Genomic DNA, 270,393 nt, shown 5'->3' with positions numbered 1-270,393 from the left:
CTGCCAGAAGCAAAGTAGCTACTTTAATTTTGCACCCTGCGTGGGCTAACTGCCCCTGCAGAACAGCTGGGTACCCTTGGGATCTGCCTCTGACCGCAGCAGGGATGCCTCACCACCGCAGCGCTTCCAGTCTGCCTGTCCTTCACCGCTGCAGCAACATCTGTGAAAAACTGAGCTGTGTCCGCATCAGGAACCAGGGGGTTCAGCAGAGGCCAAAAGTGCTAGAGCTGCTCCAAGGTAAGTCACCTGCACTCCCAAACTGGAGCCCTCTCTCTGGGAAGAATGATGTCCAAATGCCATTTCTAGTATGCCGAAACGGCTCATTCAGAACTAGTTTGGGCACTTGTTTTCCTTCTTGAAAAAGATGACGTGCTTATTTTTAAGACACATTTTCTCCTGAGGAACAGACTTTCTTGCTTTCCGAGAAGCTTAGTTTTGGGGAATAGTATTAAGACATTGCATCTTACATTGCTTCCCAGAAAGGTTTTTAAATCAGTTTCACTCTTTCTGACACACAAGAGAAATAGTTTCATCTTTTCAATACCAAAACTAATTAGCCAGGTGAGGTGGATGTTACCAGAATAAAACTCCACATTAGTATGTTTTATCTATTATAAAATATATAACATGTCTACATACATATATGTAGATATAAATATAGATTTATAATACAGAACTTTATATGTATGTTCATGTTTAGTTGAACTTCTCATACTGGCTATAGTTGTGTAAATAATGGGGGGTTTTACCCTTTCTTTTAAAAATAATACCTGTTATTTCTCTTTTTTCAAGTATTTCTAGTAAGCTTGGGCACAGAAGTATAGTGTAGGTAGAGCTTGTTCCACTGTAAAATAGGATACATGTGTAAATTATTCAGAGAGAATGAAGTCCTGTTTTTTATTTTAAATATGTTCCTTTTGTCCAAATTAATTATGGCACGTATCAGCCCAACTGTCTTGATGGATTATAGAACAACACTGATTACTGACATTCCAGGCATGACAGATACTGGCAGTAGCAGTGTTTTTTTTTTTTTAAATTGTTAAAAGCTGAATGAAAATATTATTGTAGAATGGCAGCTTAAAATTTTATCAGTGGAAGGGGAGCCAGAGTAATCAATTACCTGAGCATATAGCTTCCTATTTAACATGTACTGTACTTCAACACAACTGATCCAAAACCAGACAAAGCTATCCCTTTGCACAGCGCCTGTCACCTGAGCAGTACCTTCCTACAGTGGTTGCATTTTAACTTAACTTTAGCTGTCTAAACTGTCCCTGGTGCTATTAACAAAAAAATAATGCTGCCTTAAAAAAGAATGTTTGTAATGCCTGCACTATGTGTTGTTTCTTCGGTGCTGTAGCAGTTGCAGCTAATGTGTGCCTTTCTATTTCAAAAGCTTATTGGGCGTAGCTTCTGCTTCTTAGTACCCTCCCTCATTGTAGGATTTAGATATTATTTGTTGTCCTCTATTCAACACAAGCCATTGCTTAATTTTTTGTTCAGCCACTACCTGGGAGAGGTGTGCAGCCCTGTCCTAGGACTGGGTGGCCTAGAGCTTTAGTCTCTGTTCCCCTGTTGCGCTAGCATGCACACACAGGACCTACCCCAAACAGGCTATGTCTAAGTGTAAGACAGTAGAAAGCAGTCATCTAAACACAGGATGAGAAATACGAGGTAATAGCATTTTTCAGCATGCTAAAATGATAGGGTTTAAATAATTATTTTTTTAAAAGCCATAATTAATCCTGTTAGCACAAAGCTAAGTAACTTGAGTGATCAGGGATAAAGCATAACAGTGTTTGAGAAGTTCACGACTGCTGGATAGTGACATGACAGGCCCATTGGATGTGGGTGAAAATACTTTGATAGTGTGTAAGGTGGCTTGAATGGCACAAGCTGTGTAGTACCTGGAAACAAAAGCATGGAACATAGATGGCACGGAGAAGCAGAGCAAGGGATGGGGTGGCCAAGACTAGGATGCACTGGGTTACGGCAAGGATCTTTGTAGCGTGTGAAAGGGAGGGAGCAAGGAAAGGTGTATGTCTCAGGACTGGGGAAAAAAAGACACTGCATTAACAAGAAGGTAGATGCCATGAGCTTCATCTGAAAACCTAGTTTTCAACATGCTTATCTGTAGGAGATTTATTATTCTGAACATAAAAACATAGATATCTACATCAAAGATCATGCCTCAAGTTTACCATTTTAATGATGGCAGTGGTGTACAGGGAGGGAAAGTAAGTAGTGAAATATGAAAGAAAAGAACAATGTATTCTAGTGGAAGAATTAAAGACGGATTCTAGGGATTCTTCATACTTCACCCAGCACTCCTTCGGAGTCAGGTGCTGCACCAAGGTACGCGTCCAGGGCTGTTGCCTTCATGTAGGAGGAATACTTCATCTTTCATAGTGTTATTCTGTGTTTTTCAGGGTCCCACCAGTTCAGAAAACTCCTGCCTCTGTTGAGCAGTGCCAAAATAATTAATTTAAAAACTGCTCAAGTTCAAATAATATTTATCTTGTTGTTCTCTAAATTGTTAGTTCAGGGAATATTAGAACAGGTGCTATCTTCCACAAATTGAAGAAAATATTTTTTCTTGATTGTTTTTAAAACAAGCAAGCTAAAAGAACCGACGAAGTATTAAGTATCTCACTGCACCAGATCATATGCTCTGAATTTTTTCCTAATCCTGAAGGAATATATAATCCTTACATTAGAGGATTATTACTGTAAAAGTATTGGATGTTTTTTTAATCTGGGACAGTAACTTGTCTAAGTGAACCACCTGCAAAGCAGAAGTTCTGTCACTAGGTGGTGATCTTGGCCTGTGCATGCTGTCTCTTCTTCCTCTCTCTCCCTTTTCTCTCACACTGCACTTCTAGATGATGACCAAAGCAATAATCCTGTTTTAATGCTGCTTCTGAATATTATGTCTAGAAAGGTAAGAAGTCTTAGCATTTAAAGACTTAGGGCAGACTGAAACTATTCGTCCTCATATTTTTCCTCTCAATTTTATCTTTGCTTATGGTGTCCGATACTCAAGACATTATTTATTATTTATGGCTGGTTGCTGCTTAACATTGTGCTATACAACATGAATACTTCTAACAGTCAAAAACTACAGGAGCAGAAACACTTAAATGTTACATTACTCTTTACGTGATTAGCAGAATAAATGGATTTTTTTAAAATAAAGGAATAGCTGTAGTGTGTTCGTTTGTGAATCCAGGGCAAAAACTTTTGCCTGGTGATAGGTAGTAAGGAAACAGTAAAAGTAGGAGTGGGCAACAAACTAGGACAGAAGAGAATCTCTCCTTGAGACTTTACTTCTATTTGACTTGCTACAGCAGGTACTTTCTTTGGTACACCTCCTTTCTTTCCATGCAGTGCAGCTCTAACTTGGCACCTTTTACAGGCCTGACAAAGTGGGCCTGTAAAACTGGGAATCTTTCAGGAACTGAACGTGATGGTTTTGCCTTCTGTATTTGCTGGTGCAAGTCGGGACTCAGACTCCCATAAGGCAACTTTAGGCTCACCTCTGTCAGTGCACGGCCACTGCATTAAAACTTGCTGTCATTCCACTGTGCGTTTTGGAAAGTGAAGTCCCCTTTGGCTTTCTCATCGGTCAGATTCCTCTGCTTCTAAATATGAAACATGTTTTCCAAGCCAAGATTTCAGAGGTATTACAACGTGAGCAAAGCTCAAATTCTAGTTCTTCAGTTCTGTGTAGACACTGTTGGCCATTTTGCTGCACAAGAAAACATTGTGAACAAAAAGAAAAAAAGTCTAGAAACTAAAAGGAAATTTTTCAAGCTACAGCTCTGTTGACCCTTTCCTCCTACTGTTCTTTGAACATTGATTTAATGAATTTCCCTTCTTGAGTCTTATGTACCAAACTTTACCAAGTTGGCACCTTAGTCTAGATGTGCCTATCAGAATAACTGATGTACAAAGGTTTTCTTGCAGTTTTCTTCTCCCTAGCTCTAGGATGGGGAAATATAATAGACCTAATCACCCTTCAGCTTGTTATTGCATCCTGTTATAGTAAAGAAACCCCTTTTTAATGTTATCCTACTTTTCTGCCATGCTGTAGATAGCAATAGTGATCAGTTTGTGTAATGTTAAACAGATTGCCCACTTGGTTGAGGGGGAAAAAACCCACCACCACCACCACCAACAAAAAAAAACCCACAGTGTGTGTGGGGTGGCAGTGTTGTGTGGTTGTGGGTTTTTTTAATGTGAGTTATAGATCTGTCTATCTCATTCCTCCCACCTCCAGAACTTTGAGATTCCCATTTCAGATAGGAGATACTTGAGGAAGAAACACTTCAGTGCCAAGACAGGGTCTTGCATGTTAATCTTTGCAAAGGACTAATGATGCGTTTGACAGTCAGAGTAACTTCTCTGCAGACAGAGAGGATCTTGGTCAGCTAATGCCTTGACTGATGGGTCTAAGGAAGATCCGCCTTAAAGCAACCAGATCAGTCAAAATTACATTAAAATCTCAAAGTCAACTGCAAGAGAAACTTACCAGTTCCCACTGGAAGTAGAGCTATTTTGCAGGACTTCATGTCCCATGGGAAAGATTTCAAACAGTCCTGTAGTGAGCTTCAACCCCGCTAGCTGTTACAGTAGAAAAGGAAAGTGCCTGAAATTCCTGGTATAAGCATAAAAAACTCCAAGCTTTCACTTGTCTGCCTAAACAGTCACATAATCACACTGATTGCATATGCCCAGGGCTGAGCCACTCATTTTCGTATTTAAGATTTCTGACTATTCTATTCTGAAAGGCCAGAATAGAATAGAATTCAACCCTACTAGCTGTTACAGTAGAGAAGGAAAGTACCTGAAATTCCTGGTATAAGCATAAAAAACTCCAAGCTTTCATTTGTCTGCCTAAACAGTCACATAATCACACTGATTGCATATGCCCAGGGCTGAGCCACTCATTTTCGTATTTAAGATTTCTGACTATTCTATTCTGAAAGGCCAGAACAGCACTATTCTGCCTCTTACCATAGGTCTGAGGAGTGAGTTTTCTAGTAAGTTTGCATTGCAATAGTTGAATGTTCTTGCTTTTGCTGAGGGGCCTCTGAGTGCAAACAATATGTAGTGCGTGGATCCTGTGTTTGAAAGGTGCTTTAAATAAACTGTAAGGGAGAGATTTATTACTCCAATAATTAAATAGAAAGAGTAAAACAAGTATTTATTAAATGCCGGAGATTGCACGATGGGCCGTTGTTCCTGCTGAGTACTGAATGAGTACTGACAGGCATCTTCTGAGACCAAACAGTCCGGCATACCCCTCTGAAAACCCAGTACCCATTGGCACTGCAGTCAGTATGAAAATACGCAGCTAGGGCTGATCAAGAGATTGTTGCCCCTGACTTTGGATGTCCATGGGAGAAAAGGGGACGATCTCCTTTAGTGAATTCTCAGTGTTAGCTGAACAACGAACCCTATCTGACTGTAAAAATATGCATTTGAGGCTTAAAGAGTATGTTTACAGATCATGGAAGGAGGGGCTGGCCACTTGGGAGGAATATAAGTCTGTTGTCAGAGGATGTAGGGAGGCAGCTAGGAAAGCTAAGGCCTCCTTGGAATTAAACCTTGCAAGAGAGGTCAAGAACAACAGAAAGGGCTTCTTCAAATACATTGCAGGTAAAACCAACACTAGAGGCAATGTAGGCCCACTGATGAATGAGGTGGGGGCCCTGGAGACAGAGGATAAAAAGAAGGCGGAGTTACTGAATGCCTTCTTTGCCTCTGTCTATACTGCTGGAGGCTGTCCTGAGGAGCCCCGGACCCCTGAGGCCCCAGGAGAAGTCAGGATAGAGGAGGAGTCTGTCTTGGTTCATAAGGGCTCGGTCAGGGACCCATTAAGCAATCTGGACATCCATAAATCCATGGGCCCTGATGGGATGCACCCGCGGGTGCTGAGGGAGCTGGCGGAAGTCATTGCTAGGCCACTCTCCATCATCTTTGCTAAGTCGTGGGCAACGGGAGAGGTGCCTGAGGACTGGAGGAAAGCAAATGTCACTCCAATCTTCAAAAACGGCAAGAAGGAGGACCCGGGTAACTATAGACTGGTCAGCCTCACCTCCATCCCCGGAAAGGTAATGGCACAACTTGTCCTTGGTGCTGTCTCTAGGCACATCAAGGATAGGGGGATCATTAGAGGCACTCAACATGTCTTCACCAAGCGGAAGTCATGCTTAACCAACTTGATAGCCTTTTATGAGGACATAACCCCGTGGACAGATGATGGGTAAAGCTGTGGATGTGGTCTATCTCGATTTCAGTAAAGCGTTTGACACGGTCTCCCACAGCATCCTCGCAGCTAAACTGGGGAAGTGTGGTCTGGATGATCGGGTAGTGAGGTGGATTGTGAACTGGCTGAAGGGAAGAAGCCAGAGAGTGGTGGTCAATGGGACAGAGTCCAGTTGGAGGCCTGTGTCGAGCGGAGTCCCTCAAGGGTCGGTACTGGGACCAGTACTATTCAATATATTCATTAATGACTTGGATGAGGGAATAGAGTGCACTGTCAGCAAGTTCGCTGATGACACAAAACTGGGAGGAGTGGCTGACACAACGGAAGGCTGCGCAGCCATTCAGAGAGACCTGGACAGGCTGGAGAGTTGGGCGGGGAGAAATTTAATGAAATATAACAAGGGCAAGTGTAGAGTCCTGCATCTGGGCAAGAAACCCCATGTATGAGTACAAGTTGGGGACAGACCTGTTGGAGACCAGCGTAGGGGAAAGGGACCTGGGGGTCCTAGTGGACAACAGGATGACCATGAGCCAGCAGTGTGCCCTTGTGGCCAAGAAGGCCAATGGCATCCTGGGGTGTATTAAAAGGGGTGTGGTCAGCAGGTCGAGAGAGCTTCTCCTCCCCCTCTACTCTGCCCTGGTGAGGCCGCATCTGGAGTATTGTGTCCAGTTCTGGGCCCCTCAGTTCAAGAAGGACAGGGAACTGCTAGAGAGAGTCCAGCGCAGAGCCACGAAGATGATTAAGGGAGTGGAACATCTCCCTTATGAGGAGAGGCTGAGGGAGCTGGGTCTCTTTAGCTTAGAGAAGAGGAGACTGAGGGGTGACCTCATTAATGTTTATAAATATGTAAAGGGTAAGTGTCACGAGGATGGAGCCAGGCTCTTCTCAGTGACATCCCTTGACAGGACAAGGGGCAATGGGTGCAAGCTGGAACACAGGAGGTTCCGCATAAATATGAGGAAAAACTTCTTTACGGTGAGGGTGACCAAACACTGGAACAGGCTGCCCAGAGAGGTTGTGGAGTCTCCTTCTCTGGAGACATTCAAAACCCGCCTGGACGCGTTCCTGTGTGATATGGTCTAGGTAATCCTGCTCCGGCAGGGTTATTGGACTAGATGATCTTTCGAGGTCCCTTCCAATCCCTAACATTCTGTGATTCTGTGATTTGCTGTTTGATAAAGTGGCTACTACAAATCTTAAACCAAATGTCTGCAAGGTACAGCCTAGTATTGGGCTTCTTCAGTCTTCTGCTGATCTTCCTCCAAGTGTTTGATGCTGATGTCCCTTGGTTCATAAAGGTTCAACCTACTAATTTCACCCTATACCTAAATTAGGGACTAAGGACTGAACATCTAATAGCCCCATGCTAAAAAGAGCAGAAGCAGATGGTGCTGCACCTGTGTGAAAGTATTAGTGATTGTAACACTATCTGCCCAATTACTTCCTCTGAATAATAGATGGGTCATGACCAGGTTATATCAATTGATCCTTCCAGCTTCTCTTCTATAATTGTCAGGAAATTTCCCTTTCCAGGCTCAGTTTCACAAACACGTAATTTAATAGGGGCATGGTTGAATTGCTTGGCTTGTATGGTTATATGAAAATAAAGGCGGAGAGGTCAAGAACATACGAGCTTGCACAATTTGGGGGGATGAGTTGGAGGGTCATAACATTTATTGCTAGTCCATAGTGAAAAAGGGCCCTGCAAATAGTGAACTTGGTGTTAGTTTTGGGTGCTTCTTTCAATAGCAGTGAGCGTTCCATGAAACCTCCCCAGCACCTGCGTAGTCTCCGCTTTTGTATAAACAGCACAGGGAGTGATAGTGTGTCCTAAAAGATTGACCTAAGCTTTAGGTGTAAACAGCTTTAAGGTTATCACCCTTCTCAATACTTCCAGTTCACTACTAGGTGCTACTGTGTTGCCTTCTCATTCACAGGTTCTCGGCGTGGTTTTTGCAGCAGCACCCTTCTGAAAGGCTGTTACCTACCTGCACTGGTCCCTGCTCCCCTCTGGTTCCCCTGGCCTCCTGTAACTCACTCTTTACAGTGAATATGAGATTAAGTAAAAATATGGGATGTATTTTTTTCATTAGTCAGCTGAGATATTTTAATACAAAGCAAAAATCCTCTACGTATGCCCTGTCTCATACATACATATACTTATTAGGGTAACGCAAGCTGGGGTGAAGGAGCAACTCCTAGTGTGTACCAGTCCTGCAACACACGCAATGCTATTCAGTCCCTCTTAACAATTTTTTAAGGGTTACTAAATTTCAGTAGTCTGCCAGGTCATATTCATGCCGTATGTTCGCTGGCAACTATGCTGACTACATGCCTCTTTTTTTCAGTGAGGATAATTTTCTTTCAAATAGCTTTTAATTCTTGATGGAGTTTTCTCTCTGACTTCCCATTTTTAAATTAAGATGACACTTTTTTTAATGGTTTCATTTATGTTCTGTTATGAAATTACATCTGCTTTTGCATGTCCCTGCATCATTCTGCCCTCCTCCCTCAGTTCCAGTAGAGCTTGCCTCAAAATATCCAAAATTATTTGTCTTGAACTGCCTGGGACAGTTGATATTACAAATATGATGTTATGCATAAGCGCTGTCAAATATTCCTCTTCTCCAAGATTTGCTTTTGGCTGCTTCTTATTGGCTGATTTCCTTAAATGGGCTGTGGAAAAGAGAACTTTTCCTTCATGTAGCTTGAGACAGAAATTAAGCAGCCTAAAAATAACTTTGTGAAATAAAATCTATGAAAAGTATGAATTAAAAGAAAAAACACTATTATACCAGAGGCAAGCAAAATTCTTGTTTGCTCCCTACCCATGGGAATCTTTTTTCAGATGCTCTAAGGACATGCAGTAGCTGTCTGACCAAATGCATTTATAACTCCTTTTAGCTACATAAGAGAAATGTGGTAACTGACTTATGCCAGACAAAAGGCCATCAGTACAGAGAACGTGGTTCTTGGTTTTTAGGAGCAAGGGGAATCATATGGGCATACAATAGTAAAATCTCCTCCACTCTTTGTTCCTTGGTACTCTAGGAAAGGCAATCTGTTAGGGAGTAGTAGGGAAATTCAAGCTGAAGATGCACAAGATTTTTGCAAGGGCGTCTGCTTCACAGGATATTGTTGTTCATTTGCTTTTCTGCCATGAGGACTTTGTGTTGCAGCTAGAGTAGGGAAAGGGCAAAAGATGTTTTGGTGTATTCTGAGACCTGGGGTTATTTTAGAAAACAGCAATTCTAGGATAATAGCTTAAGTTAACAATATTCCTTAGCTAGACGAGACCTACCACAGCTTTAGTTAGCGAATATAGAGTGTTTTAAATTTACTTTGGATGAGATCCGTATTCTGAAGTCTATGGTGCATTTTTCCTAAGCCAAAAGACACTTAAAAGGAAAAAAAAAAAAAAAAAGAAAAAAACAACCAAGCAATGACAACAACAAAAAAAAACAAAACCCCAGAAACATCATCAACAATAAAAAAAAAACACCAGACACTCATGCCATTTCAGAACTTTTCAATGGTCCAAGATGTATCTTGAAATATATTGATGATTTCATCCTTTGCAGATGACTGTTCATATTGCAAATGCCACCAGAACAAGCTATTAGTGTGTTCTGAAAGACGATGTGTATTGAACAGCCTTGGCAGTAGAACAATTTTCTTCCTGTAAACGTTCATCATTTTCCTGGTGCAGTCATATGATGAGAGAAGGGCTGAAGAGGTAGGGAAGAAGAATATGAACAAGTCCTATTGCTATTTTCTGTGGCACTTGTGATTTATGGGTAGAGAGTGTGTTCCCTGTCTCAGCACTGAATAGTATGTGTAAGCCCTTCAGGAGAATTACTGTTATTTTAAACATGCTCTGATTTATTTTCATAGAGAAAAAAATGGATAGATGTTTCATGCCACTGACTTTTGTGAGTAAGCACTCTGTGTTTCGCTGAAGCAGCGGTAAAAGCAAACCATACATTAGTAAATGCATTTCACTCATAATTCTTTGTTGCTGCACACTTCATGGGTGCATTGATCCAATGTCAAAAGAAGGGGTCAATTTAGTTTTAAATCCTTACTCTTGTGACAGCAGTTCAGGCTCTGATGAAGGACAAAACATACCTTCAACTGTGTATGGACAGGCACAGTCTCAAACACTTCAAAAAAACAGAGAGGCTTGCTAGGTAAGATGTGTAGCACCTGGCTTCCTGTGGATGTTTTCCATAATATGAAATTAAGGTGAAAAAGTAATTAATTCTGAAGTAAGAGGGTCCACATACACAGTTAGGTGGGAATGGTTAACCTAAATTATATGTAGACAAGCGTTGTAAAAACTGGCCTCTAAAATTGGGGTGTTAAAGGTCAGCATGTGGAAGACTTAATTGATGGGTCCTCTATGGTGCTGACAGGAATATGTAAAGACCCAGATGACTTCCAAAAAGTGTTTGATCACACTAATTACTGGCTAAAGCAGCAATGACAAAGTCCTAAAACTTTTCACCTTTTTTTTTTCTTCACCATGCTCACAGTATTTAAAGAATCCAGTGAAAAAGAAGTAGTAGTTGTTCAGCATCCTCCCTACCTGTGCCTGCAGTGCAGTGGCTTGTTGGACACCCCTAATCCCCTTCCGTCTACATGAAGCAGCACCTTCTGTTCCTTCAGAGGTGACTTCTGCTGTCAACAGTAGTACGTTATGTTGATATCTGGAGAGAAAAAAAAGCTCAATGCGCCCATTAGGGTATGTTTTCTTATGGGCAAATGAACAACTAACTGGAGAGAGGAAATGTCCTGTGGAAAAAGTTGCTGAGTGATGTAGGACAGTGAAAGGGAAGCAAATGAGCAGTTGGTGATATAGAGAGAGAGCGAGAAAGATGTTACAGGTCAGTTCTGGCAGTGAGAAACAAGGTATTTCAAACTAATTATTTGGGAAAAAAAAGACATGTTTTCATTTCCTGAACAATTAGGACAAATAGAAACGACTTCTGCTTTCTTTGGAAAACACTTTTTAAAGCACATCGTGTTAGGAAAAGAATTAAGGATCTGCAATAACAGAAATGGGAAGTCTAATAATTAGCTAATTAAACCTAGACAATAGATCCAGCCTTCATAAATAAGATGACTGCCTGTTTGCTGGTTGGCAGTGAATGCAACCAAACCTTTTGCAAAACATGTTTTTAGTGAAGGATAATTCACTTCCACATAGTGGCTGCTTATTTTCTTAGAAAAAAAATATAACAAAGCAAAGCACCAGGGCATTGATCTTGTAAGCTGAAAAGGGAATCGTGAAATTTCAACAGTGGAATTTTTAGAGTGCCAATGATCCTTGGGGGAGCAAGTCTGCAGTTGGTACAAATAATCAGAGCTTCATTATTCAGCTTCATTTTGTAGGTGGCTTTACAGAAGCTGTAGGTTGCCCCTGGGCAACCTAGATGCCTAGTCAAATTGTTTCACAAATTGTATAGATGGAGAAAATCTTTAGCTGTGTGTTGGGGTGATGTGGGAGGGAAGCATTGCTTCTGTGCATGATTGAATGGCTCATCCCCCTTTTTATCCTCAAACCCCACAGCATCCTCGTGGCAACCTCATTATTACTTGCCTGGAAGTTAATCACGAGTGTAAGTGCGTATTTTTAACTTTCTTGAATGTGATCAGCTTTCTGTACTTGCAGGGACTGTCGGCTCTGTCACTGTAAAGCCAGTGGAAAGAAGTGTGATGCATGCGGCTTTCTGTGCTGTATCAGGACTACCAGCCCTGCTTGGAGGTCCCTGTACTGGACCATTTCACTCTTAAATTAATCATTTTAGGTTAAGCTTTGCCAGAGTGAGTGAGTTCCTGGGATAGATTTTGTTTTTCACATTTGAACAATAACAAAACTGGCGCACTACCAAGAAGGGCAGTGGCTGGGGTGGGTAGGAAGGAAAGAATCACGTAGGAAATAATTGTGTAGGAGGTCTTTGAGTATGAGGAAGTAGAAACCAAGGTCTATAACAGATTTGTGATGAATACATACATTCAGCTATAAGTAGTATCTGCATAGAAAATTGATCTATTTTTTGTTTGCAGGATTTATATCACTGTTTTAATGTGCTATTCTTGGTTTTTCCCAAATGTATTAATCTGCAGGTAAGTCTGAACTGGAAAATTAAATGTGAGCAACTCTGAACACTTGGGAAAATTCAGGCTGCAAATCCCAACTCAGGATTCATACTCATCTCTGGTGAGTGTGTTAGATTGTGAGAGAAAGAATCACCTGGAAATTTGAACTTTGGTGGAAAACCAGCTGACTGCCCAGGAGTTGTGGAGTGGGCATGGGATGGAGGAGAGGGGACCTGTGGTCCTTGCACAGCTCAAGTACTTGCAAGAACCACATGTTCTCTAGTAATGGAAACAACAAAATGTCCTGAGCTCCCAAACTGTCTAGTGCTCGTAACTGTCCGTTGGATGTCTATGGAAGTGAATGGCTGACATTACAACTTTTCTTTATTTCTATGGCAGTGTGTTTCTTCAGAAGCACACATGGGGGCAGAGGAGGAGGGGGAAGCTTTGTCAGTATGTGGATTACCAGTGAAGCAAAGGGCTGATCATCTTAAATGCACTTCTGAAAACAGAAAGTAAAATTAATGGCAACCATTGGGTTTTTCTTCAGGAGACAGCTATGCAGGCAAATTGCACTTGCTAAATAGCTTTTTAGCACTTTCTCTGATCAGGTTGACACTTTCTGTTTTCTTAATTAGAAGCTGCTGGAGTGCTTGAGGATTATTTTCAGTCCTTGCAAGACAAGAATGACTAGTAACTTGTTAATGTTTATTTAATTTTTAAAACATGTTGGTTTAAACAGTACCCTCTGAGGTCTATGAGAGGATGTCACGCAATTGGGGTTGGAAACAGAGCACTGCATAAACAGTAATACTGACAGCAAGGCAGAAAGATGCCTTAAGAAACATTGCCAGGAATGGAAGTTATTGTGCAGGACACCTACCAGTATTTGAACCTTGATGGTTTTCCAGTCATATGGTGTTACACCCTTGCACAGCAGATCCTTTTCTGGAGACTCTTTTTGCCACTGTTTTCTGCTGTGGATGTGTGTTTCGTACTCACTCATGAATAAATTCTGGATGCTTTTGAGAAATCAGGAGGCAGTGCCTACCTTAGCCTGCCTTGGCAGCTCTACTAATTCTTGGGGGTCCCTGTGAAAGACAGAGCCTTGATACAGATAGCTCAGCTGTTGTCTTGGCAGTCTTCTCGACACTTTCTTTTTTGGTATACAGCTTTCCTACCTGGAATAGAATAATTTGGGTGCTTTTTTCCCCTAACTATTTTTTCTGCTCCTATTCTCTGCTTATTTTTTTGTTACAATTCAGCCAATCATCTCCAACTTTAGGCCTTGGCACGAAGGCCTCTGTCCTGCTGCGGAAGTGGTGTGTTGTGAGGTGCACTGTGATACTCTGCTAGGGAGAAGCGATCCTGGATGATATCAAAGAATTTTTCAAAGCAACACCACAAAGATCTGTGGGGTTTGTGCTGCTATTGGCAGGAATACCTGGAACAAAAAAGCAAGTGAGCTTCTGGGTGCTTTAGATCTGAAAGAGAAGCAGCAAGTGTCAAGGTTGAAAGTAGGATGAGGCAATAAGCTTGATCTGGTTCTCAAAAGTGCACTGTAGTTACTTTCTGAATTCTGGGGCACTCTTTATCTTTCTTTCCTTGGTTCTCAGAAGGACACCATGAGTTATGCTTCCTCTGTGAAATCTCATGCTACATCACATGTTTCATACATGCATGGCAGAATTTTGTCTGTCAACTTAGCAAGGGTGCTTTGTTTGGTCTCCCATTCCTTCCCCCCCATCTCCAACAGCCTATGGGACTTGGCCAGTCAGCCAGCATCAATAATTAAGTGAATGACAAATACTCACTGTAGTTATTTCATGATCTATTTGTTTGCACAGACTAGTCACTGAACAATGACAAATAGTAAGAGAAAGTATCTCAGACTCTTTATGCTCAATTTATGAGCAGCAATGAAGTAACTGCTTATCTATGAAAGTAGTACAATGCCTAAATGAAAAGGGTAAGAAAGCCAATATAAAGAGATGGGTTTAATCTTCCTAGCTGGTGGTTAACGCTACATTCAGATACGTAGCTATTTGTAATATACTATGCAAATATCCATTTACTGCCTCCTTAATGTGGCATTTACTTTATTTTCAATATGTTGTGGGTGCATATGTGTATTTAATTTTTTAACCTGTTAAAGATTCTTATAAGTACTTTCTGCTGTCATTTACTTAGGGGTTTTGAGAGGAAGTAACCCTAAACTGTTCTGTTTTGTTTTCAGAAAACAGCCAGAAGTGACAAAACTTGCCAAATCTCTTCATTTCCTTGAAAGCACAGATGTCTAAGGGAACGCTGCTTTGCAAGGACTTCTGCAACCTTTGTTTTTGACTCCTCTGGAATGTGACACGTTATCGCAGTTGCCTAAGAAGGCTTTAGTTGCAGGTTTATCATATACTCCAGGCTCATGAACTATTTCCCTGGGGACCACACTACATTCTTGATTTGCATGGCGTCTCGTGGCCAGCCAGCACCATTCAATTCCTGTCCTCTTGGCATCCTGTCTTAGAAAATGACCTTCTATTCTCCCTCAGTAGCTCCAAGTTGCTATTGAAAAAGTGCCTGCTGTTCAGGAAGACCCACAGGGGTGTCTGGCAAGAGAAAACAGCATTTGAGTCTAGGAAGTTTCAGTGATGCATACACACACACAGAGACAGTCATCTCAGGAAAAGCAGAGATGTTTATGTTCCTGTCTTTGAAATGATAAAGAATACAGAAAAATTCCAAATATGTACAGTATGAAACAGGTGCAGAGGAGCCCAGTGGCACACAAAGGGCAACGCATAAAACCCCAGCTTCCAAAACATGGGCTGAATTTGTGCTTTGCAAAGTGCAAATTCATAATTTGTTTCCAATATACAGTTGGGTAGATGCCAGGGTGGGGTGTGTATTTTTATTTTAGTGGGTTTTTTTTTTTTTAAGAACTCAGTTTTGAGAGGAAGAAAAAAAAAGAAATAATCCCTTTTTAGGAATTCATTGCCAAACTGTCAAGGCAGTTCTTGAATGGTAATACTGTAGACATTAAGATATTTGTAGGCTTGGCAGGATCCCTATAGAAGAACATTTTTCATCCAATATGCACTTAATTATCTTAATAGAGGACACAAGTAAAGCTATGTTAAATTTTTGGGAGAGGGTGCCCACTATCTCCTCTGCACAGAGGATTGACACTCTAAGAATCACATTGTGCTGATAGGAAAAACTCTTATTATTTCCTTAACCATCTCAGAAAAAATTCCAATTGTATTTTTTTTAATCTATAAAAATTTTCATAATGGCACAGAAAAACATTTATTTTATCTTACATTCATTAGGCTGTCATTCCAAACTTTAACTATGCATTCCCAATTGAGAAGACGGAACAATAAGTTCCTGGTTCATTTTGTAGCAGTTCCTTGCAAATCTTACAGTTCCCAAATTTAGCAAGATGGGTAAATGCATATTCAGCTGCATGCATGTTGTTTTCAATGGGTACTTACTTCAATTCCTTGCTGATATGTGTCTATCCTGTGTATTCTAATCAGTTTGATATTTTTAAGAAACACAGTCTAGCTACATTTTATAACAGCATTGCTTGTGTGGAAACCCAGTCTGTAGGGAGCATATGCATGCGTATGGTGATTTTTAGAATACTTACATATTCGAGTGTACACGTGAAGTCTCTGCAGCATATGGACCTGTGGTGACTTTAGGAAAAAAAAAAAAAAATCATGATTTAGTGGGTATAGACTGGGCAATGTAAAACATGAGCTCCAGATCATAGAGTTGTCAAGGGTCTCTTAAGGAAAAGGGAGGAAAGGAGGAGTTTATTCCATCTATTGCCCTCCTACAGGGAGCACCCCTACTTGGTCTGTATATCTGGGATTAGAGGCACTGTGAAGTAGCCAGTGACCCTAAGAGAGCGCGGTTGGGTAGGTTTCTGACCATGGCCCTTTCACTCACCCAGAGGGTGAGGAGTGTCCCGAGTCACAGAAATAAGGTGCCTCCAGCAGTTTCCTCTGCGGGGTGCCGAGGGTGTGTGGTCCCTGGTGCTGGAGCTGGGGATGCCCTGCCTGCCTTCAGCTGCAAATACGTATCTCCCCCAGGTACGATTCAGCCTTACTGAAGGGCATTGCACTGCAGCTGACAGTGTATATTGCTTCTTTAAAAAAAAAAAAAAATAAAAACAATTATTTTTTGAAGGGTTTTCTAGAATGTTTAAAAACCCAGCTAAGGAACAGTGCCCTCGGAAACCTTGGCTCGCTACCCAAGCATTTTTCACTCACGTTTCGGTTTCAAAAATAGCTCTTGTTGTTAAGGCTAATCTCAAGACAATAACAAAGTAATGATAATGATGATAATAAAAAATCTCCACCTCCTTCAGAGACTGGGTAGAAGTTCATACCCTCATCTTTCTTCCAAATCTAGACTTTCCCTATCATAGCTTTTAAGGCAATTTGAATGTTACTAGTGACTAAAAAAAAGTCCTATCGCTGTGGAGCACCAAGCAGGAGTTTCAGGGCTGAATGCCACATTGGTGGTGGTGGGCAGGTTTTGGGGGTGGGAAAGACCTTAAAACTACAACATCTTTCACTGATTTCAGACTTAGAGGGCATCCTATTGCTGCTCCATGTCAAGCTGAGGCCAGCTTTCCTCACCTTTCTCAATAACTCCATTCTTGATATTATTCCCAGGTTTTTCTCTCGAATACTAAACCCCAGTGATACAGTATGCCTGCAGTCTCACATGGCTATATGCTCCCATGCTGATTTTTATCTTAATCCTTTGATTTGGTTTAACCAGGTAAGTTTACATTGGTTATACAATAAGCTCTTTAGGTAGGAACGCTGAATCTAATTGCAGTCAACTATCACCACTTTAGTACTTAGTAATGCTTTTTCTGACAAGTCTTCAGAACTTGCTGTTGAAACAAAGCAGTTGTGCTTTCCTCTTATTAAAAATAAAACAATAAAAATGTTAGTAATTCCTTTTCCCTCTCAGGAAATGGTTGATGGATGCGGTTTGAAGTTTGTTGTTGTTTTTTTAATCTCTTATGACATTTTTATGTGCCTGTTGAATAGAAAGCTATAAACAAAAATCTTACATATAATGTTGCTGAAAACCTTTGTTAACAATTTTATATTTAAAAAAAATTCTTTATTATTTGAAAACTAAGCAAAAATGGAAATATTTTTTCCAAAAGCTTTTTTTTTGCAGCTAAAAACTTTCCAACAGACAGCATATAAATATTTATAATGATGCTTGAAAATTTCTTTTTTTTATTTAAGTAGTGTTGACAAATAGGATTTCAATCAGCCCTAATTATTACTACAGTCATTGATTTTTGGAGGGCAGCTGTACTCAACAAAGAGAATATCTGAAACATGTTGCAATTTCTTCCCCAAACAAACTTTTGCTTATCTGGTAATGATACAAATTTTTAAAATTTTTTATAAAATGCTGCAGAATTAAACTGTTAATCTGAACATTAAAAAGATTTGAAATCTGTGAGGTTCATTGCTAACTAGGATAGAAAACCTAGTTCAAATCGGTCACCTGGATTACATTGGGAGACTGCTGATGGTAACTTAAAAAAAAGACAGACAAGAAATTGCCCAACTGGACTAATACTGGCTCTGTGTACAATGTCTTTTCATTCCTGACTAGTTAGATGATGTTTCTTTGCTGGAACAATGATGCATTCATCTCCCCAGGGGCTCATGTCCTCATGTAAGTGTTAACATACATTTCTCTCTAAAAGTTTTTGGTCTTGTCCAGCTGAGGTCATGGTAATTAGAGATAGAAAAGACCCTTTGGATCACCATGTCTTTCCCCCTGCCAATGCAATTCTGTTTTTTTAGGAGATGTATTTACAATTGATTTAACAAAGCTTTGGAAAAGTGACTCAAGATGAGGCAAATGCTCTTTGCTGGGGAGACCGTTGCACATCCAATAGACAATAAGAATAATAATTTTTTCTGATGTTTTCTTATATTTTCCTTTGCTGCAATTATTTTTTTCATCTGATAGGCACCTGAGAATCCCCAGTAACAATTCAGTTTGGAGATTGTCTGTCATTAGCAACTTCCTACTTCATCACATTGTGCATTAGCTCACTCCCTGAGTAGACATTTGGTTCAGACCTCAGCACATGATGTGGACTTTCTTAGCTTTTTATTGCTCTGTTGTTGAGCTGCTTTCTTTCCTGGAAATTCTTAAGCTCTCCTGGGCTTAAAGTCAAGTTTGCTACATGTGAACAACAGCATGTCAAACAAAGTCAGACCTGCAAGTAAAGATTTTGGTTTGAGGGAGGTTTGGTTTGGGGGAGAAAGGTTTTTTTTCTGAGTTCCTCTTCTACTTCTTGTTCATAATACCATCTCAGTTAAACTATAATTATCAGTCAACTCTACCTCTCCCCAACACGTCTTTTGACTAGATTTAAAAGATTGATTATGAGCTCACTTAGTCTGGGCTTACATCATTGTAATTCCATATGCTAAAACCATAACTCTGTTGAAGGCAATAGCAGTTTTTACCCGTTTTCCCTGGAGTTAACTGGTGCAAGTCAGATGTCAACATTTCCATTGTTACCACATGACCCCTCTTGTATGTGCTAATGTATCTATTTACAAAGACAGGTTTTTCTTTCCCTGCCTTCTTCACTGGGTACTGGATGATGGGAAAGCTCCATGTTCTGTCATCTTTAAATAAATACCCTTGTATTTAAAAAAGGAAAAAAAAAAAGGAAGATGTAATTGTTTTCAAAAGCTTGATGAGAAGGAGGCTGCTTTCTACTTGTAAGTGGTGGTTAAGATATAAACAAAAAGAATTGGGAGATTTATTTTTTAAAACCCTCATGTTCATAGTTGGCTCTGCTTTAGCGAGAGGTTGGGCTGGATGATCTCCTTAGGTCCCCTCCAGCCTGTGTTAGCCTGTGAGCCTATGAACCTGTTTGAGGTGACAATGGGTAATCTAGCTACATTGCTTAAGGAAATGTCAGTAAAACATTATTCAGTAGAAATTCACTGTCTGCTTCTCTTTCGCATAGCTGTTTTTGCACAGAAAGAACCACAGGATTTTAGAATTAGTTTTTTTAAGTAAGTCTCAGAATTTATCACTATATTTTCTTTGCTCTTTTCTGATATGAGACACTATAAGAGACATAGTTTTGTCACCGGTAAGCTAAATCGCCTGCCAAGCTCTGCTTTACAGGTAAACTGTTGCTTTTACAGAGAAGATAAAAGCTCAAGAGGAAAAAAAACCCACACAAAACCACAGCAACTTTCAAACAGCATGCAGACAGCAGGGCGTCTTATAGACATCCATGCTTCCACAGTCGCCTTTTGAAATACCAGCAATTATACTGCATGAGGCACTATTGCTACTCATGTGCCAGTTGACACTTCTTAAAAGATGAATATTAGTTACATTTCCTCCTTGTGAGACACTATGAAATTGCTTAGCATTTTGAGCAAGCAAGCGTGTTTTCTAAGAAAAATATCCCTTAAAAAACAAACAAAAAAGCCACCAAAAACCCCAAACAAACACCACACAACCAAACAACTTGGCATCTTTAAGTGGCATAGGATACTCATGGCATAAATAAAAGCTCACTTTCTGTTGCAGGAAAGGGTTGGTGTCCGTACTGCCACTGCAGCCTCACCACTTGAAGAGTACTGGGAATGTGTATGACACACAGGAGATCGTAAGGGAAGAAAGCAAAGGCAAGCTGTGGAATAAAAAGTTAGTCTGTGTCACCAACTCCAGTGCTAAAATATTTTGTATCTATCACGCAGAGTTCTGATTCCTGCCCCTACACCACTGTGGGGTTTTTTTAAGCACTTCTTAAAATTTCTAATAAGAAACGGTCTTTTAGGTTCATGGAACTCTTTCACAGAAAGAGAAAGAAAAGAATTGAAAAACTGGCTCTCAAAGGCTGTGAAGTAACGTGCTTTCTAGAGGTCTCTTTGTCCTCATGTTGTTCTCACTGTGTACTCACAGAAATTAGAAATGCGGAGACAGGTTTAGCAAAAGGGTTTGGTTTGTAGGAACTCCCAAATTTCTCTCTGTTATACTCCTTTCTTACTATGTGGTTGGCATTAAAAAAAGAGATGGAGAAGCTGAACTGGAGAAACTGAATGGCGAAGGCAGAAAGAGAGTGCTGTTCTTGGGGGGGAAAAACAAAAATAACCAACCAAACAAAAGAGCTTTCCAAAATATCAACCAAGGCTTTGAATTGTTGTTCCTTTCTTCTACTTGCAAAGTGTGCAACAGCAAGCGAGCTGAACAGAAAATGAACAGGACCTGGTCTCGTAAGGGTCATTGCCAGAAGGGGCAGAAGGTGGACGTGATCTTTTATCGCCTGTATTTCAGTCATAGAGTATCCTCACACGATACAGCTGGCACAAGCGGTAGCATCCTACCTCCTGCGTCACCTTTCTCTGTGCTACACAGCCTTGCCATAACCGGATGCCTCATGTGAGGGCAGACTGAATCAGAGTCTGGGTTCATTAACTAAATAGTACTCGTGCAATAAAGTACTCTTGTCACTGTCCATTGAGGAGCAAAAGAAGCCTGAAATGGGAGTATCTGATGTTCTGGCCTTCCTCAGGAGCTCCGTGTTGTGCGAGCCTAACGTTAAGTAATTTCTTGTGCCTGTCAGATTTAATTACAAGCATTTTCAGAGCACAGCAGTGAAACGGCTAGCAATAAACCTGCAGTGCAAAACTAATCCACGCCACTCATCTTTCATTCTGGTACACGTTTGATACAGTGACAGACCAATTGTATTAGAAATTATGCTCAGTGAGTAGCGTTCATTTCTTTCCGTTAGCGGCACCGGTTTTAACAAAACGTGAACTGTTCTATGCTCTGAAAGAAACAAAAAATGTTGCTCAGGACAGGCAAACTAAGTGTTGTTTCTCTCACACAGAGTCAAATGAAATATGGTTGATATTTACCACTGTGAATTGGTTCTGAATGTACTTTGTGTCTCCATCAGCTGCCGAGTTTAGATATCTACAGTCTTTGCTAGTATGAAGGTTAGGGAGGGAATTAAAAAAGTAGATGTAATAAAAGGAGTATCAAAATTTGTTTTTATTAAGAATAAATAATTTTTTTTCTTTTAACTTCTGAACTGTCAAATTCCAGGTACAAGTCATGACATGGTTTGATACCTACTGCTTTGAAAGAATATTGACTCTTATTTGCGTTTGAGAAGGAAAAAGCTTCATCATTATGGGTGAGTAGTCACAGGAAAACGTGCATTAAATCAAAGCTAACCAATACTGTGCTTAAAAACACATTACCTGGGAAAACAAAACAGATGCTTGAGAAGAGGGATGCTAATTACCATTCTGTTTCCAAAGTTAGTTCTTGCACAAATTGTTTGAGGAATCCTGAACAGATTGTCCCCCTTATTTTTCTGAGAAAGAGCAAATAGACAATTTTTGTTCTATCAGATCTGACCTCTGATCTCTTATCAGAGAGTTGCCTACATCTTTTTCCTTATTTTTTGGGGAGGATTCCAAGAATAGTTGCCTCAGAGGATTTGTTTCCTTTTGTTCTGAGGCCTATAAAAGTCTGATTTCACCACCATTTGAAACCCCTTTAATTCTTGAGAAAAGGATAAATTTTACCATTTAATCAAACTGAATGTGATTTTTCTGCAGTTGCATTGATGAAAAAGAAGGTAACCACTCTGCTACAGGCATGAGGTGTTTTTCTAACAGTAGACCTGTGTGGCCCATGAATAAACCTTGTGTTAAACAGGTTTTGAGGAAGGGATCACTACTGGATTTGAGGATAGCTGGCATCCTTTTCTCTCAAGCTAGAGAGCTCAAGGAGAGCTACTTAAGGCTCCTCTATATGGAGAAGCTGCTGAGGAATAAACTAGTGGGGGAAGTTAAAGAAGAAAAGCTGGTCTGTGGGAAGAGGCTGTTGTCCCAGGAAGTCACCAGTACTTCCTGCATAGTACCTTTGGGTCACCTGGTTCGATTCCTTTCCAGAGATGCTTGAGAGCCTTACCAAGTGCCTTGTGTCACCTGAGTACCTAACCACCTGTGTAGTCTTAGCGTGACACTAAACTAAGGTCGAACTTCATCTTACACTTCCTTGACTGTGCAAGTGTGAGAGCTAATTGCGGGCTGTGCACCAGACCGTTTTTTATGGAGTACAATAGCCACGTTGCAAGCTCATTTCTTTTTTGCTGTGAATTGTGGTGTCAGTTTGGTTTAGGCTCTGCTTTCTAGTGCCATTTATTTATAAGAAAATCTGGGGCTTTTTCATAAATACAGCACAAAAGGCAGAAAACAGTTCTTGTCTTCATTTTGCTTCTGAGAAAAGCATAGGCCATAATGGGTTGCTAGGCAGAATACAAACAAAAAGAACCCAAGCTGAAGTACTTTTAGTGCCATAGGTTTTCAACATGGCATTTAAAGATAGTGAAAAGCAGAGTGGAGTGGCACACTGCTTATTAGTAAGCTGGATCTCTAAGAGACATAATTAAATTGAAGCAAGCAAGGCTTAAATAGGCAAGACTATCCACGTAAGAGTTTCCAGGTATTGACTTAAATTAATTAATAAGCCATTTTAAGCTAACCTATTGCAAATTTTGAATATCAGCATTCATCACAGTGATCCAAACATAGCTACCTCATGCTAATTCCTAAGAACCAAAAAATGATGAGCTAAATAAAGAAGTAAAACAGACTCGCTCAATGACACAGTCCAAGATGGGTGGAATGTAAATAAGAAAAAAAGCCATATGGAGTGTCAGGTAATAATCACTTTATGTAGATTATCAGATATAATCTTTTTTACCAGGAGAAGAGGAAAGTTCTGTTAAATTGCAGGGGACAGAATTTTGATGTAGTTTACACGACTATTGCCAGTGCAACTAAGAACAGGATTTGTTCCACAATTTCAGTCTTCCATGTGCACTTTTATTTCAAAATACCTGATTGTGTGCATGTGTGATGAAGCTATTCTGTTTCTTTAGAGTCTGGATGAGAGTGAAAGGGGAAGAACACCCAGATCCCTTTTTATCTCTCATTATTGTTTTGGCACAGGAAGAACTCTCAATCAATTATGGTATTTGAATCCACTGGCTAAGAGCAGCCTGGCTTGAGGTTGAACTCAATGCAGCCCAGCTACAAACAATGTGCTTTGTCCGTTCAAATGATGTCTCTTTGCTGTAACATCATTTACTGCCACGCCATTGCCAAGGCACACCCATGTCGCCCCTGTCAAAATGTCAGTTTAGATTGGTACAGCGATAGGATTTAATTCAGCTGTCTACATGATGCAGGGTCACTGCTCACAACAAAGCAACAATAAGCTGCTCCAAGCTGGTAAGCTGGCAGTAGGGTTTGGGAGAAGGGTGGGCAAGAGAGGAAGGTGAATGTGTGTGAATAAAACAAATACGGAGCTGTAATTACAGCAAATGTGTTTAGCGTGATTACTTGATAACCTTGGTTTTCAGTTCAGTATGACCATGTGAACTCTGTGGCCAAAACTTTACTGAAACAATAGATATAGCTATGTAACCTTTACTAATTAAAACCATAATAATAGCATGTGACTGTACGGGAATGCATACTTGAGTGGATGGCCAAAGTTAAAGCCCAGTGCAGAGGAAACATTTTTTGCATATATTGATCCAAAACCCAGTAAAGACAAAGGGAATGAAATGAGGGTCTTGTGCCAGGAGCCCCAGATCCTCTTCTAATAAGTCTGGAGCGTTCTGGCCAGGCCTTTTAGCTTCATGTGTTTTAAAAGTAGCTTTTGATTTATGTGCTTTTCTATTTGAGGGTAATCTAGCATGAGACCCCTACGACCTGACCATCAAAAGTACTGTCAGTCAACCATATCCCCTGACTTCTATTGTGCCGAGTCCTACTGAAAATCCAGTCTAGGCGCATTTCCCTGTGTACCCATCCAGAAGCAGTGTATATCACGGAGTTCCTGGGTCTTCTCTTTTCAAGACTCAGTTTCACTGTTTGTAAATGTGCTATTAAAGTTTTAATCCCATTTTTAGGCTTAACTAATATTTTGGGGGGATATTTAGATTTTCTTAGATGAAAGGGCCACAATACAGAGCTACGTTCTGCCAGGTCAGCGACTCCAAACTTAAACTGACATGATGCCACTAACTTCAAATAGAGCTATGCTGACACCCAACTGAAGCTCCTACCCAAAGTACCCAGAGATCTGTTCAAACAAAGTATTGTTTAATATGCTTTTAAGAGGAAGGTAATCTGCTGAAACAGGATTTCTGATTATTATCCTCTGACACTCACTCTTGCTTAAAGCTACAAAGAAGCCATGGCCTGGGATACTAAAAACTCTATTAATATATGACACACTATAGATCTTTTCCTGAATAACTTTTCATTAGCTAGGGTTAATAATGTTTCATAAAGTTTCCATGTCTGCCTTGGAGCAGAAATTTAGAAAGGGAGAAGGAAGAGGAATGGTGCTTCTGGGAGGTCCTGAGGGGAAGGAGGAGGGAAACTTTGAGAGGGAATATGGCTTTTTGTAGAGGGTGGGTGATTGGCATCTGCTAGGGAGTCATGTCTGGGATGGAGGAGGAAGAAAGGAGAAGGAAAAAAAAAGAGGTAGGAAGGCTTCCTGTTCACTCATTCTGTTTGAGATAGACATGGGAAGTTTGAATGACAGGAGAGAAGAGAGGGAGTCCTAACATTTCCAATCCCTCCAGAGAACAAGGGGATGCCCTGGAACAGAAGTTGAGAATCAGTTACAAAGGCAAAACTTGGATTCAGATTTAAGTGCTTTCTTCAGTGTTTTGCTTTTAGAAATGCTTTCATGAATGGGCAGAGGCATAGATGGGATGATAGCAGTTGAAGTGGTGGCAGTGACCTGTCCTTGGACATCAGCAGCCTTCTCATGGAAGAAATGGTGAAGTTTCTCTTGTAGGAATAGAATGGAAAATATAATTAAAAGGAACAAAGTGGGGCAGCTGGAAGCAGATTGTAAGACTAATTGGTGATTATTCTGTGTTATGTGAAATGTTGTCATACACTTTGAGGCCTAGTTAAAAGTCAGGCAAAGGGAATTTTGGCAGGGCATGCTCTGGTGTAAATATGAGGGGGAAAACAGATGGAGCTGTTTGAGAACAGGACAAAGCTTTTTAGTTTTAGGAGTGTGAGGATCAGAAAAAGATAAAAAGAGCAGTCATCCTTGAGGTGTCTACCCATCAAATTGCAAAGCAAAGACCACTCAGATGTAGTCTTGTGGCACAGAACTGGAGCATCATCTGAGATGCCAGAGGCTTAGTGGCAGTGAAGTGTTATGAAAATCATCCTATGGATTTTTTCCTTAAGAAAAAAAAAAAAAAAAAGGAAAGAATAATCAGCTGTCTTGCAAAGAGTGTTTGCAAAAAGAGATGTCCTGGTTTCATTGGGATTTGGTTTCAGTTGGTGGCCAGCCATGGTGATCAAGGCCCTCAGCACTTAAACCCAGGGCAGCTGACCCAGGCTGGCCCACAGGTGTGTGCTATGACATTGACAACAAGCTCACTATAAAAGAGAGGGTTTGCTGGGAAGAGGTGGGGCTCTTTTTCATCTCCTGCCTCTTTTCCCTTGTGATTCCTGAAGCAACCTGCCAGTGATCTGTGGGTGAGTATACTTTTGTCTATTTTGTGTTGTCATTTATATTGATTTCTTCATTTCATTAAATCTGGTTAACTTCAACCTACAAGTCTCCCTCCTTTTCCCAATTCCCTTCCTCATTTGGAGAAGGGACATTGGGTGATAGAAAAACTGCTATGTTTAGCCCTGGGTGTGGGCTAAATGAAGACAAGAGAGCTTCTCACACGCAGAAACCAAGGCCAGCACTTATGCAGGGGAATGCTGTGCAAAATCAATATGAAGTATGTGCAGAAATAAAAACTACGTGCAGGCGTGGCAAGGTATTACATCAGACCGAGAGCTGCACTGCAAGAAAGTGCAATGCATTTCAGACTTGGAAATTTGAAACAACAACAGACTTTTCCTAAAGCATAGGGCATAAGTGGCACCTACTAAATCATTTGCAAGCAAGGGCAAGCTGGGTGAAGAACTGCATCCTTTGTGTTACATTTTCTCTCCCCTTCAGCAGCTGCACGGAAGGTGCACAGATCCGGTCCCCATCGGGTGGATGAGCTGCTGTCCCTCAAAGCTGCATGCCAAACCAGGAGTCAGCCGCATAGCAGCATACTCGTGTCGCTTTGGCAGCGATGGAGCAAGCCTCTCTCCTTCCACCATTGCCCCCCCAGCTCCATCCTCTCCTCGCACAGGAATACCCTAAGCAGGGAAGTATGCACGGGCTGTTTAGCGAAGGGGTCATATCCATTAGGATGAAATTCCAGGGCAGCAGGGACAACAATGGCAGGAAGCGAGGCCCTTGAGCTGGCCCACGCTGCCTGCTCGTAGCCGCACGTTGTTGAAAGACGTGTCCCGCTGCCGGCTGCCCCGTGCCGCCCACCCTTGGAAAGCCCTGGCTGCTCCTGGCACCACCAGAACCGAAAGCTCACCGCAAGTGGAGTTACACGGCAGGAACTCCTCAGTTAATCATGGAATTATTCTATGACTGTACCGCTTGCTCAAACCTAAATCTCCTCTTTTTAACCCTTTGGAAGTTTTAGGTGTTTCATGGGATTGTATGTTAGCAAGCGGGGAGTTCCCCTTTGCCCCTTGCTGCTTTCCCACAGGAAAACCCTCCCATACGAACCCCAGTGTGAGCAGGCTTTGCGTTACAAGCCCAGGTCTCGGATATTTTCAGTCTGTCTGAGGGAAATTACACTTTACTGATTGCTCCTCAAAGTGCATGAGGCAATACACAAATAAGACACAGCGCACTGATTTCACAAGCTTGTTACTGATGTTTGATAAAATGGTGTATTTTTCATTCCTTCAGCTACTGTTTTTTCTGCTTCGTTGAAACTCGTCATCAGTTAAAGTAGGTGTGCAAACGGACCAAGCCCAGGGCACGAGGCCACATCTGGCATTTGCTACAGCGATGCCAGTGCTGTAGCCTGGAAGATGTTTATCTGGCTCTGACCCTGAGATGAGGAGGAGGAGGAGAAGGAACTGGAAGGCTCGTCCAAGTTAGAAAGAGTGTAAGCACATTTTTTCATTTCTGACATGCCGTGCAGTGCTCTGATTGCCTGATAGTGACTGTATGGGAAAATTCCATCTTATCAATTTGTTAAAAATGTCTTTCTCATCGGGGAATAGGAGACAGCACTCACATGCACAGACAGAGAATGTAGGAGTGCTTTGTGAGCGCTCTGATAACTGGGAAACTCCAAACCCCAGTTACTAAGCAAAACAAACCAGAAACTCCTAAAAGGCACCACCACTGCTAAAAGGAAATGCATTTTTTTCTGTCAGCGTAATGACCAGATCAACCTCATTTCCGTTGTGACTGTTTTGTTTGGGTTCTTTTCCAGCTGATGACAAGAGCACGCTGGTGGAACGATGTCCCGCACCATTTCCTCCAGGTTGTTTCCTTTTTCTTCAGCTCTGGAAGCAGCTTGCACCATGTGGACTCAGATGGTTGGACCTGGACCCCTGTGCTGGTTTCTGTAGACGTACAGATGCCGGCTCCCACGAGGAGGAAGTCGCTGCAGCTGTACGTTCAGTGGAACATACTTTTACGATGAGCATATAGAAATGCCACCAGGGACAGAGCTTGGGGGATGCATCTGAATGGCACAGGCTTTGCCTACAAGAATGTGCTTTACATTGGTAATGTTTTTCTCCCTTATAAGGGACGGTCATATTTAAAGAGAGAGCATAACTGAGTCTCTCCCACAGTCTGGTCTTGCTGGCCACTTGGGGTTTGGGGTTTTTATATTCCCTCCACACATGTTTCTCTACTATTCTTCTGTGACCTTCTAACACTGCGGATCGCGTATCAGATGGCTAAACAGAGGTCCATTATAGCAGGCATTTGCAACATTTTGTTAGCAATAAATATGCTGTGGTTAGTAAATATGTTGTAATTAGATAGCATTACATGGAAACATGAGCTTCAGTATTTGCCAGAATTTCAAACTGGACTTAAAAAAAAGAAATAAAAAATTAAGAATTGGCTTTCATCTGAAATAGTTGAGGTGACTTCTCTTAGCCCATTTTGGTTTTTCTCCACCTTTAATTCAGGACTTAGATCAAAGTTCAGCTCTAAATTTGTGTTAGGAGCTAGAACTGAGACTTGGGGTGACTAGATTGATGACTAGAAGGGGAAATGTGGAGGAAGACTTGAAGGTTAAACTTTCACACGGTGCACAGCGTGCAAATGGATTTGTCTTTTCTTTCAGGGCTTTATCAGTAAGGTAAATGTAATACTGATGGAACACGAATGATCCTTGTTTTATATCAGAAAATGTATGCACAGACAACAGCAGTATGAAGTTCCACTGGTTAACCAAGATGTCTCTGCTGTGGCCTGGACTATTGATAGCAGAAAAGCTAAGCTGATCCTTCGCTGGTATTTTTTTTGAACTACAGGTAGGAAATAAATTCAGTAACTAAGAAGGCTCTTTGGAACAACTCCCTTTTTCTTTTTCTTGTATGCTTTTCTGCAAAGTTTTGAATCCAGTACAGACCGCCCATAAACCACAGGCTCTGTATATTTAGCCGTGTGTCTGTGATGACTGTGATTTCCAGATAGTTCATCTTCAAATAATGTGTTTTCTCCAACCAGGAGGGGTAGCCATTTTATGTTCCCTTACAAATAGCCATTCAAACTGATGTTTGGGTCTTGAGAACCAACACTGGCAAATTTGTAGTAAAAGTTGAAGAAAGGGGGAAAAGCTACAAGATAAAACTACTTCAGCCTTCTGTATCTTTGCAACTCATTTTCTTTCTAAAGTCAGAGCCACAAAAAAGGCACCATTTAAGGTGCAAGCGTGCAACTACCCTGCTCAAGAATAATATGCAAGTCTTAATGACATGAGCACATAGACAGAGTACTCAAATATTTGTTTTGTTTTCACCTACACAACAACATAAAAACAGCTGCTTAACTTAAACACTTCACTGTCTTTTAATATAAAGTCTTCCTCATAATGTTTTTATTCTCTTCCATCCACTTCCACTTTCTTATTCCTACTCCACCCATTTCCAATGTTTCTACATGCTTTTCAAGTTGTTCTGCTCCTTTTTGGTTCATTTGTGCTGTACACCATCCATCAAGTCATCTCTGGAACTTATAAGTACTTTTGCAAAGACAACAATGGGAAGGCAGTTGCACATGGTATTTTTTTTGGCTAGATCCTCCAGGAACAATGGCTATTGTTTGGCAGCTAGCAAGGAGGAGGCTGCTTTTGCAGTGTAAGGGTTGAGAGCCTTGGGGGTTGTTCATCAAAAGGTTGTGAGCCATATTAAGGTATGTGTGATTCAAGGTCAAAACTATTTGGCAACATCTGTCTTAAACGGAAAAAAAAAGAAGAAAAAAAAAAATAAAAAGGAAAACAACCCCAAACCTGAGACTATGGGTAAAAATAATGTGCTCTGTTAACTTTTGGTTCTTTCCTCTTGCACATAATTGTTATAGGTTACATGACCAGCTTTCTGTTCATTGTACCTGTGATTTTGACTTAACACCGCAGTGCTGGTTGGTTGTGAGCTGACGCAGCGGGACAGCGCGGGAGTGTTCTTTTGGGCTGGGGCTGGTTTGGGCTCACAGACGTGTGAGTGAAACAATGCCTCTGCCAGAAGCCTCCACAGGTGCTTGAGGAGTCTTATAGCGAACTATTAATTAGCTCGGTTTGTAATGTCGACGGGACCCCCGGTTGCAGCACCCCTGAACAGCGTCGCTAACGTTGAAATAACCCACAACCGCATATAACGCTGCGAGGGGTGGGCAGGGGCAGCTTTCCGGAATGAGGCACGGCCCCTCTCGGCGCTTAGGGGCGGGCGAGCAGCCCGGGAGCCCCCGCGCCTCTGTGCGCGCAGCTCCGCGGGGGCGCGGGCAGGCGGCGGCGCCAGCGCGCCCCACCAGGTGGCACTGTGGCGCCTCGGGAGCCCCGGAGCCGCCCCCCGCCCCGCCCCGCCCGCTGGAAATTAAAATAATTAAGAGTCATCAAAGTGTCCGAGCCGCCGCTGGAAGGGAGGCGCTGAATTTGGGTGCGTTTCTCCGGGGCGCGAGAGCCCGGCGGCAGCGGCAGCCCCGCTTTAAGGTGTTTGCTCCCTTTCGGAGGCACCTTCCAAAGCTGTCCTTCCCTCTGTCAGCGTCCAGAGGAGCCTGACGGAAACAAGTGCTTGATCATGGAGCATCCTTAATCATGGAGCGTCCTCCCCTCGTATACGTGTGTCCTCATGTCCCGGTCGGGCACTGGTGATGCTTGGGCACGTCGAGCCCCGCTGCGGCCGTGCCATAGTGCCCGGAGCTGTCACGCAACCACAGCCTGTGCGGGATTTGAGTGGGGAGCAGAGGCTGTTCCCGTGATTTTGGGAGTTCCCACGGCTGGCCGAGGCAGGGAAAGGTGATTTGTGGGCCTGGGCAAGAACAGCCCGAGTCCTTGCAAGCCTCTGGGTGGGAGCTCCCTCAGCGAGGCAGGGAGGTGTGCTGCCCGCTCCACGCTCTGCTGTGGGACGGCCACCTCTGAGCCTGGGGACAGTCACCTCTGCAGCACAGAGTTTGTAAACTGGGGGCCTGAGCTCTTCACAGATGGACCCTTTCCCCGCACGCACATACTGTGCAGTGCGCTTGTGCTGTGTCAGAGCCAAGGGATGCTGCTACCTGGGCTTTGGATCCTGATGTGGAAGAAAAGCAGCAGAAGGAAAAACTGATGCTTCCAAACACAGGCAGAAGTGGCGGCATGTTTTAGCACACCAACTTCTAGTAGATTAAGTGATGAATGTGTCTTTCACCTGCCAGCTGGTGATGGCGGCGTTGCTAGGTGGTTCTGCTCCACAAGCTTGAATGAACATCTCAAAACGAAAAGCAGGTATGTGTTGGTGTGTGTAGGTTTCCGTCTCTCCTCCTTGAAGAGAAGAGTGAAACCAGATCGTCCTGTGTACTCGGAAGAGGTAGTTCTGTTTGTCTCAAGTGTAGAAAAAAAAAGCGTTATTTTCTTATATATGTGCTGCGCTCTGGGTAGTGAGGGAAATCACCCTCTCAAGGTGAAAGGAACTTGAAGGTTTGCTTAAATGTTTTGAGGGTGTTTGATGGAAGGTGACATTTGAAACGCCAAGTAGTAGTATTAAATTTTATAGCTCAGAACTATTATTGTGCTGTGTCCTAGAGGTTTTACTCAAACCCATGTTTTTAAACACCAACGTCTGAAAGTTAAACTAAAGTGCATTGACATCAAACACCTTAGGTATTTGGTTTGCTTTTCAGAAACATTGAACTCCTTGCAGGGTAGGGCCTCCGGAGACTTTAAAAAGGCAAAAATTTCACTTTGGAGCTGTTGACCACTTGTTACGAGGTCTGGCCTGTCATAATTGTATTTAGTTTTTACCTGCTGTTTTTTCCAAATGGTTAATTCAATCACTAACAGTTCTTAGCTATAAGCAGTAGTTTTAGTTCAAGAGCAGAACTTCATATTGGGGTTTTTCATATGAATCCACACAGCCAGTAACCTCTTCTTCTGAAGTAACCAGATAATCAGTAAGGTTAAATACTAACAAAAATTAATATGAACGCATATATGAATGCAATGATTTTTTTCGATATGTACTGAATAAATTGCCTGGGAAATGGGTCTTAGTTTGCCTCTCATGGTTGATTCTAAGCCTCCTCTTACCAATACCCCTGAGACTCTCTGTTTAATTTTGTGGCACAAAATATTTAATTATGTGCTCTGCCAAGTGAATACAAGGTCTCAAATTGAATTTCAGCCTCCCTGGGCAACTATTTTAGACACTTTGGTAGAATGTAAATGCATATTTTCTGCGTGCCAGATCCCAGCCCCATATCCATCAAAGTAAATCTTCAGCAGTTCCACTGAAGGTTTGGAACAATCCTAAATTATGTTATTGAGGTCAGATTGTGACCCTGAAGCTCTGGCAGAGACCCAAACCAAGAAATTTGTGTGGGAAATTGAGGAGGGAATAAATTAGCACTTGCCTATGTTTTTTGTGGGAGTAAACTGTTACAAAGGTGTGAGCTAAGATGAAAGCTTCTAATCATGGTGGATATTGCTTTCCAGCTGTTTCTGCTGGAAATAACTCTCTGTATGTGTATGGGATGGGTCCTTACTTTATGATGGTGTTCTGTCTCAAATAACAACCGATTTTACTTTTACTTTCCCTGACTGTCCCCATCCCCCTCACTCCCTCCGAAGAAAAACTGCTTAATCTTGTAAAAAGAAAGTCCAGGGGTAGGTTCTAGTTTGGTTTTGGTTTTTTTTTTTGCTCTGGGGAATTTAAACCTTCATTTTCTCTCTGCCAAACAAAAGTGGTAGGTCTAAATAATATTAGGTAACTGTGGTTGTCATCCTGCATATTGTACTGCGGAAAAAAATAATTGCTGTTTTTTTGCCCGAGGGTTTAAGCAGCGGTCCCTTGGTCTGACTGGGAGCATGTCATTTTCTTCCCGACTGAGACTGCGTACTGGCGAGCAGAGCAGCATGAAAGGATTCCTGCACAGCTGCACCGGGTGAGTGGGCGGGCATCTCATTCAGTAATAACATCTAATTTATACAGCCACGAAAATCTACAGCTATAAATAAACAGTTCTGACTGACTTTGCATACTTACTCAAAATAAAATGAAAGAAACAGACTGGAAAGAGGAATCTAGTGTAAATGTCATAAAGGACAGATCCTTACTCAGTGTACCTCAGCAAAGCCTTTTTGAAATCACAGGGAAAACGGGGGTTCACGATCGACAATGTATGCTTTCCTCCTTACAGGGCTTCATGGGCATCAGGGAAGGGAGCAAAGCAAACCCAAGATCCCAGCCGTGTTTTGGGGACTGGGAAGAGCAGTGTCTCTTCTGAGCCCTTTTCAAAGAAAGAAACATCACCCCCGCCGCCCCCCCCCCCGCTTCATGATTTTCCTCTCCTGCTGGACTCCTGTAGTCCAGCATGAAAACCACCACACCACATCCCAGAGGTAAATCTTGGTGTGAGCAGGAGTGAAGGGTGAGATCTGCCGTTTGTATCCTGGCTGGATGTGGAAAGAAATGCCCCTCAGTGTCAGGGCCCAGGCTTTGTTTTGAATTTCTGACATTTAAACTGCTTGCGCTGGAGTATTAGTACAAAAAAAACCCCAAAACCTCCAAAAACCCCACCCCAACAAACCTGTACAGGGAGTCTCCTGAACTTTCTCCTCTTCCCTAACCCTTCATGGTTTTTCTTCTGTCTGGCTCTCTGAAATATTTCCTTTGACCAGCAGATTTCAGCTGAATTCTTTCCATGTTCTCCTTTAGCTTCAACAGAAAAGGAAGGGGGGTGGGTGTAATTGCTTACATTCCCCTTGCAAAGTTAGCTGGACCGAGTTATCTAGATAAGCTGGGAATTATTGAATGTGCTCACGTCTTTCATTGAGTTAACTTAGTTTGCAGTCTAGCCCTAGTATATTAACTTCCCAGACTAGAATTTTATCAGGTGCTTAACATGTGAGAAGCACAATCTTGTGTATACACATAATTTTTTTCATTGCTCACAGGCAGCTTACAATGTGTTTCGTTTTCACTAAAGCTCCAGCAGCATCTGAAAATAACACCCCGGTGAACTGTGTGCACATCAGCTCTAGGCTAAGGGTTTTGGCAATGAAGATGGAGTTAGACATTTAAGTACTGCAACTAGTATCAAATCCTCATTTATATGCAAGGCTAATAACAGAGATCTTTCTTTTTCATGTTGACCATTAAGGAACACTTACGCTACTGTCAGTTTTGCCTGTTTATTGGAGTTTGCAAAGCAGATCTCCAGTGTTTTAGATCTTAACAAGATGTTGAGGCTAATAACAGAAATCAACTATATTGAGCGAGATTAGTAAACATGTGAATGGAGTGTAATTATATGGCAGGCAGCTTTATCTTAAACAGTGCTTTAAATTAACATGCTTTCTGTCAAGGCAATCATACAGTCAGTATAATTAGGTTACTTTTGCTGCAAAATTAACTGAAACCAAGAAAAAGGAAGAAAGTGTTGCGTTCAGATTTCCTGTTAAAATGGAGGGGAGATATTATGCATATTAATATTCCAAAATGTTTCTCGTTAGAAGAACTTGGCTTCATGGTGAACTTTCTGAGCAGACATTCCTAATTACAGTCCTTGTTAGCCCAATTTGTTATCTAGCTAGCTTGGAAGTCACAGCACTGTTAAAATTACCCCTTCTCTTAATTTTTTCCAGACTTGATGAAGGGTAACCCAAACAAGAGCTGGCCTGCATTCACAGGTCTTTTACAGAGTGGTGCCAAGCTCATGAGGGAGTTCGTTTACCGGTGATGAGTTTTAACCATGGACACATCCTCACGTATGTTGTGCAAGAGATGAGAAAACTGTGTAAACACACGAACACAGTTTTCTTATTCATGGCAGTTGCAGAGTTATCATCTAAGAGGCAAACATTTCATATTTTCCACCAGTTTTCCATATGTCTGATGACATAATGGCTTCACCAGAAGCTGCAATGCATTGGAGAAACAATTTATCACAGCTGCATTTATTTTCCTCTACTTCATGGCTTCAGCATTCACGGAGAGATTGTTTGGCTTGAAGAGGAGGATTCACTTGCCTTTCCGCCTGTAGTCCAGTATTACTATTGAGTCTCCTGTTTGGAGGCAGAGGAGAACAGATCATTGGAAAAAAAAGACACAACAGAGAAGTCCTCTCACAGATCAAGCACACTGTTGGGAGGAGGATGCGAACCTGGCCCCAGCCTCCCAACATCCCTGGGGAACTGAACCCATCTGGGAGTGGGAGTAAGCTATGAGTGCACGACTCGGACCAGCTGCTAATGCCAAGTGCTGCAGAAGTCGAATGAGCCTGGGATGTCCCTAACACGTAAGGGATTACTTGACTACTGAGGAATGATTTGAAATCTACCACGGGCCACATCCCTTGAAAATAATGGTGCTTTGCTAGGGGGGAAAAATGTGTCTGCCACCAAAAAAAGCCTAGCTTGGTGCAAGAATATGTGAAAAGCTTTAAAAATAAAGCTCATCTGAAAAGGCAGCAGATGATTAATCCTTCGGCTAAGATATCTGGAGCATCCTCATGTGTCTGGCCAGGATGGCAGAGGACCTACCAAAGACCCCACAGCTTTCTGAAGCACCAGCTAGAGACCAGAAGTGCTACCATGGGGCACCAAGTGTGGCAGTAACCAAATATATTTGGGTACCCTTATCTAAAGCACTGTCTCAGCCTCTCCTGTTGATGATCACTTATTCACAGGGAACTCTCTTTTGAAGGTGCTTTCCTTGTCCATAGACCTCAGAAGCTCTGAAACACTAATTGCTGTATTTTGTTTATCTCCAGCTTGCACAACATTTGGCAATTGACCTGAAATGGAACAAAATCCTGGCATTTTTTCCTTCCCAAATAATCCTGTAAGTATTTTGTACTGACCAAATAGAAATTTTAAAGAAGAGGGTGAAAAAACTCCACCAAAAAAAACCCCTAGCCTATTAGGCCAGGGACAGTGTATTAGCAAGCACCTGTTAGAGTCTGGCCTTCAGTGATGAAATCGTAAGCCCTGCGTTGCCAGAGCTTCTGATCCGGTCTCCCTGCAGTGGATCATCAGATAAACTTGTCAGCAAGAGTAGGGCATGTGACAGATGGTGCAGGTTTCCTTTAAATAGCTAGACTCTTCTACCCAAGGGGTGAGCTGCAGCTTGGGGGAGTGACAAATACGAAAGATATAAGTATGCCATCACAGGTTTGTGGCACAACCAGGATGAATGGATGAGTCAAAACTAAATATTCTTATTTAGTTTGCAAACTCTGGGCTGTAAGTCCTCTTAAGTTTGAGTTCCATTCGTCACTGGCAATATAGTGATATTGTAGATACAAACATTATTTGTTCACGGAAAGAAATAGATATACCCTGGACTCTTATTCTTTGATTTTAAAGGCATGATAGAACAAATGAAGATATCTTCTGGAAAGGAGGCTCAGTTTAAAAAACCCCTCCTGGACACTGTAATAACAAAGGGTGGAGAACCTGTGCCTGGATTGATAACTACCTGCAGAACATGAGCATTTCAACATTCATACAAAAACTGCTGTTCATAAGCCTGTACCAGTACAATGGTAGAATGATTATGTACCCCACGCAGTTGCCCTTTGCATCCCTTTATTTGCCACTCGGGTTTCTGCAATCTCAACAGCTGCTCAGAAGAACGAGAGCATCGAGAATTCAATCGCATTATAGTATTGCTTTGTACTGCAGAGATCCACGCGCTGTCACGTAAGCTGGGTTTCCCAGTAGCTGACTACAGGGTATTAAGGGAGCTCGGTTTCACAAGCACGTAAATACAAAAATAAAACCCAGAGAAAAACAATCAGTTCCTAAAACATGTTATCTGTTTCTGGAAAATGCATTTAATGCAAAAGTACTCCAAAAAGAAGAGGAAAAATACGTTAAAGAGAAGATTGCCATCTAACTTTAGCTCAGCCTTAGGTGAATATGTTTCAGCAATGTCTTCTCAAGATATTCAAGAGCTCATAGAATATCTGGAGGAGCACGTCCATTTGTGCACTGGGCACAAGGAAGTTACTCCACCATAACTTTCCTCTTTCTCCTGAGAGCAATGGCTCTTATTGTTGTTGTACTGCCTCATCCCTTGCTTTACAATATCTTTAATTCTGACTTTGCCCCCCTGGTGTTCCTCGGCCAGCTGCTGGCCAAAGCTTTCCCTTCAGGACAGCAAGCATCCACCCATGTCTGTTGGAGCTGCTGCCCGCTCCAACAGCCAGTCTCCCTTTCTGCCCTGTTTATCTCCCCAAGGACAGTTCCATCACCTGGGGATGAGCATTTCTCTGGACTTGGCAGAGGTCTCATGGCTGTAAAATCTCGCAAGTGGTTTGCCCAGTGTCCCTCAGCAGGCATTTAAATCACTGGTGTAGCAGGTAGCTGTTGCTGGCTATAGCTCCTCTCCACCTGCATTTCAAAGTATTGAAATGAAGCAGGTGATGAATGTTGTTTTGGGTTTTTTTTTTTCAGGCATGTCAAGTGGAAGACAAATGAATCTGCTCCATCTTCAAATGCTGGTGCCAGAGAAGAGACCTCACCTGAGATGTTGCTCTGTCTGATGTGGAAAACTTTGATCTGAATTTCTCCTGAGGATCTGGTTGTCTCACCAGGAGCAAAACCCAAGGGAAAACTGCATTGCTTTATTTTTAAGAGTTCAGGTTTGACTGGTCAAAGTAACGTGAGATCAGTTGCCTGCATGATGTTTTCTACCCATCGGGAATGGGAGAAGCTATCACACAGTTCATTTTTGGTACTTGGACCCTGCAGCCAAATTCTTGGCTGAGGTAAATTTATGGCAGTGAAAGAATCAGCCCATTGTTTCCAATTATCCTCTTTGGAGTTTCTGTATTGCTCAACATTGTCTAGTCCTCTAGAAACTCTGGGATTTAAAACAAAAAAAAAAAAGTCATTACTTGTACTGTTTTCTGTGCCTCTCAGGCTGTGCAGCTGGGTTGCCTTAGTTACCACCAATCCAACTGTGCAAGGGGAGGGAGAGGCACATGAGAGATAATACATTTTTAAAACCTCCAATACTGTATGAAACAGTTTGTCTATAAATAATAAAACAAATTTAGGGTCTGGCATCTTTTGGTTGTTCTGAAAAGGAAAAACAAGGTTATATTATTCGGCAGTCTGGATTTTCCAGCTCTGGGAAATGATACTGCATCTTTTTGGTCAAGCACAGGACATAGCTTTAAAAATTACTTGCTTGAAGCTGCCATCCATAGACTTTGGAATAAGTTGGAACTGAAAATACCTTTAAGGGCGAAAAAGAGGAAATATTTATGTAGCTGGTTTTAGGAAAAGTGATAGTGGCCTGAAGCTATAAAGGAACATGGAAGAGAACCCACATGAAGCATGGTATGCTGTGGGACAAGCTTCATTTGCAGCCTACAGTCTGCCACAGGATGCAAGTCCAGAAGGAAACCAGGCTTGCTACCCATGTGGAGCTATTTATTAATCACTTCTTGCACCTTCGAATAAACACAACTTATCTGGGCACAAACTCAGCAAGCTTTCTTCCTTCCAGTGGGAAAGAAAGAAAAAAAAAAAGAGAAAGAAAGAAAGAAAAAGAAGCAGCTGCCTCAGAGCCTTTCCCTTTGGGGCGAAGACTGGTCACAGCAGCCCAGGCAGGGCTCTCCGCCTTGGCAGATGCCACCAGCATCAGCTCTAATTGCTTGGTGGCTACAGGTGTTATTGGAGAAGGTGTTTCCAGATGTGCCTATAGAGACCTAGTGGACAATTGCATTACTCTGTAACTCAAACTATGCCTTTAGGGGACTGAGAAGGAAACAAAAGAGAGGGAAGAAGTGCCCTTCCACATACCCTTTCTTTTTGGGGAGGAGGAGGTGGGCAGGGTGGAGGGTGCACAGAGATGAAGAAGTCTGTCCTCTACTACCACAGATTGTTTTGCTTTATGTGTGTGGGGTTTTTTCTGCAGTGTTATTTTACTGCATCATCTCCCTTATTGTGATGGGAAGGCAAGACAGGAAAGGGTAGAATGAAAAAAAAAGTACATGGAGCCATTTTTGCTGTGAGAAGAAAGGTATGTTGGAATCGTGTCTTCATTCAGTTTGCAGCTGTTTTTACTCTGGCAATGCTGAGCCAAAGATTTGTTTCAGTCAGGAACATATTAAGACTTTGGCACACTGTAATTTGGAATAGCTTCCCTCTGGCAGTGTTTCAATGCTTATTGGGACCTTGTTATCAATACCAGCTTAAGGAAGTCTCCTACCCTTTTCTTGGGTGGACACAGCTGGGAAATGGATCGGGAAAATGATCTGAGTGAAAACAGCCCCTTCTTGCAAGAAACAGGCATGCGTGGTGGAGTAGGAAGGGGTGAGGGGCGGTGGGCAGGAGCTTACTGAGAAGTTATGGCTGCCAAAGCCCCTGTATTATCACACTGCAGCCTCAGATATCGCAGAGTTGCCAACTATTGGGATGCAGCTTGCAGCTTCTTTTATCGGTGCACAGCAAATCCAGGGCATGCTGCCAGTCCTGGAGGTGAAGACCTTAGGATGCACATGAAGTTGCAAGAGTTTGCACAAACATGCGGAACTATAACTCAGGGGGAATCTTCTGCACGTGGATGAAAACACCATGTAATTGTTAAGGCCATGAGTTTGTGTGTCCATTGAAAAATATCAAGTATGCATGGAGAAGCAGATCCATCACATGCGGGAGGCCTCCATGGATTGCAAAAGCACATCAGGTATCAATGGAGAATGTCATGTATGCTATGTTTATATATGTTCTCTGAGTTTACATCATGCTGAGTTTACATCATGCTAAGTTTACATCACGCTATCACAACTGAGGGTGCTTTTCAGCCTTTCTGTGTGCACAGAAAAGAAAGTTGAGTGCTTGCCCCAGTTTCTTTAGAAATCTCTTAAATTAACATCTCTTAAGTGAGTATATTTAGTCAACTGTTCAAAATGTGCTTAATTTTTGCAGTTAATTTGATCTCTGCTTGGAACGACCTTTTGTCTGATCAATTAACACCTTGGAAATCAAATTATTTTAATTCTGATTATCTCCAACTTATGCATCAGGCATACTCTAGGCCTGAAATTACTAACACGTATTCAGTGATGAAAAAATCCGATACCTAGAGGTACCAGATATCAGATCTCTTATAAAGACCTATACTGTCTTTGATTAGTCATAGTTACTATTTATGTGATGCCTCTTAAACCAGAGCTAGTGCAGAAAGGCTGCAGATCTGTTTTCATTTACCAGCAATCCTCATCTCGTATCGTGTTTATGCAAGAATAGAATTCGGCCAAAATTTCCAAACATGGACATGTAGAACAAGCACCTCATTTGCAAAGGTACCAAGCGGTGAAGTTGGTTATTCAGCACATTTGAAAGTCAATCTGCTGCTTTTAGGTAGCTGAGTACGAGTGGTGAGAGACTAGCCACAGACACTCTACTTTGGCTTGACAGGCATGTGAGACTTCAGAAAATGGATCAGGCATCAAATGTTCCCTGAGAACAGAGAGAGGTTGTTTTATTTATTTTCAGAGGTGTTTTTGCAGTGTTTTTTTCTTTCATCAGAAAGCTAGTTTAAGAAGTTGCAAATGTTCACACATTTGTCCTAAATAAAATACACACGTTTTCCTGACGGAAACACTTTCATCCTCAAAAACTTAATCTTGAATGAAAAAGGAGAGAGGAAACCAGAAGGGGGGGGGGAAGGGAAAATCCCATGCCAAACCCCCAAAGCTGCTTCATCAGTTCTTTCTTTCTTCCACCTGTTGAATGTGTCCTCCTAAACTACCTTTTTTTTTCCTAACTACCTGTTTGTCCAAGGAAGCTGCCTTTCATTTTCTTTAAATCACTGCTGATTATACCACTACCAAAGCAGAAGGGAGAAGTTCTCAAGAGTTTGTAAAACTTTCTGAAGTGCTGTTTGACTTACGGAGCTGCTGCTGCTGTGGTGCTTTCACTGGATACACTAATGCCCTCCTACACTGCCCACTAATGCCCACAGTAAACAGTGCCGTTCCCTAGTCTGACAAACGCTACGTGATGCAGGTGTAAGAGTTTTAGCCAGAGAGATTTGGCTTCTCTGGACCCTTGTTTGAGAAGGAATTCAAAATCCAGTGATTATGCTGGTAAGAGTGCTTCTCAAGCCACATTAGAGAAACCTGGCCCAGTCTTTTATCCGGTAGGGTTGGGATTCTTGCTCCGATTTGCTCTCTGTTTGTTAGTAACTGGTTAGGACCTGGCAATCTCTGTCAGACACCCAAATGATACCCCCCAGTGTACAAGGGCCCCCTGCCTCTCCCCACCTGCCTAGGCAATCACAGGAATTCATTTTAGATAATTATTTTTTTTTCATATGGATAGAAATGAAAAACAAGTCTTGGACTGACCCCATATCATACGGTTGAGGAACGCCCCGAAGTTGTAGAAAGAGACGATGATGGCAACGCTACCGGCGAAAAAGGCTGCTAGCCCAACTGGGTTGAACAAAGCAAAGAGAGGGTATACCCACTCTCCTGTTACTGAATAAATCCACAGGACCCTAGGGAAGGAGAGAAATGACCTTTGGTTAGGACCATTCATTTAGAAGAACCACTTCATGATTTCTAACTCCTGAAGGGCCAAGTTATCAAAACAGTCTTGATACAGAGAAAATTAGCCCAGCTGTCAATACATCTCCTCGGCATTTGGGCTATTTGCTGTGAAGCACACTTGAGCCACTGCTAAATTAAACGGGTTTCAGCGCAGGTTGAAATGCACACAGTGTTCTGCTGTCACCCCGGTGGCATTGACCATTAACGGCAGTAAAATAACAGTAAAATAACAAAATGCTCAAAAATAGGGACATGTACTTGGCTGTTCTAAGTGAAGCTTATTCAAACAAGCTCTCACATACATGTGTGCTCTTTAGTTACAACAGCTTTTCTACCCCTGTCCAGGTCTCAAGGGTCTGTGGAGACGAAGCACTGTTTCTCACTGTCCCTATCCTGCCTCTGTTGACCACTGTTTTGGGGAGTGGAAAGAAGTTTTCAGGAGGTGAGAGGGCAAGGGGAATTCTTCAGCACCTTTTCTCTTGGCCTAAAAGTAGGAGGAGAGGAGGAGCAGGTAGGTAGGAAACAGCGGTGTAGCTGCTTTGCTCCTTTCTTCCAGAACTGTTTGCAAAGCAGCGTTTGGAAAAGGGAAAGAAGGAAAAGGAAGAGGATGAATATGCCCGCTTTATAGGGCTTCTTTTCTTCTACTTAGACCCTCCCTTTCTGCCTTTTTCTTCTCTCAAAAAACATCATGTAGTGGCTGTCAGTTCACTGGTATTATTTTCATTGTTTGCGACTCGTAAGAGTGGCTGGTAGCAAATGCATGGACTTAGTATAAAAATGGTCTTTACATATTAAATATAGCAAAAAAATGCATTTTTATGGATAAAATTATAAATAGTTGTATTGAATATGTAAAGGATATAAAAATAGGGCAGATGTCCAGTGATTGTTATGAGGATGTGCCATTCTAACGATGGGCAGAACTTCCCTAAAAAGAATATTTGGGTCCAAAGAGTCCTAAAAGGTTTGATTCTTGGTTAAAAAAAAACACATCTGAGGAGTTTGACATACTTTCCACTACAAGTGCTAACACGGGAATGCAATCCCACTCTATCTGAAGGCACCCAGCCTGCCACCTTGCGCTGAGCATCGTGCCTCAAAGAGAAGTGACAAACAGGCTGTTCCACCAGCCTGCAAATGTGTCATAAAACTGAGGAATGGGAGAGTGCTAAGGAAAAAAAAAAATGTCTGAAAAGATGATTTCTCATTTCTCTAGTTACAGTAGGAAGGGGTAGGGTATAAAAAAAGGAGGGATTTTTTACCTTGCCTGTGAAGACAGATTCACTAATCCCTACCTAAGGGGTAGAGTGGAGAAGTGGAGGGGGTTGGTAGTGGAGGTGTCTGGGCTGAGCATGGAAATGTTATGTGTAGAGATTCATTTTCATGATTTAAGATAGGTTCTTTCATCAAACAAAATGGGCTGTAAAACAGGTAAGTGATTTAAAAAGAAAAAAAAAAGCCTACACAAAAGGCCGCTGAGGAGAAATACTGAAGACTGGGTGCTAGCAGGAGCCCAAGCAGATGTCAGCAAGCGTTCTTCAGTGCGCAGGGCTACTATTGTCTTAGTGTGTCATGAACAGTAGGAGTGACAACTCTCTTTATTTTATATAATGAGGAACTAGATTATCTTAACCCAATTCGGCCAGCTGACATGCCTGATATTTTTGAACCCATATTTTAAGTGCTTCCAGCTTTCTGACTTGGTGGGAGCTGTGTGTTGCCAGTTTTTTATTATCTTGGGGCATACCTCCAGATTCCTGAGCTTACTCATTTTGAACACAGAACAGTTAACAGTTTTTTGTTTTAGTTTTTTTGGGTTTTGTTTTGGTTTGGTTTTTTTTGTTGTTTTTTCTTTTTGCTAGGGATTTCATAAAATGCACCCCACAACTTGTAAATGCATATTTCTCATGGGTAATTACCTGTTAAATATACATGCAGAATTCAGAGGCATATTATTCTGAAGACTTCATTTTACCAAATTTTCATTTTTACCAAGATTTTACTTTGGCTATCACTGAGTCAGAAGCAGGCAATGCCCAGAATTATGGAGAGGATAGATTGAGATAACAGCCCTGGGTATAACCAAAGTTGCAAAACTGCTATAGGATAGAAAATGGCATATAGTTATCAGGGAGAGATGATGTGCTGTCATAGTACAGCTGGATGCAACTGGGGGATTTATCCTGCCCTCTTATTACCCATCTGTTAATGTTAATGGGACCACCACATTCACTGAAGGGAAAAAAAAGGTCTCTAGGGACTTACTAAATGGGAGGATCCGGAAAGGAGAAAAGAACATATTGGCTACATATGAGCTCCCTGAGACTGTGGTTAATTCAAAATTAAAAGGTTGTGAACTGAAAATGAGCATGCAGTGAAGGAAAAATATTTTGATTCCTAACAGAGGTGGAATATGAACATATTGCAAGAAAGCCATCACTCTCTAGATGTAATTTGGTTTGGATTTTTTTTGTGTGTTAGTTTTGTATAAGGAGTGCTATCTATAATGATTTATATATATTCCCTTGCAAAGGTAGCTTGAACTTTTCTCCAAAAACACATGCAAAACTGTGAAGATATTAAGATTTATTTTATACTGATCTATTAGCACTGAAATGGGAAAGGGCAATCCATTGTTACTTCCTTTTTAAGATTTAAAATGCAAGTTCTAAAATTTATATATTCTTCACTGTTTTCAATGTGATGACTCCAGGAGTAAGGCACTACTTAATGCAAGCAGGAGATGCAAGATCCACCCTTGCAAGAATTAACTAACATGCCTAACGGTTCTCTTAGCCCTGGTGTCCTGCAGCTGGAAGCCACATTTCCTTTAGACCACTATGGGTATTCAAAGCTACAGTGAAGCCCCGCTCAGAGGCAGGTACCCAGTGCAAGGCATCACTGGCTTCGGGGTTTCTCCTTGCCCTGCAGGGACCGGGGTGTTCTCAGCCCATCGACACCAGGGAAAGGGAAGCACAGTGACGACAGTGACAGTTCAAGGAGAGGCTTTTATGAAAGACTCTGTGTTGCTTGTGAAACGTAAGGTGCCCAAATGGGGCTATTAAATCACCAGGTTGCAGCACCCACAGTAAAATGCGCACACGTGTTAAGATTTCAGCGCACAGGCTAAAAAAATTTTCTGTTCGTTGAAAGCTATCATCTGTGGTTGCAGGGAACCAAGACAAGGAGGCAAAAAGAAAGCAGACAGGAGATTTCGTGCTGCCTCAGGAGGAGAGAAAGCAACAGTAATGAAATCCTAATATCATTTATCCAGTTATCAGGGCCCTAGGACACAGGGGACAAGCGCTCTAAGGGACCACCTTCCTCTCAGGACCCTGGCAGCACCATGCAACATGAATTCCATGAAGATACTGGGAAGGCTCAAATGTGTTGATCCTCTTCCTTTGATGAGGATTCTGGTCCTGGCATGAGCCATGTCTCCTGTGGGATGAAATTGCTCAGCTGATAGGGGTTTGAGGGGAAAGCATGGCACATGTGACTGCAATAGTCGCCTGGAGAGCTGTCTGGTCTCAAAGACAGTAAAAAACAAATGCTGTCAGAAGACAAGCAAAACAAAGCTGGTGTTAGCAACTGGGTGAACCAGAACACAGAAAAGGAATTTAGGAAGCTGTGGTTGTAATCCTGTTAGGCTCTGGGCTGGATTAGGATAAATGGTTCCTAACTTGGTTATGTAATGTAGCAGTGAGGTCCATTGCTTCCACAGCCAACTCTGATGGCTTTCAAGTCACAAGAGCATTTCATCTGTGCAGTTTGTTTTCTGTTCCAGGTTTTCATTCAGTGGGCTGAAGGTAGTCTCAACTAGTGACAACTGCTGGGTAGGAATGGGAAGGATGGGTTCCCTAATAGTCCCAGTGACCTCTCAGAAATCTTTGCATGAGGACAAGTCTCTTCCTTGCTGACCTGCTGTTCTGTATCATCCACCCTAGGGCCCAGGTGTTTCCTGACCTCTGGAAAGCATACCCTGAACCTAGATGGACCTGCTCCTGAGCTGAGTCTCAACATAAGGCACCTTCAAAATGATTTGAAGTTTTGGCAGCTGCCCATAGCTAAGACGGAACAGGCAGTGCCTCCAGACCCCAGCACTGCAGCCGAGATGCGATGAGCAGGAGTGAATGCAAACCCAGCTCCAGGGGTGCATGACCACACACAGTAGGTGGGTGTAGGGCTATGGGAGGGGGGGTGGGGGAAACTGGTTAGATATGGTTTATTGTCTTACGATCACCCTCCAGCAGGATGGAGATCAACTGTGGCACATTGCTGGAAACGTAGGCGGTGTCCACCGGTGGAGTGGGAGGTGGTAGTGGGGCAGATGCCTCCTTGCTACCTATCAGTTTGCACCTGGCTCCGAGTATCATTTTCTGTCTCAAGTTTCTAAATCCAGTTATGTGTCCCTGCCAAATACTGAACTGAGTTTTACTCCTCTTCTGCTCCTGTGACCCCCAGACCTTTGAGATGTGGTGTTTTTACAGTGAGCAAGACAGCAAGCAGAGGTAAGCTTGATGGTACTGGCAGAAATGAAAGGAGAACTCCAGCCCAGCAGAAATAACTCAAAGTAATCCAGAGTTTATGGCAATTTAGTTGCCTTTCTATGAGAGGCCCTACAAGAGGAGGAGATACCATTTCTGGTCTCAGGAGCTGTTATCGTGCTTGAAGAAACCTACTCTGCCTATGTCTGGAAATAGTTTCCATGGGTCTCACCTGAAGTTTAAATAACTTCTCCACAGAACAGACTACAGTCTCCCATGTGCCTGGGGGGGAACTTACATTTAAGTATGGAGTTTGGCCTTGTTTTACGAAGTAGATCACTTGAAGAAAATGTTTTAAAGTACATAATTCTTACCAACTGATATACAGAAAAGCGACAAATCCTAATAGGATCAATCCCTTCTTCTTTGCTGGGTAACGGTGTGGCGTGGCAAGGATTTCCAGGAGAGCAAATGGCAATACAGCCGTGTGCTGAGGAGAAAAGAGAGCCCGTCACTGAGCGGTTGCAGTGCCTCGCCTTCCGGCATTTGCTGATCACAAAGCTCAAGAGCCTGTCCGTGAGCAAAGGATTATTTAACAATACTGAATGTAATTGTATACAAATGCACATACTTATTTTTTTTTTTATAGTGAAGAAGCACCCCTGCAGTAACAAGCATGGAAATTTTCTTGTTAGCATGCTGTAAAAAGTACTGGAACAAAGTCCACCTTTCGAGTGACCTGCATTACTTTATAACAGGTGAGTTTTCCTTTCACATTTTATAATGCAACACATTTTTTGGTAATTCCCATTAGAGTACGAAAGATCCTGAAGTCTATTGTTGTGTGTGTTTGAGGACGAAATTCTCCTCCTCAAACTCATCAAGCAATTGCTGAATTGTCTTCACGTTTTCTTCAGGTTATTATTGTAGTTTATATATTGTTATTTATTATTTATTCCAGTACAAATGTAGCATGTTGTGCTTCTCTTGTCAACTGAAAAATGTGGTGGTAAACATACAGAGAGGACTTAAGTTAGCTGTGATTCAAGGTGGTGAAGGAACTTCAAATAAGCTTAACCAAGAGTTAGTAAAGAGTTAGCTTGCTGGAGTGTTTTTTTTCCTTTTTTTTTTTTTTTTTGTCAATGAGTTTGAATGTACTAAACAGCTTCAGTTTCAAGGGCTTTTATGATGACAACTCTCTGAGCATGGAGGATTTTCAGCACAGGGCAGGCAGCTTGGTGGCAGTGACTGTTTTATGGCAGGGAGCTGCCTCCACAAGGGATGCTTGTGACCTGTGCACCCCCGGGGAGGTTGGGAGTACAGCAGAACACCTCCTGGGCTGGCATGTTAAACAGGCAATGCAGGGCTGTTGGGATGCCAACACCTTTTCTTGTTGGCTGATTTGTGGCAACTTCAGAAAATAATTTGTTGGGGTGAAACTTCCCCACTAGGAGTTTTGTAATATTCCCTGTGCAAGCAAATGATAGTTCTAAGCTGCAATACCTAGGACAGAATGCCTAAACAATGCTGGGGAACAACACAGCAAAAACAGTCAATGAGGTGCGACGGGTGAAAACTATAGCAACAACTGTAGCTGACATGTTGGTCAAATTCCTAACAATTAAGCAGCAAATAGTTTCACAGGTAGATGGAGGGGGGAGGAGGAGGGGGTGGCAGCAGAGGAAGATAGACTGACTTAAAAAAAAATAAAAAGAACACCAAACTTGATGATTTTGTTTTGTTTTGTTTTGTTTTTCCCTAAAGGCCCAACTTGCTGGGTGTATGGTATGAAGTTTCCTCTTGTCCAAAGGAATTGGTTCTAGTACCGTTAATGTATATATTTGTCAGAAGCTGTGTTGCATATCTGATACGGTTGTACAGTGTCAAAGTTTTATTGACGTATATTTATAGTATGAGTTGCCACAAAACCACATTAAATCCTTTAAATGCCCATTGAACTACATACAGCATGCATGAAAGCATTCTTTACCAATTTGTTTAAGAGGCAGACATCCATTTTTGTCTGCTGCTGCCAAGTGACAGCCCTCTGGAAACTACATGTCCTCCTTCAGGCCCCCCCAGTGCCCCCCCCAGGAGTTGCTATTCATACCTGGCTGTTCTGCTACCAAAATAACCCTTCCATATCAGTTATCATTTTTCAGAGAAAGGAGATAGAAAAGATTTATTTGATGTTCCAGTTCCTCTCACTCATTGGCACTGAGATTTTTCTTTGATCTGTTTCACAGAGATGTTCCTCACCTCTACAACCTGCTTGGTTGACAGCAGAGGTCTAGTTGTATAAGTACAAGTGATTCCTGGATTAATTTAACCACAAAAGTGTCTTCGGTGCACAGAGTTTTCATGTATAATCCCTCTAAACATCTTTTAGTCAGAAATCTATGTGTCAAGCTGCTTTTAGAATGATAAAAAAGTTTGTTTTCCATAGATGTCAACAGTTTGTCTTTGAATAAAATTAAAATACTCATGCAAGACAGCAAGGATAGAAAACTTGTGCTTTGTCCTCACTATTAGGCTTCAGCCTTTTGCAGTGGATTTGTTATGACATAGAATCATACAATCGGTTTGGTTGGAAAGGACCTTTAAGATCATCAAGTCCAACCATTAACCTAGCACTGCCAAGTCCGCCACTGTCCAGTGGGCTACAAAATTCCTTTGGGCTACATGACATGTCCTTGCTAGTCAATTAATTTAAACACTTTTAACAACTATAAGCTGGCTGTTCCAGCTGTATTATTGCTGTGCTAAGAGGGATTTAGTAGGAGTGACCTGGTGAAATAATCCTTTGTTGAAGTGAATAGTTTTTAGGTAGGGGTTATTTTATATACTCATTTCCTTAGTTTGGGGCTTTTTGTTCTCAGAGTGAATGTTAAATAATTACAAGTCAGCAGTATGATGCTGCTTTAATAGAAAAGCATGTGGCATTCTGGGATGGTATTAACAGGAATATTGTGTTTAGGAAAGACCTGGGAAGTAACTATTCTGCTCCGCTTGAATTCATGAGGTTTTGGCTGGCACTCTGTCTCTGATTTAGGGTACCACATTTTGACAGGTGCAGATAATTCGGAGCACATCCAGAAAAGGACAGCACAAACAGCAAAAAAGTATGAACAGGAAAGTAGTCCAAAGGCAAGATTAGAGTAATTTAGAATAGACTAGAATATTTCAGTTGGAAGGGACCTACAAAGATCATCTAGTTCAACTGCCTGACCATTTCAGGGCTGACCAAGTTAAAGCATGGTATTAAGGACATAATTGTCCAAATGCCTCTTACTGACAGGCATGTCAGCCTGCTGTTGACAGCACCCCCAGACCCCTTTCTGCTCACCAGCCACTCCTCTCCCAATTTATACTTGTGCCCAGCGTTACTCGTTACAGATTACTAACTGTAGGATCCAGCATTTGGACTTGTTAAATTTCAGCTCATTAATCATAGCCCAATGCTCCAATCTATCTCGATTCCTCTGAAAGGCCTCTTGTCCCTCAAAAGAGTCAACAGCACTTGCCAGTTTGATATCATGAGCAAACTTGCTAATGGTGCATTCAACTCCTGCATCCATATCACTGATAAATATATTGAACAGATCTGGCCTTAGAATTGAGCCCTGAGGAACACCGCTGGTGACCAGGCACCAGCCAGATGTAGCCCCATTCACTGCAACATTTTGTGCCCTGCCCTTCAGCCAGTTCTTCACCCAGTGCACCATGAACCTGCTCATCCCACAGTTGAACAACTTGTCCAGAAGGATGCTGTGAGGGACAGTATCAAAAGCCTTACTAAAATCTGCTGCCTCCCCTTCATCCAGTAGGTGGGTGACCTTATCATAGAAGGATATTAAATTAGTTAAACAGGAGTTTCCCTTTGTGAACATATATTGACTGTGTCTGATGATTGCATTGTTCTTTAAATGCCTTTCAATAGTACCCAGTGTAGTAATCTTCTCCATAATTTTTCCTGGAACTGAGGTTAGAGTAACAGGTCAGCAGTTTCCTGGATCTTCCCTCACACCCTTCTTGTAAATTGGAATAACATTGGCTAGCTTCCAGTCAGCAGGGACCTCCCCAGACTCCTAAGACCTTTGGTAAATGATCGAGATGGGTCCTGCCATAACATCCACTAGCTCCTTCAGGGCAGCCCCTGAAAAATCACAACTGAATTTGTTGTTGCATCTACAGAGAAAAGGAAAATGAGAGAGGTTTCAAAGGCTTGAGAGGTTGATAACAGCAATGACTGTGATGGGCGAGTTCTCCGTGTCCATCACAGTTAGGACCAAGGGTGATTGGCTCAGTTTTCCTCAAGAGAGATTTCGCTTTATACTGGGAAATATGTTGCAAGGGCAAGCAGGGAAGCGAGCACCTAGGGGAGCCAGGCAAGCCCTTTACAGAAGAAGCTAGGCAAGAAGTTGAGTGTGATTCTGTCAAGGACCCTCTGGCCATCTCTGACCCAGCCTTGGTTTTTCTCTGACTCAGTGAGCTGACCCAGCTACCAAGGGCCGTGCAGACTCCAGGGCCAGTGCAATCAGACACGTCCAGAAGCAGAGGATGAAAGCATGGAGAAATGGGGGCTCTCCTCTTCTGATGGGAGCAAGCTATCGTGACTAAGACCACTAATGTCTCCACTCAGCCAACTTCTTCTCTTTCTCAGTTCGTACGTCTTTGTGCTGCCTAAGAGTTTTGTGAATCCCATAGAAAAGGGGGGAAGAGGAGAGAAAAGCAGAGCTTTGCACGTCATTTACAATTTCTCATTTGCCTCACAGGAGTGAGCAGCACCGCACCGGGTGATGGCTGGAGGCACTTTGCAGCAACGTGAGGACAGCATGTTACAGTCACAGGGAGCAACAAGCTGGGTGTGTTAAGGGGGAGCCCACTACTCTGACACATGCATTGATATTGTGGATGAGTAGGAAACTGGTAGTGGTCACAAAAGACAGTTGGGAGCTGTTCAGTTTACTCTGTGTTGATTTAGAAAATGCTGATTTGCTTAACTTGTCATTTTTTGGCAAGCTCTTCTGCTTATGGAAGAGTTAGAGAAAATACTCAGGGGCCCGTAAATCAAAAGAAGTTTGAAAGTCACTGGCAAAGCTGAAAATTTGTCTGCTTTTGGAAATAACCAAGAGTTTAGTGGAAGTAGGTTGAAATTTCTGCTCTGCCTGATTCATGGGGGCTTGAAGAGTGCTGGAAGAGTGCTTCCGCGCCCAAGAGCAGCAAAAGCATTCAGGAGTGGGGCTGTCTGCCTCTTGTTTTGTGAACTGGTTCTTAAAGATCTTGGACATATCCTGACTTGGAAAAAGAAGTAAAGAGAAAAGGAGAAAAAAAAATAAATAAATATTTGTTGTGGCATAGGAAAGGTGCTTTCTTCCCAAGTCCAGTGATACTGGCACATGACTTAAAGTGTGTGCTGTGTCTTCTGTACGAATAATTGTAACTTCTAAAAAATATTTTGCCATATATTAATCCAATGTTATTTGTTACTAGATTATTACGTTATTCCTAGTTAGAGAGAATCACCGTATATATTAACTAGACATGTTTTTTGTAGGGCCATTTAAACTTGCCATGCAAATGGCTTTTTGAGACATATGGCTACAACAGCTCTCAGCTACTTCATGCACCCTCAGGATGAAAATTTTTTGGTTTAGCATTATTCCCATTGTGGATATAAAGCTTCTTTTTTTTTTTTTCTTCCCCGCTTCCTTGTCATGTATACATACACCCCCGGCCCAATAAACACGTGGGAAAATCTTCCCTTGCACTTCTGCTATCTCAGAGTCTGCTGGTGACGTCATGTATTTCTGCTGAGCCCAGTCCATTAATGGTAAATTAATGGTAGAATTTCTACCATATAACCCATCACATTTATGAGAGCAGATGCCTATTTATACAGCAGACACCAGAGGAACATGTGGTTGGTTATGGGGTGCAAAGCCTGTCCTTTGCCTGTGACACACAGTTGGCTTTCCAAATGATGTCCCTCTCACAGCTGATAGACGTTGACTTTGGCAGCATTGTTAGTGATAGACCATATATCATGGTTAATCATATCTGTTGAAAGGCTTTAAAGATTTCTCATATCCTTCTCAAAAAAAAACCCCATGTATTTTCTCATTTGAGTTATTTTTACCATAGGTCTCTAGTGCACAGTCATTAAATATACTTCCAACCCTATTTATCTGCGCTTTATACCCGTAAACTGACGTATGTCTGACGAGTGCAGTATTTGTATGGGGCCAAATTCAAACATACAGTTTTACCTCTTGCTTTAAAGAAAACTTAATAATTAAGCTCAGACTGACACAGATCAAAACATTGGCAAAAATTGCTGGAAACAGTGACTCATTTTTTATTTCAATTAACAGTTTCTCAGTTTCACATATAAACAGTGAAACTGTCAAAAATAATTATCACAGAGGGAAAAAAACCCTTTTTCACTCCAAGGTAAGGAAAACAAGCTAAAACAATAGCTGTGTGTACTGCTGAGGCTGTCAATGAACTGAACTGAATGAGAGGGCTTTTTTTCTTTTCTTGGTAAGAATCCTCTTAGTACTTATTTTTATGTTCTTTGAAATATTAATATATTTACTTGTCTAGTAACCTCTGTTTGTTGAGGAAAGCTTTCAGCTTGCAAATTTTGTAAGGACAGAAGCATTTTAAATGCCTTTTTTAAAAATCTATTTGTACAGTGGAAAGATAAAAGCTATGAGACTTTCAAAATTATCAGAGACATTTTGTTAACTAATCACACTTATGATCTGAATTCTGATTCCAAACATTTGATTTAAAAATCCTCTGTGGTTCTTTTTGTCACTTATGATTTTTAACTTGAGTTTATTTTGTTTTGTTTTTTTTTTGCTTTTTTCCTGACAAACTTAGGAATAAAAATACTTAGTTATAAAATGGCAAAATTCTTTTTGTTGCTCATAAACTCTGGCATATGAATAGAGGGGGAAGAAAATTTCTTAAACGTATGCTGAACTTTATCTGAAATATTGGCCTGTTAACTCATCTCCTGTGGAGGAAAATGAAATGATAACGTTCTCCTGCTTCTTTATTTTTTGTTTCCTACCCTATGTTGTATATTTCCCAGGACACACTTCAGGTCCATGAGTTTAAACTGAGATAACTAGTTCTCTTGGGGTATTATTTCCACTGTTTGGTAAGACCTTATGGAATTTTTACTTCCCATATTTTGAGTAATTTGTGTATTTATTCAATGTTATATCCTCATTTTGCTGTTGAGAATAGAAGTAAAAGCAAGTTTCCTGGGGCTGAGAAGACAGGGTTGGGTAGAGTTTGTGTTCAGCTGCAGGCTCCAGCCTAGGCTGGGTTTTAAGCCCATGAATAATCTCCCCAGAGCTGCTGAGATCACTTGTACGCCTAATGCATGCGTCGCAGTTTGCCTCGGTTTGACCCTGTTTGACTTGAGAGTGAAGGAAATGATGCCTTGGTTGACCATAGCTGTCTGTTTCTAATTCGTCTGCATTTACATACCCTCTGTGTCTGCTTTCCATTAACATGTGAGACTTTAGCAGGGGGATTTTTCACAAAGTTACCGCTGGCCAAACTAAACTCCGCTGGGCACAGTTGGACACCATCAAGTGCTTTTGAAAAACTGCCCGTGTTTCTGCTTTCAGACAAATTCCCTGCAGAGCTTGTGTGCTGACAACCACTCGTGGCTGATACTCATGCTTGTATCTTCTCCATCAGTACATTACTGCAAAGAAAAACTAAGAACCCACTTTGGTGCTGTCTTATGAGACTCATGAAGCCAGTGTTCGTTGGTTGACCCTTGAGGTGTTTACTCAGTTATTCAGCTCTCTGTTGGGAGACGTCCTTTTGTCTATGGAAATTTCCTTGGGTTGGATGCTTTCATAAACAATTACAGCCTCTGTTATCTGAGCATAATAAAACTAAATGGCTTCCTGTCACCTATCTATTTAGTTTTATACTCCTCATAAGTTTCTGAATCTCTGCATGCTCTCTCCTTTCATGGCATCATTTTGGAACAAATTCCCTCTTTAGATTTATTTTGCTATGATACTGCCTTCATTCAAATACCTCCTTTAAAATTTTCTTTTGTAATCTGTCCTTATACATTTTTCTTCCTCTCTTAACCTCTCTTTATTTTTTAGGGTGGGATGGGCTTAAACATTATTGTTCATTTTATTTCTTTAACTAACTAGTACATTGCCTTGATTGAAATATTTAGTTAAAGAAATAATTCTCTCTCAGAGTTACTACCTGTCTTTTATATTCTCAGCCATCAGTGCATTTTCAGGGAACCATGGATTTATTTTATGAATCGAGTGGGAGGCACAAGGAGTGCTGTTACTGAGCAGGTGTGGTGACAAATTAGTCAGGAAGCTATTGCTCAGTTTAACTCCAGCAGCACCCCTCTCTGAACTGTCAGCTACTGTCTATTTCTGCCGTTTCCGGGTCCATTCATGCTCATCTGAAAAGCAATGGTGGGTTTTTTTCTGCTTTTTCTAAGACATGTAGGTAGTTTGGGAGCATTATTGTGAAAATGAATGAAATGTCAGACTGATTGCATGACTGAAGGTAAAAGACCTTCAGAGATAAGGCATGCACGCATGCATTTTTGGAAAGAAGGCCCTGGCTGAATATCCTATTACTTACTAGCAAATGTTTTGTCTCCATGTCAATGCCAGAATTTTAATTGCATTTCTCCCTGACATTAGATACGTAGTCTAAGAAACTGATGTTGCACTGCAGCTGGAAGCTGACATGAGACTGAAGTGACACATCCTTTGCTGTGGGATATTTGTCTCCAGATGTTCCTTCACAGGGTGTGTTATGGAGACTGCACCTGTGCATGCCGGGGTAGCAGCAGCCCAGGAGGATTCCCTGCCATAACATTGCCGGTGAAACACATACTTTCCCCCTGAGGAAATGGGCTTATGTCAACAAAAATGGAAACTTCAAAAAAATATATATGTAGTGCTGGGAAAAGCTAAGCATCTTTGCTCTTAAATGTATGGGGTGATTAATTTCATGTGCCAAATCCCTCACACACACATTCTTCTTCTTTGCCAAAAGCTGAATGTAATTGGAAGACTATAAATGTCCATAGTTGCCAGACAGCTTAAAATCGAGATACTGTGAAATGCAAACAAATGGAAATGTTTCTCTCTTGTGTAAATATGCCAGAATTATTAAGCATTAAATATCAATTGCAAGGAGAATCATTTAAGATGGTCAAAGATGAACCTGAGGTGGTTCTTGTGTACACATCTGGAGCAGGAGTCCAGTTAGAGGGGCCTGGACAATCAGGTTCTGCTCCATACACTGATTTTGCATACGCTTGGTTGGTTAGTGTTGCAGCAGCTTCCTAAAATAGCTGTAGGAAGATATAATCCTTCACATAGATGCCCTCATGTAGGAGAAGAAAGAGTAATTTGTATTCATATGACTTATTTTCTTTTCCAGATGGAAGTAAATCATACTAATCCAAAATACCATTTCTGTTGATGTAGTTGTGTCCACACTAGGGAAGGTAATGGTTAAGCTAAGTGGGCAGAACACAAGCAACTTGTGGATACCAAGAAGCTCCAAGATGAGAAGGGACATGGTGAGTCTTGCTGGTATTCTTACTGTCAGGGCATCCGTGGCTTGCTTCAGTGAAGGAAAATTATTTGTATGCCCCCAGGTTGTTCTTTCAGTCCCTTGTATTTTATTTTTTACATTCAGATACTGCTTAGCTACATCAGGGCGAAGTGCAAAGGAGCTTGAGAGGCTCAGGCCACATGGGATCTGTTGTGATCCTTGCTGAAAGTCTGCCAGGTAAGTAATTTTTCTTCTGTGCCTCCATTTACCATCCCTCCTTTTTTATTAGTTATTTAGCTTATAAGGTCTTCAGAACATGCACAGTTCATAACTATGTGTCAGTAAAGTGACCAGGACACTAAAATGTTGATTTTGGTCAAGGTGAGAGGATGACTTGGCTACAGAATAAATTAGGAAAAGAAATTACTAAAGTAAACTTAGCTGTAGCCTGAAAAAAAAAAAAAGAAAATAGTGCTTTTTACAAGAAAATTTGTGTTTTACAAGAACTGTGCCTTACTGGTTGAAAATATAAACCTCCTTTACAACAAGGCAACTGTACCATTACCATTTTTGTGAACAAAGCTGGACAATGTTGATGTGTATCTTTTCTTTTGTTATAGATTAAAATGTTTTTGAGTGATCTCTTCTGACCCACCATTGCCCCTCTTTGTTTAGCATTCAATTCTGTCAGCCCCTTCAAAATGTAGTGCTCCCCTATACTGCCATTAAGTAGAATAATACATGCATATGATTTAATCCAAGCTGTCTCCAGCAGTTAGTCGCCTTCTGGAGAGTATCCAGATGTTGCTTGAAAAGAGATGACTGGGAAAAATAAACAATTTCACTTGACGAATTGGCCAGTGTATCTTTTGCCTCAGCCATCTTCCACTTTGAAAATCTTGTTCAAATAAAATAATTGTGCTTGAGACGTAAGTAGGGTTTTTTTCTTCATCCAAGAGGTTCAAAGCTTTGTATAAAGATGGTGAAACACAATTATCCCAGACAAACAGAAGTGGAAACTGAGGCACAGCCCTTGGTTTAAACTCAGTAGAAAGGCAAAGAGAGAAACCTAGGTAATCTGGAGTATTTGGCCTCCTTCAAATATTAGCAAGATTCCTTTCTGCAAAACAGAAAATGTTTCAGCTCAGAGTGCCAAAACATGCCTAAAATGTAATGCTTTGTGTGTGACTCTGGGCTACCAGGTGGGCAAAAACACTTTCCCACTGTAAGAGCAGTGAATGTGAGAAAAATAAATGGCTAGTTCCTTTTTGCAAGGAAAGTGCTGCAGCATCACTGCAAACTGAAGGAGCTTGGTATTCCTGAAGTGTTTTTGCATGATTATTTTTTAGGTTCACTCTTCAGTTACATAACAACATATGCTTTCCCTATTTACAACATTAAAATAGACAGAGATAAAAAAAAAATACTCCCACTGCAAATGATATAGCACTGACGTCTACTACTGATACACCGATGTCTTTTTCCACCAAAGCCAGCTAGATGCTGCCTCAATCTGCCATGAAATGTCTGCAGTCTCAGAGCCATGAAGTATAGCAATGTGCAAGGAAATGAACCCAAAGAAAAAGCGTCTGCTTGGCAATCGGAACTTGGAGATTGTCCCTTAAAGTGTCAGTAGCTCCCTGCATCTTCCCAGGGTTCCCAGTGGGTATTGTGAGTTGGAAGAAAGAAATGCCTCAGCTAAGCCTGAAGGCACCTGTTGGAAGGTGTCCCAAAATGTGGGGATTGTCAATAGCAGGGATCAGTCTACTCTGGTGGCAGATGTTTTACACTAGATAGTGAGTGGAAGGAAAATTTCCCACCCAGGAACCATCAAATGCAAGATGTCTGCAGTGTATTAAGAGCTTTAGAAATATAATACTGGGTTATGATAGAGGTTTGCTTTATGTGAAGTTTCTCTCTCGTCAAAATAATTTTGAGGAAGAATTGTTTTCCTTTTTTAACACCTGTTTTTGACATTTCTGAAGTGGAAAAGCTTTTTGTTGTTGTCAGAATGACTCCGTTACAAAATGTAGATGTACATAGGCTAAGAAAGAAGTTGTAACAAGCACGTTTGAGGGATTCCTGCAAAGAGATCTTGCACATGAAATAAAAATGTATGTTCTCGCACCTCTCAACCTTCCCATGCCATAAACAAATGTGGAATTGGAAAGGGCAAATTCTCAGCTGTGCACCGGGATTAAAACCAGCAGCAAAGCCCATCTCCTCTCAGCTCCACGCTGTGCCCTCCCCTTCCCCAGCACCTCCACTACCATGAAGATTTTAAACTTCAACCAGTCACGCATACCAAATCCTGGACCTGAAACCAGCGTGATGCTGAGGACACAAGGAATCTTTTTTTTCAATGGACGATGGTTTTGAGAAAGAGCAGTGCCCGTTTGTGTCCGTACAGAGGTTTGGGTAGCCACATAAGTGCCCCAGTGGAGATGGATTGGTGGGTAAGAGAGCAGGTGATAAGGTTAAAAGTGCAGGATGGCTGCAGCTCATCCCTTGGATATCAGTAATGCGGACATGCCTATGTGTGTTTGGATTCCAGGCACACGTATCTGAATACGCCTATCATCTAAATCAAGTGGCTGCTCAAAACCTTTAGCAAGTGTCCTCAGACAGAGACCCCAAAACCTTCTGCATTTACCTTCAACACACATCAGGAACTGCTGCAGTGGGTTGCAAAGCATTGTGCTTAAGAAATGAAGTCTGGAGAGAAATGAGTCTTCTGTGCGATTATTTCATACTTTCTGGCTTCTCTGATTCAGTCTAGCGCTGAACCTCTCCCTTCTCTCCCCCTTCCCATCAGCCCCACGAGGCCTCCCTGACCTTACAATCCACCCACAGTTTCCATGTTACTGTCAGCCTCCTTACACTTGACTGATGAGAAATATGTGATTATTCAACACATCGTAAAAACAGCCAGAGCAAATGAAGGAGAAATCTGGAAAGTATTTATAGAAAATCTGTAAACAATCATTGCAATTCAGCTATTCAAAGCTGCGCACACATTAGCTTATTAGCTGTTGAGCTGTCAGATGTTCTTTGGTTCTTTCACCTTTTTTAAAAATTAAGAACGGCTTTGTTATACTCCCAGACATTTTGTATTTCATGGACATCTGTTTGCAGAAACAATTTTTTTTTGAGCTACAATAACCGAGATTTTTTTTTTCCCTATGACTACACATCATTCCGTTGACTTCAGAGGTTTGACAAGCACCGATTTACTGACATTCCTTGTGTGCTAAAAGGCTTCTCAAGGCGATTTCAAGCATACGCATCTGTTTGCTGTGTACAGCTCAACATCAGATTCAGATAAGTAGGAAGGAGGAGGTGAGAAAGAAGCAGCCGTGAAACTCTTTTGGAAAGTGACACAGTGCAATGGTGGGACACGCATTGCAAAGTCTCTTCTCTGCGAGAGGCAGGGGTGTTTCTTACTCACCACAGCATGATTTAACCAGAGCGGGATGACTCCATCAAGGCTCCTGGGGTAAACCAGCTCTCGATTGTAGGTATACAGTGTCCAAAAGGATATAGTCACAAACTAGAACCAAAATACAAAATTAAAGAAATTTCAAAATGAAAGACAAATGTAATTGATGGGATTTGGCTAGTGCTTTCATTTCTGAGAAGGCAAAACACCTCCTACATGAAAAATGATGATATTGCCAGATAAACTCACATATCTGACATGTTACAACATAAAGAAAGGCATTTACTCTGAGGTGCAGGGTTCTGTGTTGATACTGCAAGAAAAACCTCCTTTATGAACTGCCAACACTGACATTTTCTGTGGAATATTAGATTAGCTTTAAACTTTTTTTTCTTTCTTTTTTTCTTTTCTCTTTGCAGATGGGATCTTTTGATGGTCCAGAAGTTCTCCTCGAGGGATAGGCTGTCAAGCCACAGCATTTGTTCTGATCAGTAACAAAGTAAAAACAGATCTTGGTAAGACAGTTCACCTAAAACTTACCCTTATCTTCACAATTCGTAAGCCCAATTCATAAACAACAGGTGCAAGCTGCACTGTGGGCACCCGTTTTTTTTCCCAACAGAGGAGAATTTACAGTGGGAGAACTTAACTGGAGGAAATGAACCCTGGTATTGGTTACTGATACCTGGAAGCTGATTTGCGCTTTTTTGGCCTGGCTTTGTATTTGAGCATACTTTGTGCCTGGGGTTGGACATCAGGGTGTGAGGAATGAGACCTTCCTGTGCCTCTGTCCTGTGGGCACGGTGAGGATACCTGGGGGGGATATGACAGCAGCATCGTGAATATTGCTGTGCAGGGAGGATAAATTAGCCAATCTCTTTGTCTCCATCACTGGCAGGACTTTTTTAGTGAGCCAGCTGGCTGAGCTGCTTGTGGACCGGATTTAAGCAGCGCTTCTCAGGTCTTTGAGATTCAGAGATGGTGGTTGCAGGTTTCAATCACACAGAGCTGTACCCACATGTATAAGTAACCTATTGGTTCCTGTCCAACTCACAGCACCAGATAAACAGCACTTCAAAAAACAGCATTGGCTGTGAGGGAGTAGGTGATCCCTGGTGAATCTGGTGTTGGCTATGACTATAATTATTGTCCTATGAATTTGTTTCTCTCTAGTGCTTATTTAAAGCCACGCTGGAGTCAGAGAAGGAGATGGGAGATTTTGCTGCTTCTTAGGTACCCTCTCATGTCCGCCTGGCCCGTGCTGCCCTTTGGAGAAATGCCCTAAGTGGATAAATCCACAGCTGTTTGGATCATGAGACTCTTCGGGATCAATGTGTGTTCACTTGGGGACAGCAACCCTAAAGTTTGTGCAAACGTCTTTTCTTTCAACCATGACAGGTTCAGCGTTGTTTCTTCTTCTAAATGGTCCAAATCCATTTTCAGATTATAAAAGAAAGCCTACAGTACTTATCTATTTTACACATGTGCATATTATACTATACATCCCTAATAATTTATGCAAACATTATTTTTATGTACAGAGGTTACTCACTGTGGACACTGGGAAAGCCAGGACACTGAAAAGAAGGTCTCTGCTGGAAATCACGCTCTTAGCACATCCCAGTTTCTTAATTAGTCTCAACACATCAGCCAGGAAGGACACCCCATAGAAGACAGCCTGCAAAACCTAAAGTAATTACACTTAATGAGGGAAACTCATCCAGCTTTAATTAGCATGTTCCTCAATGAACTCTGTTCTTGCTCTTCAGGGAACTGTTTTGTCCGTGAGCTGCAAGCCCACGTGAGGGAAATAGCTGTTGGCTAAATCTTTTTTGCTAACTGAAACTGATTAAATAAAGTTGTTTGGGAGATAACTTTAACAGTATCTCGTTTAATGGACTAAACAGAGATGTGTGATGTGATGCAGATGGGAGGGGTGGAAGGACGTGTTGAAAGCCAGCTCCTTCACACGTCCTATGTTAATTGTTCCATTCAATGGATCTGAGCAGAGCTGAGAGAACAAAATATTCCAGGAAATGTTTCCTGCAAAGCAATTGCTAGATAGCTTCTCCCACCATTTAGCCAACACAGGGCCTGCTTTCCAGGCACTCACGGTGCAGCTGATCTCAGTGTCAAGTAGCTCAAAATGCTCTAACATGAGAATTAGGTGCAGAAGTTACCAAACCAGAACTCCTTTTGCTGAACTCGAAAGGATTCAGGAAAGGATTTCAAGTGCTAATAAGCAGAAATCCAGACTTCAGTAACTAAAACTGAATAAGTTAAACTATTTATAACTAATGAATTTTGGAGTTGGGGGTGGGTGTGTATGTGTGTGTTTGGGTTTTTTTTCTCTTTCTTTAAATCATTTACAAGTGATGAGAGGGGGGTTGTTTGAGGAGGGTGCTAGGAGGATTTTGTAAAGAATTAGGTTAGTGCACAGTGACAAAATGGAATGCTGCAAATGGTGTACGAAATTGTCACAATATTGTGGTTTAAGCCAATACTGGTTTTCTGATTACTTCTATTTCTCTTCTAACACTACACAGCGGATCATGCTGAATCGGATTTGTCAGATACACAAAGGCAAAGCCTTGCAGAAAAATTTCACCTGCTACCTTGCATTCAGCACTGAGTCTAGTTCAGTTCTCTTAACGCATAGGGTAGCCTCTTCTTTTCAAGGCTAGGTTGTCCCAGAGTGATGCAGTACGGGAAATGCAGCCTACTGCAATCGCTGGACCAGCTAGCGATGCTTAAATGGAAAGAGGCTGTGTTACAGCTTCCAGGATGAGATCTCTTTTGCCATGATCTTACTCTGAATCAGATATTTATTTAGAGTGAAGTGTCTGAAGCTTGGCTGATTACTTCACCAGTTTCTGAAGGAGCTGAGAAGGGTGGTGCTTGGGAGGGGACAGAATTAGTGCAATGCTTTTCCATCAGAAATTCCTCTATTATCAAAATATCTGAGGGAAGGAGGGGACTAGGATTTCACCATGGCCACCTTCAAACAAGGGTTTCTGCAAGCTTTAGTTTGCAAGTCCCAGGGTCACCTAGGGCAAGGTATCGGGGGTCATGCACCACCCAGCAAAGCCCTGTGTTTCCTCTCTAGAGCGTGGGGTGAACAGCCACATTTTTTACATAAAAAAACCAAACAGCTTCATCAGAACCCACATATGTTTTTTTTCAATTCTGAGGCACCCAAACCAGCTCTTTTAAATGTGGGTTTTTTTCTCTTTCTCTGTCTCCCCCCATTATCACAATTAGCCTCTGTAGCTGCAGGCACAATTTCAGTCAGTAAGGATTCAGCCCTCCAAGTCACGGGTCTAGTTCAGAAAAGTCCGTACTGAGGCGCAGCATACTTAGACCCAAGCACATGTTCAACCCAAATATGTGCCCCAGTCCTTGGCCACACCAGAATACCAAAACCAAGTCCCTGAAGAGCTAAGAAAAGCCTGGTAATAAACAGAAGCTCTTGTTACACCCTGTAGAGTAAGCAGTAACTTTCTGTAAAAAGCATGAAAAATGAACATGAGAGTGGTGACAGTCTGGTGACACATGGTGACTAATTGTCAATAAAGCAATTAGGGAGAGGTCTGGTTCCCAGAGGATGGGGCTATTATTATCTTGTTCATGGTCAGCCTTACATTAATCATGGGACAGGCTGCTTCTTTCCCCCTCTTCAAAATTAACTAAAACAAACATTTCTGAAAAGAAACAGTCCCAGAACAGCCACATGCTCAGTCTGGTAAATATTCTGTCATATTCAGGGGAGGACAATGTTATCTTTGTACGGAAAATGCTTATCTGAATGTGCAACCTGACCCATTTCTCTGGCTGAACATGGAGAAGAACAACTCCTGAAGAAGTTTGAACTCCATCTCAAGAGCTTGGTTTTGTGCTGCTCATAGCTCTACCTTTGTCCATCGGTGTGGGTTCAAAGGAGTTTCAGTCATTTTGTGATCACCCTGTATTTTCAGGAGCAATGGAAGAATACACAAGTAATTTTCAAGCCAGGAAACCGAACCTAGCTAGAACCATCCCCAGAAACGCTCAGTCTGGCAGGGTGCACCATCAGTAGACTCCAGTTAGAGCTCCAAAACCGCGCTCTTCCAGGCTTATTCCTGTAAGAAATAAGGAATCCAAATCTCACAGCCCTTCACTAATGGGAAAATGTTGACATAAAAAAAAAAATTGACATGAAAACATCACATTATTCCAGATGTCCTGTGAATTTCCCAAACAGCAGTGCTGGCGCTCACAAATCCATTGCAGCCGCTCATGGAATATAAATCCACTGGCTGTAAATAAAGAGGATCCCCTGAAGTATTCCCACACGAACAGAAGGAAGACTGGAAGCGTTCAGAAAGCTAATGATTAACCCTAAGAGAAGAATACGGATATGATTATCCCTGTTGGAGAGATGCTGCTTTCCTCTCTAGGCCCCGCAGAGCTCCACGGCGCGAGGTGCTGCAGAAATGCTTAATTTGGCCGGACCGATTTTCCAAACTGAGAGTCATCGTGACAAAGACAGACTTTAATTTTTATCTGCTGCAATGATCAAAGGGGTGTTTCTGTTTAACTAACCTGACATGATTTACTTTCACGTATAAGATCGAGCCATATGTGTGTACTGAAATCTCCAACTAGTACAAATAAATCAGGCTCCGAGCTCTGCCCTTAAGGGGGGATAAGTCCAATATTGCAAGTAGGCTATTAGACATAACAGTTAACATTTAGTGTAGCCACACATCCATTCACATGATAACGACCTGGCAAATATGTATACTAAATACTGGGTCTATTTTGAAAGAAATAAAATACAGCTTCCAGGAGAATTGAAAATATTTCAATTATGAGAGACAAAAGCGTAAGGAATAAAATGGGGCAGGAATGCAATTAATAGTTTTTAAAGGTGCAATGTGATCATTATGCAATGATTTACTAATAGTTTTACAGCAGTGAGCAGATTTTTATGAGCTTGGATATTTCAGGCAATGAATGATTTGGCTTGTACTGTTTTGTGTCACAGACAAATGAATACAAAACCATTTTTATCTGTCATTTGTGCTTGTTCAATAATCGGTCAATGAACTCCTTTGATACAAAACCCACTTATCTTTTTTTTCCCCCGTACAAAAATATTCCCTTTCTGAATCCTGATTGCTATGATCATTAACTAGATGAATGAATCTGAAGTAACCTCAGAGCTGTAGCTCTCTTGGGAGAGCCGCATGACTAGTGAGGAACAGAATGAGGTGCTAAAAGATCGTCATATCTAGAAGAAATTCTTGCAGCATCCCTCCAGCAGAGCTAGGGGTCAAGCTGCATTTCCATCCCCTGGAAAATGTCACGTTTCCCAGTATTGCCATTTCAGAACAGAGCAAGCCAGCCACGGCAGCTTTCCGCAGAAGGAAATTTTTAAATGGAATTCCAAAGCGCTAAGAGGAATTTTTTGGGGAAAATTTCCAAGCGGTTCAGCCAGCCGGCGCCAGAAGCCAGGTAATCGCAGTCTGGCAGACGAGCTGGACAAGGGCTCTGTGTGCCTGGCTCTGGGGAAGCCTCCAAGGCACGGGTCCAGCCCTGCCCAGCGCTGTGGCTCTGCTGAACCAGCACAGCCCAGCAGGAACCTTTCTTCCCCAGGACCACACCTCCCAGCATCCCGCGGCATTTCCTAGGGCTAGTTCTAAAAGCGCAGATATGTAATGCCTCGGGTGGGCACCTGATGGACGTCCCTCTGGTTGACAGCTACCTCTTGTTCCTTGATGTCCCTCAGCATCAATAGGGAGTGGTTTGACACTAAACTATGGGATGACTCTTCTAGGTCCTGTGGAGCCTCGCAGTGAGCTCCATGGGCCCCCTGGGCCATGTTGTCTTCTCACCCTCTTCCTCTCTTATACAGTGGCTCAGGAAAATTTTGCCACCCAGAGATACCCTCAAACACTGTCCAGATCAACAGCAGAAGGGGGGGATGAGGGCATTTCTCTCCCTGGGACCCTCTCCCTTTTTGGCAGTCCTTTCTTGAAAAAAAACACATCTCTGTAGAGGAAAGACTACCGCCTATGGAGTAATTTTGCACACCCTGCCCCGTTGCCACATTTTCTGTGTGAGAGATAGGCAACATCTTCAGTCCAAACCATTTCCCCATTGGCTGACAACACCATTTTAGCATTGAGATCGGATCAATAAGCAGTTAAAAGATGGGAGACAAAGGACTGGAGAAGTGGAGCAAGGGTCCCTGCTCACAGAGATTTAATGAGACCTGAGCTGTTCATCAGATCCATAAATGAGCTGGGGAAAGGAGTGAACACTGAGGTGGGAAAGCTTTGTAAATCCTTTTTTTTTCTTTTTTTATTTCTTTTTTTTTTTTTTTTTCTCCTGTCAAAGCAAAACCTGACTGCAAAACTGCCAAAGAATCTCAGGACACTGAGTGCCTGAGAGATCAAATAGCAGGTGAAAAATCAGTGTTGGTAAACGCAATATAATGTATTTCAGAAAAAAGGCAACTTTAATGATATCTTTTTCCCAGTGAGTTCTAAATTAACTATCGCTATCCAGGAAAGAAATGTTGGACTCGCAGTGGATAGCTCTCTTAAACTGCCTGCTCCTTGCTCACCAGTAATCAAAGAAGACAAATAGAGAGTTAAAAATTGTTAAGAAGAAATAAAAAACAGACAAGAAAACACTTTTAGGTCGCTGTATGAATCCGTACTGTGTATTGCTCGACCACTGCAGCCTGCCCTACTTACCCTTTCCTAAAACTAGAAAAACTACTGCAAAGGGTGACAAGGATGTTTTAATGAAAGCGGCAGCCCTTTGTGAAGAGAGATGAAAAAGGCTCAGACTTCCAACTTGCAGAAAAGAATAACCGAGGGGAAAATCTGGTAGAGGTCTCTAATGAGGGGCAAAGAAAAAGTGAACAGGGACAGACAATTAAATTATAACACAGAAGTAAAGGGACATGCAATTCAGTTGTCAGGAAGCAGGGTTACACCAACAAAATGAACTGTTCTTTCGCACAAGGCGCACTTGCCTTTTGGCACTCATTGCCATAGGATAGGGAAGGTACCAAAAGTACAAACAGGTGTGTTTTTTCTTTAGATAGATGAAGGAAAAGCTTTGAATGGGTAATAGCTACCTTGGACTGGACTTGTTTTCTGGTTAAGTCAATACACCATTGTGAGGGTATAGCCATGGAAAGTTCATTTTACACTTATACATGCTCTTGTCTTGTGCAGCCTTTCCCTGATCATCCACTGCAGGTCACTAAAGGAAGCTGGATGATGATTTCAATGATTGTTTCTGCATCCCAAAATACTGGGAGATGAGTTACTTTCTTTCTCCTCTTGATCTCACGCTTTAGAGCTGTGTCATTCACTGGGTGATAGATCTCTCGTAACTGTGCCAGGGGATGGGGGTGGAGATGCTGTTTTGCCTGAGAGTATGGTGGATACTTTAATGGGGCCAGTGTTACCCAAAAAACAAAGGAGAGGAGCAGGGCACACAGGGAGCAGCTTGCCTGGGACTTGGCTGGTGGTGTTTTAGTCTACTGACATATGTCCCAGCAGGACGAACTGAATATCCTTAAGGTTGTTGAATCCGGATGATTTGATCGCTGATATTTCAGAAAAAATAATTTTTAAGAACATCACAAAAAGCCTAGGTGCACCGATGCAAAGATAACATAGCAACAAACCATGCAGATGCCATCCTGACTGCAACAATATAAGTGCCCTCATCCATCCACAGCTGACTTGGCCAATGAGAAGGGCACTGTGGCTCCCTGAAGCACAGGCTGTTGTAGCCACCTCACGTGCCATTCACCACTTCTTGGTTGTAACTATTTCACAAAAATCACAGAATAGTTGAGGTTGGAACGGACCCAAATTTCCCATCCCCTCCGGGGTCTCCAAAGGCCCCACTTGGAGCTGGGGAGACTTTAGGCTTCTATTGAACTCCACCACAGGGTGTCTCCTTCTGAAGAGTAAAAGTAGAGATAAACATACCCCAGGCCAGACCTCCCACTAATATTTAACTAACTCTGACGGTTACACAGAATGGATGTAAGGCTACAGAGGTCCCTGCGGTCATCCTTCAGATTAGCAAGTGTCCCTGAAATATGTCCCTTGTAGGAACCCTCTCCACATGCCCAGTGTCTCCACCCCACTGCCACCAGCGCCACAAGTCACTGATGAACTGTTCACAGTCACTTGGACTGTGAACAAGCCTTCTCCCCCAGGGTATCTCAGGTGCTTTCATTTTGTTTCCTATCTTGTGATACGTTAGCATATTAGGAGAACCAGACCATATTACAGTCTATGTATTTCTGTGTACTTTTAGGAAACGGAGCAAGCAGTTGATAGTGCTGTTAAAACACATGTAATAATGTCACAAGCACCTCTCTCCGCAGGCTGAAATGTCTTTCCCTCGTGCTCTCAACTGATAGTCAAACTAAGCATGTGCTCGGAATGGGCTAAATTAGCACCGTGCTATCATTGTTTCACCTTTTCTGTAATTTACAGGGCATAAAAGCCTATTAAAAAAATGAAGTAAAACTCCAAGCAGCATTATAATGTGTATTGAATGAAGGGTTAGAGGACATGCATCAAACTTGCACACGTCCTGGCTGGATGTACCCTGCCTTTCTGTCCCTCTCCTCACTGATAGCTTGTCTCTTTTACAAGGAGGCAGCTAGCTTCAGAGCGCTTTCTGAAAGCCAAGCGGCTTGCCAGACAGCATTCTTTCTGCATAAAACCTGCGAATGCATTTCACAGCACAAGCATGGATCCCTACTCAGTTTCCTTTGGGGTATAAACTGTTAAAGGAAGCAGTTTAACAGCAGCAAATACACCAGCTGCATATGTCTTGAGGCACAGATGGCAGACAAACAAACAGACGTATTGGTATCACTGTACAACACGATTTGCTTACCAGATTGAGGACTGTCAAATATTTCCACTGCCCACCGTAAACGAACACTTCAGATGGCCGCTCTTCTGCTCTTAGGTGTGTGATTGAATAGGCAAGGAAAAAATACCAGACAAAAGCAAGGCAATGGTACATTGCAAGAGTAGAGGTTTCCATGCTTCAGCTAAGAGCGAGTGATAATTGTTCCAAAAGCAGCTTTTCTCTTAAGGTCCCTCGGTCGGTGTGCATGGGAAATGGCAGGGCAGGAGGGTTGACCTGAGAGCAGGCTCAGGACACGTCGCCACTTTGCTCTCGTCGAAAGGAATATTCACAAGGCCGTGAACTTTGCTGCTGTTTGTTTCCCCTTTCGCTGTACAGATAGGCTGGGGGAAGTGGGGAGGGGCATGGAGAAGAATAGGCTTATTCCCCGGATTTAAATGCCTTGCTCAAGATTAGCGAAGATTAGTCTTGGAGTTATGTAAGGTTTCTTTGGGTGTTTTTTTCAGAAGTGGAGGGAGCTTTGCTGCTGATTTTGTGTAACGGGATGTTGTGTTTTGGGTAGCAAGTGAAAACAAGTGGCATTTTCCTCGCTCACAGCTATGGGTGCAGCCATGTCTCCAGCTCAGCTTGGGAAGCCTCTGTGACCATTTTTCCCGTGTGCCAAAGGCAGAAGTGGGAAACATAATGGTCTGTGAAAGAAAAATCGAGTTGATTTGTTGATGGGCTACGGAGGTGGCAAGGAAGCTGAGAGGATTCGTAGGAAAAGGTCCTTGGGGTTGAAAATCACTGTGAGCATTGACATTTTTTTGTGAGAAAAGACTCTGCTGCCTTTATGCCACCCCACGCAGCTGGGATCCATCACAACTGTGCACGGCAGGTCAGCCAAACCACGAGTCTCTTTGATGCTCTGGCAGGGATGGAGACACAGGGCAAAGGCCTTGGGTGACAAACCCTAAGCACTGAGCAGAGAGTCTCACCTACCTGCATCTCTACTTGCTGCCCTTCACCTTCAGACAGCCCTTTGGGGCTGTACCCCATTGGGGCTGGGGTACAGAAGAGAAGAACTGATACTCATGCAATGATCCTAAAATGAAGCGATCAAAAAAGTTCCCATGGGAATGCTTGTTTTTCCCTCCCCTGCTGCCTTGCCAAGCAGCCCTAATTAGCACTGGAAAATACACATGGCAGTTTCTATTTGGGCCAGTCTCAGTAATTGCAGTGCCATCAGCAGTAATTACCACCTGAGTGTTTCATGGGGGCCTTGGCAGGGAGCAGGTAGTGTGCTCCAGCCTGTACTTGGACCTTCTCCACGCAGGACAGGGAGGAGGTGCTCTTCTTGCCCCTGCAGAGGCTGTCCCTGTGGGCAGGGCTGGGCTTTGGCCAAGCAGACTCCATTAAGGGATATCTTCTCTTTTTTTTTCTTTTCCCTTCTAACTGGCCTACAGGCAGCATTGAGCAATCTGATGTGTTTTTGTTTGTTTTGGGTTTTCTCTTGCATTTTTTTCCCCCAATACCCTACGTAAGGCTCCATGTGGGATGGTTTCCTATGAACTCGGACAGCAATGTGCACTCGTGTTGGGAAACAGCCCTTGCAATAACAGCACTTCAATATCCTCCTGTGTTTCATTGACTTCTCCCCTAATTCAGATTACCCTCATCCAGATTCCCCAGGCATTTCAGCCATCACAATTCCAAAGAAATATTTCTGCCTCACTTAGGACAAATAAAGGTGTAGATCCTCTTGTGGTTGTTAGGGGTTGGAGAAGAAAATCCCTTGCCAGAAAAAAAGAAAAAAAAAAAGGTGGGAATATGTTTTTTGGACCCTGATGACGTCACTGGCCTTTTCCTAGAAAATCTAGTGGAAAAGGGCTTTCAATTGCCTTTACAGACCTTCTGGGGAGGGGCAGTGCTGTCATGAGCTGCTGCTTCTGCTCCTCGTGGTTAAGACTCACCCCTGTGACAAAAGGCAGGAGCAGAACAGGACTACGGCATGGAAAGGCCCTCTCAATTAGTGACCTGCGTATCAAAGGCAGCGGGCAGTCAGCACTTACCAAGTTATCTTCACACCAGTCTTTCTGAGGCTTTGCTATAGTGCAACTTTAAAAATGGGAAGGCATGTGCTTCTCCTCTGTAGGTGCCCAAATGCATGCAAATGAATGTAAATGTATGCAAAATTGCAAGGTATGTTTTTTCTTTTCTGGAGGATCTTGGCCGGTATGGCTGGGAAGGTGTCAAGTATGGTGACAGTTTTCTGATGTGGGCACCTGTCCCACAGACTGAGACCATCTGCTTTGCTTTCCCATATACAAGAAGCAAGATGCACATCCTTCAGCCCAGATAAGAGATGAAGTTCGGATGTAGAAACATCACAAAGAAAGGATGAGCGCCAGATAGGATCTGAAGTCTAACACCCCGCACTTCATGGAGTCCTTATTTCACTGCTAGTGGGATGCAGCAAGCAAATACACAGGAGAAGTGGTATCTCATGCCTTCTCTCCATGGGCAGGAACATCTACTGAAGGTTCAATGGAACAGGAAATTCAGCCCAAAGCTTTTTGCAGGGAATGGAGGGGAGGAAGAAAGAAGGAGCATATAAGGGGCACAGGCAGATGTGCTGCAGCAGATCTTGTGGGATGGTTTAGGGAAACACCATTTTCCATCTGCTTGGTACCACATCCCAGCTCAAATCTGCTGCTCCCCTGCAGCTGAGCCACATTCATGTATTCTGCCAAGGCTCCCAGTCTGCTTCAGGGGCTCATCTGAGTTCAGCAGCGACAGCTGACTTTGTGCTGAAGCAAACTGGGAGCTCCCACTTAGTCCATCAGCTGAAGAATAGCAACAAGTAACCGGAGCTGTAAATCACCTTGTATACACAAAAATTAAGCAGTCCCCCGTAAGTCCATCGTTACCATACAGTGCTTGGCTACCACCTCAGCCTGTCTGTAATGAAGCAGCTGGTAAAAACAAATATTCCTACTTCCTCATGGGCAGACAATTTGTTTAGAGCCCAGTTAGGCACCTTTCAAATATTGAATATTTTTGCACTGACACGGTTTGCTCTGTCAGGGCAGCATCCAGTGATGGCAGAACAAGGGAGAGCAAAGCAGGAAATTACTGGTAGGTGACAGCAGTTAAGGCCAGGTGGGAGGAAAATATTCAAAGCCAAGCAAAGCCCTAGGAAAGGTTTGAGGGCCTAGAAAGCAAGAGTGGGTCTTTGTGTCTAGCTCTCTTTTCTAGGCACAATCTAAGAACAAGGGACTAGTATGCAACTGGGATTTGCCTCTGTCAGAGGGATTTTATAGGGTGAAGAAGACAGAAGGAGCTGGGTAAGTACATTTTTCTTTTAGTTTTCTGACACTTGTTTCTATTCTCAATGCAGTTCTGTTATCTTCATGTGTGACTTTCATAATTTATTTATCTTTAATTTACTGCTATGGTAAGCTGGCTTGTGTTAAGGGCAGCATTCCTTGAAAGCGAGACCCGGGGCCGTTCTTGTACAACATCCTCTGTGCATTATGTGAGTGTGTACAGAGTTAACAGACCCCATTTCTGCTATGTTCTGCTTTAGTTGCCAGTAATTCAGGGCTCTGTGTGGAAGAAGCATTTTCTGATAAGCATTAGCCAAGAAAGCTTTTTAGCATGTAGCATGAGGCTGCCTGAGGTCTGTGTCCCCAGGGACATGTGTAATAACTGTTCATTCTGTGATGGTCCTGATGTATGAAATGAAAAATAATTGACAAAATTGCAAGCCTGGCATAGTCTGCTCCGGGCATCCTCAAATCCTGAGGCAAACTCACCAAAATCATGTGGTTAGTGTAATTCACAAGATTTAATTCTCTCTGGCTTTATTTGTCTTTGGCTTTAGTAGCTTCTAGGGGTCTGAGTTTTCCAACTCTTCTTCACAGCTGTGTGAGCAGCAAGTGTGAGAATGTTTTAACTGCTAATAAAAGCTGAGGGCATTGCCTAGCGATGCTGCAGTGATAGTGACAACTAATGAAAATCGATAAAAACATACTGAGATATTTCAGTAAAAATCTGATAATGGGCAATGCTGCAACATCTACCTGCTGCATATGGCAATCAGGAAAGTTACGAATTGAAAGACCATTTATGCATCCTCCTGTATGGGCCTCTCTTCTTCATCTTGTGTGAGTGGGGTTTTTTTTTAAATATATATTTTTAAGGAGAAGACAGGAAGTGGTTTATCTTATCTTGATATGCTTGTTCTGAATTGCTTGAAAAAGTTGTTCCAAACTGCCAAAATCCAGAAGGATTTTTCCGTCCCAAAGGGGTGACTGGTGTACAGTTCAGTAGTTGGAAATACTTGTTCAGATTGCAGAGTTTCTCCCTCCCATTGAGTTCCATTGGCTTTTAAACTGTGTGTTTATTCAGACTAAGTGAAATGTCACTTCGATCCAGAAACAAAACTTCCTGTGTAACAATGATTTGACATTTCTGACTCTTTTAAATGAGATAAAATGATGACATTAATCAAAACAAAACCTTTTCAGCTAATAACTTGGGTTCTAAAAGTAGATATGTTGAAAATAAGAAACATTTTATTGGAAAAATTCTTGCCTATCTCATTATCTCCAACTTGTAAATTAGTAATTTTTTGCCTTATCACCAAACCCCAATAGTGTTTCTCTCCTTATTTCTTGCTTAGAAAAAAAATGCATGGCTTTCATTGATTCTCAATGGCTTCCAAGCACTTACATACTTTTTGAAGATATATATATATAACATTGCTTCTCAATTTTACCTTTTCACTTTTCTGTCAGAAATGCACAATTAATCTTTGACCTTTTAAGAAAGGTTGTGCACAAGCAAACTGACGTTCAGAGTGAAACAAATATGCCACAGTGTACTAGGGAAGAAACGGCAGGGTATTTTTTTAGATTTTGGGTACGTGAGGTATGACTGGTTCTCATTATACTCCTTCCTGCTAGATAACTGTGGTGGGCAAGCTAAGAAATGCATTTATGTTAATTTTTTTTCTTTGCCCTTTCTAGAGGGGACCAAGAATGTACCAAATGGTCTTGCAAGATGTGTAGTTGATAACACACTGCATATCATAATGCTTTATGACTTGTGTGGGGTTTCTTCATCTACCACTGAAACTTAGCAGCTTCTAGGGCAGGACACAGTAACTCTTTGACAGAATAGTTTCATAAAGATTTATGAGTGGATGTAGAGAGCACCTCGCTGGACTGGTGGAGTAAGAATTGCAGGTGGCAGGATAGGAAAGCCAGGGAAGTCTCTCTTCTTTCATGACTATAAGAAGACATCACTTGTGGTTTTTTTTCCACTTGCTGTTCAGAACTTAGTGTATGTTACTCTTGACTTTGTGGTCTACGTATAATCATAAATAACTATTCCATATACAAGGCAATAGAGAATCATCCAACACTGACCCTACCAGTCAGTGCTTGCTGAAGTGGTGGAGTTTATGTGCAAATCTACCTTAAAGAGCAGATATTGTTACAAATGGGTTTTAGAGAATAAAATAAAGGCCTATCTATAGCCCATATTAGTGTAGTATCTAAATCTTTTATCACAACCTTTGGTACTTAGATTGCAACAAATGCTGAGCACAGGAAAGAACTGTTTATACCCACCATATGCATGGAGAAGTGCAACTCAAAGCAGTGAAATGGTGTGTCCAAGGTCACATTGAAAACCTTTGTTGAAATGCAAATTAATGATCATTCTCCTGAAGTCCTGATAACATCTAAAGCATGTAGGAGGAAAAAGGATCTAATTCTGCAAGAGATGTTGCTGCTGGTTTGCTCCCGACCACCGGTATCATCTTGACAGATGACTCAACATGTTATAAAACGTGCCACAACCCCAAGAGCCTCCCAAACCCTGCTAGATGCTGGCGACCTTGCAAGTTGGCCAGAGTGGCATGTACAAGGATCTCCTCTCCTTGGGGACACTAATATCCTTTGTACACCAAACCCATGTCCAGTTCCTGCTCGTTACCAAACACTGAAGAACAAAGTAAATTTTTCGGTCTGTCAAAGGCAAGGGTAAGAAAAAACAGATTGCAATGTTTTAATGATACTAACAATATGATGTCAACAACATAACAAAGTTCAAACCAGTCAGTTGGTCAGACTGCTTGTCTAGCAATGGGGACAGAAAGTGGATTTCCTACCTAAGAGCAGTCACACCATTGCCGCGGTCTTCCCATAAGGTATCAGGAGGGTCTGACACAGCTCACAGCTCTGGACCCTAGTTGTGTAATGAGCAGTCAGCTGCTAGTGGTTCCTTGCTGGTACAGGGGCTACTCCAGAGGGCTCACCCCTGCACAGTTCTCGGGGTGAGGCATTGCCTTGGCAATCTGACTCTAATGGGGTACTGTCAGTGGGTAAGTGTTCAGTTTAGCAAGTGAATGCCACTCTTCATCTCCTCCTCAAACAAAAGAGTAAATCCTGCACCAGGAGCTGTGTGGGATACCAATGATATCTCAGTGTTGTAGCTACTGGACTTGAGCAGCAATGTATGAGTACTCCCGCTGCCCTGAAGTGCTGGCAAATTGCTCCCTGTTATGCAACCCCTTCGTCCTGGGAAGGTCTCTCTGAATTTTCTTGCCCATTTGTTGAAGATGGGATGGGGAAGGTTTGTATTCAGAGCAAGCCTCTGTGTACATCATGCCCTGCTTCCCCAGCCTGAAGTGGCCTACTGCCTCCTGTTCATATCTTCTCAGCCTGATCACCAGGACTGACCCCCATGTGAAGATGTTCCCCAACACCAACATCTTTGTGAGAGGGTCAGTTCACTTCCCCCAGCTTCCTCTTAGCTCCCACGTGTCTACCTGCTCCCTGTAGTTCTTGCTTTGCACAGGTCATCCTGTCTGGGTGGCTTTCCCTTTTCCTATCTCCTCAAAGTAATGCAACTATTATCCTAACAGCTGTGATGGGTAGTACCTAGATCTGAAACGTAGCACCTATCTGCAATCTGTGTGTGCTGTAGCAGTGCTACAGGTGATGGACATGGCATTAAGAACACTTTATGTCTGCTCCTCATCCCTGTTCTCTCTGCAGGCTGCCCTTGAGGCACAGCTTCAGCTCACCCTCTGGGAGGCAAAGAGCTGCTACATGGAGCTGCAGCAGTTGTGGTTTACCTTTGCGTCTTCAGCCAGGGCCTCTGGATGCAGCACGTCATGATCTTGTGAACTGGGTTGATTAAGTGGTGGCTTCTCACAGAGCATTTTGCTGTAGCTGTTTACAATGCAGGCTCTAACAAAAAGTTATCCCTCAAAAGTTATCCTATGTAGAAATAGACTTGGGCGAGGGGAAGAGTTAAAATAAAAAACAAAACCCGAAACAAATACACAAAACCCCCAACACTTTTTACATCCTTCTTGACAAAATCCACCTCAACTTTCCTTCTGCCACTGTCAGTTCCATTACATGAAGTGCATTGGCACATTTCCTTTCCTTACAGCTATTTCCAGTAACGAGGAAAAGTGCCTCCAGGTTTTGCAACACTTCATTTGGCTATTGGTCAGATAATCAGATGTATTTGTGAGGAATTTGAGTTTGGAATAAGGCCATTTGCTATAAAAATCTTGTGCTGACCCCTTCGTTCTTGCTGCCCTCTGAAAACACATTGTGTTTCGTTAATGCTAAATGCGTTTGAGGGATCAGAACTTTCTTGGTCACATGCTTTAGCTGCTTAGTGAAAACATAGGTGATTTGTATACCTTTATGTTTCTGGGATCAGCTGATGGAGGGAGGCGGTGTTTGCTGTCAGCTTCCCCTCAAAGGCTTGGAGTTTTCTTGCATTCTTGCTTCTTAAAAGGGGGGGTGGAAAAGAAACCTGCCCTTGCCAAACTCAAGATGCTGGTTATTAGCTAATTCTACTGTTTACTGTTCACACAACTAAACAACTGCTTGTGTTTGGCAGCAAGCTTGAGCTCATCTGCAGTATACAGGACAGAACTGCTTGTTTTCATCAGAAGCTTTCTGCTGTCATTTAACTGCAACGCTCAGCAGCGATCTGCAGTACTCCTTTCCCCTCGTGTGTTTCGAGACACTTTACAAAGGGACGGTATTGTCGCCCTTGCTCTGAAGAAGGAACCTGACCTTCTGGACAAGCTGTGCAGGGGTGCCTGTCCCAGTACGTTAGATGGAGGTTGGTGAAAAGCCAGTTAGGATTTCAGAGAAGCCTGTTTCATAGAATCCCAGAAAGGTTTGGGTTGGAAGGGACCTTAAAGATATTCTAGCTCCACACCCCTCCCCCCCCCGCCATAGGCAGGGACACCTTCCACTAGTCTGGGTTGCGCAAAGCCCCATCCAACCTGGCCTTAAACACTTCCAAAATTCTTCTCAAATTGTGTCCCACAATAATGGCGTTGCCCACATTAACATTACTGATGCTGAATGGTGCTGCTGCAGGTGGCTGTGAGGGGGAGTCTGACCTGTGATGATGCTTTTGGGTGCTGGTCATCAAGGCAGAAAAATACATGGTGGTGAAAAAAGGGCAAAAGTGGAAAAATAATCAAAAGGACCTCAGACCTGGATGAGGCTTTTCCTGGGTAGCATTGGCACAATTCTCATGTAAGTCAAGCTGGAGTTTTGCTGGGATGCGGAGGCTGAAGCTTTTCTTGCAGCCAAATGTATGAGGGGCTGGGTAGCGCTGCCTTGCAGTAGTGCCAGTCTGGCATGGAGAGGAGTGCTGGTGCCACCTCTCTGCACCCCGGGCTGCCATGAGGAAATATCAGCCTCTGTGTCATTCATTAGCGACAGCTTCATGTTGTTGAACTAGTCTTTGATCCCTTCCTCCTCTGCAAAACTGCACAGTGGGTGGTAAATTAATCCCTGGAGATCAGTACAGCAAGTATGCAGAAAGCAAGGGGGAAAAAGTAGGTGATCCTGTGCTGGTAGTGAGAGCCCAGAGCTTGCCTGTGCCCTTGGTTTTAGCTTGGTGTTAGTCCACTGACTTTGGTGGCAGAAGCTCTCGTTTGCACAGACGTACGTAAGCATGGTCCATATTTCTTTCCTCATGTTGGCCAACGGGGTCATGCAATAAGCATGAATCCAGATGCCACTGCTTTTCTGATCAAATGAGTAGTCACTGTGGAATATAATGGCCTGGTTCAGCCTACCATGGCTGCAAGGAAAGGTGATGTTGTCAGTTAAGTGGGCTTAGTGTTATGAAACTGGATGGTATTTCATGCGTGCTTCATGATGAAACCAGGAGCAAAACAGAGGAGAATCCAGGCTATCTGTAGTGATGAACGAAAACTAAGGAATAACTGAATAGCAAGTGTAGTTAAAGGAAGGGACTTAAAGTTTACATGAGAATGGCAGGGACAGAGACTGCCATATTACAAGGATGATCATTCCCAGTTTCACTTATTTTGCTCTCTTCTTATCCTTTTCTGTCTTGCTCTCCTCTCCATTGGGATGTAGATTTCTAAGCTCAAAAGCTAACATTATTTTAGGCCACTTAAAGGGGAAAGAAGTTTTGCTGTGTCTAGGACTGGGAAACAGAAAAACATACTCTTATTGTATAAAAGGTTGCGAGTTTTGTGATCTGCTAGCCAGCTTGTTGTTAGAGCTGAAGCACGCTGATGCTGTGCTAGAAAAAAGGCTTTGCTGAGAATCCCAGTGATTGGATCCAAGTACAGTTTGCTGAAAACGTCTAGTTCAATCCCTTGAGCTGTAGCTAGGATGTGGCATGTGACTGCAGCACATGCTGAGGATGCTTTGAACTGCTTTTTTACCTTCCTCCCCTCTTTTTTTTTCTTTAAATTGAGCTGCAAAGCATGCAGTTCAGGAAGGCCAAGTGTCACGAGTGAACATTGCTGACTGTACAGCATAGCGAAGGTCTGTGCTGAATGAAGTTGGGCCTCTGTGGTTCTTTGCAGATATTTAGTAACAACCTTGAGCAGAGCATCTTTGGTTTCCACAACAGTTCTTGAGTTCAGCAAACACATATTCCTCTCAAAGAGCAATTTATATACCCTGGCAGCTATTTTCGAGTAAAGCTGTATTTCACTTACTAAAGCACGCGAGTTAGGCTGTGTACATTTTTAGAGAGCCTTGTTCAAGGCAGAATAGCTAAAGACGGCGCCATGGGATAATGACTTCCAGACTGTCCAAAACTTCACTCCTTCAAGCTTCTCCATCAGTGCAGTAATAAAGACTCTGTGAGCCACCTGGGCTGCATCTGTGCTGTGTGGGAGGTAGAAACCGTGGTGCACCCCACAGCCCTGTTCCCCGAGCTATCCAGATGAGGCTTGCTGTTGAACTTCCCTCCTGCCGCATGCGTGAGTCTCCTTCCAGTGGAGCCAGGAAATGCGGTGTGATGGTGTTTGTGCACACACATGCAAAACATGCAGAAAACATGTGGAAGTAGCAAGGGCTGGATCAGGCAGGTGATGGTTTCCATGAAGAGAGCAAAAGTCAATTAGGAGAGGTCCTGCAAAGGACCAGAAGGGCTCCTGCCCAGGACAGCTTGCAGGTTTAGGACCCGAAGGTGGCAGAGGGATTTACTAGTGCAGCTTGGCATTGCTTTGTTGGAAGCCTGTAGGAGAGAAGATCTTGAGCAGAGTGAAATTAATGCATAAAATATTGAGCAGATCCGACTTGCACCAAAGATGACTTGCACCTTCATGAGATAGGAGATTGTTTCCCAACAACAGAAAAGTCAGGGCATGCAAGGGCTTTGCTATAAATTATTGAAAATGTTATCTATGGGGAATAATCAGTTAATGGGAATAAAAAAAAAAAAGCTAAACTGCATGACTTTAAAATCCCAAATCTGTTTCTTCCACAAAACTAGTTTTTGTGGCTTGCCAGTGACTCCACAGAATTCATGGCTACACTGGACTTGCAGAAGCCACTCCAATATTGACTCCATCTTACAGGAGAGAGAAGATAACAGATCTCATCAGCAAGCCTCATACAGTGGGGAGAAGCAGACAAGCTCTGAGAACAGAAGCCCTTCTTTAGCACTGCAACAGGAGCCTTGCACTTCAATATACAGGGACTTTGGATACGTACAGTCAACAGCAAATGGGATATCTTGTTTTCTCATTGTTCTTTTGTTCTAGATATATAGCTAAAATACGAAATAATGCCAGAAACACCACGTGGCAATATATGGAGAATATAGATTTAAGTGAGATCTTTGAACTGACTCAGTAGTGCAGTGGTCTGGGCATCTTTAAATGATGGGTTCGAGGATTGCTGTTGCAAATCTGAAGTTAGTCACATAATTCTGTGGGACACGTACAAACTCTTGAAAATGTATTTGAAGTGTATTTCTGCAGTGGAGAAAAAAGAACTCCATTCTGTGTAACTGGTCTTACTGAGTGCACCTTCCCTTTCAATACGCCTCAACAGTTAGCTTTGCATTTAGGGCATGGAGAGAAGTTTGGCAGGCAAAAAAGGTGAAGTCAAGGAATGAAAAATATCCTGAGAACTATGGAAGAATGTAGGAGGGCAAGGGGGAAAGTGGCATAAAAGAATGGAAAGAGGAAAAAGCAAAGTCACAAGAAAGATGGAATATAATTTTTTTCAAATTGTTTTGCTTTTCAAGTGTAGAAGATCACCTGTGCAAGTAGGTAGCTATGTCAGGAGCAGCATTTCCAAATGGTCTTGTTACCTTTTGGGTACTGTTTCCTTAAAGGAGGATATACTGCTAAGGCTGTTGCGTTAGAACCAAACAATGGTTCGGTGAAGCAGGGAGGGGGATTCTGGATTCCCTGTATTTTTTTCTATATATTCATATGGGTGTGTGTATATTTTTTATATACATAAAAATGATTGTGATGACATGCTGAACGACCTTACATGGGTTGCTTCAGTTCTATCAGAACAGTCTTCTGGAAGGGCCTCTCTGGATTGGACTTCTGTATGAGACTGTGGTGTACACCAAGAGTGTATGACACTCTTCAGTCAGCCATCACATTTAACTTGTACGTTGCTTATTCTGTGGTTCAGCCTCTACCTAAAGCAGGGTGAATTGAAAGATTGAGTAAATCCAGTATATTTCCAGTGTGCTGCTTAGTGTCTGTAGCTGTAACTGGTAGCGCTTAGACATGAATGAAAATCACAGAGCATACACCACCTGTCAGCCTCATCCCCAGACCCAAGGCCCTAGGTGACTTCAGCAATTGGTTTAAACAAAGGTGAAGGCACACAGAACGAGCAGAGAAGCGATACACAAGTACTGGGGTTGCAGCTACCCCTGTCGAATTTCTGCTGCCTCCAGCACATTCATACAGAACTAGCTGGGCAGATCTCCAGGCAGGGAAATGCATTAAGTGAACATCTTCTTGTTTGCACAAAGTTGCATCTTTCTCCAGGGGCAATATACTAGCCTCATGGAAAATCGGTCTTCATCACCAGGCCCTCTCCTCTGTCTAGTCTTTTTCTTCCTCCCCAGGAAAGCTGCCATGGGCTCCACACCCAGCCAAGAACAGTCATTTCTGCCCATTTCATCCCCTTCCCTGGGGATGCTTTGGGCTGCACCTCAGCAGTGGCCTCGAGAGAGCCAACCCCAGGAGACGCCAGGCTGAGGCTAGACTTGGACTGAGATCTCCAGTTCACCTCTAGCACCCCATACCCCGCTGCTGCCACCTATTAGAGGAAACCCTTGGGGCTTCCCCAGAGGGTGGAACAGGCCTGCACAGCCCCCCTGGTTGGCAGTGTGGACACTGAGATCACTCAGCAGCCTCAGAGCTACTTAAAAAATGAGATTGCTTGTGTTTTGGTTTTTGTTCCCCACTCCTGGTCCTTAAATACCTCTTTTTCTTTTCCCACTTTCAATGTTTCAAGGCCAGAGTTCATCTAACCCTGTGCACATGTGGTCAGCAAACAATTTTATCTGAAGGGAGTAACTTGGGTTTGATGGCTCTTAACAAATACAGATGCTTTATGGTGGTTAAATGGAAGCAATATCATGTCTTGACTTTTCTCTAGTAGTTCAGTTTTTTGGAGTTACACAATTCTTGCAGAACTGGTGTACTTCAAGGAAAACAGTGGAGGAGACTGATTTCACACATCCCTTCTCCACTGGTGCACATGTCCTCTGCAGCTGGGTGTCTGCCTGCCACTGGTGTGGCTATTTTGTCAAAAAGTTGTGGGAGATCATTAGTGGACCTTCTCCTTCTCATCATCTTGTTCATTTTCCACCCAGTTAGTTTTTTGGGGTAGGAGGGAGAAGTTTTCAATGCTGGTTGTCTCCTGTGAAGGAATAGAGGCATAGCCCAGAAACTTTGAATTCGAGTGAAACACATGAGGGAAGGGATCTGGGCTCCTTAGGGATGCAATATGGTGTAAAGGACTGCCATGCAAGTCACTAAACTGTCCTGTCACCTCCTGACCTACCCCAAAAATCAGGTGATCCTAGCAGCTGCCTGTGTAGATGCTTGCTCTGCATTAAGGTGTTAGTTCCTTCTCTTTCACTCATGGTGGTTTTGTCCCAGGGACCTCATGGGAAGCTCTTCTGATGCTACTCCCTGGGACCTGCTAAGGTCTGTGTGTCCTCAGCCTCAAAACTAACTCATTTCTCTTCTTGTTGCTCAACTGTCAAGGTGAAATAGCAGCTAATGGTAATCAGACTCTTCCTCTCTATTAAGAGAGATATGTTTTTTTTCCCTCCCCTAATGAAGGAGGCTTTGTTCTTGATGTAATCCTATCTCTCCTCTACTTCTGGTGGAATCTTCCATTGGGGACAAACCTGTTTTATTTCTGTAGTGGGGGGGAAAGCAGAAAGTAGGTATGCTTTTTCACATTTGTTTTGGTAAGCCATGTTTGAAAGTCACTTGAAGGTCACTGGCCCAAAATGTTTATTTTGGAGAGAATATGTTCCCTGTTAATCCACAGTGGTAACTCTATGTGACATATTTTTTTTTAAGCAAGGAAGTTATCCACAAGTCCCAGATGATGATATGTCTTGCAAAGAAAATGCTGGAGTGGGCCACGATTGCCTTTCAAAGTGAGGAAGTGTCACTGGAGGGCGAAAAAAAAGGAAATGTTTGCTCAGGGAAAAGAAACAACCATCTGACCTTGTGTTCTTGCACCTCTTCTTACTGTGGCTTTGAGCCCTTTTTGAGTACTTGTTGCAGGCTTCCCTCTGAGACTTGAACACATTTATTTTGCTCACCATTTGTGGTGGGGAGACCAAGGAAAGGTGAGGTGACATGACCTGCATGCAGCAGAGCTGGTGCCTCACGTGCAACCTCCAGCTGCCAACGTCCCAGCTGTGCTGTGGAGTGATGCCACCCTGTCCTGAGCTTCCCTCCCCAGGTATTGCTGAGGTGCTGTCCCACCTCTTGGGCTCTTCTAGGGTGGTTAAATTTGGGATGGTCAAATAAGGGTGTCAGACTGAAACACGTGTGGAGAGGAGCTGTGCTTGGATGTGTTGCTGGGGTATGATGTTAAGTGCCTGCTTCATGGGGCTGTGCAGCCAGTGAACTCAATGACTGCTGCTGCCATGTTGGGAAAGTGGTTATTAAAATGGAGATGGCTAGGCAGGGCTTCTCCTTCTGGTTTCTTTTATCTTATTTTCTTTTTCTTTTTTTTTTAAAAAAAAAAACAAATATGAACTTTTGAGAGTCTGCATCTGCCTGGAGTCTCTCCAAGGCATAATTTCTTGGGAGTTACCATTTTTATTCTGAGAATGATTGTTGCTGTTTCAATCCTGCTTCTCATCCCTCCTGACCTCCTTGGTTTTTCAGTCTCTGTTGCATCCCTCCCCGACGCCTTCTCTTTACCCCTTTTGGACAAACTGCAGTACAGCTCGCCTCAGTTAAGAAAAATCACGCTAGACAGGATTGGGCAAGGCTCATGACTTGTCACATAAAGGGTGGTGAGGAGGAAATGCGGTCGCAGCCTAGTCTATTTTGGAGACAGCCCGCTATTGCCCTGCCCTTTGCCCGGACCCTGCCGCAGGCTCCAGCTGTGCCAGGGAGACCGGCAGTGTCGAGGGGCTGGTCCTCACAGAGGAAGGAAGAGCCTGGAAATCCCCAGTGCGAAAGAGCAAACGCGTTATTTTATTTCAACCTGGGAAATGCAAGCTATGAGTTTTTGTTTTTCTTTTCCTTCTCTATTTTTTTATTTAGAGCAGAAGAGAATCTCCAGATCCAATAAAAAAAAAAACAGACATTTGCATTCCTTTCATTTTCACACATATGTCATGATTTGGATATTCCTGCCCTTCTAAAATAGTGGTTTTGAATGCACACAAGCTGAGTAAAGCCAGTAACAACTGGTATGGTTCAGTGGGAGGACTGGGTTTCCCATCCCTCCTTAGGGCTTTGTTTTTCCCTTGCCCTCCCCTCAGTTCTGTGAAGGGGCTGATGCCTCTGAAGGTTGATGGTCTTGTGTGACAGCTGCAAATCATCTTGTAGTTCCATCCTCAGGGCAGCAAACTCTGGGATGGAGCAGAGGGGAGCGGGTGGCTTGGTTTTGTTTTGTTTTCCCCAAGTGTTGCGCAGTCTGCGGCCTGCCAGCCAAGGCACCGAGCCCCGGCAGCTTGTGACTCAGGGTGCTGGTGGTCCTCGCTCCAGGGCAGGAGGATGGCTGCCCACGGCCCAGCCCAGCTGGGGAACCACACTCCTACGTAGACACCGAGCTTGGAGCTGGGGATGTTCCTCCTCCCACCGCAGAGGAGCTGGAAAGCTCCTCATCACCCCTGACAGCGGTTAGGCACGAGGCACGTGTATTTACAGAGGTCTTTGGGAATATAGCGGAAAAACAAACTGCCTTCCCTTTTTTTCTTGGTGTTTTTTTTTTTCTCCTGCAATACTTAAAAGTCCCCTGGTGCTTCACCCTCCCTCGTAATGCTCCCACAACTCCTCTGCCAGCATCTCCATTAAAACCACAGCTGAGCAATTACTGCCACTGCTCCCCGGGTGCTGGCTCCCGGAGGACCATCCCAGGGAGACCTCCCTGCTTGCCTGCCGGTTAGGTTTAGCGAGGATGCTATGCTGGGGAAACCCCACGTGGCTCCTCTACGGGGTAAATCAGCCAGGCGCTCCATCAGCCTTCGGCTGGAAGGCACTATCCGCTGTGTGTGTATGTACATATACGTATGTGCGTGTATAGAAAAGATATTATTATTTAGCGGCGTAAGCCCTCATTAACAGCAATGGGATTTGCGTGGCTTACAGCCGCCAGGAAGCTATTTGATAGCTTACACCTAATTTGCAAATCTTTGAAGGCAATCGCCATACCTGGTGATTAAGGGTTTTTTAGCAATAATCCAGCGAAAACAGAGGCCTCTCGATGCTTTGAATGAAAAGGTTTATGAACGAGTCCTGTGATTCGCGGGCCAAGAATAATGTGCTCTGTGTAAACAACGTTGGCTCTGTGATACAAACCAAGAAAAGCCAGCGAAATTTAAAGGGACCCCGTCAAAGCAGCTCTAAAAATAACTCCAGCCAGCTGTGTTTGGGTGAGAGGGCACGTGTGCTCCCTCTGCTCTGCCAGTTTTGTCTTGGGTTGGGTTTGTTTTTTTTCCTGAAACAGGCTGGCACAACACTTGAGCTTTGCCATCTGGTTGCTCAGTGTATGAAATGACCCTGTCCTGGGAGAGGGGGTCTGTCTTTGGCATGGGAGAGAGCCCCCATCTCTGGCCACAGCATAGCCCCCTCCCTCCTCTCTGAGGGAGGTGAAAAGTCACTGGTTTGGGATTTAGCATCCTAAAAGGGTGCTGCAGCAACACTGCTGGGCACCATCCTTTAACGCCATGCAATAGTGGCGGTGCAGGGTCCCATCTATGCCCGCTCGTGCTGGGTGGGTTGTCCTCGTCATGGCTCTGTGTTTCTAGGTAAGGGAGGGCTCCGATGACTGCGGTGTGTTGGGGTGTTTCTATGGGGCTGGGAGAAGGCTGGAGTTAGGGCTGCTCGGCGCACCGTACCCCGTCATCAGAGAGTCCTAGGTGGATGTCGCCTGTGGTGGGCCACAGCCCGTGTGCCTGCGGGCACGCTGCTGGAGCAGAGTGTTTGTTAGGAAGCCTCAAGATGGAGCAGACCCCCCTCTTCTCCTCCTACCTGCCTGGGTTTTGGAGGCACCTCTCTTTCCTTGGGGGTGGTTTGACTCCCCCTTCCCTACAAGTGCCCATGAGATGGGCTCCACAAGTGCCCATGAGATGGGCTCCTTGTCATAAGCCAGCTCCTGTGTGTAGGACAAGGCTCGCTTTGAAACTGGGATTCCCCCTCAGAGCTGCCAAAAATACCCTGCAGCGTAAACAAGCACAGCGCTGCCAGCTTGCGCCTTGTCTGACCTTGCCTTGCTCTTCTCTGGAAACAAATCTAGGCTTTCTACCTCTGTAAATGGAATCGTTCCCCTCACTCTGTCCTCCTCCTGGGCACATGAGAAAATGCAGAAAAGATGTATATAGAGTGTGTGTGTGTGATGCAACTGCTTTGAAGAGCAGAAGCAGGCTTCAGTTTCCTCATCTGAAGCAGAAATGGGAGAGGAGTTGGGTATTTCTCAGTGCCATTTACCCCTGTGCTGAATTTCCCCAAGTCCTGTTTTTTCAGTCGGAAGTGGCAATGAACAGCTGCTGGGGAATTTCCTCCGGCAGAAACCTCAGTAAAACACCTTTGCCCTATCCCCAGAAACAGCTGCCCTGTTCGCCCTTCCCTCTGCCACATACCCATAAACTTTCCTTTCTGCCCTCTTGAGGTTCCTACCATAAAACTCCCTGCCCGGAGGTTGCTCTGTTGCTGGCAGTAGGAGGTTGAGCATCTCCTTCCCCCTTGGGCAGAAGCTGCAAGACCCAAAAGATCCTTAGACTTTCCAGGCCAGGCAAAGGAAAGAGCTTCAACATGTGCAGCATCTGACCAACTCTCCCCTTGCTGTTGAGCCAGGAGCTGGGTGCAGGATAGAGGTGCCCTTTCACCATCACTTCTGAATTTTTTTCCATGTGTGATTTCATGCTGATTCAAAATAACATCCCCAAATTGCACTATTCTTGACCAAAATAATTACAGTAATAAAAATGACCCCAAATCCTCCTCCCAGCATGCTTCAGAGTAACTGAAGCATTTCTATCCCACTCTTTTTCTTGAGGATATAGGTAGGAGTTGTACCTATTGACTGATCGTACCCGATTGTCTGAAAACTGAAGCAAAGGTGGGTTTGAAATTAAGTTAACTTATTTTTAGCACACTGAAACTGTAAATACTATCAGATTCCTTTTTGGTATTGACAACAGTTACCTTTTGATGTTATTTCCAAAACAAAATGTCAGTGAAACTTGACCTCTTGGCATGACTTTGTGCTGCTTTGATTTTGCTAGAAGGCTGTTTTCCAAGGGAACTCATGCTCTTCCCGTGGTGGTTTTCTTTTACTGGATATTTACCACTTCAGTTGTCTCTCGCATGTAGGCGATTTGTGTATTTTGCTGTAATAATGTAATACAGTTGATTACAAACCCTGCTAGTAATAGGACATTTATACTGATGCTTGCATTCTGGTAGTTGTCTTTTTTGTTTCTTCCTTGGCTCTGGGCTTGTAAGTGTAGTAAAGGGCAGTAGTGTCCAAGGATGAAGAGAACATCGGCCACGAGAGGAAACATGGCAGATATTCAGAATATCAGATAGCCTCTGATCTTCTTCCAGGTGTACACTGAGGAGGGGAGGTGGGGAAGTAAGAAACCCTTCATTTTGATCTCATTACTGGTGTTGAAGTGACAATGGAGTTCAAAAGGACTTTTCATCTTAAGAAGGAGAAAGGAAACTTTCAAGATGTTCCTCTGAAAATAGTTAAATGGAAGACCCCAAGTCTATGGTTTTTCACATCCATTGATCTGATCCTAGGCAAGAAAGACAGAGCAGGAGAAAGAAAATAATTCTAAAGCACTTTGACTTGGTATCAGCAAATTGTCTGCTGTTCATCAGCATGAATTCATTATCTGTCTCAAACATCAGGGAGCAGAGCTAGTGTTGCAGAAAACTTTTGTAAAAGTAAACTCCAAATTTCTACAAGAATCTCCTGGAATACATCTACCTTTTCTGTATACTTCCTTCAAATGGGTTTACTGGTGAGAGTGCAGTGGAATTAAAAAAAAAAAAAGGGGGGGGAGGGGGGCAAAAAACTCAAGCAAATATCAGAGTACTCCCAAAAAAGCAGATTCTGAGTTCATCATAAACATAAGTGCGTTTTTTTTCCCCAAAAAAATGGAGTTAATCATTCAAATACAGTAAGACACTGGCTGATTTGTGTGTTCTATCAAGACTAATCACCACAGCTTGACTTTGGAACATTAAATGCTTGCTGCTCACAGATTATCTGCACAATTTTTGTCATGTAGATTAAGTTATTGCATGGATTATGTCAGACAACACATACATCTGAAAATCAAGATATGTTGGTGGACAATCTGCAGAGGAGCAGACAGGTGTGAAGGAATACATGACATAATTTCCAATGAATAGTTCATTCATTTCTGAGTTTGATTCCAGGTTTTAATTCTTCAGCAGTATCTGTTGATGTATGGCTGAGTTTTTACTGGGTAACATTTATGGGAGAGCCATCTCCCTTCAAAGTTAAGGCATCAGAAGCCGGTATTTGCTGCTACGTTGCAGAGCTGCTTCCTAGGAGCTGCATAGCTATGGCCTATTTGGTCTGCTCGTATCTTGCATCTCCTTCTCGTGTTGCTGCCGGCTGCAGCCCAGTGAGGCAGGCAGAGCTAGGAAAAATCGCATTGGCATCTTGAACCTACAGGAATAAACCAAACAGCCTTAACTATATAATGCTGACGGTTAATCAAGTGGAACTAGGAATTAGAAACTGGCTCACTGAATCGGAGAGAAGCAATGGCCTAAATTAAAAAAATCAAAGTGAGTCGGTAGGTTAGAGCCAGTAAAACGCAGGACTTCATCAGCGTGCGAAACCAAATCAATTAAGCAGTTAACGACAGAGCGAGTGTGAATATGAAAACACTACGTAAAGATGCAGACAGTATGGTGCTGTGCCCAGGGCGTGGGTGGGCTGGGGTACAAGGTGCATCCTTTAAAGCGTGGCTGAGGCGCTCTCGCTGCGTTGTGTAGACGGGGCAAGCTGAGTGTTAACGGGGTCGGGCTGACTGGTGCCCTTCCCTGCGGTGTTCTGGCCTTTCCTTGGAGCAAAGCCTTTTAGCACCCCTGAGATTTGCTTGGACGTCATGTTTGTTCCCAGTAGAGGCAGGCAAATTCTGTTCCTGCTCCTTACTGCAGTTCCCTTCTTGTTTATCGCTCATGCATGGCTGTTGTCTTGTAGGCTTGTGCCCATCAGCTGGGTGGCATCGCGCAGGAGGGTTATTTTGTGTGTGATACCAACCTACCGCAGCCCAAGCCCATCTAGGGTATAAGCTAATTTGAAACATGCAGATTCAGACTTTCTAACACATTTTATAGGGTTAAGGACAAGAGTAATGCTGTGTTTTGGACTTGGGTTGCTTACATGATCAACTGCACAGTTAATTGTGAATTTTGTACTTTGGCACAATTTGTGTTTGTGGAAAAAGCCTGTAAGCAACCTGACATAGTGATCAAATGTATATGGTAGGAATGATAACATACACAATATCTTTGCCAAAACTTTAATTTGAAGTGGTTTTGTCAAATTAAATTTCACCCTAGACTTCTGTTAAGGACAAATCCTAAAAACACTAGAAATCTCTTTGCAGGGGGACCCCGGGTCCTCCCATTGCCATCGACTTCCTGTGACCTCCAGAACAATGAGAGTCTGCTGACACTGTCATCATCCTCGTCCGTAGGAATGTGTTTGTGATTTGCCACAAATTAGGCAAAGAAATGCAGAAAATTTCTCTCATTTTTTAAAAAATTCCAATGTCAACATCTGGTTTTCATACAAGGCTCTGTCCCCTCCCTGTTTCAGCCTTTGCAATTGAATTCACAGTGAAACTTAACTGTAAATAAAAATGAAATGAATTCGATTATCCAATCTGAGATTAAAAAAAATAAAATTACAAGAGGACACAAGCCAAATGGATCATGTTTTTATTTTTTTTCACTAATAGGTTTTCCAATTATCAACATGAGCAAGTACACTTATTATTAGCCCATTTATTTGGATTGTTAAAGTCACATCATCTTTCTAATGCAGAACTAAGTATGGTAACAACTGGGATAAACAAACCTGTAACACAAGGCAAGATTGTTTAAAAAGTGCAGGCACTGCAGTGCCCCAGTACTAGATCTCCCTGCTACTAGAGGTAAGAGCAGGAGGCTTCAGTCCTGCAAGAGAAACTTGCAATTTCAGCCTCCTGCTGCCCCAGCCACCTTCTGGAATAAGACTCGCTCACACCGCGGGGCAGCACATTGTGGTATGCTTTTACAAAAAGTCTCACACAGCAAATTGGAAGCTTCATTCCCAGCCTATTGAAGCCTAGAGAGATGGCTCCTAATTATTTCAGCTGGTGCTGGAGCAGTGATATTACTGCACCTAACAGGAAAATGAGAAAGTTCTGGGGAATCTGTGCTAACTTCCAGGAAGTACATTGTTGTGCAGTGAAGGTTTCCTACTAAGGGAAAATTGTCTGCAAAGCTTGTTACCACCACAAGTCAGCAAAGTCCAAAAGTTAGTAAGCTTCAATTTAAAAAAACAACCAAACAAACAAAAAAACAACCCCAAAAAACCGCACAAACAAAAAAAAACACCCACCAAAAACCCTGCCACCCCCAAAAACACAACCACAGGGTACTTAGCCAGATAACAAGAATATGCAGAACCGCATTAGCGTATGTTAGCAAAATTCAGAAACGTATGTTAGCAAAAGTCATCAGTGACTGAAGGAATCCCCAAATACTGGAGATCGGTGAGAGATCAGGTCAGGTAACCCCACATTTAACTGCTGCTTAATTCATACATGGGAGTTGTATTTCCCCAGAGGAAGAGAAGCAAGCTAGTGGAACTGCAACTTGCTTAGTTGCTCCTTTGTCCACAAAACCACCCATCTGCCCCATGTAAAATTTGCAGGTTTGTCACCCCCTACTGCCCCTTGTGATGGGATAAGGTGATTAGGAAGTTGGCTATGCAGTTCTTGGACATCTCAGAAAAAGGATCCTTCAGTCTTAGTAATCTCCTTTGAAGGCCCAGTGCCTCAGGCAAAGTGTGGGGGTGTGAAGGGGCAAAAAGAGAAAGGGCAGAGGAAAGAGAAAGTGGGATTATTTGTTTCTCACGTAAGGAGTGAAAGGCTTAGTTGGTGTCATGGGAGAAATGAAGGCACACCCCAACCATGCAGTACCTACAGGCTTGCTTGATCTTCCCTTACACTGGGAACCACCCATCATCTATGGGATTCTTTCTTGTGGAAGGATGGTTTGGGTAAAATACGGCACTTCATGCATTTACATGAGGAAAACAAACACTTTTAAGGGTGTAATCTGCATCTTTAGAGATACTCAAAAACCTTCTGGACATGGTCCAGGGTCACCACCTCTAGGTGACCCTGCTTTAGCAGCAGGGTTTGACCAGGTGATCTCTGCAGGTCCCTTCGCACCTCAACCATGCTGATGTGGTCCACCTCCAGTGTTTTCACTGAAAGCTTGCAAGGAGTCCATGTCTTCATTGGGAAATGGTGGGTGCCAGTTTCCAATGCGAGAGAGAGAACAATAACAAAGCAAAGAATGGCCGAGCCTTTTCAATGCCTCAGGGTAATGAAAAGTGAACTCCCTTTGTTCTAGACCATGCTGTAGTATTTCCCTATTGATAAATGTCTCACTAACTCTGGCTGCAACTTCTCATAGCAGGAAAATCAGGGAAGAAGATTAGTTGTGCTGCTAGATATTTATTTAAACTAACAAAAAACCTCACCCTCAATGCAGCCTTTTCTAACGCAAAGCTTGGAAAACAAAAGAGGAAGGCACGCCAGAATCCCCTTCATTCCTCCAAAAGCTGTACTTTCTCTACAATTTCACCCTCTCTGGAGCAACAACAAGAAAAACATGATTTTGACTTTTTTTTTTTAAAGAACTTTTTCAATGTCAGGTACTGTCTTACCTACATTTTCTCTGACCCTTGCAATGCACACTGTTCATTAAGTTAGAGAAAGATGTGGTCAGCCCCCTTAGGTCTGACAAGAGCAATGGCTGAGGGAGGCAATTAATGGGTACCTGCTGGTATCAACTACTTCTGTATTTGCTGCTGAACAAATTGCTGAAGGCCCAGGAGACATTAGAGTAGGCTTTGCCAAAGGCAGTGTGGGGCAGGCACTTTATTTTGGAGAGAAGTGACACAGTAAGCTGAGGACTAGTGAAGAAAATATTTGAAGTCAGGATGAAAAGCTGAAACCCCACCAAAAGCAGAGTATTCTTGGTTCTCGCAGTTTTGCAAAGAAGTGTATTTGCAGAAGTCTAGAACTACAACATCCCAAACTCTTCTGTAACCCTATACACGGCCTATTTCCTCCTCCTGCTAGAAAGAGGGAGGGGGGGGGGGAAGAGAAAAAAAGAAAAAAGTTTTTAATCTGTCACTTAAAGATAGCAGGGAGTTTGGTGGCATCTCTGCTTTCTTGCTGGGGAAGTATGAGATGTGGCAACAGGCAACAATGTTGTTGAGTGACTAACAGAAAGGCAGCTGCTGTACTTTGTCATCTTCCATGGCACACCAGCAGTCATTTTAGAGATGCTTTTTCCATAGGGATGAGTGTCAGCATTGCTAGCAGTTTTTTCTTCTCTAGGTGTCATCAGCGCTGTGAACAAGACCCAAAACTGTATTCACAAGTGACTGTACATATAAGCATGGCATAAAATAGATGTGCAGGCTTGAAAGCGACATTCAAAGAATGAATTGTCTTTGTGATTGTTCTTGTTATAAAACAATCTTATGATGATTCCAGTGTTTTACTGAAGGGATGATATGTTGTTTCCCAAGCTTAAAAAAAAAAAAAAAAGCTGCTCTATCACTGTTTCATTTCCCCTGGAAATGAAATGTAGAGTTTTCCACCTGGCAGATCAATAGCTTTTCAACATCTTCCCTTTTCCTGTGTTTCCCAAATGAATGCCTGTTATTTGGAAGCATAACAGAAATAAGACAGAAAATGGCTGCAGGAAAATTTGAAGCGAATTTTTTCATTTAAGCAACTGTAATACAAGAAGAAGCAATGAAATCTGATTTTTTTTTTTTTTCTTTCAGCAATGCTATGTTACCGCATAACACTCTCAATTTGTGGATGTTGGGCTGAGCAGGCCCTTTTCTAATGGCAGACAAATAGCCAGAGTCAGTGTCTAGAGCATGCTCTACAGCAGCATTTCCAGAACATTTAACACAGATGTTCCCAGCTTTTGCTAGTTACCTGGTACTGAATGCCTTGGGTAGGTTTTGGTGGTGTTTTTACATGGACACCCGAGTGCATGCAAAGTGATCCCAGTAACACTTAGGCATTATCAAAAAAAAAATAGGATTTACCCATGGCTGCAGAGAGGTCTCTGGGAAAGTCTGAGTTATGCTCAGAGGGAGAAGGAGAATCTGGCCAAGTTGTTCAAGCAATAACACAAGGGTATTTGTCATTTTAAAACTGCAAAACCTGTCAGTGAACTTGAACCTTTTGTGGGAGCAGAGTTATCTACATGTTTTTCCTTTTCCTTCTTTATATTTGTCTGTGGCACTGCACCTCTAACCTGATACGTTCATTTGCCTCCTGCAGCCTTCCTGCTCGTGTGCAACCTTGCTTTGCTGGTGACGTTCATCCACTGGTGTTAGCAGAACAGCCTTGCACAAAAGCGTATCTGCCAGTGACACTGGGCAGGGATGTCTGAGCAGCATGGTGTTTTCAGTGAGCTAACAAAGCAATGCGGACGTGTGGTTTGAACAGCAGCTGTTAGGGCTCACTTGTTAGCTACACTGAGTGGAAACAAGTTTAAAAGTGTGGCCAAGCCCAATATTCTTGCCCTACCAGGTCTTAGGGCGGTCAGAGTAGGGTGGTTGCTTTGCTGAGCAGATGGGTGGGCGGGAGGCAGGTTGCTGGATGCTCTGAAGGTGGGTTTTGGAGTGAGGGGGTGACTCTGCCCGGTCTCACCTGATGGCTAAGGAGATGCTGGCACAGTCCTGGCAGCCTCATGCGTGCCAGGGCACACTGCCCTGCCACACGCTGTGACTTCCGTAGGGGAGCATTTGCAAGGAAGAGGGATCCAGTCACCAAAGTATACATGGTGCAAGGGCAGCACCTCAGCACTGCATGTTTCCCAGGGCAAGTAGCTTGTTTCCATATGCGAGCGAGGACCAGTGTCTAAGACAGGGCTGCAAAAAGCTGCCAGCTGCCTGGGAAACACCGAGATGTCAGGAAGGCTGGGTCTGACCATGATGCCACAGGGTAGAGACTGGCCTTTATATTATTCACTCTCAGCCCTTCTCTTTGTGAGAGTCACTTCCTCATAGCTTCCCCAGGGATTGCCTTAACACTCATGGTGTGACCATTGGGAGAAGAGAAGACCTGGACAACTGACCAAGCACCAGCTGTAGCGGGCAACCGCAGCCCACCCTGTCCAAATCTGGCAGAGCCACTGCAGAAAGGGGCTGGTCCTGGAGGGTATCCTTAGTGCAGGAGCAAAAGGAGCCACTCCCCAGGAAGCACGGCTCCGCGGCCCGCAGTCTGGACACAGTTTGCTTAGGGGGAAGCACGCGCTGCTTGGGAATGCCAGGGGTATTTTTACACCAGCTTTCCCCAGCACCTGCTCTCTGCTGACCCTGCAATCCAGAGGGGGAAGGAAAACAAAAGAGCCAAGGGCTGGAGCGGGGAACGTGCAAGGAAGGTATAAAAACTTGGGAAGGATGAGGAGGAGCTTGGGCAAGCATCATGGAGCAGAGCTGGCCTGTGACAGCATCCTCTGGCAGGTAGGGGCCTCTTGCAGGGCCAGGTGAGACTGGTCTAGGGGGTGAGCAGGACTGGTTCATGCAGACCCTACCAATCCCTCGGGCTCCTTCTGTAAGCTGTTCCCCTTAACCTTCCCCTAAGGTATGACGGTACCTGCTCGACCCTGAGTCAGAGGAGGGCTCAGATCTTCAATCAGTGCACCTATCCTCAGCTTATGGCCACAGTCAGCTAGTACATATTTGGTATTTACACCCCCCTCTGATTTTATTTTATTTTATTTTATTTTAAAACCTCTGAGGAGCAAGAAGTTTTGCCTGTCTCTGGCAGGTACACTCCCAAAGCCACAAAAGAGGATGAGGAGACTGTTGGAGGGGAAAAGCAATGGGCCTGAGTTTCTCAAATGTCTGGTGGGTAGCTTTGAGGACTCAAAAGGGAGATGATTTAAGGAGCGATGGTTTTCAGCAGACTGTAGACCACTTTGTCTATATAAGGCTCATCAGGCAAGATTTGAAGCACCCCTGGTCACTAAAGTTTGTATTTCCAATCTTGGCTGTGTTTTATACTAGCCATCACCCTGGATGAATGTTGCCTTTTATTCAGGGCAAGTTGTCTTTTCAGCAGTGTTTAAATGTATTCTTAATGTGAATTATCATGTTTTATGGTACAGCCTCTGAAAGAGAGGCTTTAAGAAAGCTTTTTGCTGGCAGTAAATTAGATCCAAGTTTCTGTGATAAGCTGTAATAGCTCTTCAGAGCAGATGTATTTTATCAATTTAAGAACACAGACTGAGAAAACATGTACTGTGTCCAGGCTTTTAAAAATGTATTTTCATGTTAATGTGTACACAGTCAACAATAAATCTATAGAAGCTATTATTGTCTTTCAGTTAAACACGATGCAGCTTGCACTGTGTCTGTATTTACACACAGGATAACAGAGGCACTTTTCAAGCCACATGTTGCTTCTTAAGGCAAAGCTGCGTACTGGCAGAAATGATGGGCTGTTGGCCCAGGTTTGGTCAAGGGAAAAGGCACCCTCCAAGGCAGATGACCCACCCACATGCTGTTTTATAGACCCACAGCACATGGGAGAAACATCTCACGGTTATCTGCAATCCAGTTTTCTGGTATGGGAGCCTTCTCAGCTGCTGAGGATGCTGCCGCACATGGTGTGAGACATGCCACTGACACCACCTTTCTCCTCCTCCCAAATGTCTGTGCTCCCAGCCCTCGGGGAGGGAGGCTGGCATTACCTGCCAGTTTGGGCTGTGCTGGACCCACAGCTGTGTCCCTCATGCCAGTAACGTGTGTGCATCTCACCTCGTGCAAGGGGACAGCTCTGAGTAGTGGTAAGGCTGTAGGTGGCGTGGGAAATGCCAGCTAGGTTGTCCAGCCCTGTAGTGCTGGTCCCCTGAAAAGTCGACACAGTCCCAGTCTCTCAGGTGCTTCTGTGGCAGCTCGGGTTTGAGGTTTCTCAGAGGAAGCAGATCCACCTCTTCTGAGTGCTACGTGGTAGGTATGGAACATGGCCCTCTCTGTTGCCTTGTCATCTTCCTCTCTTTCCCAACAGTGTCAGTCTGTAAGTGAGGTGGTTTTTGCTTACCCCAGCTATATAGGTTTATGAACACTGCCAACCAACATTTTTCTGGCTTTTCAAACTTTTTTTCTTGAGAAGAGAGTATTTTGAAGAGAAGGCTGCTCAGTTTTGCACAAATTTGTATCTATTTTGCAACTGGGCTGTGAAAATACTCAACAGAATTTTCATGACTTATTCTCATCAAAAAAAGTAGGCAAACAGGGGAAGGTTTTGCTAAACAAAATTGAAAGAGAAGCCTTGAATCTCTAGGATCTTGCCAATACAGCCTGAGTGACTTCTGCAAACAAAACATTTTCCAGTCCTACTGGCAAACTAGTTTGCTCAAATTAGAGAGTTAAAAGAACAGAAAAGCAGCTACTTGAATTTTATTGTTTTCTAGCATGGTTTTCCTAAGGAAGCAACTCTTAGCAATCATGTTGGGCTGCCTGGCTTGGAACTCTCAATGTCTGCATCCTTTGCTCATTTTCCAAGGTCTGAGACATTATCTATCACTCACGTGAAAATTAGAGCCCCTGTAAAATAAGATGTGTGCCCCAGTTCAGGCAGTGTCTGCAACGTGATCGCATGTGGTGTTAACTGCTCGAGCACCCACATGAGAGAGAGACTTTATGAATGTTCTAACCACAGGAAAAATCTTTCCTGGGAGTTTGAAATCAATCACAAGACACAGACCTTCAAGGAGCGAGATTATGTTAGATTGGGGTGTGTGAGGGAGTAGTTTTCAAACGTCTACGTTTCCCCTTGCCAGTGCCATCTCGGTCGTTCGATTCACTTTTCAGCCTTGAGAAATTTGCTCCAATCTGAGCATCTAAGAGAATTTTCCCCAAGCGAGGTAATGGATAATGATAGATGTGCACATTTGGAGCACGCAAGGAATTTTTCAGAAACCCTGCTGAGGTGAAGTCAGGCGGAGCGAGCAGATATTTTCTCTCTTTCTTCATTGTCTCATTCAGTCTTCTCCCTTCTTCCTCTCAGGCAGGCAGACCTGGCTTCTAAGGTTTCCAGGCCAGCTCCACTGACGTGACATTACGCTGGCTGCGTCATTTCCTCCCTTAATTGCATTTGTTTCTGTTTCACTCTGTGGCTGGACTGAAACGGGTTGCCCAGGGTTTGGGCTTTCCACTTCAGTTCCTTCTTTCAGCGTGGAGGAAATTTGCAACTTCTCCTTATGGCATGACGTGACACGGATCACGACTATCTTAATGAAAACCCTTTTCTAGTCCTATTCCGCCATAAGCTTCATGAGAGCAACCAAACCAGACCTGTTCACGCTTAATTATTTGCACAGAGTGGAACAGCTCCAACTGGAAATGCTGAACCTTAAGGCAGAATAGCCAGCAGCCCTGTGGCTCAGGCATCGCTGGGGAAGGCCCACGTTAAAATTCCCCGTCTGCCTTATTTGGAGCGGTGTCCTGGTTTGGACATGAACAGAATCAATTTTCCTTTCAGAGATTTTTCCTTTCAGCTAAGTTTCTTCTAAGTAACTGCACTTTCTGAAACTAACTGCATGTTTTGCAGACAGTGTCTGCTTCTAGGATTGATTGAAATGCTCAAAGTTTGTAGTTATTACTTAAGGTAATGGTAGGGATGTTATGCAGAAAGGCCCTTGCTTAGACTTATTCCTATAGAAACCAAGGTCACTGCTAAATGCCTCACTATCTGGAAGTGAAGAGCTGTAGAAGGGTCGCACCTCCAGGGAGGGTCGGACAGGGCAGGTGACCCAAAATTGACCAATGAAGTATTCCATCCCATACACATCATTCTCAGTATAAAGCTGAGGGATCATGAGGGTCACGCTTTCTTCTTCTATGGCCGGCATCTGAAGAGGACTCTCTTTGTTTCCCTCCTGCCTTTGATCTCAATCTGTGTGTTCCTGAATCCAGTTCCCGTCTGTCGCTGAGTCCAGTCTGTGACGTCCCAGAGCCTGCCTTGCAGTGCCGGTGGTGACATGATTGACATTGGGGCAGCTCGATATTGGGTTTGTATATATTTGTGTATATTTAATTATTTCCATTATTATTATTATTGTTATTTATTATTGTTATACTCTTTTTCATTGCTATTGCTTATTAAAACTTAACTTTCCAACCTGTCAGTCTTTCTCCCTTTTCTCTTTTCCTTCCCCTTCTGGGGGGAGGAAAGGGTTAATAGAGAGTGTCTGTCATCAGTTTAATAGACAGCCCAGCCTTAAACTGTGACAAGTGGGAACTTGAAGTGGGTCTGTCTGTGTTGAGTAAAATAAGCTTTAGACCAGGCTTGGGTCAAGACCAGAAAAGCTGGAAAATGCCCATATAATGCATAGGAGGAAGAGGCCATGCCAAAGAAAGCCACAGAAAACATAGCTTCATTTTATCCCACCCCTGCTTCGTCCTTGTCTGATCTGGCCAATCTTTGGCTGCTGGGCTGAGTCATCCTGGGCATGTTTCCTCACCGAACTGGGCTTCTCTTTTTCTTGGAACTAGATGATCTTTAAGGTCCCTTCCAACCCAAACCATTCTATGATTCTCTCTCTTTAGTCTCTGGTGCTCCTCAGGACAAGCGTTACCTGTTATTATGGGTTTCCATAGAGCCTGTCACCATGGGCACTGTTGTGAGACCTCTTAACTTTATTCTAAAATGCAGAATAACAGCACCCATGGAGTCTGTTAGTCGCTTGTATATGCCCGGCGGGTATCTGAATAGGCCTGGGACGAGATATTGTAGGAGTTGCAGAGAAAACTGCTTGCTTCTTCCTGGGGTGAATAGCCTTCTGGGTGGCCGGGATCTTTGTTGGCAGGGAAACGTGACTTCTGCCTTTTTCCCTTTACTGCACTTGGCCCCAGGGGGCAAGAGCCGGAGGTTGTGGTTTCTGCAGTTGGTGAGTCAGTTTCCTAAATCACTGTTCCTGGCAGACAAGTGTATCTACATATCTACTCTGAAATGTGGTGATGAGGTTCTGCTCCGTCAAGGTGCTCTCAAGGAATAAATATTTGCAAAATTCCATTTTTCATTTGACATTAAGCTTGGAGCAGGAATTTCATTTCCCCTTAGATGCAAATCCCCGCTTAAAACAAAATCTATACGTGCAAAACAAAATCCTGACTTTGGGTTCCAGAAGGGAAAAAAAATAAAATAGTCACGTAGTCACAGTTGTACAACAACATTAACTCTATTTTCTGCAACAGCTGAAACTTTCCAAGAGACAGCAGTTGCAGAGCTCAGCCAGATAAAGCATCTCATTCTTAAGCATTAGATATCTTCTAGACACGCTAGAAAGAAAATAGAGTTCAGAGGTATAACTCTGTGATCCAAGAGGAAGAGAATTAGAAGACTTTCTTAGAAGGGCTAAACTTCGTGCATCATTATGCATCATCCCCCACCAGAGAAGGACTACACTTGCTTATTAAATACCTCCAGCATCGAGGGTGTTACTGCTGCTACTAAAAGGTTGAGACTTGTGTCAGAGTGTCACTTGACTAGAGCAAGTGAAATGGTAAATTCAAAATGGCCAAACAAAATTCTTGGCAAAGCCACAGGACATTATTTTGTTTAGTAAAATTCAAGAACACGCGACCTCAGGGTGAAAGGAGCCAGAATTCCTCTTAGAGTAATGGGTAGACCTCTAAAATCTTCTGTCACAAATACAGACAGCAGATGACTGAGCATCACACAGAGCAGAAATAGTTTTCTGGACATGTTTCTATTCATAAGCTCCCCCACAATCAATTTTTTAACTGAAAATCCCCTGAATGACCTGGATTACTTTCTCGTGCTTAGCCTAAAACTGGTCTGCAAGTCTTCATACGACGTGTTTGACTTTGTGAAATCGCAGGTTCGCACATACGTGGTCTCTCTCCCACCATCGCTCTGCACAGGCGATGGAGGAGCCCCAGCAGCCGCTGAGTCATCACCGTTGCACAAACAGGTTCTCTGTTCTCATCGGTGGGAAAATACTCGTCCTGGTGGTGTTTGGACTTTCTGTGGCTCCAAGGACGCTTGTGGTGTTATAAATAGCAGTGGTGGGGCCATTAAAGAGCATAGGGCTGTGATTAACGCTCTGTTTGAAGAGCACGCTCTCTGCGGCAGATTTATGTTTTTATTTCCAGCCTACGTCCAGCATTTATAATCTTCCCTTCCTGGAGTTCATGATGAATTTGGAAGGGAGAAGCTTTGCTTTCTCGTTTTGTGAACTGGAATGATCCTGGTACGTTGGGCCTGTTGCAGATCTCTCCCCAAATGCACGCCATGGTATAAAGCGGTGTACTTTATCCTCCTCCTTTTTTCTTGGTTGCTTTAAAATGTGCATTTCACCAGACAAGCCCGAGTGCTAATGCTCTGCCGACTGTCTCTGAATCTCACCCTCCTACATGTCGTCTCTGACAGCGTGTAGAGGAGTCTTCCCCCCTCCTGAGGGCTGGGAAAGAGGGAAGCTGAAGGGGAAAAAAGCCTCTGCCGGAGGCTGTAGGAACAGCTAAAGTTAAAGCAGGCGGTGTCCATTCTGCAACATGTGGCAGGTCACGCTCAAGCATGGGAAGGTCTGAACTTGGTGTAGGTCGCGGTGAAGCTGCTTAGTGTCTCCACAGCTGGCAGGGTGCAGGCACAGATAGCATTGCCCACGGCTAGGAGAGCTCCATGCAGCGGCACGTGGGGCTGCCATGGGAGGGGCAGCGGAGGAGAAGGAAGTGAAATCCAGGATTTCCCTGGCACAGCCAGGCTTGCTGGGGGAGGCTGAGACCTGGCAGCAGGCGACACCAGCACCAGGCTGATGTTGAAGAGGTAAAGCACCAGGGACATGTCAGCTCGCTCCCTGCGCATATGGCTAATGCCTGAAGTATCTCTTCCAACAATGAGCTCATTTGACAAGCAAAATTGGGAAAAAACCCCATGCAGAGGAGCTGATGCAGATTAGACCTCTGCATTAGGTACAATATTCAGCAAGATTGCCTCCTGCTGGGTTAGTTTAAAAAAAAAAAAAAAAAAAAAAGAACTAAAACTAAGTGCAAAAGAAGAGTGCACGTTTCTAGATATGGATGCGTGGTCTTGAAAGGCCTCTTAAAGGCAGAAGGACTCTGGGATGATATGTACAGACTAAAATAGAATGTGGAATATTACTCAGAAAGATATGCAAATGTTAAAGTATCTTTCAGGATTGGACTTTCAATGTTTTTTTGTAAGTAAGTGGAGCTGAGAAGCACTACTGGTACAGACCTCAACTAGCAAGAAACAGTCTGACGATTCCTCAAGATTTAATGGCTTTTAATGAAGATCTCAAACCTCAGTAATAGGAGCAGAAATATCAATTGGAAAGCCTATTTTTCGTCCTCTCAAATCAACATAGAAATCCTCGTTTCTTAGTGGGCTCAAAGCTGGCCTTTGAGGGGCAACTGGAAGCAAACAGGAGTATTAGAAACATCTTTGAAAAAGCCAACAGTGACATTTTAGCCCCAGCTTCTCCCATGCATTTCAGGTAGGCACTGTTTTTTAATGCATACGAATGTTACCAACTGCACCCTAAGAAAGCATGTCCAGTCAAGCAGAAATCTAGTTTACATACCTTGCCTTCACCTCTCTGTGATTATTTTGCTCTCTATTAAACGGTTGGTTGGATTACTAATTAAAAGGCAAAAAAAGGCTTTCCATTTGCAATTGTTTCAGAGCGTTAATTTCCTCGGAGGTCTAACAGCGTGCACTGTTGACACAGCTCAAACATTCACATCTCGGTTATCCTGAAAAAGCACTGCAAATACGATAATGAATTTAACACGTGTATCAACGTGGGAAGTCACAGAGGCGGACTCCAGCCTGTTGCACTCCTCCAGCAGTAAACAGTTGGAGGAACATGCCCGGCGCGGGAACATCTGTGCAAACAAACACCACCATGGCTATCGAGACATCCTGCCCCGCTTCAGTGCTGCGCTTTGTCACAAGGGGCTGTCACCAGCTTGCATGGTGGCCCACAGCCTTGCCAGGATGCTGAGCTCTGGAGACGTGTTGTAAGGTGGCAGCTCTTTTTCCATGGACACGACGGGGTGGGGGAGGAAAGGAAAGCTCTGCAGTTACCCGGGTGAAACCAGCAGCAGATACTGGCAGGCGTGAGACCATCCGGTGAACGTGGCACAGAGGCTTCCTGTTGCATTTGTCTTATTTTAAAGCACGTTAGCCAGTCTGCACGTGTGTGTGAGCTGCGTACCTGCTCAGCTCTCTTCTCAGCGAGCAGGCTTTGCCCAAAACCCACCATTGCTGCTGTGGGACACTTTATTTCCTTCAGCAGAGACCGTGATCCAGTGGCTGTGCCCACTCTTCAGACTAATACGAGTCAAGGGCTTGTAAAGCCTGACAGAACTGAGTTTGCTATGGAGGTGAGAAACGAAATGAAGTTGTGGGGGCAGGAAAGTGGAGTTCACCAAAGGAAGCTGTTCTCTGGTAAAATTCCAGCATGCTTAATTGTGCCCTTACTGTAGCTCAGTCCTGGGGGTCCTCTGCCATCATGCAGGAGGCTCCAGGTAAGGTACACCTGAGCTGGCTGACCCTGAGCCAGCAGGACACCCCACCAGGGAGGCTCAGTGTAGAAAAAAAGCTACCATTTAAAGCTCTCAGCTTCTCTGCCACATTGGAAGCACGGATTGCAGGGAAGTGAGACAACGACTTATAACTCTGGGGGCAGACCCTGGCGCTGGGGGATTGCTGGCAGGCAGACGGTGGCCTCTGCACCCCTTGTGTCCCTAAACATTGTGAAGGGTCCTGAAGGGGACCAGGGATTCTCACAGTTATTGATCACAGTCCTCCAGCCTCTTCAGTGTAACCCACGTGTCTGACCCTGAGGCTGAAGAGAATAGATGTTTGCTCTCATGGCACAAGACAGGTGAGATCATTGCTTGGGGACTGCAGACAGTGCTGTAGTAGTCTCACACGTTCATCTTCTGAACGTGCTAGTTTTGCTCAAGCTTCAGAAGACAACCTTGTTGTCACCTCCAAGGTGGTTTCTTTCCAGAGAAGCTGTTGCAAATGGCAGTAAAATTTGCCTTCTGCTCTCTGCTTTCTAGCTAAGTGATTCTTGGGTCAGGGTAGCATCCTACGGGCAGCCAAGCACTGCAGTGTTGGACTGTGATTTCTGGCTTGAGGGCTGCCTGACTGCCATTGCCACCAACTCTGCATAAGGAGGGCTGTGCAGCCCTTAAATAACCCAGCTGCCTTCAGAAAACAACCCAAAACCAAGCTGCTCACATGCCTTTCCCACTCTTCAGCTTGGTAGGAGAAATGGAGGTGGATTATAAACAGAAAGGGAAAGTATTCTGCCTACCAATCTGCCAGAGCAGTGATTATGGGGAAGGGATCGTTATCGCACACTGCATGGGATAGTTATTCGCTGGTCAAGAAACAACTGTGCAAGTGCATTCGCTTTTCCTGGAGAAAAATGGGCTTGTAGTCAATATTCCAGTCAATGTCCCAGTATCCAGGCTTCAGAAAAGAAGGTAGAAAGACCCCAGTGGTCGCACCGTCACCTCTAGGCTGATGGCTGTGGCTTCTGGGAGATGTTCAGTCAGCTCCCCAAGGACAATGCAGGTGTCCAAGGTGGCAGCCAAATGCTCTAAGCCCCTGTGCAAATGAGGAGGAGCAGTGCTGCTCTGTGCAAGGTCTCAGGGAGGGGAGGGAGTAGGACAGAAAATGGGATCTGTCGAAACAGGATCTGCTGATGGAGAAATAGTCATGAGGTACCACAGTGCCGGTGTGGCCAAGCTTAGCTCAGAGTCCAGCCCTGTGGTTGGGCATCAGGAGTAACAGGTGCTTATTTGTGAGTCCAGCCTCTATGGTGTGGGCTTTTATAAATGTACATATTGCTCTCAGGTCACAGTACTGATTTCAACCAAATTTCTGAGAAAGAAAAAGGTCCTGATTGTGGGCAGTTTACCTCACGTTTCTCTAGTTCTGTTTATTATTATTATTATACTGAAATAATTTCTTTTACTAGATCACTTCTGCTTTCCCAAAAAATAAGAGCATCATGACTAGATCATACATTATTTAGCAAATATTCTCAGGTTTGTTACATAATTTATTTAGCTTTTTTTTTATGCTGTTCCACCAGCTCCAATATTTACATCAAGGAAATTAATTTAAAGAACTCTTTTTCTCCCTGCCTTGTCAATACCACTGCAGAGTTCTGTCTCATAAAAACAGATTAAAGGTAACATGGAGTGTAACCTCCTTAGTGCCCAACTAGAAACTAATGGAATTTTACTGTTTCACTCTCCTGTAATTATAAAAGTGCTGCCTTATATTGCTGTCTGCAAAAGCATAAATGACTCTGTATATTTATACAGATAATCATTTTATCATGACACAAGCACAAGTAAATAGTGCACTACAGGTGATACCTTCCTTTGAAGTGTCAGTAACCAGCTTTACAGTGTACTTGGGTGTATGTGACTTCTGATGGTCCCTGGTCAGGCAAAGGGTAAGTGTAAGAATACACTGCAGTCCTTCTGTCTGAGCTGATTTACTGCACAGGTAAGTCTATCATTAATAATAGAGCAACCTAAGCCAAGGAGAGCTGTAAGGCAAAAGCAGGGATTTACAGCAACCAGAAAGCAAGGATTTAAAGCAGCCAGGAAGAGAGATAATTGCAAGTTGCAGCAAAATTAAATCTTAATGTCAGGTGCAAAGCGTTAAGAAGTTAACTTAAGGTCATGTGTCCATGCAGGCTCGCACAAAACACTTGCCTGTTTCTTAAGGGGTTTGTTGGCACCCAACTCAACAATCCCAAATACAGTCTGAGCACAGATCTAATCCAGCAAGGCCCTGGACGTCCCCAGGGACATACTTGGAGGTTGAGAGCTCTCAGCATCCTGCAGGGCCAATCTCCCATTTAGGATTGATTTTACTACTCGAACTTCTGTTAAAAATGCTTTGTTAATAGATCCATCTGGGTAGATGAGCTGTATTTACTAGGCAGACACTCCTCCTGTCATACGCGCTTTGGTAGTTTATGCGTGTAAGCTATATTGTCACTGGAGAAGACCATGCTTCATGGAGGGTTTAAAACCAGAACAGTTATTAGTAACTTGGGAAAAAAAAAGCCATTTCAACAGCCATTTGTCTTTCAGGTCTCCATTGTCACCACTCCCTGTTACTTAGCATCAGGAAAGGACTCTCTCTGTAACTTTTATTCTGTATTATGAGAGCTGAATGCCGGTTTCTGATCTCTGGTATGGCACTGCTTGAGGCTGCTGGTTTTTCTGCTTTGGATGACCCACACTTCAATTTGCTGCTATGCTTGTAAAGAAAGAGCCTTTAAACATGTCCCTTGTTCTCCACCTGCCTTTGGGTTTTCTCTGTTTATTAACCATGCATGTATAAAAACAACGGCTTTTAGCTTAATTTTCTATTAAGAAACAAAAGCTGTTGAGTTGTTTTTGCTGTGCAGGAACAATCTGGCCACTACAGATTAAGGCAAATTTTAAAAATATTCACAGGCAGCCTGCCTTTGAGAAGCGTTCAGACAAAGAGTTAGAGAAAGAACAAAGACAGCAGAATAACAATGCATGGACTCAAAAGCACAGAATCTATCTCCTTAAAAATGCTCGCTACTTTTAGCACTAAATAAATTGTTAAAATAGCAACCCCACCGCTGTGTTGTGCCATGCTGTGCTGCACGCTGGCCTCAGAGGATGGTATGGAGGGTCATATACGTTATGGGGAAAGATGCGACACAGGACCAGGGTTCTCGTCCCCGCCTGAATTCACTCTCTGAAATCGAGTGGCTCAGTCAAGCCTAAATGTACAAACCTGCCTTAGACTCAAGCCCCCGCAGCCACATGCGAGAGGTTGATCTCCAGAGGTGCTGAGTCTTTGCAGCTCCTGTGGAAATCTGCTTTGTTCTGGTGCAAGACAATCCTGTATTTGCTCAGCGGGGCTGAAGTTACAGCTCTATTTTTGTTGCTGCTTTGTGTCAATTCCCTATAAACTGTTGAGTAGGACAGAAAAATTTTCTTCGTGGAAAAAATACTCACTTGCCTATTTAGATGTGTGAGAGCTGTAACCTAATCTCTGATCCAGCATAGTCTTGTTTTCCTAATACCAGGTCTAGTCAGAAAAGCTGCTGAACTGAAACTCTTTCTTGCTCAGATGTATCAGGCCACGCAACAGCTGGTGATGCCCTAACGAAAACATATTTAAACGATTCTCTCCATGTCTCAGAAATGATTAATTTTGTTAAATCTACCCCTTGGGCAGTAAGCCCTGTCAGCATTTCTGGCCACACAGACTTTATCTAAATATGTTGGCAAACTACTGCTTAAATCAATGTTTCTGTGCCAAATCTTCACCTGGTTTAAATAGACATGATTTTATCTATTTTAAAGTTATGCTATTTTATACCAATCAATATAATGGCTTGCTCTTTCCGGCAAGCAATGCTGAAATCTTTATTAGATTGAACTTACCTGGGATGTACGTCCCAGATGCTTTTGCAAAATCATCCATGCTATCTTAATCCAGAAAGAAGAAGGAGTTTTACTGTTATTGTATTAAGTTCTTTTGGTTTTATCTTCTTAGAGTGATTATTTCACTTGATTATCACATGAGAATCTCATCTGACATTGAGTTTAGGTGTACCTGAATTCATTATACTGTCTAATTTATATTTGAGATAAAATGACAATAGCTTGAAACTGTATTGACAGGTCTTTATTGAAGATAATTACTCAACAGGAATCATTCTGAATGAATTAATCAGATTGAAAACTCACTTCAATTTTACAGCACTCCAGTGATAAGAAACGTAACTATACATATTTCCTTTGCTAAATTGTAGCTATAATTTTGTTTAAAACTCTTTGAATTCTTTCAGGTAAATTTGAGCTCCCCAGAGAAGCCTGTAACACCTAAGCTCAACTTCTGAGATTTGATTAATTCACAATTCAAGATGATACTGCTACAGGCAGATGTCTCGCTCGTTTCCCTAGGATGGCAGGTTGTCACTTGTTTCAGGGAGATGGTTTAGCGGGAAGGATGGGAGAAGGGACCACTTTCCCTGCCATTATCAGAAAGAGGGTTCGTTCCCCATCTGTGGAGCAGGTGGGAAACTGACCACTGCCACCTGGGTCTGGCAGTGTCTCTCCCTCCACCCAGCCCCGCGGAGGAACTAGAAGGACTGAGGTTGCACCCCAGCCCCTCTCCTCTGACAACTTCGGTCACTGACCCCATGGCACCAGCCATAGGCTCACATTTGAGCATCTGCATAGCTTGCTTTGGGATTTCAGAAGCCTTATGTTCAGCACTTTGGAGAATCAATCCATAGAAATTAGAAATATTGCTTGTAACTTCAGTGGCTATACACATTTTACCTCAATAGGTTGAAATGATTTATTCTCTCTATTTTGATCTATTTCCACTAAAAAGAGTTGCCATAGGGGAAAACCTAAAAATTATGCCTTCCGTTTTCTTAATCTATTAAAATTCATTTGGAAGCACAGGTCATACATGTGATATAATGGTTGTTCTCCATCTTGTATTCTTCGGCTGGAAACTGGTATGTGTGGAACTGGCTTTCTGACAATTACCTTCCAGATAAATTTTCTAGAAATTATATTATTCAGCCAGGATATAAAACAGCAGAAAGGAGAAAAAAAATTAACAGTAAACCATGGTGGGGAGGGAAGAAAGATAAAAAAACAGCAGTGCCTCTGAGATGCGGCTGTGGTGCGTTCACACAGAGAAGGCATTCGGTGGCCACAATATCTTATATATGCTTGACCTAGTAAGTGGTGTAATTGCCACTCAGACATATTGAACTAGTATTTATTTCATGTCATATTTAAAAATGAGTTGAGTCACAAAAGTGAGAAATGAAGAATAGTTGAAGACAGGAATGTAGAGGCAGGAGGCAGATGAAGAGGGAACAATCATGCTGAGAAATCATATTGAGAGTGAGTGTGCCATGGATAAGTTAATTCTTTCAGACTATTAATTAAAGGTTTATTTCTTTGTGTTGAAGCCTCATTGTCCTAATGCATTTAGACAGAGAGGAAGAAAAGGAAAGGATGGGGTGGATGTAATTCACCATCAGGAGAAGAAAACTGCTGCATGTAACACAGTCCCTTGTTCCACGTGTTCTGTCTCTCCTCTCCCAGTAAAACATTTTTAGATTCTCCTCGGCATCTTGGAAATCATTTATATTATTGTGCTTCTGTTGGTTTATTTATATTCATTTTGCTCTTAGCCAAATGGGATTGTTTATTGAGAAGCATTACAGCACATCACTGTGTATTTGAGTTATTTTAGTTTGGCTGTGCTTGCTTCCTGCAGGTCTCAAAGGTTGCCAGCTGCTTCTTCTAAGGGTTTGAGCCAGCAAATTATCAGTACCCACCTTAACGTTGATTGCTAGAACTTTATATGGCTCTTCACAGAAATGCATACCAAAGGCTGCTGTGATTTTTATGTTGCTATTCATATCTATTGTACCAGCCCCGCAAGACCCTTCATGAAAGACCCTACACACAAGGCACTACCTTTGTGTGGAAGAGAAGGTGGTGGTCATTTCCTTAGAGGCCATGCAAATGCCTTTTCCTCGTTCTTCACCCCCAGGATGCTAATGGGACAGCTTCTCTGCTCTCCACTCTAGTTTTGGTCTGCTGGTTTAAGTGAGGTTCTCCTGAGTTGTTCTGTTGTGAGAGGCAAGAGGAACACTGTTTTTTCAAATACACACTGGTACCAATCCCCCTCTTGCTAACATCACTTGGATGGCTGTGTAATTCTATCAATTTCAGTTGAATAAGTTGATTGATGCTGATTTAGGTGAGAAGAAAATCAATCTTGCTGCTGCAAAATTTGCTAACAGATTTGCATTACCTTATATGAGATTTACATTCCTGACTTGATATGGTTTTGCAGATTTTCCAGTAGACCCTGATAAACCAACTGAATATATTGTGTGAATTTGCTCAGTCTTTCCAGGAAAGGAAAGAAAAATATTGTGTAGCATTATGCAAAGGAATTTTCCGTACATTTAGGCTAAGCACAGGTGTAAAAGGTGGAGTCTAACGTGGGAAGCTGGCTCCCTGCTTTTTCTCGCTTTCACAGCCCTAATTACAGACTGGTGAATTAGATGCAGGGAAAGCTAGATTTCTCAACTGTGCTGATGAACTCTGCATCACGTTTTACTGCTAGTCAAGTATTTTCACACATGAATTATTGTATAAAACCCCTAAACCACAGAAGGAGAAAGTAGAAACCTCAATGAAGAAAGGTGCATGTGTGTTGGCCAGCTGTTGTCCCACCAGGAACCAATTTCCTTCCAGTACCAATTCCTATTGTAAAAGCTAGTTTGGAAGCTGATGAACTTTTTATATGCAGATTTTGCAAATAGAAGGTGAGGGCAAGTGGCCCACAATTCAGCAGATGGACTTAGTCTACTCTGTGGAAGACAAGAGCTGGTGGAGAATTCTCAGATGTCTTAATGAAAAAAATAGTAGTCATAGTCTGTTCAAATATTTGGTATTGCACTGATACGGTATAAGTCTGGCTTCAGCAGAACTGGTGGTCCATAAACTGCATTCTACGTCTTTGGACAAGGAAATGTAATCTGGCTTAGCCCAGTAACACTGTGTTTTAGAAGGATGATTTAAAAAAATTAGATAAAAATCAAAGAAATGGTAATTTTTTTTTTAGATCCTCCAGAGACACTTCTTACAGCAGAAAAGAAAAAATTTAAAATCCCCACCCAGAACAGAGCCTTAGAGTGCAGGAATATCATTGAATGGAAAAGGGAGCATGGACTCCAGGATGCCTAGTAGGCAAGGGCCAGGAGATTATTTCAACCAAACCATCAGAAAATTAAAATTCTACAGTGTTAAGCCTATAAAAAGAAATTAAACTACAGGAGGAGGTATGTAAGGAGGAAACCAGAAGAGCTAAAATGGAAAGGGCAAATGGCAGAGATATCTGGGGGGAAGAAGCACAAAACTGAAAAACAATAGCATGAATTCCTTTAAGTGTATCAGAAGGACAGAACTTGGAAAAGAGTTGGATGATGGATAGTTAAAAGGATCAGTTCAGAAACATGGATGTCACTGAGCCTTTGAGAAGGCACCTACTCAAGAGTGATTTATTTTTCTTTTTTTTTCTGATGATGGCTAGAGGTACTATTCAAAACTACACAGAAGAAAAGGTGTTGAAAGAAATGGACAAACCGGAAAGTAGAAGATCTCTAGAACTCTTAAGCCTGCTGAAACATAAAAATGACAAAAGGGCCAAGTGAGCAGCAAAAGCATTCATCCGTTGTCCAAATAGGCATTATACTGGGATGCTAGAAGGTGTCAAATGTCCTTCATGTTTGAAAGGCTTTTCTGGGGAGTAACATGACTGCAAACCATGAAAGTCTTATTTGTGAACTTGGTAAGTTAAATCACAAAAGATCACAGAAAAAATGGAAGATATTGTAATCAGATAATTTGACAAGTAACGAGATGGTATTGTAAGAGGTGTTCAACAGGAAAATCATAACTGGAAGTAAAAGGTAGATAGGCAAAATGATGGAGAATAAGTGGAGAGAATGGGTGGATTATTTGTTCTTCAAGAAGACCTTTTCAAAACAGTTCTATTAGAGCCTAGAAGCTAGGCTTTTCATATTGTCTTTCTTTGTCTCTCTGTGTTTAAACCTTTGCTGATCTACCCTTGCAACCTCAACTGGTCTAGGGTGGAGAAGGCAAAAAAGGAATGTGGAACTGTAGTGAAGGTGTATTAGCAGAAAGGTTGCAGAAAATCAGAACGGAGTTAAGCTGGCATTCATAGATGGTGAAATTGTGCTGGTGGCTTCCCTAGCGTTTGGCATTTGGTGAAAAGAAGCTCAAGAGAACCTGGAGTACTCCAAAGGATGGATGGGAGGGTTTGGGGTTTTTTTAAATAAATCTGTACTTGGAATAGAAGACAGAGTAGTAGATATCTGCAGTTTTCATTTTCCCTTTGTCTTGCATGTTTGTAATAAAGAGTGCTGTAGTAAGTAAACAATTTTAAAAATGAAAGTGATTTTAGAACAATGTGAATGATGGATATGCCTTCACCTGGGATATAGCATTGAATTTTAGCTACCCCTTGTCTAAGAAGATATAGCACATAGATTTTAGGGAGAGAAGAAGAAAACAGCTGAACTTTGGCAAGAATATAGATTCTTCTTCTCCAAGATGTGACGGAACTTTTGACTGCTGGGGCATTACAAAGAAATTTGTGTAGCAAGAAGGCATTCCTTAGTTGTTCACCACAAAATATCTTGTGTGTCCTGTGACGCTACTTGTACCACGGCAATACAACTTCCAGCAAAGGCATTTTGAAGGAAGATTTAATGCTGCTTGTTCCCACTGAATGATAGTTTATGCCGCAAAGCACCACGTGACAAAAAGCAGACATTCAGATTGTACCCTTCACTTTTATTGCTCAGTCTGTTGTACAGCAGTGCCCAAGTCAAATTTGCAAGATTAGGCTCCCAGTTACTCGTGCTTTATGATAAATCTGAGACTAGCACTGAGGTTTAGGGCTTTCATCCTTTTGCTAACATTCTTATCTTTCAAGGTCTGTGATAAAGAGTTGAACTTACCCAGGGTCCCTTGCATCGCTATCTGCGTTTGAGGCAAGTCATTCTTGGGAGTGCGGATATTAATTCTACGCGATTTTGGTATGAGTTTGCTTCTTGTTTTTTTTGGAAAGAGCGTTGGAATCGGCTTATGTTCTGAAACATTTTATCTTGTGGTTGAAAACTAGACTTTTGAATTGTATATATAGTTTTGCTTAAGCTCATATCACACTGTACATGGACTCTGCACTATTTTTGTAGAGATTCTGTAATTTACCACTTAAAACAGCTAACAAGTTAAATCCATGAGATCCAAAATTATTTCAAGTGTTGTCTCACAGATGAGGAAGCTCATACTGAAAGAATTAAAGATAATTTGTGTGGTTTCATTCTAGAAAACCATAACTGGCAACTAAGTCACTGGCGATGATCTTATAACGTGCTGGGCACGCAGTATTTCTCCCAGTTGTTGTGGGGGTGCTTGTTCTTACCTTGACTTGTATAGAGATTCCAGGAACTGGAGGGCTGAAGGCCAGCTGCTGAGATCAGATGATATGAAGGATGTGTAACTACTGCACAATAATGGCTCTTATATAAAATAAAGACCTATTAAGAGAGTGAAGAACATCTGCGCTGGAAATGTCCTATGATCTGATCTTGGTTTATGGTACAGCATAACTGGTTAACCTGCAGCTTTTTGCAAATGCAATTGTGCCAAATTATCAAGCTGAGGTATATTGTTTAGTAGTAGTAGTCAGACAATGTGCTAAAGATGTACCCGCACTGAAGATTATAGTCCATTTAAAAAAAAACAACCAACCAACAACAAAAAAAACTTCTCATGGACCATCCCCCATGTTCCTTAAAGTAAAACCCTTTATTTGCCCTAACTGGAGTAAGGGCAAATTGCCTAAGTAAGAAATATGAAGCTGGGGTATGTATATGTTATCAGCCTCCTCCCGCCCTGCCTGAAACGATCCAGTATCTCAGCCCAGCTTGTCTGGTAGCAGAAACTTATGAGTCATTTTTGCACTACTTGACCCCAACACCAGCAAATAAATACCTTGGGCTGGAAGGGACAGTTAGTGTGAGAAGAAAAAGAAAACATATGACAAGATCAAGAGATGTGTCTGGTCTGTAATCTAAAGAAATACACCTTCAGATTTTCCCTCTTGCTCTGAGAATGCAACACTTAATCTTCCTACTGCCACGGAAAAGCTTGGTCACCCTTCTCAGATAAAGCAGTCCAGATATCTCATCAATTCCCACTCACCCATTATTTATTTCACGAATTAGAAAGCTGTCAGCATTGCATAAGAACCATCAGCATGAATATTTGATGACCACAACTCCCATAAGCATAACAAATCTGATATACTGCTAGCAGCCATTAAAAATTCTGTTTACTCCATAAATGTACGTTTATAGAAACCTGTTGAGAGACACTGTCCAAGGAGATTTGAAGCTGGGTATTTATTATGAATCTTAGTTTTGAATATAAATTATATACTTCCCTGAGAGTCTAGTCAACATTTACATCCTCAGTGCATATTTCTACAGTTAATGAATGCTTAGAGCACGACATCGCTTTTGCTCCTCACTATTGTGCGATGAAATGCAATGGCTTTTCAGTTTACACGCTACTGGGATGCATTTGAAAACCACACGAGTGCGCCTCTGTTTTAATAGGCACCAGTATTTTGAAAAGGTGGAATGACTCTAAATTGCATTTTATGTAATACTTGGTTGTAATTGCATATTTTTGCAATTTTTAATCCTGTTAAAACTTTAGCAGCTTTGCCTTTATGCAAGAAAATCTCTCTGGATTTGAAAGTGGACTTCTCTGTGTTTTGCTGTCTCTGTTTAATACAACAGAGATTTCATTTACCTGTACAGCTCCAGTGACTTACACTGTGAATAATAGCAGCTCTTCCTCTGAAGTTTGGAGTTACTTTTAGATATAAAATAATACATTTGCAACCTAATTTGAATTATATTTATTTTTATTACAGAACTCAAAAATTTGTTAATGGTTCTGACTAGAAAGCCAGTCAGAAGTGTTCATTACGGACTGGTACTCAGCTTGTGGGATATTTAAGTGAAGATGCCATATTGGGGCAACGGGGGGAAGGAAGTTTGTCACTCAGTAGTTCGCCCACAGAGAAGATGATGAGATTTTTTTTGAAAACCCAAACATCTATTTTAGTAAAGATGTTGAGCACTAAGTATTCCTGAAAATATTTTCATTCTGGCCCCAGAATGAAAATAGTTTGCATAGGACTGTGAGAAAGCAGGGAATAAAAATGGACAGTGTGCAGTCAGAGGGCCAGAGCACGCAGAGATGGTTTTCCAGGAGTTACCAAAATGAGCACCACACACAAACTGGTGATTTAAAGTGATGTCCACCATTCCCGTGCCCATGGAAAGGGCAATAGTGTTTTCTGATGCATCTATATTTTTTCCCAAAGGCTACAAGACAGAAAGGAAAATCAATCTGGTGTTACTTAACTTGCAAGTTTTACCGTAATAGATGAAAAGCTCCTTCAACCAATGTTTTTGTATTTACAGATTCCAAAAATTGCTTAATTTTCCAGAAACTTCTGTAAACTTTTTAACCATGCTTACTGCTTTGCATACTTTTACAGAATGTTGTGGCAGTATTTATGATAGACATTCTTCAGCTAATATCAGATTTTTTTTCACGACTTATGTGAAGTCTAGTTTGACTAACTTGCAATTATTAGATGTATATAGCTTAAAAGGCCGGAGCAATGAGCAGAATTATCTGCACCTTATTCTTAGAACTCATTAAAAGAAATAAAAAATTCCTTGGTTTAACTATGTCCGGCAAAAAGCAGGGCAACGGTGGCAACCTGGATCCATCATGCTGTGCTGCCTCTCAGGAACACAAGCCTTTTCTTCTTTGCAAAGAAAGACTATGGATCTGATTGAGCTGGATATTTTAAATCTGCATCTTTAAAAAAATATATGTTGACACCATTTTAGTAGACAGGGAAAACAATGCAAAACATTCAGAAATGAAAGTGAAGTATCAGTTGTACCTTTTAAAATGTTTTTTTTTCTCCTTCTTGCCAGTGTTTCTAACATCGCTCTAGGAGTCTGAAATTAAACCATTTCCCTGTTGATTTGGGTTGGCTTTTTCTATTGGAAAGAAAGAAAAGAATATGCTTTCCTTTTTTCTTCTTTTCCTATCATTGCAGAAGCACCACAAGGATTCCCTTCAAAGAAATCTGATCGGCGACTTAACACAATATAAAAAGTTATGTAAAAGCACTAAGAAATATTCTCATAGAAGCCATTTGGGAAAGAAATGAGACAAAAACAAATGTTTCAGCCAACATTTCCAAAGGAAGATCTATCATTTTTATTATTATTATTTTTAGACTCAGGTTTTTTTCCTCATTCAAGCACATGAAGAATTGACTTTTCATACATGTCTCGTGCCAGAGCCCAAGCTGGGAATAAGGTGTCTGTCTGCTCTTCAGCATTTGATACAGCGGAGCTGAGGATCCTGAGGGGAAGTAACAAAGCTAAAAGCAAGATTACAACCCTGGACTTCAGGAGAGCAGGCTTTGGCCTCTTCGGGGATCTGTTTAGAAGAATCCCTCAGGAAATGTCCCTGGAGAGAAGAGGGGTCCAGGAGAGCTTGTTGATTTTTAAGGATCACCTCCTCCCAGCTCCAGAATGATCCATCCCCTTGAGCAGGAAATCAAGCAAAGATGGCAGGAGGCCTGCATGTATGAGCAAGGAGCTCCTGACAAAACTAAAATGTAAAAAGGAAGTGTGCAAGAGGAGGAAGTAGGGGCAGATGACCCAGAAGGAATATAGAAACACTGTCTGAGTGTGCAGGGATGGGGTAAGAAAAGTCAAAGCCCATCTGGATTTGAATCTGGTGAGGGACATGAAGGGCAACAAGAAGAGCTTCTCCAGGTTCATTAGCAGGAAAAGGAAGATTAGGGAAAATACAGGCTTGGTGCTGAATGGGGCAGGAGACATGGTAACAAAGGACGTGGTAAATGTCAAAGTTACCAATTCCTTCTTCCCCTTGGTTTTTACTGTAAGACTGGACTTCAGCAATCCTAGGCCCCTGAGACCAGTGGGAAAGTCCAGAGCAAGGAAGATTTGCCCTCAGTGGAGGAGGACTGGATTAGGAAGCATTTAAGCAAATTGGACACACTCAGGTCCGTGGGACCTGATGGGATGCACTCAGAAGCACTGCAGGAGCTGGTTGATATAATCGCGAAGCCACTCTTGATAATCTTTGAAAGATCATGGCATTTGGGAGAGGTTCCTTAGGACTCAAAGCAAACAAATGCCACCCCCTGACTTCAAGAAGGACAATCTGGGGAAGTACAGGCCAGTCAGCCTCACTTAGACCTCTGGGAAGGATGATGGAAAAAATCCTCCTGGAAATAATTTCCAACATACAAAGAACAAGAAGGTGACTGGGAGTAGTCAGCATGGACTTAAGAAAGGGAAACTGTGTTTGACCAGCCTGATAGCCTTCTACAATGAAATGACTGTCTCACTGTGTTAGGTTATGTGATAAAGCTCATCTGCATACCCACAAAGGAGCTCAGGGAGACAATGGCAGCGGGGGAGCCTGAATAATATCCGGCTGGGCTACACCCAGAGCCATCAACCCATCAAAGGCCCATCTACACAAGTCCAGAGGAGCACAGGGGCACAATGGCAGGTGGGAACCCAAACTAAGGACTCCCGAGGAACCATCATCTTGCCTGGGCCCCTCCCTGGGCTGTCCCAGCAGAGTCTCAGTCCCAGTGTCTAGGCGTGAAACCCATCACCATGAGTCATTGAGAACATCTCTCTCGGTCACCCTTCAGACTCAGGGGGTTGCTGTCTAGGTGTGGGACATTTTATGAGATACAGTTTGGGATCACACAGGACTTTTTATAGGATGCTGAGGGGAGGAACCAAAGGCAGGACAAGGGAGGGTTTTGGATGATTTGGGGAGGAACAAGAGTGGGAAAATAGAGGGGTAAATGTATAAAAAGGGCTGGTTGTGTGTAAACAGTTGACTGGTCAGTATGGTTGTCTGGCTGTGCCCTTCACCTGCAGTCTGTCCTGAGAGAGCTGGGACTGTTTCATCTAGAGAAGAGAAGGCTCGAGGGGGATCTTATTGATGTGTACAAATACCTGAAGGAAAGGTGTAAAGAGCCAGGCTATTTTCAGTGGTGCCTTGTGACAGGACAAGAGGCGATGGGCACAAATTTAAATACAGGAAACTCTGTTTAAGTCTAAGTAAAAGTTTTTTCACTCTGGAGGTGGCTGACCACTGGGAGTGGTGTCCAGGGAGGTTGTGGAGTCTCCATCCTTGGAGACATTCAAAACCCAACTGGACATGGCTCTCAGAAACTGGCTGGAGTTGCCCCTACTTTGATCAGGGAGGTTGGACTGGATGATCTCCAGAAGTCCTTGCCCACCTCAACAGGTTTGCAATTCAGTGACATCAGTGTAGCTGGGGTGCAGCACAGCACAAGTTGTGAATGCAGAACATCCTCTCCTGTAGCGTCACCTACAGCTGCTTCAACTGCCAAAGGAATCAGTGAGCACCTCACCTGACTCCGAAGGAAGGAGCAGAAGAGGTAAGAAGGAAGATCTGCAGCCTGCCACCCTGCCCTGGCCCATAAGCGATGGTAGGGGTGGTTCGGTTGTTCTCCTGGGGCTGGTGCTGCCCTGCGAGTGCCAGTGGGCACCTTCCCACTGCTGCACGTCTCTGCTCCTCACCCTGCCCCAGCAACAGCCCTGAGGGACAGCTGCCTCTTGGCTTGCATGTAGGTGCGAAGCCTCTTCCTTTTGGGATGGGTTAGGGCACCCAGGGGTGCTGCAATAGAAATAAGATCCAGGCAGGAGCAGCTTCCCTGCTTTGCAGAAAGCGATGCAGCCGGGAGCGTTCCCAGGCCACCATCAGCACGGCGGCCGCCCTTCCCTGGCCACACTGCTGGCTCCGGAGGGGGATGTCGGCCGCGAGGGTCCCGCTCCCTTCACACCCCCTTCCCAGCCACAGGCCAGGCTCCTCTCTGGAGGCATCCCGCTTTAGCATAGAGTAAATATTATTTAATCTAGTAAAATTCCTCTGGATAGCTCTAGACTCTTACTAAAAAAACAAAAGAAAGGCTGCCGGCTAATTTTGGGCAGTCGTTACTGAGAGAGTTACAACCATGGGGAATTTTATTGGCCTGCTGTGATGCAAGTTAAATATAGGGGCACCAGGAATTTCCCTCCAGGCCAAATAAGTCCCACATAAAATATTTGAACTTTGCAGGCATGCACACCCCATAAGGCAATGCCGAGCATTTCATCCGAGTGATAATGTAACGAAGGCCCGCTCTCCAGTACTGCAGCAGCCCTGTGTGAGAGGGTGGCCGATTCCTTCGTCTGTGTTTTATTCTTATGCTGCTGTGCATGAGATCTGTACGCCACCATCCTTGCTCCTGCCTGTGCCTGCGCGCTCCTTTTCTTTGATCCTTCCCAGCACCATGGAACCTAATTCACACTTACTCCTCTGTGTGGAATTACTTCAACGATTTCACCTGGGTTACTCCACTATTTTCACCAGCACACCTGAGAGAGTTATCAGTTTGTTTACCTATTTTTTAAAGTTCCAGAGTTCACTCTCTCATTCCTTACAGCTCCATGAGAGGTGTTTATTTTGTTTGGCACTCAGTGTAAAATTAAATTAAAATAAAATAAATTTTAATAAAGAGAAAATATAAGAGAATAAAAGAGAAAAGAAAAAAGTTCGCTGTTCCTAATTGAAGCAGCTAACTGGCCAGTCCTGGAAGCACTGCTCTTTGGATAAATCACAGGCCTTCACTCCCTGTGCAGACACCTAGAAGTCCCTGGAGAAATGTTACTGTTCCAGTGTAAACTGCTACTCACATGTAAGTACTCACGGACAGCTTGCAGCCTGAGTAGGAAGGGAACAAAAGATGTCTGGTATGAAAGAGCAGGTCAATGGAATTATTCCTAGAAACTTTTCAGATGTTTTTAAAATGAGCTCACCATGTTAATTACTGCTTCTTTTTTTTTATGGCTGTGCATGCTGGTAGGGTAGAGGAGCGTGCTACAGCCAAGCACTTGGGTTCTCTGTGCCTTACAGCCTTGGCCAAAGAGAAATCCTCTCCTGAATTTTTTTATAGGTTATTTGGGGGTTAACTGGGATCCTGGATTCCACTGAAAAGATATGTGTTGCTCCAAACTGTACCTGTCTTCGTAGCAAGATACTAAGTGGATTAAATATACAATGTTTCCCAAAGGAAGGAGTATGCATGTAACAAATATGACTCTTAAAACACGACATTTCTGGGGGATAAAGGAAGACGAACAGTTCCCATTAGCTTTCCTCCCTCCAACACATACATGTCACTGTGAATGACGGTTCCCCAGTAATTAGAAACCATAAGGACCAGGTGAAGTTCCCAGAGAATATTGATTTTTAAGCAGTGAACATATTTTCTTGGTTATATTATTCAATACAGATTTCCCCTTTTCTGACTGCAGAAAACCTCACTGGAAGCATATTTTTGTTTGCCTTGGCCACATGGATGTGAGTGGGGTGACACAGCAGAGAGGTCTATGCCTAACGCAAGTGCTCGGTTTAAGGGTGGGCTTGCAGGGCTGGGGCCTAATAAACACCTACAGATTAGCTGATTTTAAACAGTCTGGAACATTTTGTCATTTGGTGTCTCAAGAAGAATCTTAAAAGAATCTAAATCATGGTGGGTTATGTCATTGAAACCTGTGGGAAATCTGTGCTGCCTGTGCTTGCATAGCTCAGAGGAACAGATTGTGCCCCAGTTCCCTTAGACGGGGAGCTTCTTCAAGGAGGACCCATTTCTGCTCTTCTTTTGGGGGAACGTTGTCCACTTTGTTGTCACTGCTGGAGGTAAATGAATTAATAACATGAACAAATAAGGAAAATCAGAGCAAGCTGGCAACACCGACAGCAAAACTGACAACTTATACATGTAGTTAAACTCAGGATTTCTTCCAGAGGTGAATATACAAAAAAACCTATACAAGTCTGTTTCTTTGTTTTGTAAGCTGTAATTTTTGAAACACATCATTTAAAGTTTGTGCTTAATCTCTTTTAATCTTCTTCCAGTAAAATAAAAAGTAAAAATAAATATTTTTAACCTCTCCTTGTGCCTCTGGCTTTTAGTACTTAAAGGGAAGTGAGTTTAAAGTAATCATCTTGTATAACAAGGGAAAAGTTGTATTGTCTCAATCATGTCTTAGAGCTTTTCTGCTTCAGAAATATTATTCTGCAGCATTCTCCTGTGCCTGCAGATATTAATAACACCGTGTCATTCAGACCAGACTATCAAATGAATTTACGAAACTAACGGCAAAGGAGAATTAATTGAACCTTCCTCACAGTGGAGTATCTTATCATCCATACGCAGTAGATAAGCTGGGCAACTGCTGTAAAAACTGAAGCCGTGTGCATGTGTTTAATGGTGATAAACAGAGTAATTAGCGTGCAAAAACATTTGATGCAATGTTCCTTCACCTACAGAATTCCTCCATTCTCAGTTTATATTTCCTCTCCACCTTAAATCAGATACTTTTACTGGTGAAAATAACAATGATTAAAATTAACGAGCAAACAAGAAGCAAGCCTGCTAGCCGCCTTGCAGTCACCTTGCCTGCCTGCTTGCTGATTAGCACCAGGGGACACCTTGCAAACTTCCTGCAAACAAAGTACGAAGCGATCGACTGCTCCGAGCTCAGCCACAGCACGTGCTAACCGAAATTATCGCAGTATCACTGCCTGCAGCGTGAAATTGTCAGAGCCCAGAGAACCAGGTACGTGTGCACGTGTTCAAGAGCAGTGGGAAGGAGGCCCTCACTGCAGTTCAGTTAGACCAGGTGCACCAAAAAGGGAAGGTGCAGCGTGTGAACGTGACCTCTCCAGGGAAAGTGTCAGCTCAGTGGCAGCGCCCACCGCATCGCCTGATGTTTTGCTGATGCTGTGCCCCGTCTATTTTCTCACTGACTTCCTGCAAAACTGCACACATCAGTTGTGCAGTTAGTTGTGTTCTTGGAAGTGACAGACCAGGAAATTCCGATTGAAACACCCGTTTATGAGGCTCTTCTTGGTTACATGCAGTCTGCATCAATCAATAAAGCCGTGCCGTGAAAAGTCATTTCATTTTGCAGAGGATTTTGATATTGCAAAATCTGGTTTCATTCCAAATTGGAATGAAACATAAATTTCAATGTTTTTCCATGAAAGGGAAAACCTTTGGGGTCACTGCATTTCTGGCAGGCTGTAGAGAAGGGAGGGTGCTGGAAACCCTGGGTCTCCCATCCCGGAGCTTTCCATGTGACTGGCAGGACTGGGATCAGTGAGCCTGAAAACCACAGGGTCTCTCACTTTCCCAGGGAGCTGCAAGGCTGAGAGCTGGTGATTCAGTTCATCGTTCCCCAGCAGTCTGCATGGTGAGGTGTGGTGAGCTTGGTGCTGTAGCCCTAGCTCTGCTCTACCTCCTGTGTGTGTGAGTTGGTCCAGTCCGCTGCATCTGTTTGCTTCATAGCTTTGGATTTCTAGATGCATTCCCAAAGTGCAGACCCATTCTGAGCATCCCCTCGTGAAAAATGAGACCTTAGTATCCAACTCTGTAGGGCTTTTGGAGTCGAGTGCCAAGTTTATGTGCAAAAACATTGTAGCTGATTCGCCTTTGGTGCCAGCTCAAATCTTTGTCAGTGCTGAACTTGACCTCCATGTAATGGTTTGCTCTCACTGATGCAGATCCCGAGGCTGGTGTCAGGTCTCAGAGACTCCCTGATGGCTTAATCAAACCCTTTCCCAGAGCACCAGTTCTGTGGGTACCCTGGCAGATGATTGCCTCCTTGGGGACACATGATAGCTGAAGTGTACACTGCAGCCTTTGCATGAGGTTTTCAACCATATCCCCGCCCCGCCCCCCCCCTTACTGCCCCCCTCAACACTATTTATTTTAGGCAGCACAAGAGAGATACAGATCTAGGCAAAACAATAACATGTCTATGTGCCATATCATGCCTCAGTTTTCTCATCATACTGGGACATTCCTGAATGCTTTCTGGGGCCGTGATCTCAGGAACACAGAATCTCTTCTTTGTGGACCTGACCCTACAACATGGACCACAGCAGGTTTCCTCTCCCTTTTGTGAGCTCTAGCCCCTTCTTTCTTCCAGCATTAACATCAGACAGTCAAAATTATGCCACTTGGCACCATTCTCTTTAGCACGTCTATCGCACTGTCTAAACCTATTGAAGATGTCAGTGACCCATGTAGTCACTTACCTAAGAGAGACCTTCACCTCTCTTTCACATATATACATGTATATTTCATCTATCCATCCATTGCCTAAGCACTAACCCTGGGCAAGGTCTCTGAAAGCAAGAGGTCACATAGCAATCAACAACTGGATGTTTTCTGTAATCAGTCTCTTCAGAGGATTCAGTGTAGATGAGTCAACATTCTCCAATGGGCAGAAAATACTTCCTTCAGACAGTTTCTGACCGCAGAGAACTATTAAGTGCTGTACTTGTGATTCACTCCAAGAATGAGCATGCCAAGTTGAAGTGACTGGAAGAGGGAAAAAGGTTTCTAAGGATGTGAAATGTTGCCACCATTCTCAATTTTAAATGTGCCTGAGGACACGAGGTGCCCCATTAGAATAGTGTGTGAACGTAGACACACTCTACCCCTGCCTCAAGAGCCAAATCACGCTTTAAGGGCCTTGTCTGAGCATCTTCGTCTCCACCTGAAGTCAATGAGGGTTGATGGTGCTTAACATTTCTGAAAAATAGGCCTAACATTCACTGGGTTGTGTTGGTGTTTAGCCAAGAGCTTAGGAAGCACAATCTTTTCCCTTCCTCTGCAGCTTTGGGGCAACCTGGTTTCTTGCAGCAGCACAGAACAGCACTAAGAATTTGTATGTTTTTTGAATGGTGGCAGACATTTGATGGAAACCTCCATATGTAGGTCTGGATACAGGTCTGCTTTTTTTTTTTCTTTTTTTTTCGTTTGACCATCTAGAAACCTTCTATGGAAGAAGACCAGAAGAGCTTAGCTTGTTTACCTTGTCAAAACCCAGGCTTCAAGAGATTATGGGAGTGGTGTATAAATACTGGGTAAACAGTGGAAAGATCACTGACGCTAAAGGACAATGTTAGCTAAGAAAAGCTCAAGCTGGAAAAGAGGTGTCTATAAATGGACAGTATCTTTCTAAGGGAAATAATAGAGTTTTCCACCCCCTTCTTTTTTAAAGACAGAGCTTTATCATTTATTCAAATTCAGATACAGTATGCCTGGCAGCCACAGCAGGGAACAAAAATCAGACACCCAGAAAATCTTCCCAGCTCTAAGGTCCTATAAGTATCTTTTCTGCAAAAGCCTGTGCTATTGAACTGATAGAGAGCTGCCAGAAAATGAATGCTATTTGAGCTTAAGCCTGCTCATGGTGAATTCATTTGAAAATTCAAGCAGATGATTTCAGGGTAATTATTATTATGTTGCTTGCTTAGCTGCAGCTGTAATTTCCTTTTTGCATAGTGTAGACAGAGCTTTACAGAATGTTTCTCAGCACCTTCTGTGATAATTGACAGCTATATGTAAACCCTGCCTATTGTTTCAGATAGCACAACATGTTCTCAATTGCATATTTCAGATTAGAAACGGATTGAAAAATGAAAAGACAAATAAAGCAATAAAATACTCCTCCTGTCACATGGATGCGAACCCAACTGGTGTTTAATGGAAGCTTTATGAAAAAGCTGAGAAAAGACCATACTTCTCCAAAATTCAAGCCGTACTTTGACATAGGGTTGTACATGAGGATATGAGAGACTTTTTCGATCCAAAGGAATATTCTTTGTCTTATTTCCTTTGCCCTGTTATCTTTGGAGATTATTTATGGTTAATAAGCTGACAGCATCAAAAAAATGCAGGGCTAGATTGTGCCGCCTACGCAGAATGATGTGTTGGAGTCTAATGACTGTTTTTCCTCAAAAAAGGTCCCACAAGCATGCAACCTGCCCCCGGATGACCCTTGCTAGGATGAAGGCTGAAGACACGCAAGCCCTCTGCAGGAGGTTTGCTGTAGGAGTGAGAAGGGCACGTAGTTGCGTAAGACATTAAACTGTAGGAGATAACGAAATCATGGCCTTTATTGAAAGGGAGACAGACCTACAAGACATAACAGCATTGGTCAAGGCTCCATGCCCAAGCTACACCACTTCAGCAGCAACTGCCGTGGCTAATCACCACCCCAATTAGCCACAATGGAGGCTTTGCTAAAGCAGGTTTGAGGAGAAACGTATATATGCATGTAAGTAACGCATCAAGGAGACACGAGGAGCTGGTGGAGATGACAGAAAGAGAGACTTGGATGCAGAGTCCCTTTCTGCATTAAGAGAATTCTTGCAAAACAGGCTTGAACAGAGGATCGAAGCACCTTTTTTTTTTTAAGTTGGAAAACAAAACAAAATTTGAAACACCGTCACTAACCCGGTAGACCAGCACTAATCAGAAAGCCAGAGAATACTGTATGACACTGGAAAGGATTTTATGCAGATGATGTCATTCTTTCTTTGAATGAATGCTATTAATCTGCATCTGAAGCGTAAAACCATGAGGTAATGGAACACATTAATTGCTGCAAGCTGCCAGTGTCTCTAGGCCAGTGGTTACCAATGTTTTCAGAGCCAGCCTCTTAGCACTTTTCCTCCCTGCCCTTGTCCCCAGCGGATAACTTCCACTTTTGCCCACAGGTTCCCATTTCAGCTGTCCACCAGCCAGAGCCTTTGCTGCTATTTCCTCTCCTGTGTCCCAGCTCCTCATGCTCCCGCTGCTTTTTCCCATGGCCAGCTCCAAGAACAAGAGCACAGACCCCAGCAGAACTTATTCACTTGGCCCCTGCGCTCTGCTGAGCCTCACCTTCAATGTGGACATACCTCACTGGCTGGGAAGAGAAGTCCTAAGTTGCCTGAATTGTTCCCCTAGCTCAACTGCAATGGTGAAAGGGAAGGTGCATGCAGAGAATCTGAGTGGCATTTTTTCCATCACAAATTAAACAAGGGTGTGGGAGCTCTTTGGTTCAGGTGGAAGCTCATTATTGTGTTCTTCCAGGTTCTCGGCTTTTGTTCAGGAGGGAACCTCAGAGGATTTTGAGAGCATTGTGTAAATGACCTTGCAGAGCAAGCTATTAGTATTCACTGAGTATGTCCAATAGTCGCAACTTACGCTAAGGCAATAGCACTTCCATTAATGTGTGGGTTTTGTGAGGTTTTTTTGGCTAATTAGATTGTACATCCTTTGGAGCAGATTCTTCCACGTCTAATATCAGACAGGCAGATAACTGGTACTCAGTACAGGTTTTATAGTAATGTATTAGAAGGACAGAAATAGTGCTGGATATTTTTATAGTGGTGTAAGTATCAGGTCTCTGACCCCAAGGTCTGGCCTGCCATCCCCTGAGGACCAGAGCTCAAACTCTGTATCTCAAGTTGTAAGCAAGCAAGAGAATTTTATTTGTGCAGCTGACATGCTGAGGTACTTAAGGTGTCCGAGATGAGGTTAAGATGTCTGTGTGGACAGAACCAACAACGGCTCCCACTCAGGCCTGGAGTGAAAGGGACAAAACCAGACTGCTTCTGTAGTTCCTGCTGCAGGCTTTTCTTGACTGTTAATTACCAAAATCTTCAGAGCCCCCTTCTTTCCATCATTGGTAACCCATCCACAGCAGCCAAGAAGTTTGGAGAGAAGCAAAGTTGTGGAAGAGGAGACTGGGAGCCAGGTTTTAAGGGATGACTGAGATAGATGAAGCTAAGAGGAAGATGACAAGTTTGATAAGGAGATGGAGGCTAACAGAAAAGGAGGACAAGAATGAGAATTAGGAGAGGGGAGTCAGAACTGGTTCACCAATGTGAGACTGACTGGAAAATCAGTTTGGCTGTGGGCACAGGGGAAAGGAGTTAGGATGAGACAAAGCAGAAGACTGGAGCTCGATGAAGGGTCTACAGAGGGACCCTCGTGGGCTGAGAGCCTTTTTAGGAGGAGAGTTTTGGGGTAGAGCTGGGACTGTCTGGGCAAGGAGGGAGAGGGCAGAGGATTCATATGGGGCAGGGAGACAGTAGAGTAAGGGGATGCTGGTGAAGAAGAAGGACTGAAGAGAGGAAGAGAGTCAGGGAGGGGAAAGTGTAGTTGGGCATGGAGCCTGGGATGGGGATTCGTAGCCCAAAGGAGGGAGGAAGGAAAGGAGGGAGGAAGGAAAGGAGGAAGGAAGGGATTCGACTGGCAAAGAGAAACGGATAGGGCTGAGGAGCGCACCGACAGAGCAGAATCAAAACAGGAACATCGTAGTGGGGTGGGACAAAGTCAATCAAGCTTGGGAAGGAAAAGCAGAACATATGCCTCTTGTAGCACGTATTTCTTTGGTTCATCCTTTCTGGTGTCAGCAAATAGCACTGAAACCCACTGGCAAGGAGAGAGAGAGAGAGAGAGAGTGTCACACACGCACATATGCACATACACACACACATGCACATGTACATGCACACAGAGAGAGATCCTGTCAGATAGACAGGGCAATGGCCAAACCCTGGTGGAAGTTGTCCTTTAGCTCATGTGGCAGATGTCTTCAAAGCCATTATGCAGGTTCCTGTGTACTGGGGTACTGAGAGACAACAAAAGCACATTTCTAGGTTTTCAACATGCTTTTATACACCTAGGAAATAACAGTCATGTCATTTTGTTTTTTCTTTTATATTTAAAAAAAAATCAAGTTCTTAGTCATTGGGCAATACTGGAATTAAGGTTGCTCATGCAGCAAAATCCTCTCAGGCACGAGACTTGCACCTTTACTTGGATGATCATACATACCTTTTCCCTCAGGAAGACTCTTTGCTGAAGGTGCAGGATTGATCTGCTCTGGGCTGGGTCCAAGGTTTACAGGGTCCCCTGCTTTGTTCGATATAGAAATTGGCAAATGTGTATCGCCTGAGACAAAGGACTGAGGAAGGAGATTGTCAGAGCTGTATCTTGCCCTGGAAAAATAAAAATCTGTCCTTGGTTCTGCTCTAATTCCTATACGATGTTAATCAAGTTTTGACAGCTTGACAGCTTATTTAAGAAAGTGTGTTTCTTACATTCAATATTCCAAATTTCAGGTGCTGATGCTTATACTTGCAACAGAAGTCAATGTAAGTATTTCCCCGATCAAGTAAAGTGCTGTATAATGCTAAAGCTTCTGAAAAAATCAAACTGGGCATTTAAAATTAATGAACAAATGGGCATTTGTGATACTACAGTGGTGGGCGTTACAGATATCAGTAATTCTGTCTCCACCACAGGGTTTGAATGGCACCATTACTAAGGCTTTGGTACCATGCCTTGAGCAATATGATGAAAAAGAAATATTGAACAGGAGCTCATTAACGGTGCAATCAGACACGAAGTTCTGGCTGCAGCAGATCCTGCCTCATGGGTTGCTGACCCCTCAGATATGCTGTCAGAATAGCACATCTCGCTGTTCCTCAGTTTTGCTAAAATGATCCGGCTTAGCCAGGGCACTGTTTTGCCTGACCTTTAAAAGCAAAAACACCCCCTCCCCTGCCCCAAAAACCAGACCATTTGACAGAGTTTGAGTTAGGAAATGACTACAGATGGAGCTGTGCTGGCAGATCAGAAAGTATGATTATATCCCTGGCAGAGCAGGGGTGATGAGTAGCTGGTGGTAGGGCCAGGGCAGTAGACTCTTACTTGGGATGAGCTGTGATCAAACCATGTCTGACCCTGCTCCGCTGGAGTCCCACCCTCAGCAACACGCAGTGCACAGGGTGGCCTTCACCCAGAGCAAAGGAGCATGATGTTGGTCTCTGATACTCACTGTACAGGACTAAACTAATGCTGCATGGGTAACCTTTCTTGTGGTGTTTCCTAACTACTGAGCAGTGAACTTACAGCTCAGTGTGTTCTGAGCACATTTTTGTGTTTAAGTACACACGGAAATACATGTTACATAAAATATGTGTATCATGCATATGTATGACTTTCCACAGAAAACTACATTTTTGCTACCTTCTCTTTGCCATGCACTAGGAAATACTCAAGGGGCAGATGAATCAGTCCTATGGCACAGCCAAAATCACAATGACTCTATCAAGTGGACCTCACAGGGAACATTTAAATCCCATAGGTATTTTAGAGACACTTAGTAACTTCTGGTGCTTCTTAAATATTAACAGCTGCTCTGGACTGTTGGATGAATGATAGTTTGGAAAGCTTTCTGTGCAGATCCATGACATAACTGTGTCTCAGCTGAAGAGGAATGCTTCCTTTAATCAAATCATTGTGTTACATGTCTGATTCACCACAGAGGAGCTACGTAGTGTGTCCCAAGTCTCTGCAGCAGATACAAAGCATAATTTGAGGCGGGGAGGGGAGCGTGGGGAAGTGGAAAAGGGAAATGTGTTGGTTTTAAGCCATGTTCATACTCTGAATCTTAGGCCAGCAGTGGACAAAAACAGTTTCCTAACTTAAATTGGAGTCTGAAAGCTTCTTTGATTTGTGCCAACTGCTGGTGGCCCCAAGAACAGTTTGAAAGGAGAAGCAAATAGGCTGAGTGCAGCAACCAAGCACTGACTGGCAGTGGGGATGTCCTAGTCTTAATCCTTATGCCATCCTCAGAGAAGATATAAGGATATATAAGGTGCTCTGCTAACTTCGTGACAGCGAGTTAGGCAACTTCCCCAGGGCGAAGCCGGATGGTTTTCAGGACATTTTGGGTTGTCTCTGTTATTCCAAAAGGCTGCAGTGCAGATACGTGGGCTGAGCTGGGAAACCTGCCCCTCTGCTGTGGTGTTCCTTGAGTGTTATTCATGTATAAAATGCTTCTGTTTTGACTGAGAAGGATTTACCAACTGAAAGGAGGTTTAACATTGGCAGCACTATAATTTCCACCAACTGGTATGGCTTTTCTGCACTGAAAGAAGGAATTAAAGGTAATTACAGCTCAAGATCCATTTTATGGAAGTTTAAAAGACAACAAGAGGTGCAACACTACAGTGACACAGGTGTTGTGTGCAGGACCTGAAATGCCTTACAAGACCAAGAGGGTCTGGGACACTTTAGCAGCACCTAAACCTTCCCTGAGGGAACTAATTTTGCCTGTTGGGAGAAAAAGAATCTATTCTCCTTTGAAAGAGAAAAACTGAGTTTAAAAATGGAAACGGTCTCCTGATAAACAGTACCATAAAGCTGGAGGAATCTTCCTGTGACATGCTGGATGTGATAACCTGGAATAAATGTCAGTTGGTTGAAAGGGCTATCCACATGGTAACCATTCATGCTATGTACAAGTGGTGCGATTGATTTTTGTAATCCCAGACAAAAGTAGACACTTCTGAAGCATTGTCAGCCTGTGAAAAGCTTCCAAAGACCAAACCTGCTGCTGAAAAGCCAACGGGGTGGCCACCTTCCAGCTTGGCATCTGCTGCTAATGTTCCATCTACCTAAAATTGCCATTATAACATAGTTAGAAAAGGCGTTTTTCATTTCCTGCTCTGCACTGATGTGTAGAGTTACTGTGTGCTGTAAGCAGCTAAGTGCTGGTTTTCACTTCAGAAACAGATGCCTTTTATTGAAGGCTAGATCCTGGCAGCCCCTCCATAACTACGGAGGTGGGAAAGGGTGCAAGAAGCTGCCTGGACACAAACGTACGGTGCTCTTTCCATCAAGCTTGGTTTTCTTTTTCCACTCTCCTCAGCTTTAGTTTCTCAGATGTGAGGTTTCTCTCCTGATATGACCAGGATCATGCAGTGCAAAGAGGAGCACTTGCTGCATCGCTCCAGCACGTGAGAGCACTCCTGGATGTGCTTAGCTGCAGTACCTGCCCAGACCTTCTTCCCACGTGAAATTGTTGGTGTAAGAGCTATGGGCTGCTCTGTAGTTTCTAAAATATTTCAAACCTCCTCCATTAGGACATGCTGTGCAGCCTCCAGTCTCTACAGATCAGAGCATGATGGCCAGTCATGGTGGCCAGAGTTCAGTATGAATCCAATTTGTTTTCTCTGAAGCTGTTTGAGAAAATGAAATTGCCCTTGTCCTCTCCCTGGGTAATGCCCTCCTGCCAGTGGTCATGAGTCACTCTTGAATAACTCTTCCATATAGATGGTTTTGAAGTTCTGTTGATTCATCTGTGCAATCTGGGATGGTTTGCTGCACGCTGGCTCTACATCTGCGTTTTCCAGAACAACCCAGAGGGAACTGCCCTGTGCGAGTGCTTGTGGTGTCCCACAGCACTCACATGCAATACTATGCATTAGTCCTTTTCGTCACCCCCATCTCTCTTTTCAAAGCTTAATGCAGCTTTCGCAGCATTCTTGCTTTTCAGGTTTTAGTTGAGTCAGGTCATAAGCACGTGTTTACTTTGCGACTATCTCTGCTGGTTGAAGATATTGCTGCCCCAAGGTGTTGGTTATTGTTCCTGTGCCAGAGGTCACCATTCCCACCGATCTGCCAGCAGGTGGAAATATGTTTACATACACCATTTGCTTCTTTACGGAATTGACTCAGTTAATTTAAATCGCTAAAGAAGGCAGTCTGAACTAGCCCACATGCAGTGGAGCAGCTTAAGGAGTGTCCACGCAACCCCTTCTGCTGGCAAAGCAGGAGCTGTAAACTCCGTGTGGGACACTAATGCACTCAATCACAGCTGAAAAAGTAGAGTGAGTAGAAGACATTTATCCACAGCCTTGAAATCCGGCTGACTTCAACCTGGACCATTGGAGGTGATGCTTGGGCAAGAATGAGATTTTAAATATTAAAAAATTCCAACATAAACTAAATTAAAGTCTAATTACACAAATTTGCAATGAAGAGGGAAGAATAAATGTAGTATCTGCACTCTATTAAAGGATTTGCATTTGTATGGGAACGTTTGCAAAATTAAATGTTTTAAAAATTGTTTCAGATGACTTGGCCAGGAATAATTATGGCATAAAAACAGACCGTAAATACAGAGAAAACCAAATTAAGCTGGGACATGAGGTAAAGGAAGTTACTCATAAGAATAATTGTTTTATATTTAATACACTTTTTTTTCAGCAGCCCTGAAATGTCTTATTGCAGGATAATCAGAATATAATGTTGTCCCAGGAAACCTAACAGTTGCAAGCCTGATCCTGTGTGTGTGTGTGCGTGTCTGCCTGTACACTGCTGGTAACAACCCAACCAATGGCAAGGGCAAGTCCTGGGAATGGAAATTTTTCTCAAAATTCAGGCTATTTCAGGATTTGGTGTGGAGTCCAGCCTGGTGTCAGACACTCACTAGTGAGATCAGAGAGAAGGCAAACAGCATGTGAATTAATTTTTCAGTTGATTTTTAAGTTAGGAAGGGCTACAGGTGCCACTGAAGACCACAAACAATAGGGAGCAGCTTGGAAAGGTTACCGTTGTGGGATGGAAAGATCAAAGGGAGAATCAATTTGGGGAAAATAGTCTAAAAAGTGAACAGAACAGGTAGTAGTGGGAGTAGAAAGCAGTAATGCAAATAAAAAGAAAGGATGCAGGAAGGATGTAGGAAGTACAGAAGAATTCTTTCCAGATTTATAATGATTTGTAGCCAGGCAAACTAAAAAGCCCTTCAAGAGATTTTAAAGTAGCCTGGATATAAATCTGAATACAGGCCATACTATTTGCAGCTTGGAGTTTTTGTTTAAAAGTACTTGGAATCCCTTTATTGCAGCTGTGGCTTTCTTTAACTTTTTAATCTTTTCCTTGCTGTGTGGCATCAGATACATTTTTAGAGTTAAGGTCTATTCCAAGCCTTGGAGGATCTAAAATCATAAACCAGATGCTTGGAAATGATGAAATGGGGCTTAAGAAATAGAATATTAACATGCTGGCATATACACATTATATATACAGACACTTTGATGTACATGAATGTGTTACATACACACAAGTATGTTTTGCAATTTCTTTTGCTCTTTCTTTCCATCAGGGCTTTGACCACACTAACAGTCCTTAACATACCTGACCAGCCTCACCTGGGACCTCCACCCACCCACCTTAAAAGGGCCCAGAAACCCTTTTAAGTTCAGCTGGGGACCATCAGCTCCTCTTTGAGCTATTTGGAGACATGTTGGTCTCCAGTTCACCCTGGCTATATCTGGCTATGGAGTCCTTTTCTCTAGAACTCAATGTGTGGACTGGTTTCCTAGCCTGAACCTGGCTTTGTCTTGTCACCATCTCTCTACCTGGACATCACTGGAACTGAGCTGTTAACTGGTTTCCTGGCTTGATCTTGGACCTGCCCTATCTCCATGCTTTTGCTTTATGGTCTGGACCTGGTCACCATCTCTGGGCTTGTCCTGCTTGATTCACTTGGGGCTGTGGGGCAGGCTGTGGGGTCACCTCAGCTCCTGACTTGCCATCCCTTGGAGAAAAGATCTGCTTTTGCTGCTCTCTGACATTCTCTTCAAGTATGTATGCGAGCTACTGTGGCCATTGCTACCAAAATGACACAAGATTGTGAATTCTGTCTGCTCTGCAGAAGCACTCTAACTGAAGTCACCTTTTTGCCTATTGAAGAACAAGCTGTCTCTAACTGGCTCCTCTTCCCCTGGAGCCAGGAAAGTAGCAACAGAAGGCAGAGGTAAGGAACAGAAATTTCTGGCAACATTGCTATATTATCTCCAACACAGGAGAAAATCTAGATAACGCTTTTATTTTCAGATGTGAAGATCTGTGGTTCAGATTTGGCTAGAGAACTTTGCTCACAAATAAAGATAATCCTGTATTCGATGTTTCACCTCACTGGCTTGAGCCTGCAAAGAATTGCTTGTCTAGGTAAGAAATGTGCACTGATGTGGCTCATGTGAGTGTTTCCAGAGCTTGGTGTTTAGGTCGTACTTGCTATTTCTTGTCAGTCAGACCAACACACTTGCATTTTTACAGATCAAGAGAACTGGGACTCTGCAGTTGATGGTATTTCTGCAGTAGACTTCTAGAATCAGCTTTTGCTTGCTTTTGGTCACTGTATCCAGTCAACTACACAATATCAAGGAATGCCTTTGGTCTCAGTAGTAACAGGACTGGGAGCAGGTCCCAAATTTGAAAATAAGGAGCAGCCACACTTGCACCTCCCTGTCCTCCTGTTGGGAGCTGCTTAAGAGGTATGCACCACAAGATCAGCCAAGGGGGAGGATGATAGAGGAGTGAAGGAAGCTTCAGTCCTTCCTCTCCTAACCTGCAGCTTCTCAAAAGCTGCATCCAGATTGGGGAAAATAAGGTGGAACACATAATGTCCCCTCATGCAACCCAGGTAGGGAAAAGGTGCTTTGAAGTTGGGAGAGAAGCAGTGTGGACAACAACCCGATAAAGAGGCAAAACGCACAACAGCAAGATGAGCCCTGGGAATGAGTAGGGAATGAAGGAGTAATTAAAAAAAGTGTACAAGTGGAAAGGATATTTAAAAAAAAAAAAAGTTATAGGCAGCTTGCAGGAAAACGGGGAGACGCAAAGGTGGGTACCGTGAGTTTGGCCTCCATAAACCAGACTGAAATTACCATGCTTACTTCATTCTACAGTCCATAGCAGTGGAGCGAAGCGTTTCTGCATCTCTTGGTTTGTGTGATTAAAATGTTCTTGGCATCAGCTTTGGTTTTAATGTGATTGGCTTTTAAACATAATTAGAAGGGTTTTTACAGCTTTGTGTATTTCTAGTTAAGAGACAACGAAAGTAAGGCACAGCTGTGTTTTTTACCGGAGGAGGATCTCTAAAGCATTACACCAGAATGGCACTGCAGTCTTGATAACAAGATCATGCATGGAGGAGCATTGCAGGACTGGCTCTGGATTTTTTCTCCACAGAAAGCACAACCTATGGTTTGTTAGCCCCGTTGAACTCAGTGCCTTGTTGTGCAAGCTGTTTGCAGGCTCAGCTACACAGAATGGAGCCTTAGATGGGGGGAGGAGGGGTTTGGTTATGTTTCAGTTCTCTGTGAACTCTCTTGATTCAGTAACATTCACTTTCTTTTTCCGTTTGAAGTTCACTGCTGAGGCTACAGTAAGATCATCAGGCAGTCTAGCCATGAGTGGCCCCACTAAGCCAAGGGGATAACTCACGTGCTCAGATGATGCCTGTAAAACTTGATGCAAGCAGCCCTTAAGCATAGGCTCTGGCTTTCTGAGAGTGCACTAGTGGGACTTAACAGACATGCAAATGCTTTCCTGAAGACAGGCACAGGAAAAAGTACTCCACAAGGGAAATACCTCTCCAGAGAGGGATCCACAGCTGTGCTATGTACTCTTCCCCCTCTCTGCACTCTGGTGCCTGAAGCCTTTGAGGAGCTGAGCTGCTCTTTGCAAGCTCCTCTCCTATCTGTGCACAGCATCTGCCTCACGTGACTGGGTCTCTATCTTGGCAGGCCTGGCCTCCGTGCTGGATTTCTTCTGGTCAAGTATTGACCTGGGCTTTTGTCACCCCTGACAAACTCAGAATTTTTAAGAAGTGAGTGCATGCCATGTTTGGGGTTTTACAGGCTGACCAGCCACTCCTCCCATAGGATTTCTATAGCAATAATATAGTTTATGTATCTCAGAGGAACTATGCCAATTTAAGCTAGTGGAGGATCTGATGTCTTAACTTTTGCTTTTCCTTGTGTTGCCGTGAGCATATCTGCAAGCTTAATTGTGCATCAGTGTCAGATTCTCCTCTCCACAAGTGTATGCACATTCAATTCATCAGTATGGCTGTTCCACAGTTTGATCAAAATAAGGTATGTCATATTTTTGTAACACAGAAAAGTCCTTAACACTTGCTGTAAAGACAGGGCTGGGGAATGATTCATCTCTGAAGGAAATAGTGTGCTTTTTCTGTTGTACCACTTCTTAAGCCAACAGACAAGCAGCTTTGAGGCCTGCTGTTGCACCCTAGAGCATGTTTTGATGTTGCCTTTCAAGACATTACATTGTTTAAATAGAAGATACAGTCAGTTGTGAAATGTTTTATCCCTTCTTGGTGAAAAGGGCCTTCAACTGGGATGTGACAAGCCCATGGTGCGACTTTCTGGAAGTGGTGCAACGTGCAGCTGGACCTGAAGAAGCCTGAGCAGAGACTGCCAAGCCAGCCTGGAGCAACAGCCTGGCCAGGTGGGAAACAGGGCTGGATGTCAGCTTTCCAGGCTGCCTAGCCAGCCTTTGGCCAATCTGTGAAAAACCAAACCCACAATATGTTTCTCCTTACTGCAGTGAGAAGCCAGCCTTGAACCAGGTCTCTTATTTATATCGCCATTGCTTTCCTATGCCTAGTTTTCCTCTGTCTTGTATGCTACATGGGTAATTGTTTATTGATGTGTGAAAACAGGTATAGGATGCAGTCATGCTGCTGTGACAGGATTTTGGAAAATGAGATCTGTGGCTTTTACAGTGTTGGCCTTGTGAAATTTTGGGACAGCTGCAAGACTGCAAGTGCTGTGTTTTCAACTTGCATTTGTTTGCTAACGTGTGTTTTGAAAAATTTCTATGCTCCTCAGCGCTGGAGCCTGACACTTGTTAGCCTCAGTTTAAAAAGATTTAACAAAATCACTGTCCACAGCTGGAGGAAAAGATTTTTCAGGAGACCCCACAAATGGAGAAATTACGTAGCAGGATTATTAACAGAAAGGCACCAAGATCATTCAGAACAATACTATACATTTAGTTATTGTTGTAGCCATTTTGATTTAAGGAGGACTGAACACCTTTAAATCATGATAGAAATAGCACAGCTTACAGAAGGTGCTACATGCCTGGCTTGTGATGCACCACCGCAAATACTCTGTATGTTATTTGAATGCCATTTCATAGTCACCGGAGCAAGGTTAAAGGAACTCGAAGCTTTGTTGTCAACCTGTGCCTAATGATCTGCAATATGCCTGGCAAAGTAAACATCCCAGTAATCAAAGAAACTTTACCTTGTTTGAGATTTTCCAATAGAATGGGGATTCTTTCCCCTTTGTGTATTTCTTATATTCGCATCTGTACTGGGAAGGAGGCAAGGGAAAAGGTTTCCAGAGAAAAAGAAAGGAAATAAGCAAAACATAATTAACCCTGCAACCTTTGAGCAGCTAAGCTAACTTAATGTGCTCAGAATGTGATATTTAAAAGACCTCTCCCATACATGTCTGTGGCAAACATAATACTAGAGTGCCATTGAATGGCAAAAACACTTGGGAAAGAAGGCACGGGATGAAATGTTTTTTAATCATTCCAATATGCTAAAATGTTTATGGTAGAATCTAAAGAAAAAGCATACCACTGAAAGCATCTTGGCAAAGTGCGCTTGTGTTAAGTGCATATGTGTCTTCTGCTTCTTTAACAGATAAAATAAAAGGCTTAGCAAAAAAGTGCTGGCAAACCACACCATATTTAAATGAACAGTTCAGAACCTAGAGCTACTGATAAAGAGAGATCAGAGTGAACTGGTGAGCTGAGGTGAAGGGGAGACGCAGTGGAAAATACAAGCAACATCATGAAAAAGTTCAGAGGTGGCAAGAAGCTTGTCTAGCTCAGTTAGGAGTAAAAATACATGGGTGCAAGGGAGTAAAAGGGTTGTAAAAGTAGAGAGTCTGATGACCTACAGAGAAACAGTTCTTTCTGAAAAGACAAGCAATTTTCAGTGGAAAGCCAAAAGCTCTGGGACTTGCTTTTCATGGCTACATCTATCCTAACTTCAGAGCACCAGCCCAAGCTCAAACTTGCCTTGTGTTTGGACACAAGACTGTGCTCAGGGCCTTGGGTGATCTCCATTGAGGGGAGGGGGAAGGGAGTCTGAGCTGGCTCAGCCCTTTAATGTAACCCCAACGGTATCATATCCTGCACTGCAGATGAGCCTTTGCCTTCTCCCAAATCCTCCGACCCAGATCTCATAATTCTGTGTGGCAATTATCTCCCTCCCAGAAGGGCTTAACTTCACATCCCACAAAACCATTGCTAGACGTGTGGTGTGCTGAGTACAAGGCATTCAACACATGGCGGTGGTCCAGCCTGCTCCTCGTCCTGCTCAGCGCCGGTCAGCAACAGCATGGGCACAACATACGCCAGCTCCTGGGGCTGCCTTTTGGAGAAAAAGGCAGGACTTGTTTAACCAGTCTGGTTTTAATTTGTCTTTTTTTTTTTTTTTTTTTTTTTTTTTATCCCTCCCCTTAGATGTTGGCATGCCATCATGGAGGGTTTGGCTGGGCAGGGAGTGCGGCCAGCCTGCAAAGTGCTGAGGATGAGTCTCTCGCTCTTGGCCTCGCTGCACTTCTCTGCAGAGAGGACGCTTCACGTGGTGTGGGCACAGCACTAGTCTCACCCGAGCTTGAAGTAGCAAAGGAGACCTCAAAGACACTCTGCTAGAAAGCAGCCTCCTCAGTGGGTGCTTCACTCTGTGATCCATCTCTTGTCCTGTGACCAGACTCGTGAGGCCTCGTGTGCTGGGAGGAGAGAAGGCTGAGGTCAGGCTGCGGTGGTGGTTTAGGCACGGTGAGGGTTGCTTCCCCTGCCTGGAGGAGCTGTTGCTGTTAAAGCTCTCTGGTGATTACCCCGGGAGAGCAGCACAGCAGTTGGGGCCCTTCCAAGGAAGGGAAAGGACAAACAGTCCCCTAACAGATTTTTTTAGCATAGTGTCTTAAACACAGGTATTCTTGGCTGAGACACTCATATTTTATTTATTTAGATATATTCATATATTATGATATCGTTAAGATGAACACGGTGTAAATAACTAGGTATGGCATCAGTGATCATGAAGTTCATTGAAATGTCTGCTTAATAATACCTGGAAAAAAGGTGAAGCTCCGTCAGTGAATTGTGCCCTATACCACTTGATTAACCTGAAGCTGGACAGAATTGCATCTTTCCTTGGCTGCAGGGGTCCACGCCAGTGACCACCACACAGCTGCAGTGTGTGTGTATATATATATATATATATTTATATATAAAAAGTAAGGTTGGGCCAAAAGTCTTTGATAGAACACTTTTCCATTACACGATGCCAGTTTGACCAAATCGAAAGGAACCGATTCAACTTAGGGGACAACATAAAACCAACCCCCTTTTCAGACCTCCTGTGAGGGCAGATACAGGACGCTGCCACGCAAAATGTCTCAACCAGGACCAGCTCCTTGCTTAGAGCAGCAGGCTGCAGGGAGCGGGGCACGGCCAGGTCCTTGCTGTCGTCTTCACATGCCTCCAGGAAAGCGTCTGGCTGTTGCTGACAAGGGAGAGCTGTGAGTATCTGGGGTGACAGCTACTGCTGGAGAAAAGTGAAAAATGACCTCCCCTCGCAGCAGCGGCTGCTGCCCTATCTCTCCAGCCCTGCTGCAGGAGCAGCAAGCCCTGGAAAAGCGCTGAGCACTGGCTTGTACCAGGTAAGCCAAGATCCTCTGGCTTTCATCTGAATGTGCTGAATGAGGAGCCTCGGAGCACAAGCTAATAGACAGCAGTTCTTTTAGGGAAACTTTTATTTTAATTCAATACATACTTATGGAATTTCCCTTCTCTGAGAATATCTCAACTTCTATAGAGAAATAGCGCTCAGTCTTGTTCTTCCTTTTCAGAACTTCAGAAGTTCCCTCAAAAATTCCCTGAAGCCTTAATAATAAAGATTCTCAGTTGTGTGTCAGGTTGTAATGTACAATATAAAATTTTCACATTTGATGCTCAGCACAGTTAAATTTACCACAGTGCTTCACATTCAATATGTACCAAGAATTCTAGCAAAATCACATGCTGTTCAACTAGAGGTTTATCATGGGGTGCTGAACAATGAATTATTTAAAAGTACCTAATGCATCGTGGTTTCTTGAGAGCCTGACGTGTGTATGTGTATATATTTATACATAAAATACCTGTGAGCCATTACAGCATACCAGCTTCTGAGCGTAGGGGTTTCAAGCGTAAATCTAGCGGATGTTTAAAAATAGGTTCTCCACTCCTGAAAATGCAGTGGAGTTTTAGAAAGAAAAAAGCCTTAATAATCTTCCCTGTTCAGATATACACACAGTCATTTAAAGGGAATCTGTATCCTGTAGGGCTTATTTTAGGTGAGATTTTTTTAAGTGTCTAACTTCTGCCATGAAGGATTTTTTTTTTTCAACATGCATATTGATGTGGCATTTTAGATCTCGCTGAAAACTTTTAAAGAATTTCCCTCGTTTGCCTGTTTGAGAAGATTACTATGTGCCTCCTACTAGCAATCATCCACAGCACTTTTCCCAAAGTACTTTACTGAGTGGGTATGCGCTTCCTTCTTGCTGATGGAAAAACAGAATAAAAGATGAAGTGGTCTGCCCAGGATAAACAGCCTGGTATCGCCATCTCTTCCAAGCCTTCCCAAGGCTGCCCTCAGGACTGTATTTTCTACTTGCCGGAGCAGGTAGGGGAGCCTGCTGGAGCAACACCGAGCTGGGCTGGAGGCGGCTCTTTGGCCCCCGCCTCTGCTTGTTTGAGGTGAGCAGGCTGAGGAGCGTCACAAGCTCACAGCTGCCTCTTCGGCCGCTTTTTCAGATGGCCGTGGGAATAACCTCATGAGGCTGGACTTTCAGTTCTGTGTTTTTTTGTCCTCTGACCCAAACTGACCTCGAGATGACTGGTTTTATGTGCAAGGGTGGATCAGCTGGCACCATCTGACGTGCCCCATGCCTCCCTGGGGACCTGTCTCATCTTTGACACCTCATTGAGTCATTCTTCTAAAGACACTTGTGCTTGTTTGCAGAGAAAGGGCACCCACCTTATTCCTGCGCACATACATGTGCTGAGAAGGCTGGATTTTCATGCTGCTGGGTGGGCTGCAGTTTGACTTCTTTTAGTAGAACAGTGTCCTGCTGGCTCCAGGGGGTTTGCTGTCGTCCTTCATTTCAACCTGCACATTGGAGCACCTACCTTGAAACTATTCAGGTCCTTGCAAACCTTCAGCAGCAGCTGTGGTGGGTCCTTTTTTCTGAGGCACCTTGTGAGGAAGGGCCAGCATCTGATCCTTACTCCCTGATTACTCTGGTGACAACAACCTGAAGCTTTCGGACAATGAGCAGCAGAAGAAGGAGCCAGATGCCATGTATCACAAAGGCCAGCAGGACAGACTTTCAGGGACAGCTGAACAGAACAAGTAGAGGTACAGACCTAGTTTCAGAGGTTGCTTGATCTCGGGTTTGTGGCTGGTCAGGCTTGGTATGCTAATTTAAGCTTATGGCACCTGCAGGATCATATTCCTGTTGGTGTGTTTAGACTAATGGTGATTCCATTCTTCAGCAAGTCAGAGCCCTGAGTCTAAAAAACAGAGGGGGAAGAGAAGCACAGTGTCTAACAAAAACCCCATCACTTTTGTGTCTAACTAGAGAAGTAGTAGAATACAATGTTTCTCCTTGAAGATATTCTTTGAGGGTCTGATTTTTCATAAATCTCTAATTCTGTGGTGAATCCCATCTCTCACCCTGACTGCCAGGTTGCAGGCTAGCTAGGCAGTGTGAAGGCAGGTTGTCCACTTACTTTTGCCTTCTGTGTAGTGAATACTTCTGTTGCTTCTGGGCAGGAGGCAGAACAGGTTACCCACAGCAGAGAACCTGCCACCACTGTAAGCCATAAATGTTTTCAAGGTATAATTTAAGTGAACTCAGGAGGAAAAACAGTCCAGAGAGAGTGCCTGTGGCCAAAAGCTCAGACAGAAGTGGTCTCACGTCTGTATACAGCTCTGCAATGAGTTACTCAGCATCTTCCTGCCTTGGTTTCTCCCCTGTGAAAGGGGGATGAAAATACTCATCTGTTTTATGAAAATCCCGTGTGATTAAACGCAGTTTGAAAGAAGACCCTATGAAAAACTTGAAGACGCTGGAAATGGTGGTCATGTTCTGTTAAGGCAGGCCCTGGTCTTACAAGAGAAGGATGTGGCATGGCCAGAGTGCTCCCAGCTGAGAACCAGGGCTGCCAGGGGAGCACGAGCACGGGAGGAGGAGGCACAGTGAGGTGATGCAAGAAATATTTAATTGGGTTTATTTGCTAAAGCCATCACGTGCTGGCTCTGAGCGCAAAATCCGATGGAAAACCCAAGCGGCAAGGAAAAGTTGCCAACGCCTCTTTGTCTACGAGTTTGGATAAAAATAATTTAAATACAAACGCATCCCCCCTCCTCAGCGCCGCAATCCCAGCTCGGGCCCTCTCCCCTTCACGGCGTTTCCCGGCGGCGGCCGTGCCTCCCTGCCCCGCGGCGGGGGGGCAAGCCCTTCTCCGGGCAGGGTGACCCCGCACGGAGCACAGGCCCGGGCCGTGCACACACACACGCACCGCTGATGCAGGAAAGCGGTGGCCGCGGCACAGCCCCCCGCCCCTCACCGGCAAACCCCCGCGGCCCGGGCCAAAAAAGGGGCGCCGCGGCGAAGAGCACGACGCGCCTCCTCCTCGTATTTCCTCCCCCGCCCACTTCCAGCGGCGGAGGGGCTCGCTGCCGCCGGCTGCCGCCCGGGATGATGAAAAGTTAGCGGCGGCAGGATGCGCGGCGCGGCGGTGAGTTTCCCCAGCGGCGCCGGGGCGCGGCGGGACGGGAGGGCGGGCGGGCGGCGGGGGCGCGGGGAAGCCCGGGCGGGCGGGAGGGCGGCGGGGAGGAACCTCCGGGATCTCCGCGTCAGCCCCGGCTCTCTGCGTCCGTATGTGTGTGTGCGTGCGCGTCCGGCCGTGCCGGTGCCCCGGGGTCCGGGCCGCGGCAGGGGGGAGCGCGAGGCGCACAGGCGCGGCGCCCCGAGCGGCGGGGCGGGGGGGGGCGCGGCGATAACTTTGGCCCTCGGGGCAGGCGCTGCTTCGTGCCTTGCCCGGGCGCGGCGGGGGGCGCGACCCCCTGAGGAGACCCCCGGGCCGCGGTGGAGAGGGGCCCCCTCCCCGAGGCGCCGCACAGCCTCGGCCTCGGCGCGGGGGGCGGCCCGGGACGCCAGCGGGGGTGGGGGTCCCGGCCGTGCGGCGGTGGTGGCGGGGGGAAGCCGGCCCCGCGGCGCGTCTGTTGTGCCTCGCGCTGCACCGCCGTCCCTCCCCCACCGGGCCGCGAGGAAACCCCCTCGGTGACCCCTCCCCCGACCCCTCCCCCCCGCCCGCCCCGGCCCGGCCTGGGGAAGGGGGCGGGGCCGGGAGACCCGGTGACGTCACTGCTCCGGCCCCGCTTCCTGCAATAGAAAGTGAGAGAAGGTAAAACACCCCCCGCCCCTCCCCCCCGCGGCCCGCGCCACCGCCTCGCGCCCCTCCCCCCGCCAGTGACCGGGGCGCCGGGGGGGGAGGGGCGGGCGGGGGCGGGGCGGGGGAGCGCGCGTCTCTCCCCGAGGGGAGCCCGGCGGATGCGCCCAGCCCGCCCGTGCCTGCCGGCCCTCCCCCCGCCGGGCCCGCCCCGCCCCTCCCGCTGTCAGGGGAGGCTCCCTCCCCCCCCCGCATTGTGTGTGTCCCCCCCCTTCACCGCCCCGCAGCCGGGAGGGAGGGGGGGTTCGGGGTCAGTCTGCACCCGTGTGAGACATGGGCGCCCGGAGGAGGGGTCTGCGGCGGGGGGCGGGCGCGGCCGGCCGGCACGGCGGCGGGGGGCTGCGGGGGGGGGGGCCGTGCCGGGGGGCGGCGCCTTGGCCGGCCCGGGGGGACGGTGCATGGAGGAGGGGTGGGTGTCGGTGCCGGGCTGTGTGTGTGTGTGTGTCTGTGTGCGCGGCCGGGCGCGGCGGCGGCGGCGCTGGGTCATGTTTGTGTTTGAGGTTGTCAAGTGAAGGAGGCTCCCGGCCCCCCCTCACCCCCCCCACTCCCCTCCCGCCGCCGCCGCCGCCGCTGCCGCCGTCGCGCAGGGGTCGCCGCGTTCCCCGCCGCCGCCATCAGCCGCCGCCGCGCCGGCCCCTCCGCCAGGTTTGCAGCGGGCCCTGCGGGGGGGGCGGGAGGGGGGGCTCAGGAGGCGCCGTGCAGAGCGGGGCGGGGGGGGGGGGGTGCGGGACAGGCGCTCCCCGCCGCGACCGGCGCCCCCCTCTGCGCGGAGCTGCGGCAGCCACAACACAATGTGTCCTCCGCCGGCGGTGGCGGCGGCGGCGGGGGGGCGGGCGGGGAGGGGGAGGACCGCAGGCCCCGCTCCCCCCCCCCCCCCCCACCGCCGGGACGCCGCGGCCCCTCCGGGACGCGCGGGGACTCCGCGCCCCGGCTGCGCCCGCCCGCTCCCCGGGGCTGCCGGCGGCACCCCCAGCCCCGGGCGGGTTTGTCTGTGTGCTCCCCCCCCTGCTTTGCCGCCAGGGTTGGGGCGGGGGGGCACCGCGGAGCCCCGGCCCGACCCCTCCCGCCCCCTGGCCCCGCCGCCGCCGCCGCCGTCCCCGCTGGGTGCCGGGCTGCGGCCGCCCCCTCCCGCACCGCCCCCCCCCCCCGCATGTGTGCAGCGCTTTGTTCGGTGCGGCGTTGCAGAGGGGTTTTCCCAGGCTCCTCCCTCTTTATTCATTCATGGTTTTTTTCCCCTCTCTCCGTTCCCCTTCCCTTTGCAAACCCTGCAAGCGCATATCGACGGCTCTCCGGGCCCCGGGGCTGGCTCCCTCCCCGCCCCTGCTCCCTCATCTGCGGTTTTTTTTTGGGGGGGGGGAATGTGACCGCTGCGTTTGCAAAGGCCCGTTCCTCCTTCTCCCTTTTTTTGTTCAGATGAAGGAGGGAATGACTTTTCGCGTGGGTCCTGCGCGGTGTTTGCGCCGTGGCTTTCGCACGGCCATCCCTCTCCCCCCACCCTCGAAAGAAGGGGTCCTGCTGGTGAGGGGGGAATCGGGTGGTTTTACAGCGTCAGTAAGATGTCATTGTGCTGCAGGGGGGCATCGGGAGGTGCTTGTGATTTACGGGTGCCCGGGGGGATTTCAAACTCCTGCCTCACATAACTTGCCTAAAGAAGTGACGGTGTTTATTATGATCCTTAAAAACCTCAGCCCAGCAGCACCCAGAGTAAAGGGGGACTTGGGGTTCGGGGGTTGCTTGTTGCTTCAAGCAATCCAGCCACTTCTCTGCATTTCCAGTTTGCGTCCGAGACCAGGAAAATGGACCTGTTAGCATAAGCTTTTATTTAATTTCTAAATCTTTCTGTTACCCTCGCAGATAAAGCGGTATGAGTGAACAACTTGACAGGCTGTGTGCTCTGTTTTGGATTTTTCCTTGCTTTTCCTTTAACGTGCAGTAATACCCTAGTGAAGAACCATTAGAGTAACATTTTCCAGCCTGCCTTTGTGTCAGTTGCAGTCAGTTTCTTCTCCTGTTTGGGGCCTTTTATGCAGTAAGAGACAAAAGAAACATTAAAAATTAATGATTATATTCCTCAACAGTCTGTAGACTGAAGGGGTGGTTGCAAGTAGTCTATTTTAACTGGGTTTGAATTCCATTTTTGCAAAAACATGGTTGTCTTAAAAAAAAACCCAAACTCTCTAAATTAATACTTAAATGCTAAAAATTCTATGTACTTCCTCCTTCAAGTAGCTATCCTTAATCAACTTGTCCATATTAGGGGCATTCTGAAGTTTATATAGATTTTTAAAATTTCTTCTTAGTGTTTACTAAAAAAAAAAAAAAATCTGTTAACATGAGGTAGTATGCTATTAAAAAAAAGTGAAAATTGGTTAATTTTTTATTTTGTTCATCTGGAAGAGTGAAATTATGCCAGTCATTTTCTTTTTTAAGTTCTTGTGCGTGAATAGTTTGACATAGTTCTGTGGGAGATTTCACATCCTGTAGGATTTCAGAAACTAAACAAAACGCTCCTCAAACTGGAAGCAAATCATAAGAATATCTGAAAAGTAAGAAAGTTTTGTTAGTCTTGAAAAAGATGTCGGTTTGGGGATGCAAATGTAGGTTTGTGCCAGTTCAGCAGCTAATCGGTGTGTTAGGCTATTAAAAGAATTCCCTGGTCCGTGGGGTTTACCTGGGCTGCTGCAGCCACGAAGGACCATGCCAGGGCAGAAACTTGCTGTGCAGCAGCTTGCAGGTGGGTCAAGAGCCAGTGTGATTCTCTGCTGTACACTGATATTTAGGCAGAAATATCCCACGGGGAGTTCTTCCAGGCTTTCACGCTCTGTGTAAGGAACCTTGGAGGTAGCTGCTGTTACAAATAGGGTGGATTATTGCTGATGCAGTGTGTGTTTGCCCTCCCCTCTGCTCTCCCCCCACCCCGAAATGAAGATCTGTATCTTAAAGTCTGATGTCAAATTTTGTTTAGTTTTCTGGATTTATTTGCCTGGGACACGAGTTATTGGAAGACGTTTTCTGGCTAGAAAACAGCTGACAAATGTGGAAAAGTGTCTTAGTTTTCTCATGCTTCCTGAGTAATCCCAAAAGGAGTTTCACCCTCATGTAGTTTTATTAAGATATTGGAACATTTCATTCTGTAAAAGGATAGGTACAGAAATATTTCTTGCTCATCGCTAATTTCCATAGCTGTTTGAGGATGAAAGGGAGCAGATAGGTATCTCTGTTCTGATGCATACATATCATAACTTTTCTTTCTCTTTTTTTTAGCATACGGATTAACTGACCCCTTTGACAAGTTTATGGAGCTGCCATCTCTCTGCTTGCTGTACTTTGCATTTCTGAGAGGATCAAGTGGTGTATGAGATTAGAGGAAAATGCCTCGGACAAAGCAGATACATCCCAGAAATCTGAGAGGTATGTAGTTATCAGCTGAGAAAGAAAAGCTGTTGGGAAACTTGGTTGCAGTTTCAATTACGAGGTTTGTATTTAAGAAGTCTATTTTGATCCAAAAATAGTTTACAAGCAAGTTTTGGGAGTCGTCTGTGAGACAGGTCTAGTTTTGAGAGAAATAAGCAGAATCTGTTCTTATTCCTGCAGTCTGTGTGCTTGACAGCGTTCTTGATATCCTCCAGCTTACAGCAATAACCATGAACTTTGAAAATGCAAAGGAGGACGTAGTTTCCTTACCAGAGTATTTACAGTTGAAATACACAGGGAGGTGGGAGATGCGTGTAACGTGGAAGCAGCGTGAGATCTGACAGCTGGTAGTTGTTTTTCTTAATAGTAATGAGTCTGGCTTGCTTTTGAGGGGACCAAACTCTCTTCCCGTGCATGCCTTCTCGCTATTTATCATCTGTCACCCACGCTGCCTCGGGCATTGCTATGTTTGACCTTGGTCTTCTCGCTGCCCTGCCTTCGCACAGCCAAATGGCAGCTCGTTGGCTGTGGAAAGGAGCAAGCAGGCAAGCGATCTGCTCCACAAACTGGCAAGCTTACATGACCGGGCGTTTCCTTGAACAAAATCCCAGTGCACTTAACCGAGCCCAGGATGGGCAGATGAATGTAAGGAATCTGATCCTATGGTTATTTGTTTCTGTCTTGGTAGAAGTGGCCCTCGGGGAATTAAATGAGGGGAAAACTACAGGTCAGTTGACGGGCAGACGCATATGTTGAGGGAGGACACACTTCCATCGCCACCTTTGTACACAGCTTTTGGGAGAACGTGCTTCCACCTGCACCCTCACATGTAGCTGTCATCAGCTGTTTTAATGTGAATTTTACAGTTACAGTGTGGAAGCATCCCTTCAGAGAATAAAAGCGATTACAAAACCACAAACATCAACATAAAGTTTTAGGGGCAGGAACAGCATTTGATTCCGGTTTTAACTTTTTGTGCCAAAACCCAACAAACATCCGCATGTGTTTCGGTTAGTTTACAGTTGGGAGGCTCTCAAGTGCTCCTGCATACAGCTGTATCCGAGACCTCGTGTCTGCGGACTGTTATCACAGCTACCACTAACAATCTCTGCTGGAGAAGACATTTTTGCAGTGTCTTTGTTCAGGAAGCGCTGAGTGGTGTTGTTCGGCGTGATGGATAATCCTCCATCACGGATCAGGAGTTTCACATTTAGGTGATGCCGGTTCCCCTCCTTATTGAGTGTGAAGCAATAAATTGGAGCCTAATTTTTAATACTGCTGCTAACCAAATTGCTGACATAGCTGAGCTTATGTTTTCTGATCAAATATGAGAGTGATCTAATTTTAGTAGTCTGTTATCTACTCTTGTATTGCTTGAAACTTAACAGGAGTTAAGTCTATTGTAAAGCTTTCTATTCACTTAAATAAGTGCATTTAAAATAAATAATCTAATTAAACTCTTAGTTGTGTAAGAAATTAATTGCTTTTTTTTTCTTTGTGTAATTTCCCCTGTCATTTAGCTTTTATCGCCTCCTGTAATAGCAGTTTTCATCAGTTGCTATTTTTCCATGACTAATGGAGTTCTTGAATGAACTAAGATGGGTTAAATGTTGAGAAAGGAAATAGAGGTATACAGTGAGCCCATAATTTGAAATGATGTTGGAACGGTTAAATGATTGTTAAAGCTACACAAGTGCTGCAAACTTCCAACACGTTGTGAGCATATATTGCTACTATCATGGGTTATTAGAGATGAAGTGATTTGAAAAATCAGTTTACTTCTCATTAGTTATGCCCTATTTCCATTTTTAGTCTAGGTAATGAGGAAAACTGGATTTCAGTTTCTTTAGTCATTTTATCAGTCTCTGAGAATATTGCAGAAAATATTTGCTTAAACCCTCAGGTTTTGCTGGAACTTGAGGAGGCTGAAAGATATCACAGGTCTGTTTTCTGACAGCTTATTTTTATGTATGCAAAGTTAGACCCATCTTAAACTTTACAAATGTGTTTTTTAACACTGTGGTTTAATCCATGGTAGTTAGTACTGATGATAACTAAATCTGCAAAAAGAATAAATGTCTGTGGCCGAAGGTGAAACTCGGCAAACTCTTATGTTTTATAATTTTTGGAAGACAAAGATGTAAGATTATTTTTAAGTGGTCTAAACCTGATTGTCACCTTTTGTACTATGTACAAAGAACACTCAGTGGCCTTACCTGGCTTCTCCCTCCCTTGTCCCAACTCCTCTCATTGCCCTAGAGCAATCAAATTGCCAACAGCTTTAACTGGACTTGTCCAGAGCCCATCAATGTTTAACTTTTTTGAGAGATCACTGTTGGAACAACCCTTGACACTCTCTTATCCTGTTGTGCATCAGATGAGTTACTTGGGTTGCACTTGCAGTCCAAGTCAGCCTGGAGAATGAACAACCAAGTCCAAGAACCTGAAGTATTTTCCCCCAAAAAAACACCCAACACAATCCCTCACTCCCTCCCCTCAAAAACAAACACACAGAAAAAACCCCAGCATAATCACACCCCCCACCCCCCCCCGCCCACTCCCATTAGTTAATTTGAGGTTGCTGCAGCATAGGAATAAGTTTTGAAGGTTTTAATATTGCCTCTGTTTGCCATAAGCAACCTTATTGTCTGGGGAAAATGAAGTTGCATTGTTTAATATAGAGAGCTAAATTTAAGATTTTGGCAGGAAACACTAAGACTCTTCTTTCTGTGACATGGCTTGATTTTACTCATTTTGTATACTTCTGAGAGATCTGACAGCCTGTGGCAGATTAGCAGTGGCCCTGAGGTATCAGGATCAGTGAAGATCAAATTTATTTTTTGTGGTTTTTTTTGGCGTGCTGAGATCCTCTCCCCCTTCTTGGCTCTCACTGTCTGTTTATAGATGAGTCAGTGTAGTGCTATACTAACCTGATTTTACAGCAGGAAGAAAAAACTGTATCAAGAGGACAGGATATGGGAAGCATTATTTTGCAAATTTAAAAAAAAAAAAATTAAATTAGTTGGCCACTTGTTTTCATGACTACGTGTTAGTGACGTGCTTTTAATGCCTGACTGCGGCTGAAGGAGCATGTTGTATCTGAAGGGTACCAATGAAGCATCTGCTGTACCGCCCTCATTCCATTACGTTGTTTTGTCACATCAGCATCCCCTGCTTCTCACTGCAAATACGTCCTTACGTGAAAAATGTCACCATCGCCGGTGGACTGCTTTGGGAAGAGGAGTCGTGCACGGTGTCAGACTTAGTCTCCTGGCTAACTTAACAGTCGTGGTCATCCCCAGCAGTAGGGATGAGGGGCTAAAATTTGAGAGAGTTTATACAGTTTTGCAGGTCTCAAAAGGATACGGATTGGACACATGCAAGTTGTGGAAAATGCGTAGCGGTTTCAAAGGCGAAGGCCAAAGGCATGCCTTGGAAAAGCCTGGCATGGGTTACCTGTCGGCTATGTGACTGGAACTGAGTTTATAAGCAGCTGTTCCTGATGTTGTCTTAAGTCTCTTAAAATATTAAAGATGTGCATCGCATTGCTAATCAAAAGCATCACCACTCCCCCTCCAGAAGTTAAGTGTGCTGCAAAAGAGGAGAATACCTGTCTGACTCAGACATCCAGAGGTCTTCTTTTCTTAACTTACTTTATTTGTTGTATGAAGTTTTAGCTCACCAAAACTAAGGAAAAGGCTGCTTTGCATGCGGTTACACCCTATATTTACATGGCCAATTCACACATAGATGTAACAAAACATTTCATAGAAGCTATAATGTATTCCCACAAGTACAGTTACATTAGAGAATCGTGCTTTTAGCAGGGCTGAGTGGGCTTGGTTTGTTGTCAGATGGTTGTGAGGATGTGGAAGGAAAAACAACTCATGTTTTTGTTTTCTTAGAAGTACCCAGTTGCAGAGTTTAAAATGAAAACTTATTTATTATGTGCACAATGTTTAGCACAGCGCTCTGATTCACCAATACCAAACTGTAACAGAAATATTTTGAACTTCATCTCTTTCTAGATAAGCTTTTTGTTGTTTTTGAGAAGTTGTTGCTGTTTCTGTTTTTCCTTCTCAATCAAATATTTCTCTTTGAAACATGGCGGACGGGCCTGTAAAGTTAAACAGCCGTCTCCAAATCTTTTTAACACTTTGCATTTGATAAGGAAACGCAAGTATAATATGAATAGCTCTGCTCAGTAGCTTGATAGCTTTGCAGTAATGTGAAAAGCGTGCTTAAGTTTGCTGGAAAGCTGGATACATTCTGGTCCTTATGATGTCCAGAAGAGCTAGGCGTCTGCTACGTCTTAAGTGTGATTTAGCAAAGGCTCTTTGAGTTGGTTTAAAATTGTAATGTGCTTTCAGTACTGAAATAGGCCTGTCTACACTGAGAGCTGACAGGTTGATATTTCTTGTTAGCGTTTGGTCGTGTAGTCTATAAAACTTGAGAATCGATTGGTGTGCTGTGCTTTAGTTCCTGATTTGCATCAAATGACTTAAAAAAAAAAAAAACCCACTGAGACTTCTCAAGGCTCACTTCTGTAACTTGTGCTTGCTTGGTTTGAAAGAAATGTGCAAGCACAACATTTGGCTTTTGGGTCTTGGCTTTGTTTCTGAGGCAAAAATAATGCTCCACTTTAGGGTGTTTCTGAGGGGCTGTTGATGCAGTATTGGTACACCAGAAGTGCTAGTGGTCTGCGCTCTGTGGTGTACCTGTGGACTTCTGTAAAGATGCTGCATGTGTGCCTTGCTTAAAATTCTGGCACGTGTGTGGGAGATAGGTGGACCAAGAAGTCAGAGTTTTGACTCGGTGACTTTGTTATAGAAATATACCTTGATGTGGCAGCAGTTCTTGTTTCTGCATATCAGGTTGTTTTCTATAATTTCTTCTACAAACCAAAATTGAACCCAAAACCTCCTTTATGAAGGCAGAGAGAATACATGGCTGTGTTGGTGTATCATCAGCTGGAGTACCAGCACATCTACCTGTAATGCAATGAACAGAGCAGATGTCTTGTAGACCATAGAAGTACTCTCTCTGTGCCTCATGTTTCTCATCTGGGATGTGGAAAGATAATGTTTCTCTCTTTTTGGTTTGTCTTTGTTTTACTTGTTTAGAGTGTAAGATCTTTTGTCTGTTTCTTACGGTGTGTATGGTCCAGCATCTTGCATATTGCATCTTGGCTGCAGCCCTTAAATTTTATTGTAATGTGAATAATGTCTGTATTTACGTGTGAAAAATTGTCTAAAATACTCTGCAATGTAAGAAAGGCTGGATTTAAAGCTGTAGTTTGCCACCCTTTCCCATCACCTGTCCTGTTCCTGTCTCGTTGTTCCATGTCCCTAAATCTGATTGTGTGTTTTCAACAGGGTCTAGTCCTACTCACTGCACAGGATGGTTGGGGCTTGTGTCAGTGGCCACAGGTGGTGGAGAAAAGCCTGCTGAGAGTGGATTGCAAGAGGGGAAAGAATAGTAGGATGGATAACACTGTTCAGTGTTGCATTGGAACAACTGCATTTAATTCCTGAGCCTCTGCCACTGAGTTTCTTGTGTGAGACTGAGCGATTCTGTTACACCAAACCTTTGCAGCCAGCTGCTAATTCTGTGTGCTGCATCTTGCCTGAGTTGAGATGCCCAGGCACAAATTTTGAGTTTTTGCAACTGCAATCAGTCCACTATGGCTACAGTTTGGATGCAAAACACTGCAAAAGTGCTAAGTACCTTTAAAAAAATGAAAAAATTCAAGGTCTAGGCAACTTAAGTTGAAGATCCAAGATTAGCCAACACTTTTGATAATCTTTTAATCTCTCTATGCCTCTGTTTTCTGCTTGTAAATTGGAGATACCAGGACCACATCAGCTTCTAAGGCCTCAGAAGATAAAGTTGTTGGTGTCGTGAAGCAGGCATCAGTGGCTAAATAACGGAAAAGATGATGAAGAACTGGTAGTAAACAGAGCCGAGCAGCGAGCACAGCCCATCTTGCGCACTGACTCAGTTTGCGTAAACACCCTTACTTTTGACATTCTCCAACTTCTTGCCTCTTCGCTTCATAATCTTAGCATTTAAAAGGTGTTCTTAAAGGTTACTTCCTAGCTTTTAAAATACCAAACTAAAAAAACCCAAGAAATTCCACCGTATTGAACCACAACACTTCTCCTATGAGTCATTGACGTGTTGGGACCTCAAACTGCAAGGCAGGGTTTTGCTGGGTGAGCCGTGCAGCGTGCTGGCGTACCCCCTGCGGACCAGGTGCGGGAGAGTGGAGAAGGAAATCGCTCCCATCGGTGAGCGTTCATCGTTGCGTTGCAGAGTTTCGAGCTGTTGCTGAGAAAGGCCCTGCGGCCAGGAGGGAATAGTCACTGCAGGAAAGGTCTCTAGAGCAGGAACATCTTTAATGTCATCATGTCCCAGTTGGTTTCGAGACTGGTGTAAGCCATTGCCGCTGGAGGAGGACGAAGTGAAGTGGTCCTGCCTTCCCCCACTGCGGGTGCTTGTTGATCTCCTCACTCGTATGTTTGCTGGCTCCATGGTGGAAGAAGTAGTGGCACCCAGAGTGAGTTACGCTAGCATCACGAGCCGGCGGTAATTTTTGTGCTGGATTGGTTGGTTCCCTGAGGCTGAACACCCCGCTGATGCTGCTGCTGCTGCTTGAGGCAGGATTGTCCTGAGACTCTTGCTTGAACTCATTGTGAAACTGCGTTGGAAATCTCTTCGCCATGTGTAAGCAGCAGGCTTTTTGAGCTGCTTTAAATGTCCAAAGACAGGCGTAGATTTTCCTCAGGATAACAAAAGGTGTGTTCCTTATTTCTGGTTTCTTTGCTTTTCCCCCCAGAATCTCCCTTCTATTGACAAATTTCGAAACTTGGAAGCGATGGAGGCTCTTAATGGATGACTTCAAGAATTTTAGTGTACTGATAAACCAGTACCATTTTCAGCAGGAAACTGAACTGGTCTCACTTGACACCTTAGTTAAAAATAAAATAAAATACTCCCTCTAGAATTTGGTGTAGAACTTTCATTCAGAATGAACAAAATTTGGCTAAGATTTAAGCAATTAAAAAGAAGTCCAGAAAACTAAACTGGATTGTAGCTGGCACTGTCAGCTTTGAATATGTATTTATAGATTTCTGCATACGCACACTAAATATTAGGAAAAGAAAATGGAGATAATGCAAAGAGAGTCTGCTGAATACAGACAGTGGCAAAAATAGGTGCCTTCAAAGGGAGTTAAAATAACATGAAGAAGAATGGTATTCCAGCTAACAGGACTGCAAAGAAATACCTGCAGGAATGTTGATGCAAGAAAAAGAATGGAAGAAGGACCTTAGTTCTGTTCTCTTGATAGTAGAAAACAACAAATTGTATTTTTTTTACAGAATATAAAATAATTATAATTGCAATTAGAATCAGGCTCAAGCTGGAAGAAATTGGTGAAGGGTAAGGTTAAAAAAAATTGAATTAATACAGAAGGGAAAAAAAACAGCAATAAACTAGGGTTTGAAAGCTCTGTATAAGCCAGTTAGATTTCTTTCAGAATACACTAAGGTGGAAACAGAGCAGGTCTGTAATTCTGCCTCACCTTTACATCCCGTATCTTCTTTATTGCTAATTGAGTGTGGAGTAAGAAATGCTAGAGAATTTGGCATTTGCTGAAGCATGAACTTCAGTGTGTTAGGAAGGTCATGAAAAAAAATGTAGCTCTGAAAAGAGAAACAAAATGTTAAGATTTCAGCAGGTGCTCTTTCAAACATTTCTATTAAAGCAGGCAGTTGGCTCTGGCGTGAAACCGAGTCCAGTCTTTTGAGCCCAGGAACAATGACATTTTCTAAGAGTCCAGCTTTCTTATGAGCGTTTAGAAGAATATGACTTTGGTTGGTTGTTTTTTTAATCCTTGCATCTCAGAATAGATTTTGGTTTGCTGTGAGTGTATATGGAAGGTAACTGTTTTAATGTGGAGGGGTTTTGTGTCTGTGTGTGTGAACTTAAAAAACAAACAGACAAAAAACCCAACAGCCACTTCTAATATGTAACCATTAGAAATTAACATGTAAATAGCAAAATCCTGGATAGGCTTGAGAAGCTTGGTTAAGAGAGCCTCCTCGCAGGTTTAGGCAAAGGCTTATGGTCTCATGTTTTTCTTAATTGATTTTTTACTGTTTTAAAACTATGCAAGTTTCTCTGTTGGCACTCCTGTCAGTATTTGCAAACTTTGAAGGCATCAGTCCACTAGACTTTGCAGTTGTGGGCTGTGTTACTGCCCAGTCTTCTGTCTAGCCCAATAAACTTTCCAAGAGCATTGTTATCATTTAAAAGTATCTTGTTGCAATGAATGCTCTTTAATAAACAAGGTACCAAAGGAATTTGCAGCATAGTCCTGTTTCCTTCAAACTTGCATTTTGCCTGTGTTATGATTCTTGAAAGGGTTTGTGTGATAAATACTTACCTGGGGCTCCAGGCGAGGATTCTTGGGCTGTGGGAAGAATATCTGGTCCTTGGCAGGGTGGACGGGCGTGCAGGACCTTGCTCAGGGATCTTGGTAACAGCACACAGTTGTCTGCGTGTTAGGGGGTAGTGTCTGTCTGACCTAACGTTTTGCAAAACTGCTGAAGAGGTGAAAACTATTTTTTTCTAACCACAGTCAGTCGTTATCACCAAAACAGTCACCCTGTACTTGATGTACTCGGGAAACGTAGAAAAAGCCTCTGTTTTGGGGGTTATGTTGTTTCAGGTTTTTAATCCTGAAATTACTCCCTTTCATGGCATGTATCTTGAGTTTCTTCTCTCGATCAGAGAATTTGATTTCAAATTGCAGACTGCTGGAAACTTTTATGCTGGAAAACGTAAAGGGGGCTTGCTAGAGTTACACATTTTCAAAGAGGTAGTTATACCAGTATGTATTTCCTAGACTTGTTCATTCTTTGGTATGTTGGACTTCTGTAGGAAGCATTTTAGTTCAATAATGGCTTATGAGATTATGGAGAGAAAAACTCAGGCTCTTACTCAGTTGGAAAAGTAAGATTTTCCTTGCTGTGTTAAAACAGATGAATAAACTGGACTTTAAATTTCCAAATAAGATGAGTTGGGCCAAGCGCAGTCTTTCCCTCCACTTGTTTAAATGTATCATAACTCAGGATATTTACATTAAGAAGAAGCAGGCGGGGGGGAAAAACCCCTACGGCAGATGTTTGGAGCCTTTGGTGACGCAGTTGTGGGGGAAGTGGGGAAGCTCTAGTTCAGTAAGCGAGGCAGTATGGTTTGTTTTTATACAAAAGCTTTTTAAATGCCCTTAAAGCTTCTCTCAGAATGAGGCTGCTGGGAGAATATGCTGACTTAGCAGTTCCTGTGTGACCTTTGGTGGCAGACTGAAGAAGAAATAGCTTTGTCACGACCCGCAGGTTGTGAAAAGCGGAAGGGAGGATTTTTGCGAAGGCAAAGTTGAAAAAGTCTGTGTGCTTGAAAATGTAATCTTTGACTTGAGACTTTGTTGATACTCGTATAATTGAATCTGGTTAATGCAGTAGACTGGATTTAACATCTTTGATTACCAGCAGAAGCATCAAGCAGAGAATGCATGTTCATATGTTAAGTACACTGAGAACTTTTTTCTCCCCTGAATTCTCGTGTGCTTAAAAGATAAGTTCCGACCAAGTCCCCTTTGTAAATCCTAGGGCAGACCTCCTGGGCTGAAATCGTGAAGGGTTTGGAATGAGCTGTGGGGAGGAAAAGCAGCGGTTGGGTAGGAGCCTGTGGTGTAGCGTCGCTACAAAACAACTGTGTGTGTGTTCATAGTTACCTATGAAATATGTGGCTTACGCCCTGCCAGCGGTGGTAGTCATGGAACATCCAGAGCTCATTGCATGATTTCCTCTGATTTTTGGCCTAATTTCAGGGGGTGGGAAGCAGGGTAAGTTAATGTTGAATGGCATTGTTTTTGGCTACTGAGCTTGGTTAAGTCAGATGGGAGACTGCATGCTTGTTCTTACCCTAAAGGTTGCAGTGCGACACAATACGGAGCCAGGAAAAAGAAAGAAGTGTTCAGAGATGGCACCTGAAATACAACTTCTGTGGTGGTTTTACTATTCCATTGCCTATAGGGAATCTCTAGCCGCTGTGCTTTTTGAAGAGGAGTACATGTCTCTTACACAGTAGACGTACCAATTTTACTTTTCTCCCTGCTTCAGGATTTCTTACAGAAATAAGTATTTCTGTCCCAGATCTATGAAGGAAACACAATGGTGCATGCATTAATTGCGTTTAAAATATTTCACTCTATAATTTTTATTAGCAAAATACCTAATATGCCAAAATGCTCCTGTGATTCTCAGTTGTCAAGAGGCAGAGCTAAGTATGTACGTTGTAATAGTTTAGTGCCTTGAATTTTAAGAGAATTGCCTTCTTCAGTGTAAGGGCAGTGCTTTTGTGGCTAAGAGGTAGATAAGGAACTGTGAAAATAGTAAACTTTATTATAGGGATGATTTAATAATTTGCAAACAAATCTTTATGTAGTGTACACAGTGAACTTGCTGAATTTGTCTCAAGTATTGCATGCGTTTGTTACGGGGGTGGGATAGTACCCTTTTCGTGATAAAAATTTATGGAACATTTAATTATGTTTTCCCCTGGTGTTTTTTTCTTTCTTTTAAACAAAGTATATTTCTGTGCCAATAAAATCTTACATTTATTTTAGAACGCTGCGTATGTATGTCATGTCCAGGTAATGTGTCTGTTAGCATGTTTCAAAATAGTGTTTTCCTTGCACGCTTTTTCCTTTTTTTCTTAGAATTCTAGAACATAACCTGAAACAGTGATGTAACTTCTGGAGATACCAGAGGAATTGCTGTTCTGGTGCAAGATGGTTTTACTTTTGTCAGACTTGTGACATGCGGTTTGTGTTCAGTACCTCTTCAGCAGGGTTTGGTACTGGGATTGCTGTAGAACCTGCCTGCCATCCCTGTTCATGTACCTGAAATCCACTGCTGCAGTGGTAGAAAGAAAGCCAGTTTTTGTTGTTTGGCTGAAACGGTCAATCTTCCCTCTCCTGGGCTCGTTAATTAGGCTAGTCGTTAGGCTTGCTTAGAAGCCCCGCAGTCTTAACAGTTTATGGTTTTCTGAAGCTTTTGGTTGTCTTGGTGTGTCATCTACATATGCAAGAGCACTTTCAGGGTGAACTCTGAAATTCCCCGATGGAGGGGGCTGGGATGCCCTGCTTGGGGCCTTTGCCAGAGGGATCCCCTATCCGAGAGTGAGTGGGCAGCGTAGGCAGACTGGGGCATGTCCCAGAGCTCGTGGGAAGTTTTCACAGGCATCCAGGCGGGATATGGCACAAAACAGGTTTTAATTATTAATGTTTTTCCAGTATCTCATGGCTGGCTTCTATCCTGCTTTTCAAAAATAGACGAATAGTGCATTCCTCTTTAAGACTATCATGTTAACTTTTTTTCCTTCACAACTTTTTTTTTTTTTTTTTTGCAAGTGGTGTCTCTCTATTTTTTGCTTTCCTCTGTGCTTTTTTCTTCTCTTGTTCTTCTTCTCCAGAGGGACTTCCAGTTCTCACTATCTATGGATATTGCTTCTCTACATTCTGCCTGCTAATGCAAATATAACCAGCAGTCTAGTGGGCATCTAGGACACAGGCGAATTCACAGTGTTGTCTTACTCCTCCCTGATTTTTTCCTCCTGTTCTTAAGCCTCACAAACCCTTGATATTGCTAACATCTTACGTGCTTCGGTTTGCTCCCTGAACAAATTGTCGGTATGAAGACATTTCTGTTGATGCGACCCAGAGTTTACACAATGAGGCCTTAGAAAATACAGTTAACAAAGCATGTTCTTCAGGAATAACATCTTTACAGTGCTTTGAGAAAGCAGAACAAGAAATTGGCTATAGAGAAGCATGGTGTATTAAGAATCAAGGTTCAGAGGTTTGAAGAATGTGATATCTGTCTATAACATGCTCAGGAAGCAATGCCAAGTAATGGATTTTCAGTATATCTGAAAACTGACCCCATTATTTTAAGCAGTGTTTCTGCAAACAGTGTCTTCAAGATGAAAGAGCAAGTGTGTGTGTGGTTGCATTTCTCTTAGGTCTATATAAACACATTTAGGACAGTTTGGAAGTGCAAAAAAACAGCTAATATTGAAATATTTTCCCAACTTTTACAACTTCTGTGCTTTTTTTTTTTTTTGTGTAAAAGTTCTTGATTTCCCCATTCTGTAGGAGATTCACATTCTAGCAGCTTTTCTTTTGAATGCTCGACCTCCGCGCTGTAGTAAAATGCTGACCAGATTTGCACAGTAGATCTCTCCTGTTTGCCGTCTTGAACTGTCAAAGGGAACTTCAGTGGAGAGAGTGTGTGACAAGCAGGCTGGGGTGCTCCCCATGCCTCGGAACCTCCTTACCTGTGTCTGTTTGCAGCGTCGAGGGTAAAAGATAGATTGAACCCATTGAGATATTTTCTTGTGGACCTTAGTACGTCGCCTGCGGTCAGGTATTAAAAGCTTGTAAACGCAGCTTGTGAATTTCTGATTTTCAGTTTGGCTGGAAAATCAAAATTTGCAGTCCTAGCTCACCGATGTTGGCCTTCTGTAGTTGGATGTATTAATTATAAAAAGCTATTTAAAAATACTTAGAAACAGGGAGGAATCTGAACATTAATGTCTTATTGGTAGAAAATAATGGCCTGAAAAGGATGTAGTGGTCAGAGTTTTCCAGAGCTGAAAGTTTCTGGTTAACCACGTATTTCTGCAAGGGCATTCAGAAATCTGAAATGCTTTTAAATCTGCTCATGAGAGGAGAAAGGGGCAGAGGAGAGAAAGCGTGTTTTTAAGCTAACAGAAAGGGTTAATGTAGATGCACAATTATGTGCTGGTCACCTGCAAGTTAATTTCAATCTCACATTTCTAGTAAACACTGATGTAAAACATGTCTCTTGAGCCAATGTTATAACTAATCAGCTTTTTCTCCAAGAGGCTTTAAAAACACAGTTTTGGCAACAGTAACTAAGACTATGTTTTACAGAAGAACCCCCAGTAGATGGGAAGAAAACTGGTAAGCAGTTTTGATTAATGGATACACATTCTGTTATTTAAATGTTTACGTCCTGATTAGCATGTATGCTGCATTTAAATATGCAATTTTACTTTAGCAAACTTTGAAGCATGGAGAATGGAGAAAATCTTTCAGATGCTAAAGGCTGGGGGTGTGAGGTAAAAAACGTGAAGGAGGTGTGCCCACCTCCCCCTCAGCCTTGTAAAGTGATACCTACATGACTGATATTTTCACTTAGTTGTGGGATTATGGGGTTTCTTGATCAGATATGGGTAAAGGAAAAAAGGGGGGGTTGGTTTTATTTTGTTTTGTTTTTTTTTGCAAATGCTACTTAGTCTGCAACAGACTTAAATTAAGTTTTGACTGAAGTATTAAGGTTTTTGTTCATGAAGTAAATGTCTCCTCCATTTTTGTTAGAGACAAAGAAAGTTGAGCATGTACAAAAGTTTGTGAGATTTTTCTCTATTATTTTAAGAATTGCCAATTTATGATAACATCTGATCACTAAAATCTGCATATCCATTGTGATATTTGCTTCATATATGTGTGCAGAATAGTTGCTATTTCTTGTGTTGTTCATATTCTTTTTTTTTTTTTCATGTAAAAGCACTGACTCTGATAACAGTTGTTAGGTACCAGAATATAGTGGCTTGCTTTGCCGACCCACTTCTGCTGCAAAGTTGAGACTTTTGGCCAAAAGAACATGTACATCTTTCTGAGTTGCAGATCCTGGCTTTGTGAAAAACTGACTGATTCAACAGAAAGGTTTGCCTGCCACGTAAGCACGCCATAAAAAACGAGCATCTGACAGCTCTGTGGCTTAAAGTAGTGGATCTGACACAGGCATATGGAAAATTCATGCAATGGGGATACTGTATCAAAACAATTTCTGTAGAGAGGCAAAACCAAATCCTTTCCCTCCCTTCCTCCCTCCTGTGCTTTCCCATGACTCTGTTTTTACGTTGTTTGCTTCTCACCTCTTGTCTTTTAAATGATTCCTCTTTAAAAATTGGCATCTTGCACAAGGATTGAACAGTTCCTCAAAGAATTTTTAGGTAGAATGATTGAACTTTGAAGGGGAATATTCACATGGAGATAACATCAGGAACGTGGGAGGCTTGTGCAAAGCCGTGGTTCCTCTTCCACTTAACGTGACTGTCCAAAAGGAGAGACGACGTACTGCGTTCATGCCTTGGAAAGGGAATTCCTGTGCAGGATAATTTGACTCTCTCCCACAGGAAACGCTATATGCTTTCTGTGCCCTCTGATGACACCAACCTTTTCCCCCCTCCACCCGGTATATTTTTGTTGCATTAGTTTTGATATCCTCTGCAAGGTTTTGTATTAGTCTTCTACCTGGGCTTGTAGAGTAAAGACTTCTGTTTACATAGAAGGGCTTCTGTTGTTGTTGTTGGACTGGCAGAGGTTTTGAGAACTGCGAAGGGACAGAAAGTAAACATAGGCAAGCAACCAACAGAACAATCGCCCTTCTCTCATAGCAAGCAAGTCTATAACTGACCTTGCTGCCTTCTTTTGCTTTGCATTTTCTTCTTTTTTTTCTCCCCCCCTGCCTCAAATGTTTTTAAAACTGTTAGACATAAGTAGTACCAAACCCAAGTAATTCACAATTGTCAGGTTTTCTGCATAGGTAATACCCAGACTACTCGGTGTTCTGTGCTTTTACATTGCATTGGTGTTGGGAGTACCATTCTTGCAGCCAGTTTTCTTCCTGCTCTGCTAGAAGCAAAAAGAAGAAAATAACTGGAACTTAGGCACTCATCCTGTCATTTTTCTGTATCCTCCTTGAAGTCGTCCAAAATCAAAACAATTTAATAGTAACATTTCTCACCAACTGTCCTTGGGGCTTCCGTATTTTTTGTTGCACTTCTTTCAACAGACTTTTCAAAATAAGGTATTGCTGTTACAACTACCACAAAGTCAAGAAGTGGAGGCACAGGAGCGTTAAGAGACAGCTTAACCAAGCTGTGTAGGCACCTACTCTCTACTAAAGCCTGAGGAGCTATTGTGCCCAAAGCCCTTGCTGGATCAGGCCCCAGAACGGTCATTTAGGGTCATGCTGCGCAATGAAGCCAGGTCTTGAAGCCAGCCTGGCTGCCCCGGGTAGCAGTGGTCACCACTGACCCAGTGTTTTCCAACAGAACCCTTTCCTAAAATTTTTGAGTTGCGTGGCTCTCTTCACAAGACTCCCTCCTCCCTGCCCCGTCATGTATTTATGCCTAGCGCTACAGGGTGTAGATTAATGAGATACAGATGTGTTTGTCCAGGGGCCTGTGCCTTGCTGTGCCAGCGGGACACGACTCTGAACAGCATCACCAGTTCGAGGAGCTGCCCTGTCTGCTCTTCCCTCTTACGAGTTTCATCTGAGGGAAGCTCTCTGTAGTGAATGAATTATTGAAATGAAGCGCCTGAAGCTACAGTTAGACTTTCGTTCATTCTGAGAAGTAATTAACAGCTGGATGTCTCACCACTGAGAATTAATTCCCTTTGGTAGTGGCCAGGTCCTCCTCTGTGTCCCTGCAGGTACATTTGTGTGTCTTCAGTTCAGCTGGGCTGTTGAAGTGAATGTGGCAGACTCGCCTCTGAACACGCAGATCCGTGTGTACGGCGAGCCTGTGCCGTGGGCTAGGGCTCACACTCTTTAATTTCTGAAGCACTAGCCTAGCAGGTTCAGGAGAGCCTGGCCCCAGTTACGGACAGGCTGTGGATTTCTGATCTGGCTGCAGCCTCCGTGAAGTAGCTGACTTCATGCCTGGGGAACCGCACTAGCCTAGGAACCACAAAACATGAATCATGGGGATTAGAGCCTCATGGCAAGATAAAGGGATAGACTTCTGGCTGTCTAAAGGTTGGAAAAGTTGTTCTCCATCACTGTTACCATCTCTGTGCCCAGGAGTGCTGAGGAACTTGGCATGGCTCTGCGTGGTGCAAGTCGACGTGGGTTTATCCTTTACGTGTGCCCGCGTGAGAAAAGCGTGTTTGGTAAACAAATTTGAGAACGCCTGGTTTGTTCTTCTGCTTCGTATGTAAATCCCAACGTGGGAACTGCATAGATGCTTACTTAGCATTTTAAAGTTGTAGAAGGGTAATGATGCTGCGGCGTGGGTGCGTGAAGCCATGCTGTAGCTTTCTGTGTGGTATCAGTGACCAGGTACATGCAAACTGTCCAGGAGTCTGCTGACAGGTGGAGGAAGGGGCTGTCTCTCACCCAGCACATTTCTCCTTTGCTCCCCTGGTACAGCTCTGGCTGATAGACACATTGCTTTGCTTATTTTGGTGCTCTTACAAGCTATACTAAATAATTGTTCTAATAACAATGCATACTTCTAAGTAAAAAGTCCATTGGAAAGAAAGCTGAGTTTTTTCCAGAGACGAATCCAACCTCCCCACCCGTTTTCTCTCTTCAGAAACCGGAGCTCAGGAATTGCTACAGAAATCCTCTTCCAAGTCACGGTGGCTGCTTCATCCCCTTCCTAATAACTGGGCTCCTGTGGTGGTGAGGAAGTACAGCAATGCTCCCAAGCTCGGTGTACACAAAATCCTCCATACAGTCACAAAAAAAGTATTAGTTTGCAGTTAAGTGGATAAATATATTCTCCAAGGAAAACTTTGTCTATACCTGTCTGTAACTGACACTAATGTTGGAGCATGCAGCTCAGAAGAAGAAGGGGGTAAATATTCTGGCCGAGTCGTCTTTGCTTCTTCCTGATTTTCTCTTTCTACTCATGCTTAATGCCCATGGAAATAAATATTGTTAGTGTTATTTTGCTTCCCTCCCCGCCCCTCACCCCCCCGAAAAATTATGTACAGATTTTATAAATTACATACAGAGTATCTTAACTTAAAAGCTAGATTAAAAGGACGTATTTGTGCAACTAAGACAAGAACTGGGAATTAGAAGAGTGGATTTGTGGCTTTTCATTCAGTATTGATTCATTTTGTGTGTACTCCTGTCCTGTATTGAGCTGAGGCTTTTGCTTTGCAGAAAAAGAGAAGTATGTACTCATGTCAAGAGCATAATTCCCAGTTATTTTCAGCAGGTGCTTAAACACATTTGTAAATTCCAGCTTATAGCAGAGCAATTCACCCTCTACCCCCGTATGTAAATTCATAGCGGAGGACACAATGAGGGGTTTGAGTGTATAAATGATACCTTTTTTTCAGTGTGGAATTCCTGTTGAGAGGCCAGGCCTAAAAATACCAAATGTTTCCACAAACAATTCCTGTGTGCTGCGTGTTGAGTAATACAGCTACAACCAAGGAGAGAGCTTCTGCTGACAATTTCCCATCTGAATGCGGGAGTCCAACCCGAGCTAGTTTATATATAGTTTTTGTTGTTGGTCATACGCTCTTACCAGAAATCCAGATGTGCTTGAAACATGCGGCAGATTAATGACAGACAAAATGACTGTGGCTGCAGCACGAAGGTTTCTTCTTTGTGTACGACAGAGGATACGGTAACTTCCAGTTAATGACTTCAAAATATTTTACAGAATGCAAATGAGCAAGTTAAGGCATGTAAACAGAAGTTGTCAGACTTCTTTTCAAGGTAAGTGTGTGAATTACGTGCTATTGAAATGTGTCAGTTGATTTAAAGAAATAATTTCGTATCAGTGCTGTCCTTTGCCAATGGAGTATTTCAATAAATAAACATTTAAAAAAAAAAACCAAAACAAACCCTCAAAATATTCTCAGTAAATAAAAGGGAAATTCAAACGGGGAAAGCCAAACGGAGCAGAGGAACTTTACAGGGCAAGCAACAATCCTGCTAAAATAGTAGAAAATCTTCTATAAAGGAGCCTGAAGTGCTTCATTTTAGAAATGTTTCAACATAACAGAGATTTGAGTGGCTGCTAATTTGAAATACTAAGTTCAGCATGAAAGTTAGTAAGCTTTTCAGTTCAGATATTTCTCTGTGCTCATATCCAGTAGCTGTACGGGCATGTTCATGCAGCATCAAAAACCTTAGTTTTTCTTGTTCTTGCTGTTGCCGTACTGTACTTTCCTTGGAAAAAATCCTGGTCCGGTGATTGTGGAGTTTCATGTCAAAATATGCTTTCTCCAAGTTACATCCCTGCAGCAGCAGGTGAGCGGCGTAGGGAAGCTGTTCATCACGGCCGCGTCCATCAGCTACAAGTTTTCTTGTTGCTCGGAGTGGCAGAGGCAGGTCTTTTCACTCACCCGGATCATTTATTCATTTGTTTGGCAAAGAAATTGATGAGTGATGCTGTCACTTGACGGGTTTCACCAGTATCTTTCTTTATATCAGAATGGTTTCAAGTACGATATGTAATTTGCAGTGGCATGGGAGAGCTCAGTGGCCCTTGTGGAGTTGCAGAACTTTTGTCTTCATTTTTGACAGAATTGAGAACACCCTTAAAAGTGACTGAGCGACCCTTGCAGATCCATCAGCACTGCCCATTGGCACTCGAGTCAGTAACCGTGGCTTGGAGTCCTCTCAGGTCTGATGTTTCCCGACTCACAAATCCAGTTTAAAGCCAGCATCAGGCACTACGTACACCAGCAGCTCTTGTACCCCAACATGTGCCCATGAGTAACTGTATTTTTCACTCTGTGTATTTGCAGTGTAAGCTGTAAATAATGCTTGAACTCTTTCTAAGCTTATTTCCAGCTATTTTTTGGTGGAGTATTTAGATTATTTTCATAGACTGGGATGGGCTGCGTGTTTCTTTTGTGTTGTGAAACTTTCATATAGTGACTTTCTGCTCACCTCAACTTCCGTAGAAATCCACTTTCGAGAAAAGAGTGGCATTTGCACCAGATTCTCTGCTTCCTTTGGAAACACAGAAAGAGGAAGATGTTTTTCCTCTTAGTGACTGGTCTAATTCATATTTCTGCTTGCATGAGAATATATCCCAAATTTACAGAGAGGTATTTGTTTTGGGGGCCTGTTAATCTGAGAACTCTTGGGGTTTTTTTAATTCCTGGCAGTAGAATTACATTCACTGTTTCTTCTATTTCGAATCTAATTTCTAAACATTATGGGAACTGTAATGTAATCGTCTCCGTTAAATGTCAGGTTGCCATTCATAAGAGACTCTCTTGGGGTTTTTTTGTTTTTTTTTTTTTTAACCAATCGCTCATCTAGGCTGGGGATGAAGGGGGCTGTTGAGCCAGAGGCACTGTTGGCGGTGTTGGGGATGGTCAGGTACCCTTCAGCCTTTGATCATTGTGGTAGTTAATAGTATTTTGTTTAATCCTGATAAAACTGACTGAAAATAGTCAGATGTTTGTGCATACTAGCATTATATTTTTTTCTAAAGTTAATAAGGATGCTCATAGGCATTTCTTTGTTCTTAAGGCAAGCATAGTATTGATACAGAAGTGTTTTCTCTTGGGACCTCACAATCAAGTCTGGTTTATGTTGTTTCTGTACGCATACTTATCCTTCTAGGCTTGTAATATTCTCTGGAATTCCCACAGTTTTCTGCAAACAGCTTTATTATTAGATGTGTGCTTTCTGAAGTCTCCACTTAGGTTATCTTCAATATCAGGATGATATTGAGGTCATACCTAGCAGCCAGACAGCCCACGTCATATATATGGGGGGAAAAGGAGAGGCGGACAGGGAACAGGGGCAGAACAAGGGGTTATGGAGGCATCAGGACTGTATAATTTACTTACCTGTATGGGAAATATCTTCATCTAGTTATAAATGAAACTTTCTTAGATCTTTCCGCAAACTTGATTTTTTTTATGTTTGCCTGAAATAAAGGTAGTGGAGAGAGATACGACATTACCAGAGACTGTGGAGTAGATTCTCATAGGAGTATAGATTATGCTGTTCTGAAGAAGATTATTTTTTAAATTATTGATATGCTTGAACAGCAGCTCTGAAAATACGTAGAAGAAAAGGTAAGAACGAGGATAGACAGTTGATAGAAAAAACAGCCAACAAAATTGAATCCAGATGGAGGACGTGGGATCTACGCTCTTGAGCTATGGAAAGGCTCTCCCATGTTTATCGCTGTTTCCCATTATTTTCAGCACAATGTGAGGAACTCTATGCTACATTTATGTATTGGAACTGAGAGCAAGAAAGTAGTAATGAGTCTGTTGTCGGCGTGTTGTGCTCTCTTTAATTTACAGCATCGTGACTGTGCTGTGCTGCCGTGAAGGACAGAATATAGCCTTTGTCCCTACGCGACGTTAGCGGAACCAAGCATGATGCATGCAGTTGGCAAAGGCTTCGACAACAGAGTCCCCATTCATTGCTGCGGAGTGGTTTGTTTTAGCTGTGTTACATAAGCCGTTTGTGGTATAACTCAGGACATCGCACAGAATAATATTGGGCATGGAACCCATCTGTTGTACCAGATATTGGGAAGGGAAAAAAGATACCTTATTGCAGTCAGTTGTAGGGATAGGCCTTTTGAAAGCTAGCTGAATTGAAGTTTTATGACCCATTCCCTTAGCGACATCATACGGCAAGAGCTAGAAGCAGTAATGAGTGACCACAATAGATGTCCTACTTGCATGGAAATATTCAGTTTTACCCTTTATGAACCTAATGCCAACTTAGGTCTTTTGTGACTTATACACAGACCAGACTGGTAAGAGGAAGCTTTTTCTGATAATGCTGTGTGAGTTACCAACCTCATGGTGTAAGAGTGATGTTTCAGTGGGGCCGTAGGAACTATAAAGCAGATTTTTGTCATTGAGTGCTGAAAAGTTACTGCCATTAGGTATGGTGTTTCCTGAAAGTAAATCCACCTGCCTTTTATAGTTAAACATTCTGCCCAAGAGTATGGTTACAATGGAAAGAAGGAAAACGAGCAGCTGAAATACATCAGAAGCTGGTGATACTGAAAATATTGCCTTGCCTTCCTGACTGTTGTCTGACAAAGTAGTAAAACGCTGTTCAGGTAAAGCGATGGGTCTCTGTGTTCTGTTTTGGAGGACTTTTTTTAAAAAAAAAAACAAGTGAAATCATGCGTTTCCCAGAGTCATGGATTGCATTTGCCTTTGTTTTGTCTGCCCTTTGTCAGAGAGGCACTGGATATCGCCTGCTTGGCAAAACATTGTGCTTTTTCTTGGCATTTGATACCACTTACTTCCTCAGTGTGACCTTGCAAGGCGACTAGAGATGCTGGAGAAACTTAAGCAAAAACTAGTTTTATTTCAGCCAGGTGGTGGGTTAAGTTCTTGATTACTGAGTTAGCACAAACAAAAAATGTAAAGCATGACAAAAAAGTACAGACTCAGAGGCTGTTGCCATAAACTCTGTTCAACCTGTTTCTCTGGGATTTTGTCCAAGGTGTTTTATAGCTACAGAAATCTGAGGATCCAGCTCTGCATAGGTGCTCTTTTCCTTTATAATGCTCCCTTTCTAAGGGGGAGCCTGTACCTCGAATTAAGGGAAGAAAATTTCAGATCATGTTTCTGTTTATTTTATTTATTTTTTTTTTTGGAAGCTCTTTTTCTCTGTTTTCTTGCCTTTAGTTATGTGGCTACCAAGATGCTGGTCGTATCATATTCATTAAGCTTACCTGGGAACAAATCTTGCTGATGAGGAGGAGCCTTAAAATTCCTGTATTTTACCTCAATAATTCAGTTACATCATGTACTAGAAGAGTTTTCTTGAATCATGTAGCACTTTGTCTTCTAGAGCTATAACACTTTATTGTGATTATGTACGACATTAACGTGCACTGTTAGTTTTAGTTAGAGACCAAACCTGACGTATTAAATCAATGACAGACTTGGCCTTGGGGGGTGATATTTCTAAATTGTCTTCAGCTACTAGCCTGTTCTACAGTTACTCACTTTTGGGGCTCTAGCCATCACAGCAGTGAATTATTGAAAACAATTTGAGAGTCCATTGTAACTATGGAATTTGATATTCATAAATATATATGGGTGGGAAGTGCTGATAAAAATGCTAGGTCATTTTTCATGGGTTTGGGGGCTTCTTGCAGTTGGCTGTAAAATTGAAAAAGCCCAGTTGAATCAGTTTTTTAGAAGACAGCATTCATTCCTTATACGTATAATCCAAGTCTTCTGTAGTTAGGCCATTGTAGTTTGCAAAAAAGAAAATGGAGACTTTTTTGCATTTGGAAACTAATTTGAATTTAAAGGAGGTATAAATGTAAAATTCAGGGAATGCTCCAGCTCAGTGGACATACTCTAGGACCAAAAAAAAAAGTGCTCTGTGTCTGTTCAGCTTTACCCATTTTTAAAACCGAATACTTAATCAAGAATAGCTACTAGCTGTGCATAGCTAGGCTTTGAGTGTAGCAAATTTCTGTGTGTCTTATTTGGGTTCCTAAGGAGGCATTACCCAAGTATTATTTAAGTATTGTATTTCAGGCTGAATATTTTCAGTCTGCTTGCTTTGCAAGCCCCTAAAATTACTGCAACTGAGAGAAAGAAAAAAAGTATAGTTTGTGCTTTTGATAACAGTATGTATGTAATCAACACCTCCTGGTTAATGAATTAGTTGGCTGTTTCTTTCATACAGCAATAGGAGGGAAAACTGCTGGGATAATCAGCAAGTATTGGCAGAGGGATTCAGCAACATATATATCAGTTAATATTTCCTTTAAATCGTTTTCAGGTAGAATACTTAAAAATTTTGACTATGTCCCCCATGTGTCTAATTATTTTCTGGAAGCTGAGGCAAATTAAATATTATAAACTGTACAGTATTTAATTACTTTCTTAAACCTCGAGGAAGCACACTGAATGGTTTTATTTCCCTTTTACAATGCAACCACAGTCTGCAGAATGAACTCTTAATTTTGATTTTAAAAAATCGAACATATTTTAAGGCTTTTTTTTTCCCCGAAGAGTTCTTATGTAATGTCAATACAAATATCTTTTTCTTATTAAATGGTGATAAGAATATGTTCTTTCTACAGATATCTGTTGCAATTGCAACATAGTGAGTACTTTGGGCCCAACCATGTGTGCGGAAGTCCTGTTACAATTTAGAGTTCATTGCTTACAGAATTCAGGTATTGAGAGGTAGATGCATTATCAGAGAATAAAGTTGTCTTTGGTGATGGCTACTAAACATGTACCCTCAACAGTGTTACGTTCCAGCACCCAGACTTGTCTTTAAATGTTGTCTCATATCAACTGGACTGAAAAACGAGCCAAAGGGGGCACGGGGCCGTTCCCTGAGCAACAACGAGAGGACAGAGCATGGCTGGCCACTGAGTGACGGCCACCGAGTGACGGCCACCCCTTCCGCACGGCGAGAGGTGGAGCAGTTTTGAGGAAAAGCAGTGTACAAAAAGTTGCCGTTGAGGGGAGGTTGCGCTGCTGGCCTGGGTCCGGTGCTTGGCTCCCCAGCCCCATGACGTTCTGCAACGTGGGTCTGCTTGTGCATAAACAAAACCAAAAAGTAAACCAATAAGCCGGTCGGCTACCTTGGAGCAAGTGTGTTTTTCGCAATTAGGAAGCCTCATCGCTAGCATGATAGCTTTGTATTTTCCAATGTACCGTACATGAATGCGAGAAACAGATTCCTCGCTACATGGTGGCAGCCGTCACCCGAGGACGCCGGTGCTGGGGGGTGGACGGGGCTCCCCTGCCCACAGCTGGGCCTGCGCCTCAGCCGGGGTGCCCCGTCGGGAAGCCGGTACCTGGCCGAGCGGGGAGCCGGGGTTCACGAAGCGCAGAAGGCTCATGGCCTCAGGGCATGACCTCAGGGATCTCTGCCCCGCTTTCTGTCGGGTGGTAGAGATCAGTTCTTGGAGTCTTGTGGTGATTTGGTGTGACCACTTTCCACTTTTCTACTGTATTGGAAACCCAATGATAATTCATTTATTATTTTCTGTTTACCAACCGTACTGTCCTTCTGTAAGAGGTTTGGTGGTTATGTAGTGAATTACAACAGTATTTTTATCAAATGTCCAGTAAAAATAAGTTTCTGGAAGCACTCAGAATTGTGGGAAGGTGTTTTGCAAACATTGTTTTCTAGTACAATAATGCTACAGGTAGAGGAAACCATGCTATGTATTTTGTATTTAAAAATAAGGATGGTTTAAGCTACAAGTAACTGTAGAAGACAAAAGAAACGTCCCACACAAACTACTTAAAATTTTGAGTCTGACGGTGTCTGTATTCTTCTCATGTCTGAAGGCTGCCAAATTCTAGATGCTGTCTTTCCTGGGAACTAACCAATGCTCTCTGGCATGATTTTTACTTCCCCTTATGTCTACATTTGAAAAAGCATATGTATAGTTCCTAAATGAATGTAGTGGTTAACAAGCTATGGATTACAACCCACAAAACATATTTGCTAAAGTAAGTTTCATAATGCCTAATGGAAAACAAATACCAGAGCTACTAAAACAGGAATACTGCTATACATGCATATATTTCATATATGAGAAAAGCTAAAGGAAAAATCCCCCTCTGAGTTTTTCTTGAGCATGCTGCTTCCCATTGGATTTAAGTTACTGGAACTCCGGGGGCAGAACTTGGTTCTTTGGGACATATTTATATTTTCCCTGGTAGGGCAGGACACTGCTATATGGCAGGAACAACTCGTTACTGTCATTACATGAGCAGTAGTTTAATCCTTCATAGTTACATCCTGAGGAAGTAAAGCCAGTAGTGTCCCCCCCTACTCATTCTGTAGTCAGCAGCATCTCTGTTGTTCCTAAAATAAAAGAGGCCGTGCCAAATTTTCAAGCCCTCTACGACGTGCATTGTGAGCAAGCGACGGGACACGATGCTTGAGCAGCTCAGTGAAGGACTGCAGCATTGGGAGAAGAACCCTGCCTTACATCTAGGGAATCACCCCCCGCAGATGGGTGTTACTGGGGGCAGGTGGGGAGCAGACCCTGGCTGGGAAGGAGAGTGCATGGGGTAAAGCAAATTTCCCCTCGTTTTTCGCAGGTGCATGCAGCCCTTGCTCCCCAACTCGGGTAGCACTGCGTTTGGGAGCTAATTCAGCTAGTAACTGCTAGCTTGAGCACAGCACAAAATTAGAGGTTTGATTACAAAACATTAATGCTTAGTAGTGTTCTTAACCTTGAGTGCTCAGTCTTGAGACTGAGCTCCCTGAAGTTGACTTAAACTATTAGATTTTTTTAAAAAATTAAAAAGGAACTTGAAATGTATTTACTTGCCTTCTTTCATCTGGTACTTTCACATTTGCTTTCTCCCCATGATTGCACTGCTGTGAGGGTAAGGAACCTGAGAAGAAAAACTGAGATTTCTGTAACCTTTTGCTTCCTCTACCAAATCCCTTAAGAAATTATCAAACACTGCCAAGGTTTATGATGTAATTAAGGACTTACTAACACCTTTTATAACCGCCTAATGCTCCGAGTAGAAGAAACTCAGTTGTAGCCTGTTGTGTAACCAAGCGCACTGGCTCGCGTCTTCAAAAACAGAATTTAAAGTCTGTTTTTTCAAATTAACTTTTAGATACCTATATAAGTACACTTAGTTCTGGTAAGATCAGTGGAAATTGTTAGATGGGCGGCACTTCTGATCTGAACTGCACCTTTGTTTTGTTTTTTTCCTTAATTTTGGTCATTAGTTTCTCGATAGTTTGTTGATACTAGTGCACTTTGTATTTAGGAAACAGGAGGTAATTTCTGTATTAGCTACCTGGTTTTGGTAAAGCAGCTGTTGCAGAGTGTCCCCCCCCTTCTGCCAGAGCTCAGGCCATGAAGTTCTCTGTTTTGTGTTTAAGAAAACAGCTTTGTACATGCATGTGTATCTAAATATATATTTTTATTTTTTTTTATTCCCCTAAGAACATTTGTTAGTTACTGCGGTGGGAACTTTCTGTGGTTTTCTAATAACCTTTATATAAACCAGGAAGAAGTGACCTTTCTCATTTCAAAATGAGTTGGGGCACGGCTGCTAGGTGCTTTCCAAATGAGTGCAGCATGACATCCCATGTGGCTAGCCCATACGAGCCTCACTCAGTCCAGCTGCTGTTACCCTGCCTCGTGAAGCCAAAGGCTGTGTCTGCCATGCACTTGCATAAGGTTTTGGCTACTTCAGAGAAAAGGAGGATTGCTGTGACCAGGATAAATAAAAGTATGACCACGACTTAACTTTCTGTTTATTTCCCTTGGGGTTTGCAGCATATGTGCGTGTGTGGGATATATATATACATACAGAAACTTTCCATCAAACAAAGCCCAGTATTACAACAATCCTAATGCATGGAACAACAAAAGAAAATAAACTTTTCAGTTACGGCACCCTTGGTCCTGACTGTACAACAGAAAACTAAGTGTCTGCCCAGTAATGGTTCCAATAAATTGTTTGTCAAAAGCTGCTGTAGTTAAACTCAACAGTTGCTTTGCATGAGACGTGACTCCAAAACAAGTTGCTGAAACTTAGTTACACATATGCAGTGGACAAGGCTTTGCTAGTACGTTAGTAATGTAGTTACCGAGGTGTTCTGCTCTGCCTGAATTACTTCCCTAGAGAGCTTCAGTTCTGGAAACACGGCTGCTTTCCGTGTTGGCAGTAAAAGGAAAAGCCAAAGGAACATGTATGTATGGTGGCAGACATTGTCACCAGGACTGCAGTCCTGTCAATTTTCACAAAAAAATCTAGAACAGGTTTAACGGCATCATTGACATCTCCCTGGCTTGGAGAACATGCTTCAGCCCTGGACTACTCTTGTAAGCCGTGCAGTGGAAGTCAGGAGGAGTGTGTCAGGGGGGTCCAGCCTTCAGGACACAAGGGTTCATGCGCAATGGCCAGCATAATCCAGGCAGGCTGCAGGCACCAAGATCGGTCCACGGCCCCTCCAACCCCAACCATTGTCCAGAGGCAGGAGAACATGGAACGTTTTTGAAGCCACCTGTGTTGTTCTCTGCCCTGTGCTTTGTCCCATAGAGGCACAGTAGTTTCTGTCCCCTCGTTTTTAAGACATTATTGCAATGCCTTTGTTCTTCAAGAGTTTTGTTAAGTGTTTTCATTTACCCCCTGTTTTTTTTGGTCCGGCCCAAGGATTGGGATAAAAATCACAGTAATTTTTACATCCTTGCTTATAGGGTGACTGTAACTGTAACATTTCCATACGTGCTTCTGTGTTACCCACAAGACTAGCCCAAATTGTGTACCTCTCTGCATCTTCAGTCAGTCCTTCAGGCTTTCTTCTCTTTTCCACCCTCTGTATGAGAAATATTTCTTGATTTAGTCAGCCTTGATATGAGAGCAAAATCTGATGTTGCCCTTGGTGTTTCAGTATCAGTCTGTACTGTTACTGCTGATAGATCAGCAAAGCTTGGAGACCTTTGCTTTTAAATGTTTGGAGGAGGAGTGTACCAGGAGTGTCCGCATTTTACTGGAGCTCAGTGTGCTTGTCCCACTGCTTTTCTTCCACTGCCTTCCATTGCCTTCCACCCTGTGGTATGATATGGAGAAATTAGGAGCATCAGTGGAGAAGAGCAGGTAGTGGAGAACAGAAAAGGCTGGAAGGAGGAAAGAGAGAGGAGAAGAAGAAAGGGGAAAAGGACAGATGAAAAAAGCACCCTGAAAACTTAAAGTTGTGGGAGAACAGGTTAAAAAATCACTTCTTTAGATTGAACCCAAACTTGTAGCTGCAGCTACATCACAGTGAGGTGGGAGATGCAACTTATTTGTTTGGACAGCTGATGGGTGGTCAATGCTTATAATCAACTGAGATCGATCCCTGTTTTCAAGGGACGGTGTAAATTAGAAAAATCGTTTTTACCCCAAACTATTAGTAATCTGTGTAGACAAAATACACAGAGGAGAGGGAAAAGCCATGTACTTTATTTAGAAGCAGGGTGCAGGGAAGCTGATGTCCTGAAATAACATACATCATGTGCTGGTACAGTATATAGAAGTGAAAGGTGGTGTTCCAGCAGATTTTTACCCTTCCCTATTTGTATACCTCTTAGCATCTAACTGCAAACCCCTGCTTTTATTTTCTCTGTAGCTGATTGCATGGACTTCGGGTTTTTTTGTGTAGTTCAGGTGACTTGCAGTACTCCACATGGCTATGTCATCATTTATCGTTCTGCCTTGGACTTGCTGTTGAGGGCAGGCTGTGACTGACCTTTGCCCAGGGATTACCAGGGACAGCAAGACTGAAGCCTCTGTTCTTTCCGTATTAGAAAATAAAGGGACTGCTCCTCTCATAGGCCTCAGTGGGCACTGGGTGCTGGGAAGAGGGTGAGGTGGTTTGCCTGCATGTAGAATCACAGGGCTGAACTGGGTCCCCAAGAAATGGTCTAACCCACTTACCCCAAGACAGGGTTGGCAAAGCCTTGGTCATTTATGACAGCAAGTAGCATCTTCATATATAGATATATATTCTTCATCCTACTAAAAAAATATAAGTATATATGATATATATTGTATCATATGTATATTCTATTCAAGTGCTTTTCTTTCTGTCAGAAAGCTTTTCTCACTGTCCTGGTAAAGGTTTTCGTGCTGTAATTTAGTTAGTCACTCTGTTTGCCATGGGTAAGGAAAATAAGTTCCTTTCCTCCTTGCATCATCCTTCTGAACAATTGAAGACTGTTACCTTGTCTCCCTTCAATTTCCTTTTGTTTAGATTAGATACATAATCCATCCTTTTTCTACTCTTCTCTGAATATCTTCCAACTTGTCCACGTTTCATGGAGTGCAGCAACGAACCTTGACCAAAATGCTCCTGTTGACATCCCAGTGATGGTGACTACAGCAGAAGGCTTTCCTCACGGACCTCCATTGCTGTCTGTCTGTTCCAGCACAATGTTTGCTTTTTTGCAGGAGTTCAATAATATGGATGCTTGTTGTACGCTGTAACCTCTAGCTCTCTTCCACGGAACTCCTGCTTAGCTGGGAGAGCGCAAGTTGGGCGCTCGATAAAAGATGGAAAGTTGGTTGTGAGGCTGGCATGGGATAATGAAATAGAAGAAGGGGTACTTAGAGGAAAGCTGCTAGACTAAAGAAACTGTAAAAATATTTCTCGGGGTGGGGGGGGGGGGGGAAGATAAAATTTGGAATGTTTTTTCCACAGTTACTAAATCTGATGCCAAAAGGATTTTGGCAATAAATGTGCTGAAGTTTATTTTGGGTGTCAAGGTTATAACCTGAATGAGGCTAGGAGATAGCCAAAGGAATCTGTTTTTCTTGTATATACAAGGCAGAATTATTATTAATGTGAACACTTGCTTTCATTGGTGCCTGCCTGAAATCTGTCACTTTGCAGCCCAAGTTGCATTTCTGTGTGACCTTTGCGCAAAAAATTTCACTTCAAGTGATTTTTGAATAAAGCGTTTCCAGTTGGTTTTGTTTGTATGTATTTTCTTGTAACAATAGTAATTTTGTAAGTTTCAAGAAGTGATACTTTAAAATTTTCCATAGTCTTTTTATCCCACATTTCGAATGGCCGGGTTACTTGCACAGCGTGCGGGGTGGGTACCTATGCAGAGCAACTCCCGTGATGCTGTTGGTTATTTAGGATGTGCCACACATGCACAGCGAGTTTTTCCTTTCTGAAAAGAGGGGAAATCCTCGCTCATTGAAACAATTTGTCTTCCAGATTGAACAAAAAACTGTGGGTCTTTGTAGTGGGCTAAAATCCTGCAAAAATTCACCACTGTATTTTTTCCAGTAATCCCAAGTTTGTTTGTTCAGCTGCTTTTATTCAGCGTAGCACTTACTGAGAGTATTTGAGAAAAAGAGAGGTGGTTAAAGCATGAACTTTTTTTTTAAAAAGTTCTTTGACATATACTTGTTGCTTCAAACTCCTTTCCACGCTCACATTGTTGATTTTGTGTGCGTGTAAAGGCATTTGCTGTGTGCGTGAGCACTCCCGGGAGGGATGTCAGCAGTTTGTACTCCTGAGTCAGCAGATGTTGCTGGAAAAAGAAGTGTGGTAACCACTGCGGCCGGTCGTGTTGTGTTGTCTGATCCCGATTATGGGCCTTAAGCCCCTACTAACAGCCGCAATCCCCTTGTTTATGAATCCGTTCCTAAATGCTTGCTTTCGGAGTCACACAGCGATGACTGCACCCTGGTTCATGTCAACGTTTCCTCATTAGCCTTAAGGGAACTCTCTTAAAACCTGTTACCCGCGCTGCTTCCATCGTCAGCGGGGAAGGGGAGGGTTTAACGGAGCTGTGCAGGGACCGGTGGCTGGGGTGGATTCAGGAGCAGGAGGGCAGGGTGCTCCACATTGGCTGGAAAACCGTGTCATCAAATATTGGCTGTATTAGTTTATAATATCTGACCCAACTGTGACTGAATTGGCCCAGGACTGGGTTGAAATCATACTGGAGTCTGTGAGCTTTATTTCTCCTGTGGTCTTTTACATTGGGCTATTTCAAACCGAAACTTCAAAAATTGAATAGAACTATGTTGTTTAATTTAACATATTAAATTAATGGATGGGGCCAGACTCTTCTCAGTGGCGCCCAGCGACGGGACAAGGAGCGATAGGCACCAACTGAAACATGGGAAGTTCCATCTCAATATGAGGAAAAAGTTCTTTACTTTGAGGGTGACAGAGCACTGGAACAGGCTGCCCAGGGAGGTTGTGGAGTCTCCTTCTCTGGAGATATTCAAAACCCGCCTGGACGTGACTCTGTGCAACATGCTCTAGGGGAACCTGCTTTGAACTAGATGATCTCCAGAGGTCCCTTCCAACCCCAACCATTCTGTGATATTTTTTCCACTTATGCTATGGTTGGGGTTAGGGGTTTTGGGTTGTTCTGTTTTTGTTTTTTAAAAAGAAACTAACCAGCTGAATCCACAAAGTAGTACCTGTGGTAACCCTGCAATGCTTCTATTCTTGAGCATGTGCCCTGCTATGAAAGGACAGACAAGGACTGTAGAATTGACCTGTGCTTTGTCTTTCCAGGCCTGCAAGTGGGTGGCTACATTATTTGTTATTTACCATGTTCTGTGATCGGTGCTAAAATTTGAGCTGCACAGTTTGCAGAAATGCTGAGTAACTGCTGTTTCCTTTTTATTTTGTTTTAAATAATTCAAAAAGATGCTTATACAAAGCTGTGGGTGCCCTACTGCGTGATTAATACTACAACAAAACCACAGCAGCATTAAAATAATTAGTCAAAAAGGAGCTCTGCCTGTCTGCTACTGACAGAGAAAATTCTGTCCTACCTTTTTATCGCTCTGGAAATGTAAATCCATGTCTCTCCACAAGCAGTTTAAAATAGATAGCTTTTGCTGAAGTCCCTCTGTTGAAATTTAAGGAGGGGTAAAAAGAGCAGGAGCAAAGAGCTGACATGCTCCCGGAGAGCTCAGAGGAGACCACTCTGAAAGGACCAGTGGATGGGAGGGGAAATCAAGTCTTTGGTCTTAGGAAGGTGGGATCTGTATCTGTCGGTTTTAATAAAGGTATGGTGGGGTTTGAGCCACGGGTGGAGCAGGGGGCGATAAAGGTGCGTGTTGGGGTCAACCCGGCGAGTTACACAGCCACCGACTTTTCCCGAATTGTTTGCAAAAGAACCCAACATGAGCTCCCGATCGTGGCTGAATTGTGAACTTTTTTGGATTGGCACACTAAATACTTCTGATGCAGCAGTTGGAAGTTAACAGTGATTCCTTTGTGTAGCAGTCCCTTTCGAAGTAGAGCCCTATATCTACAAGAAAACATTATGCAGAGGGATAAATTCTCCTTTTAAGTCTGTATTTTATATATAAATGTCTTATGAGTCTTCTTAGCACAATATATGTTAACATGAATATTTACATATGGAAAGGAAATAGGATTTTAAACTATCTAGTTGAAAATGTAAGTATCCCTGTCCTTGTTTGACACACACACACACACACACACACCCCCAAATAATCAGCAGAGGGCTTCAAGGCTTTGGCATTTCTCTCCCATCTCGCAGTAGTTTCAGTCCTTCTTGAGTGCTGATACTTGGTTCTGTCTTAGCTATTTGATAGTGAAGTTTCTCAGAAAGCTTTTACATCCATATCCACTAGTCAGAAACTGTTTGGCTGCTTTTTTGAAGTCCCCATCTTAATTTCTATCACAACATTTCCTAAACCATTTCACATCTTGTTTTTTTTGGATAGAAGACCAGTGGTGTTCTCATCTGTGGCTGAAAACTCTGGTGCCATTGCTGGCAGCCCTGTGGCGGTGCTGTGACCTGTTGAGAAGCTGGTCCGAGAACATCAGTAATGGTGATGGTCACCTCTCCTGAACCCAGTTCAGCATGAGGGAACCACCCAGGCCGTGCAACCGCAGCCGTCTCCGGCCCTTCGTGGGCTGCGTTGTCTCATGTCATGCAATACTGTTGTTGGTTATTAGAGGCATCCTCTCATGTTGACAGCCTACTGGACTATCTTCTTCCAGCTGAGCCTCAAGGCTTATTCCACCAGAGCTCAAGAGAGACGTGCCTGCCTTAGCTGTGTGCTGATGCTGTCAGTCAGACAGGGGTGATGTGGAGTAACAGGCCACTCTTGATCACATATTAGGTGCCTGACCTCAGGGCCCTGGGCGGATCCTAGTTAGGAGAGCAGTGTGTACAGCTGCCGCTGGATGATGCAGTTGAAACCTCAGCCTGGTGACAGTGGGAAGAGGTACTGTTTGCTGGTTGCCCACAGTTGGACCCATGACAGTGATACACCAAGAACTTGTACTGAATCCTATGAGTCATGCCATTACTTTTTGGCATATCGGTTTCCTTTAACTTTGTGCTCAGAGGGAGCCTAAACACAGCCCCAGAGGCTCCTCCCTTCTTCACCTTCACGTGGAAGACATCTCTGTGTGGTCTGGGCAGGCAGGACACTTGTAGGAAAGAACCTTGATTTGGATCACCTGAGGAGGAAGCAGCATAGGAACCCATCCTGGAGAACCAGCATTAGCGTAGGGTGAGCAGCCGTTCTGTTGTCATCTTCCATGAAGTAACTGGAAAGTTGTGTCATAAATACTTGTGGTTCTGATTGTCTCTGCAGAATACGCTGTGTGACAGCCAGCCTTGCTTAGAAGTCTGTATCTCAGGGATCGTGTTGAGTCACGCAGCTGATTATTTGAATGTAAATAACAATTGACACATGTTAGAATTTGAATTTCATTAGGTGGAGGTTTTTAGACTGAGGCAAATGAAATTGTTTTTTATGTAACACTGTAACATGCTTACTAGCTTTGACAAAGAGGTTTTTTCCCCCCGATACAGAGATAGCAGATGATAATAATAGGCAAACAGACAAGGTTATGCGACAAGGAGATATTTTAATCATCTTTGTTTTGGAGAAGATGGGCCAGTGTGAGGTACCTCTTAGAAACAATCTCCTTCACTGACACTTTGCTTCGACAGATTGACAGCATCTCGGAAAAGAAAATAAGTGTTTGCTATTCCTGCCGTAGACTTCTTTCAGTCACTGCGACACATATTCCGAGCATGTTGTTCCTCTCCTAGGTTCCTTTAGTAGTAAAAATACTGCGGTCTAAATATAGTTTAAATTGGTTGAGATACCTTCTTTGAATATGATTCAAAATTGCATCATACCCAGTTTAAATCATAGGGTAACAGGACAAAACCATTGGAAAGACTATTTAAGATTATTTCAAACCTAGGTAGGAATTTTTATTCAATTATATTTAAAGTGGTTCCAAAGAAGTGCTATCTTTTTGTAACATATCTTGCAATCTGACTTAGGGTGAACACTAGATAGCATAGTGAACTCTTCTCCCCCTGTTCATTATTTGGGATTACCTTAGATAAAACTGTAAAAAAATACTTAGTTAAATAGTTCTCTTTGTATCTGCAGTGTTGTCTCTTGTGACAGCTGTGTATTACACAACAGGAATACACAAATTTTATTTTCCTTGTTTTTTTCAGTTGAAACAGAGTTTAGCATTCAGGAACAGTTGAAGTGGCTGAGATTAGAGATAGAACCAATACGCACGCACAATGTACCCATTTTTCCTTTGGTGAATTTGGGAGGTGAGAAGACTGTAGCCCATATGACCCCCCTTCCCTCTGCCAGCGAGTTTCAGTTCCCACTTTTGGAGACCACTGGGTTGGGGGCGCAGCTGCTTGCCCAGAGTCAGGTCAGGGTGGTATGACAGTAACTGCACTGGCATCCCTTACGATTGCAAGCTCGATTCCGGTCAGTGACATCGATCGGGGGAATGCTCTCGTTTGGGTAGTGGCTGGCAGAAGGCTTTCTGCACCCTCTTTTTGACATCTGGCATCAGGACATGAGTACAGATGAAGTTGCTAAATTGCAGTGTCTGGGTCGAGGTGCTCTTTCGTTTCCAAAAATTATTAGTAGAGCAACACTAGGACACAGTTCAAGGTTTATTTCGTCACTTGGACTTTCACTCCAGTGGAAGAGATTGGGATTTCAACTTTAGAAAATGGAGATCGTCGGTTTGTAATCTGTTTTTGTTTCATTACGAGTTAATTTTTTAATAGACTGTTAAAATACTCCTGCAAGAAGGAAGCGTAGAGAAATACAGGTGCTGTGATGTCCAGTCACTAATGATTGAAAACATTCATTGAAATTCATTCAATTGAAAATCCTTCATTTTGCGCCCCTTTTTGAAGGGAGGAGAGAGAAGAAGCTCACGTGGTAATCACATGCTGCCAGGTCGTTGTTGTGAATCAGGTGGCAGCAGAAACAATCTCGAAGGTCCCGCTTCTGTGGAAAAACTCACCGGTAGTTGACTTGAACATCCAATTTTGAGCCTTCACAGGAAAGAGCAGTTCATGTACGCTTTGTCTTGAAGCCATTTGGGCCCTGCTGTGATCTCACACAAGGAGACATTTTCTTCTAGCTTTGTTTTATGAATTTAGAGTTAGGATCATTCCTACTGATCTTTCTTTTTCTTTGGTTTCAAGCTTCTCTGCACAGCGGTGATGATTGTAGTTATTTACTTAGTCATTTCTTCGTGTTACTTGTGTTGAATTAGTGCCCGTAGGTATTTAAGCTGTGACAATAGTGGGAAAGACTTCGAACATCTAATTTCTCCCCCTTTTTGCAGCATTGTTCTTGTGATTAAACAGAAGTCCTGTAGCATTCACCCCAGGAGACACTTTATAAAGTTCACAGGTAATTATACTATCCATGGACAGCTGAATGCACTTTAATTTTTTTGCAGTGTGATCCTGGTCTTCTCTTAATTGTTTTTATGAACGATTTTTTTTTTTTTTAAAATGAAAGAAGATCATTAACCTCCTGCTTGGGTTTGTTTTCCTGTTTGAAGAGCTGAGTGGGTCACATCAGGACAGTGGTGGCATTGGGGTTTCAAACTTCATCTCTTTTGTCCAGCTCCCATGCCAAGGTATAGGGGCATGGTGAGACCTTTATTTCCTGAAAGGTAACTTGGTCATTTAGGGACAGACATCTGAGATTCTTCTTTATTTCTTTGTCCTTACCTATTTATAACAGCAGTGTTTCCAGCAAGATGATGATGCCTTTAGCTCAGGATTTAGGGCAAATTACTGCAAATGAGGAGAAGAGGTAAAGTTTCTTGGAGGTGAATATAGGAAAGATGTTCGTGCCTGCCTGTAGCATTTGTATGTGGCAAATAAGAATGGGAAACACCTTGACCTTAACGTAACCTTCTGCCCTGATACTTTGCCATCTGTCTCAAGACCTGCAATAGGAGATTGGACTGCCTCTCACAAGCTCTCCTACCAAGGCTGTCTCCCAGAAAGGGAAACAGAAGAGTTACATAAAAATGTTTTCCTTCAAAACTGTGTGTTATAGTACTCAACCAAGACCTTGATTAAGTCTAAAACTGGCACAAACCATTTTCCAATGTCCATTTTCCTGCATGTATAAAGAAGGTAAATGAGCCAATAGTTTAGTACATGGGGCAGAATATTCCTAAATGACAGCAGGGAGAAAGGTTTTTGGAACAAGCCACAACCGCTGATTCACCAGTTAGCACGGTTTCTTCCTCCAAAAGGGGATACAAGTTCTCTGTAAGAAATCACCAGCGCAGAGCTCTGAGTGGAGGGGTATGCTGGGAAACAGGAACTGAAGCAGTTGCAGGCATGGTGCCTCCCTGTTGAACATTACTGAACTGTAAGGCTTGTAGCTTGTTATGTATGCTTAGCTTGTCAAAAGTTTCTCGGGGCATTAAGGGCAGGCGGTGTCATTTGTGCAATAGGCAAAGCCCTCTGCCTGCGGATGTAACAGTGACCTTACGTGAACTGATAAATAGCTGTCTTACCCATGACCTTTAATAGCTGAAATATGTTCACCATCTACAGCGTTTTAAGGTTTGCTTCAAAAGAGATAAGTGGATAAAGCATATGTATGTATGTGATCCTTTCTGGCTTGTAACAGCACATCAAGGGAGTTCCAGAGTTTTAGGAGTAGCAGAGCAATCATTTTTCCATGTGCTTGCTTTCTTCCTCATGAAAGGTGCTCATTCATAGGGATGCATGGTGTGGTGCAGCCTGTTGATCTTAAAGAAAAAAACCAAAAACACGACAATGTAAAGTTGGGTTTTATCATCTTTAATGTAAAATAAGGCTTATTTTCTGTTTGCATTCTCTGGTTTAATTTGAAAGAAGACAGAGGCGATATTAAAATATAATGAGGGCAATTCATTTTGTTGGCTCACAATGGCTCAGATTTAGACGAAAAAAAAACTTAATCAGCATAGTACTTAAGGGCTCCCGTGTAAGAACGTTATGCTTAACCTTCAGCAAACGCTTATGGGCTGCCCTGAATAGTAATGGGTTTAAGCACATGCTTAAGAGTTTTCCTGAAGGAAGACTTAAGTATCTTGGCAAGTGTTATATTATGGCTTCATTTACCTTTCTCATAAATCCCAGCACCAGAGGCAAACTTTTCTTTCATCTCTTGGCAGATACCTGGGTGTATAGATTTTTCCACCTGCGTTTGGCTTGCTTTCTACGGCTCGCTTGCTGCAATTGGATCAGCCTAGGCTGACCTTCAGCGGAGCTCCACATGGGCTGGGTTCCTGCCCACACGGATCCGATTGCACGATCAAAGTCCACACCTTGCCTTTCATCTGCCAGCTCTCTGCCTTCCCGGGGTTATTAATTTCATAGAATCACAGAATGGTTTGGGTTGGAAGGGACCTCATAGATCATCTAGTTCCAACCCCCCTGCCATGGGCAGGGACACCTTCCACTAGAGCAGGGTGCTCAAAGCCCCATCCAACCTGGCCTTGAACACTGCCAGGGAGGGGGCATTTTTTTTGAAGAAGAAGAAGTTAAAACGCACAACAATTTTCTGCTGCACCCGTTAATGGGAAGGAGGAGGTGGGAACTGTGTGTTGCTGAAGAGGCTTTGCCGTAGCTATTCGGTTTTCCATGGTGGGAGATGGAATTGGAGCGGGTTAAATCTGCACCCAGCCGGCTGTTGGTCGGCTGTGGGGAATGCAAAAAAGGAGAGGGGGAAAAAGGGAAAAATAAGGGGGAAAAAAAAAAGAAAAAAAAAAAGAAAACCCCAACCAAACAAAAACTAAAGAACCCTGACCCGCAGGCTCCCTTCAGACTCCCCTCAGGGCCAGGCGGGGCAAGGGCCGCGCTGCGGGACCGCCGGGGCGGTGCGGAGCGGGCGCGGTGGGGAGCGCGGAGCGGTGCGCGGGGAGGCGCGGAGGCCGCCGGCCTTTTGGCAGGGCCCGGCGCGCTCCTCTTGCGTAAGAGGCGGCCCGTCTTCCCCCCGCGGCCGTTGCCATGGCGAGATGGCGGGGGAGGGTTCCTGGGATCCGTGAGCCGGGGCGGGGGGGGGAGCGATGACGTGTGGAGCCGGCACTCCGCTGCGCGTGACGCGGTGGGGCAGGGGGGCGGCCAGGTGTAGCGGGGGGTGACCCGCGGGGCCACGGCAGCGAGCCCGCGGCCCCCGAGTGTTCAGGCGTCGTTCTCAATAAAATAAAGCTGTGCGGTGGGGGGTGTGTGGGGGGAGGCTCTGCGGGTAAGAGGATTAGGGGTGTTCGCACGGGGGCTGCGCCGGGGAGGAGATCGCCCGGCTTGGGGGGAGGTTGGTTTGGGGTGCGGGGCTGGTGCAGCGGGGAGGGGAGGCGTGTTTATGTCTTATTGCTACGTCTGCCCAGAGCTGGCTGTCACGTGCTAGAACGGGATTCTTTTAATTTTCGCCTGCATATTTTGTTATCGCGGTTAGTTTCTATCGTTTTGATCGTAAGCTGTGCATGTAAATGCAACCTGAAAATCTGTAAGCAGCACGTCTAAATATTAGCCCGTGCTGGTATCTAGTAGGGCAGCCTAGATCAAGTCACTGACAGATGTCTTTAACATGAATGGAGGGAATGACAGAAGAAGACACTAGCGTCTGCTTTGGTAAGTTTTCATTCCGTTACGTTTAATTGTTAGTGTTTTGCTCCCTCTCTTCCTTAGTGTCAGTTGCCGCTGATGGGATCTTACTGTGCTTTTGAGCTCTTTGCTGCTCTTTGCCTGCTTGAATTCCTAGAGGCAGGTGAGAATTTACTGAGTCCTGTCAACTGTGGTCTCTTCTTTTGTCGCTGCAAGGGTATCATTAGTGTAGGCAAAAACTTTACCAGTTCTGATGTTTAGTTTTAACTTTGGAAAAGATGACGTATGGTCTAGAAGAAAGTACGAAAAATACTATGCTGTAAAATACTATAATGTAAACATGTTTCTTAAGAGGACAAACCCTACCTGGGTTAATAATAATATTCATTGCCAGAAAACAAATGTGTGTGGGGAAAAATAATCTGAGTAAATTTAACATTCTTAAACCGTTTTACAGCAGCGGAGAGAGAAATGTGTTAGGATGCAAGAGAGCACGCTACGGGGAAATGATCTTGCATTACACCCACAGAGCATTTACTGTACATTAGTTATAACCCTGTTGTTTTTGTTGTCTGCAATTAATTGAGTAATTTCTTCCATGACTGAAACTGCAGGTTAAGCGCGTTTGCTTTGAAAGACACTCGTCTGAATCGAGACGGCTCTTGCACTTACCATATTAACAAGCTCTCACAAAGCATATTTTGTGCACTATGGTTATGAATTCCTCAAAGGTATCAGTGGGGGTTAATTTGCTGTTACATAAACAGCCAATAACAGCATTTCATTGTACTGGAATTGCTCTAAAATAGTTATTAGCTTCCAGGCTGTTACCGGGAGAAAGGCTCTGTTTGGTGTACGTGAACAAAGACATTGCACTTTTGCAATATTATTTGTGTGAAAAAGACAGAAATGGACTGCAAGAACTTTAAAGCATTGAAGTAAGGACGCTGTTGTATAAATAGGCGAGGCCTATCCTTGGGCTGTAGCGTAGCTTTAGCGTTGGGTTTCACAGCTGTGACAAGATCTTTATCTCCAAGTTGTACTGGGGGGGGAGGAACCAAACAAAATCGCAACCAAGCCAGTTTTCCGGAAGAGTATTTTATTGTATGAAGTCATTTCAAAACAGCAGTGTTACTTTAATTAGCAAAGCATACCTGCTAGATACTGTTGTTGCTGGAGTGTTTATTTAGCAAAGCAGGCCTGGTGCCCCTTGAAGGAGCCTGCAAAACTGTTGCTGTCTTCTTTGGGTGCGAGCGACTGTTGTTTGCTCAGAGAACTTGAAGTGTTTGGGTATGGGAACTTCGCTTGCGTTTAGACATCCTCGGTTGCCCCCAGACTAGCTTACAGCTGTCCTTTTTGGGAACTGGAAATACTGCTTCTGCTGCATTTCTGTAAGGAAAGAGTACAGCAAGGGGTTTTTTTTGTGTGTAATTCAGCTGTCTTTTGGATATGTCTGACATTCGTTAGTATTGACAACTACTTTCCAAGAGATAAAGTAACTTACGTTTTGGTTGTTTCAGCTATAGGGATTTGACTCTTGTTTATTTTTAAGTGCAGTATTGTTCTGCATCACCAGCAGTTATTTATTTACGCTTGCAAGGCAAACACATGACTGGGCATTAACCTTTCTTCCCCTCCTGTCTTCCCTGACCCTAAAGTAGTTCAGCCTGAAACTTGATAAGTTAATCGCAGTTACCTTGGCAAAATTAAAAACAAATTAAGATGGATGAAGCTTAACCTTAAAATTATTTTGGATAGGCTGGGCATATGCAGCTGAAAGCATTAATTGCTGCTGTTTTGGCAGCTACCTTTGACAGTGTAGGGTTTCAGTAAATGCTTCCTCCTTGAAGGAAGTGAGACATGCCCCGTCATCTGCTTCGCTTCTGGAGCCTTTGTGAAGCTTGCTGGATTTATGAGTAGTCTTAACCAATGTTGTGTAGATATGCCTTTCAGAGATTTTCACTTCCCTGACATGGAGCTACTATCAGCTTATCTCTGTATCTTTATTTCGGTGTATGTATGCTTGTCACAGGGAATTAAGTGTTTGTGCACCATTTAAAAATGGCAGACCTTTAGTACAGTCAATATAATTATAATGGAATTAATGACATTTTAAATTAAGAAGAATTTTTGCTCATTTATCTGTTGTGAACCATGATTTGATTATAGATCCCAGCAGTGCCGATGGCCCTGGAGATGACAGATGACAGGACACAGTACATAGCAGGGGATCAGCTATTAATATTGGTTCATCCAGTCCTGGCGTGTATTATGAAGAGACATTGAGAAGGCGCCTATAACTCAATCGTGGGATTTATTTAGAGGGATACTCCAGAAGAAACCCCAAACACAAATCTTCCTGTTAATATTTTTACAAATCTTTTTGTGATATTAAATCTGACGATGTAAGTTCGTGTAGGAAGTGATCCTAAACCTTTGCAAGTTGTCTTTCATCTAGAAAGTGGGTAGTACAGGGAGATTGAGAAGCAGGGATAAGGCTTGTGAATCTTAACAAAGATCATTCTGCTAGCCCAGCCAGAAGGGAATTGTCAGGTGGGAGGCTGAGCTGGTTTTGAAGTAATGCACAGGTTTCTTTTAGTGTGGTCTAAGTGTCCATTTAAGACACCGTACGGGTGTACCATACTGTTTCAGTCTTTAGTGCTTGGGTTTTGTGTGTTATAAAGTGTATGGTCACAAACTAGTTCGTGCTGAGCACAGTAAGATTTTATTCAGGTTGAACATTGGTGCTTTATTATAGGTCTTTATTGTCATTGCAAGATAAATATCAAGTTTTTATGACTTAATAAGTTTTATCTTTAAAGATCATTTTCCAAAAGATTGAAACGGGTTGTTGCCTTACCTAGGAGTTATGAGTGTGATTGTCGGGAGCATTTGGAAGTTGAGTTAGATGAACACTGTTTTAATTGGCCGGAGTTTTACCATCAGCTTCTGTGGGAAAATAGTTAAAACCTGTCACCAACATCGCAGTGCATTTGAAAATTCTCAACTATATTATGAAGAAGTTTGATTTTGGGATTAATTACTACAAGTTGGAAGAAGAGGCTACTTTCTAACTATCCTGATTTTGCATTGTCTGTACAATAATTAGTTTACACTGTATTTAGGAGACGCATACAGAAGTCAGGTGTAATTTGCAGAAGGGTTTTAGGCAGCTAGCTTTGTGTGGGCCCAGTCTGAGACAATTTAATAGGGTCTGATTTTCAGAAAGTCCCTTGCTGAAAACCAGGCTGGTTTAAGAGAGCTGTGGTTGGGTGCTTTGGCTCATTAGCTGCTTTTGAAGTCATCAGTCTTAACTATTTAGTATGACCTGTCAGAATGTGTAAGGGCAGGAGGAGTTCATGCCCCCACCGTGGATACAATAGTAATCTGTGATGAAAAAGCAACAAATCGAGCTGCCTTTAAGTTTTTGTGCACCATTGGAAAAGGCACCAGTAAATGAGAAGAATCGCTCAGGAGGGCATCTAAAGGGTTAATTCAAGAGTATGTTCTATGTAAGTAGTTGACCATAAACTGTCTAGATAACTCTGTAAGACTTCATGTGTGCAGCGGCTGTGTTCCTTAGGGTAAATTATCTTTCCAATAAATTCTTGGAGCACAGAAAGGTTGTTTTGTGGACCGGGGTTAAGGCACGCATCAAGGTCATGTTGGGTGCTGGTACTGAACTCGCATATCCCACGACAAGTTCCTTAACCCTGAGACCCGACTTTTCCTCACCGTAAGTAATTCTCTTTGGCGTTTCACCCTCACCTCTCCAGCATCGTCCCACATATTCTCGTCTGCCTTCCCGTCACTGAGCCATGTGGTCTAAAACAAGCATCCCCTTCCCTTTTCCCGCTCGCCATAGAAAAGGGAATTTTTTTCTGCTGGTAGGAGTCTCGCTACCTGCTTTTTTTATTGCTCTGTGCCTGGATGCCTTCCAAGGCAGCCAGTCCTCGCTTTCATCTACGCCCTGGGATTCCAGAGGAGCGACGAAGAAGCAAACCTTTGTGTGAGATTTGGCTGGTTTGCAGAGTCACTTGCCGCAGGGGAATGGAAGTCATAACAAGGGAGTTCCCACAGATAGGTGCATGTTGTGGGGTTGTGCCAGGAAGTTTTAGTTTCCTAATAAAATCGTAAGATGAAATTCTCGTTCTCTTAAAATCATTGGGAGCTTTGTAGTCAGCCTGAGCGTGGTCTGAATCTCGGTGAAGAAGTATGGGGTTTTCTGGGTTAACCTCTTTTTGATATTTAGGGTTTCCACTGCTCTGGAGATGTTTAAATTCAGAGGTAGGGCTCTCTATCTTCTGTCCTCTGTTGGTAGCATATTGGTGGGAGAGTCAAATGCTCACCTGAGTTTGGAGCGTGGGGTTGGGGAAGGCATTTCAGCTTCATCTAATTTATACCATGCAACAGAGAGATATTCATCTGTGTGTGCCTGCGTACCATTGTAAGGGCAGGTGTACATATAACAAAGGAAAAGACCAGCATTTTGAGATCCGTAATCAAGTTTGTAGCTTTACAACGGGTACAGTGTTGTTTGTGCAAAAAGCAAAACATATCCCTATTGAAATTACGTAAACCAGGAGTGTTTTCAGAATGAGTCCTCTGAATGGTAGTAAATTCGCTCATAGGTTTGAGTGAACAATAGATATTAAATCCATACTTAATAAGTGTGTGCCAAGCCATTCCTTGTGGGTATGTCAGATGATCTTCAGAGTAGATTTGTACTCTATTCAAACATCTGCAATTAAAGCTCATTGAAATTAGATTCATAGGTCATTGTTGACATTATTTTTAGAAGTGTGCCTTTGTTTTCCTTTATAACTTGTATTTAATGTGAAAAAGCAACAAAAACTAAAATGGCAGAAGACTCAACTTGTCACATTTCTGTAATTTTTCTGAAATGAAAATGTGTATTAAATCAGAGTTTCATTGTTATAAATTTTAAATACTTTGTTTTGAATTTGACTTTTCAAAGTCTGCATGGCTTTTCTTAGTGTAAATTAATAAAAAAATTGAAACAAAGCTTAGAATCAATGTTTTTGTTTTTGGTTTTGGTTTTTTTTTGAGAAAGGATGAAACTGACCATTTTAGAAAATATTTTGTAATGTAAAACTTTTTTGGCAGATTTCCTCTGTCAGCATCCTCTTGTCATCAGCACGGGAGCCTACAATTTTCCTGGGGAAGCTAGGCATCAGCCCAACATAGGCCGTTTTAAGCTATAGAAAATTAATGAACTACTACAGCCAAACAATGGTAGCTGTGCCCTTTGGTAATATTAGAATGGGAGAAATGGCCAGTAGATTGTTAAATAAAATTTAATTTAGCGTTTCAAAACACTGCAATATCTTCAAGAGAGTGCCATCATTGACTCCGGTGTTAGTAATGCTCCATGTACCTTACCAGTGCATTTCCCAAGCATAATGCGTTTCAATTTATTTGCTCTGATTTTATGGATATGCATTACTTGTTTTGGGGATAATTGTGAGGATAATGCGCCATGTCATGCATTTTACTCTCCAGTACTAACATATAATGTCAACCTGATTTCTTAAAACCTAATTTTTATATGGAGAATTTTAAACGACAGTAAATGGTTTTATATGCTTCATCCATTTTTTGTTACACAGGCTTTGCAGTATAATGCTTAAAGCCCCTTCGATAATACAGTGCAGAGGTTCTGACTCGCCTGTACAAGGTATTCCCAAAATGCATTCACTGGTGCGGTTTACTGCAGCCTTCTGGTTTTCTTTGGCATTATGCCTTAAGGAAGCTTTACTGTTGCGCTGTTTGGTTTCAGGTTTTACTTCTTTAATATAAATTAGACATGATATATTTATAAAGCAAAAATTTGCACATTAATATGGCTAGCCATCTCGGATCTGAACTAGATTTGAAATATTACAAATAAAATTTTGATTTGCTTTGCCTAAGTCCTGTTGAATTGTATGAGATGGGAGGTATCATTTCCCACGGCATATCTTCAGCGATCAACAGTGTAACAACAGTCTGATTGGTTATTTACTTTTTATTTTCTCTCCCATAGATCTTATGTCAACAGCATTCAAGCGGAGTGTAGCATGATTATTTTTAATGTATATTTCTTGGTTGCATAGATCAAAACATGAACAGTTTTATGGAGGTTGCATTTTTGCATCCTGACAGCTTCATATTTGTCCTTGTTCCTATTAAAACGTGTAATTTCCCTCAGACGAGTTAACCTTTTTTCTTCCACTTGAAATAATGACAAGGACAAATATTTGTCAACATCCCTTCAACCTGATGGTTTCACTGCTCCTTCAGTACCTTGGAGGTCTGGAAGAGCGTTTCCACCCCTTCCCTCAGCGGTGGCCAGAGATGGGCATGCCTGTGTCTGCCTCTGTCTCTGCAGCAGCCCTGGTGGGGAGTGCAACTGCTGGGCCACCACTACCAGCGCAGAGGCCACCTCAAGAGCTTGCCCTACCCACCCTTGCAAAGCCCCGGGTGGCTGAGGGAAGCGTGGCGAAGAGTAAGATGCAGATCGGTTACATATAGCATCTTCCTTTCTCCCAGCACGACACTGTATTGTACCAGACCTGTCAGCTGTAACGAGATGTAATGTAGCGGTGAAGCGAGGAAATTTTACAGTACCTCCAAAGACAGTATGGTTGCGAAGGTCCACTGCTTTGCTTTTGGATATAATGATTAAAAATAGTGTTTTGGGTGAAAGAATGAGCGATACCTGTACAGCCACGATGACTTTGTCGGGGTGGTTAGGACCTCGAGCAGAGGTATGGATTTTGGGAATCTGTAATGCTTGTGAAATAGAATCGGTATTTTTTAATAGTATGTTTAAGTTAAACTTCCTGGGAGAAAGCGACTAACTTTGGGCCTAACTTTTTCCCCCTTTTATATGTGTCTGTCACACTGCTCGGTCGATAGGGTCCTGATTCTTCACTAGCTGTGATATGAACACCAGTGATTTCCCTGGGTCGCGTGACCCTTCAGACCTGCATAATTATAATCCTACATCAGCATTGGGGTGACTGGGATTCCTTCATGCTTTTGACTACTCAGGTGGCCAGTTAAAAAGGCCTATTTCTACTTACTAGTGATCAGAGATCTCTGTTGCACTCACAGATCTACTGATGTTGGATGTGACTGGTATCTTCACAGCATGTTCGTGCTGTGTCTTTTCCTGAATGTGTACCCAAAGGGAAGGTTTCCACGGTTTTCAGATGGCCTTTAGCTGATGACCTGTTCAGGAAGGAGAAGGTATTTTAAGGAAACTGCAGCAAGTACAAATCCTTATAATAAGGCTCTTGTGGTCTATGTATGTGCAGCCTGAACAGATTTGTATTTGACTTGACTGGCTATTCAAATCCAGAGTTCAATTTTTTAGATCTTCTTGCAGTTGAGTGTGCCTTGATTGCAGGTATCTTCCCACACAATGTCCCATTGCCTTTTCGTGGGCAAATACTCCCTTAATTGTTTGCATCCTACTCTTTGCCACTGTCTGTCTCTTGTAAAATGAGTTAAAAGGGTTTCGTTTAGGAAGAAGGCATTTGGGAGGAATGTTCAGCAGATACTTGATGACCTGCTGTAGGAGGAAAAAGGTACACGGGTGAAAATGGAGGAGGTTCTTGTGAATGTTGAGGTCTCTTGCAAGTCTGGAGCTCAGCCTACGTTCCCATACGTAGAGAGAGAGATGTGCTGCCAAGAAATTAATGTCTGCTTTATTGGGATACTGAAGGTCTCAGTGCACCACATTTAGAGCACTTCGGTGGCTTTGCTTACAGACCTAAGTTTGAAAAAAAAATGTTCCAGCTGGAAAGAAACTGATTTTTCTTTAAAAAAAAAAAAAAGCCTTGGAGTGCCTTGGGTGTGTTGGGTAATTGTGTACTCAAGAAATGAAGTCACATAAGTGAAGGCACTCCTGTAACCCTGGCCTGCCAGGAAGATGGGCACTGCAGAAAATCCACTCATCGCAGAAGAGCTCCAGTAGGTGCAGAAGGGGAGAAGCTTTATCCTTTAAGCTGTATTTTTTCACAAAGAGAAGTTGTCTTTGGCATGTCTGTTTGGCACCAGAGGAGCCCCAGTTTTTATCCTGTAGAGCTGCTGCTTCTCGTCAGTGTTGTGGGTAGAAGTTTTCTCTTCCGACATGGGAGGGGAGAGGTGGGTATTTTCCATAGTTCATCACAAGGCTTTGCCACCACCACCGGTTGAAAGAGTCCAGGTGAGCTCCTTCTGGAGGCAGGGTGGGAGTCAGAAGCAAAGCCCTGGGCAGGATCTCTGGTGGCTTCCATCCCAGCGCTGTTTGATGAGAGAGAGGAAAGATGTGGAGGGAGATAGAGGCGGCACGCAGCAGAGCATGGTGTGTGGGACATCTCTCTGGGTTTCCCAGTTCAGTAACAAAGACCCACGCAAATCCTAAACAGTGGACAAAGATGTCCAGATCGACCTTTCATGCTTACCAGTGTGCGTTTTGGGGAGTTTTAAAAGGAAGTTTTCTGGACAAAACTAGGCTATACTGCGTTTACTAAGTGTGTACATTTTCAGTTAACGTAGTTTATGAAACGTATGAACAGGCCTTACTGTTGCTTACATTGCTTGTGGTACAAATGTCAAATTTAAATGCATGTGAAGCTTTGTTTCATATATGTGTTTCAAACGTAATTTGATTTCTACTGTGAGAACATTTAATGAGTTAAGTTTGGGATGTGCAGCAGAACAGCAAAGATATTTAATGCTTTGCTTAATTTAGGAAAATGACCTTTCAGAGAAAAACATCGTGCTTGTCAAAAATATACTGATGAATTAATTTCTAATGATGCCAGTGTGTTAGCTGACTTTTGAGAGCAACCTTATAGATAATGAGTTTTATTTTTATCTCAGATTTGTCTGATTGTAGTGCCTCTCGCAAATCAAGTCACTTTACTGGCTTTTATGGTTATAAATACATAGCAAAATTTGGAAGCAAAAAAAAAAGGAAAAAAGGAAAAAAAACAAACCAAAACAAGCTCAAGCTGTCTGACCAGTGTGGATACCTGGAATTTTAAACAATATTGCAGTTTTAAGATCAGTGCCCCCTTTAACAGCCCGCCCCCCCCCCCCCCCCCCCCCCCCCCGCCCAACACCCTTGCAGTAGTATCTAGAAATACCATACTTTTATTCTGATTTTAAATAGCCCCAATGGAAACTATGTTGCATGTGACAGCAAGGTTGTCTTGCATTAGAAGATAACAACTTTGTTTCCACAGACTAAGTCAATGACTTTCAATTCCTAAAAATCTGCAAGGAATTTGAAAGCAACTTCAGTACTTCTTGTAGGTTTCTGACTGCTTAAATTGATTTATGTCTAGAACCTAATCTTGCTCACTTTGACAAAGCTGGCAACTTCAGTGGGTTTATTTGTGCAGATAGAGTGAGAAAGATTCAGCTTTTGATATAAATACTTTAGCTTTCTGGTTTCTGAGAACTATTTTCTTGCAGTTAATTATGCGTCCTTAAAAATATGTACATTCACACGCATATGTAGAGGGAGAGACAGCAGTTTAGTTTGCAAACTATTGGGCTTCGTTTTGCCTGTCAATGTTTTTAATTTTAGTTTGAGTCAGAACAATCTCCAACATATCGAGACAGACTCAGATCAAGAGTTACAAGTCGGGTCACATATATTGTCACATGTAGCACCATATACTGTATATAGGTGTCTGTTACTGGAACATCAGTATATTCCAATATATTGCTTTAAAAGTTGCTGCTGGGTTGGTTCAAAGTGGTCCTTTGAGGTTCATTTGGGCAGGGACAGATGTCAAAACAGGAGGTTTGTGTTCTTGCGAGCTGTCGGCAGCTGTTGACACTCAGGGCAGGTGGTGGGGAGAGTGCAGGAGATGGCTCAGCGTGGATGGGCTTGGGAATGGGTTTGTGGAAGCTAAAATATTGCAAAACAAAAATCCCTTTCTGTGCACTTGAATTCTAGTAATTAAGGTGGGTTTAGATGGAGTGGTGCCAGCTTCAAAGCAAGCAACTTACGGGTTTAAAAGTCTGTGTGGCTTAAAAAAAGTACTGAAGGGTCAGTGGTCAGGTACGCTTGTGACTAGAGCTGAAGTGTCTGGATCAGCAAACAAGAGAATCTGAGTTCGGCAGCCTGAAAGGTTGCAGTTTGAGTGAAGTGCAACAGTAAAGCTAAAATGCATGGTAAACCCCCACGTTTTTAGCTTCATCATTACATTGTAGCAGTATTTTAATGTTCTTGTGTTAGAAATGTAGTGTTAATGATTTGGATGGAGCACTGCATTTGCTGAAAGTATGGTTAGCTTCAAGTTGCTGTTGAAAATAGAAGAGCCCTTGTTGCTATTTTGATTGCTGTGTTTTTGCTGGGGTCGGTGGGCAGCGGGTTACTGTCATGTTTTGGAGGTTACAGCCAGGTCACTCCGAACTCGGCTCAACTGAGCATTTTTGGTAATACCGCGAGTATACTCCAACTTTGCGACAGCAAACTTACTGTAAATCTGTGTTGATCTCTTTTTGGGTGGTAGTTTCTTAGAATAGCTTTAGTTATTGTTGGAATAGTGGCAAGTTTAAAGGGTATTGCATGCATGTAATGGTATTTCATCTCAACCATAACAAAGGATGTCAGTTTCTAAAGCAACGAGAATTATTTTTAACTCTTTCCTCATTTCTTTAAAACAAACCCAGAGTGATTCATCAGTATCCTGTCTCGAAGTGGCCCCTGCGAAGTGTTTCAGAGGGAGAATAACAAGTGATTCAGTGGGCAGTTTTGCAAGAACTGACTGTGGACCACGGTGTTTTGGTTTGTGGGTTTTTTTAACCTTTCATGCAGTGCAATTAGTAGCTGGGTTGTGGTCTGAAAAATCACATCTGATCTCCATCGAGAACGTTATCTGTTTGCCCTTACCAGGGTGTGTTCTTCTTAATAATGTGAGTGTTGAGATTCCCGGGTACACAGCTTCAGTATTTCATGACAAAAGCCCAAGAGCTAATACATCATTGTGTTTAAAAGGGTTTCTCTGTAATGTTTTCAAACAGGATTGATCAACGAATTCATTTGCAGTGGGAAAGCTAAATCTCAAACACATATATTTTAAATACCTGCCTGAAAGCAGGGAGGAAATGAGAGCTGAGATAAATTGGTAAAACAGAACTGGTGAGAAGTTCAGCTGCTAAGACCTACATCTTGATACTAGAAATAAGAGTTATGAGGTTTCAGTTTGATCTTTTTTTTCCAGTAGCGCTCAGCTTGACCTTCCCTACAACATTTATTATTTTATATACCTGCATTATGTCTAATATTTTCCACCTCTCTGTAAATTAAACTGCTGTAGTCTTTTAGACTCTTAGCATATGGAATCTTCTACAGGCTCCTAAGTATTCTTATTGCCCTTTTAACTTTTTCTATTTCTGAATTAGTTGTAGTGTTACTGTGTATATTTTTCTTGAAGCAGCCCAACTTTTTATCTGCAAATACTGTCCCCTCCCACAAAGAATTAAAAAAACAAATTGGCAAAGTGTCCAGGAATGAACATTGTGCAGTATGTAGTTATTTTCAGAGAATCATCGAGATCTGCAGGTCAGTTCCTCAGTGCCGCACACCAGCAGGTCATAAATTGAATATAGGAGTAGTTTAAAGAGATAGAGGGATTTGACCTATTTATTTCTTTCTGTATTTCAGTGCTTTGATCATGGCTTTTTGCCTTAGCATGCTTGTTATAACACAGCCTTCCAGGTAAAAACACTTTTCCACAGTCCATAATTTAGGCTGCTAATGTACTGGTTGGGTTGCATTGCTTTTGCTGTCCTATGAGGAGGTGACTCCTAAGACGTCATATAATAGACTCTAGTTAAATCATGGATCAAGCCAGGAACTTAAACAATTTGCATGCTCAGAACTCTATCCTTGTAATAGTTTGAAAAAGGCATCTGTTTTTCCGTATTTCAGTCCCAATTTTAAAGGGTTTTCTAATGAGCGCCATTGGGTTTGTCTCTGCTTTTGTGCTAAATTCAGAGTAACAATTTCCAAATCTTTTGCTTACTGTAGCATGTGAGGTAATGAAATTGCAGCCACCAAAATCTTCAAAATTATCTACTAGAAGTGTGAAAGTGTAAATTTTATCCAGCTGATAATTGGTAATTGAGGTCAGATTCTGTGACTGAATCCTGGCTTGAGTTGTTAACGAATAATTGTTGAGTATTCAATTTGAATAAAACTTAATTTCTGGAAGTTCTTAAAAATAAAACTGTCATAGTCTAATATTGTTGGAACTAATTACTAAATGGGATAAAACAAATGAGAACTAAGACGTTTAAAGACCCAAACCATAAGCTTGACATGAATGGGGAGTGTTGTTGACTTTTGGGGTGGGGTGGCTTTGGGGGTTTGGTTTTTTAAAGTATTATATGCTTAAAATTTATTCTAAAGTATGAAGCCAAAAGCCAAATACCTGACTCCTGTAAGAAATTGCTTAATCCTGCCTCAGGATTAACCTGAGGTTATTTGGATTGTAATTATGAGTTTTAACTACGGAAAATGAGAAGCTGGACAGAAAGACTGCTAAAGATGTGAAAGCACCAGGTCATCTGCTGTATGAGTATATATTTTAATTAAATTTAGTCACCAATAAAATATTGTCCAATGTTTATTTACGAGGGAAAAAACATGGGTAATCACGTGCTTAGTATTTTCCTACTTGCTGTGATTTCTCGTAAGTAGAGTCCTCAAAGTATGAACTGATCTATCATCTTCTCAGGAAAGAGAAAGAAAAAGGAGAAGAAAATCATTTCAGTGCATAATTTCTACAGTGTAGACACTATGTATTTGCTTTGTGTTGTACTTCATCATTTTATTCTTTTTTTTCTCCATACTATCTTTTATCCTGCTGTTATTCTCCTGTCTCGTTTCCTTCTCCCTAACCCGTTTCAACATGAAGCAAAATATTTGCCTCTGTTTTTGAGAACCACAAAGAAAGAGAGAGACATGCTGTCTGAGCTCTGTGCACAGCCTGAGGTCTTCCCCAAGTTGGACGCATCAGAAGCCTTTGACCTGCTGCAGTTCACGGAGGGAATACCAGATACATGCATTTGGTGGGCGCCCACCTTGACCTACCACTCACAACCTTAAATACCAGCACGGGGTGAATTTGGTGGCAGTAGAGGGGAGCGGGAAGGTCTCGCTGATGTGATGCTTGGCATAGGAGGGGTTGGCAAGAGAGGAAATCTGAGAGAGCTTGAGGAGCACCGACCCGAGCCTTGCTCCTGGTTTTCTGTGCTGGAAAATATAGTCATTCCAGCAGTTTTGCATGATGGTTTATAACAATGAACAACGTGAATTTGGAGAAGATAGAGGTATTAGGGAGAAGAATAAATATTTGGAGAAGAGTAAGTGTTAGGGAAGCAGCGCTTGTTCCTTGGCAGGTGACCCCTAATGTTTTGTCAGGAAAGTCCAAGGAAAGAGCACCCAAACTTCAGAGACAGAAGGTGTCCACCATGAGCTCTGCCCCCGGCTGCCTTTGTGCTCTCCAGGCGGGTGCCCTGGTACATCACTGCGGGCCTGGCTCATCTGTGTTCATCAGTGAAAAGTGATGCATCTCTGTCTTCCATCACAGGTTGTCATCAAGAGAAAGTATCAGATTGACAGCTGTGGATTTTTTTTCCTCTCCCACAACACCTTTGCATTTTCCTTGTGTAATAGCCCTTCGGTATGTATTAGGCTTGGTTGAAACGTTCCTGGTGTTTGGTAGGGCTCTTACAAGCTTTAGTGGGAAGTTGGAAGAGCCTTTTCCTTCAACACAGCTCCAGGTGCCAAGGTCAGGGAGACTCAGTAGTCTACTAGCGGCTGTGAACCTCCTCAGAGAAGAGAAATTAAAGACTGAGAGAGGTTGTCCAGTTGGCCTCATTCTCTCCTCCTTCCATTCTTTGTGTGTGCAAAGTTTCCAATGTTGTTTTTCTTCCTATTAACCAGGCACAATTTTTGTCTCAGTTACCCTTTCTCTGGCTGGAAATGTGGAAACTTTGAGCAGAAATTTGTTTTAGCTGAGCTGTTGAAAAAAATTTGAGAAAAATACTTCTGTAAGTAGGTAAGATATTTAAAACTGAAATAAACAGATTAGGGTATATACAGGGGGAAATGCCATTTAAAATCTTAATAGTTTTGGAAATTTGGGGCTGTTTCTTAAGTCGTTAAGTTTAGTGCTACCAAGAAAATTTCCAAACAGACATGTTAAAGACAAACCCAAAAAGCAGTTTCAGGACATTATACTGGGTTTGCATTTTCATTGTTTTAGTCGAGTAGCACGTTCTAATAATTTATTCTCCCAGTCACCATGTTTTCCAGAAGTCATTATTCCAACAAAACAAACAAACAAAAAATCTTAGTGTAAATGAGTTAATAAAGTTGGATGCAAGTCTTTCTACTCTATTGTCACACGGGGTCGATTTGTGTAAAATCTTTTTGTTAAAGGCCAAAAAAACCCCACCCACCACCTATTTGAGGACTTGAAGTCCCTGGATGCTGGCTTGGGCACATCGCTATTGAAGCGAGCTCCCTCCAGGCTTCATTGCTCACTTCCAAATGCAGGAGGGGACGGTGTGTGCAGCAGCTTGCTGTGGCTTTCTCCCACACGTTCCTCGCCGCCCCCTCGTCTTCAATCAGACGAAGCAAAACTGAGCTTGAGTTCTAAATAAAAAAGGAAAAAACACGGGTGATGTTCGGATTGCAGAGTGCCATCATTTTGTAGGTGTATAAGCAGCAGCTCGTTAATTATCTTCCTAAGCTTGCAAGTAGATAAAGAAAATGTCACCAGTGAACCTAGAAAAAGGAGGGAAGAGGGCTGGGTTTGGGGTTTGGGTTAGATTTTACTTTTTTTTTTTAATAAATCATAATAGTTTGCTGTTCCACGGCAATAGGAACTGTATTTTTTGTGGAAAGAGGTGAATGTGAGTGTATCTTTGTAACTTTTGCTTCATTTTTCAAAACACTGTTTAGCACATTAATAATGCACTTAACTATCTGTATACTACCACATTTGTTTCCCGTTCTTTATTTACCAAACAAAACCTTCTCAGCTTCTTGTAATAACTAGTTTTTTGTATAAAAATTAATGAACTGAATTTGCAGTGTCAACATTCCAGGGTATTTTTTTTTCAAGAGCTTATTTGTTGTCCAAGGGCACCTTAGAGATAATCAAATAAGGAATGCCAGTAAGATACCTCAGCCTACTTTCCTTTATTTCTTGGGGAGAAATGTATTATATTTCTTGGAGGCGGGGAGGAGAGAGAGAGCACATTTCATCTTTATTTTCTTCAGGTGTGATGCTGATTACCATCCAGGGCACACAGCAAATATTTCAACAACCATCACTCCCCACAAAGAAAGAAAAAGAAACAAATTTTGGTCAGGACTCTTCTTTGGAGGAGTCATTACAGATTTCACTGTTTTATTCCTTTTCTCTATAAATTCAGCCCCAGAAAAGACCTTCAGGGGCTCTATAGCAACACATTTTTGTTCGTCAACGGCGCTTATAAATCAGGCTGGGTTCTTCGTCTCTGCTTCTTTTTGCTGGACGTGTATGATCTGAGCAATTTTGACTTATTGCAGCGGTCAGGGATGGGGCAGTGCCGTCCTTTACGGGTGAGCTGGGGTGGGCTGGGTGCCTGCGGGTGGGACCGGCAGCAGGGAGGCAGCAGCAGCGGTGTACCCCGGGGCCAGACTCAGCTCCTGGTGCCAGCCAGAGCAGGCATGGAGGAGGAGAAGAGACAAGATGCAAGCTGGCTGCACTGGAGACAGGTTTTAACAAGTGCCTTGGGACCAGCACAGCCCTGCTGTGAGTGGAAATCCTTCGTTTTATGGGGTTTGGGGAAGAGGAGCAGGGGAAGTGCTTGGAAATGGCTTGTGTGGTTTGCAGGTAACCAGGTAGGTGCTTAAAGCTGAGCCCAGCCTTAGCAGGCTGGTGTGTGGTTGTGACCAGAGAATAATCACAGAATCATAGAATCGTTTCGGTTGGAAAGGACCTTTAAGATCATTGAGTCCAACCGTAAACCTAACACTACCAAATCCACCGCTAAACCGTGTCCCGAAGCACCACGTCTACACGTCTTTTAAATACCTCCAGGGATGGTGACTCCACCACTGCCCTGGGCAGCCTGTTCCAATGCTTGACAACCCTTTCGGTGAAGAAATTTTTCCTGGTATCCAATCTAAACCTCCCCTGGCGCAACTTGAGGCCACTTCCTCTCTTGTATCGCTTGTTACCTGTGAGAAGAGATGGATACCCACCTCGCTATAATCTCCTTTCAGGTAGTTGTAGAGAGCGGTAAGGTGTCTCCTGATCCTCCTTTTCACTTTATAATAATGTGGATGTTTGTCACTTGGCCTCCTGTGATGGAAGACTTCATGTCCTCTCCTTTTCCTGAAGAAATGGATACCTGTTTAGATGGGAGGTTAGTAGCTGGCAGGACACGGGCTGAATTTGGTCCCTAGGATGTTTGCCCCCTGCTCCATACCCTCTCCCTGAAAAAAAAAAGCAGTTGTTTTGTACAGCCTTGTCTTATAAGGCTTATCTGCTATTCAGACCCTGAATAAGCAGCTAAAGTAGTGGGACACTGAGGTTTTTACGGTGCCGGAGGGTTATGGTGTAGGACCTGTTGCTGTGTGCTGTGTGGCGCTCTGCAAGGTCAGCTTGCAATTTCTACTTCAGTGAATGGTTAGCAACTTAGTAACTCATGTCTAATAGTTCTTTAAAAATAGCAAAATAACAAAGCTGCAGCATTGCTTGTAATTTCAGCTCATCCCTATTTGCTGGGAGTGTATTGGTGAATATATGATCCATTTTTATTTACTTTCGGTACAGAACATCTCCCTGATGTGTCTGACTTTCTCTTCAGCCTGCCTGCTGAATGGCCTCCTCCTTCCCAAAGTAGTAGCTTGGCAAGCGTCTGGCAAATTTGGATTATTTAAGGTAATCGGCCCACAACTTCCTCGCTTTGTGTAGGGTCCGCCTAACCCTGTGTAGGGTGTGCGCGGTTTCTGGAGGCATGGTTTGTCCTTGCTCACGCCGTCTTTGATGGGGACAGCTCACGGACTGGAGAACACCAAGTGCTCGGTGCAATACTCAACACCTAGTTTTCGTTTCAGGTCTTGGGGGAGGATGGGAGCAGGTAGAGGAGAACAGTAAAACAAATCAGTGATGTGAGGTATTGGCTTAATACATATATTTTCCACCCCCAGTTTGTGTTTGCCCTGAGAAGAGAGCATGAACTGCCTAGGGCTGTTTTGTTTGTAAACCTCTTACAGTGGCTAAGCCCCTGTTCATGGCTGGAACAGGCTGCTAGCAAGAAAAATATCATATCTTTGTGCCTTCGCCGAAGTTTTGTGTTTCAGGTGCACCTAGTCCTACATCAGCTTGTATTGACTAGTTTTTCAAAGGCGTCATTCTTTTCATCAGTCCAATTTCTGTTGTTGTTTTTCAATGTGTTGTAATGTGTAGTTACCCTGAAGAAGGATTTTTAATTTGAAGGTGATTTTGCAGCCCTGTTCAAAGTGGATTTACCAAACAGCGTAAAAAATCAAAGCAGAGATACTTTTTGGAGAAATAGATCCTGGCGTGTTGTGCTCAGAAAGCAATGTAGAGAGTGGTGAGGAAAAGAATGGAGCAGAGGCAGCTGACCACTGGTCTGGAAGAAGTGCTAAGCTGTGTTAGACTCGGTCCAGTTATAAGGAAGATACACGAAGGTGCTCCAGCACTGACAGGAGCTGGTGAGGAAGGAGTGGACAGGGTAGCTGGAGGTGATGACCCAGAGACACATTCTGCTATGTGGTGAAGGGATGATGGAGTTTAGAGAGGCTGGGTTTTAAAGACAGAAGGGAATTAAGGACAGGGTTTTAAAGAAGAAAGACAGAGTGTCGAGTGAACTCCACCGACGCACCCCAGAAAGAAAATCTCTTGTGTGTAAATTTATTGAGAGGCTGATATTTACACATTTTGCAGTCGATAGCTGTTCCTTAGCAAACACTGCCAGCCATTTTACAGTTAATAACAATGTCCCTCTGTCAATTCCTGTTCTTTTGAGCGATCCAGGAAAGAGCATGCATAATAAAGTGGCAGTGTTGCTGATTTGATGGAGTTATCCACGGAGGTGAAGATGAAGATGCAAATGAAAATGCAAAGGATTTCAAAATGACATTAGGTTGCTGTGCGACCATATTGCAAAATGACAGATGAAATTCAGTGCAGATAAATGCAAAGTGATGTCCACGGGAAAAATATTCTGACTTTTCATTTAGATTGAGTTGCTTGTTAACACCCAGGCATGAGATCTTGGGGTCATATATTTGTGTGGAGAAGTCAACTGTATACTCACTAGCTGTCAAAAAGCAAATAAAACATTAGGAATGTTTATGGCAGTAGTAGAGAAAAACATATCTGTCACAGTACATGTCTGTGGTGTGCCTTCATCTTCAACGGTGGGATCGATTCTGACGTCTTCCTCCTAACTCACTTTCCCTTCCTCACTTCCACCTCCAAAGAGGACAGAAAAGTACTTGCAAAAGCTGCACAGTCGTAAGTCTATTGAACAGCTCTTGTATAAGGAATGACTAAGTAGATGAGGCCCTGCAGTTTGAAGAAGAGAGATGTGGAAAGCTCACATGGGTTCAAAGCACACTTGGAGAATCTAATGTGAGAGTACTCAGTGGGACCTGTGAGGTTCAAGTACAGCTTCTGGGGCTTCCTTCAGAGCTACATGGTTGTAAGAGTCCGGGACTTACTGCATGTCTTGTTCTGCTTTTCCCACGACTTTTGCTCTTGGCTGCTGCTGGAGGCAAGACGTTGGGCTAGACTTTTGGCTTGACTTGTAGGCTTTTGCTTTGCTTCGTTTTTCGTTAGTGTCATCAAAGAAATATTTTTTTTCCTAGCCAGCAGGTACTATTTATTGTCCATCTTAATATCAGGTAATTATAAGAACTTCAGTATCTAAAGTCATACTAAAGATGTACTTACTTAAACCATTTCCATCATGATTTCAGGTTCTCAGTAGAGAGGTCCTATTTTTTAAGGTATGCTAAGCTTAAGAGGATTAAGCTGCTTTTGAGCAGAGTTGTTGGTACTTTACGTTCCTCAGTGCTGAATTTATCTACTTAGATGATCTCTGCCTTGTAAACTCGGTAGCCTTTGAGGAACTCCCGAAATAGAAGAAGAAATTACAGAGCAGTTTTACCCCTCAGGAGAACTTGAAGAAAGCCTCTGCTGTTGTCTCAGGCGATGAAACACCAGCTCTTGGTGCTGTTCTACCTGTTGAACCAGTTTGGTGCCTTTCTGTGTTGGGCAAGCCCTCCCTCAGCAGCCTTGGAGTAGAGGACTTGGAGGGCTTTCGGAGCACCCGAAAGATGGATAGAAAGTTTTTCCCCTGTTTAGCTGGGGAGTGGCTGGCTTGACTGTTCGCTGCTTTGGTATAGGATCTGTATTTGAGAAAATACAGAACTTAAAGAAATCTTTTGGGCCTCACGTGTTGTTATTTTTACATGTGTTTCTGGTGAGTGGAAAAGTTGGTTTGTTTTTTTTTTAAAAAAAAAAGCTTGCAGGTGTTTCACTGTCATTTATTTAATTTATGTGTCAGGCTTTTAAAAAAATGAATAAATGAAAACGACGCTTTTTTCCAGTCTGGGGACATCAGATCAAAGGCTAGTAAATCTGCCAGGAGCCGGGAACCTGTCTCAGTGCAGGAGGTATGAAGGTGCTCATGGCAGCAGCTTGGAGAAGGTGGTGAACTAGAGCGACTTTTGGTTGGCTTTAATATTTTAATTTTTAACCTGATACTGGGTTAGGTACAGAAAAAAAAAACAGAAAGTCGAAATGAATCCTGGAACAGTGAATGCCCTAGAGGCTGTTAAATAATTATTAAGCAGATTTTAGTGATAATAATCACCCTGTCCTAGGTACACAGCTAGAATCTGGCAGAACAATGCTCCAGCCATCAGCATAGCAATGGTGTAATTATTGTGCTGGGTGGCTGATTAGGAGCTATGCAAATGGAACTGCAATCAGTACCCATGTTTGTGCTTTGTTACAGGGGCCAGACAAGGTGTAAATGAATTATCTCTGGGGACACAGCTCCTGGCTCTCAGGAGCGGGCGTAGGATCCCCTGGCTTTGTGGGGCAGGTGGAAAAGAGACTAGCCATGGGTAGTGCCACCCTTGCACAGTGGGGTGAAAAGGTGCCCAGCAGCAGATATTTCTGAAGATGCTTCACCTGCACTTCTGAATTTTTATGCTGGGCAGCTGCTGTGCCTGCCCCACAGGTCCCTCACTCTTCTGCCACTAGGGCTGCAAGGTGACCACTGTCCAAAAATCATCTTCCCCCCACCCCACCCTCGTGTGCTCAGTTTTTAATGAATTTAAAAGCCTCATAATAAAAATTCAAATCACGTAAATGAAAAAAAAGTTGAAAGCTCCCCAATCGTAAATTGATGATACAGGGACTGAGTTTGGGTGCATGTGGGAAGTGCTTATGTAATTCATGTGCATATACCTTGTCAGCCTCATCAGGAGCCCTTGCCGTGCTTAAGTAATACATGTGATGGCAAGGATAAAGCTATTACATGTACAATTCATATACAACCTTTCCTCTGACTGTTGTATTGTATATACAGTGTAGCTGTTCATTGCTGATACTAATTTAATTTGCAGATTACAGATCGTATTTTCAAATATGCAAGCCTCTTTTTTTCCTTAAAATGAAGAATAATAAGAGGAAGATTTTTGTCTTCTGTTTTCAAAGGGGTTATGTAAAGTATCTGTCATGGGTTCTTCATTTTTAAATGCAAATAATTATATATGGCAGGGAGTATGATGAGCATTCAAAGCTGACATTAAAATGAAAATGCATGAAATTTTCCTGAAAAACTGATCAAACAGGTTATTAGTCAAGGTTATAATGACTAGTAGAACATTTTAAGATGTTTTAAATCTCATTTAAGATGTTTGAAAAAGTAGTTGATAGTTTTTAAAATGACAACTGCTCCTATATCATCCTGCTAAGAGTTTTGAATTCACATTTCCCAATTTTTAAGAGGTCTTCTTTTTTTTTCCTCTTTCTTACAGCTGTACCGAGCAATCTTCAAACCCGGTAGCATCTGACAAACTGAGATTTAATCTGTTTTACCTTGCATTTATGATAGTCTAGGGACTTCCATGCTATCAGCTATCAGGCTCAGTATTTGGCAACCCTCTAAGCTGTTGTGCTGTGATTCTCTAAGCCCCAAACTGGAAAGGAGAAACCACGAAACAAGCCGTACGCCAAAAGATGTCAAGTTCCCACACTGTAAAATTACAGAGAAGATGCACGGACTGGTTTTGCCTCATATGATCTCTTCCTTTTAGTCTTGAGTGTTCCTTATTAAATGAGAAAAGGGAGATATATGGGGAGAGAAGAGTGGTTTTTAATTAAAAGGAGATTTAAATTTGAGTGAGAAGAGTGTCTCGTCCTGTGGGTTTCTTGAACTGCCTTTTGCTGCTGTTTGCCAGCTTTGTAGGTGTTCATTTTGGGGCAGGGAGGCAGCGGTGGGAGCTCTGGGCCATCAAAGGCATCCTCAGGTGCCACGTCTGCCAGCCCCTGCACCTCCTGGCTGCGGGATCCCCTCCTTCTTCAGCGAGGGCCCATGCTGCCACTCTCCTTGCGAGCCCGGGGTGCATCTGGTCCTGCTCCCCGGCTCTGCCGCTTGGGGTTTGGGTTTGGAGGCTCTCCCACCACCCGGGGAAGCCTGCGTGCAGGGGCCTGCCGAGCCTCCGCTCTTCCTGAGGACGGGCAAGAGGCAGCATCCCGCCGACTGCACCGTGCTCTCCATTAACCTAATGGGCTCCTTGTACAGACAAGACTCTTGCTTTGGGGTTTTTTTTTTGCCCCTTTTTTTTTTAATTAGCTTCTTAAGGGAAGTCTTGGGATTCATCTTGGTTAACCAAAGCGCATTAGGACTACGGCATGCTTGTTTTAGCAGGTTGTAAAGAGCCTTTCCTCGTCCTCGTGAAAGGGAAAAGCCAAGCATCGCAGCGTCGGGGCCTGCGGGCTTCTGCATTCCCCCCAGCCCCGGGGCCGGGTACCCCCCACTGCAATGCAGGCAGGGTGCTGTGGGGTTAAACGCTGCCTCTGGTGCTGAGGGAAGAGCTGGCAGGTGCCCCCTCTCAGGGACAACCCGTCGGCCATCAGCTTAACATCAGCCCTTCCCGCCTCGCTGCTGCCTGGCTGTGTGGGCATGGGTGCTTGAAGCATGAGGCTTCTCTCTGGAGGAGGTGTGAAATGGCTCAAGTGGGATGTGGAGGTGGGCTTGGGTCCCTCTGTATCGAATCTGAGCTCTTCGTATGTCGTGCCGCTCTGCACTGTCTTGTCTGGTGCTCCGGGTATTTTATCTATCTATATATCTATCTATGTATCTATCTATAAACGTGGTGGTCTTCTGATGTTTTCAGAAACCCTTTCCATCCAGGGAGTGCAAAGCCTGGTGGGTTTCAGTAGTCAGAAGATGGAGACTTCCACACAGAGTCTCAGCCTCTTTTCACTTGCGCTCTGAATTTAAGTAGCGATGGAAAATGCTGTGTTTTGAACTTTTCATCAGTGGTTTTCTCAAGCTGTGCACGCCGCCCCCCCCCAAAAAAAAAGAAAACCCACCTACAATGCTGTTTTCAGTAACACTGCCCAATGTGTGTAGACTGATGGCGTTAATGCACTTCAGCTGAAGAATATTTTGACACTGTACTTCTTTTCTCTCCTAGTGATCTAGACGATCAGTGCAAGAAAAAAATAAAGTGATAGCTTTCTTTGTGTCCATTGAAAAACATGCGAAGTGATTTTTTTAAATTACTTTGCAAATGTCTTCTGATGCAGTAAGGTAAAGAGAGAGTGCGTGTTTTGAGAAAGCAAGAAGAAAAACCGTTGCCATCTGAAGCTGTTTTGCTTGAGGTATTTTTAGGATGACTCAGGCATAAGGCCTGAGAGTTGTTCTTGCCTTTAACTGAAGGGAAAAAATGCTGACATTTTCCTTCCAGCTGTTTTGGTTAAATATTTGACTATAAAAACCTAGCCTTTCAGGCAAGGTACAAATTTTTATTTTTTAAAGTTGTGATAAAGTAGCCTGCTTTTAGTGTCTAGTACGGTGTAAATCTGCTAACTTTCCATTTATCCATAGAGAAATAGGGTATGTGAGATTAAAAAAAATTTAAAAATCCTTTTTTTTTTTTGTTTTAGAGCAGAAGTTTTGAGTCCTCATCAAGAAGCAAAAAAAAAAAGCTTTCTTTATAGACACCTGCAAATAAGTACAATGAAAAATATTTGTGTTTGGGCGTTTTGCTTAAGTTTAATGAACATTTCCCACCCACCGCCCCATGTCATCTTTTCTGGTGGCTTAAAAGTAGTCCTCCTCAGTGACTGCTGCTCCATTCCCGTGTCTGTTGTCACTGTACAGGGCAGGACAAAGTACCTCATTACACTGGTGTGGGGACTCTCTTTCATGAGCAAAAGAACAGATGAAAAAAAAACAGAACAAAAGCCACAAACAAACCCACAAGTAGAAGATTTATTTTGCTCCAGCTTAAATTGCTGTCAGAAGTTACTGGTTTCATATTTTGCAAACCTCACACTTTTCAGTATTTCTGCTTTCCCTGCTGGAATTCCTAAACGTTTATTTTTTTTCCTTAACTGACCATATAAATAAGGCCTTTAAAGTTTTTCTTGAAAATTCCTAATGCATTTCTAATATACATAAGCATGTTCAAGTTTGTGTACGTTGATATGCTGATGTCTTTTAAAAAAAGTAAAGATCTTTGTAAACTACATTTTATTTGTGATGTAATTCAAATCTATGAGGTTATATCTCTCAGTGAAGATCAAAAATAGAGAATGCCAAGCTGGTGAAAAATCTGGTTTATTTTTTCATTAAAAAACCCACCACATCACCACTGTATCCAGCTCAGACTGTTGGTGTCCATTTAATGATCTATCACAGCAGGAGGCATGTAAAACAAGAAGCATATTTTGCTGCATGCCAATCTCCTTCCTCGCGTTCCTAAAAAGCAGTTACATTATATATTTAAAACTCCAAGGAATTTGATGATATTTCCACGCAGCAGATGCCTGCTGGGAGAGCTGTGTTGGACAATAACGTTAAAAGGTTTGATACTGGAGTAAGAAAAGCCGTTGTACCCATGTTGGTTCATTTTTATTGTATTTTACATACATGCACACACACACATATAAATAAAACTGTATATATCTAACTATTATATGATGTTACCTGTGCTTTGCTTTTTTGTGCTACGCATCTGCCTGGGCTAACCAAGAGCTGGCTCCATGGCTTGTTACACTGCTATCATATGGAATCCCCTCTCTGTACAGCGGCACGTATGATTATTTCCTCTTTTATTGCTCCTCTGCTTTTCCGCCTCTAGTAAGCCCTTAGTGAGAAGTGTGCCATCTTAAATGAGAGTGTGTCTGTCACCATCACCATTTGTTTCTAGGTGTGTGCTGCTTCAGAAGGCTGTCTGCTCGTGGTTGGGGACGTTAGGAGAGGTCTTACAGTAAAGTAGTCAAGATATGCACTATTCTGTCATTTTATGGGAAATAAAGAGGGTGTTGTGCCTGCCATGTATTAGGAATTTCCATTAGTTAAGTTATTTTCTCTTATCCTAGTAAAAGTAAGTAATATTCCAGTGACAAAGAAATGTTTCCTTTGTAAAATTTTCAGATTAGACAGTATCTTCGGTACGACAGGTTTAAATCTGAAATAGTACTAAATCAAGCGAATATTGGATCAAATAATATTATTTGCAATTAATAGTGGACTTTGTAGTTTTCATTTCCTCCTGGGTTTTGCAGATGACCTTTGCGTAATATATTTTTGCTTATAAAGAGTTTTCAAAGGTGTGTATTGTTAGAGAATCTGTACTATAATTGTGAAAGAATATGGTACATTATCTGAAATAATTTGCCTTAAAATGTTTCACATACAGCTAATTTACTGAGATGCAAGAGCAGGAAATGACTGGATAACATAAATTTGACATTAGTTAGGAAGTTATTGTTGGTGTACGTGGGAGTTGCCAGAAGAACCAGGGCAGCTGCGTTTCAGTGTCTCTGGGGTGAGTGGTTCAAAACCTGCTCTTCCCACCTGCTCCGCGGCGGCTCGGGGTAACCCGGTTCTTCCTTCCAGCCTAAAACGCGGCCGTTTGTAAGGCAGTCGCCAATGCAGCATCTGTAGTTGTAAAATGCGGCAGGCTGGGGAGCAGCTGCCACAAGTTTCGTATGACCGTGTTAAACATTCCTCGGTGTGATGAGAAGATCAGGTCACTGCATGATACGGGTCGTCAGGAGGATGTAGTCCTCAATGAAACATTGAGCAGGCAGACCCATGTTCATACCCATGCCTCACTTACGGTCAAAATCGGTATCTCAGTTTCCAGAACCAACGCTGAATTTTTTCTGTGTTCCCAATGCTCAAAACTTGTGCACAGAGATACTTCCATAGGTAGGAAGACATATATGCAATAAATATAACTTATTGGGGAAAACATATCAGGAGATGCAGGAAGAGCAGGAGACTTTCTGGCTGTGCACCAAGCATATGTTTACGTAGTTATTATTTCTATTATCTGTGTTTCTTTGTTTGGGATTACAGTCTGACAAAGAAATGGTTGGGAATTTCTGATAGGAACTCTTTTTTTTTTTTTTTTTTTTTTTTTTTTTTTTAAGTAAAAGAGAGAGAATTCAGCTAAGGAGATCAAAGCATTTCATCTTTCTGGCAATCTAATGTAGCATGCTTCCAAAACGCTTAAGTAATTTTTCTCTATAAAATAGGATGATACTGAATTTAAATGCATACATTTATTGTAGCATTTATGTGAAATACGCAGATAATTCTTTTAATAATGAAACTGCAGTTGTCTGTGTGCTGAAGTATAAATTTTGGTGACAAATCTTTTACATGCTCTCAAGAGATAAACACCGTACCTGATGTGTTAGCTACATCTCTAAACAGAGGGGAAATGAGTTTGATAGCCACTCTGTGGTTTGACTGCAGCTTGCTTTTCCATAAATCTTACAGATCCATTTACAGGGTTAATTTGTTGATGTTTTTTTTTTTTCCTGTGTGTTCATGTATTTCATCAGCTGTCATGCAACTTTTTAAGTTGCTTATTCCATCAACTTTCTGTAAAGTAATAAACTGTGGGAAAACAGTATAAGATTGTTAGATCCATTTTTCTCCAATACCATTAGGGCCACATGTACATAAAGGATGCTTTGTTTATGTTTCCTCTTATTTTTGTTACAATTTCTATCTTACAGCCCTTCCTATACAAAAATGTGTAGATACATACAGTATTGCAGCTGTAGCTGCAATCCAGGAAGATGTCAAATATCAAGTCTTCATTGTTTAAAGTAAGCCTAGATAAGAGGGTTGGTAAAGAGCTAGTGAAGGGTTGTTCTCTTTTAAGTTGCTTGTGTCTGTCTTCAGCAGCCAGTAAGACAGTAGAAAAGAAACTGTATAAAACTTCCCTTTAAATGTGTATGTATGTCTCGCTAACCTCGGAGGAAGAAGGAAGAGGTTTGGCTTTTTAAATTGCCAAAACTTTTTAATTTTTAAAATTTTTTTTTTATTTTTAAATTTTAGTGGTCTTTCTTGTTGGCAGCTTCATTCGCTCTGGCTCTGGGAGTCTGCCTGGTTAGCATCCTTGTGAGATGTTCCGGGGCATTCCCTGGGACAACGTACGGGAAGGAAATTACTGAGCTTTAGTGAGGAAGGGAACCTGGTACTAGTTTTGAAAAGCAGAAGCACAGAACTGGAGCGAGCTGAACAAAACTCAGTCTTAAAACCTGTGAGAAGAGTTTGTTGCAGTTAAAATTTTTTAGTTCTACTGAGAAAATAATCTGAAAACAATTTCAGACCTCAACTGTGAACAAATGATTCAAGCGTACCTGGGTGGTTCAGCTCACAAATATTAAAGAAGTCACTTAAAACTACTGATTTAAAAGTCTGTCAAAGAAAGGACCGTTTTCTAGAAAGCTTGCGTTGTTTAGGAACAGTGAGTAAAAGTCAGACTGAGTAACAGCCTCCGCACTCGTGAAGAAAGAGGTGAGGACTTTGCAGAGCTGTCCTCCTCCTGTGTATGGCAGCCATGAAGTCTGGTATTTCTTGAGTTGTACCAGTAGAGTCGGAGGGGCTTAGGATGAATCCACTTATAGAATCATAGAATGGTCTGGCTTAGAAGGGATGTTTAAATTCTTTCAATTTAATTTTATAAAAACCACCCCCCACACACACACACACAAAAAAAAGAAAATAAAAAAAGAAAAAAGCGTTCACAGATATGGAAAATTGTCAATTACATCTGAAAGGTACATTCCAAGCTCAGATCTTGGTCGGTCAGGCCATAGTTTGATGAGAAGCTCAGCCTCTCCCAGTGCTGCTCCTTCTTATCAACACCACCTCTTACCTGAAGCCACTCAGAGGACTATTTGCTACCAAAAAGAAAAGAATCTCAAGTTTTTATTTGTTCCAGTTGCCCCTTTTCTTGCTTCTTGCTTTGCACATGCCAACGCACACGTATGCAGAAGGACGTTCCCCCTTCCCACGGGATATTCTGTGCAGCAGCGGCAGAAGCGCGGTTCTCTTCCCAGCACCGATGTGTTTGGGGGGCAGCAGGCGATCTGCTACGAACAGGGTGGGCGTAAAGACTCGAAGCCTCTTTTTGCTCCTGCTGCGTGCGTGTGAATTTCGGGTAGTTTCACAGAGGACTAAGCAAGGGGCTACTGCTCACCCCCCGCTCCTCCCGTGTGACGGTATCGGCTCCATCGCTTCACGTAGCAAATCCTGTTTGCTCTTTGTATCACCGTGTTTAATGCCACGTTGTCTTGTTCTAACAGCATTTTTCAAAAACGTATTAAAATACTCTGTGATGCACCATAATACCTATTCTGAAGAGTCCCCTGACTGCATAAATTATTATAGATGGTATGAAACTACGGCGGGGTTAGCTGTTGACTGCAGATTCACTGCAAGTGCTTTTCTTTCTGCAGTTCCATGTAATTTAACATGTCAATAGCCTTGCTGGTAAAACATGATAAAATTTTATATGGCAGTATTACTCATAACGTACTGTGTATTTACGGATGAATGCTGTCTCTCCTAAATATAAACAGATAGCTCCAGACAGATTTCAGTAAATGACTTCCTAAAATCTTGCTTTTTTTAATGTCTGTGTTTTAATAATGACTTCTATTTCTTGCAGACAAAATTGAAGAAGCACAAAAACAACTTAATGGAACGGAAGATCAACAGAGAGGTAATAAACAAACCCAAAAAATGAAATAGAAAAAAACCTCATTGCGATTCTAGGGGCTGATCCAAAGCCTTCCTGCATCAGTGAGATGACTCCGCTGGGCTGGGCGCTGGATGAGGCCCGAGCATGTCTGTCTCCAGATCAGGGGCTGTGATCTGTAACTCACCGATTTTGCTGAGACATGAAGGCTTTGTTTTAACTAGTTGAGTAGCTGCCTTGACCTTGACGAGACTGCTGAAGCTGTAGCGTTAGGGATGTGCACAAGTTACGGACTACAGCCTGCACTGTTTGTTCATCATATGATTTACCTAATCATTAATCACTGTATTTGGTTTATGGCAAGCAATATGTGATGATTTGTAACAGATGCTGAAGGGGGATTGATCATCACAGGTTATTTTAAGAAACAGATGACTTGTGACAGATTAAATCTGTGTGTTAGAGCTTAGAAAGCAGGTGGAAAGTCGTGGCGTTTCAAGGCTGGCTGACTGCAGTGGTACCTGTTAGCTGCTGTGATAAAGCTCATCTGCACTTTCCCGGAGGAGCCCAGAAAGATGTTGGTGGGGGGAGCCCAAACAATACCTTGCTGGGCTGCTCCCAGGTCCATCACGGTTGAGCCGTGGAAGGTCCATCTCCACACGCCCAGAGGAGCACAGGGGCAGGCAGAAACCAAATTAAGGACCCGGAGGAAGGGGGACCTTGCCCAGTCCCCTCCAGGGCTGTCCCAGCAGAGCCTCAGCCCCAGTGTCCAGATGTGAAACCCATCCCCATGAGCCATGGGGAGCAGCTCCCCAGGTCACTTTTTGGACTAAGGGTATTGCTAGCTGGGGGTGTGCAACTTGTTGGGGGAGGCAAGGGAAAAGCTTTTGGGGATTGCACAGGACTTATTATGGGATGTCTAGGAGAAGAACCAAAGGTGGAAAAAGGCAGGGATTTAGGTGATATGGGAAGGAACAAATGTGGAACATGAAGGGATAACAGAATAAAAGGGTCTGTTTGCATGCTAGCAGAGGCTGACCAGGACACTTGCCTGGCCATGTCCTGCTCGTGACCAGCACAGTCTGTCCTGTCTCCTCATTAAACTCCACCTTCAGGTGTTTACCAGTGAGAGGCTCTTTACTCCCTGTGTGTATGGAGGGGTCTGTGGTGCTGCAACTGGAGCAAGCGTGGGTGCGATTGCTAGCAAAGATCATGCCAGATGAGACAGTGAGTAGGTGAAGTGGCCAGGATGGGTTTGGAGGTCTCTGAGGGCCACCTCTAGGTCTGAGAGTGGCTGCTGGTCTGTAGGGGGAAGGGCACAGTGGGGTGGCTATAGGGACCAGGGGAGTCCTGGACAGCTCTGTATGTGTGTGTGTGATGGTTTGTACTGGTAGCTGGAGTGGGGTGCAGCCTCGAGGGCTTGTATGTCCAGGTGGAAGCAACTGGGGAGACTGGGATCCAGGGGTGGCTACTGGACAGACTTGAGTGTCTGAACCCAGCTACGGGAGGGGTCCACCTTGGACATGTAGATATATTCCTGTTAATGGACCTCCCTCCTGCTCAGCCAGAGCAGCGGGCGGGATGGGGCTGTTAGTGTTGGTGCAAGCGCTCTGAGTGTCTGTCTGGGATCTGTATGTCCAGCCATATATGTGTATATATATGTATGTATGTGGTGTATATGTGTGCTCCATGTGCATGTGCCTGTTAGAAAAACACATTCAGCCTTGCTATTGGATGGACCTGGGGGCATGGAGCAGCAGCAACCTCTCCTCTCTTGGGCTGCTGGATTTGGCGTGAGATATTTTCCTCTAATAATACTATGTGTCAGTGATTTGTCTTGTTCTGGGTAGGCATTCACCTCTCGTGGTAGTGAACTCTCCTGACTTGTGACACATCTGTGAAGAGTATTGTAAATTGTTGATGCTCTGTCCTGGAATCAAAGTTTATTATCTTTTGAAACAATGAACTTAAAAACTTTCTGAAGATTAGAGAACATAAGAAATACCTGAGCGGATCTCAGCAGGGCCCATCTGGCCCAGCATTCGGCCTCCAACAGAGTCAATAGCACGTACTGTTTAAGGACAGCATGTGAGCCTGGACACTTTCTGCAGTCCGTTCCCCTCATGCTGTCCACAGGCATTGGATTAGGGCTGTCTGCATCTAGACATTTATGGAGCTGTTATCCATGAATCCTTTTGATTAAATGCTGTCTGCGTCCAGCATAGTCTGGCAGCAAACTGCAGAAGTTCACTACCAATCACGTAAAAAAGAACATTATTCTGTCTTTTTTCTCAATTTCTGAGTAGTTTCAACAGGTATCCCCAGTTCAAGCATTGTGCCATTTGTTAAATAACAGTTCTACAGTCACTTTGTCCACTGCCTTTGTGATTTTATAAACCTTGTCCATGTCCCGCTCAGCTTTCTTTTCTCCAAACTCATGACTGGTTTAGTTTTTCAAGGGAAGGTTTGATACACACTGTCTCGTACGGGCACCAGGACTGTGAGGTTGCTCTACGTATTTGTAAAAGATGGAAGAGAAAAAAAAATAAGTGGGTAGATGGTAAAAGCAGACTTTTCAGTACAGTGAATTGTCAACAAACTAGACTTGCTACTAACTATTTTTGACAAGTTTTTGTTTAGTGGATCGTAGATGAGTGGTATTGTCATCCAAACATAAAAAACTTGACGTGTGAAGTATTGCTGTCTGCTCTTGTTGCTGTTGGTCTTGCAGAAGTAATATTGCTCTGGATTATTTTTTTGTGATGGATGTGTTGAAGCTAAAGACAAGCTAACCTCTGCTTTCAGGTGTTTGCTCTCACACATGGGCCAGTAACACCTTTGCACAAGGGAAGACAACTTCTCTAGTGTAAACTTAACGATGTGCTCTGAAAAGGATGGGGTTGCAAAGATTAACGTGTGTGATGGTAGCTTTCAGCATCTCAGAAGTCAGAGAGATCGTTGCTTAATTTTTGACTCCTAATCTAAATTCATATGGCTGGCAATTGAAAAATAAATTTTTATATAGAAAATTGATATAGAAATAACTGAGATAATAAGGCTACTCGTTTCAAATGAAAAATGTTCTCTGCCATTTCTTTTTTAGTTTCTTAAATGTCTGAGTAGATAGATTTCTTGGTAATATGAAGTAAACGAAGTGATTTATTTGAAGCTTTAGAGTCTGAAGGCCACTGAAAAAAAAAATACACATTTTGAGCTAGAGAAGTAAACAAAAATGTGCACGTATTCGCATAAGTTATTTTAAATCACAATCCAGTGCATACAGATTCACGTGAAGTATGTTCATGTATTTTTCCTCTTTGTTAATTTACTTTGTCTTTCAGTTCATCTAGATCACTTTAGATTTGTTTATTTCCTATTTGAAATGAACAGGGAATGTAATTTTGTGGAATTTATCACAAGTTAACTGCTGCTCTGTCAGTAGCATCAGTGGCTCTGTATTTGCAGGGAGGAATATGAGTTTAATCACGCAGGGTTTCTGTTGACTAGCATTGTGCACTGATAAATCATACTTTATCCATGTGTGGGATTTAAGTTAAATTTAATTGACTACAAAAAGATATGTATTTAGCACCTCATTTTTGCCATTAGCTGTAGTAATCCAATTAAGTGTAAATTGGAATAGGTCTCTATTAAGCTCAGAGGAGACAGTAAATGAGCAGACGTAGTTTTCAAGTTTACAGACTTTGATTATTTAGTATAAAGTTGCAACTGGAAGACCTACATTTTTATTTTTTGGAGTGATTGTCCACAATGACATTCAGATTATGGATATTCACATGGCTTGTCACTTGAGACCAGAAACATGTTCATTAGGGGCCATGCTCACCTTCCCGCTCAGTGAGTATGTAAGGTGGATAATTCTTGTGTCATTTCATTTTCTCTCAACTGCCCAGTTGCTGCTCTGAATTCTCAGTAGGAAAAGCTGTGCTTCTCTTTAGCTTTGATGATATCTCCCAAGGCTGTTTTACACCCCGGGTGTACCCCTGCTTTGGGGTTGAATTTCATCTTCTGGCACATGTACAAAGTTTCATTAGTGTGACAGAGAAGGTCTTGCTCCCTTCGAGTGCTCCACGTGGAGTTCTTTAAAACCTGGAAGGGATGGTGAGCTTGAACTACAGAAGATTCCTCCTTGAGAACTCAGTGAAAGCTTTCTCTGATGTGGGACCCAATGGGTATCATGGGCTGGAAGGCAGTTAGCCGAATCTGGCTGCTTTGTCTTTGATCTACCGCTGGCCATCCTCCTAAGAAAGCCATCCCAAGAAAGTCTCTCTGTCTTCTCCCTTCCAGACTGGTAAAGTCAAGTCCTCTCTGATCCTTGTGATTACCACAGAGGCTTCTGATTTGGTCATCCCCAGAACCAGTTCAGCCACTGAAGGCCAATATGAAGCACTGTAAGCATTTGTTTTCTTCTTTATCTGTTGCAGCAGTTCTCTGCCTATCATAGCAGTCTGGCTCCACCAAGACTGTCATTGCATTCTTTAGGACTAGTGGAACTAACTTGGTCATCTCTGTACTTGGCACCAATGATGCTAAGGCTGCCGCCTAAATCTCTATCTTGGCTTCTGAAACTGTTCAGGGAACAGAAGTTGGTGACAAACTCCAGCAACACCAAGGTTTGCCATAAAGTGGATGGCAGATCCCCAAAAGAACCATCTCATGGCCTGATGTATACTCTGCATTACCCACCGACCCTGGGATCTCTCTCGCTGCTAGGAGCACTATTTTGGACTCAACTACACCATTTCAGATAACTGCCTCTTGCCATGTCACAGCCAAAAGGATCGATGATAAAGGCTAGATCAGATGGAAAATGGATTTCCTCATTCTACTTCTCAGTCGTGGCGATTGCTGTGTCCTCAGAGTATGAGGTGGTCTGGGATGGTCTGGGGACATGTGTGTGTTCCTCAGCCTCATTGCAGTTTAGACTTGCAGAATGTCATAGTTGTTTGTCAGGTGTCAATTCATCCCTCTGAATAAGCTGCTGTTCTTGTTTGAATTTCTGCTCAAGTTTTTGACTTTCTGCAGTGTCATGGTTTAACCTCAGCCAGCAACTAAGCCCCACACAGCCGCTCGCTCACTCCCCCACAGTGGGATGGGGGAGAGGATCAGAAAGGTAAAAATAAGAAAACTCATGGGTTGAGATAAAGACAGTTTATTAGGTAAAGCAAAAGCTGTGCACACAAGCAAAGCAAAATAAGGAATTAATTTACTACTTCCCATGGGCAGGCAGGTGTTCAGCCATCTCCAGGACAGCAGGGCTCCATCACATGTAACGGTGACTTGGGAAGACAAACGCCATCACTCTGAATGTCCCCCCTTCCTTCTTTCCCCAGCTTTATATGCTGAGCATGACATCATATGGTATGGAATATCCCTTTGGTCAGTTGGGGTCAGCTCTCCCAGCTGTGTCCCCTCCCAGCTTCTTGTGCACTCCCAGCCTACTCACTGGTGGGGTGGTATGGGAAGCAGAAAAGGCTTTGACTCTGTGCAAGCACGGCTCAGCAATAGCTAAAACATCCCTGTATTATCAACACTGTTTTCAGCACAAACCCAAAACAGAGTCTCATACCAGCTGCTATGAAGAAAATTAACTCTATCCCAGCCAAAACTGGCACACGCAGGAGAGGGGGAGATGGGTAGACTGTCTGTACCTATTTCTTGAATAGGTAAAATTTTAAACAGTTTACTGCAGCCTGTATGCAATATAACAAATGCATCCTGAACTCAGACTTCCAGTCCCTCTAATGGGGGGGATCAGGGGCTCAGAGGCACCTGCCAGTCTCCTCTCCTGATCTCTTCCCTGGACTGGCAGGTATTTCTCTGTCTAGCTTCAAGGAGAAACCTGTTTTCAACTTACCTTATTAGGAGTCAGAGGCTTTGTAGTATCCTGCTGTCTCAGCAGTTGCAGCTGACTTTACTCAGACAAAGCATGGGAAGATTTACTTGTTGTATACCACCTTTCCTTCAAGGTCTACGCTCCATAGCATGGACAAGGATCCATGTTCCAGTGGCTCTCTTTGTTACAGCACTTCTGGTCTCACCCCCAGGAAAGAGGATGTCATGAATAGCAGAAAGGAATAAGCTGTCAGTTAAGTTTCAGATCAGTGTGTTGTGTTGGTCCCCTCCAGATTATCAATTCTGATAGAGTGAGTACTCATTTTGGAGTACCCACTTGAGCTGAAGGAATCAGGTCTGTCCTTAAACTGTGTTAAGGTCTATTTAGCACCTATTTGAGTCTATCATTTGCCTATCATCCAAGTTGCTATACTTTCTCACTCCATCATTTTCACATTCCGTAAAGAGCATTGTCACTTTCTTGCCTGCTGCTGGAGATGCTGCACGTGGAATTTGAAGACTATGCTATGTATTCTCCTGCATCCTCCATTTCAGATCCTCAGCATAGCTGTTCACTTCTTGGTCTGTGAAGATGGATTTTTAGGTTGCTCTCACCTCTTCCAGAAGTCCAAGCTGTCCAAGACAGATCTATCTTGATGATAGAGTTCCCTTCCAGTATCAGAATTTCAACCAGATCAGTTCTCTTTCCAGGGTCTCATTCTTCGATATTAGTAGTGCCCTCTTAATTTGCATTCTTAGATACAGAAACATTGTTGGCAGGTCCAAGAGTTTTGTCCAGCTTGATCAGTGGTTGTTTAAATTGCGGCAGGCCCTAGCAGTATTTGCTGAGAAACCACCGAGACAGAACCATTCAAACCCTTGGTTTGGACTCCAGCAAGGTCCAAGCAGCTTCTGGGGTGCTGTTGAAAAATACCTTTATTTCCAGCCTCTGTCATGGGGGTACTTAAAGCCTCTGTCTGCACTTTCAGAGGGTGCTAATTAATCTGTCTCTGAAGCCTTAAGGTTGATATGGCATTTGGTGGAGTGGCTCTGTAGTCACTGTTTGCATGCAGGACTGAGACCTTCCATTTGCCGGCTATCATCCACATATAACTGTGTGGAACCACCCATCATGTAAATGTACATTTGAGCTATTGTGGAAAGAAAGAGTAAAGAAATGAGAGATTATGTTCTAGCAGCGAATATTCTCTGAGCTGCACAATCCACATGCACATATGTTCTCCTCCCACACTTGCAGTCCCTTCATAGTAGTGCGTTGGCATGGAGGAGAGGCAACTGAAATTAAATGCCCTTTACCTTATTTGCCCATCTGCTGTTTTTTTAACCAGAATATTATTTTTCTAGTAGATTGAACAGCACTGAGATTTAGGTGAGGAAGTTTGTCATTATAAATTGAAGCACGAGACTTAGGTCAGAAATGTAGGTTCTGCTGCAGGTTCATGGTAGACATATTTTGTATCTTCAGAGTCCTTCCAAAGCCTCCCTACCTCATCATCTCTCTTGTAAAATGAATGCACATTATTGACAAAATTACAGAGGGAGTTTCAAATACATTATTATAAATACACCAACGTTCTCCCTGGTTAAACGTTGCACATGTCATACCTTAAAGATTGATGCCCTTGTTGTGCTGCAATGTCCCAGCTTACAGACAACTCTCATTGGCCCACCGCCTGGCCTCAAAGGAGCGGCCAGGTTCCTTCCCTCCTCTCCCCTCCCCGCAGGCACTCCCCATCCCGCTTCCTGCCGCTGCACCTCTCCCTGCCAAAAAGCGCTGCGTGCTGGTGATGTACCCTGCTCCCTGGGTCATCGGCTGTGGGCGACACTGTATTCTTTCGTTCAAGGGAAATAGGAAACGGAATGAGAAGGGGAGAGATCAAACAAAAATCTGGAAACGTGGGCTAAACTATTCAAGCATTTTGATTTACCGGCTTAGAGTGACCTCATCCTCCACAGATGTTTTGCCGAATTTTTCCTGTAGGTTTGCAAGCATGTGAGCTTTCTGGATTCTTTGCTGCTGTGGTACCCATGTACTGTCATTAGACTGAAATATTTTCTTCCCATTTTGGATTTGTAGGAAACTGTGCCTTACCTCTTGAGCAAGACATGTGACCAAGATCCAAAGTTTCATTTGATTCTTTTAATCTTTCTGTCCTTATCTTAAGCAACCATATGGGCTAGAAATACAGTCGCTCTAAATGGAAGTATATAATCGTCAAAAGTTGCAAGTTACGGTAGTGTCCTGTTTGCTACTTAATGCTGGTGAGAGGATTAGCTGGCCTTTCTATTTTTCTGTTGACGTACACCAGATCTACCTACCTTTTACTTTCCAAATGTTCAAAACTACAAGCTAGCAATGGTATTTCATGCAATTCAGTTGTGCATTTTCCTGATGTCTGATTCCATTAAGTGTTTGTGTCTACATTAAGATATGTCAATACATATGTCTGAGAGGTAATTTATTTAAACTGTTCTGTGTAAGTCAAACTATAAGGCTTTAAATCAAGACTGAATTATCTTCCTAAAATATTTACAGCAGCTCAGGCAGCCGTGATTGGCCTAATGCAGGAACTGTTCATGTCTGTAGCTCATGTCATGCAAGATCTCGCATTTTCATGAAGTCCCATCTATTTTTAAAATCTCTGGTGTTTTCACATTGAGAGAACATTGTATGCTGCTAGTAACAACAAAGATGACTTGAAAGGTCCTCTCTGTCTTCAGGCACATTCAGTGCAGGGTTTTCTGCCCACAAAGGACAGTGAGAAAACTCTCCTGACTTCTGTGGGAGCAGGAAGAGTCTCTGATATCATTTCACCTCATTTTTCATTGCTTTCGTCTTCAATAGTGAAGTACAGTTTAATGTCCTCATTTTACCAGTGGGTGCAAACTGATAAAAATGGAGGTGTTTACATGTTCTTTGCTCTGAGAAACAACGTTAGAATACGGGCTTAACCTGGGGAGGTTTTCTGGCTCCTGTAAACCTCCTGGGTTGTGAGTCAATGTCTGTATCTGTTATTTCTGTTTTAATTTTCCTTGGTTATTACATTTAGTTTAGACTACAAGCAGCTGAAATCTGCTCAGTAAATCCACTGCTGGTGCTAGACACAGCAAGAACTGGTATTGTTTTGACAGGCAGACAAACAGATTTACAGTTTTAAATTGAACATTTCATCCTTTGGAGCTGTTATGAGAACTTGGTTAAAACATTATTAGGAAGTTAAAGTAATAGTATTTTGACTTTTCCTGACAAGTATAGCAAATTTTTTGAATGACAGTTCAGCAAAAGATACTTCAACCTGCAAGTATCATTTTCAAAGGGACATTATACAAATTAACATTATAAAACAATTGTTGAAAAAGCATCTTTCTGATAGTAAATGGAAAGTGGCTATTTCAAATCACGGTACAGCGCGTTGTTAAATCAGTGGCTGTGTTTTCAGACGCAGTAACATTTTGAGCTTGACCCTGCTTTAGTGAATAGAGCTATTTCTTGCAAGTTTCTAAAATCTGAGGCAAGAACAAGCTCGTTTTTGTGGTGGGAGGATAATGAGCTAACGAACTAGCTAATTCAAGAGGCATACCTACGCGCATGTAGTAAATGCAATAGGTTGCTAATTTTAGCTGATGTGAGCTGGGAGCAAGCCAGTTGTGGAAATGCAAGATTTTTCACTTGTTAGCTTCCTTGTAGTCTGCCTTGCACATGAGTAATGAGTGTTGTTTTCATACTTTCCAGATACTCCTTTAGCTCAGGGAGTTGTTAATTTCATTTGGCCTCCTTCTGAAGGGAAAATATAATATATAAATGGATGGTGAGTTGCATACAGTGTACCACTCTCTGGTAGTTACATGCTACTGGCTGACCTGGATGGAGTCTTTCACAGGAATCTCCTAAAAAGGAGCACGCGTGTGTGTGTGAGAGGGTGCAAAGAGAGATGTGCACATCTGTGGAAAGGGACAGGCGAGGGTGGGGAAAGGAAAGAGCTCTGAGTAGCTCAGAGGACTCAGTGTTGAGTACCTCCCATTGGCGCTGAAGCAAACCTACCCTGAGGGAGATCATCCTTCCCACCTCTAGCATGCCAGACCGAGCTTCCATGGTTAGGACATTCCTGGTGTCTAGATTTCCATCAAATCAACTTCTGCTTTTGTCACTTTCACAGCGCCATTTAGTCCTAAAAGAAAGACCTGGCGTGTTAGACTTTTCCTACTGGCTTTGCCAGAGCTCCTGTTCCTTTCTCTGCTTCTAAATAGTGCAGTTGTTAGGTCTGAGCTCTTTGCTGCTCTTCGTTTCTCTTTAGTTGCTACAGCAGTATGGAAATTGCTCCATTTGATCCCTGCTTTTCAAATGGAAGATTATATTAATGCAGAGAATATGACTAAGGAGCTTGTTCTGTTTGAACATTATCATGTGCAAAGAGAGTTTAGGTAACATCTTGTTCCTTTCGTTTTTTTTTCCCCCCCCTCAGACTCATGTTTGGGGATTTTATGTTCAGTATCTCATCTGACCAGATAGCAATTGCTCGTTGCTGAGAACCCTTAAACTGGTTGCTGCCTCATGAGCCATTCTATAATTATGTTTTAATGACCTTTCTTCTTCTGTGTGTTACAGGTAGAAGTTGTACTAGTGATTTATTAGCCAAATCTTAACTTTCCAGTATCGATAATCCTTAAATTGCAAACAGATATCTTAATGGTGAAACTGTTCACAAGATTGCCTGACGTGTTAGGAAGATTTCCAGATGTCCCTGAGGTATTTTAGTTAATTTCTGGCAACATACTTTCTCTAACTGGTTATATTTAAACATCTTTATTCTTATGTGGATAACTGGGTGGAACTGGTTTCTGATTAGGCTTTGACTGGGAGCTCGTTAATTTGCCTTTGAGGAGGCATCCTGTCTTTTTTCATGTCTTTGGAGTGCCCAGTGAGGAAGAACTTCTCAGGCTGGGATTGCTGGTGATGTTAGCTGTCATAACGTTGTCTCTCCACCTGCTCATAGTCAACATGCTTTATCTTAACAGCCCTTAAGCAGTGATTACTTTTCTTAGTTTAGTATTAAGACGTCTGTGTAGATTAGGAATGTAGAGTTGTTAAATGGCTGTAATGCAGAGCCAGTAGATAAACTCCATAGAGCTACACAATATAGTAAATATTTTTAAATTTTTTGAGCATGTTCAAAACACTGTACTATACACCTTTGCTGAATGTTCATATATTGACAAGTTGTGTGAGTAGTTAGGCATTAACCATAGGTTGTATGGTCGGCATTTGCCATTCTTGTGTTGCCTTTCCTCTGTCTTTCAATGAAAAGTCCCGTGAAACTTTACAGTGGTTCAGCCTCTACTGGTTTCCTACACACATAATAGTGGGAAATCTCAATCAGTGTCAGATGTTAATGTTTCATTTTATATGTTTCATGTTGGGCTGGAAGTTAACTCTTTTGAGGGAAAAAAATAAACCATTTCACTTTGGTCAGAGATTTTCAGATGTGCTGAAACGTTGCATTTGATTCCTGTTCACATATGGATGTTGGCATTTCTCAGCTGAGATTCTAGTGTTAACCTCAGTGGCCCAACGTTTATTGCTGTTTGATCTTCATGGTCTTCCTCATTAAGCATGCTATTTTTATGGCTAAAAATCTGCTGGTTCTTCACTCAAGCCAAGAAGCTAAACGCACAAAATGAGACCAAGCTCCTACAAAGAAGGTCTTTCTTGGCCTTGCTACTGTAGGGCAGTTACGTCCTTACAGCCCGTCAGAAGTCTCGCCATCAAGGTTGTCTTCGTGTGAGTAGCCATGACTTGAAAACCTGCTGTCATAAAGACAGTCCCAGACTGCAACTTGCCATTTACTCTTTACCTATCCCAAGGCCAAATGAGAGTTGGCAGGCTCTCGTGTCTGGGATGAAACTGTATCACAGGGGAGCTTCCTGATAAGTCCAAGCTGTGTGCCTCAGGGCGAAGTTGTCTTGCTTAACCTTATGCTAAAATGTTATTGCACAATCTATAAAGCTAATCCAGTCTACCCTCACTGATGGTGCCCACGGTATTTCATCTAGTGCATGAGGGGTAGCCCAGAGTGCACCTTTCTCTGTGCTGCACCTTTAAACCCATCATTCGCTTTATTTCGCTTACTAGGTTCTCAGGGAATAAGCTTTTATGTCTTGAATAGATGAGTGGATCATTTCTGTACCTCTTTACCCTAGCTTCGGTCAGTCCAGATAGTTATTCTCCCCTTAGTGTCTCTTTGCAACTCAAGCACTGGTGAGAGAGGTGCTGAGATGTGGGGTCTGAGTAGCCTCTTGCTCATTCCCACACTAGCTCTGTCTCTCTCAGGCTAGTTTGAAATATGGGCAGGCCTATTCTTTCAGGAAAATGTTACTCAAAGGCAAGAAATACTTCTTCCCTTCCCTGGTGTTACCCTCAAACAATTCACTCCTGTTAATATAGAATTAGTGGAGGCAATAGATTGTATAGTTTAAACTTTACCACTTGTACTAAACATTATTAAATAATCTTTGCCTGTTCTTAACTATTGTGTACTTTTGGTAGCCAGCAATGTGGGTATTTCTTGGACTGTGTTTAGTTGAAAACCTATACATCGCGTACAAATATAATTTTTAGGTATAAAGCAATGCCAGCCACATCTGTAGTGATGCTAAAGCATCCGGTGGGACAAACCAAGCGCTTTTAGATTGCCTTGCTTTTGTTCAGGTGCCTGTTAGTTTTGCCATCAGATAAAGCGTGTGCAGAATCTACTAATGCGATTTTTTTGATGGTGGAAGTTGCAAATAGGAAAAGGAATTAAGCAACAAGAAAAATAGAAAAGCAGGATTCCTGGGGGGTGCTATTCCCCATGTAGCCAGAGAGTGTAGTATTGGTGTGTAGTCTGTGTATGTAGTATGTGTTCTGATCCATATGACTTAGTAAGGTGAAGAACTGTAGAAGCATGCACACAGTGTACTGGGTATAAACATGAGCAGAAGTACTTTGCAGACCTTCAGCTTTATGTATTCCAATCTCATAACAATGGAAATTGATTAAAACTGTGATACAATTACTATGATCAAATGACTTCTGTTATAAAGTGACTGGATCTGGGGACATGGGGAGAGCAGTGGATGTCATTTTTTACTTCAACTTTAACAAGGCTTTCAACACTGTCTCCCACTATATTCTTGTATCCAAGTTAGGGTGTTATGGTCCAGGTAGGTGGACAACCAGAGGAGTAATAAGTCTGGTTTCAACAGGTACAAAGGCAAAGCCCTGCACACGGGCAGGAGGAGCCCCTGGGCAGGACCAGCTGGGGATGGACTGACCAGGGAGCAGCTCCGTGGAAAGGCCCTGGGGGTGTGGTGGGCAGCGAGCTGGGCAGAGCCGGCATCACGCCTGGCAGCAAGGGAGGCCACATTCTGGGCTGTATGAATGAAAGCACAACCAGGAGATCAAGGGAAGGGATTATCCTCCCCCACTCAGCAATCTTTAGACCACGTTTAGATACTGTGTCCAGTTTTGGGCCCCCTAGTGCAGAAGGAATATCAAAAACCTGGAGGGAGTTCAGCATTGAGACACCACAACCATCAGGGATGGAGCACTTGTCCTGTGAGGAGAGGCTGAGGGACCAGGGCTTATTCAGCCTTGAGAAGAGGTGGCTTTGCAGGGGGTTATCATGAAGATGGAGTCATGGTGGGAGGATGCGAGGCAATAGGAATAAGTTGAAATGAGGCGCAGACTGGCTTGTTCCCCACGAGGACTGTCAAGCAGTGTTGCTCACAGCGGCTGTGTAGACTCTCTTATTGGAGGTTTCCAAGACCCTACTGGACAAAGCCCTAAGGACCCTGGTCTGATCCCATAGCTGGCCCTGATTTGAGGAGGAGGTTGGACTAGAGATTCGCTGAGGTTCCTTCCCACCTGAATTATCTTGTGATGTTACAAAATACTAATTTTTAAATTTGGGAAACTTACTTAGTGGTAGAGGTACTGGGTGAGATTTCTTGGTGTATATATCAACATGCATTTTCTCTACAATTAGCTTTAATATATGAACTTGAGATACACTTATTTTATGGGCTTACAAGGATGTAGAGAGCATTAACACTTAATTTGACTTTACAAAAATGTATGCTGTCATTTAGGTTAATGGCACTACTCAAATGAATGCTGGTACCACATATTAACGTAGCTGCACCTTTCCTAGAGCTTGTGTTAGTAGGACTTTTGCTATTTTGGTTAATAATGAGAAATTATGCTGATAAATTAGTCATTCCAGTAGGAAAAACATGGTGTGAAATGATCCTGAAAAGAGGATTGGGGAACCTCTCTCTTGCTGACAGCCAATACAATAGCTTTGATGGGTCACATATCAACCCAGAGCTTAGTGGTGTCTGTTCAAAACACCAAGAAAAATAATCATGGGTTTACAGGCAGTATTAAGTCATGAAACCATACTTAACCTCATCCACCCCTAGGGAATGGTCCAGTATTTGCTGATGTGAACATAAGGACAAACATTGGCATAGATGAACCCTTGATCCAATCCCTGTCAGACTGCTTTAGCCTTTGAATGTCAAAGCTCCCCTCCTGCCTTTTTAATTAATTGATGACAAATTGTGCTTTACATACAGATCAAGTGGGTTTTAAGGATCTACTCTGTACATGTTTGAACTGGTGTCCTCAGCAATAAAAGCTCTTAAGCATAGATTAAGCCTACTGACAGAGGTTTTCAAATATTGCTGCTGACTTGGAGTGCCCCAAGTCTTCGACTTGATTCCTGACCTCTAAAACGAGGAGTGACCACCATTTGCCCATCTCAAGAAGTCTGAAGTTAGGCATCTGAAATAAGACTTAAAATTGTTGGTGACTGACTTTCAAATCCTCTCTATTTGTGCTTAAAATTAAGCATGGCGCTTGGGTTAATCTTGTTCGAATCTTTCTGTTGACTTGTTGACTGTAAATATGACTTCACCAAGGGGAAGTCATGCTTAACCAACTTGATAGCCTTTTATGAGGACGTAACCCGGTGGATAGATGATGGTAAAGCTGTGGATGTGGTCTATCTCGATTTCAGTAAAGCGTTTGACACGGTCTCCCACAGCATCCTCGCAGCTAAACTGTGGAAGTGTGGTCTGGATGATCGGGTAGTGAGGTGGATTGTGAACTGGCTGAAGGAAAGAAGCCAGAGAGTGGTGGTCAATGGGACTGAGTCCAGTTGGAGGCCCGTGTCTAGTGGAGTCCCTCAAGGGTCGGTACTGGGACCAGTACTATTCAATATATTTGTTAATGACTTGTATGAGGGAATAGAGCGCACTGTCAGCAAGTTCGCTGATGACACAAAACTGGGAGGAGTGGCTGATGCGCCGGAAGGCTGCGCAGCCATTCAGAGGGACCTGGACAGGCTGGAGAGTTGGGCGGGGAGAAATTTAATGAAATATAACAAGGGCAAGTGTAGAGTCCTGCATCTGGGCAAGAACAACCCCATGTACCAGTACAAGTTGGGGGCAGACCTGTTGGAGACCAGCGTAGGGGAAAGGGACCTGGGGGTCCTAGTGGACAGCAGGATGACCATGAGCCAGCAGTGTGCCCTTGTGGCCAAGAAGGCCAATGGCATCCTGGGGTGTATTAGAAGGGGTGTGGTTAGCAGGTCGAGAGAGGTTCTCCTCCCCCTCTACTCTGCCCTGGTGAGGCCGCATCTGGAATATTGTGTCCAGTTCTGGGCCCCTCAGTTCAAGAAGGACAGGGAACTGCTAGAGAGAGTCCAGCGCAGAGCCACGAAGATGATTAAGGGAGTGGAACATCTCCCTTATGAGGAGAGGCTGAGGGAGCTGGGTCTCTTTAGCTTAGAGAAGAGGAGACTGAGGGGTGACCTCATTAATGTTTATAAATATGTAAAGGGCAAGTGTCATGAGGATGGAGCCAGGCTCTTCTCAGTGACATCCCTATCCCTTGACAGGATAAGGGGCAATGGGTGCAAGCTGGAACACAGGAGGTTCCACATAAATATGAGGAAAAACTTCTTTACGGTGAGGGTGACCGAACACTGGCACAGGCTGCCCAGAGAGGTTGTGGAGTCTCCTTCTCTGGAGACATTCAAAACCCGCCTGGACGCGTTCCTGTGTGATATGGTCTAGGCAATCCTGCTCCGGCAGGGGGATTGGACTAGATGATCTTTCGAGGTCCCTTCCAATCCCTAACATTCTGTGATTCTGTGATTCTGTGAAATATTTTCATAGTTGTAAGTGTGGTTTGTGCAATCAAGGTTTTTTTGTTCAGGGTTTTTTTTAAGCTTTGGAAAAACTATAATTTTAGGAAAAATATTTATGGCTGTACTTAACATGTAGGAGGCAGTATGAAGCTAAAGAGGTAGTTTATTTAAAAATGAAAGTTTAGTTATTCCCTGCTGCATTCAGTGTGAGTTCTGGTGGCCTTACATTTGCCAGCAAGACTTACTTCTTTATCTCATAATCATGTTCTTTACTTATTCATGGAAACAGACCCAGTGGGGTGATTCATGAGTGCTTTCAATAGTTTCAGTGAAATCAAAATTAAGTAAGTATCAGATGTCAAGAATATTTTGAATATCTAAAGACACCCAGAAGCTTAGCTTTAATCCAAATAAGATTCTCAGTAATGGTCTCTCTCTTTTGAAAAGCCTCCCACCTTTGAATCGCTACCATCGTTTGGTGTCAGAGTAACCTTTTAGCTGTATGTTTAAATCATCAATTAGTATTTAAACACTTTCAGAAGAGGCTTGATCTTACTTGCAGTGCCCTGGGAACCAAAGTACAGATTTAGGAGCTAAAGTTCAGGCACTTGGATTTGAAAATCTGGTCTCTGTATGTAAGCCTACAATGATTTTTTTTTTAAATTCTGCAACATAAAGTGATCACATGAGATGAAAATTGTGCCATTCGTTGGACTGTAGGGGCAGGTGGTGGTTGCTTGCTCTGTGTTCACAGCGTAGCACTGAGGGAGAAGGGAGCTTGGTGCCTTCCTTTGGTTCCCTCTTATTCTCTTCCTTTTTTTTTTTTTTTTTTTTTTTTTTAAGTACAAGCACGTAGCTCTGTTAGAAAGGAGAGAAAGAGAGTGGGTGTTATAATAACATACAGGCTTTGAGACAGGCAGTTCTGGAAGTTACTTAAACAAAACCATTGAGATCATTTTGTCAAGACACTGTTTAGTTCACCAGTGAATGCTTTGGAAGAAAAAATCAGATCGCTTATACCTTTCCTTTATTTGCTGCATGAGTTAACTCTGCCAGATTGCTTATCTACACCATCACACTTGTGTTCTTTTGCTCTATTTCCTGTGCATAGAGCAAAGTGCAGCGGAGAAGTTACAGGTGAACAAAGTCATGTTTAGAAACATCAGTTTTTCTTGTCATATTTTGAGTGCAGAATTCATACCGAAGCAAAAGAAATAAAGAGAGTGCCTCGATAGCAAGGCAGAACAAAGCCAACCAGGCAAAGCGCGGAAGAGATGCTCCGGTGTCCCTGGGATGTGACAACTGAGGCGTTGAACACAATGGCATTGCTACCTCTTCTCTTGGCCTGGGTGTCTTAATCCTATTTGATGTAATAAGGCTTATGAAAAAGATACTTCTCAGACAGCTCATGGAGGTGACAGCACTTCTCAACAACACCACTTCACCACCTCAGAAAAAGGGGAATTACCGCCGAACGATGAGAAGGGCTTTGTGATTGCAGAGGGAGGTGAGCAGAGCTCGTGGAGTGGCAGGGAGAGAAAGAAAAGCAGAACAACTTTTTCTTTTTTTTTTTTTCTTTTTTCACGTGAGGATGTTTTTACATTCTCTTTGTTCAGTGTCAGCTTGTTGATGTGGGTACAGAGCCCTGGCAAGTTATCACGCTCCTGAAAGTTTGTAGCTCTGAAAGGCAGAGCGCAGTGTTCAGTATTCTGGGACTGATGCTTTCCACCAGTTTTGTTGTTGCCTCTGGAAATATTGATGCAGTTGATCTTTGTTCAAGCATGTAGCTGTAGATTAACAGACATGGAATGGAATATCTTCAGCATAAACTGGGAATGCGAGAAGAAGACTTACATACAAGAGGAACAAAAAGCTAAAAATAAGTGAAACGAAGTTCTCAGGGATTCCTTTTTTCCCCAAATAGGTTAGAAATTTGGATGTTAGCAAACATGAGGTGAATATTTCCATTAATAATAAGGATTTCTAAATTATCAAGGAGTGAAGTACAGCACAGGACTTAAACTGTTCTTAAGCCTTGTAGAGCCATTGTAATGAAAGTACATTTTACAAGGTTTCCTAGACAGGAACACGGAAACAAACCTGCGACTCCATCTCGGGAATCACAGAAGATGTAGAGTCAGAAATACAAGAAACTAGTTCTCATGATGTCTATAGACTGAAATTTTATTGATATAGAAGCAGCACAATTAGTGGTTCTGAAGATTAAAGAAAATTACTATTTCTGTATGTAATGCAATGCATAACTTTGTTTATTCTTCTTTCTTTCCTTTTCAGTTTCTTGAACAATTTTTATGGTTTGGCATGTGTTGAACAACATTTTTAAAAAGTAAAGCAGTAAATAGATTATGGAAGATTCTGATCTTCAGTTCATAATGAATTCATACTTTTAATTATTTGATTGGTAGGTTAGAGATACATTTTTACTTTCTTTAAGGCCTTCTTAAGCCACATTGCATCTTTCAGTTGGTTTTCAGTTCACTGGCATGTGCAGGCTGAGTGTGCTCGTTCCTCTGCACTATATGGCTGAAAGCCAGGAATAGTAGTTATTTAATATTCTGAGGTATCAGGAAGAAGCACATAATTTGATTGTTCAATTACTGCAGTATAAAACACCTTAGTCTTTTTGTGTACGTTTGTCTGCTTGGATGTTCGCAACTCCTGGCACTGTTACCTTCCTAGCTGTGTGTAACCTGCCCAGCTCTTCCTGTAGCGCTCCGGTACAAACACCAGCAGTATGATCGGTGTGGGGGCGTGATTGTGACGGGATAAAAGCTGCAGTGTGTGCATAAAAGGAACCAAATTACTTACGCTCGATTAACGTGGCCACGCTTCTGAGATCACCAAACCATTGCTAAAAGCACCCTTTTATATAATTGCCTTCCTATTTTCTCTTTGATCCGTGTAAAATTGGTTTTTGTTGTTATTGAAGAAAAAACAGTTGCAGTAGACTACAAATTTTAAAGAAATCACCATTAATAATATTGATGATAACTTATTAGGGTAAGCCACTCGTTTAATTGTGAAGCGATGGAAAGGACAAAATATCGTGATGGAAGACAGCTTGGCTTTGAATATGTTAAATCCAGTCTAATATGAATAGGTTTTGTTAATAAAGCAATAAATGCAAAGTTCATTTAAAGGTTAAGGGAACGATTACTGCAGAAATTTCTTTCTGGATGCTCAAGAGGAGCACGAAATCCCCTTAACCAGGATTCGGAGCCAGTAGTTCTGGTGATGGATTCTGGTGTCTCTTTCACGGGACTGCAGAATGTAACAAAACAATCTCTTAGTCTTCACAGTTGAATTTCCTCTAGTCAGGCTGTGAGAGGAATAGGTCAGGTTCTGCAGAACTTCCACATTTGCAATACATTGTGTGTGATGTGTAGTCTTTAATCTTTCAGTTTGCAAGGAAATCTGAACATCCATTCACGCTAAATGAATATATGTGTACATTAAGTTGGCATCAAGTTGGAAATGGGATTTTGAACTTCCAAGTGTCTGGCATTAGTGCACATCCCAGTTGGATTATGCTCTGGCATGGAGAAAACATAACATCTTCTTGCCTTTCGTTTTCTGCTGGTCACTTTGCATTCTTTTCTGCTAGACAAGTTTTAGGCATTGCGTGGATTTTCTTTACATGGAGCAGGAATCTCATCCTGGCTTCATCAGCTCCGGTATCTCTTGTCAGATGCACACTATGCATTGGCTTTCCTCCCACTGCAGTATAGAAGCCAGCTGGTGTTTCTGCAAGAGGATAGTCCTTGTGCCCCTCAAAGGTGGCCATAGGGTTGATGGGTACTGGGAAGTCTGAGCGTTCTCCACTTACCTCCTTGTGAAGTTGACAGTGAGAATTTTGTCCCTTTATACATTGTCTTATGGCTTTTCTTTGTGTAGAAGTGCACATAAACCTCTGTTCCTGAGTAACTCTCTGTGGGTAAACATACTACATGGAGTTCCTCAGTACTGCTTCCCAAACTGTGTATGCAGCTGAACCTTTTCAGAAGCATCAGCCCTCTAAGTCACATCAGATTCTTCCTTTGCTTTGAATATTGGCAATCAGACGCGTATGGTTTTAGCTAACAGCCTAACGAATGAGTTGTAAAAGCTTAAGAAAATGGATATACATCCATTTAGTATTTGGCTTCCTCTGCACTACCAGTGATAGTAGCTGAGGCAGTGGCTGTGGCTGAGTGGATGTTAGGAAAGAAGTAAAAGAAAATTAAATAATTAACTAACATTAAATATCACACTGTTGACTTAAACAAAGGTGTGTAACATCAGGTATGTATAAAAAAATAGGCTTATAAGTATCAACACTGAAATTCAGTCTTTATGTATTTTTTGTTATAGAAGAAATTGGACTCTGTACAAATATAAGTACTTGCTACAATATTATTCTGCTGAATAATATTCCAGTTCATTTGGTCTTCACTACACCCCTGAAACTCTGCATGCATACCTGCTTAAAAGCAGCAGCAAGGGTAGCTCGTAATGAAATAATTCAAATTTAGTTTATTTTGTTTCATGACGCACAAATACAAAATCATTTCAGTGTGACTGATTTCATTAATCCACAGTAGTTGCTCATCTGAAATGCTATTGAGGTTCAGTAATTGGAGCTCTGAAATACAGTATTTGACAGATGGTGTGGGTGGTTGTGCCATTTCCATGATAAATCTACTTATAAATATAACCATGAGGAAGTTGTCTTCATTCCTTGCCTACTGCAACATATAGATGGAAAAAGTGAGAAACATGACGTGAAAACGGATTTGTGTCTTGGTTCTTCATTTTCCTGCTATAATGATTTGAATTTTTAAACAAGTGCAAGAGCGAGGTTTCTTTTTACTTTATCTGAAAAGGAGTTGCTATAAATGCTAAAATATTCTTTCGGTAGCTTTTGTTTTCTTACATTTCCTTTGAAGCTTTTCCTGTAGTGAATTACTTCTGTAATGTCTCACAGCATCAGTTAGAAAGCATTGCTCTTTTTAGATGAAAACAAAATAGATCTTCGCTAAGATACAGTTACTGTGAAAAAAAAATGTGAGGCTGGAGAAATGGACAGTTCTGTTGCCCCAGGGCTTATTGATGAAACTTAGAGATGATAAAATGGTGTAATTAAAAATATGCTGCATTTTCCAGTTTAAATATTCTTTTTTATTCTCTTTGTGTTTTACCAGAAATCACTGATGCTGGTACTAGAGGAACCCAAGATACTGTTAAGGGTGTGAAAAGAAAAAAGATTGTGACTGAAAACCATCTTAAAAAAATACCAAAATCGCCTTTAAGAAGCCCCGCCGAAGCCAAGGTTAAGCAAAATGTAGACCCTTCACCACTAAAAGCTCTTCTGGATGCCTCCGAACACACCACGGCGCAGGATCACCTACCCGTGCAAAATGGAAATCAATGTACCAAAAAAAAACGGGGGAGCACTTAGTAGTGAGATAAGTGTCGAAACAACCAAATCCGAGACATCAATGCAGACAAAGCTTTCAGTGACGCATCAGTCCTTAGATTTGGGTAAACAGGCAGTGGAGGATACTGATGTAAAACAACTGAACTCACCAGAGAAGAAGTCTCTCTCAAACTCCTCATCAAGTAAAACAAAGACTGACAGTAATGAATGTATTAATTTTGTTGATTGCAGTACCTCATCCCCATGTACACGTACTGCATTTGATGTCTTATTAAAAGCTATGGAGCCTGAACTGAACACCTTAGCACAAGAGTGCCCCCCTTATGGGATGCAGATAGAGAAACTGAGACCAAATAAAACTGTAAGCACCTCTTCTAGTCTCACGTCCAATACAACAAGCGTCCAAAATCAGTCTGCTTTGTCACAGCATGATTTTGCAGCCGGACCTCACTATTACCCGTGTACGTTAAACAATGTGCATGTAGCAGCAACAGCCAAGACTGGACAAGCACAAGGCCAATCAGTTTCTCATTCACAAGACCTTATTACTAAAACCAGTCAACAAAATCACCAGGTTGTTATGTGTCCAAGTTTCACTAGATCGCTGGTGCAACAGCAGAGTCAAGAAAACCCCAAACTCCAGCAGATATACAGCATAGCAGTAACTTCATCTGTCGTTCACACCTCATCTTCCACTGTAACTCAGGTTTTTTCTCAAAACCAATTAGTAGCTAGTTCGTCTTCACCTTTGTCAATCAGTACATCGAGTTCAACACACTTGTCTATAGGTCCCATGTATAATTCAGCCCAGATAGCATCAGTTGTAAACCATGGTGTAGAACAAATATGTAACCTCTTGAAAGACCAGAAGCCTAAAAAGCTAGGGAAATACGTCTGTGAGTATTGCAACCGGGCCTGTGCCAAGCCCAGTGTTCTCCAAAAGCACATCCGATCCCATACTGGAGAGCGACCATATCCTTGTATGACATGTGGGTTTTCATTTAAAACCAAAAGCAATCTGTACAAGCACAAAAAATCTCATGCACATGCTATCAAACTTGGACTTGTCCTACAGCCAGATTCGGGTGGCCTCTTCTTATCTCATGACTCGGACAAAGCACTTAGCATTCATTCAGATGTGGAAGAAAGTGGTGAGAGTGAAGATGAAGGCACTGCTGATGAAAGACAAGATGATCAAGAACTGAAACCTGCACAAATAGTGAAAGTCATTTCAAGTGCAGAAACATTACGGAAAGGAAGCCCTATTCCATTAAGCAACTCAGATTGTATACCAGGTGACTCTTCGTTACATGATACAGAACCTCAAGTAAGGGCAGCTTTACAAAAGTCGTAGTTCATCCTGTAAATGTTTCTCCATTAAGGGCCGATAGCCCAAAAGTAACAGAATCAGCACCTGAGCTTGCTGCAACACAGAGAAAAGGAGATTTTAAAGTGACAACTCCTCAGTCAAATTTAACACACACGGCCTCATTCAAGGAGAATGACATAAAGCAGCATCAGAAAGTAGAAATGGGCCTATTAGAGGAACAGCTGGGATCTGCAGTAGGAGTGGTGCATGCTCAGCTCCAGAGACAACAGGCAACTGATGGTTCCCAAGATCAGCAAGGAAAATGTCTTTTGAGTCCTAGAAGTTTGGGTAGTACTGATTCGGGTTATTTCTCTCGTTCTGAAAGTGCTGATCAAACAATGAGCCCACCAGCTCCTTTTGTAAGAGGATTGCTGACCTCTGAGAAAGATACAAATAAAAACCCGCCCTGTGTGCCACGAGCAAGCGGTGTGGTAGCATCAGTGGTACAAACTGTTTGTGCCGAAAAAAATCTGATTCTCTCTGGCCAAATGCGACCTCCCATGGCAACAAAAACCCTTGAGGAGCGTATCTCAAAGTTAATTTCTGATAATGAAGCTGTTGTAGATGACAAACAGTTAGATAGTGTGAAACCAAGAAGAACATCTCTTTCGAGAAGAGGAAGCATAGATTCACCAAAATCCTACATATTTAAGGATTCTTTCCAGTTTGATTTAAAGCCCATGGGAAGAAGAACCAGTTCAAGCTCTGATATACCAAAGTCTCCTTTCACACCCACTGAGAAATCAAAGCAAGTTTTTCTTCTTTCTGTACCATCCCTTGACTGTTTACCTATAACACGAAGTAATTCCATGCCTACTACCAGTTACTCAGCAGTACCTCCAAACGTAATACCTCCCCCTCATCCCCTTCGAGGAAGTCAGTCATTTGATGATAAAATTGGCTCTTTATACGATGATGTTTTTGTATCAGGACCTGCTACTCCACTGAACCAAGGTGGACATCCTCGGACCCTTGTTAGACAGGCAGCAATAGAAGATTCTTCTACTGGTGAAAGCCAAGTTCTTGGACCAGTGCGATCTGTAGAAGAAAGTTATCTGGGGTGTAATTTATCAAATGAATCTTTATTGCAAAGGAGTAAGTCCATGGCACAGGGATCAAATTTAGAAAAAACAAAGAAGTCCCCTCAGGTGCGAGGAACAATGTTCGAGTGTGAGACCTGCAGAAACAGGTATAGAAAACTGGAAAATTTTGAAAACCACAAGAAATTTTATTGTTCAGAGTTGCATGGACCTAAAACTAAAGCAGCAATCCGAGAGCCTGAGCATAAAACTGTTCCAAATAGTACACAACCTCAAATTCTACACTACAGAGTTACTACTTCAACTGGCGTCTGGGAGCAGACACCCCAGATAAGGAAAAGAAGGAAAATGAAAAGTGTTGGCGATGACGATGACCCACAGCAAAATGATACGAGCATACCATCAAAGAACACAGAAGTCCAAAGCAAGCCAGCAAATTCTTCCAGTCTGTCAAAACACAGTGTGGCAACAGTGGTGGGATCACAACAGCCAAGCAACCTTCTACTTCAAAGTTCCCAAATTCAGCTTGTGGCTCGAGGCACAGATCAGACTACCGAGCCAAAGATGGCTCCGCTCGTTGAAAAGCAGGCAAGTTCAGCTGTGCAAGAAAAGGTGGAGTTGAAAAGACAAGGGACTGGCATTTCCGTAATACAGCACACCAATTCACTGAGCAGAAATAGCTCATTTGAGAAATCAGAGTCGTTTGAAAGAGTATCACCAGTTTCTTCTCAAGAGCCCAACAAGGTTGCGAAGCACCGCTCTTTGAATACAATTGTAATCCAAGAGGAAAGACGCTCTTATCTGAATACTCCCCAGCATCATCAACCCCTGTCATCAGAAGCACCTAGAGGGGAAGTTCAGGGAAGCCAAATAGTTTCTAATGAGAGAAGCGCACCGCTTCAGCCGTCGAGACTTGTTCGCCAGCATAACATCCAAGTTCCTGAAATACTGGTCACAGAAGAACCAGACAGGGACCAAGAAAACCAATGCAGCGATCAGGAAAAGACAGAAAGGTTTAATTGGCCACAGCGCAGTGAAACGCTGTCAAAATTGCCAACAGAAAAGCTTCCACCAAAGAAGAAAAGAATTCGCTTGGCTGAAATGGAGCATTCATCTGCCGAATCAAGTGTGGACTCCACGCTTTCCAGAAGCCTAAGTCGGGAGAGTAGTTTGTCTCATGCCTCCAGTTTCTCAGCTTCACTCGATAAAGATGAAACTTCAAAGGCTGAGAACCCTTCCAAAGCAGAGCCTGTGAGTAAGTCGTCAGAGTTCCTCATGATTCCCGCTGGCTCACACGTACTGGCTGTGCCTGGCCCTAATTACAGGGAAATGAGACGTGCCGCCTCGGAGCAAATCAGCTGCACTCAGCCATCAATGGAGGTTGTGGACTACAGGAGTAAGTCTTTTGACTGTGGAAGCATGTCTCCGTCAAAACCTGCCTCACTCGTAGAGATAGCCGCTCCGAAAGCGTCGTCTGCAAACGGAGTTACTGGACATGTGCCTCTGCTAGAAAGGAGGAGGGGGCCATTTGTAAGACAGATATCTTTAAATATTGCTCCAGAAAGTCATCAGCCTCAAGTTAAATCGACTTCCTTGTTTCAGACAGCTCATGCTACGGATGTGCCCACAGTGCCATTGCACAGGTTGCAGACCTCCAGCAAATCTTCGGTAGAGTTCTCTTCAAGTACTCAGCATTCAGAGACTCACTCCAGGCCTCACTCGGCAATTCAGAATTGTAACACTGTTAGCCTGTCTTCAGTTCAGCAGCCTCTAGATCACGTGTTGAATAATCAAGGACAGCCATCCTCGACACATCAGCCTTCCCAGACATCTACTAAAACATCAGCCCAGGGGGAACAAGTGAATACTTACGCGCTTTCTTGTCATCCCGATGAAAAAAAGCATTGTTTTGCTCCAAAGTATCAACTTCAAATTAAAACATTACATATAGGTCAGCCATACTCTTCTAAATTGCTAAAAAATACTGTCTCAACTCAGATAGTTCCAAGTCAAGTTGGGGTGGACCAGAACGTGTCCTCCTTTGAATTGCAGACTAAACTGTCTGACTTACCTAATCCATACTCTGTGCCTCCTCTAAAGCAAATTGTCCCTAATAACTGCAGCAGTCAAATACATCAGATTCCTCCTTTTGTGGTTCCTGTCCGTATTCACAGCAGTATGCCATCCTATGGCTTTGCAACTGTTACACCCCTTCCTCACGTTTTAGTGACCCAGGATCAGGTAAATCAATCTGTTTGCAAAACAAATGTTGCAACAGTGCCAACGCTTGAAGGCAAAACTCAGCTGCCAAAATCTCACAAAGATCATCAGAGGACTTCGCCAAATGCATTTGAATTGGAAAATTCACTACCAGAAAGTGGAACCAGAAATTCACCTTTGTCAAGCTCTTCAACTATTATTCAGAAAGTGCCAGTTAGCGGACTCTTCCCTCAACAAGAAGCTACAGCTTCAAGTAAACGAATGCTTTCCCCAGCCAACAGTTTAGATATTGCCATGGAAAAACAGCAAAAACGTGTTAAAGATGAGAGTGGAGCTGCTTGCGTGACAGATGCTAGACCATTGCATTCACTGAATGTTAGATCTAATGACCCTACTAGTAAGCAGAAGAAACCAGTTTTGGTAAGACAGGTTTGTACCACAGAGCCTCTTGAAAATCACCTCTTAGATCCTGATGGTGTTGCGCAGCATGAAAAAAGCAGCAAAGCCAGTACTTCAGACCTGCGGTTGCCTGACCGTCATTCATCTGACACTGGGGCTTCAGAAACCCTAAAGGAGTCACCAGAATCTGAAGACCTTAAGTCTTCAGCATCGACAGTGTTTGTAGTTAGAAAACCATCTGAATTGTCTCCAGTGAATAATCAGGGTTCTCTTCTCAAGGCTGTAAGTAGCAGTCAAGAAAGAAGGTCCCCAAGTAACGGTAATGAGAGCAAGCAAATCAGTAGCCCGGGCCGAGCAAAGCCTGTAACTACATTGGCTGCGATGAACACGGGAGAAATGCAGAGGTTATCGTTTCCAAGCCTCAAGACCTCAACAAGTTTTACCTGGTGTTATCTCCTGAAGAGAAAACCATTGCATCTGCTGCAAAACGATCAGAAAATCTCAGCCTATTCTTCCTGGACCATTAGTCCCAACAATCCCAATCCACTTGGTTTGTCGACAAAGGTAGCTCTCGCCCTCCTCAATTCAAAACAAAAAGTTGAAAAACCGCTGTACACTCAAGCAAGAACTACTCATCCCAGATCTGATGTATTGGTCTATTCAAGCAAGTGGAAGAACAGCTTAACCAAGGTACTTAAGCTATGCTTGATGTATACTGATCGTTTACAGAGGATTTGCTTTGCAAATCATGCTTGTTCGTATTTTAGAGAATGTAATATGCCTGACGTATAATATATGTGCTTATTTATTTTAGTTATGCTGGATCAAACTGCTAAAAAGATCTCAAGTAATTCCATTAAGAAACCTGTTCATAAGGATTTATCGCTTTTCATGGAAATTAGTTCCTGGATTTAAATCTGTACACAAAGTGTTTATTGTGGCCGGAATGTGTTTGGCTATTTTTTTAAATGCAAAGGGTAGAACAAAAATAGTTCTGATATTAAATATTTGTTAAACACTTTTAACTTAAAACAGGTTAATTTAAGATCATAATTGCGTATTTTGCCTTAAAAGTCGGCTGGTATTTTGTGTTATGAAAGAGTGCTCAGCCTGAACAGGTGTCCATGGATACGCCATGAAAATATTTTTCACCATCGCTGATCATCTAACTGTGAGAGGACCAGTATACTGTTTCCCTTTCTCCCACTTAGGTTAATCGGTGGTGTGAAATAATGACAAAAATAGCGAAGTTTAAAACAAAATTACAGCTGCCTTAAAAACACTGACAACTTCTTGGTTCGATACGGCTCCAAAGATGACGTTAAATCTTGCGCAGTGGAACACACCTTGGGCAATGTTTGTGACCCACATAAAACACTACGTCATTCCAGAGTCAAATGTGGCAGAGCAAAGCAGTCACTTGTTATTTCCTTAGCTGTCTCAGGGCTGCACACATGCCATCAGGATTTCACTCACTGGACAGTTTTGTTATGTACAGGACCAAAGCTGTGCTGGTTTGCACTGGATTTGGCGTTCCTTAGTGACTGAACTGCCTCTGTGAATGGGTAAAGGTGGCTCTCTGCCCTACAGTATGGCAAGAGGTGGCCATGTCTATTTAATGGGTCCAGTAGCCATAAAGCTTTCTGAAGAGAGCCTCGGCATACAGCACGGTTTATAGTATCATAGAATCATAGAATGGTTGGGGTTGGAAGGGACCTTAAAGATCATCTAGTTCCAACCCCTCTGCCATGGGCAGGGACACCTTTCCACTGGACCAGGTTGCTCAAAGCCCCGTCCCACCTGGCCTTCTTTCCTCTTTGCTGTCTACGCCGTGTGTTTGATGCCAAACTTCTCTTTGGAGCTGGCAAAAATGGGGTGTTAGCCATGGACCTCCCTTTCTCCAGAGTCCTTCGGGGGGGGGGGTTAAAAGCAATCATAACTTGCCCTAATCCTGCAGTCTGACATCAGGAAAACTTCCCAGGCAGTGGGTGGGAATCAGGGTCCATAGGGCTGGCAGTCACTCTAGAGGAGACATACCACATCCTTGGGAAAAGACACCTATTTCTGTGGTGACAGAGACTGTTGCTGTCAGAGGTCACCCTGGGATGTTTCTGTGCTTGCTGAATGTTTTGCCAAGATACAGAGTCGTCCATGGGGAAGAGAGCAATAGGATGAGAAACTGTATAAGAGGAAGAAATAGTTTGAGAATTACAGGGGGAGTTGAGAAGATACGCTGAAACCCCTCAGGCGAAAAGAGCATTAGACCTAAACCCGGTCTTCTCTACATCAGTGGGAGACTTTGCTAACATTTATATTGGAGGTCAAAACTTTATCTGTAATGTTTCGTGCAGAAAATATGTACGGGCTGCAGAGTTTGTGTCAGTGCTGTAACAGAGTTGTTGGTTCCACATTAGCGTGCCGCCTTTGTTTAAACTCGTATTACCTTTTTCAGCCTGCTCCCTCATACACTTCATGAGATGTTGTACTTAAGTAGTGCTAAATTAAAAAAAAGAAAAAAGGATTCGAAGATTTAGCTTTTTTTCGTTGTACATAGCTGAGTGATTCTAACGCAAGTCTCAAATCAGTTGTGTCATTGGCTCATGTTTGTTTTATTTTTAAAGAACAGTGTATCAAGAAATTCTCTTCTAACAAAGCTACTGTGTGCCTCTTGAAGAACAAATTTTGTCTACAAACAAATTCTGTTTAGAATATATATAATGGATAATAATATTTTGAGAAATATTTTGACAGCACCCTTTTAAACACTCTAGGAGTACTTAAATGCTCTAATAGGCAGCTGTCAGGTACATTTACAGTGCTTCTGCCACAAAAGAACCGCAGTTACTAATCTTTCTTCAGTCTTGCTGATGTTTTGAATGAAGCACACGAGCATAATGAAAATGAAGAGTTCTTAAGCTCTGCTTGCGGCTGATCTACAGACTTTACTCAGAGCCATTATGAAGGAAGAAAGAAGAAAGTGCAGCGAGACAGCACCAATTAAAGTTTAATTGGTGTCTCAGATTGTACGAGCAAGGTATAGGATGGCAGAAATCAAAAATTTCAAAGACCTGATATGACCTAACACCTCCAGAGTTTGTCTGCTTTCCCTTTTAATGACTCAGGCAGTGGGATTTCAGCCGCTTTCCAGGATGATGGTGATGTTCTGTACTAACAGTCTCCAGTTAGACCTGATAATGGGATAGCTGGTGCCAACTTGGAAACTTCCTCACAGAAGCCATGTTTAAAGAAAGCAAAAGCTGAAATTCCTCATTCGGTTCATGCCCAGTAATTCTCCTACCCTTTTTTTCTGGTTGAGGGTGAGGATGGAGAATGTTGGAGGTCCTTTTGGAAATTAATATACCATTGAAAAAAAAAAAACAATGACAAAGCCAACACCAGATTAGCAAATAATTCTCAAAAAAAAAAAGTGATTCATTTCCTGTTTAAAAGCTTGGCCGGGTCCTGAGTTCCTTCGGGAACCACAGTTTAGATTGCAAGTCCCTGGGGGTTATATTTGCACAAGTGGTTTGCACATTTTAACCCTGACCTGGTGGAAAGCTTTAAGGGCTACTATAATCCGATTTATAAATAATAATAAAAATGCAGCACTGTTATACCTCACCTCCTTTCACAGTCATAGCCCTTCCCAGAGTGATTTGGCATATTCTGCTCGTGGGGCTTTAGCTGCTGATCTTCTCACCAAGACAAAGCGACTTCCTGAACTGTTCCTGGGTTTGCCCCCAGAACTAAGTTATGTTTACAGAGATCTCATGCTGCTGCATAACTGCTGCTAATCACTGTCAGAAAAAAGGCAATTCTTTCAACAATAGATGCCTGGGAAATGAAGAGACATGTGAACAAAATGCAAACAATAAGGAACCCCGGGACTTTGTTTGCTCTTCACAATTCGCTGCTCAGAGGCAATAGGTGAAGTTGCCACGTTCCAGTGATTCAGAGAACAAACCACAAAACGTTATTGCAAAAGAAGCTCCTGGAATGACTACAGCACGTTAAAATGTGACAGGAGGTTCACCTGCATGGAAAAGGCGTATTTTATCTGCCTGCTCTTTTTATTTTATTGTTCTGTTTATTATTATTTTTCACTGGTTTTCCTCACCTGAAGTCATTGCTGTTGTATCAGGAGCCCTTTCTCAAGCCCCCGCATTGATCTTGGCTCCCCCCTCTGAAGCAAATCAGTAACGTGTGCAGTATTCCAGGGTGAAGATTTTTTTGGGCAAGAAGAGTCTGAAGAATGGAAAGTTTCTCCTAACTGGAAAGCTTTCCTTTCTTGGATGACGTGCCCCAATAGTCCAGCTCACCATTGGAAAGCAGTTAAATGCAGAAGATTTTTATGTGTAAACTAGTAAAAGTTTAAAGATATTAAAAACATTTTACTCAAGTGGCTATGTGCCAGTGGGAAAAATGTTTAATGAATATTCTAGTCTGAAATGTATAACTTTGATGATTCAGGCTGCGAGCAGGTTTTTTTTTTCCAAGGGATGTTGTAAAGTACCAGAAGTATCTATTGAACTCTGGTCTCTGGGCAGCTGTAAGAGCAGTTTTTTTCCAGTTTTATCCCAGTAATTGAAGACAGTGGAGTTAAATTGGAGCAAAATGAGTAAAGTAGAAATGAATCATGGTCCTTGTCTCTGTGGGAGAAGAGAGAGAGGACTGTTAGAAATGGAAGGCATAAGTAATCGTGGAGAGGAACGTTTTACAGCGCTGCCGTTTTTCTGCCCTTTCCACCAGTACATGTGGGGTTTTGGGGGATTTTAGGTGAGGTACGTTAAAGGATTTCCACCCAAGAAACCTGTGCTCCTTAGAGACTGGCTGCTGCTTAAAATTTACAGAGAACCCAAGTCCTCTTCAGCATCCATTTGGAATTTTAGATAAAGACTAAAACAAGTGTTTTTTTCATTGTCAGTGAGCATTTCTGTAGATTTCTGTAACAGAAACTTGGTGTTTCTATTAGAGCATCTCTGTAATAGCAGCATTTTGCATGTTTAAGACACTGAAACAACTGCTAAAATAGCATATAACCAGTAAATTAAAGTACATCAGTGGGAGTTAAATAGTGATTTGAACACCCATGTTAGGCTGTCTTATGTCTGTCCATAAGATAGTGTGTTTAAAGAAAAGAAGGGGTGGGGAGAGAATCCAGAGATATTTGGCCTTGTGTTAGTTTTTGCACTTGAAGTGCTTTTGTGAATGTACAATTTGTTATAACACTGTTTCGCTGTAGTTTGGATAACAACATGGGCCAAATACTTCTAGAATCTTTCTTTTTCCTTTGTCTTTTCATTCTTGAAAATTAAATCTGGAAAGGATACTTGGTATTTAGGATTGAAAGATCAGGCACTTAAAGATTGCATTATTCTAACTGCTGGGAATATTTATGTGGTATTGAGTTTATTGTATGTATTCTGTATTTTCCACTACTCCTTTCTTACTAAATTACAAATGTCACCTTGTTACTCTTTGCAGTGGAAACAAAAGCCATTCAAGTGCCACATAGTGTATAGGAACTACAACACGGCTGAGTTGCAATTACTGGAGTAGACCCTACTTGTGATATTTCTCATCCAGAACATCTTCTCCTTTCACCTTGTGTGAATGCCGTTAAAACATGCAGGGTGAAATTTCTTTCTTTCCACCCACGGGCAGTTGTCACGTATGCTTTGGTAGAACTGCTCAGATATTTGAAAATCCAGCCCAAATCAATCAGAGGGCTGCATGAAGGCTTGCGGGTTGGAGTGGTACTCGCCGCCTGGGCAGATTCCTGGGGCTTTGAATTGAGTAGGAAGATGCTTTTCCTCTGATCTGTGTTAATTCCTCATCAGCCACATTCCTCATCAGGTGGAAAGTAAAGGTGGTGGCTGAGGCTGCATGGAGGACTACGGGCAAAGGCTAGGTGCCAGAATGATGTCACCCTTCAATATATGTAACGACCAGTGTAATTCATCAGTCATTTTAAGTCAGCCAGTGAAGTCATTCCTCATGCCAAGAATTCGCAAGCTTACAGCATTAAATTTTATAATGAGTAGAAAACATAAGGCCAGACTTTTTTTTTCCCTTTCATAATTTTATTCACTTATCAATATGAGCAAATCTGGTAAGTGTGCCAGCTACGTGGGCAGAACAGTTTATAAATACAGCAGTAATAATTGCTGGCTAATTGGATCATTCCTTCATTGTTGCCCATTTTATAAATATCCTAGACTTGGAAGGAGTAGGTTTTAATTGGCAAATGTTGGGGGAACTCATCCTCCTTTAAAAAAAAAAAAAAAAAAAAAAAAAATTCCTTAATTAATAATCAGGGGAAATGGAGAAATGTGGTTTTGTTCTGCTAGACAACTGTTAAGCTTTTTCTTGTAATTTGGTCTGGCAGTGGGAATTAAATGTGGAGTCCTGCTTTGGAAAGGTTCTGGAGCCCCTGTTAATAAACTCACCAAATGGGGAATAGTCAATTTCCACCCCAAAACAGGTATATTTTTTGAAGAATATTAGCAATCAGAAATGTTACCTGGTACACCCCTCCTTCCCACCCTTCTTCTCTTTGCTTTGCCACAGAAAAGCAGCTCCTGCCAGCCATGAGGCACTGCTGGGTGGTGAGTCAGTGGGTGAGACCGGAGACCCGCAGCCGTGGGATGGAGAGCAGTCAGGGAAGCCCTTCCCTGCCCCTGCCCCTGCCTTGCTGTGGTAGGCACCAGGCAGCGAGAGCTGGGGATGTGCTACTGAAACGTCAGGACTTGAGCAGTGGGGAGAAAGCACAGATAGCTGGCTGTGAGCTGAAGTTTCTGTCTTTTTGTCAAATTGTGGGGGGCAGCATATCAGAGCTGCAGAGCTCTGTCTGTATGGTCCAGTTGCCACGTCGAGGGCTGAGGAGCGAAGCTGTAGCCATTCAGGAAGCAATTGGGTTTGATTGTAAGCATCTTTTCTCTGTAGAAGGCTATCCGTGAGCTAAAAACCATCACCTTCACCTTCCAGAAGAAGAGAGAGGCATCTACTGCAGATTCAAAGCATTCCTGGTTTCCTACAGTGCCATAAGCTCCATGTAGATTTACCAGTCCACCAATAGTCAATGCATAGTAGAGAAGAAGTTTAGAAAAAGTTATTTTTTGTTTCATGTATCTTAACATTTTTTTAAAATCAGTTATTATAATTGTGGCTTTTATGATGCTGTTATTCATCATAACTTACAAGTTTGAATGGCATATGAAAGATACTAATTTTAATGATATATATGTATCTCATTTTCTTTCAGCGAGCATTAAATAGAAAAAAACTGGCTGCAACTGAATTCAGCAATAAGGAAAACTCTGAATCAAGCACTGAGCATGACAAAGAAAATTCCTTTACCAAAACTGAACCAAGAAGAGTTAAAATATTTGATGGAGGGCAAGTATTGTACTTTGTATATTAGATATCGTTGGGAAGATATTTTTCCCTTGATTCTAGACTTTGCAGAGATGTTGCTTCCTGTTTGATTTATATTAAATAACAGTTTCCATAGTGTGGTCTGTGGATGCTGGTTTATGTTTCCAAGAAAAATGGAAAGTCATCAGAAGCATGGAGCCGTGAGAGTTATGAGGGGGGGTAATGAAATAAAGAACAGTAGGCAATGCGATTCATTTTTTTTTTTCCAAAGGACAGACATTAATCAGCAGTAAAGGCAGCTAGATACGGCCATAGATGTAAATCCTTTTCCTATATTTCTCTTACTTGATAAATAATACCTGTTCTGCAATAAGGTTGTATAACTGTAGCTGGAGAGGCTATAGTCCAGGGGCTAAGCAGCAGACTGTGGTGCAGTCTCTGTCTGGCAGTTTGGTGTGGCATGCACAGGCTGGAGAACTCCTGATCTGACAAGTGCCATGGAAATATTTACTGAGAGCCCTCATCCCTGTGCTGTAATACTTCAAATCGGTTGCCTGATATGAATAACAGTTGCTTTAGCCACAGTGATGTGCCATGTACAACATGTTATAAAACAGTTTTTTTTAGTAGAAAAGTGTCAGTGACACTTCTAAAGATTTTGAGCACACATGGTGCATATTTTATTGTTCTTGTAATTGGTGGCGGGCTCTAAGGCTTTCCGTTTATTGGTTCCCAGTTTGAATCCAGTCTAGGCCAGCAGTTAAGCCATTACCAGCTGCACAGGTAAAACATTGCTGCACGTCTCTGCTCAGATCCAAACGTTGCAGGGACCAGGTCACAAAAGCTAAGCACAACCTTTGGCGTCCTTGAGCAGAGATATGAAGGATGTCATTGAATCTGAATGACTTTTTCCATCTAGAGACAGTCCCAGTAGGCTGAGTCCAGAGCACATTGATAGGGAATTTTAAAGACTTCCTCATTGTCATAACTAATGTTGTTCCTTTTCTGCATCCAATGCAGAGCCTCAAAGATGCTTTTAAAGCTTCCTCGTGGTGCCCAAACCCACTTCCAAGAACTGACACTTTTTAAAAGTATGTTCCTGTGTTGCAAAGAGGAAATCTGAAATCTTGAAATGCTTAGTATCAAACAGTACCTTTATTAAAAAAGATATGCCATTATTCCTGAACAAGTCCATGATTACCCAGTGAAAAATCTAGATATGAGTTGAACAAACAAATGCGAAAGTTGAGCAGGAAAAGAGCATGATTGGTTTTGTCAGTCCTTCATTTACATCTATTATATTATTTTTTAAATTCTGGTAGATTAGGGTTTCTAACTAGAATAATTTTCTTGTTACAACTAATTGCCTTACTTTTATGGTACTGTTACTAGGTACAAGTCAAATGAAGACTATGTGTATGTTCGGGGGAGAGGGAGAGGGAAGTATATCTGTGAAGAATGTGGAATACGTTGCAAGAAACCCAGCATGCTGAAGAAGCATATTCGCACACATACAGATGTCCGTCCTTACCACTGCAATTACTGCAACTTTTCCTTTAAAACTAAAGGTAGGGGTACTTTTCTGTGTACGTTTTTCCCTTTTTTCTTTCTGCTTTAAAGTGTAGTTCTTTTCTTCTCACATTTGGCTGTTCATAAGCTAAAGAAGTTGCCTCTCTGTGGAGTTTTATTGTCTAATGTTTCAAATACTTGTAGTTTCTGATTTCCTTCTTTTCCTTTGTCTTCTGTATGTTTATTCAGATAATCACATATTCATGTGAATGAACTGTGTGGGATGCCGTGGTGGGTGAGAAATTGGAGTGGAAGAGGGAAATTATGTGGGAGTATGATGAAAGTTAGGTAAAGACAAATGAGCTGGTTAGCTGCTTATCCTAGGTAGGGATGGGAATGCAGAATTTTAAGTCCCTAGCAGTGATCTTCTGGAGGTATGACATTGACATATATTGTACTCCTGTTGGCACTCAACTAATTGCTCCAGGAAAGAAATTGGTCTTTATTAAATTAGTATATTTAAATGTTTGTTATAGCCTTGAAGGACAAGGTTCACTTTCCATTTGACCTTCTAAGACTCAAAGATGGACCCCTACATTTAAAGCCTGTGTGTACACCAGATACTTAAGTGCATCCTAGTTTAAGCAGGCGGTATAGTGGTAGATCCAGGACTCAAAATAAGTGAAACAGACAGGAGAAGTTCACAGCCAAAATACTTTCAGCGAAAAAATTCTAAGCAGTAAAATTTTTCTTGGCTTTGAACATCGTTTAGCAATAATCCCCCCCAGCTGTAACCTCAGAAACATTTGTATGTTTAGTGGATTTGAGACTACTCAGCAGTTAGGTGGAAAGCTTCCAAGAAATAACCCACTGCTGCAGAAAGTGGGATGGATAGTCTTCCGATGTGTCAAAACCTATCGCTGCATCCTGGCACACTGGGTCATCATGTTGCCTTTAAGATGAAATGCCAGAGTGTGAACTCAGTACATTCCGATTATGGTTTTTGCAGAGTAGGCGTGCTGGCCAAGTTCAAGTCATTAAGTTCTGCCCATTTGAAATTCTCCCTGATTTCGGTAGTAGCAGATACTTGTGTTCGCTTCCTCTTCTGCAGTCTCTGTGCCCGGCTGCTGCCATTCCTGCTGGCAGAGTCGGTCACACAGCTGAGTGCTTGATGTTTGGTAAACCACCCTTCATGAAAGGACAGTGTAGCCAGTAACTTCATCCAGTATGTAAAGCTGGGAAATTTGCTATTTTTGAGTCAATATAGTCATATAGCTTCATAACAGTTATTTCAAGATTTGGGCTGAATTACTACCTTCATGTCAAAGCAGGAATAAAGTACTGCAGAACCATAGAAGAGTCACCATTTCACCCACTGTAATTTCTCCCATTGAAATACCTCAAAGAAACAGTTTTTTGAGAGACAATAGGAAGTTTTAAGTATAAAGTGAGCAGTTACTTGTAATAATATACATTTCACAAATATTATCATTTACAGATCTCTGATCTACTCTTAACCTTTTCTTGATGATATTTGCCATATTTTTCCAAAGGAGAAGGGGAGAGCTGACTGTGGGGTCTCTCAGCAGTTATGCATTCATTTTTGAGATTCAGATCGAATATATTCATGTTCTGTTTTTGAATAAAATTAATCTGTTTGTTTAGGTTGGCAGTGAAAATGATTACACTAAAAACAGAATCCATCAAATACTAAGAGAGATGCAAGATATAAACTTTAGTTTCACACGGTAGTTTTCTGTCAACATGACTTTGAAGACTGAATCAGCCTTTTTTATACTTTGCCATAAACAAATGAGGGATCTTTTACACCGATGCAAAATACATCATCGTCTAGGATTTACATCCTATTCTGTTTTATCTCAATAAAGAACTTCATTAAATGTAGCCAGAGAGCTAGTAGCATTCAGGATGGTGAATCTGCCGCAGCCCATAACAGCTTGCACTTGGGGGCAAGGCTCTATCAAGTGTGAAATCAAATTATACAGGTGGTTATAAATGTAGCTGAATAAGATATAGACATGTTGAGTGTATATTTGTATACATTTGTATAGTCACAGAGCAGTTTTTGTTTTCATTTTTTCTTAAGGAAATTTAACAAAACATATGAAGTCAAAGGCACATAGCAAGAAATGCATGGATTTGGGAGTCTCAGTAGGCTTAATAGATGACCAGGATGGAGAGGAAGAATTTGGTAAGAAATTAAATTCTTCTTTCTTTACTGCATTTTTGTATTTATTTTGTCATCCCAGTTTCTTACCCTTTCTTTTCCAAAGCTTTTAAATTCTTCTACAGGGAAAAGATACAGAGATAAAAATCTTAGAAGCTAGTCCAAGGAAGTAAGAAATACTGGAAGAACCTTCACTAAAAGAAATGACAAGCATATGCTAAAGATAAATTGCTGCTGAATTCTTCACAAAGTGTTATGCAGTTTAACTTTAGCAGTTTCACAGATAAATATGACAAGACTGAAAATAGCAGAAAAACAGCTGTTTGCCTAGGAAAAAAGGTAGTCAAATGTAGTGTTTCTTTGAAAATAGTTGTGCATGAAATTGTCAAAGTTTTGAGATGCACATTTCATAAAAATTATATCAGTAACACGCCACCCGAATCACAAATATGTTGCTGAGTGCTTTGCAAGGAGGCTGATCATCTTCCAGTGCAGAGTTCTGTCCTCCTTCACAAATAATTGGGCATAAATCAGCATATAGAGGTCATTTAGAAATTATGAACATTATTCATCTTGACCTGTTCTACTTCTCCATTAGTGATGAAAGTGTTATCAAAATGAATGTATTTGCTCATAATTGGAATTTTGCACTTCCCGCATCCGGAGATGGCTCCACTGAAGAGGAGATGAGATTGAGGACAGTCAAAGAGGGCCAAACCGGGTTCACGCGGGTTTTGCTCAGCATGATAATAAAGATGTAGCTGCAGCAGACGCAGTGAGATGGAGAATAGGGTTGTGCATTAGAACAACGTTTGGGATCTCGGCATGTCTCAGCGCAGCGATGGCATTTTATCCATCCTCCTGTTTCTCAGCCAGGAGATGAATCCTGTTGCCTCGCCTTGTTGTATTTTTCTTCTTTCCGTGGAATAGTTTATTAGATTGCGGATGAGGTTTTGAGAAAAGAAAGCAGTGGGGATCTTTATTTAAACAGTAAAGGGCAAGAAAGATGAATGCACTTGCTCCCATATGACAACCGCAAGCAGAATAAGCGAATAGGCAACCGCAAGCAGAATAAGCGAATAGGCTTGAATCTAATTCTAAATAATGCTGGGAATATGACTCAGCTGGTATGATTCAGTAGTGTGCTAGGTACAAAGAAACCTGCATTTTTCCCTTTTTTGGCATTCTTCGATATATTCCTTTTTGGTAAGCTAAAAACATGTCCTCCTTTGCAATTGAGGTACCAAACATGTAACACAGAAGATAAGCAGCAATACAAATTACTGTCCTTTCATCACGGGGGAGCAGTTTTCATTTTCAGCCTTCACATGACAGAAAAATTGTTACAACTTTTTTAAGCAATGTTTCGACATTTTATTTAATTTTATAAACTACAGCTGAACAGGTATTTCCATTTACTAGGAACTGAAATTTTATTGATTGATAAATCGATATTCCCAATTGCACACATTAAAAACTGCATTTGTTGTTATAATGTAATGGGAAATGTTTCAAATGTTAACAGAATTATCAGTAACACCTGGCAGAAGTAAGCCATTTCCAACATTTGTTGAAAGATAGCTTTTCTTTGGCTCTAAGAGTATTTAACTGAGAGAGGGAGAGACTCTCTCTTTTTACCTAGCATGTATGCATGTGTGTAACCATAGTATAAATATATTATTTCCCTGAAATACGTTCTTTGTTTCAGCACAGTAATTACTTAACAAAATAAATATTCTATTTTGGAAAAAAAAGCAAGACAAACATTCAACAGGATTTGCCACATAATCCATGAAATACTTGCAGAAATTTAATTTTAAGACTGCAGTTTTTGGTTGGGTTTTTTTGGGGTTTGTTTTGTTCTTTTCAAAATAGAACAGATAACATTTCTTTCGTTAACTAAGAAACCCAAAACAAGAAACAACTTGGTGATAAAATCCCTGTCTTCTCTAAATGATCTGGCTCAGGTACCCATAGCAAAACCAGATGTGCATCACAAAAGCACATCACAAAACTCCCATCCAAGCAGCAGGGTAATGAAGCTGATGATAAACCCCCGCTTGCTGCAGCCAAACCAGTCCACCTTCTGCGGTTGCTGCATAACACGGTGCAGTTACAATTATCCATGTAAATTCAGTGAGTAACTGTGCACTTTAAAAATGTGATTTCATCTCTCAGCCTACCTAGCCACACTTAGAGGTATTTCTCATGATAATGCAGAAACTTGCTTATTGGCCTGTTTTTAAGGCAAAGGGTCGGGAGGGGAAAAAAAAGGATTTGCATACGTGCTTTATCAAGTGTAGGTGGTTCTGTTGCCCTCTCCAAAATCCTGTGCGTGCTGATTTTTTGGCTGCGTTTGAATGTGGTTGAATATATTTATGTTTTGAGGTGTCTAGCAGTCTCAGTTAACGAAGTGGCTTCAACCAGCTCTTTGGCTGCCCTTTCCCCAGGGCAGCGCAGCAGAACTCGCGTTGGGAGCAGCACCCCCTGTGCCAGGTCTGGGCTCTAGGGACAGCCAGTATGTCACCCACAAAGGACAACGTGATGGGCCTTGGGTATTGAGCGTTATGCCTTTGACCCTTTTACCCTTCCTCCCTCCAGCGTGCGGTGGGCGTGGGTTTGTGTCACATACCCTTTTGGTGCTTTAAAAAATGTCGTCTTTAAACACGTGCGTTTTTTACTTCAGGAGTTGCATGGTTGTCAAAAATGATCTTCCTCTTGGAGGCGGTGGTCTGCCCAGTCCCATCTCTTTCCTCAGCTGGAAGGCAATGTGAGATGCTGTAGAGGAAGGTGCAGAAAATCTGATAAGAAATAATTATGACCTCGGAAAAAAAATTTCTTCTTCCCGTAGGCCGTGCGAGATTGGCCTGTTTCCTGACCCATAGAATGTCTGTCTGTCTGTCTCTTAACTCATTTGTTATCCAAACAGTTGGAATACTGATTATTCTTGTGGTAATAAAAACATCTACACCTTTGCTTAAAATAACTAAGCTGTATGTCTTCCATCAGACTTTGAATTAGAGAATTAGCCAGAAATTTAAGAGACCCACCAACTTTTTATTTACTAAGGAATTTGCTGGTTCTATTTTTGTGTATTTCTTAGGGCATAGGCAATTACAATTGTTTGAATATATAATATTTTTTAGATTCAGCTTTGACCTGATAGCAGTACAGATTAATACTACATGCAGATTGAATAAGGAGTGCAAAATTGTGCACAGTCCTGATGGCAGGCATGCACGCACACACAGGCACACACACAGAGCGCCTGTTTTCTCAGTAATCTGAGAAGCTGAAATTTTGTTGTGCTGTAGCATCCAGGGGAAAAAAGAAAGAGATGCTCTCTAGCTGTCTGAGACTATATGTGATCAGAGCTTTTAACATAGCATTCTTTGTATTTGGACTTGTCATCATTTGGGTATTAGTAAATACTTTCTAGCCTGGCTTTTTGTATTCAAAACCATTCCCTCATCCATTTATCTTTCATCTTCTGCTCTGTGGAATGTTCTTGTCACCAAAATACAGGGTTACAATGTAAGGAATGTTAATATCTGAATTAAATTGTCAGACGAAGTGAACTGTTTAGTGTGACAGGATGCAACTGGGGATATCCTCTTTAGCCATGTTGACCCAGCATTTTGCTATGCAGTCTTAAAAACAACAATAACTTGTCTTCAAATTAAACCAGTTATGAACTTTAAACCTGTAATATTTCATATATAAGCTAATGTATGAGTGGTATGGTATGCCTGAGTAAACTTGCACAAGGTGGTTATTTAATAATGAAATCCGTAGATGGGCAGAACTTATTTAAATGATCTCTATGGAGAAATTTTATCCCAAAATATTAATTACTTCACCAGTTAAAAGACCTAATTGTAAGTTTCAGATATGTATTTGTGTATATCTGTATGCACACACACGTATATATAAAAAACCACTTTCATTTTCTGCGGTATTAAATAAACCCTTCTAAAGATACAATGGTTGTAAGTTAATTAGCTATATATTACTTATAGTAGATATTAAGTGAGTTTCCATGGCTCTTCATTAGCTTAATCGTGACTCAGTCTGTGTTTTCACTGCACCTACATTTAAGGAGTGAAAATAAATTAAAATCCTTGCAATAATACCCTCCTTTTGCAAATGAAATGGAAGGCTGGTTCTTTAAAACTTACGCAAAATATTTTTTTTTTTTTTTTTTTTTTTTCTATCAGTGTCTGATCTTCAACTAGATGTACATTAAGCATGCTGGAGCCCTACACCTACAGCCTGGAAATAGAGTAGCTAATGCAAGGGTTGATTTACAATGTACAGGTTACCTAGGAAGGCTTAGGTGTAAATAATCTCTTTGAAGAAACAGAGGTTACTCATACTTTTTTGGTTAGTTTTGTTACTTTCCATACCCTTAGGAATGAAAGTCAAAAGCCCACAGGGTTTTTTTTTCTCATTTCTGAGGAGCACTGGCTATTACCAGTCTGAACTTAACCCAGTAGATGTCACTGTGAGTCCTGTTTGATGATGATGAGCAGTGGACAGTAACTGAAGCACGACTGCAATCGGTCAAGTAAAGCCTGGGAACAGACTGACAAAGACAAGGAGACAGCAAGTTTGGGTATAGATGCTAGCATTGTTCCACAGTACTATGTTTACCCTTACTTTTTAAAATTGGTTTGAATGGTTGTGGAACGGTCTATTGCAAGAATAATACAACAGGTAAAAGGCAAGTCTAAGCTTGTAATTGTTTAGAAAAAGAGAGAGTGTGTTGTTGACTTGATTGCTTTCCAGTTTATGACAATATGATGACATACCAAAAAATATTTCTGCCTTTATTGCCATAGTATATATTTTTTGTCTTCAGTTTGATGGAGAATATATAGAACAGATGCTTTATTATTAAATGTTTTTGTGTAGGTACTAATCCATAACTGAAGATACTCACACAATTTGAGGTGATAAACACTGCTTTGAATTACTCAGGTACTAAAAGCCAATAAATTTAGTAATTTAAATTTAGATGGGAATAGTGAACAGACCAACAGATACGTAGTAATATACGTCTTTAATCTGTATACGTAGAGCTACTAGTGATACCCATAGTTATCTATGTAACTCTCCATTTGCTTAGGAACGTGTAGAACTTCAGCAGTCTGGACTTACATTTTCAGGTCTTGTTTTCCTGCCAGTGGAAGAATGAAAATGAATGTTTTGCTCTTTATGTGAAAATCTACCTAAATATGATTCAGTTATACGCAAATATGATTAAGTTATAAGCCGTTGAACTTCATCACTGGTGCAGAAATTGCTAAGTCTGTAGCAGGGCCTCGTAAGTCAGGCCATGTGATGGACTAATTGGTGATAATACTGCAATTAAAAGCTGTAAGTTGAGATTCTGAAGAACCTTTCTTCTGGTACTTTGCAGTATGATGATAATTAGATAATCGTTGTTAAAACCATGTACAGTAAGGATTCCTGTAGGAAGAAAACTTTATTTAAAATAAAGAACTTCAAGGTACATAGAGAGACCTATTTCAGTTACCTAATTCATAGCATCACAACTGGAAAAAGCAGTTCGTGGACTTAACAGCCCCAGGCGCTTCACTAATGGGCCTATTAGGATGCTGATAAGTCCAGCTAATGCTAGTGTGCTAAAGAACTTGAAGCTTTTTCTTTCCCCACTTTGGGGTAAAGTGTCAGTATAACAGAGCCTTAGCCAACAAGCTCATCACCACCACAGACACAATACAGAGCTGAGTAACTAACTGAGGACTGAAAACAAAATAAATGAAGGCCTAAGATGGTTTTTGCCTGTGATTTATATACACTTACTTCAATACATAGAATTAAAACCTTAATTTTATTAAATTTAATTACAGCTGGCATGCAAGCAAAATCCCCAGTCAAAAGTTGTGTCCGTGTTTCTATTATACCTTTATTTCCAGCTGTTCGTAATTTTGGCAGAGTTCATGTCTGTAGCCAAAAGTTCCACGTTCTCCTGTGAAGTCCAGGAAGAACAGAGAGGCTTGCTAAGGGTTTAAAATAAAAGATTGCAGCAGTTAACAGAGGATGAGAGACACTCCCTACTCTTCCATAAACACTCTTTACCAACAATTGAGGCAGTCTTGCACAGTCTTTCTGTTAAAATGGTGAGAGTTACAAATCTGAAAGAGAAGTAGTTTTCATTAAGCAGAACAGCCTTCGCTTAATAGTGTGAATTTTTTTTCCTGTTTTCTTTTTTTTTTAAAAAAAAAGTGGTGAACTTTCATGCCAAAAGCCATTTCCCCATATGCTAGTGGCCTTTAAATTTATGACACTTCCTTGGTTCTAAAATATCCCACACTACTTTACAACCTCATACATAGTTAAACACAGAAGTCGTTTTGTTCCCTTTGGAAATTGAGTCAGTTCTAGTTATATATATCAGCTACATAAGCATATGGTTATAATTGTGCATAGTTTTAAGATAGGAAGCGAAGAATTAATTTTTCCCCAATTAAAACTGCAAGGGAACTTTAGTAGGCAGTGTACCATTACTAAAATGGATCGGGGCCAATGCTACTTGGTTAACAGGACAGTGCTTGGAAAAGAGGCTTTCACCACAAGGAGCAGTCACAGCCTCAGCTTAGTGCCTCATTCGGAGAAGACCCGTAACCTGCCTGGGTCTTCCACCACTTGAAGCTCCAGCATCAGGTCCTCTCGCAACTCCACTGATTTGCAGCAATGCTTAATGGGATCGCTAATTATGAAAGCTTGGGCATCTCTTGTTTCAGCAAACATGCAAGCAGGTATAAAAGCCAGAGCAGAGTGTTCCTTTGTGCATTGCCAGAGCAAGTCAGGAGTGGGTTTTTATTCATCTGTCGTTTCGAAGCGATGTGGAAGTAAGGGAACCACATTCATCGCTGTCACCTCGCCTACACTGTGGGCTCTGGCTCCAGGTAACCACGCTTCAGTAAAAGCTGGCAAACTCACAAAGGGTGGAGGTAACAGGGAAACACTAGAGGGAAATGATAGCCCATGGAGTCCTGCATGTAAGGAATCTGTCCCCCACACACACGGTTCCCCTTTCCCTTTCCATGTTTTTTTTCTAGAAAGCCAAGACACATGCAGAAACTTCCTACATAAGCAGCATTTGCTAGTAAATCCTGTAGCGCTTTTAAATGTTGATTTGAAAAAAGACAGTTTCTTATTATAAATCAGGGCATTGTTTGAGTGTATGTTTTCCTTGCTTTACAAATGTGACAAGTCAGTCTAATCACTTCAGGTAGTTTCTCTTGACAGTGGAGACAGTCATTCGTGATTGACATCAGCTTTCACAGAAAATGTGATTCATGTGGAGAGAGGGAGGAAAAAAGAAAAGAAACAGTAGGATTTTCCAGAAAATAGTTATGTGGTGTTGGTAAATAGACCAAAGAGGGAGTCCAGACTGAAACCCGAGACTTTGCGATGCCCTATGCATTATTTAAAGAGCTGCAGGAAATGCACAGGTCACCCTTTAGATGTAACACATCGAGAAGCCTTTGAGATCTGTTACAGAGGCACTGAGGGAAGTTATTTCCATTCAGAAATCAAACATATGTAGAGGTTCTAACCTTTTAGATTTGTTTGCTTTGCAAATTAATGATGAACAAACACTGTTCGCGTGAAGAAGAGAAATGACAGAAGTATAGAGGAAAAAAAATGTTGAATAACTCCATGTGGTTTTGTTAATAATATTTTTAACAATCCTACTTGCCATATTTTTGGAATGGACCTTACTGAATTAATTTTTCCACTAAAATGTATTTTCTTTTTTGAACAGCTTTGTCTGTAGATGAGAATTATAAATGATGACTATTTAAAATTCTAAAAAAATATTTTTGTTAGCATTGTTCCAATGACCTGGAGGATGTGAGGTATTATTAATAACATTTCAGTTTCATGCCTGCTGTGGTAAATGTAGAAAATCTATCGTTTCCATATTTAGTTAATGCACAAATTACTGTGTAGGCAAAGAGGGGCAAAGTCATTATAGAGGGATTTTTTCAAAGAAGCTATTAGTCTCGTTCCTAATTGCACTGCTCATTTGAAACCATAAAGGCTTATAATGGTGGGTAACTTATTGAGAGGTAGCTCAATTAAACCCATTTATTTTACCTGGAGTTCAAGATGCTTATTTTGGTTTTGGTAATGCTGCAGCCTAAAGCATTGATAGTACATTCAAATTATTTTAAGGGACTGATTTTTTTCAGAATCATTTAATTTGATGGTAAGTTGCTGTGTAGATTTCCTTTGAACAGGATGTCTGAGATTTTAACTAACCAGCCGTTCATTGGTTTTTGCAGAGCCAAATGATTTTTGTGCTGATATTTTTTTTGGAGAGCTCAGCAGACAGACCATTAATTGAATATAAAATATTAGTGCATCCAAAGCATTTTGTCTTTTATAAAATATGAACCCAGACAGTCTGGCTTGGAATCAGATACAGCAGATGGGATTTTCTGTCTCTTTACTAAAGACGATTCTTTCTTTCCAAGTTACAATATAAAAGAAGGTGAAAAGCTGCAGTAGAGCTGTATTTTGTAGAGAAATTTACGGCTCACTAGATAGCAGTTTGGCTTTAAGACTTGAAGTCAGGAGGGCTTCTTCATGTGAGCAAAGTTGCATGCATAGGTAAGTTTTGATAGGATTAGGGCTTTCTTGCCTCCTGGGACATCTTGGTTGATTTGTTAGTAAACTTTTCAAAACATTAGCAAAGTGAAGAAATCTGGTAAGGTCTAATTTTGGTCTTTTTTGCCTGTTAACAAGACAGATTCCTGACTAACAACCTCCAATCTTTCTGTTTGCATCCTTCAAAAACCTTTGCAGCGGTGATTCATATTAGGTACAAGGACGCCCACTTATGAGTCAGAACCAGCTAGAGAATATCCCACTGCTAGGGTTGGCAGACCAGCTTCGTATGTCGTTACTGGGAACTTAATGAACCAGGAATCTGCTCACTTTTCCCAAAGGGAAAGAGTGAAGGGTGACTTTGAGCAAATGCTTATAAATGGCTGAAAACAGCCAAATCTAGAAGGCTAAAAACAACACAGAAGCAGAAGGTGAAAGATTACGTAGCTGTATAATTAAATATGTACCCTAGAAAATAAAAACAAAAACGAAAATCTTCCCTGTTCCTTTGATGCAATGGGATGTGACTGAAAAACGCACATGCCATGCTTTTTTTTTGGTGTTTCTAATTACTCCCTCCCACCTCCTTTGCAATCAGCCGGGAACGTTCATTGGCTTACCTTCTAATTCCCACTTTTGTAGGTGAGAAACAAAGATTTGGCTATGACCGGTCAGGATATGACGTGGAGGAGTCTGATGGTGCGGACGAAGATGAAAATGACAATGAAGATGATGATGAAGACAGCCAGGCTGAGTCAGTGCTATCCACAACCCCCTCGGTGACGGCCAGCCCCCAGCATCACCCCTCTCGGCACGGCCTGCAGGACACCGCCAGCACTGATGAAGACATCAGACTTCCAGACTGTTTTGCAGGGGTTCACACAGACTCTATGGATGGTCTGCCGAAAGCGCTGCTGACAAAGATGACCGTCCTTAGCACGGTGCAGTCGGTTAGCAGGACCTCCAGGTCACCAGCAGAATTCACCCATCAGGAAGCACATGAGGATAAAGCCCAGGAGAGAGGAGCAGGTCCCCACAGTGCTAGTGCAGTGTTGGAGGATGTTGCTCCTACATCTCCCGGTCGCCAGATGTCTGTGGATTACCCCGATCCAGAAGCAGCCTTGGGCCACTCCTTAATATCAACCACAGCTCTTACAAAGGTAGGAGTGTCTGACTCCGGGTGACAGAGTGGGATTTTAAATCCTCCTTTTAAAGATCTTTTTGGAGATTTTTCCAAGATCAAAACGTTTGCCCTCCCCTTCATTCTTAGAGTTGTCAGCTGATGAGTCTTTAAGAGAGTTGAAAGTAATCGAAGCACAGATGTGTAGGACTCTAGAAACAACGATGTTGTAGGAGCACTGCTTTTCACATTCTTAGTTTTGATTGTATTCTCCCTGAAAGGATTAATTGTAACATGGTCGTTTCAGTTGAAGTTTGGAGCTGATAGATGGTATTTCAAATAAGAAGGGATATAACAGATACTCAGAATGAACATATGATGGTGGTTATGAAGTTTTCAGAGGAAAGTGAGAGGATTCAGAAGCCATTTCACTCTGAAATATGATGATAGAATCGTTGGTAATTCCCAAGGGAAATCAATCCAGTCCCAAAGGTTTTTGCCTTATCACTATTAAAAAATTGTGCAATTGCTTATCTCTCCTCCAAATATGCTTGGTAGTAGAATTAGAAAGAGCACCAGATGTTCAAGAAAACTAGGAGATTGCCCTTGCACAGTAACAAAAGGAGAGACGAGCACAGAACTGAGACCTGAGTTCCCAGTGCTCTCGGTTTTTCTCGAAGCTGAAAGAACATTTTGATCGGTGAAGGATCAATTTTGCCCATGCCTATTCTAGACACACGGCTTTTCAGAGCACACAGAAAGATGAAGTCAGTCTGTGTGCAAGGCTGCAGGAGCGTTCAGTAATTTTGGCGACTGTTGTCTTTAAAACTGCTGAGGAATGACGGAGGGGAACTGGCAGGTGTTAAGCCTTTTACAATTCAGCAACATTTTAATGGGCTGTAATGGGGACGGTACAAGTCACATACACGATTGACCCTAAGGGTATCTCTTGAAAAGTTTGAATTCTTACTGCAGACCATGAAGGCACTAGAGCTTTCCAGAATAATGCTCAGAAAAATGTGATGCAAAATGTGGTTTAGATAAAGGAGTAATTACTTCCTTCTCTGTGATGAATGCAGTATTTGCAAATAGTATATGCACGCAGTTATAGAAAAATAAGCAGCAGGAAATTTTGTAAAGCATAAACAGTAAGTAAAAATTTTACTCTAGTTTAAGGACTTATTGGCTTGTTTTTTCTTTGAAAATCTGTACTACTGGATTTATTTTTTACAAAATTTAAGATAGTGAACTGTTGACAAGGAGAAACAGTAAAAATTATTGCTGCATTTCATTGTTTGACACAGGCTCATTCCTGCTTGTAAGAACTGTGAGTCCGTGTGGCAAATGTATATTGGAGCCATTTTGTAGTATGACAGAGAATAAAATGTAGTGGTCTCTGATCACTGTATATACCTGCCACAAAAGGAGTAGGTTCTTAAAATTAGGATTTTGGGTTTCAGTTGTTGCCAATAGATACCAGAAAGACATTTGACCGAGTTTACTCCCTCATCGAACAGAACCGCTGAAGCCTCAAGAAAATATTCACGCAATTAAAAATGTTCAAAGGTCTTCAATAATAGAGCTCTAATAATTGTCTACATTAATATATTTTTTTAAAAAAGACACGTAGGTAATACAAGGCAGTAATTCCTTTCCAGACTACCTCCTCCTTTACCAGACCAAAAGAAGCAGGGGGCCATGTGTCTGATGGTTCATCTATAATCTGTTCCTGTTGTGAATGGTTGTGGATCCCACTTCTTGCGATTGAGACAAGGGGCTGAGACAGCTCAGGAAGGCTGTTGTATATTCTTTCGAAAGCATCCATACCAGTTTATCAGGATTTCTTGTGAGGTGTCAGACAGGACTTAACTCCGAGAAAGATGTTGGCTTCCTTCTCACTCCCACCTTCCCATTTAGACTGGTCAGCACTGTGTAGTCAGTAAATCATGTTATCCTTTAACCAATACATTTTCCACCAGCCGTTTTCAGAAGCATTTCTGTTAGTGTTTCGGTTTTGTGTCTACTCTAGAAATTTCTTGAGAGTTTGGTCAAAGCAACAGAAATACAGTTTAGGACTGTATAAATTAAATAAGGTTGCACCACTCTGTGTGTGTTATGAATATGCCTAAACTAAAAGATGCTGCGAGATTGCAATTGCAGTTCAAGACTTATCGGTTTAGGTGTTTTTAGGAAAGGAGCTGCCAGCCTTTGTTGTTAACGCAGGCTATGTGACAAGAAAAGGGGGTATATAAATACGATTGTCAGTCCAGGTTTGAGCACCAAATCACGGCGAGCTGAGGCAGCAGTGGGATATGGGTCCCACATCTCACTCCAGTATCCAGCCATCGCCTCTGCTGGCGCTGTAGTTGTCATCCATCTCTTGTCATTGCTGACCACCCATCTTCCAGGTGATGAGCACCTACAGACAGATGTGCCGTGATGCTGCTTCTGCCTGCCAGAGGCTGTAATGCCTCCAGGAGAGGAACCCAGTGCATCAAAAATGTCAGTTTATGCTTATTTGACCTTCTTGCCTGAAGCGATTTCCACAGCAAACAGTTCTCCAAAACCTTCTCCCTCCTTAAAAAACACGTACAAAGGATACTCAGCAATGCTTTCAAGTACTCGTGTTCAAGAGAAATTAGTCAGGGTAATTAGGAGAGGAAAATTCAATTTGTGGGCAAGGAAGGAGTTGAAAAAAGAAAGGAAGGAAATTAGTTCATTGTTCAGGCTGGGCAGTATATACTGTGAACCAGTTTGTTGTTGTTTTTTCTTAAAAGGGAGTGTGGGAAGCACTCCCGGCTACCTTGCATTTTCGTTTCACACGAGGATAGCGATGGCTGCCACGTTAACACGCCTGTGTTGTTCTCTCCTAGAGCACGCCCTCCGCCAGCTCTCCGTCCTCACCGGTGGACCACAGCATGCAGACGACAGCACCATCTTCCTACGACGAAATCCCAGCGGAGAAGCTGTCGGGGTGCCCGCAGCACGCCGCCAACCCGAGGGCTCCCCAGACTCACCTCTTCAGCCACCTCCCCCTGCACTCGCAGCGGCAAGCCAAGGCACCCTATGGCACGGTACCGGTCGGGGGGATTCAGGTGGTCCCTGCCGGCCTGGCCACCTACTCCACCTTCGTTCCCATCCCGGCGGGGCCGGTGCAGCTCACTATCCCTGCTGTTAGCGTGATTCACAGAACTACCAGCGCCCTCGGCGAGCCGGGCAGCGCAGCCACGGGCGCCACGAATCCCGTGGGACTCGCCGAGGTGAACAGCGTCGTGCCGTGCATTCCCATCGGCCCGGTGAGCATGCCGGGCATCCAGGGTCTGGGCGCGCCCAGCCTGCAGCCTCTGCCGCCCCTGGGCGTGGAGACGGTGAACATCGTGGGCCTGGCGAACACAAACATCGCCCCGCAGATGCGCCCGTCGGGAATTACCCTGAATGCCGTGGGCCTACAGGTTTTGACCGCCGGCGCGGCCCCACAGGGCAACCCCGGCCCGCAGGCCCACATTCCCAGCTTGCAGATACTGAACATCGCCCTGCCGACCCTCATCCCCTCCGTCAGCCCCGTCGGCACCGAGGGGCAAGGAGCCTCCGAGGCGCCCGCCTCAGCCAGCAAAGCCTGCGAGGCCCAGCCAGAGCCGTCTCCTCTCGGCTTCCCCGCAGCCGAGGCCGGCAGGGCCGCTTCTCCTCAGGCGGTGGCTGGTGGCCAGTGGAACGGCAGGAAGGGCCATCCCGAGCCCGCCCCACTGACCGACTGCGAGCGACCCGACGGCGCGGGGAAAGTGGATCCTGAAAAGACTGACCTCGCGAACCCTGCCAAGCCAAAGCACGACATCCCTTCCCTCCAGGTGCGGAGGGCTGCCCCGGCGGAGCCCTGCTCCAAGGCAAATCCCGACGCGTTAACCAAGTCCCCGGTCCACCGAACTGTCTCCCCGGACAGACAGGTACACAGGCCGGCTGCCCTGCCCCGGCGGCAAAACACGGTGCAGTTTAGCGATGGCAGCAGTGACGATGAGGATAGACTTGTAATAGCAACCTAGTTTTTGTTTTTCATTGTGTTTTTTACTTTTGGGGTTGTTTTTTTTTTATAACACTTCCAGGTTTCTTTGCAAACCTTCCTTTCCTTAAAGCACATTTTTCTGACACAAACCCATTACTAATCTTCGTGCAATCATGAACTCTTGACCAATAATTGTTGTTTCTTGTCAGCTCCAGCCATTTTTGTACATGTTGTATAGACGATTGTGCCTTTTTGGAGTTTTATGTTTAGAAACCTGTACAGATTGTTGAATATATATATATAAAATATATATATATAAAATATGTATATTAAAACCAGGTAGTTGCTTGTGTTTAGTAAGTAAACATCCTATGTCAGATGAATAAAGGATTAAATTATATGTTGCACTGTTAAATGTAAATTTTTATGGCTGTGGGACAAAGTTTCTGTGTACAGATCTAGTATGTAAAACTCCATATTTATTGTATCCATATTAGTCTTGGAAAAGGGTCTGTCCATCTTTCTTGTGTAAGACGGTAGCTTTACACTTAAAAGAGAAATACAGTATCTGTGTTATGAAATATTACAGTAAAATTTTGTTTACTGACTTTACCATTGCTTATGTTGTGCCTTCTTGATGCAGCCCCGGTAGTTGGAGAGGCGCTTGACTCGTTCCTTTTAGTACCCTTTCAGCTGCGTTCAGCTTGAAAGGATCCATCGTGGTGGTATATGCCCCCGTGGTTTCACCTGCCACGAGGGAGGGCGAGCACGCTCTTCAGGCTCACTTGGAGCAAAACCTTCCATTTCAAAACACCCGGCGATGGCAAAGCGGGGAGGGAGTCCGTCAGCTTTTTGTAAAGCGAGCATCCATCCACCTCGTGTTTTTAACACTTCCTAACTAAAATTTGAAGACTTCCCTGAGGGAAAATAGCAAAAGGGTCAAGATGAAGTATTTTTTTATTTGTAATCTTGAACTATACAACCACTTTTTATTGACATTAAAATGTTGTAACGCAAGAAAGGAATAATTCTTTGTGTGTTCTTAATTGCAAAATCCGCCATACAGTTGGTGAAAATGGCACTGCTGTAATGAGGATTTGGCATTACCAATTACTATCAACTTCTTATGGCACTGCATTTCAGGCCATCTTCATTTACAGGTAGACAAAGCCAATTTCTACCTAAATACGGCTTTGTCTTATTCATGCAGGGGAAAAAAAGGGAATAGAGGTCTTACACATACAATTAATGTGCTCTTATATCAACAAACTCATCATTATGGGCATACAAGACATGGATGGATCCCAGAATAATGAAATTTAATAAAATTCTGTTTGCACATAGTAGAAACAATTTAAAGCTACCAATACATTTTTAAGGTGTTCAACTACTGCAGGAGACTAGTCTCACATGGTACAGGGCTACACATTCCTGAAAGTTTCAAATTAACCTGGGATTCATGCTGTAAATTGTAAATAGAGTTGGTTTTCTGCTGTGTCCTTATATCACATTCTTACAGAAGTTTATAAAAACACTTTAACAACCAAATTACAGTAGAGAACTGGAAGATGTAAATTTAAAGCATGATCACCTTTACGGAAATAAACAAGGTGGAAAGCAAATCTAGAAAAAAAATCAGGAGTAACCTGAACGTGAGCTGGGCTGCGTTGTTCACAGACTAACTCCTATACCCAGCTCAAAGAGCTAATTCATACCTTGTACTGCTCATATTCGAGAACAGCACTATCCTAGATCCATTTTTAACTTTACATCGGCTTTTGTACTATACTCACATTGTACTCATTACATTATTCCATTACGGTGTGTTGTAAAACTGTAGGCGATGTTGAGTGAGCTTTATTAACTTTCAGAAAGAGCACTTCAGTACCAGAAAATCATTTATATTACTGGTGATTATCAGCCAATTGTACTAATCTAGCAATTAGAAACGCACAGACTAGAAAGGAGAAATTATTCTCGGCTGAGACATGGATGTTGGTGTAATTCCTTACTGTGCAGAGCCTCACTGAAGGCCCGAGCACCTGAACCACAAAGCACTCTCAACTCGCATTGAACTTAATGAGAGTTAAGAGTACTCAGCACCCCACAGTGTTGGACTTCAAATTTGTCAGTGTCTTATGTGCAACCGCTGTGTACAATGTCACTGTGCATTTCTGTGTTCTTTTTATAAACGTGTAGTGATGTCAGCATGTCTTATATCATTATCATTTATACCAAACATGTGAAATTACCTGAACCAGCCAAAGCTAAAAAAAACCCATTGCTGCATTACGTATGCTGTGAGAGCCTGAAGCTTTTGCTAGTAGAATCGGGTGAAGGTTTGTAGTTAATGAACTCAAGAAACTTTGCATCAGTTTTAGCTTCTTTAAAATGGACACTTACACCTACCAGTAAACTAGAGCTATGCTAATTAATTTCAGCATATTTGTCTACAGCATGACAAAAAAAAGATGACTGAGTCAAAGAGGTTTACAGCAAAGTAAAACTATCTCCAGAATTTTTATTGCCATCACAAGTATTACCATTTCTCTGAGTTTTACAAGGAAGCATTAGGTAAGAAATAGCTGTTCCACATGCCCTGAAGTCCTGATTTTACTAACCATTTAGAAGCTCCAGAGATTTACTGTATACACATCTTAAATATTTACTTGACTAGCAATTTATGATATGCTTATGTTGTAAGGATTAATTCCAGGAAGAGAGTAATTTAATAGAAAATTCAACCTGGTGAATCAGGCAATCTACATGTGTGTCTTTTCTGTTCTAGGTGTTTTGAAGACATCAAGGTCAAGAGATGGAAGCGGTATCTTGAAGAATAAGAATGACAAGACAACAGATATAAAGCGGAATGTTAAGATGTGTGTCATATGGTAAGTTAATAGCAGGACAACAGAGAGAAAGGACCAAGAGAGTGGGTACTAATTGATAGTGAGCAATGGTCACACTTAGCCAGGCAGAGCAGGTGAGCTGTATTTGAAGCAGGATCTCCACTAAATGAAAAGATCAGCGGGTAGTTGCAGATATATTTAACCTTGTTCAAATGGAGCTGGGAGGAAATCACGCTTTTCTACAAGATAGATGTTTGTGGTCCTGATCATTAGAGTTTCCCTTCCCTCTAGCATGTTTCCAAATGGATATTCCTTGAGGTGCCTCTACAACTTGTGGAACAGGAAAAAAAAGAACTAGGAGTGTGACCAGGCCTGAGAGAAGGTTAAACTCCATACTTCTCCTCTGTTAGTGCCTAGCAGTTTCATTTTCATCATGCATGTAACCAACATCTGTGCTATACGTCAGCATACGTGGGTGTCCTGTGTCGGCACAAGCCTGTGACAACCACTGTGTTAGCAGTCATGTTTTCATTCTGAATTTATTCCTTTTATTTTAAATTGTGTCGTATCTTTATTCTTTTGTCCAGAGTCATTAGCGATGGGGAAATTGCACCGCCCTTGCCACAAGGATCCTTCTGTTGAAGTCAGTAGCAAGTATCTATCTCAGAGATGTGCCAGTGCAGGATTAGGCTGCTCTTCAGATGGTGTAAATTATCGCAGCTGAATTGGAGTAAATAGCACCAGGGCTGTTTACTCAGGGATCAATTTTTAACGACTCTGTCAGACACCCTCTGGCAAATCCAGCACAGCTGTTTAAACATTAAAAGGCCAGGACAAATGTTGCTCCTCAGTGCACCCAGGCACAGTCTGGCATCTTCACACAACCTCATCAAGAGAGTGCAAGCAGGTGCTAGCTAAAGGCTGGGTACAAACACAGCTACAGTAAGGACATGGCATGACCAACTTCTGTGAGACCCATGCAGATGCTTCCCTGTTATCTGCCAAAAGCCCTCACTAGAAAATGAATTGACCAGTAGCCTGTAGCTTTTATCTTTCAACTCAGTCCTCGACTGATTTCTCATTGCAATATGTGATGTTTGCTGGTGATGTGGGTATCTGATTTTGAAGGTGGCATGTTCCCCTGCTGTCCAGATAAAAATACTGGTTTGGGAATGTGGACTCTATTAACGGGACTACGTTCCCCATCTGGGCTTTAATAAGATACAGCATGACCCACCTGTCACTTGTTAGGACAAGACCTAAACCAGAGACAGCCACTTTTGCTATAACTGGTCTCAGATCTCTTGATCTGTAGCATTGCATCCCCAGAAACAACTCCCAACTTCTGAAACAAAACAAACTTACTAGGTTCAGGGATGCCCTGCCCTGCATTGATTACTGCTGCTGTTCACACTTTCACTCCTTTCACTTCTCAAGTAACTGGCTGTAGCTTTGGGTTGCTGTAAATTATGCCCTCAGGCTAGAGCAGCCCACAGTTGGTGCATATCAGCCAGTCCCCTGCCAGAAAGTCTGACAGCAGTGTTTTGCATACAAGTAAATTCAAATGCACATCACATGCATTTCATCTGGGACAACATACTTAGGCTGAACACAGCCTGGCCCGTCCCAGAACAAGATATACCATAAAACAAAGACATACCATGCTTTACACTTAGATAAACATTCTGTATGGGTTCTTAATAAACAGATTTACCTCGCCTTGGGTTTACTGACATGTGTTAAACAGACTATAAAATGAATCTGTCACTATATAGCTTACTCCAGAAGTCCTCATTTTTTGCAAGATAATACTAAGGCTTTATAAACACTTTAGCTTAAACCTGTAAACTGCCTTTCAAACATGTGTTTAACATGGGGATTGTTTCATCAAAAGAAAAGAAAAATACTCAGTTTTAGCATGAGTGTCTTGCCAAAATCCTGGGAAACCAAACAATATAGAAGTCAGAGTGCTTGCTCAAGATAGCCTTCAGCTGATCCATCTGACAGGCCACTGCTTCTGTTGCTTTTGAGAGCTCCTCTGAGACCAGTTACATCTCCTAGCAGGGAATCCTTACCTTGCTTTCATGGTCTGTAATACGAACAATAGGAGTCATCCATCTTAGGTGACTATTGTGGTCAGTTTCTAGTTGTGAATATTAAATTATGAAAGTCTTAAAAAAACGTGGCTAGAATTGTCTTTCCATGTCTTAAGGAATTTTCCTTTGCTTGTAAGTGGTCTCAGCACCTACAGATGGCCATTTGTAATGATACATAAAATACCAGAGACGTACACCACATAGAAACCATTTATGGCTTATATCTTTGAGGATGAGACCACTGTCTTAGGTCTAGACACTGGATTGCTACCTCTGTTGCTGGCTTAGGATAAAAACAAGCTACTTTAAAATACTTCAAATTGATTATTAGGTAATTTTATGTGGAATGTCTGTGGGTGGATGAGCAAACAGCACCAAGGATGTAACAGCCTGTAATTAATTGATTTGATCATGTTTCATTCCAGAAACGCTGAATAGAAAAAAAAACCCTTATGGCAAAGATGTTGCTGGTGTTATGTTTGTCCCTCCACTTCTCTCTATACTGGCCAGACTACTCAAAATGCTAGGAGGTGGCTGGTGATTTTCAGGTATTCCACGTGAGATCTAAGGAAGCCACGCTGGCTGAAAGATGGCAAGGCTTTACATTCCTGAGGTTCAGTCATGGAAAGAAAACTTGTCCTGAGATGAGTCAATTAGCTAGGCATGCTTAGGTTTCTCTGGTAATAGTAGGCAGGCTTGTTTTCCTCAATAAGGTCAAATGTTAAGGCCTGTTTGGTTTTGTGGCTGTACTCTTTAGTGTATCTGAAATCCATTACCATGTGTGAGGCATTTGTGCTGGAAACAGGCCAGCTGAAGGCTGTTTGTAAAGTCAAATACCCCTAGCATTTCCTCTTTTTGTTAAGTTACATGGTTACAACATCCTTCTTGGTCTTCAGAAGCTCCATCAAAACCAGTTGCAGGTCCTTCACTTCTAAGGTGCTTTGGTGTCAGTACCTAAATACCTTACAACTGGATTCCTTCTTCTGAGAAACAAAACATTATTTGACATAGGTGACAGTTGCATCTGATATACAGCAGCTTGCTAAAAATCATTGACTGTTAAGAGTTGTTCCCCACCCTGTCAGCTTGCTGCTCCAGAAGCAGCCATGGAAGTGAGTTTGTAGCCCTCTCGTTTGCACAGGGCTTGTCCCCATCACAGCAGCAGCAGCCTGCTTTCATGAGGAGTTTTCCCCGGGACACCCGTGCGAGGCAGGAGCGATTGTTGGACATGCACGTGCAGTGGGGGACCAGCATGGAGGGAGCATCACTGCAAACATCTACCCGCGTCCCAGGAGCACAGGGCCATGGCACACCAGCAGGGATTTTGCTCAGTGTTGGACCTTGTGCAGGTGCAGATTTTGAAGGAGGAGTTAGGCACCATCAACAGGATCTACCCAGACCTGAAGCAGCTAAGTGGAAAGCCACCATCTTGAGACTTCCCCCTTCCCATCCCTTATGACCAAGGCATATCAAGTCAAAATGAAGGATAAAAGGCACCTTTTGACAGAAATTTTTGACAAATCAGAAGGAATTTTGACATGAAGCCAAAATTCCCTGTTTGAACAGAAAATTGCTACAGCTCAGTTCCTGCTAATACTCAAAAACTCCCCAGCCTGAGCTGCTGCCCTTCTAGCACCTGGATCTCCTCCAGAGGATCTAGCAACAAGGTAGTCTGCTTCTGTGAGGCTCTCCATGCCTCAGGCACACTATGTGTGTCTTTGTTCTTTATACACAACCTTCATACAATGCAATCACAAGGGCTTCATTCTGAAAACGTGAGCGTGAGGAAAAGGAGATGGTGGTGTCCACTTCTTACACACTTGGCCACCGATAGTGCAGCAGCAGCAGCCTTTGCCACTCAGCCCGAGGGGTGCAAGGAAGGACGCAGTCACCATCTTCTCATGGGAGGCTGAAGCGCACTAGTGCTGCACCAGCTCTCTTCTCATCAGCCAGGGACTACGTAGCAAGGGAGGTGATGCCCCTCAGCTCCCCTGGTAAGCGGGCACCTTCATTTGTTACACCTCTTTCCCAAGAGGCTGCTCCAAGCTCCTGTGCTCTAGCCTAGGCCAGCTGCAGGCACGCGCTGGCAGAAGCGAGGCCATGGTACAAGAGAGAGAAACCAGGCTGCAAGACAGAGCAAGCCAGGGAGAGCACCATGCTGTAACCGGGCTGGTGTTAGGTTGTTTGGGCGCAGGAAGGCAGCGTCCTGTGTTTCAGCCCTGTTACCCAGCATTAGGTGTGTCCCTGGTTTGCAAAAACAGTCTAGGAGCCAGAACAGAAGGCATGTTTTCATCTGGACACCAGTTAGTTTTGCTCCACCAACAAATCAAGGGGGTGGTTCAGAAACCATTTTTGACAGAGGTTTAAATTGTGTTTCTTTGTTTATTCTCATACCTGTAATCATCTGTGACTCTTTCTTATTTACAGTGTTTGAGAGCAAGAGCTCACACACCTAATGCTGATTAATTCTGCTGGACTGGGTAACTGGCTCCCCTGTGGATATCCTGTTTTGCTGTGAATCATCGTTCCTCCTTGAGACATCCTCCAACTCAGATCAAAGATCCAGAATGTATTAGATATGAAGACATCAGACAGCTCAAACAGATTAGAAAAGACACACACAAAGAAACGCATCCCAGCTTCTCCCTCCTGTCCTGCTGAAAATTGGCACGGTGAACCCAATCCTAAGCACTTGTTATAAAAGAAACAGTAGACAGAAAAAAAGAAGTGGGGCAGGGGGAAGAGAGAGACTTTGGAAATTTAGTTTATACAGAGTCTTCTACATATTACCGTTATGAAGTATTTCTCCCTTCCAGGGGGTATTTCTTCCCTTCAGGCTAGATCCTCATCTGATGGAAAATGACATCCATAAGCTTC

General features: G+C 42.8%; 2 protein-coding genes across 2 annotated transcripts; one reads left to right on the top strand and one right to left on the bottom strand.

The window, feature by feature from the left end:
- Positions 1-35,055: 35,055 nt before the first annotated feature.
- On the bottom strand, positions 35,056-68,188 carry ADTRP (androgen dependent TFPI regulating protein). Its single transcript, XM_068397231.1, has 6 exons — positions 68,036-68,188; positions 60,663-60,797; positions 59,120-59,221; positions 46,467-46,582; positions 41,402-41,553; positions 35,056-35,099 (listed from the first exon to the last, which is right to left on the bottom strand). Exons 1-6 carry the CDS (start codon positions 68,186-68,188, stop codon positions 35,056-35,058), a joined length of 702 nt encoding a protein of 233 aa, XP_068253332.1.
- Positions 68,189-141,818: 73,630 nt separating this feature from the next.
- On the top strand, positions 141,819-263,098 carry HIVEP1 (HIVEP zinc finger 1). The gene is given in 11 exon segments (XM_068396493.1): positions 141,819-141,859; positions 144,479-144,625; positions 211,170-211,223; positions 232,471-232,703; positions 232,705-234,040; positions 234,043-238,424; positions 244,999-245,132; positions 246,504-246,679; positions 248,728-248,832; positions 258,097-258,614; positions 261,448-263,098. Coding segments are annotated over 10 exon segments (8,142 nt in total). The 5' UTR covers positions 141,819-141,859; positions 144,479-144,585; the 3' UTR covers positions 262,612-263,098.
- Positions 263,099-270,393: the final 7,295 nt, after the last annotated feature.

The sequence above is a fragment of the Nyctibius grandis genome, chromosome 3, assembly GCF_013368605.1.
Source record: "Nyctibius grandis isolate bNycGra1 chromosome 3, bNycGra1.pri, whole genome shotgun sequence".
NCBI classification, from domain to species: domain Eukaryota; kingdom Metazoa; phylum Chordata; class Aves; order Nyctibiiformes; family Nyctibiidae; genus Nyctibius; species Nyctibius grandis.
Note: the sequence above shows the minus strand (reverse complement) of the source record. Positions and strands in the feature narration are given on the sequence as shown.

Bases quoted from the DNA above. Each gene is read 5' to 3' on its own strand.
- ADTRP (XM_068397231.1), bottom strand. From the start codon at position 68,188: ATGGAAACCTCTACTCTTGCAATGTACCATTGCCTTGCTTTTGTCTGG. The intron at 46,583-59,119 runs GTGAGTAAGAAA...TTTTCTCCTCAG, and splicing joins TCTGGTTAAATCATGCTGTG to CACACGGCTGTATTGCCATT. The intron at 35,100-41,401 runs GTCAGTCCAAGA...GCCTCCAAACAG, and splicing joins CCTCAACCGTATGATATGGG to GAGACTCAATAGTAATACTG.